Source organism: Amblyomma mixtum, chromosome 3 (assembly GCF_055824585.1).
Source record: "Amblyomma mixtum isolate Tamu chromosome 3, ASM5582458v1, whole genome shotgun sequence".
Taxonomy (NCBI): domain Eukaryota; kingdom Metazoa; phylum Arthropoda; class Arachnida; order Ixodida; family Ixodidae; genus Amblyomma; species Amblyomma mixtum.
The window spans coordinates 152,341,613-152,629,970 of NC_143014.1; the positions used below are offsets into that span (position 1 = coordinate 152,341,613).

The 288,358-nt window shown below is 47.2% G+C and overlaps 8 protein-coding genes and 2 long non-coding RNA genes across 19 annotated transcripts in view; 5 read left to right on the forward strand and 5 right to left on the reverse strand.

The window, feature by feature from the left end:
- Window positions 1–19,522: 19,522 nt before the first annotated feature.
- LOC149352388 (uncharacterized) lies at window positions 19,523–22,076 on the forward strand. The gene is made up of 2 exons (XR_016289528.1): window positions 19,523–20,083; window positions 21,839–22,076. It is a non-coding gene; the product is annotated as an uncharacterized LOC149352388 (long non-coding RNA).
- Window positions 22,077–39,529: 17,453 nt separating this feature from the next.
- LOC149352389 (uncharacterized) lies at window positions 39,530–43,160 on the forward strand. Of its 3 annotated transcripts, XM_089581549.1 has the most exons (3): window positions 39,530–40,078; window positions 40,141–40,353; window positions 41,505–43,160. In XM_089581549.1, the coding sequence occupies exons 1-3, from the start codon at window positions 39,876–39,878 to the stop codon at window positions 41,659–41,661; spliced, it is 573 nt and encodes a 190-aa protein (XP_089437675.1). In that variant the 5' UTR covers window positions 39,530–39,875; the 3' UTR covers window positions 41,662–43,160. The 3 variants fall into 3 exon arrangements, with proteins under 3 accessions (XP_089437675.1, XP_089437673.1, XP_089437674.1); XM_089581547.1 differs by having other exon boundaries at window positions 39,533–40,353; XM_089581548.1 differs by having other exon boundaries at window positions 39,533–40,078; window positions 40,141–43,160.
- A 7,062-nt stretch (window positions 43,161–50,222) lies between these two features.
- On the reverse strand, window positions 50,223–54,540 carry LOC149352390 (uncharacterized). Of its 2 annotated transcripts, XM_089581552.1 has the most exons (12): window positions 53,606–54,540; window positions 52,991–53,105; window positions 52,765–52,933; window positions 52,332–52,704; window positions 51,928–52,101; window positions 51,733–51,808; window positions 51,553–51,663; window positions 51,217–51,465; window positions 50,987–51,158; window positions 50,705–50,853; window positions 50,427–50,624; window positions 50,223–50,351 (listed from the first exon to the last, which is right to left on the reverse strand). In XM_089581552.1, the coding sequence occupies exons 1-11, from the start codon at window positions 53,909–53,911 to the stop codon at window positions 50,443–50,445; spliced, it is 2,076 nt and encodes a 691-aa protein (XP_089437678.1). In that variant the 5' UTR covers window positions 53,912–54,540; the 3' UTR covers window positions 50,223–50,351; window positions 50,427–50,442. The 2 variants fall into 2 exon arrangements, with proteins under 2 accessions (XP_089437678.1, XP_089437677.1); XM_089581551.1 differs by having other exon boundaries at window positions 51,553–51,808.
- A 16,258-nt stretch (window positions 54,541–70,798) lies between these two features.
- On the forward strand, window positions 70,799–88,973 carry LOC149352391 (uncharacterized). 3 transcript variants are annotated; one of them, XM_089581553.1, is made up of 5 exons: window positions 70,799–71,090; window positions 71,902–72,082; window positions 73,831–73,936; window positions 75,800–75,857; window positions 82,402–88,973. In XM_089581553.1, exons 2-5 carry the CDS (start codon window positions 72,032–72,034, stop codon window positions 82,496–82,498), a joined length of 312 nt encoding a protein of 103 aa, XP_089437679.1. In that variant the 5' UTR covers window positions 70,799–71,090; window positions 71,902–72,031; the 3' UTR covers window positions 82,499–88,973. The 3 variants fall into 3 exon arrangements, 1 of the variants encoding a protein (XP_089437679.1); XR_016290789.1 differs by having other exon boundaries at window positions 73,831–85,480; window positions 87,805–88,973; XR_016290790.1 differs by lacking the exons at window positions 75,800–75,857; window positions 82,402–88,973 and having other exon boundaries at window positions 71,879–72,082; window positions 73,831–75,188.
- Window positions 78,947–85,239, reverse strand: LOC149352392 (uncharacterized). The gene is made up of 2 exons (XM_089581554.1): window positions 83,665–85,239; window positions 78,947–80,938 (listed from the first exon to the last, which is right to left on the reverse strand). Exons 1-2 carry the CDS (start codon window positions 85,011–85,013, stop codon window positions 79,993–79,995), a joined length of 2,295 nt encoding a protein of 764 aa, XP_089437680.1. The 5' UTR covers window positions 85,014–85,239; the 3' UTR covers window positions 78,947–79,992.
- On the reverse strand, window positions 88,648–89,736 carry LOC149352393 (uncharacterized). The gene is made up of 2 exons (XR_016290791.1): window positions 89,407–89,736; window positions 88,648–88,791 (listed from the first exon to the last, which is right to left on the reverse strand). It is a non-coding gene; the product is annotated as an uncharacterized LOC149352393 (long non-coding RNA).
- A 14,804-nt stretch (window positions 89,737–104,540) lies between these two features.
- On the reverse strand, window positions 104,541–123,102 carry LOC149352394 (2',3'-cyclic-nucleotide 3'-phosphodiesterase-like). Its single transcript, XM_089581556.1, has 7 exons — window positions 122,961–123,102; window positions 118,606–118,913; window positions 115,790–115,946; window positions 111,714–111,882; window positions 111,261–111,367; window positions 109,409–109,902; window positions 104,541–107,350 (listed from the first exon to the last, which is right to left on the reverse strand). The coding sequence occupies exons 2-7, from the start codon at window positions 118,851–118,853 to the stop codon at window positions 107,275–107,277; spliced, it is 1,251 nt and encodes a 416-aa protein (XP_089437682.1). The 5' UTR covers window positions 118,854–118,913; window positions 122,961–123,102; the 3' UTR covers window positions 104,541–107,274.
- A 5,027-nt stretch (window positions 123,103–128,129) lies between these two features.
- On the reverse strand, window positions 128,130–196,350 carry LOC149352395 (RUN and FYVE domain-containing protein 2). Of its 4 annotated transcripts, none has more exons than XM_089581559.1 (17): window positions 194,058–196,141; window positions 192,083–192,225; window positions 188,843–189,013; window positions 186,830–186,947; window positions 185,003–185,107; window positions 183,369–183,492; window positions 179,726–179,790; window positions 176,259–176,330; window positions 170,563–170,734; window positions 165,379–165,453; window positions 157,117–157,242; window positions 150,232–150,329; window positions 132,297–132,383; window positions 130,732–130,861; window positions 130,296–130,390; window positions 129,229–129,355; window positions 128,130–128,478 (listed from the first exon to the last, which is right to left on the reverse strand). In XM_089581559.1, exons 1-17 carry the CDS (start codon window positions 194,129–194,131, stop codon window positions 128,338–128,340), a joined length of 1,923 nt encoding a protein of 640 aa, XP_089437685.1. In that variant the 5' UTR covers window positions 194,132–196,141; the 3' UTR covers window positions 128,130–128,337. The 4 variants fall into 4 exon arrangements, with proteins under 4 accessions (XP_089437685.1, XP_089437683.1, XP_089437684.1 ...); XM_089581557.1 differs by having other exon boundaries at window positions 165,379–165,495; window positions 194,058–196,140; XM_089581558.1 differs by lacking the exons at window positions 192,083–192,225; window positions 194,058–196,141 and adding an exon at window positions 196,150–196,350 and having other exon boundaries at window positions 165,379–165,495.
- On the forward strand, window positions 194,305–212,321 carry LOC149352396 (pancreatic triacylglycerol lipase-like). Of its 2 annotated transcripts, XM_089581562.1 has the most exons (6): window positions 194,305–194,397; window positions 197,147–197,256; window positions 203,730–203,996; window positions 205,614–205,860; window positions 210,980–211,174; window positions 212,077–212,321. In XM_089581562.1, exons 2-6 carry the CDS (start codon window positions 197,188–197,190, stop codon window positions 212,319–212,321), a joined length of 1,023 nt encoding a protein of 340 aa, XP_089437688.1. In that variant the 5' UTR covers window positions 194,305–194,397; window positions 197,147–197,187. The 2 variants fall into 2 exon arrangements, with proteins under 2 accessions (XP_089437688.1, XP_089437687.1); XM_089581561.1 differs by lacking the exon at window positions 194,305–194,397 and having other exon boundaries at window positions 196,830–197,256.
- Window positions 212,322–281,637: 69,316 nt separating this feature from the next.
- LOC149352397 (pancreatic lipase-related protein 2-like) overlaps window positions 281,638–288,358 on the forward strand; it is a 13,239-nt gene continuing 6,518 nt past the window's right edge. The window contains exons 1-2 of the mRNA XM_089581563.1: window positions 281,638–281,906; window positions 286,052–286,242. Of these exons, the coding sequence (XP_089437689.1) occupies window positions 281,885–281,906; window positions 286,052–286,242 (213 nt within the window). The 5' untranslated portion in view covers window positions 281,638–281,884. The remainder of the gene's footprint in view (window positions 281,907–286,051; window positions 286,243–288,358) is intronic.

Here is a 288,358-nt window from a genome sequence, read left to right on the forward strand (position 1 = left end):
CCGCCTGCCGAGGGAAAGACGCGTATAATCCCCCCGCAAAACAACGGCACTTCGTTGCATTTGCGAAGCGCCCAAGGCGCTCAGCAGAAGTCTTGCTCGACTACAAATGGACGTGGGTTTCCCTTGATGCATATTATGGCGAAACAAAGAAATACTTTGTTGTCGCCGACTTTACACCGACGGGACATCCACCATCGCTATTATGACAGTTTCCCCTACCATTATGGCTTCTCCGTCTCGTTATTTTCCTCACTTTCACGAGTAGTGGCTCTCTGCGTGCGTTTTAAAGAGATACATTGTGTTTTTCTGGTCACCAGCTGAATCACATGGCGCCAAAGAGGCGCGTTCTGAATACCAAACTGAGGGTGGAACGCCACAATGAAGTTTCGTGTTCAAAGAGCTTAAATTATGGAAGACGAAATCTCGCGAAAGACGCAAGAAGATAAAAAAAAATATGGCAACGCAACTTGAGCGCTCCGACCTTCTTTAGGAACACTGCAACGCATCAAAAATCTGAACGAACAGTTAAGCCAAAAGTTGCCCTCCTCGGGCATCGCGATAGAAAGATCACCTTGATCACGCTCAAACGTTTCGTTTTTGCTTTAGTAGGAACGGTGGGCTGTCCCTAGGAGTAATTGTAAATAAACAGTTTTAGAATACTTCACCCCCGCCCCTCCCCTGCCCCTTCCAGGCGCTGTTTCCGTGCTGATAAAAAATTGGCGGGGGTTTTTATAGTCAAATGCCGCGAGTTAGTATGTCTAACATCACTAGTCCCAAGTGTATACCGTTCATGACTCTTGGCTTTCATTCACCAGTAGAAGACGTGCGGCGCGTTTCGGTACAATTTGAGCTGACGGACTGGAACAGTCCGCAGCGTGTTTTGTGTAAAAGAAATGGAGACCAGCGTGGGCCTGAAGACTCTTCAAATTCTCGAGATTGTATTTTTTTTTTTGGTTGCACACGACAAAGATAGGAGAGTCGTGTATCGATACATGTCGCACTCTTCATACAGGGAGTATTCTTCGGCTGCTATAATATTATCATGTGAAACCGCTGGTGAATTTTATTATCAAGGAACCAGAACCTTCGGTATGGCTCAAAACAGAGACGCGACACTATACAAGGACTGAAAAGCAACAAAATTTATATAAAAGATAGTGAGCAACGAGATAGTGACAAAAGAAAAATAAATGGCGTCGTTTATGCGTTATCAAGGAAAGTTATAGTTTAGTTTTAAGTGCTGCAACAAGCTCATGGAAACAGTGCAAAAACCATGAAAGGCAGAAGTGAAGGTGACGCAACGCAAGTCAGCGACTCGCAACTTGTTTATTACAGAAAATATACACCTCTTTTGGAGACGCGTTTGCGCATGTCACAAGGAGATGTCGGCGCCAGAAACCATGTGCTCACGAAAATTCGCTCTTGACCGTGCATTTATATCTGTGACTGGCTGATGCATTTCTCTTCATGCCCGGCAGTGTTGTATGCTTCTGAATCTTTACTTGAAATCTAATCTCTGTGGCGAAGCAGTACACGCGTTTCTTCAAGGTTTGATACGTCACCGCACGTTGCACAGTGCGCTGCTAAATGTGGAAACGGTGATACGCTAGTTTGGGCCAGTTGGTTCTTAATTGCGAGAGGTTCTGAAGACAGCACGAAGTGGAACGTGGACAAAGAACGCATAAGAAACCAAGGGGACCAGCGCCACTTACAATTGAGCTTTATTCGCACATGCCTGCCCATTTAAAATACAACCGAGCCGTATCACAGACGCCCTTCAACGAAACATAAAAACCATCACCGAACTAGGAGAATACAAAATCTTGGAGTCACTGCTAATGTGCTATAACAAGTCTGCAAAAGAAAGCACTCGAGACAGAAAACGCAAATCGTTGGACTTAGTCCCAAGACCATCCAAGTGAAAACAAAATGCCGCAACACCGGGAACAGGAATTCAACCCCACATCACAGCTGCGCACTTGTCCAAAGTGGGATGACGCTAAGAATCTACACTCCTACACGAAATAAAAACATGAAAATGAAAGATAAGCAGCAGAGGACGAAAAAAATGGATATAAGAGAAGCCAGCATGAAAAATTAAAACTTAAAGGAACCCTAGAAGAAAAGCGTCTCTGCGTTAAGAAAATAAAAGACGCAAAAGCATCTAAAATAGTTAATAAAATAGTTAAAAACAGAACATTACCAAAAAGACACAAAAAAAGCGCTCAGGAAGTTTAAAAACATTCAGGAACCCTTCGAGAAAAGTGGTCTCCGGGTCACTGAGGATTATGGACGGCCTGCTTACGCACTTGTGTCCAGCTTTGTTGATAAAGTAAGCTAAAACTATCTATCGCTCAATTTTATATGTACGCTCTTCAAAACAAATTATTTTTTCTAATACCGGTTGGCATTCTTTGCTAATTGTGCAGCGTTTCTGCTAAGAAACCCCCTTGATGCAAGAGAACAGTGGAACACCTAAGACAGCACAAGAAAGACCACGACACATGCACACACAACCAACTGTTTATTTGACAGGAAAAAGGCATATTTATAACATCGAGCTCAGGCACGTGACACATCGCAAGATCGCTTCGAACAGAGCCAGCGACATGAAAGCTTGCAAACCCATGAATAACCCTTCTAATCGCTTGCCCATAAAGAACTGCTATCGTCATCTTAACAAAGAGAAGATAATTCTTAGCAAAAGCAGTGTCAAACACGCGAAGGTGACAGCGCAAAAGGCGGCGACAGAAGAGGGAGGAACACGGGACGAGCGCTCAAAAAGTTTTCGGTCTGGCTCAATGCAACCTCCCCCCCCCCCCCCCCCCCCTTCCCTCCGGCCGTACACGACACGTCTAGCAATTGCATTGAACTTCATTTCTGTTGAATAATTTCGAGTATCTGCAGAAGCATCTTTTTCAACTAAACTTGAATTAGCACGCCTTGAAAAAAAGCTCACATTGCTACTTGCTCTAGGCAACGCCAACAATGCTGATTTAGTTTAATTCGCATGTTCTAACTTTTTAAAACCTGTGGGTCATGTACGTAGGTTACGTCGGAAAATGTTATGACATGATAAGGAAATTCGCGCGAACCATTTTTTTCCCCTCTGTGCACGCAAAAAATTAATTGTACTGTTTACCAAAAAACCTGCTCGAAAAAGCAGAATTGGTTTCACACTCGTTCACTTACATGGCAAAGGCTTTTTTTTTTCAGCATGCTGCCATTCGAAACTAACACATAAAATAGAAATTTTACACCTGCCTTTTTTCTACATGAGGCAGCTGGCCTGCAGTTATGAAACGACAGCTTATATACTGGTATCCTTTTTACCATCAATGGTCAAGGAAAACCACGGGCGCATTTTTCGTCACTGAGAATCGAGACTTGTGCACTTTTCTCGCTAACGCATAAATTACAACTTAATAAGCCATTTCTCGCTATTTGGGCATTCCAGTGTTTCGGGTTATTCCTGCTGCTGATTATGAAGTTTCAGTGATTTCTCTGTCGTTTTGTACTCGTCCCGTTTTCGTAAGCTCTGTATAGAACCATGAATCAACCCTAACTGGTGTAGTTTTCTGCAGCAGCTTTAAAATATGACCGTTCATTTCAGAAAACACTTTAACTTGACTAGCATTCTTGGTGATTATTGATTCCTATAAAACTAATTATTTCGTTGGATGATTATTGAGTTTCTGAATCGCCTGCCATGCTTCAGAAGTTTCATTTAGAAAGTTGTACAGCGAGCAAGAGAAACACCAAAGAGCGAATTTACTTTGATGTAAGCTGCTGGCTGCTGTCCCACGCTTCTGGCGCACTCTACTGGCTACTCGCGCGTGATTCCATGGGTGGTGGTGCACGCTACTAGCGTCTCGCCTACTCCGTTCGCGGATGTCATATGATGCTGTCTGTTGACTGCTGGTGAACGATCATATCTGGTGGCGTATGCTGCTTGCTTCTTTAACAAGTTACTGGCGGCTGGTCCGTTCTGACCGTTACTGGCTTCTGGCGTACGCTACTATAGATGTTGGAGAAAGGTGTACTGCAGGCTGGCCCCCACCGATGGTTGCTGGCTTCTGGTGCAAACTGCTAGTTATTGACGCATGTTTTTGACGCTGCTCGCTGGGCGCGCGCAGCTTCCTACTGGCATCCCGCTCATTCTGTTAGCTGCTGGCACATGCTGCTCACGCTTGCTGATGTACTGGAGTGCCGTCACCATTCTTGGTTTTTAAAGTGTTATCATTACTGCTGCCATCTTTGCAAAGTTTGTCCGTCTGGTGTTGTGAGGTGCCGCCTCCACCTGCCAGGAGGCCTTCGCCGCCTACCCACGCGCATTTTCCCTCAACCCACTGTAACTATCCAGAAGCCACCACCCACGCACAACCAACTCACCTACACCCTACAGAAACCTCTCCTACCGCCAACCGCCAGTGAGGGGGCCTAGGGGGATCTCAGACCCCACCAATATTTGCAAAGGATCTGAGACCCCTCTAGCTAGGATGTAAAGACTGCGTGAATCCGAAGCAAGCAACCATTTTTTATTCTTGTCAGTGGTGGCCGAAACATTTCCTCTCTATCGTTTCGAAAATTTTACTGTGATTTTTAGTTAGAATCATTAGCACGTTTTCTGAAACCCGACACGGAGAAAAATAGAAAGTTGGCAACACAACACAAAAGGTGAAGAAAAAGAGAAACCCGCGCCCTCACACCACCAGTCAGTCCATGCAGAGCTGGCCGCTCAGCTGCAAGGCTACACAGCAACAACGAGCACACTGTGGGCACCGTTTGTTTGAGGTCTGTGACATAACATGAGCGAGAATGTCCTTTAAAAATTATTTCTCACCTTCGTAAGAAATGATACGTAAAACATGCCGCCAGCCGCTTTCTCTCTGTCCTCGTCTTCAATCCCTCTCCACTTGTGCTCGAATCACTAGAATCCCCTTCGATGAAGCCAGACGTTATAAGCATTGCCAGCCACCCACCTCCATCATCCAGAACGACCACCCATGCGCTCACTCCAACCTTCGAGAACCGTCACGGTGGCTCAGCATGGCAGTCGGCTGCTGACCCGAAATACGCGGGTTCGAACCCGGTCGCGGCGGTCGAATTTCGATGGAGAAGTTCTAGAGGCCCGTGTACTATGCGATGATAGTGCACGTTAAAGAAGCCCAGGTGGTCGAAATATCCGGCGCACTTCACTACGGCGTCCCTCGTAGCCTGAGTCGCTTTGGGACGTTAAACTGCCTCAAATCAAACCAAACCTCCAGACGTCTTCATTGACGAGATGACCACGTAGCACTGGACTGAAAAAGCGACTGTGAAGTACAACTGAAAGACGCAACGGGAAGGCGATCATTGCAGAAGCTAGATACTATCGGGGACAGACGTGCCCAGGACATGCGAGCGCTCGCGAAAAACGCACCGCTTGCGGCGATGTATTTTTTATCGCCCTGCCCATTCCCGCTGCGGTCGTCCGAGAATGTCACCGGAACGCTGTTCCAATCCTTCGGCTAGGTAGTACGCGAAGCAGCGCTCCGGCAGCCAGCAGAAGCGAGCTGCTGGTATAGGCAAGGGCAGTATCAAAGATACATGTATCTGCCACACTATCTTTCGATACATTTTGGGAATCGGTATTAGGTACCTCTTGCCAAAAAAAAAAAAGTATCGGAGTTTTGGTATCGAAAATACATTTTCAGTGTATCGTGTGTATTCTAACGGTACTCGATACTCGACACAGTGGTGTGCCATATATTTTCAGGCTGTTGTGAGTCAGACTTTGGCTCGCGGCGTTCGCTCAAACAGTAGTTCCCTGAAAAAAGGAATGGAGCAGAATTAGGAAGAGACGGTCCCAATGCCGTTGGCCAGGTCAGTTTTCCCTATTCCTACTTCTGTCGTTTGGCAGATAGACGATGTATATGTTGTACTTCTGCACACTCACTGACAGAAGGGACTAAGAGACAGGCTCATCGTTGTGGTAGAAACCACACTCCGACTCCCCATTGCAAGTTGCGACGGTTGTTAACCAGATATGCAAGACTTTCGTCGTCATGCTCAGGAGCTTGCAAAAAATGTTGACACACTCTTCCAAACTCGGGTCAATGGGTTCATAAACGCTGGAAGCGTCAGGTGCATCAGCCGACGCATTTTCAAGAGGCGCTATACCTCCAGGATCCAGTGCTGGATTAAGGGGGCTGCAGCCCAGGGCCTCACCTGCGGCAGTAAGAGACGGGGGCCATTTATTCTAACCTGCTTAGTATAGGAACCACGGACAATGGAACTTCGAGCGGCACGTATGAAGGAAGAAAACCAGAACGAGGAGACGAGCTCCCACCTGATGTAACTTCGTTTAGCCGAATCAGTTGGGGAGAGCTTGTCGAGCTGCAAAAATAGGAATCCCCCGCCACCCCGCCAGGGCCCCTTTTACTTACGAAGCGATGTGCGTTCGCTTACGGGTTGTGGAAGGGTTTTCGTGGTTTCCTGTCAATCGCCCCGTCCAGTGGCGTCTGAAGGTGCAATGTTGAAAGTGTAGTGTGTTAGAGAATCCTGGCGTCGGCATAACATCCGCTTTTACAGAGCGGCGAGGCGGAATTCCCGCCTCGGCGCCAAGCATTCCGCTAGAGTTGCTTTCTTAATGCGCTAAAAATCAAGTACTTTTAAAGCCACAAATATATCTGCTAATATGGAATGCGGTGCTTGATGTAAAAGTACTTGCATTCAGCCCTTTACATGGCAGGAAATGCAACCCTTTAGTGTCACAGCAGGGTGGGCAGAACGAAACCAGAATGCGCAGCGGCGTTTGAAGCGGCGTCTACGTGTGCGAGTATCATATGCAGACAGTTGAGGAAATAAACGTGCACAGTAGAAAGATTCTCTCAGCTGCACCGGTGGATTGTTCGTGTTCAAGTTTCGCACAGGTATGCATTTGGTCGTCAGAATTGTTTTATGCAACATCGGATTTTTTTCTTTAGCTTTACCTAGTTCAAAAGCAAGTCAGGCTGTGGTAGCTTCTTGGAAGTCCCACAGTTTCACTTCGTCCTCCCGCGGCCACTAGTGTTGGCGCTGCCACCAGTTGTTGGCGAAGACGGGCCGGTTCGGGGTCGCTTGCTAGCTCGCTGCTGCTGCTCGCTGCTTGACGGGACCGCGGTCAAGCTTCGACACCCGTTCCCACCACCACCAGGACATGAGTGCCGTCAAGTCGAAGAGTTGAGTGATGGGAGGAAGATTACAAGAGGGTTTATTTACATCTTTTTACAAGCATAAGAGACTGAAGTGAGGCTCCAAATGAGGCTCTAGTGAGGCTGCTCTGCCGCATTCGTTCTCGACATTTATAGCCTTCTCGTTCCCCAAATTCCCTAGGTTGAGGACGCCCACGCAGGGGTGGGAGGGGCCCAGATCACAAACAACACAAACTTGTGCCCACAAACACACCACTGCACTTAGGGCCACGCCCCCGTCACATGTTGAGTCTGAGGGAAAGAAGGTCGTCGTTGAGGTAGCGTCGACTGTGGTAGGTGATGGCCCCCGGCCAGCCGAAGGTTTCTGCGGGTCACCGACATCTGTTGATCATCAAATGTCACCCGCCGCTCGAGGCCGGACGCGAGGTCACGAAAAGGCCGAAAGTGGTTCCCCGTGCTTGCAGATGTTCGCGAGGGTCGGAGATGATGCCCGCCAGCTTGTCGCGGTGCTTGGCACGCCAAAGAGCAACAGGAAACGAGGCCCTTTGTTCCCTGGAACGGTCGCGGCAAATGGGGAAGATAACGTTCTTCTCCCCCAGGCGACGGCGGCGGCGTTCTACACATGCAGACCTTTCGGAAAGGGGGTCCGTTTTGGTCCTGCGCTCCAACCGGGCAAACTCCGTAATTGAAGTCAGCTGGCACCTGGGTCCTCTCCGTGCGTGCGGTCCATGGCGGCAGGCCCGAAAGCAATCACACTCAAGTTGCTCGCAGCCATACACAGTAGAAGCAGGCGTGCTGGCGGCCACCCGGCGAGACTTGTTAACGTCGATCTTAATGCTAGGAAGGTGAAACACTCGTTTATGTGTTTACGTTTAGATTTATGAACTTTAACGTCCCAAATCTAGTCCGGCTATATGCGGGACGCCGTAGTGGAAGGCTCTGGATAATTTCAACCACATTGGGTTCTTTAAAGTGCATGATATCGCACAGTACACGGGCCTCTAGTATTTCGCCTCCAGCGAAATGCGATCGCCGCGGCCAGGGCAGTTATTTTGTTCGTTCTTTTTTCTTGGGATTGGTTTCATAAAGCCAGGTGAAAATTTTTAATTTTTACGGAAATAAAAGGCGCAGCAGCTGCCTCACTTCTAGGCGGTCAACTCAACAGCGTCTTGAGGGGAGGGAGCAAGGTGCGAATGAAAGGGGAGAAAGAGGTGCTGTAGTGGAGGCCTCCGGAATAATTTCGACCACCTGGGGATCTTTAACCAGCTCTGACATCGCACAGCACACGGGCGCCTTTTCGCATTTCGCCTCCATGAAAACGCAGCCACCGTTGGGCTGGGTTTGAACCCCGGTACTCGGCTCAGCAGCCAAGCACGCTAACCACTGAGCCAGGACATAATTTCTGCTATTCAAATGTAACCCACGAGGGCAGTAAAAAGTTCTTGTAATCAAAATAATTTTAATAACTTTAATATTACCCTCTCGGGCCACTAATTAACGAGTGTTTCTATTTCCTAGTCGCTTCCGGAGTACCCAGCTAAGCTGTAGGAAGCAAGGAAGCTAGCTAGCTCAGCCTGCTTTTTTTTTTCGATGCGTTAGCATTAAAACAGTGCTGCAAACGGAAACCCGTCTGTCGGCTTGTGTACGGCGTCACCGAAAGAGGAGAGGAGGCGACGCGCGCTGCAATGCAGCTCCGCAAGTTGTCGGTTCGTCCCACGTGGCCTTCCGTGGCGTTCGGCCACGGACGGACACGTGTCGCACGTCCAAGAGTCGCGCTGTGTTTTGCAAGCTGTAAAACTAATGCTAATGCGTTACTGTTGCATGAATCCCGTTAATTGCACTTCGCTTTTTTAAAATTTGGTGGAATTAAAATGAAAAATTGGATATATTCCAGTAATGTAGCAGGGGGCGGGGGTCAGTAAAAGGAAAGGGAGAAGGGCCTACATGCACATTAGACCAGGGCCCACATTTTTCTTAATCCGGCCCTGCCAGGATCCTCCAGTCGAGTGTGGCTATGCTTCACTGTTATTGTTGATAAAAGGCACCTTCATAGAATAGAACACGGCTGCGTCCTAGGCTGCTCTGAATACAAAGATTTTTTTCATTTACTTCGCTTATAGCATGATCGCATGGCGGGGCTCTTTCAGACCGGCGGTTTGAGCAAATGCTGTTACTTAATGCCGCTAGATAAAGGTAACATCTAAATAGCAGAGATTAGCAAGCCGTGTTTTGACTAATAATAACTTTCCGCCATTTTATTTTTTGTTGTTTTCCTTCTAGCTTTTAACATACAACGTTTATTTTAAAATACAATGCTTGGGAAATAGTGATTCGGCCTTACCAGGCGCGCGAAGATCGCATCTTTTTTTGCACAGAGCAAAGGCACAGGCGACCTCGTAAATATTGCAGTAACAAACGAAAAGCATCAGAAAATGCTTCAAGTTTATTCGTATGTGGTCAAGCGTTCACAGACCGGTTCCCAGGAAGACATCTACCTTACACCAGAGATTTTGCTAGGTTGTTAACATAAGTGATCGCTTCAACGTCACCATGGCTTCGGTCGAAACCAGCTGCACCGAAAGAAATCCGTGGGGCCGGATTCGCTTAAATCCTTTCAAGAACAGTGCGATATATTGAATACACTAAAGTTCCAGAAACCTGTGGGCTACACTGGTATCTATACACAAATCTGTCGCAGCGCAAACGAAACGGGGACAGCGAGAAGGAACAATCACGACAGGATCCCTCCTCGTCCCCCGCGCCAGCGGCGAACGCGGCGGAGTCACGAGACCACGCGCGCGTTGTTGTTGAAAACATTTATTGAAAAAAGTAAAAGAAAATAAGAAAATGAAAGGTTACAGAACGGGTGGTGTCCTCATTTCAGGACCCCAGTGGCTATCGCTGCCGCCCGGGCTTGTTTGATAAGCTGTGTCTGAATGGCAAGGTCCGAGCTGAGCAGAGTGGCCTCCCATTGTTCCGTTATTCTAGGGAATTTTAGTTCCAATGGTTTTGGCCCAATGCACCCACTTGTAATGTGGTATGTTGTGGGACGTTCTTCGCACCACGGGCAGGAGCCTTCGTAACGGCCCGGGAAAATAATGTGGTACTTATATGGATTAGGAAAGGTGTCGGTCTGGAGTTGCCTCCATTCGCGCGCCTCCTGAGCATTTAGCCGTTTATGCGATGGAGGGTATTGCTGGCGAACCGTTCTAAAGTATTCGAGCCGTGCACTGTAGGCAGTGGGGATTTCGGGGGTGGTGGTGTCCTGGTCGGGGGTGTCTGTCGCTCGGTTGGTGTGCCCTCGAGCTGACAGGTCCGCGGCCTCGTTTCCCTCAAGCCCCGAGTGCCCTGGAGCCCATGTGATTTCGTGTTGGAGTTCGGAATTGTGTACAGGGGAAGTCGTTGCAAATATGGTTAACTTTTTCGGGATTCTTCCTGCGAGAAGAAGTCGACACGCCGCCTGGGAGTCCGACACAATCTGCACTTCTTTGCCATGGGTATCTCCGTACTGGACGGCGAGCACTATCGCGGCCGTTTCAGCTTCGGTGACCGTGCAGTGCCTCAGGGAAACGCTGGCCACTTCTTGGAATGTCGAGTCCACCACCACCGCCGTGGCGCGCGTGGCGTCTCTGTGTAGGGCGGCGTCTACGTATAGAGTCTTGGAGCTGCGGGCGACTGTGCGCTTTAACTAGTCGATCCGAGCGTTGCGTCGGCCCTCGTTGTGCGAGCGTGACATGTTCTTGGGTAGTGGATTGACGTGGACTCTATTGCGGTCCTTAGGTGAAAGGTTTTCCGTCGACTCGATGACTTGAAGATCGGCCGGGAAGCCGAGTCTAATGACTATCTGCCTGCCGGTTTTCGTGCGAAGGAGTCGCTCTCGCTGTGCGAGGAGGAGAGAGTCTCTGATTTCGTCAAAGGTGTTAGTCCCAGTGCTTCGAGTTTGGTGTTGGTCGTATACGGGGGTAGTCCGAGGGCGTGTTTGTATGCAGTGCGGATCAGCGCGTCCGCCTTCTTGAAGTCTTGTCTGAGAAGAGTGTGATACAGAAGACCGTAAGAGATGCGGCTGAGGACAAGCGCCTGCACCAGTCTTATTGTGTCTTCTTCTCGCATGCTCTTTCTGTTCCTGGCAACCCGGCGTATCATTCGGGCGATTTGCTGGGTGGCGTGGGACAGTAGCTTGAAGGTGTGTGTGGCTTTGCGGTCGCTTTGTATCCAGAGACCGAGTATGCGGACTAGAGAGGTTTCCTTGACCCGGGTACCATGAAGTAGGACGTCGATCGGGGTGTCTTGGGATTTGTAAGCAAACCCCTTGACTCTGATTATTTCTGATTTTTCAGGGGCACATCGCAGGCCACGGCATATCGCTTCTCTTTCGACGCATGTCGCCGCCACTTGTAGCGCTTGTTCCTTGGCCGCCAAAGAGCCTTTGGTGGTCCAGATGGTGATATCATACGCGTACAGAGTGAATCCAATGTCGGGAACTTCTTGCAGGGCCTTTGCCACTCCAATCATGGCGATGTTAAATAGGAGAGGGGAGATGATGGATCCCTGCGGCGTGCCCTTATTGGGCATGCTCTTGATGTCGGAGCGCGTTTCGCCTATGCCAATGGTGGCCGTGCGGTTCGAGAGGAAATTCTTGATGTATTGGAATACCCGTTCACCACAGTGGAGGTTATTCAGTTCGTTCAGGATGGCGTCATGCGAGACGTTTTCGAAAGCTCCCTTGAGATCGAGAGTCATGACGACGTGTTCGGATTCTCTCGGGATGCCGACAAGGACCTCGTTATGCAGAAGGAGGAAGGCGTCTTGCGTCGAGAGACCCGCCCGGAATCCCAGCATCGATGGGTGGAAAAGGTTGTTTTCTTCTAAGTAGTTTTGGAGTCTTGTTTGCACTACTCGTTCGTACAGCTTGCCGAGGCACGATGTAAGCGAGATGGGTCGGAGGGCTTCAATTGTAGGTTGTTTCCCGGGTTTGGGGGTTACGATCACCTCCGAATCACCTCCGAAGGCACTCCGGCTACTCTCTTTCGTTCCCAACAACGACGTGACGTCACGACAGTTCGCTGTAGGCAGGAAAAGGAAAGAGACGGCCTTTTGTACTCATCCTATGGTGGTGGATTGTTCATTGTTCGGGTAGGAAGGCAGAGGGGTGAAAGGGGAGAATCTATGGAGCTGAATAATGAACAACACAGCAGGGGTACAAAACTCTTCTCCTTCCTGCCTAGCCTCTACTGCATCGCCAAAAAAAGTTGTCCGCGAGGCCCGAGGGGTACACTGCGGAAACACAACAATGACATCAACCAAACAGGTTAGCAAGCGAACCGTCAACAAGTACTCGCCTAAACAACTCGTCCCACAAATTCTTGTCGCACTGCACGAACGGCAGAGAAACGAGACAGGTTGCTGTAAGTGTTGCCACGGCCGCTCTCGACAAGCGCGCTTTCTTGCCGTGGTGTTGCCTCGGTATGACAGCTTTCGGGAACCAGAACAATAAACAGCGTTCTTGGACCCGGTTGGCCCTGTCCGCCGGCCGGGCGAATTTCCTGGATATCGCACCAACCAAAGCAAGCACTTTACGATGATTCACCACTTTTGTGCCTTTCGTGCTTGGAAACGTCGTTTGCAAAGTGCAAAAAAGAGCGTTTCCTTTCGTCGCAATGCAGTCTGCCGCGGTAGGCGTATTGCAGCCGGGCGCATACAAAAGGGAAGGCTGCCGTGGCCACCGTCGGCTGGCGGATGCGGCCGCCGTGGAGAAGCACGTTTTCTACGATCCCCGTCGCATTCTTGTGACCAAGTCTACGCTTCTGACGAACGCGCCTCTGTAGGGAGCCAAAGGGAATGCCTTGTGTAGGGGCTGCCTTGGCCGCGAGCTCCAGCAGTTCCTTGATGGGGAAGTGCGCGAGAACCGCCCGTGCAGGAGTCAGCATACGAGTGTGCCAGTTGCTCGCGTGAACATGCCGCCGTCGTGCTCGTGCCGCCAGGAGAGTGACCTGATCGCGATGATTGAAGAGAGGCGCTTTCTATGGGATATAACAAACCCGAAATATCAACGGCGTGATCTCAAAGAATCTTCGCTTCAAGAGATCACTAGTTGGGACCGATTTTACATGTGAGCGCGAGTTGCCTGTCCTGCTATTTTTGAACTTGAGATGAACAAGAAAACAGTGATGCATTTTTTTTCTTTGAGATTGCAATCACAATAACTTTACTAGGTTCCCATTTCATTGCAAGAATGATGCGTATTATTATACATCTGCCGAGATTGTGGCGTGATTTGAAGTGACCGGCCGAGTGGATAATCAATTGTGGAACAGCAGCGCAAAATACGAAATGCGTAGAAGTAGACACAGGGCACAGAAAGTATAGACGCATCTAGCCCGTGTTTAATTATCTCGCTTGAAGTTTTCGAAAACACCTTGCTCAGGCGCCATTCGCAGCCAGTCGATCATCCAGCGCGGTTTTTCTGCGGTGGCGGCTCGCTGTCCGAGCCGTAGGGCTGTGGCTCCTCAGCAGTGCGTGGTCATAGTTCGTCCGATATTCTGCAAAACCTTCAGCAGCTACGGCAGTGCAAGGCGTCTACAATCTGTGCGGCTGTGCACACGCAGCAACTGCGCACGGAGGAGAGCGCGCGAGCAAGAGCAGAGAAGCGCCGGGGAACGCGAGCGACGGAAGTGGTTTTTCTGGTGTTGCAGAAAGTTTCTGAACAAGTGGCGCACATGTGGTCGACACATGCTGGCGAGCGACAGCGACACGTTTCCCCATTGTTCATGTTGATTCGGTGTGACAAAATCACCGACCGGACGAAAACACTATTTTGTCGTACGGGTTGGCCGACTGTTTCCGCAGTGTGACTCGGAAGAGCTCGGGGCAGGAAACGTCTCTCTCTTGCCGCTCGCCTCCTGCTGACCTGCCCCGACAGACCCCTTTCTGCCCGCCGATCCCCGCATCCAACGCCTGTCGCTAAAGACTATTTGGTGAGCTCCTGAACCTCTATTTTATCGGATAGAACATTCTTGCGCAGTGTGCTTTACCTCGCGTTAGGACAATAAACTATTTCCTAGCGTGCTCTGCCGTTGCCTGTTTCGTCCGAACCTGCCGTGGCTACGACTCTGCGCCACGGGTTGGGCAAACGTGTCGCGTACGGGCAACGCCTGAGTGTAGCCGGCACGGAAGCTCGCCTTCCCGGCCTGCTGGACGCACAGTGACCCCATATCTTGTCGCCCGAAAAGGGGGCGAACTAGGCAATTGAGCAGTGTACTTGGTTGGAGCGAACGACTGTCGTCACCCTAACAAAGGATGGCAGCCGATAGGCCTGACTTCCAGTCCTCGTTCATGCTGTCAGAGCTAGCGGCACAGAATCAGGGCTCCCTACTTGACGCGCCTTTGAAAGGGCTTGGATTCGTAAATCTTGGATGTTCCACGCGGAATAGCCGAGTGACATCCCCTAACACGCTGGCGGGACTTAGCCCTGGAATGGGGGAGGGCTTCACATCGGGCACCTCGCCGCTGCGCGGCGCGGACAATGGGCACTTACGCCTCATCATTCGACGCCATGAGCGGCTGCGCCAACTCCGAGGGCGTTAGTCCGCAGTCAACCGAGGTATTCTTGCAGAACGCAATGCAAGTAATGCAGGGACTAGCGGGTATTTTGCATAACATTTTCTATACCCCGGCCCAGGCACCACGTGTTAAGATAGACGCCTATCTACACGGGGTACCACGACAGAACGGGCGCAAATTAGTACCTCGACCGTCTGCTGCATTATCAGTATCAGCAAGCGACAGGAATCGCAGACGCCGGAATGCTCGCGCGTGTTGTGGCTGTTTCTCTGACGGAGCAAGGGGCTCGCTGGTACCGACTAGCCGGCAACCGAGCGAGCGCAGTGGAGGAGTTTAGCGCAAGCTTCCGCGACGAATTCAATTCCCGCGAACTGCGAGTGAGGAGAGAGTTTTAGCTCCGCACCCAGCACTCCAACGAGTCTGTTAGAGTACGTCCGAGCGATGGACGAACTCTATCGCCTCGCTTACCCTCGGGCCACGAACACGGAGAAAGTTGAGCGTGTCACAAGGCAAGCGCACCCGACTTTCGCGCCTACCTGAGAGGAAGCAGGTTTAGAGATTTGGATGAGCTAGCTGCTGAGGCGAAGCGCATCCAGGGATACATCCTCTCTGCGCGAGCGCATCGTCTACCGCCCCCCGCATCGCTGTCACTTGAGCCGCGCTGCGCGTGGAGTGGCAGCTCAGTGTGTAGTCCATCCAGAGCTGAAGCGTCAGCACAATTTGCTGACGAGCGTGTCCCAAGGGGTTGGGAATTGTCTGACCGTGCTTTGGACCCATTCAGCTACGCTTTTATAATAAGGGAATAATTACTCATTGGCATCCACCCAAGCGCAGCCATACGGCTACAAAGGAAAGCTACGCTTTGCGAACAGCAAACGCTGCCGCAGAGCGGAATGCACCTAGTCGAGATCGCGAGGCAGGCACGCGGCTGAACGAGCGGTCCCCGGCGTCCGCACCGCGAGTTCGAGACGACCGACCGGAACGTGGCCTCCAGCGTCCAGCCCGTCGGTAGTAGTAGCAGTAGAAAACTTTTATTGGCAAGGAAGATAAAAGACTCGAGAAGAAATATATACAATAGGTAGTGTCTTCATTTCAAGAATCCACCGGTTTTGGCCGCCGCTCTAGCGTACGCAACGACTGCGCTGCTGATCAGGCGCCGAGCTGAGCAGAAAGGTCTCCCATATTGCTCCTTCGTTCTATGTGTTCTGATGTCCGGAGGTTTCGAGCCCTTACATCCCCATGTAATGCGGTATGTATCGGGCCTGTCTTCGCACCACGGGCATTCGCCTTTATAGCGCTCGGAGAAAATGATGTGCTTGTAAAGATTGGGGAATGTATCGGTCTGGGGTTGCCTCCAGTCCCGAGCTTCCTGAGCGTTAAGCTACTTGTGCGGAAGGGGAAAGTGCTGTCGTTATGATCTTAGGAAGTGGAGTCGTGTGCTGTAGGTGACGGGAACTTCGGGAAGAGAACTTGAGTCGGAGTTGGAGCCCGCTCGGTTGGTATGTTCTCGAGATAGTGCGTCCGCGACCTCGTTGCCCTCTAATCCCGCGTGACCAGGCACCCACGTTACCTCATATTTTAGGGAGGAATTGGCGCTCATAGAGTTTGTTACTATGCCCAATAGTTTTTAGGTATTCTTCCTGCAAGTAGCAGCCGACAGGCTGCTTGGGAGTCGGTCATGACGTGTACACCCTGGTTACGGGCGTCGCCGTACTGGATCGCCAGCAGGATTGCTGCCACTTCTGCTTCCGCTATCGTCATGTGTTTCAAGGAGGCGTCGACAACCTCGTTGTGGGAGGAGTTCACCGCAACTGCCGTCGCCCGCGTGGCCTCGCTGTGTGTTGCTGCATCGACGTACACCGTGCGGGGGCTGCGTGCCGCCATCCGCTTCAAGTAGTCTATTCTGGCTGAGCGCCTGCCCGACCCGACTCCGCTCGACATGTTTTTGGGTATCGGGGCGACGTGCACCCTCGAGCGATATGTTGTTGGGAGGTTGGTCGGGCTCTGTATGATCTGGAAGTCTGTTGGGTAGCCCACCCGCTTCAGAGTCTGCCTACTGGTGTCTGTGCGAAGGAGGTGTGCACGTTAATTGCGAGAGGAGAACAACCCCCAGGATCTCCTCGAATGAGTTGCAGAGGCCAAGGTCCTCTAGTTTGGTGTTTGAAGTGTAGGTACGAAGGCCCAGCGCATGTTTGTATGCCGTACGTAACATGGCATTAATGGACTTTGGTGAGTTCTTGTCCAGTTAATATAAGGTACGGTAGGCAACCGGTAGGCATGCCTGTCCGGCTGCGTGCCACTCTTCTGATCATTTTGACGACTTGCTGCGTTGTGGTGGATAACAGCCTGATAGCGTGGGTGGCTTTTCGATTGCTCTGGAGCTGACGGACCTGGGAGGAATTCCTAGCAGACATGAGTCATCATGCAACAAAGGTGCGGCGAGGACTGGCGACGGTGGAAGCAGCGGTGACGGCGTCAGGTGGCCGAGTCTACCCTCGGGTCGCCGGACGGAATGATGCTGTGAGAGGTCCAGCTGTTGACGTTGCTTGAAAGACAGCTGCAACATTGGCAGAAGTCCCGCGTTTCGGACACCAGGCGAGGGAGTAAAAGGCCGCTCATTCACCTGCTGGGAAACGGATCTTGCCCCAGCGCTGTCGACAGGACAGCCTCGATGACGTGTCTTTTCCCTTGTCCATCGGCTGAAGCGGCGTGCCATTCCTTTCCCGCGGAGGTGCTGAACTTGCCACAATGGTGAATTCGACACGACAGTGTTCGAGGACTGGCTTTTCCCCTTTCCATCGACCGAGCAGTGAGAGAGCATCCGCAACGCCCCCTGCTGTTGGCGGTACCATCAGTGCCCACAACTGCCCACCTGACTGGACATCGTTTTCCGAACTTTATTCCCCAGTCAGGGATCTGGGGAATACGAAGGGTATTTAAGGGGGTGTTGGTTAGTACCAAGGCACTCCGATCTCGACTGTAAACATGTACAAATAAACCTACCGTACAGCTTCCTCCATAACGGAGTTCTACATCGTCCTTCGGAGCCGGTACCTGCGGGGTTGAACGAGTCAGTCAACACCAGGGCCCCTCCGTCTCCAACGACCCATAGGCCAATGATGCGGATCTGACGGGTCTCCCGGAGGGGGACGCCGTGTAGGAGGACCTGAATATCTCCTGGAGACTTGTAGTTACGCCCTTCTATGCGGATGATCTCTGACTTTTCCGGCGTACAGCGTAGTCCGTACTGGGCGGCCGCGTCCTAGACGCAGGTGGCAGCTTGCTGCAGTTTCTTCTTTGGCCGCCAGAAAGCCTTTGATAGTCCAGATAGTTATGTCGTCGGCGCACAGTGTAAATCCATGTTCGGTACTGTTTGAAGGCTTCGGATCACGCAAACCATGGAAATCAAGCGGTGCAGCTAGGATAGTGGTTCGCTGGGAAAGTCGCGTGCGGCGACAACGCCTCGTTCATCTTCCCTGTTTATGCGTTCCTGTAGTTCTTAGACGAGACTTCCTAGCCAAGACAGGCATCGTGATAGACATAAGCAGCGGAGGCTACCGAGAGCGCACGACAGGCGCCTTGAAGCTTTTCGCGAAGCGCCCGCGGCACCGCAGTCAAGTAAGGGAACGCGGCGCGAGCAGGTGGGGACCGTGAACAATCGCCGCTGAGAGAGAGGCCAGAGAGAAGGCTGTCGCGGTAGAAAACTGCTCTCCCGTGCAGGGAAGGGTAGCGCCCCCCTTGTTTTTACTGGGTTACTGGGTTGATGTAAACACCGCAGAGTCGGGTCCGTGAGTCGAGGGAGCGAGTCCAGTAAACTCCGCTGCAGGGGTGGGTTGACTCTCCGACCCCAACGGGACGGGAGAGGAAAAATGCGAACCTGTTTTTCCCTTGCGCCCTCGCGCCTCCGAGACAGCAGTACTACCGAGCCGCATTCTTGGAGGCCGCCATTGCCCTCTCCCACTGCGCTGCCCGACGCTTGGTAGGGCTGCAGCTGAACCGGTCTCGACTTCCTAAAATCGAGTTCATGTAAACACGCAGTCGTTGAGTAGGGCTCACCTTGCTCAGCTCGATCCCCTGACTCGACCCGCCGCTGTCGGGATCATGTAAACGACTTTACTGCCTTGGAAGTGCAATCCTAGACCAATTAGCTCGGCTAAGAGAAAAGCAATAGACAGCAATCTATGCTCCTTTTCAAACATAGCAGGTAACGCTGCGGAGGTTGCTGAAGTAGTGCGTCCGCGAAGCTACATTACTCCGCCACGTATCATTCGTTCTTCTCGAAACTCCGGTCATTGTTTGTATGAATACAAAGAGCGGTATAAAACGATGTACACTGTAAACACAAATAAGCCCAAATAGGAATATAAATGGCTAGTGTCCGCTTTTAAACTCCTTATTGAAAATTGCGCAATCGACTTTAAGTAGTAAAAAAGAGGAAATCCTCCTTTTTTACTGCCGTCGCGAAATCGAGGAGTAAAATAAAGCATTTACATGATTTTACTACTTTTCCAAGAAGGAGTATGTCGGCTTCAAAACTCCTTCAGGCCCTTTATGCACTCCTTAGTGTCTGCCCGCCGCCTAGTGGCAGCTGCTGGTTCGCTGCACTTGCAGGTGACGACGCCGGCTCTGTCGTCGCTGCCTGCTCGCCTGTGCTTTTGCTGCTTCACGCACGTTTGTCATGTTACAAGACACCGGATCGCCGCAACCTCGCGCACCAAGGTGCGCCACAGACAGTGCCTGTGAAGCCTCCAGTGTATTCGGAGAACGCTTGGTGTTGCACCGCCTGCGACGGCAGTCTGCGAGAGGCTTAGCCAGCCGAGCTCAGCCGAGCCAACATGGCGGTGTGTGACGCGTCGACCTCCCCGAAGCCGCCAGTTTGCCACCCGCTCCTTTGCGCGCTCTTGTCGTGACGTAAGACTGGACATCATCGACCTTAGCAGCAACGTGCTGCAATGAACGTCTCACTCAAGCCAGCAATATGTGCAGAAGCAGCGGCTAGTCATTCATTGTCTACGCAGCATACAAGTGTTGGCTGCTGCCGTTTCGCCGCGCCGACATGGCGATGTGTGTGTGACGCACCAGTTTTCTCGACATCGTCGGCCCCTCGTTCTTTCGCTGTATTGCAAGAATACTAAAGACCGGATTATCATCGTCGTGTGTTCTGGTAAGCAGTATTAAACTCTCCTTTGATGCCATAGACGCGCATGCACTTAACGCCGCTCCCTTTTCAGTGTGCGTAGACTTCCTGTGAACCACGGGTGCGCCGAGATGAAAGGCTTAACGAGAACAGCAAAACAGCAAAGGCTTCATTGTGGTCCGGTGGAGCCAACTCACACAGCAGGCATGAAGTAAGTATCTGAGAAATTTGTTGTTGCATGCGGCTGAAAAAAAGAGTGTGGCACTGCAGTCGTGGCTGTTACGCTAACATGTACAGCTGGAAGTACGGTCAGTTCTTCTAGGGACCAAATTTTCTTCATGCGTTCACGCCCCATGAATGTGGAAAAGCTGTACAGGCAATGATAGGTGAAAATGCACAGCCTTGGGGTCTGTGAATTTTTGTCACGTTATTACGAACAGTGCTGAGAACCGTGCCCTAATCGGTTGCTTTCTTTCCTGTGTTTTAAGAGGGCCTTGTTATGCAAACAATGCAAGCGATTTTATTCTTTTCAGTCATAGCACAGGACATGGCGACGCCTTAGCGCTCACGGAGATTAGCTAAACTGTTACATTTTCCGAGTTGGTGGCATCTTAACGTTGCAGCGATTTTCGGCAGCGGACATGAGGTTTCAACCATACTGAACGCTGCCTTTTCTGGATGGTTAGGCGTCTAGTTCCAAAATGTGGTATCTTGTAAGCTCTTCGCATTTGAAAAATGTTAAAAGAAGTTTCCACTTCGCGTGCAGTTTCCGAACACATTCCATTATGTGAAACTCGTGGAGGCAAGCGTTCCGGTTCAGACTGCTGATCCCAGGAAGGCAGCGAAAGAAAAAGAATAAAGCTTACGCCAGTGTACGAGATCCCCTGCTCGTGCTGGACGTAGTACATTGGCGAAAACAAGCATTTCCCAGAAAAACTGAAGCAGCGCAAAGCGGATGCCAAACAAATGAACAAGGAAGGAAGCGCGGGTTGACAAGACTGACTTCGAGGGAGCTATTTTTGCATCAACTGTCTACGATCAGTGACCCGGCGGATGACTAACAGAAGGCTTAAAAAAGGCAAGCTGTGACTCACTCGCAGTCACACCTTCTGAAAGAACCAAGAAGATTCCCAAACATGTTTTTTTTTTTCTGGTTGGCGTTCTTTCCCGAAAGTATATTCCTTACCCATCCAGATAGACCTGTCTAGAATGTTTTCTTTTGAACCCTGGCCACGAATGTGAGGGCAAAGCTTAACAGAAGACAGGTGGCGGCGGGAGGGTGGGTCTGGTGGTAGCTTTCTATTCCTAACAATGCCTGCTATGTCAGTCACCCTTGCCCTGCCTTTGGCCTATACACAGAATGAGGACGTCCTGAAAATGCGTAGCTGCGGGCTCTCCCATCAAGGAAATTGCATGTAAGCTTCCGCTGCGTGTATGCAAAGCGCTGTCTTTTGTTTGCATGTTTTGATTTCAGTAATTGGTTCTGATATGGTGCCTGAAAAGCATGAGGAACCTCTGACAAGTAAAAAAAAATTATATCTCGAGGCCTCTTTCGGTGCAGGAACGCAGCCAAAGGCAGCGCGAATGCGCAAGTGCCTCAGTAAGACCATTTTATTTTTTTTTTTCAGTTTTATGCTTTGCGGAAAAAATGTTCCCTATCGATGCTGCTTCCCATTCGCCGTATTGCCTTAACGTTTACGAAAGCGGCTCTCTAGAATTTGTGATTCCCCGAAAACCGCGTTTAGCCGCTGTCATCCGACAGTGTACAGGTATGTATTAGCTAGTTGATTACTTACTATGTTCTGCTAGCTAATCTTTTGTCATGAAAAACGTTTAAACTTCAATAATACCTACTTTATTGAAAAGTGGACTCTGAACGGTTGACTTCTAGACTTGAAGCACGTCATAATTCAAGCTTAGAGGTGCAATTCCACTGATGCATTTGTTTTTCTAATCTTTCTTTCAGAAGGAGCCTGTATGTTGACAGCGAAGCATTTCAAGGTTCCCTCCTTGCTTTCAAGTGTGGCATCTCTATTTTCATTCCTTTGGGTATTTAAATTATGTACCCAAAGACAGCGTGGGTTAAGGCACTCTTCTTTTCTACAGGGGCCAAGACGTTGGTTCTCTGTAACCGTCGAAAGCAAGCTGCCGAACACATGTCTCAAATGTTTTGTACCCAATAAAATATTGTTTGAAATAAATCACTGTAAGTTCATCGACGCATTTATCCTGGAATATCAAGCTCTAAAATGAGCCTTCCATACGAATACTTTATTTCAAATCGGCTTCCGCATCAAGTGAAGTAATATACTCATCTGGGAATCATAAATGTAACCCTATAGTAAGAAAAATTTCTCCAAAAATTTCCTGTCAAAACTACTTAAAAGGAACAGGCACGTACTCCTGAAATGTACTATAAAAGTAGCTGCAAAGGAGTATATAATACTTCTATTAATTGCCATGCTAACTCCTTTGTGATCACAACTTTACTCCTAAATAAACTCCCGTCTGCAGAGCGGTAACACTTTACTCCTTCTAGCACTCCGAAAGTATCCCTTCAAGCAGAGGAGTAGACGATATACTCCTATTCTGAGGAGTATAAAAACCCCTTTTCGGGAGTGCGCTACGCGATGAGCCATTTACTCCTATCCGGGTGTTTTTCGGTTTGCAGTGTAGTAGCATTGAAAATCATGGTCGAAGCTGTGAGGCGCTCAGTGTTCGGGCTCTGTGGCCATAATTTTCACGCAGTGTGAACTACTTTTTGGGCGCGGATTTAGTAGAAGCGATTCGCCCTACCAACCGCGTATCATACCACCACGTGTACTTTTTTCTTCTCGAAATTTCGACTAGTCGCAGTACGAAAATGTGGCAAGAGGTAAAACGAAGTCCTGGAGGTGGCAGTCACGGCACTTAGGGTTTCTCGCAACGAAATATGCTTGTGTTCGCTTTGATTGTATTTTGAACTACTTTTTGCGTGCGGGCTTAGCCTGCGCGAGCTGGCGCGCTAGCTTTGGCAGCGTTGCCTGCTATGTATGAGCCCTTGGGGCTTCCCGGTTAGTTCCAAACAAAGACGATACGTATCGACTGTGCGTGGACTACCGCCGACTGAATGAGGTTACGAGAAAGGGCAGTGTTGCTTCAGGAGCATGAAGGCGTCCTTCGTCCTGTAACATTCGCGAGCCGTTCGTTGACGCCGGCATAAGGGAACCCAAGCTCAAATTTGGGAGCGCGACGCCACCGCCGCAGCGGATAACCGTGGAAAGTGGGGGCGCCGCCGGAGCAGACGCTCTGCTAGCTTTGTGTGCAGGTGAGACGGGAGAGCTGCGCGAGGCGCAGCCTTCGCGATGACAGAAGCGGTCCCGCCAAAGCAAAAATGAGGTAGTACAAAGTATTGAAGTGTCGTGATGCTGTAATGCTTGTTTCGCGCCTGTGGTTCGGCACCGCTCAAAGGGAACACCACATTTGGGCCACAGGCCTTACGATATTCTGTAAAGCTAATATTCTCGCAAAAATTAAGTACAAACATGGCTTAAGAACTGAAATAAATAAAAGGAACAGTACGCCTGGGTTCACAGGGTTTAATGTTCATCAGCCTCACGACTCAGCGAGGGGGTTATGTCCCAGCGCGCGTATGTCCAAAATTTTTGCCAGGTTTTCCACTCGGCTAGCGTGCTTGGCCGTGTGGAAACATTTTTGCTGCGCTGCGCATACTTCCTTCCCCGGATCCACAAAATTCATTTTAATAAGGCCGTAATGTAAAAACCAAAGTGTATGTACAGGGTGATCCGCTCTAACCGTGAACACGCGAGTATGCTGCCGCGCTCTTCAGAGCGCCAGTGAGTCTAGCTGCCCCTACCGTGCACGAAAGAAGTGGCAGACGACGCGCAGACAAGACGCTCGCTGCTCAATTCTCCAGCCTTGCGACTGCGAGTCGCAAGCATCTGAAGCAATCAGCGAGACTGTCGAGCTTTCGCAACGACGCCGCCTGCGGACGCGCCGGGCGACGAACCACGATGCTCCCTGGCTGCCCGTCGTCGCTAAGCCTAACCGTTTCGCATCGATGCCGCAGCTGAAGGCGCTTCGGAACTGGCCAGCGCTGCAGCAAACGCGCTACTCGCGTCACCGTTTTACTGTGAACCTCGTATCATAATAAAATAAAGACATGATCGATTTCCGCGACGCCTTCAGCAGTGGAGCTAGCAGACAACAGACCAGCCGCACTGGACATCAGCAAAGCGGTTATTGGAAGAAATTTCCTTGTACCGCAGTTATCACTTCTACCAGCAACTCGATATTGGCCAAAGATCCCCAAAAGTGATTAATTTTTGACATTCCTCCACTCCAGGGCTTGGTATGCACGATAACAAACAATATCGAAGCATTTTTCTGACGCCGGCGGCAGGCATATAGGCCGGCAGGCCGGCCCTGAGAAGCGCGCCGCTGTCATCATGACGCTTGTACGGCTTCGGTGCACATCAAAACCGTCGCGACATCCTCCTGGTCGTCGTAGTGCATTACGAATAGCACCGAGCGCGAGTTCAGGAGACGCGGCCAAAGCAGACGAAACTCTCGAAAGCGCGGGAGAGTTTTCGCTTCGAACGAAAATCTGACGAGAAGGCGACCCGCTGGCCGCGCTTGTAGGTGTGAACAATGGTGTTGTCGAGCTGTTGCCTGGTCGCATGTCCTTTCGACTCGCAAGTGAGTGGGTCACCCTGTGCATCGCATGCAACAACCGACAACTACGATCAACGAGTGTCTCGCTTGATTTCACATAGCTGATAGTACTTCTCGTATTTCGAGCATTAATTATACAGTGGACTTACCTCTAGTTACACGTCGTACAATACACCTACTTGAGAAACGCATTTTACATTCAAATGGGCTTCGTCGTCGTCGATGGTCTGCTCCGCACAGTATACTCGACTAATAAGCTTCTCCCCTTTAATTAAGTTTAGATTCCCGAACTGCGCGTCAGATTGAACGATCTTCTTGAAGCGGCAATGCAGGCGATACATCGTGCTTTGGGAGACAGAGAAGGAATGTCTCGCGATAGTTTTTGTTCTGCGGAAGTTCGATACTACGGCGATGAGATGGCATTTTTGATCGAGACGGATCAAATGCGCTCACCTAGCTGAGACTGACGAGCCGAGCGGCCGCCTAGCGCGTTGGGCCGTTGCTGCTGCGATACGACTTCACCGTGCGCTACCCCAAAGGAAAGAACAACGCCGCGGCTGGCGCACTCTCGTGATGCATGTCCAGATCGAGGAAGGTCACGTGACCGACCGCCCGACAGACAGAGAGAGTGAGGGACAGACTTGAGCCGTAGCCCATGTAAGGGACGCGGACCAACCGTTGATCCAGGGCGAGAGCGTGAACCACGTGGACTATGCGAGTTCCGTGGGGATCGTGTTCAACAGAAAGAACGTGCTCGAAGCTCAGCAGAAGGATCCGCTTTGTCGAAGGGTGTTCGACGGGCTCCGAGAGCCGGGCCGCCGCGCACACGGAGACAGCTGGACCCTCTTGCACAAAACTCTTTAGTCCAGCCTTGCTTTAATCTTCAGGCCCAATTTAATCTCATTGAAGACGTAATCTTCCCTAACCGGTAAGCCGCTTACACGAAAGCAACTAGACTGGAACAGGACAGGAAATAAAGATTTCAATAAGGCAGGTAGCCAAGGCTGCCTCGAGCCGTCTTGTCCCAATCTTAATCCAACATGGCTGCCGGCGGTTGGTCCGCCTCGAGATACCTGCCCCGCACTTGTTGCGCCGCGAAAGTGTGTTTCGCGACACGACGAATGCTCTCGACACGTTCAGCGAGGAGCAGCGGCAGCGGCGTTTACGCTTTGGGCGAGACGACGTAGCCTTTCCCCCTGAGCTTCGCTGCGCGAGATCTAGGACCCGACGCGTCGGAGCGGCGCCTGAGCTTCGGGCTTTCTGATCAGCGCCGGAGATACGATCGGGGCCCACGAGACCACAAGCCGTACGGTACGCAGAGTTTCTCTCGCCCTCGTCCGCCGCGGCAGTACCTCCGGTTAGCTTATTCTTACCCTGTGTCTTTCCCTCGCTGGTTTTATTGCTGCTTGCTACCCTTGGCGCGGCGCGCTTTAGCCCTCATTTTAACCAACTGCGCGGCCGGAACAGCAGCTCTCCCACACGTAGTACGATGTCTCAAATGTGTACCCCTTTTTGCACGCACTGTACTGCCAGGGAACAGATCGCTAGTAGATCAAAGGTATCGCTCGCCGCGCAGTTCGTGATTTTGTTACTGCGAGTCGACGTCGGTGCTTGTGTGACGGTCAGCGTGAGATTAACTCTGCGCAAGCCCGCGCATGACATCGGCGTGAACTGAAGATGACCACCCCCGTTTCCTTCCCAGCTGGCCGTCGCCGAGCAAGCTGCGTAAAGTACAAGGCGGCTTCTAGTCTGTCATCGGCATCCTGCGCGTCGAGGGTGCAATCGACGGCACCTGTGTGCAGATACGGTGGTTGAAAGCCGCTACCATATCATCGATGTCGTCGTACGGTGGCCGGGAGGCGTTCACGACATGCCGACGCTGACGAACAGCAGCGTGGCTAATGCTTCGACAGTGGTGTTTACACCGATGCGTTGCTCTAGAACAGCGAGTACGTATGCCCATGCGGGCCCTGGCTGATGATGTCGTTTCGGACAGCGGACTCGCCCGGGAAAAGGTGCTTCAAAATGGCTATGACGCTGCGCAAGGCACAACGAGGGCAATTGTGCAGAGGCAAGTCATGACGCTCCGGACGAAAGCAAACACAGTTGTCTGTGTTTCACAGTTGTCTGTGTTGTCTGTGATGGTTTCGCACTAGTGCGTACACACTGTTGGATAGATGGGGGGCAGTTCGGGGTCGTTGCTAGCTCGCTGCTGCTGCTGCTCGCTTGACGTAACCGCGGTCAAGCTACCGACACCCGTTCCCACCACCACCAGGGCAGGAGTGCCGCCAAGTCAAAGAGTTGGGTGATGGGAGGAAGATTACAAAAGGGTTTATTTACATCTTTTTTCAAGCATAAGAGACTGAAGTGAGGCTCCAAATGAGGCGAAGTGAGGCTAAGTGAGCTCAGATGAGGCTCTATGGGAGGCTGTCCTGCCGCATTCATTGGCGACTTTTATACTGTTCTCCCTCCCTAAATTCCCTAGGTTGAGGACGCCCACGCCTGGGTGGGAGGGGCCCAGATCACAAACAACACAAACTTGTGCCCACAAACACACCACTGCACTTAGGGCCACGCCCCCGTCACATGTTGAGTCTGAGGGAAAGAAGGTTGTCGTCGAGGTAGCGCTGACTGCGGTAGGTGATGGCCCCCGGCCAGCCGAAGGTTTCTGCGGGTCACCGACATCTGTTGATCATCAAATGCCACCCGCCGCTCGAGGCCAGAACGCGAGGTCACGAAAAGGCCGAAAGTGGTTCCCCGTGCTTGCAGATGTTCGCGAGGGTCGGAGATGATGCCCGCCAGCTTGTCGCGGTGCTTGGCACGCCAAAGAGCAACAGGAAACGAGGCCCTTTGTTCCCTGGAACGGTCGCGGCAAATGGGGAAGATAACGTTCGTCTCCCCGAGGCGACGGCGGCGGCGTTCTACACGTGCAGACCTTTCGGAAAGGGGGTCCGTTTTGGTCCTGCGCTCCAACCGGGCAAACTCCGTAATTGAAGTCAGCTGGCACCTGGGTCCTCTCAGTGCGTGCGGTCCATGGCGGCAGGCCCGAAAGCAATCACACTCAAGTTGCTCGCAGCCATACACAGTAGAAGCAGGCGTGCTGGCGGCCACCCGGCGAGACTTGTTGACGTCGATCTTAATAACACCGTGTCAGTACTTGAGCACCCGATGAAAAGATCACACGCACACAGCTCTGCGTACGCGATTGAGCTCTTATGCCAGCGCATGAATACTTGGCCATGCCCCCATGAAAAAATATGACTTGAGGTGTGCATTACTGTCTTTCTTTTTACATTCTGATTGTGCTGCTCAGACAGTAGGGAATTAAAACAGACTGCGTGAGTCTCTTCCTTAGCCCACTTCTATGGCTGTCGGCCCCACCCTTACTTTGAGCACAGTCTGATATTTCATTTAATTCAAGTAGCAATAATTTCGTCAGTGAATGTGCTCATCTGTTGTGCTTGAATGCAGTGTGGTTTTTGCATTTTGCTGGGATATTTTGCCAAGTAAATATTTGCATTACTCAGTGCATCATGTAATTCTGTGAATGTTGATGCACAGTTTACAGATAACAGCTGGCAAGACACATATCCCGAGCATGATGCATGCAGAAATATTTCCCCACTAGTGCTATGCTTGAGTGTGGCTGTGGTAGTTAAGTGTGGGCTTTTGCTTTTGCAGGACGATAGGGCAGCTGAAGCTGCGTTTCTAGTGTTTGCATGGGGAGCTGCGAATAGTGCCTCACCAATGTTCTACTATCATCATCGCCTGCTGTGGGCTGCACAACATCGCTAAGCAGTTGCATTCAGTAGCGATGATGAATGTCTGCTACTGCCAGAGGTAACAGCTCCTCCCAGTGATATGGCTGACGATGGCAACACAATGCAAAATGAACTAGTGCAGCAACACTTTTCTCATTGTAAGTTGTGGGAATCCTGGCTTTCCGCCGTTGCCTCTGCGCGGCTGTGCCGGCTTCCCGCGTTGTTTCTCCTCTTTCCCTTGCTCCCGCCTCAGGCGGTGGTGAGGCGGCTAAGTGACTAATCACTGTCATTTGGCCACAGCTCCGCCCCGGCTCCCCAACGGCCTTTGCCATTGGCGCCTTTTGGCGGGAATTCGGGACCCGCTTGGGCGGCCGCGCACCGCGCGACCATCCGAGCGGGGCCCAGAGAGAGATCCCTCGGAGACAGCGTAATGTGCGTACGCTACTGTTTGTCCCTGCCGGCCTTTGCCGCTCGGACCAGTGCATATACTCGAGCTCGCCCGCACGTGTCCTCTGACCTGCAGCGGCTCGAGCCTGTCCAGCGGGGTCCAGCGACCTCCGACAGGCGTACCTTGCGTTTATTGCGCACTCTCTCTCGCAACCGGCCCAACGGTCGACACGAGAGGGAGATCACAGCACTGCCGCGGGGACATTCTCCTGCAGCGGCGTGCTAGCGGCGCGCATTGCTCGAGTCGCTTCGTGCGCGCAGCGGAGCGTTGCTCCTCGCGCGCCAACGGGACGGGGTGACGATTGAGTGTGTGTGTACTGCTGAAGGACGACGTGAATAAACGTCTCCTTGGTGAACTTGGAGGCCTATTTCTTTGAGGCGAATCGCTCTCCTCTCAGCGGAGGTTGAGTGCACCGCATCGGTGCTCCAGGGTGTGTGTAGTGACGGCTGATCGGGGCCCTTGGCTCGCGCGAAGCTCGAACCCGCGGTGGTTGGTGGCCTGTGTCCACGTAGAAACCCACAAAGTATCAGACTTGATTTCATTTCTCAAATAAGTAAAATGGAAATATGTTATTGCCTGTGTTACTTGTAACAATTTTGCCCTGTACTGGATACGTTCCCCTGCTGATTATGCAATGTTTTTGTCGTAATTGTTGACAAACAAATTAGACAGTGAATAGAAACATGCTTTATTGCAGTATGTGAAATCTACACGATCATGTCACATTTTAGAACCAGTCAAAATTGTACTTCTGTACGCAAACAGTAACAACAAATCTTATAAATACACTTACTGTTCTGGGAATTTTATGGTTGTTAACTTTTGGTACTAAAAATGATTGTTTCCCTCTTTCATGCGCTGCACTCGGGATTAAGCACAAGAAAACGACCACCTATCATGCTCAGTCGAACACCACGGAAAGAGTCAACCGCAACATCAAGTACATGCTTGTCGCGTGCTCTGAAAGGCACAAAGATTGGGACTCCTATCTGCCGGAGATCGCGTTTGCTTTGCGTTCGACCGTTAACCACCCGACTGAGTACGCGCCATATTCTCTCAATCTGGGCAGACTTGCTAATTCCGGTGGACCGAGTTCTAACGGACAGCAGGAAGACGGCAGTCGCTTCGTCAGCACGAGCTGAATACGCGACGCAGCTGCGCGCTAAGATGACGGAGGCCTTACGCAAGGCTCGCCGCAACCTGAGCACTGCTAGGGCGCAGCAGAGAGCGCAGTACGACCGCTCGTACCGGGATGTTCACTACGAAGTCGGCGATCTGGTGCTTCGGCGCCAAGACGTTCTGAACGATGTTATCAAACAGTTCACGGCCTCGTTGGCGCCTAAATGGATCGGGCCGTTCCGCTTGCGAGAAAAGCTTTCCTCGCTCGTTTACAGATTCGAGTACTTGCGGTCGAAACCGACAGGCGGACCGGTGCACGTATGCGACTTTAAACGTTACGTGCAGCGAGATGAGTGGGTTGAGGACACAGCCCGACCCCCGCCGCAGTCGGAAAACGAGCGCTGCGATCACCCCGCGAACCCCGCGTCCCGCTAAAACTTCCTCTGTGCATTCCTCGAACAGATGGGCTTGACGTCCCGCCTCTTCTCCGCCAGGTAGTTACGTGCAGTGACCGAACGCTCCGCGTATGCTACCTTGGACAATGAACAGCTGGACGCCCCCACTCCAGCTTTTTTGTGCTTTGTGTCGTGCGCGCATGTTTGTACTGTGTTCTATCAGACCTTCACGCGCGTGCGACCTGTATATATTTGGTTGGTTGGTTTATGGGGTTTAACGTCCCAAAGCGACTTAGGCTATGAGAGACGCCGTAGTGAAGGGCTCCGGAAATTTCGACTACCTGGGGTTCTTTAACGTGCACTGACATCGCACAGTACACGGGCCTCTGAGAATAGAGAGTTTTAGAATAGCGTCGTGGCGAATAGGGTGACCCTATCCGCATGCGCTTAGCGTTAGGGGAACGGGTTCACGTTTTCTGTCTATAGAATAGGGTCGCGGATGGTCGCTTTGCGTTGCTTGGAGGCAGCGTCATGACGGCGGGAAAGAGAAGCTTTCAGAACAAATAAGTTGATATATATGCTGCACTTTTTTTACTGTGTAAATAAAATGACGCGCAAACTGTTTCAGTTACCAATTGCTAATTAGGAAAAGCGAAAAATGATGCAAATATTTTTTATAATGCGGACATGTTCAATCCGAGCCAAGGCTATTCACACAGGAAGAGTAGTAGTAGTAATGGTTTTTAATATTTTGCATTGAATATGGAAGGTAGAAGAATTTTTTCTACCCTTGAATCTGCTATCCCTGCTGGAAGCACCTGAGCTGGGGCAACGGAAATAAAGGATAGCAGGCAGTGTGTAGAAGTGAAAAGAAAGAGGGGAGGGGGCAGTAGAAAGGACAGGGGGAGGAGTACACTGAAAATAAAGATATTTACATATATACATGATAAATATAAATATATATAGGTCGCACGCGCGTGAAGGTCTGGTAAAAAATTGCAAACCTGTTTGTGGAGATCAGTAGTTCAAACCTCCCGCGCTTTCTGACGTCAGTCGACGAGTACTCGCTAAGCCTAGCAGCTCTGTAAACACGGAAGCAATCTGAAAATTAGGCGTGTTTTATCGCTAAAATTTTGTTGTTCAGGCAACTTCAGCCAAAGCGAAAGCCTCGTGCGCCTTTAGTTTGATGTGAGCGTGAGCCACAGAGCAGCGGCAACGACGAATCGGTGATGAAGCGAGAGGGCCCGCTTCGGCGGGCGCCGCCATGTTGTCCCAACGTAAAGCGGCTTAGGGGCGCACGCTATTTCGCCGATTTAGCGTTAGCGTCGCCCGCTCACCCAAACACCCAAGGGCCGATAGCGTTCTGCGCATGCGCAGTAGCATCCCGCTATTCCCCTATGACCCAAAGCGATAGGGTGACGCTATACTAAAACTCTCTAATTTCTCCTCCAAAGAAATTCTAGCCGCCGCGACCCGGATCGAACCCGCGTCTTTTGGGTCAGCAGCCGAGCACCATAACCACTGAGCCACCGCGGCGGCCTGTATATATTTATATTTATCATGTATATATGTAAATGTAAGGATAAAGAAGATGCATCCGATGATCTGCAAAGACGAAGACGAGGTGGCAGTGCTCTCGCGAGAGCACTTAACATCTTCTTCTTTATCCTTACAGTAAATAGATTTATTGTCAGTGTACTCCTCCTCCTGTCCTTTCTACTATCCCCTCCCCTCTTTCTTTTCACTTCTACACACTGTCTGCTATCCTTTATTTCCACTGCCCCAGCTCAGGTGCTTCCAGCAGCGATAGCAGATGCCGGGGTAGAAAAAATTATTTTACCTTCCATATTCAATGCAAAATAAAAACCACTACAACAACAACAACTTGCGCCGAAGGTAAATAGAATCTGCTTGCGCAGCATAGATCGAGGGCGTGAACCGGCAGGCAGTCTCATTAGATACACGAATGTGCGGGTCGCTCATGGCGATCTGTTTTACGTAAGGCTGACTTGCATTAAGCCTCATTACTCTCGTGAGATCTAAACAGCTCCGTAGCACATGCTGCGGGAGTTCGCTACATCTGTTTTGACCTTTTTCAGCGTAGATAGAAAAGAAGCAGGGCACATCAGAACGACATCGTTCCCCACTACCAGCTACCATACAGCTTCGGCAACGCGCCGCTCCCATGGATAGCCCGACGCTATGCCCTGCCCGCGACCTGCAGCCGCCTCTCTGCTGTATCCAGGCCGCCCCTGCTACCTGGCACATCGCATCACAGCTGCCCACCTGTCGACTGTACGCCGCCGCCTGGTGTGAGCGCATCCGGCCGCTGTCACAGAGGTCGCCGCATCCGCCTACCTTGGAGCAAGCTGGCCGGCCAAACCCCTGCAGACAGCACAGACGCCGCCCTCATCACCACTGCAGCCTTGAGCCCTCGCCAGCTGACCAAGTATATCAGGGCAGCCTAACCGCGGCCTCAGCCATAGTAGCGCCGCAGCCCTTGTCCCTGGAGCCACCCGACCCAGTCTCTCAGGGCGGCGCAGCCATGGACCTGGCCTTCAAGCAACCGCAGCCGGCGCCAAGGAGGCGGTCTACCAAATTCACCGGAGCGGTACAGCCGAGCACACTCGTAAGACCGAGAGTGGGAGCAAGATTCCGCTTGACAAGACAAGCCTTCGCAGCACCTGATCGGCGCTGGCATGGCGTGGACGTCAACTGATGTACCGGCGGGAGCCGAGAAACTTAGTGCTTCGATCCCGGGATGGTGGAGAAGCGGCGAACGCTGCAGAGTCACGGGACCACGCGCGTGCCGCCACCAGGATTGTGGAGAGGAGGCACTCCGGCTACTCTCCCCAGTTTCCAACAATGACGTGACGTCACGACAGCACTCTGGCCACTGGGAGGGTTGCATGCCTGAGCTTGCGAGCAACCTATTGCTCCTAGTTAGGCATTGCCCTAGGGATTAAAAGAGGAGCTTCGCGGAGTGAAAGCTCTCTTGCCTCTGGCCTCCTGCTGGCCTGCCCCGAGGGACCCCTTCCTGCCCGCCCATCACCGCACCCACCGCCGGTCGACAACGACGACTTGGTGAGCTCCTGAACATCTATTTTATCGGATAGAACATTCTTGCGCGGTGTGCTTTACCTCGCGTTAGGACAATGAACTATTTCGTAGCGTGCTCTGCCGTTACCTATTTCGTTCGAATCTGCCGTGGCTGCGACTCTGCGCCACGGGTTGGGCAAACGTGTCGCGTACGAGCAACGCCTGCGTGTAGACGGCACGGAAGCCCGCTTTCCCGGCCGGCTGGACGCAGAGTGACCCCATAAACCGCACAGAAATTTCTTAACTTAGCTAATTATATTACCAGATTTATTAATACTGGATTTCTATGAAGTATCGAAGTATCGGCTATCTGTACCGGAAATCAATTTTTGTTCTGTATCTTGTATCGGTATCGGAAATACAATTTTTGATGTATAGGGAATCAGTATCGAAGATACTTTTTTGAAGTACCGTGCCCAACCCTGCTGCTGGTAAAATCCAAAAATAAATGCAGTTTGGCCATGCCTTATCAGAATGGCGGCATGCGCCTTGAACCGCTCCAGCATGTCGACTAATCGCATCGGCTGCTTCTCGCACTAGGCGCACGGGACGCTGAGCAGACGCTTCCAAACGAGCACCCCTTGCGCTCGAAATGGACGCGCCATTTTCCGACCACTAGATGACTTTGGTTACGCAGCGATGCATTTGAGTCAGCGGGGGCGCCTTCTAGACGGTACATCCAATATTGCCAACGCAGATAGGTCGTATTGGTCGATTAGCATCGATAGCACTGCTACTCCCATCTTCGCCAAATTTTTTGGTGTGTGATGCCGCTGAGGGGAATGGAGGAAGCGGGGTGGGGGAGGGTGGGGAGGAGGAAAGCGCTGTCGGAGCCTAGTGGGAAAGACGGATAGAGGGAGGTAAGTAGAGGGGAGGAGGGTGGAAAGGGTATGAAACTCTAAAGGAGGTAAGTTCAGATGCGGACAGTGGCCCCCATCGCCAGGTGCGTGGATTCGGCGAAGGATGTACTGCGTGCGGAGGACACGTGTACACGACGTGCCACATGCTTACGCATACTCTGCCGTATGAATCCTAGTGATAATTCCGTGAATTTTTTATTGTTGGGAAATGGGGTGGAACCGGAATTTGAATCGCGGGCGTCCTGCACGCTGGGCGGGTGCTTTACTTCTATGCCAACCTTCTGCCTAAGTTATGCACTTAACTTCCTGAAGAGTACACGCATGGTTAGGTATGCACGCCTCGTTCTTTCGTACAGACGGCTTTTTAAGCAATTATAAAATCATGGTCTTCATGATGCGTAAGCAGGCTGTGCAGCATATGCCGTAATTTTCGCCATACAGTTTGCACCCGTTGTATAGAGTGCAGAGCTCACTTTTGGACGAAGAAAAAAATTGCTGCGACAGCCGTAGTAGTGCCGTTCCGCAAAAACTGCGGCGTCGGCGTTTGACAGCAAATGAATGAAGCCTCAATAATACGCGTGTGACAGCAAAGGAATGAAGCCTCCATCTGCGTGTGACAGCAAAGAAAGGAAGCCTCCACTTGCGCGTGGTAGTTAAGGAAGGAAGCCTCCATCTGCTTGTGATAGTAAATGAATGAAGCCTCCATCTGCGTGTGATAGTAAAGGAATGAAGCCTGCATTGCGTGCGAGAGGAAAGGAGTGCAGCATTCACCCTCCAGAAGAGTCACTAACTTGCACCCTTCAGCAGCCGCTACCCAACAGAAGCACACAAGAGGAGCCCACCACTCAACCACAGACCCGCCACCACTCTACACCTGTCCACTATCTAGTTCATTCTGGAATCGGCGTGTGAGGGCAAAAGAGTGGAGCCTCTATCTTCCAGAAGCACCTCTCACCCCCCAGCTTCCTCCTCCAGAAGTCCATAAGAGAAGCACACCACCCACCCACACACTCCGCTCCTTACCCATCCTCACGCTCTAGAAGCCAATGAGAGAGCCTATCACCCCCCCCCCCCCCCCCCAACACATCCACCCTCCAGATGATTCCGGCGTCGGTGTGTGAAAATCGCCACCCTACGCACACCTCCACATCCAGAAGCGTCCACCTTTCGGGAGCCCATAAGAGGAGCGCACTGTTGTGTTTCTACCCCCACCCCCTAACTCTCTTTGTGTGTTCCCGTCACACCTGTACCCACATAGGCCATTCCCAGAGGCAGTGTGTGGTTCTGCGAAAGTGGTCTTTCTTCATGCACGCGCTCCCATGCAACCTCCTGACAGGTGGAACCGAACACGAGGGACGCATTCGACTCCTGGATTCCACGTACCACCACTTCTGCCTAACTGCCACGACGTGTTTTCCGGAGTTCCCCTTAAACGGCACCCAACGCAGCAGTATTGACCCTGCGACTTTGTGTGTGCATCTGCCAGGGTGACATGACTGCTGCCACCTGCGGAGACGAGCGTCTGCCATTCAACCGCGCCTCGCTCTTTTGTCAACAGCGGGGTGACGACGCTGCAGGTGTTCGCCTTTGGGGCATTTCCTTGAAACAAGATATAGGATCCACCTGGCCCGAAACGACTAGCCCGACAACACGCTCTTCTGGACACTTCCGAGTATCCAAGTGCCTCAGCCGAGGAAGGCGACGAAGAGGGGAACGACCTTGGAGCACCCGGACGAAGTCCCTACGATTGGCCGGAAAAGGCGGGAAGATCTCGGGAGGGTCTATTTAGAAGCGCTCGACACGTTCATCGAGAGCAATTCCCTGAGCGATTCCTTGAGCGTTTCCCTGAGACTTCTCAGCTTTTGCCTTGTTTGTCATTGCTTGTAAATATTCATGTAAATATGTGAATACAGTTTTTCCTTCACTTCTCCTACTCCCTGTCTCCGGCCCACGTTCCTTCCTCCGTCGGCACTGCGGCGGTGCTCCCGGACCCGATGCCTGGTGGAACACGCTACTAGCCCGGCAAAACATATCAGCTGGTTGGCAGCGGCGGGATCGTCCACGCTTGGTCCTGGCTTCAGCAGTGGTGAGCGCTTGACTTTCTTTAAGAATCTGCCAGGCTGATAACTCTGGAAATTTATCACTACCTGTAGATTTTTTTTCTGCACGTGCTCCCTTAAGCATTTCACGTAGCAGCTTATTTTTGAAAGTCCTCGTTCGCAAGTTGCCATGGATTTGAGCAAACTAAAGAAGCCAGATTTGATTTTGCTGTGTGAAGAGCTGGGTATTGAGGTCAGGAAAAGTCACAGAAAGCCGCAGCTGATTGAGGCTATTAAGGAATGTGGTGCTAAGGGTGACGGAATTTTGGAGACCTGGGAGGTCATTCAGGAGAGAATCAGGAAGGCTAAGGAGGAGGCCGTCAAGGTTGAAAAAGAACGCCTTCGTCTCAAGGAAGACGATGAAAGGCAACTTGCTCTAAAGCGTTTGGAGTTGCAACAAATTTTAGAGGCGAAGCGCGCCCAGAGGAATTCGACACTAAATCAGGAGGTTTCGGCGCGAAGTGAAATTAAATTCGAAGATCTTCTGCAGGCTTCCAAAGTAACCCGCGTTCGACCCATGGCTAATTCGGAGGAAGATAGTCTGGCGCGCTTTCCTGTAAACGAGAGAGCCACGGGCTCCGCGGTAAACGCATCGTCGATTAGCCCTCCCTCAGTCAAAAAGGAAGGTTCTAGCAGCACAAACGAAAAGGCTAGGAAGGAAAAGGCTTTTAAACCTATAAAGCCGATCGTCTGTTTCCGGTGCCGAGAGCCCGGACACCTTGCGATCGGCTGCTGTAAGCCAAGGGTTGCCTTTGCGTTGCCAGACAATGGGGACCACAACTTTCAACTCTTGCAGCCTTCCCTCCGGGAATTAACAGTAGCCGGTAAACTGCGCAATGTTCTCCGCGACTCAGCTGCCACCATCGACGTTGTCGACTGTGCAAATATGAAGCCTGAAGATTTAACAGGCGAGTATGTTTGTATAAGGGAAATAGTAAATGAAACCAGCGTGTCTTTGCCAACTGCCCGCGTCGCGATCGAGAGCCCGCTCGAGGTGCTTCTGACCGAGGCAGCCGTCTTTCAAAACCTGCCTAAGCAGTCTCCCTCAATTTTATCTAATCGCTCGGATGTGCTGCTCAAAGAAAAAAAGCGTTAGTTTTGAAGATAATGCTGCGCAGGTCCTCACCAGTTCGAAGGCTTGAGAATTCGCAGCGCCAGCAGAGCACGCTGGTGAAGAGGGAAAACATGGCCCTGCAAGCCTGATAAACTCTCACGGCGGTGAGCTAGAGCAAGCTCCATCAAAAACTGACGATGAGACGAACGCCGGCGATTTAAGCCGTGACGGCTCCGCGTTACCTAATGACGAGCCAGCCCAGGACTTACTCACTTGTAGCATAGGGGTAAAGAGCACCGATAGTAGTGCAGGCTATAGTGAGTCTTCCGAATCAGGCGCAAGTGATGAGCCGGGGCTAGGTGAGGAATTGAATACCAATCTTGTGTTGCCCCACTCGGATGGCTTTCTCGAACTCCTTCGTGTGGACAGAGAAACGTTCACCACTGAGCAAGAGAAAGACCAAACTCTACGAAACTTGAGTCACCATAGTGACATGGGTGTGTCACGGAAGAACATAACTTTCCAGCTCCGTTCTGACCTGCTATACCGCCAGTATAAGGATAGGAAAGGTATCCAACACGACCAGCTTACTGCCCGCGTCGCGATCGAGAGCCCGCTCGGGGTGCGTCTGACCGAGGCAGCCGTCTCCCAAAACCTGCCTAAGCAGCATCCCTCGATTTTCTCAAATCGCTTGGATATGCTGCCCAAAGAAAAGGGCCTTAGTTTTGGAGATAACGCTGCGCAGGTCCTCACCATTTCGAAGGCTCGAGAATTCGCAGCGCCAGCAGAGCATGTAGCTGAAGAGGGCAAACCTGAACCTGTAAGCCCGAAGCCTGTAAATTCTCACGGTGATGAGCTAGAGCAGGCTTTGTTACAAATTGTCGATGAGGCGAACGCCGGCGGCTTAACCCGTGACAGTTCCGCGATTCCTAGTGACGCGGCAGGCAAATCAACAGCGAAGGTTTCCACAGAGCGGCAGCGCACAGAGGTGGCCAAACAGGAATTATTAATGAAGGGGAAAGTGCGGCTCATGTTGACTGCTGCACAGAAAACCGGACAACCGTGTAACCGCCCCAATTTGGCACCTCAGCGCTCAAGAGTTCGCACGCTCCGCATGAAAGGAACTCAAGCTAAGAGGAAGCAACGCGCGAACCAAATCCGAGAGAGGCGGATACGCTGGCACTGCCTTAGCACTCGTTCGCTCCCTTCTCGCATTCTGCTTTCTGAGCTTCAGCTAAACTTCAGAACCGTGAGACTTGGACGAGGAACAGTTCAGGGTCCCAAGCTGAAGTTCCTAGCCTTGTGCCATTTTGCACCTGCTAGAGCAGCTGTCGGACCGCGGCCGCGCAGGGGGCGGCTGAAGAATAGGAACCAGTAGATTCCTTGAGTCGCAACGCTGTTTGTGGGCGGATTCGAGGAATAATCCCGTCTTGAGTTAAACGCTTTTTGTCTTTTGTTCATTTGCCGCCGCGGTGGCCCAGTGGCTATGGTGCTCGGCTGCTGACCCGAAAGACGCGGGTTCGATCCCGGCCGCGGCGGCTGGAATTTCTTTGGAGGAGAAATTCTAGAGGCCCGTGTACTGTGCGATGTCAGTGCACGTTAAAGAACCCCAGGTGGTCGAAATTTCCGGAGCCCTTCACTACGGCGTCCCTCATAGCCTTAGTCGCTTTGGGACGTTAAACCCCATAAACCAAACCATCTTTTGTTCATTTAACTCAGAGCGAAATTTTGGTGCTTGGCATTGCGGGACTCGGTTTACTTGCGTTGCAGAAAATTGCGAGGTAATGGCAACGCTTATGGCCTCAGCCGAAGCTTTCCCGTGTAATGGCCTTTCCTGACTCCCCAGACGTTAATCCGCTAGGCAAATTCGTATTATATTTTTTTGCTTTAGCGTGAATCATTTTTTTGTCTGTTTGTATGAGTGTTCAGCAGCTCCACCTTCCCTTTATGCTCTCACGGGAGGTGGGTTTCTGTGACATAGACCGTGCTACTGCACCGATAAAAATCTTAGGAAATTTTCCCTTTTGGCTAAACAAGCTCTGTTTATTCTGGTTTGGTCGAACTTGGAAACTTTCGGAGGAGGACGTAAATTTCACGCGACAGCTCATTTACTCGACAGAGGTTTTGTTGACCGAAAACAGCTTGGCAGTTCTTAAAGGTGCACTGAAGAGGATTCTGAACATGTCTTTTTGCCGCGGGAACTTGATGTACACGTTCCCAGCATTCTTAGGAGCTGCGACTTATTGCCCTGTGTGGCCGATTTCCTCAATTAAATCTAATTAACGTCCGGCTCCCGCCTTTTTTTTTTGAATTCGGCCTCATACGATGGGAGGAGTCTACCAACGCGTCGAGTGCCTTTCAGCCAGTTCCGTGGAGGCTTGCCGCTCCGTCATCGGCGGAGTAATACGTAGTAATACGCGGAGTGACTTTTTGAAAATGCGCACGTTGTTGGCCGAACTACGTTCAGCCATTTGTGTTTTTGTAAGCCGATGAGATGGACATCGACGATCTCACAGAGCTTGAAAGAGAGATTCTTCGGCGGACGGCAGATTTAGGCACCATCTCTTACGATAGTACGCCTTTGCGCGATACGGCCGAAGATAGCAGCAGTGGCCATCCGTCCGGCCGTACCACGGACGAAGACTCGGACGCCGATGGCTCCGAGGACGGCTGGCAACGAGTGGGAAACGTGGACTGGTGAGTGATATGAACTCTATTATGCTCGTGGCACGCATCGCTGACATCCGTTTTCTGCGAAGGTGCCAGTGCGACGGCTGCGCTGCCATGCCGACAGCCATCGAGAACGTCTGCTGCCGGGAATGCCCGGCCGCCGTTAAAAAGCAGCCGGGACACAACTGCATCACAGCGCACCCCGAGTTCGGGTATCTTTGCCTGGACGAGGGTGTGCTGCAGCTTGCATATTTAAACATGCGGCATTACCGGCAGCCAGGCATGGGCGACACCGCGAACGAGTAAGTACAACTGCAAGCTTCACGGATTGCGTAATAACGCTACCGGTGCTAGCTCTTGCAACTACGTTTATTGACCACAGTGCGATCTAAAGCGCATACGCATGCGGTGCTGTTCTATTTAAAAAAAACGACAGAGAATGCCTAAAACTTCGTATACAGTGCGGAATCACGGTGTGCTATGGCCATAACCACTGCAAAAGACTGCAGCTGTCCACTGCGCAAACAAATGGGATCAGGATAGTTTGCACTGACAAAGCCCATTACTGTGCAGGAGACAGACTCATTCTCCTTTCAGGAATTAGATTACGAGCTATATAGCATAAGAAGCATGGAACCTTTTTTTACCTTACATGCTGTCATTTTCAGAAAAAGGAACCTTATTTACAGTTTCAGGAACGGCTGAAAATAAGGCAGACCTTATTGACTGCTAGTCTAATACATGTCCGGGTTCAGGTACGTCGGGATTTTGGCTGGTTTAAATTTATCTTTATTGCAGTTGGCAGCAACTGCTGAGCCAATTCGAAATTTCAAAGGAGATTGTCCTATCAGAAGTGGGCTTCTGGCACCTATATATATAAATTTCCTTAGTTGCAGTGATAACATAAATACTAGTAAGTGTGATGAAAAGTGTGCTTTTGGAGCATTTAGCAGAGTTGTAGAACTTGGTTCCCATATATGGAATTGTACATAGTGTATATTGCCGCCCAACACCTATCCTTTCTTACTATCGCTCCCCCCTTTCTTTCCCTCTCCCTGTCCTTTTATTCTCGCTAGCCGCAGCTCAGGTTTGGATGGCAGATGCCGCGGCTAGCAACATCGTTAGCTTCCATTGTTATTTTTTTTATTATCAATAAAGAGCCACTAGCAACAACAAGGGAGGTCAGCTTGAGACATCTAGAAAAGAGTGAACATTGGGCCTCAACCTTGGTGTGCATGCTTACTCAAGTCACCATTGTTTAGTGTAGTTACAGGAATGATTGTTTTTGGTTCAAATGAGTAAATATGCAGAACAGGCACTCTTCTGGCTGAATTAAAAAAATTAGGAGGCGGCTAGGGGTCAGAACATTCTGTCCCCTCCCGACTTGGATGCGCATCTGATCAACTTCATCCTGTGTACTGCTTGCTACATCTAATCATTGGCATTGTTTCAGGCACTACCGGTTTGCTGCCTACAGGCAGTGTGTGCTCTGGCTGTGGGGGCGGCTTGGGCGCCACAACAGAAGGCCCCTGCCCGCCTGCATGGTGAAGGCAATAAGGGCAAAATATCCTGGTGAAAACCATGTAGGTTTTCAGCTTGCAACTCCTTAAAGCGGGTAGACGACGACGACGACCAAGAGCGTGGGAAGAGTAGAAGACGACAACGAAGTTCGGACTGTGTTCTCGGTGCCGCTAGCAGCTGTTCTTTCCTATTTGTAAATATATTCTTTCCCGCAACATATTTGGTGGAGGTGCGGCTTTCCCCTACGTCTACCAACGACGGAGCTCCGCAGCGGCCGCCAGTTGCCTTCCCTCATCATGACCCAAGACGCCTCCCAGCAAACCTCAGCCCCGGCCATGACATCACTCGTTCTTTCTCCCCCTTGTGACCCTGGGACATTTTCTGGTACCGACAACACTGACGTCGACGACTGGATCAACATGTACGAGCGAGTGAGTACCTACAACCGCTGGGATCCGACCCTTATGCTCGCAAATGTAATATTCTACCTAAAAGACACTGCCCGGGTCTGGTATGAGACCCACGAAGACCATCTAACCAGCTGGGACGTGTGCAAAGAGAAACTCCGCGAATTGTTTGGACCGCCGCTCGGCCGAACACTTGCTGCTAAGAAGGACCTCGCCTCCCGAGCTCAAACATCTACGGAGTCCTATGTGTCGTACATTCAAGATGTGCTGGCCCTCTGTCACAAAGTTGACGCCAACATGCCCGAGTCTGACAAAGTCGGCCACGTGTTGAAGGGAATCGCCGACGATGCCTTCAACTTGCTCGTATACAAGAACTGCACTACAGTCGACGGAATTATTAAGGAATGTCGACGCTTCGAGGAAGCCAAAAGCAGGCGTATTAGCCAGCCGTACACACGCCTCCCCAACACGGCTGCGACTTCTTCATGTGAAGACCTGCGACACAGGGAAACTTCAGCGCCCCCAGAAAATGTGACCCGCATCATCCGACGCGAGCTCGAAGCTATGTCCCCTGCCCCCCTGCATCTACATGATGGCGACAACCGCTTGCCTACCATCTCTCTGGTACAAGCTGTCGTCCGCCAAGAGTTTGCAAACCTTGGTTTCCAGCCCGTCAGCCCTGTACGGTCTTCACCACCACCCGAAATCACTGCGATTGCTCCTGGACGACCTTCGTACTTCACTCCACGTCGCCGAAACCCTAACGACTGGCGGACAACCGACGACAGGCCCATTTGTTTCCATTGCCACCGCATTGGCCACATCTCCCGCCACTGTCGAAATTATTGGTCCCGTCGCAGCACATACCGTCCTCTCAGCTCCCATCGCGACGACGAACAGCCCAGCCACTACACGCCCCCTCAAGCCCAGCACGGTGCTACAGTCGACGGCCAGATTCCCCGCTCCAGCCGCTCCCCGTCCCCCCTGCGTCGACAGTCTCGTTCGCCCCAATGCCGTCGCTCCTCTCCTGGCCCCTACGGACGCTCGCAAGCGGAAAACTAGACGCTGCAGTGTCTGGAGGTTATGCTGCAGTACAGCCCCAGTCCCAAAATCCTCGATTAGCCCTTCGTGCACACCATAATTTGCTTGCCATTCATGTCGATGGAGTGCCTGTGAGAGCCCTGATCGATACAGGCACGCACGTATCCGTCATGAGTTCAGCCCTACGACGCCGCCTCCGAAAAGTACTGACCCCTGCACCCAAAGCCGTTCTCCGCGTTGCCGACGGCGGAACGCCTCATGTTGTTGGACTATGCACAGCCCGTGTGACCATATCCGGCCGCCATACATCCATTCTGTTCTCTGTTCTAGACCAGTGCCCTCATGAAGTCATTCTTGGCCTCGACTTCCTGTCTGAGCATTCAGCCCTCATTGACTGCGCCACTAATGTTGTTCAGCTTGACCTTCCTCTTTCTGCTGAGTCGCCGTCCCCAGTTATACAGTCTTTGTGCTGTCAACTTTGTTCGTCTACCGCCTCAAGCCGCAACTTACATTTCTTTCTCATCTGTTCCCCTGTACCTGATGGTCACTACGTAGTCACTGCGGAACTTGACGTCGCCCTGACGCGCAGCATTGCGCTTCCACACATTGTATTTACATTGTCGGCCAACCGCGCGTACCTTCCTGTCCTGAACTTTGGTTCATCCATCCAACCGCTCCCGCAAGGCATCTCACTCGCCACGCTGTGCCCTGCTGCCGAATGTGTGATATCAGTGGTGGACAGCTGCTTACCTTCCACTCAGCAATGCCGGTTGCCTGCAGCCCCATCAACAGTGAACCCAACGGACGACTACCCTGACATGATCGCTTCTGACCTACCGCTGATGCAAGCTCGCGATATTAGGTGCCTCTTATCATCTTTCCGCGACATCTTCGACTTTGATAGCCGTGTTTTGGCTCGGACCTCTGTGGTGACGCATCACATAAACACCGGTGATTCCGCTCCTCTCCGCAGACGTACGTACCGAGTGTCCAGCGCCGAACGCACCGTCATAAATCAAGAGGTGGACAAGATGCTCGCAAAAGACATCATCGAGCCCTCGTCAAGTCCTTGGGCTTCACCAGTCGTCCTGGTGAAAAAGGACGGCAGCTGGCGCTTCTGCGTTGATTATCGGCACCTCAACCGCATCACAAAAAAAGACGTATATCCACTCCCAAGGATCGATGATGCCTTAGATTGCCTCCACGGCGCCAAATATTTCTCTTCAATTGATCTTCGATCGGGGTACTGGCAAATTGCCGTTGATGAAAAGGACCGCGAGAAGACCGCCTTCGTGATGCCTGATGGCTTATACCAGTTTAAAGTCATGCCGCTCGGCCTCTGTAACGCCCCGGCTACCTTCGAACGAATGATGGACTCCCTTCTTCATGGCTTTAAATGGTCCACCTGCCTCTGTTACCTAGACGATGTTGTGGTTTTCTCGCCTACTTTTTCCACGCACCTCGAGCGCCTCTCCAATATTCTGACAGTGTTTCGTAACGCCAGACTTCAGCTGAACTCATCGAAATGCAAGTTCGGTTGTCGCCAACTCACTATTCTCGGACACCTCGTTGACGCTTCTGGTGTACGCCCAGATCCCATCAAAATTCAAGCTGTGAAGGACTTTCCTCTTCCAAGGTCGTCGAAAGATGTGCGCAGCTTTGTCGGCTTGTGCTCGTATTTTCACCATTTTATCAAAGATTTCGCCGGCATCGCTCGTCCCCTCACCGATCTTCTGAAGAACGACACCCCCTTTACCTGGGGCCCTGCTCAAGAGAACTCATTTTCATCCCTCGTCCATTTGCTGACCACTCCGCCCATCTTAGCACATTTTGACCCGTCGTCTCCCACAGAGGTTCGCACCGACGCCTCCGGATATGGCATCGGCGCCGTCCTAGCCCAACGTCAACAGGGTCAAGATCGAGTCATCGCTTATGCCAGCCGCCTACTTTCAGCCGCAGAGCAAAATTACACCATTACTGAGCGTGAGTGTCTTGCCCTTGTCTGGGCAGTAGCTAAATTCAGACCCTACCTGTTCGGCCCTTCATTCGCTGTTGTCACTGATCGCCATGCTCTCTGTTGGCTGTCTTCACTAAAAAATCCCACCGGTCGCCTTGGTCGCTGGGCATTGCGCCTCCAAGAATACTCATACTCCGTCGTGTACAAGTCAGGGCGCCATCACCAGGACGCTGAATGTTTATCGATACCCTGTGGAACCACCTGACCTAGAGGACGCAGAGACCCTGCCCTGCCTCTTAGCTATCTCTGATCTTGCCGATATTGCCAACGAACAGCGCCACGACTCATCTTTACGACCTATCTTTGATGGCATCCGTTCTGCAAACCGATCTCCGTCTCTGAACCTTTATGTGCTCCAGAACGGCATTTTGTATCGCCGAAACCTACGCTCCGATGGCCCTCCGCTCCTGCTCGTGATACCCCAACGTCTACGCTCTTCTGTCCTGGAAGAACTGCACGATCTGCCGACAGCCGGTCACCTTGGCGTGTCCCACACGTACGCTCGGGTGCGGCATCGCTTCTTTTGGCCTGCTCTCTATCGTTCCGTCAAGCGTTACGTGGCCACTTGCGACCTGTGTCAACGTCGGAAAAGGCCCTCCACTTTGCCTGCCGGTCTTCTGCAACCCATCGACATACCTCCGGAACCTTTTCACCGTGTTGGCCTCGACCTTCTTGGCCCTTTTCCAACACGTCCCTCTCCGGCAACAAGTGGATCGCTGTCGCAACTGATTATACGACTCGGTACGCCATCACGCATGCTTTGCCGTCCAGCTGCGCTACCGATGTCACCGATTTTCTTCTGCAAGACGTCACCCTTCACCACGGCGCCCCTCGTCAACTGCTCACCGACCGCGGTCATTTTCTATCCAGAGTAGTTCACGACATTCTTCGTTCGTGTGACACGCAGCACCAGCTCGCGACAGCTTACCAATGGGCTTACGGAAAGGTTCAACCGCACGCTCACCGACATGTTAGCCATGTACATATCGCCAGACCACCGAGATTGGGACGCAGCCTTGCCTTATGTGACATTTGCATATAACTCTTCCCTTCATGACAGAACAGGCTATTCTCCTTTCTACCTTTTGTTTGGTAGGCATCCCACCTTGCCTTTGGACACACTCATGCCGCCTTCTTCAGCCCCCACCACTGCTTACGCTCGGGACGCCATCTCCCAGGCCACGCTGGCGCGCCAAATAGCACGTAGTAGGCTCCAAGCCTCTCAAGTTTCCCAGAAGTCAGCCTACGACCGCCATCACCAGGCCGTCGAATTTACCCCAGGATCACTCGTCCTTCTCTGGACGCCCTCTCGCAGCGTCGGTCTCTCCGAGAAGCTCCTTTCGCACTACCGTGGCCCTTACCGTGTCGTGTGCCGTGTTACCGACGTGAACTATGAAATTGCTCCCCTTGAAACCTCGCCATCGTCCTCTGGCGCCACCACCGACATCGTCCACGTCTGTCGCCTTAAACCTTATCACGACGCTCACACGTCGCCGCCCTAACGCCGAGACGGCGTTTCAGCAGCCGGGGGTCCTGAAGTGGGTAGACGACGACCAAGAGCGTGGGAAGAGTAGAAGACAACGAAGTTCGGACTGTGTTCTCGGTGCCGCTCGCAGCTGTTCTTCCCTATTTGTAAATATATTGAACCATTGAAATATATTGAAAAATAGTGAACCATTTCGCACCTCATTTTTGCTTCCAATGCGTCACAGCATTTACAGATTGCATGCAGACCATTTTTGGGAATGTGCTTAGTTTATTCAGTGTCTGTGTAGTAGTATAGACAAAGTCTCTGCCTGACAGGCAAGGACAAGCTCGTCCTTGTCATACCTCAGCACCATGAGAGGTTGCTCAACTACACTCACACTCACGGCCACTTGCACTCACTTACACTCATGTCCACTCGCATTCACAAGCACTCATTCACGTCCTCTCACACACTCGCACTAATGTTCACTCACATTCACAACCCGTCACCCAAACTCATGACCACTCACTCAACCGAACAAGCTTCGCTTGTGTGGTTGAAGAGCTAGGCCAAGTAGATCAGGCTCATTGCATGGGTCTGGCCCAATAAAAAAAATTATGGCCCGAGCAGAGCTCTACAGTGCACACGGCCGGCCATAGAAAAAAAAAAACGAAGCGTCCACTGCAGTACTCGAGATCCCACCTTACGCTAGTTATTGCTGAGAAGTTGACAGTCGTGGTTTCAGCAGCAAGCATTGGAACTCTGTGTACAGAGCTCGAGCCGTGTAGGAGGCATGTCAACAGACATCTGCCTTTCTAGCTGTGGTAATGCGAAATTCGATAAAAGGATCGGACACAACTCGTATCGGTTCACTGCACCCGCGAGCCTGCGCCCATGCCAACGGTGAACTAGTAAGGTGAACAACAACGAAATATTTCCATTCTCGCGCCAGCGTAATCCTCTGCGTCATTTGTAAATAGACACCGGTATGGTGCCTTATGCTACCTCGAGCGCCTTCGGCAGTGAATATCTAATTCCCTCAGCTATCAACAGAAAAAAAATAAGCACATGCAACAAACTTCACTGTCACGCGGCATTTGCCTCCAATCATGACCACTCATGCTCACAGACGCGAGTGAGGTGATAAGAGTGCACTCACGAGTGAGTGTGCCGACCCACAGTCCTTGTAAATCGTCCAAAGGTAGGCATCCTACGCACCCGAACATGGGATTTCAGCTTTCCACTGGCAGGATAAAGAACTGGATCACCTCATACCACATTTTTGCTTGCAGTGCATCAGAGCTTTTGCACATTGTAATTCATCCAGACCACTTTTTTTTGGAATGTACTAAGCTTATTCAGTCTCCGTGTAGCAAAGACTTATTTGTAATTCAACTGCTCTATAAGAGTTGGTTTAAAAGGCTTACAGAACTGTGGTGGTGGACCAAAACTTTCAGACTTCAACTAACCTGCTGATACATGAACCAACAAGGTGTGAACCTTCCACATCTTCACAAATTTTTGTTCTGCAGCTCATCAAACTGCCATACACAACTGAATCGCAGGAAATGTATTTGCCTAGCAGCGTTTCAAAATCAGTAAGTTAGGTGGCTCCATTGCTCTTTTGCAGCATAATGTATAGCTCTGTATTTCAGCCATGCGGTAAAGTACGAAAAGATGCACAAAGCCACTCAGAATAGCAGTTGTAAAATAGTTTATTGACTTGCTTAGATGTATCTGCAGAATCCTTCCGGCACTTGGTAGGTGGCCGGGATCCTGCTCAAATCTGAATGCCTTTTGGTCCGCGGGTGCAAGCACCACTCTTATCACACTTGCCTCAATTGCTCCTCTGCCAGTCAAGGGGAATGTAACTGCAGGTGCACTGAATCAAAGTTTATTCCTGCTAAAAGTGTCTTGCAAGTGACTGCACAAATTGCAGAGGAGAACGGCCAGACTGTGATAAGAGCATCCCTATCCGCCAACTGGGATACGCGCTCTCTAGCAGGCAGGTTCTGCCGAGAGAAAAATCTGTGTGATCTGGCTGAACCAGTCATTTTTCTGCAAAAGATGTTGGTTGCCAAGGTGACCATTCAACAAAGGATACATGTCTTGGCATGTCCATACAATCTGGGGCCGGGTAGACAGGAACCTGGGAATCTGTAGCTGGTTGGACCTGCATGCAAGAAACTTGTAAAAGTATGTGCTGACAAGACGTTCATGTCGACCTCCGTTACAGTAAAGGGGAAACGCACATCTTGCTGCTCGTCAGACAGTTCAGACTTTCAAACACGCTGGATGTTGTCCCCCTCACCTTGGCGAAAGCCGATCGTTGGTGCTGGGAAAGCACTTATGCTGGCTTCTGATGCATCAGAGAAGGATCGCTGACTCTTGGCGCTGCTCATAACTTCCTTGTCAAACTTTCAGGTGCGCTCTGGAAAGGAAATTGGCGCATGATATTGTTCGAAAATACGCCCCGAATGTCATTCATGCAGAAGTTACACATGTTACTCACTGAAAGTTGGAAGTGTTTGCATGGGACACAGTGTGAGTGATGTCATTGGCAGCCATTGGTCCTCATTACACTTGCAAAGTAGGATTCCGAGCCCTGCCACGAAGATGCTATGTCGGCCTCTGGTGCAGCAGAAGGGGGAACACGCATCTTGCAGCTCATCAGACAGTTCAGAGTTTCAAACACGCTGGATGTTGTCGCCCTCACCTTGGCGAAAGCCGATCGTTGGTGCTGGGAAAGCACTTATGCTGGCTTCTGATGCATCAGAGAAGGATCGCTGACTCTTGGCGCTGCTCATAACTTCCTTCTCAAACTTTCAGGTGCGCTCTGGAAAGGAAATTGGCGCATGATATTGTTCGAAAATACGCCCCGAATGTCATTCATGCAGAAGTTACACATGTTACTCACTGAAAGTTGGAAGTGTTTGCATGGGACACAGTGTGAGTGATGTCATTGGCAGCCATTGGTCCTCATTACACTTGCAAAGTAGGATTCCGAGCCCTGCCACGAAGATGCTATGTCGGCCTCTGGTGCAGCAGAAGGGGGAACACGCATCTTGCAGCTCGTCTGACAGTTCAGAGTTTCAAACACGCTGGATGTTGTCGCCCTCACCTTGGCGAAAGCCGATCGTTGGTGCTGGGAAAGCACTTATGCTGGCTTCTGATGCATCAGAGAAGGATCGCTGACTCTTGGCGCTGCTCATAACTTCCTTCTCAAACTTTCAGGTGCGCTCTGGAAGGGAAATTGGAGCATGATATTGTTCGAAAATACGCCCCGAATGTCATTCATGCAGAAGTTACACATGTTACTCACTGAAAGTTGGAAGTGTTTGCATGGGACACAGTGTGAGTGATGTCATTGGCAGCCATTGGTCCTCATTACACTTGCAAAGTAGGATTCCGAGCCCTGCCACGAAGATGCTATGTCGGCCTCTGGTGCAGCAGAAGGGGGAACACGCATCTTGCAGCTCGTCTGACAGTTCAGAGTTTCAAACACGCTGGATGTTGTCGCCCTCACCTTGGCGAAAGCCGATCGTTGGTGCTGGGAAAGCACTTATGCTGGCTTCTGATGCATCAGAGAAGGATCGCTGACTCTTGGCGCTGCTCATAACTTCCTTCTCAAACTTTCAGGTGCGCTCTGGAAGGGAAATTGGAGCATGATATTGTTCGAAAATACGCCCCGAATGTCATTCATGCAGAAGTTACACATGTTACTCACTGAAACTTGGAAGTGTTTGCATGGGACACAGTGTGAGTGATGTCATTGGCAGCCATTGGTCCTCATTACACTTGCAAAGTAGGATTCCGAGCCCTGCCACGAAGATGCTATGTCGGCCTCTGGTGCAGCAGAAGGGGGAACACACATCTTGGTCAGTTCAGACTTTCAAACACGCTGGATGTTGTCGCCCTCACCTTGTTTGGTCTAGCCTCACTGGGGACCCAGGCTGAAGCGGGACCTCCTTGCTTCCACAAGGTCCTGAAGAGAAGGCCTTGTGAAGGCCGAGGTCATTGGTGCTGGGAAAGTACTTGTGTTGGCCTCTGATGCATCAGAGAGAGATTGCCAAAGCTCGCTGCTGCTGATAACTTCTTTTACAAGCTTTCCGACATACTCTGGAAATGAAATCTTCACATTACTTCATTCCAAAAGGCTCCCCTCAAGTCACTCATTTGGGATGAAGCATAATACTTACTGTAAGTGGTAGCTGTTTTGATGGGGCACACTGTGTGATGGCCTTTTCGCGCCTTGGTAGTCTTCATCATCCAGCGTGAATTGCCTTCCTTTGTCTTCGCCTGGGACCGGTCTGCATTTTCATTGAAGTGGAGGATGGCAAGCTGCGTCCTGTAAGTTGAGGATATCGCATCGGATGGCAATGCTGCCTAATGATCTGGAGTACGTGGATGTGGTTACGTGCTGACTCTTGGAATAAACCAACTGCCTCTAGACAGAGGACAGAACTACAATATAATATTACCTTGCGAGCATCCCTGCTGGAGAAAATGCCATAGACTTTGGCGCGAAGTCAATCAAGATGCTGTGGAATGCCTCCAGAGCAAACGTTTGGCCATGGGGGGACATCTGTGTGATATCCTTGAGGAGACGCTTGTCCTCAGTGATGTGCTTGAATTGCTCGTATGCCTGGGACTCTTGAGGAAAAGGTATGCTTTAAAACAAGTTCTTTAGACAAGGGCAAAAACAACTCACTAGGGTCCATCCAAACTCTTGTCTCCTCTGGCATGTCGCTGTGGAGACACCTTGGGTACAGTCCACCATGTCCAGAGTGCTGGTTGATGACGTGATTTTTCATACTCCGCCAGACGTCGACGACCAGCTCTGCATTGCCCCCTCCAGCGCGGGCTGCCCAGTACATGTGGTTGGTAGTTGACTGAATCCAGAGGTCCAGCTCCTTGCATCCAGCCCGCTTGCTTGCCGCAGCTAGCTTTTTCTTGACACCTTAATTTTAAAAAGGCATATCAGGGAAGCCTGCAGCACATTCTGTGCAAGCAAGCATCTTTTCAATCATGCTCTCAACTTTCTTACCTTTTGAGATGTGCCAAATGTCAAAGTAGTGCTTGATCTTGGGTTCACGGGTCTGCATGTGCTTTCGTATGGCAGGGTGACGGTCAGTTGTGAGAGACCGGATCTTGATACCTGTGTTATGCATTGTCGGTGGGATAACGATAAATTGTCTACCATATAAACCTTTGTGGCATGCCATACATTTCTCCTTGAAGAATTCCAGCTGCTTGATTAGGCCTTCCTTCTCCATGTTCACGCTGGCCATTGCCTGCTCCGACTGCATGAAGACGGGTTTCAAACATTACATTCCTGTATTTCCACTCTACATACCAACGGCTTACATAAATATTTATCACTGAATTACTGCAACAACTTTCCACAGACGTGTCTACTGACCTCCCCCAGCTGGACCTGGACCGAGTGAAGAATTCTGTTGATCTGCTCAACATGCGTGGTGTATGTCAGGAACTTGGCAGAAAACCCAGGGGAGTCAAATCGTCCATCACCGGTGACATCAACCTCTTGGTTGTTCAACTGGTCCATGAGTTCAGCTTGTTCTTGTAGCCAGATCTGTTCAAATGTTATTCCATTTCTTGACTAGCCCAGTGTAAAATTACAACTTAGTTTGATTGTGCACTACTGCAGCGGTAGTTACTACAAAACAACAAAAAAGTGATGTCAGGAGAAGTGTGTTCGTTTAATCTGAACTTCATTTCTGCCTTCTGGCTAACGAGAATTGAACTTTTTTGAAAACATCTGGTCAAGCTGGGGTAAATATATCAGTATGGTTTGTTGGTCACCTTTTCTATCGCAGGAAAAAGGAGGGCATCCTGATAGTTGTAGAAGGTCCGGTCACTTGGGACCTGCACATTCATGTGGCGCAGCATCCTCAGTGTGGAAGCTACATTTGCTCCTGAAAAGAGGAGGTGGCTGGACAGCAGAAGGTTTCCTGCTGCCCTTCCATTGATGACAGGCTGGCTGTTCCACGTCCGGACATGCTCCAGAGGACAGATGCTGATGACATTGATGAGGCTGCCTTTGGTGGTAATGGTGGTTTCACAAGGCCTCGAGCACTCTGGGCATGTCTGGAACAGCTCCCTCAGACAGCTCTCAAAGACCAAGAACTGCCGTTCTTCTTCTGGGGGGGCCGGTGTACTCTCTGCGGATGACTCACTGGAATCAGAATAGTGCCAACTGTTAGGCCCAAAACCCATGCAGCTGTGAAGAGCCCACCTTTCGGTATCGTCATGGTAGGTTGGAGAGTAGCTGGAGTCAGAGTCTAGCCTGTCACCCTGTGGAGATGTGCAGTCAAGTGGATCACTGCTGCATGTGGCCGGGACGAAGGGTGGAAGCAGCAAGGGCTCCTCTGTGACACGGCCAGGAGAAGTCGCAGCTGGCGTCACTGTAGGGAAACAAATATTCATCCACACAGAATGGACGAAATGCAATAAGGACTTACAGACAGCTTCAGATCTAGTGCTGTGTTCGACAGAACCATTGTCCTGGTACGGACCACTGCTGGCTGCAGCTGTTGAAAGCCTTGCCTCAGAGGGATCTGGTTGAAGATCCTTGCTCTGAAAGATGGTTGTACAAAGGCCGATCAGTCACTTCGGTTTACAAAGCTGGAGGTGGTGCAACATAGCATTTCAGGATTGCTCTACATTCCATGCCTTCACTATAAATACACCGATTTGGGAACTTGATTAGTTTCTATCGGGTGCACGGCATCGTGAATCACAGCATTTACAACCAAACGCCATGTCTGCGCGAAATTTGAGCGCGAACAATGCACCGTTTTAGCCGGCGGAAGCATTGTACGGCGCGCGTAAAATTGCCGAACAAGCTGTATATCAAAGTTTCTAAGCTTATTTAGCCGACCCCACACTTACGAACGCGAAGCACGGAACACTGTTACTTCTTTCGCTTCTGCAAATGATGACCATTCGCGTCATGATACAGCCACGTAACTTTTAGAACAAACTATATCTTCAGCCTGACGCATGTTCGAGTCGGCGATCCTACAGAACGACACTGTCGAGCCATGCTAAGAAAATTAATTCATAGAAATACTTACCAGTACTCTTTGGCGCTTCGGGGCTTGTTGCTCGGTTCCATCGACGACGGGAAGTCGAAGCGTGGGCATAGCGTTCCAACGCAGGCGAGAGTGACTCACGTCGGGCCGATGGAAAGCGCTTATCTCGAAGTGTTCAGAGCAGAAGCGGACACACTTTGGTAGCGTCTCGGTGTTATCGAGCCCCGCGCAACGTAGCCATGCACTACGTCGCGGTTCGTCCTTCGGCAAGGCGAACAAACGTAGGCCCTTGTGCCAATTTTTCTTAGTCCGATGAGGGCACAACCTCACCGCACAAACGTCCGGCATCGCGAAAATATCACTCGCGAACCGAACAACACTCGCAACAAAACGCGATGGCGTCCCACAGATCACACGAAAAAGTGTAGATCCAAGGATGTCGCAGGATAGCAAAAGTAGGAAGTGGGGCACACAGGACCTTCTGGGAGTAAGGACCGCGTGCACCAACAACCGACAAGTAAAAGAAGCGAGGCGAGCGCTTCCTCGGAGCAGGCCGAAGCCACCGCGGTAGGGCGCATCACTCCTATGGCAGCAGACGAGGAGAAAACATAGTCCGGCTGCTTCGGGCTTGTTTTTTTTTTAGTGATACGCTCTATGAACCACAACTATGTCGCGGATTTATCAAATTATTGTATCCTGCGTGTCCAGAAAGAGTAATAGAAATTAGTTCGATTATTTTCGCGGTTTTCATTTCACTTCAGTCAAGTCATTGGCGAAAGCAAATAGTCCGCGCGTAATTTTATTTCTGTTGGCTTATTTTGCGGCTATATTATCTACGAATGCAACTACTTATTCACGGAAACTTAAAAAACAAAATAAAGCCAAAGCAAAGCCTCCACAGAGCTGACTGAAAGGCACTCGACGCGTTTGTAGACTCCGCCCATCGTATGAGGCCGAATTCAAAAAAAAAAGGCGGGAGCCGGACGTTAATTAGATTTAACTGAGGAAATCGGCCACACAGGGCAATAAGTCGCAGCTCCTAAGAATGCTGGGAACGTGTACATCAAGTTCCCGCGGCAAAAAGACATGTTCAGAATCCTCTTCAGTGCACCTTTAAAGTCGGTTTGGCGCTTTCTGCTTGTTGGGCTTTGCACCTTGCTGGTTGAGACCGTTACAGTTGTCAACGAAGCAAGAAGAACCTTTGGACCCAGCTGTGACTAAAAGCCGAACGGACACAACTCCAGGTCTCTGCGCGCAGCAGCGTTGGCTGCAACCACTGCGAGACCTCTTCGGGCGGCGGACGTGCTGTTGTGTTTCTACCCCCCCCCCCTAACTCTCTTTGTGTGTTCCCGTCACACCTGTATCCACATAGGCCATTCCCAGAGGCAGTGTGTGGTTCTGCGAAAGTGGTCTTTCTTCATGCACGCGCTCCCATGCAACCTCCTGACAGGTGGAACCGAACACAAGGGACGCATTCGACTTCTGGATTCCACGTACAACCACTTCTGCCTAACTGCCACGACATGTCTTCCGGAGTTCCCCTTAAACGGCACCCAACGCAGCAGTATTGACCCTGCGACTTTGTGTGTGCATCTGCCAGGGTGACATGACTCAATGCCTGCTGCCACCTGTGGAGACGAGCGTCTGCCATTCAACCGCGCCTCGCTCTTTTGTCAACAGCGGGGTGACGACGCTGCAGGTGTTCGCCTTTGGGGCATTTCCTTGAAACAAGATATAGGATCCACCTGGCCGGAAACGACTAGCCCGACAACACGCTCTTCTGGACACTTCCGAGTAACCAAGTGCCTAAGCGGATGAAGCGGGGTGACGACGCTGCAGGTGTTCGCCTTTGGGGCATTTCCTTGAAACAAGATATAGGATCCACCTGGCCGGAAACGACTAGCCCGACAACATGCTCTTCTGGACACTTCCGAGTAACCAAGTGCCTAAGCGGATGAAGCGGGGTGACGACGCTGCAGGTGTTCGCCTTTGGGGCATTTCCTTGAAACAAGATATAGGATCCACCTGGCCGGAAACGACTAGCCCGACAACACGCTCTTCTGGACACTTCCGAGTAACCAAGTGCCTAAGCGGATGAAGCGGGGTGACGACGCTGCAGGTGTTCGCCTTTGGGGCATTTCCTTGAAACAAGATATAGGATCCACCTGGCCGGAAACGACTAGCCCGACAACACGCTCTTCTGGACACTTCCGAGTAACCAAGTGCCTAAGCGGATGAAGCGGGGTGACGACGCTGCAGGTGTTCGCCTTTGGGGCATTTCCTTGAAACAAGATATAGGATCCACCTGGCCGGAAACGACTAGCCCGACAACACGCTCTTCTGGACACTTCCGAGTAACCAAGTGCCTAAGCGGATGAAGCGGGGTGACGACGCTGCAGGTGTTCGCCTTTGGGGCATTTCCTTGAAACAAGATATAGGATCCACCTGGCCGGAAACGACTAGCCCGACAACACGCTCTTCTGGACACTTCCGAGTAACCAAGTGCCTAAGCGGATGAAGCGGGGTGACGACGCTGCAGGTGTTCGCCTTTGGGGCATTTCCTTGAAACAAGATATAGGATCCACCTGGCCGGAAACGACTAGCCCGACAACACGCTCTTCTGGACACTTCCGAGTAACCAAGTGCCTAAGCGGATGAAGCGGGGTGACGACGCTGCAGGTGTTCGCCTTTGGGGCATTTCCTTGAAACAAGATATAGGATCCACCTGGCCGGAAACGACTAGCCCGACAACACGCTCTTCTGGACACTTCCGAGTAACCAAGTGCCTAAGCGGATGAAGCGGGGTGACGACGCTGCAGGTGTTCGCCTTTGGGGCATTTCCTTGAAACAAGATATAGGATCCACCTGGCCGGAAACGACTAGCCCGACAACACGCTCTTCTGGACACTTCCGAGTAACCAAGTGCCTAAGCGGATGAAGCGGGGTGACGACGCTGCAGGTGTTCGCCTTTGGGGCATTTCCTTGAAACAAGATATAGGATCCACCTGGCCGGAAACGACTAGCCCGACAACACGCTCTTCTGGACACTTCCGAGTAACCAAGTGCCTAAGCGGATGAAGCGGGGTGACGACGCTGCAGGTGTTCGCCTTTGGACGTTTCCTTGAAACAAGATATGGGATCCCACTAACCCGACAATACGCTCTTCTGGACACTTCTGAGTATCCAAGTGCCTCAGCCGAGGAAGGCGACGAAGAGGGGAACGATCTTGGAGCACCCGGACGAAGTCCCTACGATTGGTCGGAAAAGGCGGGAAGATCTCGGGAGGGTCTATTTAAAAGCGCTCGACACGTTCATCGAGAGCAATTCCCTGAGCGATTCCTTCAGCGTTTCCCTGAGACTTCTCAGCTTTTACCTTGTTTGTCATTGCTTGTAAATAATCATGTAAATATGTGAATACAGTTTTTCCTTCACTTCTCCTACTCCCTGTCTCCGGCCCACGTTCCTTCCTCCGTCGGCACTGCGGCGGTGCTCCTGGACCCGATGCCTGGTGGAACACGCTACTAGCCCGGCAAAACATATCAGCACCATCCACCACCCTTCACTCACCGTCTACATCCACCATCCAGAAGGCCTCACCCACCCCACCCTCCAGAAGCCTCCGCCCACCAGAAGCCCTCGCAGAAGCAGAAAGGAAAAAAAATGACAGGATGGTTACCGCTATGTAAAGCGAGATTCAGCGACAGCTGTTTGGGTATTTATATATTACGATATGATCTGTGTAGTTCTAGAGCACTGTTTTTCGTTTTCCGGACTCAATCGCTTTCGGACTAACTCTCCTCTCCGGTCTGCCGCTCGCGTGGAGCACCAGTGAACCTCCAATCGGGCGGAGCGTTTCGCAGCAGTTGCGGCAGATGGACCGTGCTAGATTTCTCCGTTCTCGTCATACTATCCCTCTTTCTCGCACAGTAACCACCAACCGGATGGCTCCCATGGTATGCACATCCGGTTGTGCATTGCGGCACTCACTCCATACCCTCATCCTTCCATGGAAACCAACTTCCGGTTAGGGATTTCTCCGCTCCCGCTACATCCTCTTCCTTACATGGCAGCCACCTTCCGGGCGGTTCTCGTGGTAACCACCCTCCAGTTACGCCTAAAGCCCCTCGATCTACCTTGATCCTGAAAGCAGCGACACTCTCCTCCCTTCGGCCGCTTTCGTCCCTAATTATCCTCCGATTTCACTCCCCCACTGGCCGGCGCGCTGCACACGGCACGCTTTACCCGCCTGCGCACGCGAGTCGCTGCATGCGGCATGCGGTATGGCTTGTTTCGGCCTTCCTATGCGTAATTTTATAAACTGTCGTGTGCAGACATCACAATGGCTTCGTAATTGCCAGACAAGGCTGATGGGCAGGCATGGCACTCAACGACGAAGCGACGACCGTGCAGATTAGGTCTAAACGGCGCGCTTCAGAATGATTCTGATATGCACTGAAGCTAAGGGACCGGAAAACGGACCTGCCCTGAAAATTGTAGCGTCATCAGTCTTGGGCAATGGACCGAAGGCATTACCTGAGATCCGATAGCTCATTGATACATAAGAAACCTACGTGTTTTGATGATAAGCAGACTGATTCAAAAATGTGATTTGGTTTCCCTAAGAAGCAAATGCGCTGAGTGCCGCATAGTTTAATTACTCACTTGCGATTAGCAAGACGATTTTGTACAAACCAGTGGAGAATGTACAGTGTGACATGTATTTTTCCACAGCAAACAACGCTCATCAAATCACTTACTCAAAACAGGGTTTCAAGGGGTGTTTGGTAAAATGAAGCTGGAAGGCAATAACACGATTATTAAAAAATGTGGTGCTACTCAACAAAGCTTTGAAATTGTATACAGTTAGCTCCTTTTCGTTTACCTTAAAAACCCCTTTATAGTGTGTTGAAAAGAAAATAGGTTTACATTTACAACAATTTTTAAAGACGCGTAGAAAAATTTCTGTTGAAAGGACACTTCTTTCGAAAAAATTGAGGCGAGAAGAAATGCGTCCTGTGAAAAGTTTTTTGAATGTGCATTGGATTCGCGATCAGTGCAAAAGCGTGTGTTATGCTTAGGCTTCACTTTTAGTCATGTGTTCCAGACCCGCCGCTAAGCGAAAATTTAGTGCTTCTCAAAACTACGAATAACTGTGACAAGTGAAAAAGCGATTTCATAAGATTTTGTAAACACCTCGTGAACGCGCAGAAATGTCCAGAAAGAGTTTCCCTTTTACAAAAGTTTCCAAAAGTCCTTTTCATTGAAGCACATTCCTTCCCACCGATGTTGTGCAGCCACTGCTTCTGGTCGCTGTGTTTGCCATGAGGAATGTAGAAAACTGAAAACCCTTTTTCTCTCCTCTTCTTTGCACAACGGGCGCCTTTACGCTGTCGCGTAAGGTGAAATTGAATGTTTTCCGCACGCACATTCGTAAAAGACAGGCATGCACAGTGTAGGTGCGCTGTCATGCCCGTCTAAACTAACGAGCGGACTACGTAACGATTCTTTTGTTTTTATTTTGCTCTATGTCATCCACCGTACTGTTCAACCTATACCCATGCGACAGCAGCAGCGCAACAGGGTTCAAACCTGTCGTGGTAGCATGTGGTAAAAAGAAAACAAAAAGAAAAATGATTATCAAATGTTTTTGTATTATGTACCGCCGACCGTGATTTTTGGCTTCGTACTCTTGAGCACATTCCATCGTGCAGTACGCCCCATTGGAACTCTAAACCGTGATCACGCAGATTATCAGCAGATACGGAGATATGTTCTTGCAGTTATTACTCAGAAGAATTGATTATAACTCCAATGCAAACTTCATACAGCCACTTCACAACACGCAGCGGGGATTGCATCATCGACTGGTCTGGTTTCCTGATTCGTGTCTGCAAGTATGTCAGCAGCGGCTAAATCCCGTTAGCCCGCGACGTGTATGTGTCACCTGAAAGCGGAACTCTTAGCAGAAACAAGACTGTCGCGCACTTGGAACACTCGTTTTACTGGTCTGCGCTGGCCAAAATGTAAATCGCTGATAGCGAGCTGCAAGCTATTCTGCAAATGTATAAAGAGGAAGCACACACGCGGAATTTATGGCTTCTTTTGTTCTTTTCTTGCGCGATTGCTCGCTCCTGTGGACTCGTCCTCGGCAATAGGTTGCGAAAAGTGCTCAATTTCCGCTTTCACGTATCAGGGCGTTCAATCAGACAGATAATCTTCCCACGGCGTGCGCATTGTCGATATATCCCCGGCGCGATTCCCCGAAACGCTCTCGTCCTTGACACGTACTGACTCTCGACAGCGATCTCAGCGACGGCGCGGGCGTTCGAGTTAGCCCGCTTGCTGTGTCGCGCACGCATGCACGCTGAGGACGCTTGCGTGCGTCGCGGGATGAGAGAGTAACGCTTTGCCAGTGAATCGTCACGCAGCTATTCCCTAAGAGGTGAGGGCAAGAGAACGAAAAAGCCGGACAGGGAATGAAAGATCGGCGTGCGGAGGTTGTTTGCCCCACATACGAGAGGATCATACTCTAAAGGTACACAGCACCGCACGTTTGCCTTGAGATAAAGAACAAAAAAGTCGAAGTCGAATCGCATCTTTCCTTTGCAGCGTCACACGTGCATTCGACCAGCTTCATCGGTGGCAATGCACGCCGGCGCTCGTCGCGCGAAGGAAGACGCACTGCAAGCCTGCGCTGCTTGCCTGCCGGCGAGATGGAAGCCTTAAGCGACAGCCGGATGGATTTCCTGCCCACGCGCCCTCGTCTCAGGATCATGAAAAGGCTAATCGGAATGCACACAGGAAGGAGAACTTTAATGAAACGCAGTTCGCTACCATGGTCTCGCCAACTTGAAGTGACACCGTTCATTTGATTGAAGTCCTCCTGCACGCGTCAGTATAGTTCCTCGCATGATCGGGACGGTCTCAGCATTCTCCTTCGAGGACTCCACTTCCAGAGCGACCAGTTGTATGCATTGTTTCCTCGCACAGCGGGGAATCCCCATTGTCTCTTCCATCATCTGGTCGTTGCCGGTATTGAACGAGCTGCCGAGAGTATATTCGGTTCACATTAGCGGGCCTTGACACTGGCTGTCTGTGCGCGGTACAGAGGCAGGTGGGTAACGTGAAATCATTAGAATTGAATCTTCCGCACCCACAAAGCTAGGAAGGGGCCCGATGAAAATTAACGGCGCGCACCTCACAGTGTAGACAGCATGACAAGAACTGTAATTATGAAATCGGCTCCACACCCAAAAGCTACCACTTTGACGGTGGATTCTTTCTGCAGGGAGAATGGGCTCTGCCTCTTGCTATTTTACGAAGAAAGGTGCTTCTTCGCCCTACTTTCTTTGCTTTGCAGGAAGAAGGCTTTGAAAGCAGTTAAAAAGAACGTTGGCCCGGCGGGTGAGTCTGTGCCCCGCCTGAAGAGTAAAGCGGCACCAGTTGGCCAAAGCGATCAGTGATTCCGAAGTGACTGCTTTCTCGGTCTTCGCAGTTTAAACTTCCGAACCGTCACAACTTCCGAACCGTCACACAAAGGTGGATGAAGGAGGCTGGAAACTGCGCAAACTTTAGCGCGTTTCTTACCGCTTATAGCAACAATAGAACCTGAAAGGCATATAAAATCTTGGAGCAGATATAAATATGCAGCAGCAGTAAAATAAGAGATGCAATTGCAAATTACCCAACCATACAATCATTCCACCCTCCACAGAAGAGAGCGGATATTCATTAACTATAAAACTATGCCTGGAAGAGGAATCCTCAACTAAGTCTAAAATGTATGGCTGATCATTCATTGCCTTGCATACTTGGTCTCACAGGTGGTTCTCTGAAGAAACCATGTCTAAAATTTTATTGAATACTACTGCAAGGTAAATACTACAACTCAAAAAACCCATTTCGGTTCCTAGTTATTTGATTGAAGACATGAAGACAAAGTTTAAGTTGGAGAGAGAGAAAACTTTTAATTAGCATAGATTAATTAGCAGGAGCCGGGTGGTCGGGGCCCCAAGTCCAGGGCTCCGCTGGCGGCAGCTCACTTGCGGACTAGCTGGATGATCCAGACTTACTGGTCCAGGTTGTCGCTGGTCAGGGCCTCCTCCCACTGCTTGCGTGTCGGGTGGGGCACTATTAACGTCTTGTCCGGTTTGTCCTGGCATTCCCAAGATGTATGGTAGAGCGTGGGGCTTGCTCCGCACCAAGGATAGTAACTTGGGTATTGTGTGGGTCTGATCTTGTGCAAAATGTGAAGACTTGGACAAGTGTTTGTATTCTCCTCCAGTCAATGGCATTCGAGGGGGAAAGTTGTTTGTGTGGCGGTGAGAAATATCTTATTTCTAGCCTAAGGTGTTCTAGCCTGTCACCATAATTTCCTAGGAGGGGGTGTGGTTCGTTTCCAGCTAGGCCTTCGTGACCAGGTGTCCATATTGTTCTGTGTGAGTGTGAGAGTGTACTTAATAGTGTGCTCGCCCTTCCGTGAGGTTTTCCAGCAAGGTATTCCCTGCAGGCTTATTGGGAGTCCGTCACTATGTGCGATAACTTCCCCTGTTGATCTTGAGTCTTGATGGTGATGGCTATGGCCAGTGCTTCCGCTTCCGCAGGATCTTTGGCATAGATTGAAGCACTGATCATTGGCTTCGTCTAGTTGTCGACCGCAGCAATCGCGAGCCTGCCTGGCTCGGCATTGGCCCCGATGCCCAAGTATACCGCTTCCGGTTCATTTGACAGTTTTTTTGCTAGTGCTTTGACTCTGTCTCTCCTTCTACCCTTCTGCCGTTCGTGGTGCATGTGCCTGGGTATCGTGTTTACATAGATATTCTTTCTTGAAGGTGTCAGAATTTGGGACCTGCTCTCACTAGTTCGCAGTGCCTGCCATAGCCCCAGTCTCATCAGGATATCCCTGCCCGCTTGTGTTATGGTTAGGCGTTTTTTATCCTTTAGAACCGCCTCCCTGAGTTTTTTTTTTTGATGATGTTGTGTACTCGGAGTGCCCAAATAAGTTCCGTTGATGTCGCTGATGGGACGTTTAGGGCAGTTTTATAGGCTACCCTTATGATGGTATCAATGGCCCTTCTATCAACGGTTCTGACCTCTTGATAGGGGAGCCCGTAGGTAATCCTGCTTACGACTTGGGCTTGGACTAGGCAGATAGTATCTTCCTCCCTCATCCCTTTCCGATGCCAGGTTACCCTTCTTATCATTCTTGATATTTGGTTGGCTGTAGCCTTGAGTGTTTTGATTGTATAATCCGCTCCCAGATTGCTTTGTAACCATCACAATAATCATCATCAGCCTGACTACGCCCACTGCAGGGCAAAGGCCTCTCCCATGTCTCCCCAAAACTCTGATCTTTTTCCTGAATTTTTTGGTTTCCTAGGTAGAGTTCAATTTCTGCCGGGGACTTGTAATTTTTCCTCTGTAGCCTGATAAGAAATCCGGGGAGCATTGAAGACCGCTTTCTTCGGCAAATTCTTCGACTATACCTATACCTGTTTGCAGAGCTTCTTCCTTCTAAATGTATGTCCGTGTTTTTTCGCGCTGTCCTTTCTTTAAATGCATTACCAACTAGCCCGGAACCTTGCTCTTCTGAACTTCTTCCTTCTGCGCCAAGGATCCCTGTGTATAGTCCATATGGTGATGTCGTCCGCGTAGAAGGTGAAGCCGATATCTTCGCGGGTTAAGAGTTTTTTGGCTAAGTTGAGCATTCCTATGTTGAACATCATTAGAGAGACTACAGAGCCCTGCGGAGTGCCGTAGTTGAGCATGGGTACCGTGGGCGGCCGGAGCTCTCCAATTTCTACGGTGGCTGTGCGATTCGAGAGGAAGGCCTTCCCGTAGTTGAAGATTTTCTCCCCGCAGTTGATATTGTTTAATTCTTGTAATATGGTGTGGTGGCTGATATTGTCGAATGCTCCTTTCAGATCTAGTGCGAGGAGGAGATTTTCGCCGTGTTTATGAATGGTATTTATGACTTCTTCTTTAATACGGAGGAAGACATCTTGCGTGCAGAGTCCCTTGCGGAAGCCCAACATGCATGAAGGAAATAGGTTGTTTTCTTCCATGCAATTTTGAAGCCTCAGGTGGATTACTCGTTTATAGAGCTTTCCAAGGCAAGAAGTGAGGAGGGCGATTGGACGGAGACTTTCTATAGCCGGAGGCTTTCCTGCCTTCGGTATAGTGATGATATCCGCGTGTTTCCAAGCCGACAGGAGCTGGCCCTTCTCCCACAGTTTTTCGTTGATGTACTCGGTTAGATCCGTCAGGTGGCCGTTGCTGAGGTTCCTGATTATGCCGTTTGTAACCCTGTCACCTCCCGGAGCAGTGCTTCTTGTGGACGTACGGGCTGCTGCGTAAACCTCTGCCAGTGTTATGGGGGAGTCAAGGAAGGGGTATGGCTGGCCCTTATATGGAGTTTGGCAAGCCGGGGAGGGGTCCCCTATGCATTTTTTGTGCATGGCTGTTATTAAATCTGCGTCTGTGCACAGGAATTTGTGGGCTATGGAATGGAGTATTCTGCTTGAGTTCGATTTGTTTTTGGATGGGTCTATTAGGCATCGTAAGATCGACCATGTTTTCGCCGTTCAGCGAGTCACAAAACTCTACCTAGTTTTGCTTGCTGAGCTTTATAGCATACCCCTGGGCCGAGTTCCCAGGCTTGGGCTTCCTGGCCGCAGACGTCCGGGCTACCAGACCTGGACAACCGTTGTCGAGAGCCTGGACCTCTAGACCCAGGCGCCACTCTTCCCTTCCTGTCTGACAGGTTTTGAACAGGGGCCGCCTCCGTCGACACCGCAGCTTACCCGGGCTACCTGACCTGGGGGCCGTGCCTGGAGCGCACAGGTGTGACTACTTCCTATGGCAGCGTTGAGGTCGCCGTGGACAACGCCGTCAACCGTGCGTCAACGTTGGGACGCTGACGCCTGTCTAAAGACTGTGCCGACGCCCAGCCACACCTCCTCGCTCGACGCACCAACCACCCCACCAGGCTCATCACAGGGACACGAAAGAAACTTGAGTGTACGTGCCTTTTCTTTTTAACTCTATTCCATACCTTTCGCGAGTGTTTTGTTTTGTTTTCCCGTTTTTTTTTTCTCTTGTTGCTTCTTTTCATTTCAATACTTAAATTAAGTTCCTCCAAATGCTGCCTCGTTTATTTCTTGTACCTTTAACGCATGAATCTTAACGCGTAAATTTAGCCTGCAGTCTTTTCCCTCACAGATGTCTATCTGACTCGGGGGTTTCGGTTGTTGTTTCGATGATTTAGGTTGTTTTTGCGTGAGCATCTTTTATGTTTTTAACCCAGTCTTGAATTGTTGCGATGCCGCCTTCTGGCGGTTTAACATTCCTGAATTTATCCCAGTTTATTTTTGTAGAGTCAATAGTCCGCCTCATGCGGGCTGTCGTTAAGGGTAAGCTAAGAATTTTGTCATCGCTGCCCAGACATTCTTCCAAATTGGTCCATATGCAATGTCTAATGTTTTTCGTGGAAGTTAAGTCCTTACAAAAATGGATATCAACTTTCTTTAGAATTTGTATTAACACTCTATTGACTCTAGTAACCTTGTATTAACTTTTACATTCTATCAACAGTTGTTCATACAACGTTGGTAGAAGTTACTTCTTTGTATGTACTCCTGTCAATAGAAAGTTACTAGAAAATAATTTTTTTTTACATTCTGTGCACCTTTGCTAATACAAAGTTGGTAGACTGTTACTTCTTTGTATTTACTCCTGTCAATAGAAAGTTACTAGAAAATCTGGGTGCAGTTTGACACATCGAGAGAAATAAATGAACAAACTGCATGGTGTTCGAGGTGATTAACACTATCTTGTTCGCATAATCGTGACGACATCTTGCCTGACTGCATGGTGGAATCTGTTGCAGCTAGTCAACAATTTCACTATATCGAAAAGCGACCAACATTATTCGCAGCAAATTCGTTTGGAATCAAATCAGGATATGGGAAAACGTTTTAAAACAGAAGATATATTCCATTTTAATACTTTATGTACTTTACAGACTGTTGTGAGCAGAAATACTCTAGAAACTGACAAAACATTATTGGTCGTGCGAATAGTTGCCTCAACCCCCTCTGTAATGCGAAAGCCCTGAGGGTAAAATAAATGAAATGAAATCGTGTACTGTAGACGAACACTTCAAAGCTATTAAAACGACCTTGAACACGAAACAAACATTACAGTCACATTCTCTCAGTCGAGCATATTCAATTAACATTCGTTGATTGGAAGTTCATACAATTTCCTTACTGCTTTCTATGTACTGCTGTCAGTAGAAACATACTAGACACCGACAGAACGTTTTGTCATGGGACTAAAGGCCTAAATTAATTAAGTACTGTACCCTAACAAGTCAAAGCAACTAAAGCAACCTTGAACACGAAACAAACATTTGCAGTCACATTTTCTTAGCCGGGCATATTTTATCAACATTTGTTGATAGAAAGTTCATACAGTTTTCTTACTGCTTATATACTGCTGTCAATAGAAATATACTACAAACCGAGAAAGCATTTTGGTGATGCGAATAAAAGCCTAAAATAATCAAGTACTGTAGCCGACAACTTCAAAGCGGCAACTAAACTAACCTTGAAGAGGAAACAAAAATTTGCAATCACATTCTCATAGCCGAACACACTATGGTTTTTTAGAAATTTCAGTTCAATTTTCTCAATACTAGCCTTACTGCTTTCGCATTTTCGAGTGCGGGGAAAAGGGCAAAGTTCATAACAGAACATTCATCCCTAAATTCAGAAATGCGCCTTGAATTGAAGACATTTAGTGACACTTTGTCATTGTATGAAGTATTGTACGAAAAAAGTTACCAGCAAACGAAATAATTTTGGTACAAAGTGAATGAATTCATAGAATACTCAAGTATTATTGCCTCGCACCTCAAGGAAATTAAAAGAACTTTCTAAGTAAAAATAGGAGTTAGTGACATATTGAGTTACATAAGCGCAATGATGACTTCGTTACAGCGAATTAGTTTCAGTGATGGCTCATTCTACACGAAAACAATGCTTTCTGCTGCGTATTCGGCCTTAAATTCTGTACTCAGGCAGTCATTAATCAGATTTAACATTTCAGAACTAACAAAGAGTTTCAGCAGAGCTGTACAACCACTCTGCAAATTCGATAACTCGTTGGTGTTGCTATTGTTGCAATTCTTGATAGGTCATATTTTAACGTGCAGTCGAACAGTAATGTACCGTACGACGGTGCTAAAACACACTAGTGTTAAGAACGTTTCGCTCTGAGGTTTCAGAGGGATTATTGTTGCGAGCTAGAAAAAAATTCAAGTTTAGCATTGCACCGATGTGTTTCCACACTCCTTGAATGACACGTTCTCGCTAGCTCAAAAGGCGCCCAAATTATATCACCAGCTTCAGGAGAACTCCTTCCTGAACCTCCACTGCAATCACTCTTTCTTCCCCTCACAATACCCTGCACACTGCCCGCCATGCAAAAGTGCCCGGTACACTTTATGCCACTCCACGTGGGAGCGCCCAATTTAAACCCTAGACTACCCTCCTCCTCGAGCGACCAGCAATGGCTGATCGCACGGGACTGAAAACCCCGCGTGAAAAGGACCGCACCGCTTCGCGCTCTGAGTAGATTCTGTGTAACGTGTTCAGGCTTATAGCTTCGAGAATTCAAGCTGCTTCGTTCCTCAGCGACTGTACATGCGAAATTTCGGGCAAGGCAATATTAATTTTTATTCATGTTCGGCGGCCGATACTGTAAAGAGAAGTATAGAGCAACAAAACAGGTAACAGCGGCCCGCTGTACTCAACTCCGGTAACAAGGGCTTCGCATGAGGAAGGTGCACGGCAATTGGAGCACTTTAAGCCCTCATTCTTGACTTGTTACATTTTTCACTAGTACTGAGCCACAGAGGAGCTTCCAGTATGGAAAAAGCTGGGGTGAGAGCAGCCCCCACTTTGAGCACCGTTAAAGCACCGGCGAAGTGCCTCTTCCGCATCTTCACTTGCATCTCCTTCAACGCAAACACAGTACGAAGCTGTGGCGAGGGAAAACGGGGCGATAGCTGTATTTTCTATCTTCCCGTAATGTAATGACTAAGGAACCCTGGAATAAAGTGTTGGGTTTTAACGTATTCATACCGAGCAGACGCGCGAAAGCATGTGCTCATTCTTCGCCTTTTCTCACTGGCATCAGCGGACGTGAGGCCGAGCCGAGGACCGCGAAAGGCAGAGGCAAAAATCAATCAAGGTAGCACACAAAGACTACGGTAGCGTGACTGTCGGCGGGGCTCGCTCGAGCAAAGAGCGTGCAACGTGTCCAATGGCGTGATATAAACACACACAAAACAGAGGCGATGCTGCAGCGCGGCCTTGAAAGTTTCGCATGTCCGCTAGAGCGGCGTGCGAACGCTCGCGTTCCCAAGGCACACAGACGTACTTACACTAAATGGCATGAGCCAAGCTCTGTACGCTAAGCGACACAATATGAGAAAATGAAAACCGAAACCATTAGCGTTCGCCAACATCATCATCATTCATGATTCTGCGACGCTTTCCATGGCAGCGTCATGAGCCTCCGGGACATGAACCTTTGAGTGCAGTGGGGCCGTGCGGGGGCCCAAGGACCGACGTGTCCAAAACTCCCTTGTTACAAATAAAGTTTTCATCATCATCATCCATGGCATAGACGCTTTCCGACGCAGTTACGGGGAGCTCGGTTATAGTCATGGAGGAAGGAAAAAGAGAGGAGAGGCCGTCACGTGACATTTTGTGAAGCCGGAAACCAGCTCGGCGCCATCTTGTCCGGGCTGACGTCATCGCATAAGTCCCGCCCTCGACTACTGCGCGCGCGTTTCAAAGCCAACGAAGGAGCGTGCTACCGCAGGGGCACAGATCCCCGCGCTGGTGGCGCTTGGCTGCTTACCGGCCGGTTTAGGGCGCCCTATGCCGGCGTTCGTCAGCGGAAAAGTTAATAAAGCGGAAATACCCGTGTGAGACAGGCGGCTACTTTCAGTTACTGCTTCGTACTGCGTCGTCTCCGCGCCGTCTCCAACTGCTCGGCCCTGGTCACAATTAGTAGCAGCCGAGAAAAATACTTATCTCAGCTCTTGCAAGCGCGGGAAGTGACCTTCGCTTTCAATTACTGCGGTGGCCCATCTTGCGGTGGTTATCTGCGGTGGCCCCCCCTTTGGCAACGCCCGTCCCTGGGACTCTGAAGTTGAAGGCTGAATTCGATGAAACTAGTACACTTGCTTGTTTAGCTCAGCGCTCGAAATTAGCCTTCACCGGGTGAGGTGAAGGACACGCGAGAAACGTGGGCCCCTTGTCGCGCGAAGCCACACGACGGCCACCGATGCCCGGGAAGGGCATTCGTCCGGTATCGAAAATCTCCTCCCTGTTCCTCAACTCTTGTAAGCACGGGAAGTGACCGTCGTTTTCAATTACTGCGGTGGGCGAAGGACAACTAAGCACACGCGTGAAACGCGGGCCCCTAGCCGCGCGAATTCCACACGAGCAGTGGTGTAGCCAGAAATTTTGTTCGAGGGGGGCACATGTTTTATTTATTTATTGGAAACGAAAATAATGGAAACGAAAATAAATGTGGAAACGAAATGTGGAAACGAAAATAAGAGCGCCCATTTATTCTTCACCGTCGCACGGCGTATGGCACTCCTTTTAATTCTAGGCACAGTTCACCCCAATATTAACAGACCTTTTTACGTCAGTTTACTTTTTAATCCTTTGCATTCTCCTCAAATGAAGGTATCGCGAAAATAAAAAGTGCTTTTTTTTTTTAAAGGACCTGCAGCCGAGCGCAGGTTTGCGTATGGGGTTGAAGTTTTGACAAATGTCATTTGTTTGCAGTTGATGACTTTGTTATAGAGCAGAAGCTTTTGTGTTGTTGTATATGATGTGAAGATATTGTAAAAAGCCGCGTTTTTTCGTGCAAGTTGTTTTTTGTGAGAAAATAAATGTTTTTTACAAATGAAGTTCTCGGCATCCTGTGTGCATTCGTATCTTTATGTAGATATTGCAGTGAACAAAACTAGCCCTTCGCCTTTATTAAAGAAAAAAAATCTCTAAGGTATTGTTTAAGCGCAGGGTCTCTTTCTTTTCATTTTTACCGGCGGCGTATAACAGGGGCGTGCAAGCATGCAAAGCGAGCGCAGCGGCTTCCTTTAAAATATCGCCCTCCACCGATGTCATGGCCCCCGCTGCTCACACAAGCGCAATCGCGAAAACCGAAAATAGTTACACTAACACCAGTGACAATTACTAGAGCGTTGCAAGAGCACGCCTAATAGCAACGAGGTTTCACTGCCGATGGAAACGGGAGCGCGAATGGCACACGCACACTGCACGCACAGGACGCGAAACGTCCGCGCAATACGCCGACGACCTCTCTAGCGCACGGCGTATTGAATCACTGGTAAACGAACAGCGCGAGTGCTCCTCAGTAAGCAGCGGCGGTCTCCCGACGGCTCCGAGCAGTGACGCAGTTGACGAAATGCCCGTGCGATCGTGGTCGCGCACGTTGAAATCAATGCACGCAACAACGAGAGTTTTGCAGCGAATTCCGCCTGAGATATGAGTGAACGGCGCCAACGTAAGCTTGTGAGCACGATCAAAAACAAACTCGAGCTGTTGAGAAAAGTACGCCGCACCGCAACTGCTACGCCGCGGTCGTCTGCTACCGCCCGGCTTGCAAGCAGCAACTACGACGCCGTTGCTAAGCTGCCCGGACTAGGTGGCCTCCCGATCGCGAAAAAAACCACGTGATTTCCTCCACATTTTTCTCCCGTGGTGTTGTGTGGAAAGGGCCTCTCATCTCTTTTTCCTTCCTCCATGGTTATAGTCTTAGAACCATGGAGGAAGCTTAGAACTAAGTAGTTAGTGCAGCCATGTAGCGGCTGCGGCATGGGCTGCGGCTTCCCGCATGAGCCCAGCTGCGTCGCCTGTCGCTGCCCGCCTCTGCGAGCTTTCGTTCGCAGCGCCGTCAGAAGCAGATGGTTGTGAGTAGTTGCATTTTTTCACTTAAATTATTATCAATTAGTTGACTTTGTTATTTAAACGAAATATTTTGTCATTTAATGCACAAGTTTGTCACAAAAAAAGCTTTAACAATGTTTTTTTTAAAGCGTGTAACGTTAGGCGAATTTAGCGCCCCCTTTCCGTTCGCTGGTGGCGGATTGAGGCGCCTCAGCAATACTATTGGACGCGCCCTACACTGCCTACACTACCTTTTTTAGAACGCTGAAACGATTCTTTGTTGGTGTGGTTCGACGGTTATAGCTGTGGGTGCTTTTCTTCAGCTTGTTTGTGTTGAATGTGCGGCCTCGTTACTGCTGTGGTAGTGTGACTGAACTCCGAAGGTGACAGATGGCTCCTGCGCTGCGGAAGACGTTCTTACGCGCATGGAGTTCTCAAAAACTGCTGACGTGCTACACTCAAGACCACGCTGGAGCGGCCATCGCCCGGTGCCTGATAGAAGAAACGGCTTGCCTTGATTGCTGACGAATGTAAGTACAGAGCTGGAAAACGACTTCTGCGATGTGTCGGGAGGATGCGCGAGGGCTGCGAATGCATTTAGGGTTGGTCTTCACGTCTTGTTCTCAGTGAGGTGCAAAATGCGAGCACCACGCGATCGTTTGCAGGGAGAAGGTGTTCCGACACGCTCGCTTGCCAGCTATGCAACTTTTAACCCGCCGCCTTGCGCTCTTTGCGTCATCTCCTCGGCGGAGAAGTTGTGCAATAGAATTTGGTTGCGCGCTGAGAACTATGGGGTGCTGCTTGATTTGTTATTCCAACTGAACAGGAGCAGCGCGTCAAAAGGAGACCATAAGAACGAAAAGTGCTTGTAGCGGCGTGCGTCTTTTGATGCTGCTGCCTGAGTGTTCACTGGATAAGGAGCATTGCCCGTTCTACGTCGCAATCACATCAAGTGCTGTGTTTCTTAATACCTCTGGTCAACGAAACGACGATTAAAAATAGCAGAACCATTCCATTGCAGTGCAGCTGAGGTAATCGCACAATGGAAGGTTTGTTGTCATTTTATTTTAATTACGTTCTCTACATTTATGTCATTCCCCCATTTTCAGTCTGAAGCAATAAAAGTATAACGTGATTCGCGAATAATAGCTTTAAGAAAAGTATGACTAGCTTTGTAAACCATTTTTATGCTAACTATTGGAGGCATAGGTAATTAATCATTAGCCTCCACTCAAGAACGCATTGGACTGAACAGCTAGAAGTTGTAATGGGATGTGGCTTCTGTGATGATGTTTATGAAAGCATGGCTCTAATGCAGCCTTTCTTCAAATGCAACCGCAGTCAAGCCCTGTACAGCTGCTCCACCTGTATCAGCACGCTACTTTTGCACCAGCTTTCATCCGTCATCGAGCCAATGCTACCTCAACCTGAGGCAAATGGCATCAAGACCTGCTGATGCTGCCTAATAGCCATGGACACTGGATATAAAGCATGTGCAACTTGTAAAAGGATAGGCACACGAGTGAGTATCCCAGGCTTTCGTTTTTTTCCCTTGTCTTTGCTTTTAGCCTGACAAAAATCTTCTGGTACAGGCTCCCTCTCTCTTTCATTTATTGTTCATCTTTTGAAAGAGGACCAAGAGAAAGGTAAAAGATATTGCGGGCATTATGAAAGCACTCCTCTAGTCAAGCGCCTTGTGTTATAGTGTGTAATGCTTTTTGATAGTTTTTTCCCTCATACCTCTCATGCTTGGGAATCTTGACCTCAGTATAGACCAAATTAAAAATATTATGTGCTTCACGACGTTTATACTGCAGTCTAAGAGCAGCAATTAAATTTTTATAGGTTTACTTCACCCGTACCTACTTCTTACAAGGTATGGCATGTTTGAAGCGAACCAGTGGTGTGATAACTCTATGGCAGACATAGCCGAATGGGCAATACATAATTGAATATTAGTGTTCAAGTGGAGCACTCTGCTTTAGAAGCATAGATGTGGCTAGCATTAATAATTCAATTGGTACCCTACCAGATTATCCTTGCATTACATGAAACCCTGTAAAGCTTATGTTAAAGCTGTACAGAAGAAAGGCATTTATTCGATATGTCATGAGCATTGCTGAGGTTTTCTTTCACACTTGTCACAACTCACTGCACTGTACAGTTGAAATGCATTTGGAATCTTTTGAATATTTGTACATTCTTGTTTTTTTCATACCGACGTTCAACACTAGCTCAGCCTACGCCTACAAATATTGCTGTGATCTTAACAAGACTCCTTGCTTTACTTGAACCGATGCGTTTGATGTTGCCTCTCTCCCGTGCCATCAAGGTTTGTAATAAGCTGTGTAAATCACTTCATTTACTTTCCCAAGGCATTTATTGCTGCAATTGGTGACAGGTAATTGCCTATAAAGAACAAACTAAGTACTCATATTTATCTTCTTTCGAGCACTTGTTTACTTGTTTCTCTTGTATTCTTAACTAAACAGATATGAGCAGGCCTCAGCACTTGAGAGATGTGCTGCGAGACAAATATAAAAAAACTACCTGTCCTGCTGTTCCCTTAGGGGCATGTCACTGAGGCTTTTATCGCTTGTAGTTCTATGCAGCTTTACTTACAACCATTGTCTCTGACACAGTGTGTGCCTTAATATTTTGATTCATTTGCTTTAGAGTGTGCCACTCTGGTGCCCTAACAAACTTGCTCACCTCTGTACTCTTTGTTCTTACATTTTCCTCCAACACCTGGTATAGCTTCAAATGATGCTACATTATCTAGTAAAGTTAAGTTCCTCTCTCCTAGCTGCTCTGAGAGAAAGAAATGTGCATGTTACATTGCAATGTTTTGTGCCACTGCTTTTGAAAACAAAAGCTGGCTTAATTTTTGTACAGAGAAGTCAAGAAACACGAAATAATTTTCATATTTGATGGCCTGCATGTTATCTTCACATACCTGGAATGGCTAAATATCTCTTTGTGGTTGGCTAATTAGGCATAACATGGTAATGTCAGTTCCTGTGAATATCATTCAGTCTTTGAATGTGAGTGTACAATTGAGCACAACAGCATGTTGTAGCTTTTTCTTGTTCAAGGAAGCATTGCATTTAGTTCGTCTTGTGACTGCTGCTTATGCTGTTACTCAGCAACCTTATCAGACTCACTCGGAGTGCTACGTTTTAGTGCATATTTAACTGATTGTTGCCTCTCCTTGCTTGATTCTAAAAGAAGATACTATAACTCTATACCTCGTATCGTTTTCTTATGCAGTTCTCTTGCTGCTGCATTCCACCATGGAGGAGGCTACCTGTTAGGGCTGTTGATGCACACGTTGCATCACTAGGACGCTACCGCTTCCTGCTGGAGATGCAGACAAGTAACGACAAGCAGGCTGCCTGATATTGAGGACAAGTGTCAGGATAGCGCACCAACAAAGTCACTTAAGCATTCCTGTGCTGATGCATGTTGATTAAAATCAGCTCAAAGCTTGATATCTACATCGATGTAGACAGTAGCATATGTTTGGCATCCTGTTTGGCTTTTAATTCACTAGTGTATGCAGCGTTTAATGTTGGTCCTAAGACAGTGTAAGCATTGTTTTACTGTGGGATTTTTAGCTATTTTAGAGAGGTGTGTGTGCATGCATGCACTGTTTTTTTCCACAGATTTATTATGTGGCTCATGAAACTTTCATGTTACAGAAGAAGTTATTTCATTTCTGGGTTGTACAGGAAAGTGAGCAGTATTTATATACACCAGGTGTTTCAGGGAAGACTAAGTAGCTTTCAGAAATATGGCTTTTGCTGCATAGTATTACTAGTGGTAGCAGACACCAGAAAGCTGGTGAGTTGTATTTAGTAAGCTGGTTAAATAATTTCTTGTAATTAACTTTTTAACTAACACAGGTTTGCAACTGGCTGAAATTAGAGATTTGTAGCTGGTCATTAGCAGCAGCCGTACCAGTTTTAAGAATTTACAAAACATAATTACCCTCGCCGCTGTGGCTCAACGAAATTTGGCTGCATCGTGCGAAAATACATAAGCTTTTGAAAGCATACAGGCAAAGCAACCCCTTAAGTGCACGTAACTGCTACAAATCTCTCTAATTGCAACTAGACACCTAACTCTGATAGTTAAAAGGTTCATTAATAAAAATTAGTTAACCAGCTTACTATGTAAGACAATTCACCAGTTTTCTGGTGCCTGCCATCACTGGGAATACTATGCTGAAAAAGCCATATATTTATCTAAAAAACCTATTTTTTGAAAATTACTTAGTCTTCCCTGAAACACCTGGTATACACCTATATATGTGTAAAAAGTTTAGCAGAATTTAATTCATGATGTTTTGGTTGGAGGGCCAGCCGTTTTCAAGTGTACTACATTTGAAGCACACAGCTTTTGTTTCGAATGCTGTAGTATACTCGAAAAAGGCGGGTCCTCCAGCCAAAATGTTGTGAATTAAAACCTTTTATGTTTTTCAATTTCCGTGTGTCAATCAACAAGTTACTAAGAGGGAACTGAAACGAACTGTGCCGAAGGCGATACTGTAAAATTTTTTATGTGTCATGCACGTCTTGTAGCGCTTAAGTATGCTTGTGCGCAATAAATGGATGTAATGATTTGTATTTTGGTTCTATTATTTTTTAAGCAGTCTAGGATACAGTGTTCACAAAATAATTTTGAAGGGATGAAACAATGTTGATAAAAGTCGTACAGTGTAGTTAACGCACACTTTACCCAATTTTGATAAGTTGATGTAGCAATTATACTTTCTTCGTACTTGAGTCTTTTGAATAACGGTGGCCAATTGTCGGAAGAATGTTGGTAGGGTGTTGGTAGACATTGTTGGTATGTGGTTGATAGGAAGTGTAAAGACTTTCTATGTACTTGAGTCTTTTGGATAACGGCAGCCAATTGTCGGAAGACTGTCGATAGGGTGTTGGTAGAGATTGTCGGTAAGGGGGTAATAGGAAGTGCATAGAAACAGTCGATAAGGGGATCATAGGAAGTCTAAAGACTTTTTTTGTACTTGAGTCTTTTGGATATCGGTGGCCAATTGTCGGAAGACGGTTGATAGGTTGTTACTACAGAGTATAAAGACATTCAAAAGACTTTCTGTTCAATGTTGATAGGTTCTATTAACATTTGTCTAAATAATTTCTAAAGAATGTTACTAAAAATTTTTGTAAGTACGTATATGGGCAGGTGTCTCTGCTAACAATGTTCCCTATTCCAGTTGGGGAGATGATGTCCGTCATTAGACAGAGGTCCAGGTACTCGGCTGCTTCCAACAGGTTGGTTCCCTTCAGGGTGTCCTTGTGGTAGCCCCATGCCATGTGTGCAGAGTTTAAGTCCCCGATAATAATTAGAGGGTTCTTTCCTGCTATACGTGGGCATTCTAGTAAGTTGGAACAATTGGAGAATCTTTAGCAATGTATGTATCAGAAAAAACAGAACTGTATGATCATTGTGTTGAATGTTTTCAATACAGCGTGCAGCCTGTTTTTGAAGAACAAGTAATCTGTCTAAATTCGCTTTAGTATTCGAACCCCAGATCAAGAGAAAATAGTGAGGAAGCGACTGAATTAATGAAAAATACAGTTGGTGCTTTAACCAATCAGGGACAAGGTATCTTATTTTATAGTTATAAAACATGGGAATTGACCTCGAAATCACTTAATGTTATTTATTCAGTTGAGGAGATCGATTCAAGTTTTCTTTGGAGAGATTTCCGAGGAATTTAAAAGTGAAAACATGCTCGATATCGCAGTTATGAAATGGGAAGTGCATGTTGAAGTCATCATGTTTATTCCTTGGCCTAAATATTATGCACTTAGTTTTTCATATGGTTAACTAAATTATTTAAGTCAAGCAATAGTGATAGGCTATTTAGTCACGTATTCTCCGTGGCACCTAGATCACACAATGATTGGCCTGAAAAAACAAACTAGTGACATGCGCACATAGAACTACATCTGGAAGCCTTAAAGGGGCTGTGAAAGAGGGTCTCAACAAAGATGCTATATGCCTAGGATGCTAAGGACAGCGTCACAAATATCCACCAGCAAAAATTTTTTTGATGCGCTTTGTGGAACCTGAGTTATTTGTAGTCAAAATTTGAATTTCCGGGTCTTCGCGCCTTCCCCTCTCCTCTCGTCAGTTTTTGCATGCCGAAATGTCGGTCCGCCGGCTCCACGCACTCGTCGCCTCCGCCGACTGCCGACGCGCGTGGGAATTTCCCAGGAGGCGGAGCCAACGCCTCCTAAACTTGTTTTGCGTCGACGGCGCTGGCGTGGCGAACCAATGATGGCATTCCGCTGCTGACGTAAAGAGCGCTACATGACGCACTGCGCGCGGATTCGGGCGAAAGCTGGGCACCGCTGGTCGCCGCAAGGCGCGGAAGCGGGAGTTCTTAAATTGTATTGTAAATTATCGGCTCGCTTTTGAGGTCTTGTACGTGGCATAAACGCTCGGTGGCCTGTACTCTGCGTAATGCAAGCATTTTATAGCCAACCTCCAACACCCATTTCAGGGACCCTTTAAGGGTATGACGCGATAGCGTAATGGGTTAATCAATGTCCATATATGCGGAATTGGTCCTTCTTGGCTTTACATTCATAGATTCCTAGGAGTCATCATACCATCACTGGTACAGTGGTGCAGCGATTAAGCAATTCGCCACTGCCTTGCGATGGCAGGTGCTGCCTTCGTTTGGGCTTGTGCGATGCTGGCTGCTCTTCCTGAGCGACCGATCATTAATTTAACTTCTACCTGCCACTGTTGTCAATTTGTGCACAATCGGGTGGGCAGGTTGTGCTGCCGCCACAAGGTAACGTGACCTAGGTGGCTCACCTGGCTGCTCCTCCGGCAATTTTTCGCTCATAACGCCGACCTACTACGAAAATTAGGCTTTTTTGTACTTTAAGAAGCCATTTCTTCGTTTTTTGTTTATCCTTGAAAACTTTTACCGCACACCAGAAATTTTCGCATTTCTGCCTTCCTTTTACAAATCGTCCTGTTTAGAACTGTGTGTAAGAGAACTTAGAGAAGACAAGTGCAGCCATGAGCTGTCATAAGAAACATTAGTTTTTTTTTAGTCTGCTTGCAATAAAGGCAAAGAAACTTTGTATTTTCACTTCGACAACCCCAGGGTGAAATTAATGGGCATTTATGGTTCAAAAAGCAATTTTCAAAAGTGTTTTTTTTTCTTTCATTTCGGAGTCACTTTTAATCGGGGTAGTATTTGGTTAAAACAAGCAAAAAAAAATTGAAGTTGGCCTCTCGCGCCGCAAGTTACGTCGTCTGTTAACGCTTCTTCACTGCAGAGCACAACACACGGCATCAGTGCCGGCCTTTTGGGTGGACGATCAGTGCGGTCGCACAGGGCGCCAGCAAAGAAAAGGGCATCGATCTGCACTGAGCGCTAAAGCCTTTTCTGCAACTTCAGTACCCGCCTCGGTGACTCAGTGGTTAAGGCGCTCGTCTACCGAATCAGTGTACCCGGGTTCGAACCCCACCGCGGCTGCCGCGTTTCGATGGAGGCGGAACGCAAAAGGCGCCCGTGTGCTGTGCGATGTCAGCGCACGTTATAGATCCCCAGGTGGTCGAAATTATTCCGGAGACTTCCACTACGGCACCTCTTTCTCTCTTTCTTCTTTCACTCCCACCTTCCTCCCTTCACTTACGGCACGGTTCAGGTGTCCACCGAGATATGTGAGACAGATACTGCACCACTTCCTTTCCTCAGAAACCAATTTACCAATTTACTGCAACTTCAGTATTTTATTTCACTTCGACGTGTTCAATTGCATCAGCTGTAACATTTTTTATAAGAAAAAGACGTCTAGGGTAGCAAGATGATCATTTCTGAATTTCCGAGAGAAACTGATGTTTTCTTTTTAAATATGAACTAGTACAATTTTTACATTTTCTTTAATTTCTAAAAAAAATATTTACACTGTCCAAAAATGCATGATCTGAATTTTATCAGAAACCAGACTCTGTGCAAATGTCATTAAAAAATTTGTGGTGTGTATTCTAAAAATTTGGATTTTTTATTGACTATTGAGCAGCGCTTAGTCTCACGTCTTTTAAACACATTGAAACTGAGCTTGTCTCACGAATGAATTTTTTCTGCCAAAAATATTTTTTAGGCTCCGATTACGCATGTTGTGATAAGTTTCTATTAATTTTTTTCAACAAATTGGAGATGGTTGAGCGCAACGTCTGGGACGTTTGGTGTGGAATGACCCGTAACTACTTTACAACAGTACCGCGACAACAAAGGATCCAAGTTTACAGCTGCAAATGCTTGAAAGCATAGCAATCTTCTGTATGATTTGTTACTGCAAAAAAAACACTCAAAGAATCTGTATGCTTTGACAAAAAAAGACCTGTACATGGACTTTATTAAACAAAATGTAAGCTTGCAAAGTTCTATTGTGAAATGAATGTAGCTATGGACCTCCAAACAAACTGAACTGCAGCCCTCAATACCAGTAAGATTCATTAGAATCACAATACTGCCAGCAGTAGCAGGCCAGATACTGTACTAAAAAAATTCAACTGTTTATACACCAACACAAAACAGAACCTATCACATCTAAATGAGGGAAATTTAGCACTTTCAGGGACAAACGCAATACAACACATGCCCCAAAGAATGCAACTACTTGTACTGTACTACTTGTGGAAAACAAACATTGTCTACCACATTGAAAACCTCAGTCTCTAGTTTCAGTAACAAACTCAACATAATAATTCTCTGTGGAATGTAACTATTTACATAGGAACGCTATTAGAAAACAAGCATTATCAACCACACTGAAATGAAAGCCATGCTTGTGCTTTCAGGAATAAATAACATTCAAGGTATACTAGGCAAAAATTGGAAAAAAATAAGCAAGATGCAAGCACTAAAGCATGCTAAGGATTGAATAGGGTGCACTCATTAATGCCAGAAACCGCAGCATCAGTATAGAGATCAAAACATTACAATACTTCAGGCAAAGCTTTCAACAATGCAGTCAGCACCATAGCTGCAATTTAAGAGGGCTCACCAGCTACAAGGCAACTCAGATTTGAACTTTTTCTGTCGATAGATGGCAGCACCTGAGATAGGCAACATTACACAACCACATCCAAAGTGTCCAGAGCCAGCCTGAGCTTGAAATGACAAGTGGCATGTAAGAATTCAGCAAGTGCACAGCTATTCAACAGAATGACAAGTACAAGAAAAAGGAAAGAAATATAACTGCGTTGTGTAAAATACGTTAGGTTTTATCTGATCACAAGTGCTACAGCTGCAACTGAGCTGTAAAAGGAGGTTCACAAAATTGACATTACATTTTTTAAAAAGGAGTAAAAAGCAACACTGATGCAAAGAATGTCCAAATCAGTTTGGATGCCACAACAAGGCGACCAAGGGAATTACGGCAGCAACACATCTGTGAGGTGCAGGTGTGACATGATTGCACGCCAACAGTCCACATTGAGTTTCTCTATCTGTGTGCCATTTCCAGGATGGCATTCTACAGAATTCTGAATGACTCTTGTGATAATGAGATAGTTGTCCAGCAGGTAATGCTCAGCTGAAGTAAGAGCTAGCAATGCTTCAGCTTCTGTTTTCCCAGTTACTTTAATCAAATGAGCAAGCAGACATGGCTTGCCCAAGAAAAGCTCAAATGCCTCAGCATATTTCCTGTCTGCCTGGGGCAGGATAACAAACTCGACTGCACGGTTCAAAATGCCCCTGTTCCTACGTAATGCTTCAAATACAATGAAGCTGCTCTCATTACAAAGCAAATGGGGGTACAGACTGAATTCTATGATCTGCTTGTTTTGCCACAGACCTTTGACAAACCCCTCCACAAATTTAGAATACAAGCTAGTTGAGGAAGTCAGACAAAACTTTGTGGCGGTCTTGTTCTTAGCCAGGAAGAAGGAGAGGTATAATGCAGTTTTCAACTTTGTGATGCTATGGATGGAAATTATTAGCTCAAATATGCTCTTGTTACCTGCAAGAGTGCGCAAAACATTGTGGACTAAATTTCCTTTGTCATTGTCTGTAATTATCTCCAAGCATTTAATAGACTGGTTTGCTTTCAGCATTTTGCACAGAAGTGTACCTGTTTTGCCAATATTCTTTTCAAGACACACTCTGAAAGTGCAAATGCACTTGCTGCAGGCAACAGCATCAAAAAGCAACTCGAGGTCCTTCTCTGGCAAGTCATAAACATCAGACAGGGACAGTTCTTTAGGGCATTTTGAAGAGGGCACAAGCGCAGACAACAAGCCAGGCATATCAGCCGCAACCCAGGGTAGCTGCACACGGTTGTAGCATTCACTCTCAGCCAGCTGCTTTGCCAAGGCTTTCCTAAATAGAAAGGTAAAATTTCAGGTCTCAAATGCTTTCTAAGTAGAGTTAAAATTCATACAACAGATGGGATTCTTCTCATCTCACCAGACGATTTCAGACACAACATATATTGGCGTCACATTCAACACAGCACCAAGTTCCATATTGAAAACAAAGCACAGGTAGCTAAGATGCGTTTGCATTAGAGAAATTGGTCAACACATTATACCATCGCATGGGCACTTCCGAACCTAATCAGACTGATTAACAAACTCCAAGCATCACTAGGCAGCCAAACAGCCAGTCCAACCCTACTCAACACGAAGCCAGTTCCCAAAGTGCCATTGAGATTTCTCAGTCTGGATCCAGGACAGGGGTGGATTTATGGATCACTCTTGCAGAGAGCGGTTTCATTTGAACCAAGAATTTCTAACTTCTTATTGCCTATAAATGGGTTTCAACATGGTTTTCCTATGTGAAATTTCTAGCTTGGGAAGGGCCCCCATGCATCCACCCCTGATCCAGGGAGTGCCACTGCTGCCCTTGTGCGCAGCAAACATTGATGCAAACTACTACCTGTTCCAACACTAAACGTGCTCCGTAAAATACTTCTCTCTGTTAAACCGCTCGCTTATTCGTGCTGAAATTTGACTCAAAGATGGCATATGACAGCCTTACTCTTTCGATATGATGTTTGGATGATGTACTTGCCCGATTCGATCAAGATCAGAACTAAAAATTTGTGTTGCCTGCAGCATCTGCAACTCAAAACAAGCAGCTTTCACATAGGTGGCATCGTCTGCTGTCTAGCCAAGGAGCAGTTCTTTTACCACTGATGCTGCGATGAGCGGATGGGGAATGAGCGGTTCATTTGAAAATGCTTGCTCAATATTGTTAAAGCAGCTGAGAAAGCATAGTCTAGTGAGCTACTCACCCCCTCCCCCACCTCATCACAGCTTGAATGGTAGAACAATTGTTCCTCTGATAGGAACCCGATGGCGCCACTGGTATCACCTATGCGAAAGCTGCTAGTTTTTGATCACCAATGCTGCAGATGACATACATTTATAATATTTCTGATGGAATTACACAAGTACATCATCCAAGCGGGGCAATAAAACAAAGACTGTCATATGCCATCTCCGAGTCAAATTTCAGCATGAATAAACAAGCGGTTTAACCGAGAGAAGCATTTTACAGTGTGTGTTTGTTGCAACAGTTGGAAATAACTGGCCAAACTGCATGATTGTGCGCAAGTTGAAGAGTAAACAAACAAAACAACTGAGTCAAGGCTGTGACCTGGGCAGATTCGAGCGTTTTAAAATCAGAAATAAATGTGCTAAACAAAATACAAGAAGCTGCTCTATGTTGTCAGCTTTTTGTCCTTTCTTTTGTTCAGCTATTTCTAATCTGAAACAAATATTTTGATAACAGGTACTTCTGCTTAATTTCATTCAATTAAAAAATTGCTTCTGTTACAGCTTGTACAATTACAGGTGCAGGCAGCACCACCTGGCAAGCAGCAGGTCAAGCTCATCAATCAGGATTGAGTGGAACTGTGGACCTGTACGCATGTAGGTCGCACTCGGAGCATAAATCAGTACCAGGCTCAACGAGAATGGAAAGTACTCTCGTGAAAATTTTATTACTGACTGAATTTGTGAATACACACATGCATAATGTTCCGCCGATAGTTTGCATTGGTACAGGCACCAGAGAAGTTTTTGTTTGACTTTTGTAAATACCTTGTTTAGCCAAATGTAACTTTTTTTAAAGAATAATAGAAGTGAAAGCTCACTCTTAGAATTATGAATGTACATCTTTTCTCGTTCCAAGCTGTCAAAAGCACACTCCATGCAACAACCGTGGTTGTACTACATTGAGGTAAATATTCTCGAACCTTGAAAAGAAACGACACCTTTAGGAATAGTACTGAAGCATTATTAAAGGTACCACTCTAAATGTAGTTACACTTTCACGGTTTTAGCCTTATTGTGTGCTCTGCGAAACTTTTAGAAAAGCAGTACAGAAGCAAGGAAAAACAACAGAAGCCCTGTCTGATCATCCTTCCTTGTTGCTTTTATTGCACTTTTTTCAAAAAAATTTATTGGCACCAGCTTGCCCAATTGCCAGTTTCAATCTCTGCCTGAATAATTAATCTCTAAAGCTTCTGTGAATGCACATCACAAGATATGGACAAGAATTACATTTTAATTATATTAAAAATTATTGGTGAGTTGAAGGCTGTGCCATTCTGTACTTTCACCCTTGTTTTAAAATGTTTATATTTAAAATGCACTGCCAGTAGCCCAATGAGCAGTGCAGTTGGTCAGTTGGCGTGGCACATCAAATCTGCCCTCTCGAGAGTAATTTTCTCCAGAATGGATAAGAAGTTATATCTGTGCATATTCGAGTGCATTTTTTAAGTGTGCACATCTGAGCTGTCTTGGGTCCAGTACTCTTTGTAGCAGAATGTAAGGTGAGTCTCTCAGAATATAAAAAAAACATAAAAGTAAACATACACACTGAGTAAAATGTCATCATCATGTGCAGTTTGTTTACAGAATCCCATCTTTCACCATAGTGTCATGAAATAATGTGAAAAATAATGTATTTTAAAAGTGTTGTACTGCTGCCTAGCTGCATTTCACTCCAGATGCAAGTCTTTTTGAGAGTGGAAAATTTGTACTCCTGAGTCACATACCTATCAAAAAATGAAAGCAGGCATGTAAAATTTGCATTACCTTTCTTGCGTTGAACTTTCGAAGCACAAAAAGCTCAGCTCCTTCAAAGTCTTATTTGTAACAAGTACTTTGCAGAGTGCTGAAATTCCAGTCATGGGCAACTGCTTGCCATTGATGCGAAGGTGCTGCAATGTCGTGTTTTTAAGTAGAGCTTCTGCCAACTTCTTCATGCTAGTGGGAGAAATGGCAGTACCATAAAGATACAAATTGCGAAGGCTGCAGTTTTTGCGCAGTGCTGACGACAAAGCTTGTTCACAGCTTGCATTCATAATGCAATTGTAGACTTCTAGTTCCTTCAAGGTACTGCTGACCTCAACGGCAGCAAACAAAGTTTCAGGTGCGCACCGCATTTCTGCACTAAAATTCACGTGCAGCACAGTCAACGATGTGTTGACCTTGATAGCTTCAGCTATGAGTGAAACCTGCCTCTCGTCTCCGGTCGGATTAACGGTGAGCACTTTCAGCGAAGCAGACGATCGTAAGAGTTGCGCCACTGAGACCATACTAGGGAACTTCTTCGAGCTTTCTGTCAGAAAAAGCGTCAGCGACTCGCATCTGGTGAGACACTGCAAGGCATAACTGACGTTCCTAGGCAGCTTCTTCTCGAAGATCTGGACTGTCTTGAGGGTGTTCGAGTTCCGCCGCAAAAGCGTTTCCAAGTCATTTGCGAGGTTGAAATCCATTTTAAGGTAGCTGATTTTCAGGTCCTCGAGGCCAGTGATACTGCCAAGACCTTCCAGCGCGTAGTTGACTTCGAGGGTGCGTAAATGCCGAACGGGCCCGAATTTAAGCGGGGTTAGAACGCAGATGGGAGGCGGCTCACAGTCACAAGCATCGTCAGAAAACAAGCTAAACTCGTCAATGCACTTGTGATGCTCAAGGACCCACGACAGAAATGAGGCATCGCGGGCACAATCCGTTTGAGACCTCTGAGTGCCACCCTCAGCACACTGCAGTGGCTGCAGACGAAGCTTGCCTGGCTCGGATTCGACGATTTCAAATGCAAATCCATGCATCACTTTGTTCCAGGCATTAAGTTCCGCGCTCAGCCAACACGGCTGCCCAGGACATACCGCAGTGCAATCTCGTTCGAAATCCAACTGGTCCTTCCAAGAGTCCGTTGTCACTTTACCGTCACTGTAGTCATCAGACCGGTCATCTGAGCAATAGTCGTGGTCGGAATCATCGTGTAGCATCCGCCTTGACGCCGACATTTTCACCGTATCAGCCTCGTGCGCTGGTATGAGGGCGCCACCGCTCTGCGACATGAAGCGCCACCTGCGGCCGAACCGGTCGGTAGCCGTCTGTTCCACCATTTCAAGAATGGCAGCGCAAAGCCGTAGCTGCATGCTCTTTTGCGGCTTCAGGCGGATTGAAAACGTGGAAGGGTTTTTTTTTAAGGCAGCAGCGTGAAACTTGGCAAAGAATTGTTTACGCCCAGCATGTTTACGGCGTCCAAGAGCTTTCTATCGCCATCGGTCGGGCCGTCAGACATAGAAAAATGCGTGGCGGAAATGAAGCGCGTAGATTACGACGTGCGGCTTGAGGTAAGCAGCTTGGTTTTAGCTACAAGGTGCGCACGTGCCTGAGCTCTTAATGTGGTTCATTAGCTTTCAGGAGGCGATCGGAAGATCCTGAAAGCCACCTGCACCTGCAAGGCGGGTCGTAAGAGCTGGTGTAAGCACGCTGCGGCGCTGGCTGTTTACGTAAACAACCACCATCATACGTCGTGCACAGACATGTCATGTGCGTGGAACAAGACAGCATCCCGCCCGACGCTCGACACGAAGAAATTGGTCAAAGGACCTCTTTTCAAGTAAGCGTGATTAATTTTTCCCACCCCAATAATAAAATTAACGCGTTTTCAATAACTGTCACCTAGGACGGCCCTAACGTTACTAGATTACTTTTTCAGTTTGCGAACTCCGACGCCGCGGATGTCGCCCTTGCCTGTACCGCCTAGCGGGGGCGCTCTCGTCGCTGTTTTACTAGGGTGCCTCGATGCCAGCGCCGCCGTTCAGGGTGGAGATCCTAGGCACTATAGTGGAGACAACATCGCGGGCGCCGCCATATTGAATCACACGGGATCAGCTGCGCTAACGTGTGTAACGGCGCCACTCTTACTCTTGGCGGGCGTAATAGTGCTTTTTACTACACAGTCTTTTTCATCAATATCGCACTGCGTATCTTTTCACTCATAAGAGCCATTTTAACATCCGAGGGTCGAAGACGTAATTGCATGACTTAATTTTACAGCCCCAGGTGGTCGAGGTTAAACATTTACTGTTCCGTCTGTTGGTTTGAAAAACTCGCTAATATTTTAAAGATCTGTTGCGGGGCAGGTGCTGCTGCTCCATGCGGATAGAAGAAATTGCTGCCTCTGTTTTTTTCCACGATATTTTGGATTTTAATTCCCACGTTCTGTTAACGCCCGCGTGTCGTCAGCCGCCCGAGCGCTGCGGCTGGTTTCGCTATCGTCGCGCGGGCTGTTTCCGTTTCTTCTGCTCGCAAAAACTGGTGTCTGTCTGCTTTATAATCTTTGAAAAGGTAACTGCGAGTTGCTCGCCCGTTTATTGCTCACAACGTTGCAATTACATCTGCTTATGGGTCGGGCGCTGGTATATACACATTTTTTCGGAATACCGCCGTCGGAATACGTCGGAATACCGCCGTATTCCGACGTTGCCACTGCTCCTGCGTTTTCTTTCTCGAGGCCAGAGAAAACGAATCGCCCCTCGTTGGCGATAGCATGAAGGATTACTGGAAGTTTCTCACTCGTTTCATATTTATAAGGGGCGCACAACCACGGAATGTTCTTGCGTGCGCTCGCATGCACACTTCGCTTGCGCCATGGACATACGCACCGGTTGCTCTCCTGCGATTCCTCAGTTTGTGAAACAATTCTACACATATTTTTTAATATTTATTTTATTCAAGCCAATCGGTATTCATTAATAAACCATGCATGTAAACCTGCTCAAAGAAAGGTGGATTTTAGTCATTAAAAAACTGCAGTAATTCTGAAAATTTTAAATTCGAAATCGAATTAATCCACATTGAAAAGTCACGCTTTTCGAAAAAAAATCGACCATAGAGGGTTTTGTTAAAAAAAAACGCGGTTTTTAACGTTGACTATCCGTGTATTTCCTAATCTGTCTACAAAATTGTGTGCTGATGGGTTAGGCTGTTCGAAAAATAACTCCTACCTAAAAGTTGATCTTTATTACTGATGAAGACAAATATGTAACATAGCTTTTCAGCCTACCCGCTTACAGACGGTACAGAGAACATAACAAGAGACAATGCAAATTATTTATTTAATGCCAACTGTAATTGCAGGTCATGAAAAAACACGAACTTCAATATAAGTAAGCAACACATTGGGACAGAAAAATGAGGCATGTACCGTGGGGTGTAACCTTAAAGAAAAACATAAAAGCAAAGCATGAAAAAGGTCCAAACCACGAAATAAGTCAACAAGACTTAGGAGAAAAATGTTGTGCACAGTGTGGTGTAACCTTCGCCGCAAAAATGAAAAAAAAAGTATGGAAAAAAAAGATGCAAACCACGAAGTAGCAGAACGAGACAGAGTGGTAAAAAGCACAGTGAGGTGTAACATTTAAAGCAATGCACTCTAGGGCTGATCCCGCTTTACTTGAGCTTCCCATTTGTTCCTTCGCTCGGAGTCTCGGGGGAAGCGAAAACAGCGTAGGCCTTTACGCGTTGACCCGGCGCACATTGGCACACAACCCGTCATGCTGGCTCGGTGGACATGACAAGCTCCTCAGTCATGCGATAGAGCACTGTCAAACAAATAAAGCCACCAGCGATCGTCCGCAGCCACTGGGTTCGAAAAACGGAAGCTCAGCTGCTTGCACCAAGCCGACCAGCCCGACCGACCGCTGTGATTCAAAATGGCGCCGCAGGGAGAGAGAGGCGGCGTTGGAGCGGTCAAAGGATGGCACCACCCTGAACGGCGGCGCTGGCATCGAGGCACCCTATGTTTTACCGGCTTCTCGATACAGTAGCCGCGCTGACCCCGTCAGAGAAGACTACAGAGAAGCGTTTTTGTGCCTGGCGTTTCTTTGTTGGGTTAAACTGCGCTGCAAGTTGATCGCTGCTCCTCCGTGTCCTTGCCAGATTTATATAAGTGCGTTTCGAGCGACGCAGCTCGTGCGGCGTTGGCTCCGGCTGCAACTCAACACAGAAGCGCAACAGCGTCGGTGCGGCCGAGCTGTCGACCTGTCTGCTCCCAAACCAAGGCAAGATAAGCGTTCTACGTAATGTGCGACCGCAATTCACACTGACCATCGCCAAGGCTGCAAAAATTTCTGGGAAGTGCTGGAAGAGCTAGACAAGTGCAGCCTTGCTCGCTTGGGTTCTGCTGAGCACGTGTCGGCATTCACTTGTCATACTGAACTTTGTTATTGCTACAAGAATGCACTTTTTCTCTAGACATGTTAATCGCCGTTTAGAGAGCAAGGAGAAGGTGGCTGTTGCAAGCAAAAAAGCATGTCTCCTCTAACTGTTTGGCCCATTAAAAGTGGCTCCCATTAAGATGTATGTTTTTTTTTTCTATGTGAACTGAATAAACTACTTTCAATCTTACCACTGCTATTACCGTCATTTTTCGCGTTTTATGACCTTAATAACGTCGAAGTTTCACGGTGGTAGTGCTGCATCTCCCTTTAAAAAGCACGTATGCATCTTTGACTGTCGTGCTTCAAACCGATCGTACATGGCCTTACCCAAGCAACCACCGATATCCTTCGGACGGCCGACAGAGGTCTATTTCGGATGTTCTGTACGTCCGCTGAACATCCGCAAACAGCCGGTCGACGTCCGTCGGCCGTCCGAAAGGTGGCCAAAGGTATACGGTTCGCCCGCCGACGGACGTCCATTGGCGGATCTTTCTCGAATATTCGCATATATGGTGCATGCGTGCTTTTTTCACTCCGTGCAATGCAATAAAACCAAAAACAATTTGATGCATAGCACGCATATTTTATTGTGGTTGATGATACATCAGCAGAGCAATGGGTTACATTCGGAAAATTTCTTAAATGTGACTCTTCAAATGTGGCAAGCTTGGGACACACATCCGTAATCTTCCCACCCACAGGATTTCTGAAATAAAAAAGAACGCGGCAAACATCAGTCATGTGAAACAAATGGCACAATGCAGTAGCCCAAGTAAAAACATTGGAACCAATTAATAGAAGTGTTTAATGCTGCAAGTATAACAGACAATGCACTTTAACAAACACCTCAATAAGTATAAGGCAATAACAGCTCTCACTTTTCTACACCATATTTGACAATGTATCTGTTCTTTATTTTCATGGGCCTTAAGGCACTAACCTGCGCAGCACTGTACGCGACTGTGAACAGAAAGCCGCAAAGCTTCCGTTGCGAACCACTGCGACCTCACGTGCTTCCTATGGTCTGCCTTTCGCGCGTTGTCACTCTTTATATAGGCACAGTGAACATAGCGATGCCTTAAAAATTAACAAGATGCGAAAACACTCCGTCTCGCAACTTTGAAGAGGAGTGGGAATAAGTCGCGCGAGTTGAGGGCTCCCGCAGCTGTGTGATGTAGGCTCCCGAAAGTGTGAGAACAGCACACACTTGGGGAAGCCATCTCCTCGCGCTTACTACTCCCATTGTCCTGTGAACGAATGTTATATGCGCATGCTGCATTGTCCTGGAAGCAAAGTTCCAAGAAGTGTACTGGATACATACCTTCGTAGGCAATCACATGTGCACTAAGCCTTCTTTACACCAAGGTCGACGCAGTACGGGATTCCGGTGTTCCAGAAGAGCTTCAGGCGCTTCCCGTATCTTTCGAATTGCTTAAGTTACATACAACTTTCGTCCGCAGACCGAACAAAGCCACATTTTATAATAACAGAGCTATAAAGATCTGCGCGACAACACTACGCGACATATCAACAACAGCGCTACGGAGCCGTACTGATGGATTGGATTGGTCTGACCGCGAACTGACATCTATGATGATGGTGATAGCAGAATGCACGGGAGTTTTGATGCTTGCGAATGGTTTCAATGGCAAGTTTAGCTAGCAAAACAGTGGACATGTCGCGCAACTCCTCTAATTTAGAGAAGTTTTATAAATATAAAACTAGCATTGAGTTCTTGCAAAATTCTGCAACACCTGCTTCTCCTCTTAGATAAATTTAGCTCGTTGGCGACTCTTGCACTGCAGGTAGGAGTGGAATTATGGTGTGGAATCGTACCAATTTACAAACGTCTTCGCGTCAAACCCTCCAACTGATGCAAATAAAACAGTATACATACACGAAAGACTCGAATTTTCTGTGAAATAAAAAACGTCCATACTCATGGCCTCGGAAAATACTCGACCTTACATCCTTCGGACGTCCACCTCGTCTCTCATGCGGATATACAAAAGTGGACACTGTCCGTACGTCCGGCGGATGTACGAATACGGATATCCGAAATCGGATTGTGTTCGTACGTCCGATGGACGTCCGATCTCGGCAAAGGACGTTCGGATCTAGCTCGTACGTCCGACGGATATCTGTGGTTGCTTGGGTAGGTTTCGGTTTTTTCGGCAACATGCGACTCATCTACCGTTTCGTGGCCCGCCGTAAGTGAACAGTCATTTAGTTTGTAGGGAAGTAAATGAAACAAAGAACTATGCCCGACCAAGATCCAGATGTTTCATCGAAATAGCTAATGATGCAGACATCTCGATCGTACCTCTGCCGCCCAGGACCGTTCGCGCAGCCTTAATGCCACTGTAGTTGCCCATTCAGAATAATATTTGTGCCCTATCTTGGAAATATCTTCGTTAAACAGGAATTACCGGCGTAAAGTGGCGTGAAACACGGCGCGCTCGTCTGATAGCGATAGTTCGTGCGACGAAAGACCGGCCGGAGCGAGGCCAACAGCGTCGAAAGCGCCACCTCACGAGAGGGAGCCGAATGGGGCCGCGTTTGGCACCGTTTGGCCGCCGAACTGCAGCGGAGTTTGCAAACTGAACTTTGGACGGCCCTGCCAACGCCCGTACTGGATCCACTCGACGCGGCCACCGTTCACGTTCCGGACCTCAGCTGCGCATTCAGGCATGCTCTTGATCATGAAATTGTCACGATCAAAGAGCAAGGAACGCCACCTTCAGATGCTGTTGAGACAACAGGCCCCTCAAACGCTCACCTGATGAGGATTAAAAAAAAACGAGCGACAGCGGTTCAGTCTGTTTGAGGTAGTGTTTGTGTCACCCCTAAAGCTGAAAAGGTGCGCCATGCTGTCAGCACTGTCCACCAAAGAAAAAACACTTTATGAGAAGTGTTTGTGCAAAAATCTTGACGAAATAGTCGAGATTGCTTCAGTAACCAAAGGTCTATCAGCTGTGAATAGGTTTGTTACTCTTTAAGGCCGGGATACATGCGACATTTTTTTCGACGACATTCACGCGGCAGAAAACGTCGCGGCGGCGCGACGCCCGGCTGGAGATACATGGAGCGTTGAAGCGGCGGCGTGCCGCCGCGTATCCCTCGATGCGAAAGCAAATGTGATCAACAAGTGGCAAACACCACTGTGCAAGGAGGTCTCTCAGAACCGCGACGCTTACCATTCTGTTAAAATCAGGAAAGTTTCACTTCAACACCATTTTACAAATTTTAGCACGCGCACTTAAGTATCTATAAAGATTTGCGTGCTCGAATGCATGCCGTCGCGTACCTTTGGACGCCCGCTCTGCCGCGGACACCAGCGGCTGCGGTTTTCTTCGACACATTCGCTTCAGGGAGGGAGCGCAGGCATTCCGATCCAAGATTCGGCCTTGTTCTCCAAAAAAAGCGACATTTCAAGTCTGATGAAGCGTTTATTTTCACGACACTAACATTTCCGTGCCAAAAACACTGCTATAACACTGCGTAGCTCGACGGCCAAGGCGGCCATGTTGGCGGCGGCAGGCAGAGGACCGGAAGAGCGGGCTTCCTGCGCTGCTATTGGCTCGCTTCAGCCGCCGCTTCCGGTCTCACCGGGCGGCGGGCGTTTTTTTCTCCGCAGCACTTCGGATTAAAACGAGGACGAGCGCATTTGAAGCCCTGGCAGACAGCCTTGTAGGTAAGAGGATGTTTTCATCTGCAGCTACCTCCCGCAGCTAGGGTAGTCGCCGCTGGAAGCGACTCGCTTTGTCGCTGAGCTCTAGAAAAGTTGGGCGAGCAAGCACGTTAGTGCACAACACAGCCCAAACTGCGTGAGCCGTGCGCAACCCAGCCAAAAAAGAAAAACTTCGCAACGTAAGCTAAACACTTAGCAGCGTAAGGCAACAAAAACAGAGCTCCGAAAAAAGTTGCAGCTCCGAAAAGGACAACACACAGCTGGGACAGGCGCAGCTTCCAACTTTATTCACCGCGAGTGCGAAGGAACGACGCATGCGCTCGAGGGTTGTACAAAAACGGAGAAGATAACAGAGCTCTTTGTCCCGCATGAAAACTTAAACGGCACATCACTAGCCCTTCTGTAGTGCACACCTGTCGAATCTCTTCAGTTTTGATTCCGGTGAGGCGACGTCACCCCTTCCGTAGCACAATGGAAACACGCTTGGCACGTAAGCAGGTTGATTGGCGATGGTGTTTTTGCGATTTCCCACAAAATGGGCGCTGCAGAGCGTGTTCGGCCCTGCACCGGTTGTCGCAATTCTCTATCGGTGCTGTCGATGACAAAAAAAAAAGAGACCACATTGCAATTTTCACCGCAAACGCGAAGAATCGCAACCCTCCGAAACAAACGAAGGCGTTGTTTACCTTCCACGCCGCACCGCTCTGATCCAGTGTTCTCTCCGCTCGTCCTCATATGACCTCCACGGGAATCGATAAAACTCACACTTGGAAGCTACCTGGCAGTATTGGCGTAGCTGTTATGGCATCCGTACACGCAACAGTACCGGGTGTTTTTTTTTTTTAGAAGGTCCAAAATTTTTAAAGAAAGGTAAATTCCTTTAGATTTATTTTAACCCTGGGGATATACTGAGGGCTACGGCGGACGCCAGGTAAGAGGCAAACTACTTTAATTAGTTCGCTGATTAACTGAATACGTTAATTAACTTTTATAACATTTATTTTAGGGGATATGTTGTAATAGCAGGATTGGAGATCGTCTTCCAAACAGTCCAGCCACGAAAAAAAATTTTCATGAAAAACTTTTTTGCGCGCGTTACGAAGCGAGAAAAAGTCACCCAGGTAGGCAGCTTCACACTGTAACACAACGTCTGTGAGCGACTGTGACGTAGCTCGCTCCGCCCTGCGCTTTGTGTCAGTGCGTTTTTGTTCCAACGCGGCATTCCGTGAGGCCGCGGAACGAAGCGAAACAAGCAGCGATAGCGCAGGCCGCCCGTCCGGGCTTCAGGTCATATCAGCGGTGTGACGCAAAGCGCAGGGCGGAGCGAACTACGTCAGAGGCGCTCACCGCCGCTGAGTTGCGGTGTGAAGATGCCTACCAGGGTGACTTTTTCGTGCCTCGTACCGTGCGTGAAAAATTTTTAATTGAAATTGTTTTTTCTCGGTTGGACTGTTTGGAGGACGATCTCCAATTCTGCGAATACAACATCACTCCTAAAATAAAAATTAGAAAAGTTTATTAACATATTTAGTTAATGACTGAAATAATTAAAGCAGTTTTCCTCTTGCCTGGCGCCCGCCGTAGCCTCCACTATAGCCCCAGTGCTAAAATAAATCTAAATCAATTTACCTTTTTTTAAAAATTTTGGACCTTCTAAAAAAAACACTCGGTATATCGAAGTGACCTTTTTTTGCCTAGCACTCAGGGCTGTACCGCGCTGCGCCATGGCGGAGACCGGCTGACGACGCGGCGGGCAGAAAGCGGTAACAGACGCCTTTTTCGGCTGCTGTCCACAGAGGGCGCTATGTGTACGCTTGAAATAGGGAGCGCGCGCGCATCGAGGCACCCTAGCTTGAAACACCAGCACACATGGGCGTCCGGAGGGGGGGGCAAGGGGGGGCGGCTGCACCCCCCTGGAAAATCACTCACTCGAACCGTGAGTGATGGCCGCACACCAGGGGCGGTGGTGCGCTCAGTCAAAAGGGTAAAAGCAGCCCAGCATGGTCACATCTGCGAAATGCCGCGTCCGGGCGTGCGTCGTTCCGCCGTTTTCAAACCACGCCATCGTTAGCTCTACTGAAGGGCGACCTGTTCCAGACATACAGCGGCACCGGCGAGCATGTGTTTCGAGCCGCCTTGAGATGGGTGTCTGTTTCTTTGATCTCTAGAGAGATAGCGACACGGAGGCAGACAGTGCACGGGGCATCTTGTTTTCGCCTATCGTTACGCCGGTCACCGATGAATTCTTAAGGAGGGAAGGTAAAATCAGCCGTGTCCACCCCCGCTTTGTCGGGCTGCTCAGGGGCAAGCGGGCGATGAGTTGGCGCCGCCGCCGCTCGCTGTCTCCTCCGATCCACGGGTAGCGCAGTTCGGTAGAAGCGCCGCTTTCAGAATCTCCGGCAAAGGGGATTAGCTGCTTTTGTTCACGGCGACGCAGTCTCCCGAGGCGCCCCCACACCAGCGTTCTTTGCGTCTTCTGCGAAAACCAGCGCCTTTGGTCAACGCAGCCCGATGGCGCCTGCCTGGCTCGCCTGTCACCTCTGGCTGGGCCTCAAATCACAACAGCGCCCATGTACTGTGCGTGTCAGTGCATGGTAAAGAGACCCAGGTGGTCGACATTACCCGGAACTCTGTACTACTCCATCCCTCATAGCCTGAGTCGTTTTGGGGCTCTGAGCCCCATAAAAACACAAAAACAAATTTTCCGACTGGAGTGGCGAGTGTCCCTTCCCCTCGGAAGTTGCGCGGCGTTTCTTTCACCCCCAAAGTGCGCATTCGGGGATACTGCGGCAAGTAAGCCCTTGCACGTGTGCGCGCCTCTGTGTTTGTGCTTGGGTGTTTTTAGTGGCCGGTTGTCAGCGAAGCTGAGAACAACCAAGACAGCGGACGAGAAAACGACGAGCGGAGAGCAGTGTGTGTGCGGTTGCTCGACTGTGCGGATGCGCAAGCAAGATGGAGCGAGGTGTATGAAGCTGCGAGCGTGCATTTATCTTGTAAATAAGTTTTCGTTGTATATATAGTCATCTTTTGTTTTCAACGTACGCGTTCAACAGTTTTTCCAATCAATGTGTATGATGAGTGTGCACCGAGAGCGTGTAATGAAGCACAGAAGTGAATTTATCACACGTGTAATTACGCAATTCGCCCAAAAAATCCGAGGCGCCTACAGTTGCTGTTCAAGGAAGACTGACTGAGTGACTGTAGTTGCGTGTTTGTGAACATATTGTGCTGTGTGCTGGTCATCAATCCGGGTGAGTCGAGAACCCGTATGCAGCAAGACTGAGCACTCTTCTCCACGAAGTGATATAGCATCTTTTTGCATTTTTATTAATTTTAGTTGTTTCTTCGTTGATAAACTCCAATGTACCTCTCCTAGCCGCGCTTTAATTTGCTGTTTGTAATTTTTCTTTCATGTGTGCATTTTGTTTAATTTTTATTTATATATAAATAAATAAATTTACTCCGCAAATAGCGCCTTTCTGCTACGAACATACCCCCCCCCCCCCCCCCCGGGGCACCAACGGGGCCCCCCCCTGCAAAAAATTCTGCGGACGCCCTTGCCAGCACACGAGGCGGAAATTGCGGCCGCCTCGTGAAACACACGGCGAACAGGAAAACCGAACTTCAACGTCTGCGAAACGCTGAACGGTGACCAATGACAGCAGGGAACAAAATCAGTGTTAAATGTTTGACTGTATCAATCAAGCCAAACGCATCAGAATTCTTGAGCTTATAATTTCGTCTCGTGATAAGTTTTTTGTTTAGGTAATAAGAAAAACTTCAAGAGCAAACTACTTTTTATCACGGAGGAGTTGTGTTCGGTGGTCCTGAATGTGGGCGGAGCTTCACTGCAGGCGAGTTGTATTCACACAGAAATTCCAACGGGGGCGGAGCTTCCTTCTTACACGTGACCTGGCAGAAGTCGCGCTTGATTTGCACGCTGCTGGTAAGTCAGCGAGCGCTGCGCTTTAGGACTAACAGTGTTTTCGCACCTGCTGTTGTATGGTGGTAGGAACACCTCGTAAAAAAACGGGACAAAGCAGGAACACACGACAGGAGCGCTGTCGTGTGTTCCCTCTTTGTCCCGTCTTGTTATGCGCTGTTCTTGCCCTCATGAATCACCAACTTGACCAACAAGCACCCCTATGGTATGGAATGTGAGGTTTAACGTCCCGAAGCGACCATGGGCTATGAGCGACGCCGTAATGGACCTCCAATTTAGACACATCATACTCTGTATTGTGCGCTGACATCACACAGCACACTGGCGGTTTTTCCATTTCGCCTCCATCGAAATGCGGCTGCCGCGGCCGGGTTTGGGCTCGTCTCTGCAGGTCATTTAATTAGTTTGAAGCGCGTTAGTACTCATGCACCGGCTGGAGACGCGAACATACCGCAAAGGAAACGATTAAGGAAGGGTGAAAGGGGCTTGATTACGAGTAATTTACGATACTCGGTAATGCGGTTTTAGAGTGTAATTGAAAGAAACTGACGGGACTATTACGATTATAGGCGTCCGCACAAAGGGGGAGGGGGTGCCCCCCCTCCCTTAATCATCTATGGAGGGCGCCAAGTCTGCCCCATACGTTTAATTTGTCGTACCTGACCCGTCATTCTGGGCGTTTACATGAGCCCGACAAAAGTCGGGTTAAGCAGGCTGTCGGGCCGAGAACCGGTTGTCGGGCTCATGTATACGCTAGGGGGTCGAGCAAAGGGACCGTCGAGTCGAGCTGGGCCAGCCCGACTGCAGGGGGTGGGTTGGCTCTGCCCGACCCGGTTGGAAGGAGCATGTATACGCTGCCGCATCGGCTTAGCGCCTCCTCTCCTGCCTCCTCTCTTGCCTCCTCTCCGGTCTGGCTGGCGCTTTGCAGGAACTCGGAGCACTCGGAGCGCGCTCTTTCTTACGGCCTGTGCACGAGGGGCAGCTGCTACCAATCGCCGCAACTCTCCGGGAGCTGGTTAGGTTACTTTGCACATATTGCTGAACGGCTGCTCCGAGTACTGAACAAGAACTTGACAACCATACCTTATTCAGCCACTGCTATCGGCACGCAAAGCAAGGAAATAGTGGATGGATCTCAAAACATTGAAGTCGGCATGCAATGATCGCGCATAGTATTAGCGGATAGGGCTGTATCATTTGCGACTAGCAGGAATAAAAGTGAGGCAAGATATTACAGGGCGAAGCCACGGTTAGGAAAACATTTATTTTCATCTTCAGGCCTGGCACAGTCTTTGTCGATACTTGGAAATGTATGAACAAAATATTAGCACTTGACGTTTGAAAACATTCGAAGTATCTGTGCCATCTGTTCTCACTGCGTGAAACACACCAGATCAGAAAGATCCTTTGCTCTTTGGAACTCCGATATCGTTTCACATACTTAGAAGGACTGAAAAAAATAACAGGGGCTGCTTGTAATGACCTATACAACATTGTCGTGCGGCTCGCAGTTCAAGGGATGCCAGTTACAGCCTTAAATGCTTTCGCGTTGGCTTGTGGATGAAACCAGACGGCTTGTCATTTTGGTTTGTCAATTTTTCTGCGTAGTTGACGAGAAGAATTCGGAGAAACTTCTCAGAAATGAGGTGTGTTAAGCATTTGGTATGGCTTCTGTCAACCCCTTCCGGGCAGCATAGGACGGGTGAATCTTCTAGATGTGGTTCAACGATTAGTTACAAGACTTCGAGAATTTCGATCGTGGGAGATACTTGACCGCCTTTAAAAAAAAAAAGAAACGCCGAAATCACTAGAAACCCCGGCTTTGGATAGTGGTGTTCACCATGCTTTGTTCTCTCGGCGCCTGCTCAGGCCGTAAGAAGAGAGCGAGAAAGCGCGCGCGTCGAGACCGGCCGTGCTCGGAGATATTTTTTCCCGCAGCGGAGACACCCATTGGAAATCAAAGCGAGCCGCTGCCGGCCTCGAAGACAGCGCGCACGTGAACGTGCGAACCAACCGACCGGAAAGAGCAGCAGTCGGGAAAGGGAACTTTTCGTGTGGGCGTTCCTCCTCCTCTAGCATGCGTGTGGTTTGCTTGCTCGACGCCAGGGGTAGCGACGATCTCTCCTCGACAGAAAACCGGTTCATGTAAACGCGGTAGGGTCGGGCTGGTCAGCCCGACATCTGGCGCACCCCGACCCGACCCGCAACGTCGGGCCCCATGTATACGAGGCTATTGTTCATAGTGCAGTGTTATGGCCATGCAGGTTTTTTGACGATACTGGCGGCCGAAGACCCGTGATGTAGCGTTCCAAGAACTGTTTACTTGTCTGGTTACTTTGCGGCAATGTTTTCAGGTTTTTTTTTGCAGTTAACAAAAGACAGATGTGTCGTATGTTTTATGTGGTTTAGAGAGAATGGAAGTTGATGTCAGTGCACGTTAAAGAACCCCAGGTGGTCGAAATATCCGCAGTCCTATATTACCGCATTCCTCATAGCCTGAGACGCTTTGGGACGTTAAACCCCATAAAACCATTAAACCAGCAACGGGTTAGCGTACGCAAGACGCCTGCTGGGGTGGTAGTGCGCATGCGCAGAACGTAAGCCGGCGCAGCTTGCTACTGGTTCCGGTCTTTGAGGGGCTTGTGTGGTTGACGTTGACAACATGGCGGCGCCCTGCGCGTCCGATTCAAACCAAATACATGATCGCCGCTGCATACTTCGACGCGATAGCTCGCTCTATACCGGGTGTTTTTTTTAAAAGGTCCAAAATTAAAAAAAAAGGTAAATTGCTTCAGATTTATTTTAGCACTGGGGCTATACTGGAGGCTACGGCGGGCGCCAGGCAAGAGGAAAACTGCTTTAATTAGTTCGCTCATTAACTAAATATGTTAATGAACTTTTCTAATTTTTATTTTAGGGGTTATGTTGTATTCGCAGAATTGGAGATCGTCCTCCAAACAGTCCAACCGAGAAAAAACAATTTCAATTAAAAATTTTTCACGCACGGTACGAGGAACGAAAAAGTCACCCTGGTAGGCATCTTCACACCGCAACTCAGCGGCGGGGAGCGCCTCTGACGTAGTTCGCTCCGCCCTGCGCTTTGCGTCACACCGCTGATATGACCTGAAGCCCGGACGGGCGCTATCGCTGCTTGTTTCGATTCGCTCCGCGGCCTCACGGAATGCCGCGTTCGAACAAAAACGCACTGACACAAAGCGCAGGGTGGAGCGAGCTACGTCACAGGCGCTGTGTTACAGTGTGAAGCTGCCTACCAGGGTGACTTTTTCTCGCTTCGTAACGCGCGCAAAAAATTTTTCATGAAATTTTTTTTTCTTGGCTGGACTGCTTGGAAGACGATCTCCAATTCTGCTAATACAACATATCCCCTAAAATAAAAATTATAAAAGTTAATTAAAGTGTTCAGTTAATCAGCGAACTAATTGAAGTAGTTTGCCTCTTACCTGGCGTCCGCCGTAGCCCACAGTATAGCCCCAGGGTTAAAATAAATCTAAAGGAATTTACCTTTCTTTAAAAATTTCGGACCTTCTAAAAAAAAACACCCGGTATAGCTGCATTCGCTCTGACTTTGCGTTATCATATTAGTCAGAAATAGTCATTGTTTTAGCTGCGAGGCGACGGCGCCGGCGTAATTAACGCAGTTCCACTGGGGGAAGTTTCCCGCGAGTGTGAGCGGAGTTACGGGGAGGACAGTTGTTCAGAGTCCGGCTCAGCGAGATTTACACCAGAGGAAGATGAGTGAGCCTAGAGATCCTGATGCCTGCGTTCGTCGGCTTCTGGTAGTTATGTGGCACGGAAAGGTGGGCAGGATCGGCTCAGGGCGTGGTTGAGTAGGCGTGCCAGTTCAGTTTGTGCAATGGCATCTCGTGTGTACTGTGTCGATGAAGCACCAGGGTGCGGTTGCAGTGTGTCCAGCAGACCTCAAGGTAAATGCAGAGTGCCTGCGTACAATAGATTAAAGGGAGAAACGCCGGAGATGTCGCGGCGGAAAGATTGGTTTATTAGGGTTTAATGTCCCAAAGCGACTCAGGCTATGAGGGACGCCGTAGCGAAGGGCTCCGGAAATTTCGACCACCTGGGGTTCTTTAACGTGCACTGACATCGCATAGCACACGGACAAGTAGAATTTCGCCTCCATCGAAATTCGGCCGCCGCGGTCGGGATCGAACCCGCGTCTTTCGGGCCAGCAGCCGAGCCACCGCGGCGGGTGCGCGGCGGAAGGAATAACAGACGAAGGTAACATAAGGCAGATCAATAACCCAATCACTGTGGTCGGCTGAGCCTAAGTGGCACAAAGAGCATGTTTTCAACGCTAAGGTATTCAGTAAATACTTTTGTCTGGGGTTAGCTGGGTAACTTAGTGCCGTCGGAAGGCGAGAACAGGGTATCAACAAAAACATAGAATTTGGCACCCTTGGTCGTTCAGTTATTGCTGTGAAGCACAATTGCGAACGATAACATCTTGCAGAATAAAATCTGCAACACTGGCAGCGCAACTTGTGCGCAACGGAATCTGAATAAGGCCAGACGGGCTGCAGGCCTAGCCTTTAAATAGCCGACAGCCTATACCTGCTGCGCCGAATCGCCTCCACTCGTCATGGTCTTCATCGAATCCCCGGCATTATTGTGGCCGTAGATTCAAAGTGTCCCAGCAACGGTTTTAATCTAGAATAAAGAAAGCCTAAAGATTGATAGACATTGGAACCATAATCATCCTCCTGTAAACATTCTCGATCTAGCTTATGTAGCCCCAGAGATATCAGCAATTAAAAAGGGCTCTCCGCCTTTCTGCTCTCAATGGATACCGTGGAGCGAGCCAGATAAAAAAAAAAGACCACGCTTCGCCCATGAAAGCGTTGCCCCGGCAACCCAGCTCGGTTGTTTACTTTTTTTTTGCCGCTTGCCTTCCCGCCAGGCCGGCGTCTCCAACCGACCGTGCATCCGGCTACCTATATATACGCCTGCTTCGTCTACGAACATCGTTGCGTTTGTTTTTTTTTGGCGAGCCGATGACAGCCCCTCACTACTGACATCACGAAATTTCGTGAGAGACCGGCACCGGACCTCACTGCAAGGCACGGGAATATGATTCGAACAATATTTTTCATATCGTTGGCTTGCTTTTGAAGATTTGTACTCGCCATGGACGGTCAATAGCCTTCACGTAACGCACACATTTTCTAGCCCCCCTTCAAAACCGTTTCAGGGACGCTTTAAGGAATACTTTTGATACAATGACCCACGCAGCCATTACTGAAGCGCTAATAGAAGCAGGCCCAGGGCCCAGAGTCATTTGTGAAGGCCTTTCTCCATCGCCGAACCTTCGAAATCCGGGGCAGTGGCGATAAGCCCAAGATATACAGCAATTGTGCAGGAGTCCCGCAAGATCATCTTGCCATTTCTTTTAAACTTGCTGATGTACGGCCTTGCTGTGTAACCGCGATGGATACCTGGAATCCACTGCACTCTATGTTCCGATGATATCAACGGACACGAAAAAACACAACGGACAAGAAAAAGGCGGAACAGAAAGGCGGAAGCGCCTTGTGTAACTGGCTGCTGACAAGGAGGGCGGTTTCCGTGTTCTACCTAGACAGGTCTACCATTGTAAAGCCTCTTAAGCAATCCAAGCCTCTTTCGATCGACATCGCGCAATCTCAATTTCCAAAGTAAAGAAACTATGCAAAAGCTTAAACTTGCTAAAGCTTACAAATACTATAAACGGCAGCAAAAAACTTTCCTTAAATGTGTTCTTTACGGCCAAGACGCACAAGCCTGGCTGTCCCTTAAGAGTCATTGTTTCTGAAACTGGCACCTGGGAAAAATGTGTCAGCGCCCCTGTCCGTCGTGTTCCGCCTTTTTCTTGTCCGTTGTTTTTTTTTTTTTTTTTGCGCTGGTTCGTTCAGAAGTAATCAGTGCTGATGTACATTTTTCCCTGCGAAACTTCTTTTGTTTTCTTGTCAAGTATACTCGGGCACGCGGGTGACGCCGGTAATTGCTTGCTTACGGTGCAGCGAGCGCGCTTTTGAGACTCCGTTCACTTGACCGGGCCCTTCGTTTCCATCGGGCTACACATGTTACACTGAGGTGCACGACAGACCCAAGCAAGGGGCAAGGCATCGCTTTCGCTCCAGTGTGCTTTAAACTCGCACCCTCGCCTCGGGGTTTGCCGCGTGAAGGGCAAATTATCGTCCACCGGGCCTAGCCGGGCCGGCGCTCGCAGCGTGGAGGCGAAAAACGCACTGTTGCGCAGGCGGCCCCCTTGAGCAAGTGTGCAGCCCCTAAAACTGGAGTTACTGCCACGCGCGTGACACTTCACTTTCCTTGTGCCCTTTTGTGGTGAACGCCGGCCTGCGGGGTCAGTTTTAGTGACTCTAACATATAGCGCCTCTCCGCTCCCTTTTCCATTCCCTATTTAGGCCACGGGCTACCCACGGCACTAAGGTTCACTCTCTCATTGGAGCTGGTAGGCTCCCAGCGCGGCAAAACCGTGTGTTATGGCTTTCAAATAATGATTCTGTGGAGTTGTCTAGCGCTCTCATGATGGCAAAAGGCGAGTTTTTTTCCGTAGAAAACCGGCGGCCACGCTTCCATGCCCATGTGCGCTTCCATACGCAATAGTGGCAGACATTATGGTAACTCCCACTGACAGCCAACCGCGCTTATGTGAACCAAATCCTCGGAGTTTATATATGACCAAATGCAAGGCGTGCTAACCTGCCAACATCTTCTCAGGTGACGTGATTCTGACCGGTACGATAACGACCGCTGTTACCATAACAAAATCGTTTATGTGAATCATTTTATATTTCGAGGGGAGCAAATAAATACGTTTAACAACAACAGCCTCTATGTAGACATGGGCTTCCTTACAAGGGCGAGGGTGCCTTCAACACCTCCTCCCAAGAGGTAGTGACGCGGCGAGGGTGAGGACAGCGAAGTAAACAGAATGAGGATGACGCAATTGCCTCTTTTTCACCCTGAACCTGCACCCTACGGACACCCGCATCATCCTCACCAGCGCATGTTTCAGCTTTCTGCAACTGCAACGTAGTAGAAACAAGGTAAGAATATAGTATTTATCTGCGCTCTAACTTGTCCCACAAACAGCACTGTATGCCTTGTACATTAGTCTTTTGTGCTGTTCGGCTTTTATCGCCTCGTGAGCCCCCTAAGCATTCACATAGTTACGGGTTGATTGGCAGTGGTTGCTGCCGGAAATTTTGTTTATTTCTCTTGCCTACGCTGCTCAGCGTATGGTGCAGACAAGTATCATAACAAAATAGCGGGTGAGTGGACAAAGAGAATGCTGTGGAGTGCCACCAAGAAACTATCTAGGGGGCCGAAATGTACAATAAAGCCTTAAACAAGGCACCCAAAAGTACAAAACATAGCGTACAAACAATTTACCACATCACAGTGCAAAAGAATAACTGTCGACAATGGTCACGATTCAGATGTTAACGGACAGCTGTCTTATAGAGCGCGTCTGGTGACTGCGTCCCTTTTATGTCAATTACAAGGCGTTGATGTGCCGCGTGTGCACAGTGTATCATTTCACCTTCCAGCCGAAAACGGCGCCTGTTCCGTGATCCGCTTCATTCAGATCCGGCGTTATCTAGCTATGGATTTCTGGAGATGCTCGCCAAAAGCAAATGCCACGAAGTATGTTTTTTATCTTCCTATTATGTGGGACCTTAGCTTCAAGCATTTTTCTCAAGATTTCAAAATTTCCGAAGTAAATTTCATGACATTACTTGCCCAAATGCATCCATTTGTTCGATAACAGGCCACTCCACTGAATGTATGTACGGCTGGAAAATAAAAAAAAAGGATTTGAGGCAAATGATGAGTCGATGTACAGAATGCTCGAGGGAAATGGCTCGGAACGCAGTTTCTGTAGATTCTTGTAAAGTGCTCAGATCATTCAAACCAGATGTTCAGAGTAACTACTACCCGGGATGATGTCCACGAACATTTCACGTGGTGTACCGTACGCGCCCGCCTTTATTTTAAAGCACGAAATGCTTTTAGCTCCAATCATCGCCAAATTCAGACGAACATTGTACAAGAATTGCAAATTGGGGTGGACCTGGGATTTGACATGACTTCGAACCGGAGGCTGAACATGTATCCAAACATCTCTGAGAACTTTCGAACTTTTCCGTACGAAGTATATCCAACAACATCAACAACAAGAAGTCTTCAGCACCGAGCAGGATTCGACCACCGCCGGCGCGAACACAACAGCTTCTTTAACCGATGCCTTGACTACCCAGCCATCGCCGCAGTTTCTTTTTCCTTTATTGCAGGGAAGTACAATAACAGTGACAGCCTTTTAGCCTTACTTAACACCAGCTCCCTGCTATCACTCTGCCCACACATCAAAATTCCTGGAGGCATACAAATGCACCAAGTAAATGCAGCTATACAAGGAGGTCGACCTTGCGCAGCATATGCCCCCCATACCAAAGCACACTGCTCTCTGAATGAAGACTTCAATGAACGTGGCGGCTATGCATGGAAATATATAATGCGGTTCTTACACAGGCTCATGAGCGCGAAAAGAACGCATGGAACCTTAGAACCTTCCTTTGTATGCAAAAAAGTTGCAGTGTAGGGCGTGATTTCAATGTCCTTGTTTAGAGTCCGTTGACAAAGGTCCCCCCCCCCCAAAAAAAAAAATACAAAAGAAACAAACACGGCATTACGATAAAACACAAAGCAATGACCAATAGTCTCTGGCTGCCGAAAAAGGCTTAGTTCACTGACCATGGCACAAACGCCCCTTATCACAGAAGCCGCGTTTTGACACGTAAGGTTGACGTGTGAAGTGCAAAAAATAAAGTCTTTGCGGCCGATTTAACGCACATTTGTTATACTCGCTTTAATATACACTGTTGTCTAGAAAGGCGAGGTACGGCCGCCGATACATCGGCACAGGAAATAACGTCTCAATAAGAACTTTTGTCATCTGTTTTCTGGAGAGGCTGTATAGGTACTCTAAGGAAAAACGTACAGTGGGAAAATGGAATGTCTGCAACTTCCTTAAGAAAACCTCACGTCTATCACCAGTGGGCGCAAACAGAATGGGCAAATGGGCACTCAGTTGTCTGCTAAGTTTAAAATATAAAAAACTTGAAACCTTGAAATTTAGCAGTTCTCCAAATATTCACTTGGAAAAATTGCAGTCTCTCTCGTCGTCGAGAGTAGGCGCAAATTGAAATACCTTGCAGGAAAAGCGTACAGGACATTCCCTCCCGAAACCTTTGGCTAAAGGGCGGTGCGCGTTCCTACGCTGGAAGAGGGGTCGACAAGCGGCGCTACGCAATTTTATTTTACAGACGCATATCGTCTGTTCGCTGTTTAGTACCAAGCCGGGGCGCACACAAACATAACGCTGACATCTGACTAGTAAGCGACTGCGTGAGGAAAGGAGAGGAAAACGCACGGGCTTATTGAATGGCACCAACTAGGCCACTACTACTGCCGTGTGCAGATAGAAAAGGGAGAGAAGACAGGTGCGAAAGGAAGAGGCTGAAACATTAAAGGCGCGTCGCAGCCATTGCGTGCGCCAACCGCTGCGTGAATGTCGCATATTCTAATTCAGTTTGAGTCATTTTCACGCCTGCCAGCACCACGGCTTTCGGCGCATTTGGAAAGGCAATCGGCGTAACACACGCAATACTACGCGTTGCCGCCGGTAGCCCGATCTTCGCCGTCGCTCGAGTTCCTGCGAAGGCCCGCACGGCGCGCTACTTCTCTGCGCGAGCCGGTACCTTTAGCGTGCGCCACTCTGCATACCATTCGGACGCAAAATTTCACAAAGTTCGCTTCAGGTTCGGCGTCATGTTCGACCTCTGGTTAAGTGTCATGTTCGTGGCGGTTCCCGCAAAAATGCTTCGCTGCGTCCTGGCAGCTACATATGAGGAAATTGCACTTATAGAAATGTGTTAACAACTGAAGTGACCTGCAGCCAGATGAAGCAGTGCTCTGCACAAACGTGCAAGTCACAGCCAACTGGACACTTTTACCGCATCTCAGATAAAGACGGGGATGCCTAAAGCAGCTCCTACAGCTTTGCCGATTGTCGCAACCCGTTTATGGGTCATGCGGTTAAAGGGATGCTGAAGTAAAATTCTGCAGCTGAATTTTTTTATTCGGACGGAAGTTGGACTGTCAGTACTGATAACCAAGACGGCATTTTTCAAAAAAAAAATGCACGAAATAGATTTCTTCTGCGATTTTGTATCGTATCGACGACCGCCTCTGGAAGTTGCATGTGCAGCGTAACAACACCCCCGCAGCTCCCGCGCGGTTAAAATTGCTGCACATGCGAGGTCAACGGGGTAGTTACATGTATAACTGAAGGCAGCGTTAAGTTCTGTGCGTTCGCGTTCACTTAGCCCGTGCAGAGCTTGTAGTTTTACCTCAGTACAGCGCAGTGAACGATTATTGGCGGGCTCGCGCTCTGGTTCGTGTCTGCTTCCGCGTGTGCATGCCTTCACGTCTGCGAAGTGGCATGAAGCTGCAGTTCTTCATGTTTCGAGCGAGGTGAGACTTTACTGTCTCACCACAGACAAACATGAATAAATTCGGTTTCGGTTTATTCGGGTTTAACGTCCCAAAGCGACTGAGGCTATGAGAGACGCCGTAGTGAAGGGCTCCGGAAATTTCGACCACCTGGGGTTCTTTAACGTGCACTGGCATCGCACAGCACACGGCCCTCTAGAATTTTGCCTCCATCGAAATTCAGCCGCCGCGGCTGAGCCAGCGCGGCGGGTCTGAATAAATTCTGTCTAGTGTAATCTTCGAATCGCGTCGGACAACATAATGTCACGCCAAGCGACGAATCATCTAATGACGTTTTGGTGGAGCCGTAATAGCTATGGCTTTCTGTCTCAACTAAGCATTTGAACCCATATGCATAATGCCCGACGCAGTGTTATTTTAACTTTTGCCGCTATTGTAGCTTCAACATGCGATAGAAAACCTCAAGATGTTGCTGTCCCCGAATGCCTGCCCTTGATGATTCGCTGTCGTTTAGCGCTAACGGCTTGTAGCAATAGCCTTATTTTTTTTTTCGTGCATGCAAAGCAGCTTCATTCATCCGAAAAAGATGGGTTCCCATGTAGTTACGCGCCAGGGGTTCTCTCATAAGCGGCGTCAAGTTGCGGCAGCCGCGGCAGTAGCCAAAAACTTCAGGGTGTGGTTTCCGTTAGGACAATTTTACCGTACTCGCTTTACGAGCACATTTATTCTGCATTTCTTTCAGATGCCTACCGAAGGGCTGGAAACGTTGTTGCACCCGCTATTTGGCTAATTCCTGGCCCATGGTAGTGGTTGTTCAGGTGAAGGGTGTTGTGCTGATGGAGTAAAGTCAGCACTCTTGCCCTATAGGTCTCCGGGTGGAAGGAGAACGGGTGAAGTCCAGCTGTATACGGGTTGCATGAGCTGTACTGGTGCCTATAGGTGTCCACAGCAGTCGGCCAGGAAGTACCAAGGTTCCCTACGTGGCTTTCGTTGCGGGTCGCCTTTCAAAAGTGGTCGAACATGCACGTGGTTCTTCTTTTGCATCCACCTTTTGTAGCGAAGTATTTGCATGGCCTGTAACTGGTGAGGTACAACAAAGGAGAAAGAAAAGCTTGTGTAATGGCTTCAACTCGACACACAAGGATATCTCACCATGGAAACTTATTTAATCTTTATTCCGCGCGCTGATTTCTTTTTATGCAAGGGTTGCATAAAATAAAGGTAAAACTACTGAACTGTTCGAAAAATGCATCTGTTGGATTATTTAAGCTACACTGGTGCTGATTCTAGCCCCATATACAGGGTGTTTCACTTAACTTGAACCAAGGATTAAAAAAAAAGTGGCCTGCAGGAGCGCGGTGAAACCAACGACATATTGTTTCCTGTCATGTGCTGGTCCTCACAACGTTCTTAAAATTCCGATTAATTAGTTGATAGTAAGAATAATTATGCAATATTTCAAATATTCATTCATAGAGGGGGGTTAAAAAGAACCGGTCTAGTTTTTTTGTAGCTATATACGTCCCTCCTACGTGACCCTTTTCTCCGGCATTTAAAGAAAAGTCGCGAAATGTGAAAAAAAAAAAAAAGCCACGTGACTGCGCTCATGCGCTACCATATTCCAGCGCTCCCAAACACGTTTTGAACGAACGAAACGGGCTCGCTGATAGTGCACAAGTGAGCGGCCGCCACTCAGTTCGACGGGCTATACGGAGAGTATACCTTGAATTAAGCGACTTGGCTGCTTTCCCTTCCTTTTTTGTTTTGCCTGAGTGATGTCTCAATAAAAGCCTCGTCTGAACTGGCTGTCGGTGGCATGCCTATCATTAATCACAGATCTCGCCGCACGGTTTACATGTTCAGGAAGAATGTGCTGACGCAGTGTCAGGACTGCTGACGGCGGCCTCGGCCGCTCACTTCGAGACGATGAGCGCGCAGGCTTCGATCATTCAGAACGCGCTTGGCAGAGCTACAATGCGATAGCGCAAGAGCGCAATCACGTGGTTTTTTTATAGTGAATAATAAAAATTTTGCATATTTAATTTTACCTAATGAACTGATTAATCGGAATTAAAAAAAATATTTTGAGAAGCGCCACACGGCGGGAACCAATATGTCGTTGGGTTCACCCAGCTACGGTGCGCTGCTTTCTTTTTTATCCTTGGTTCATGTTACTTGAAACACCATGTATATACACGCATTCCACACACACACATATACACACATTGTAATCTCTCAGACATCTGTCTGCCCAGTGTGCTCGATTTAGCATGAACGGGGAACCTCGTAGATCGAATATACCGTCCATCGCTCCGTTTCCTTGTCATTTAGGCGCTTTCGGATGCGATTAGCGCATATCAGTGTTATTTCGCACGTCTGTGTCCCGTCTGCTCTACAAAATATCTCCAAGAAATGTGCCAACCTTCCCTAGAAGCCGTATAATAATCACAGGTTATTAATGCGTTAGCATGAGAAGGGTTTGTGCAAGCGGAAATGGCGACCACCGTCTGTCAGTAGACAGTGGAAAGCAGGTTTCCCGCAACCCGGTGGGCAGCGCTTAGTTCCGTGCATTACTTACCTCGCAATGGTGCGGTGCAGTGAACGATATCTGGTGCACTCACGTTGGCGTTTGCGGGCGTTCGCGTTTGTGCCCATGACACGCTTCAACAACGGACTAGCATGAAGCGCTGCGCATCGTTTGTTACTTCTGGGATGAGACGGTAAACGCTAGGGTAATAACCTTCAGATTCTGTCGCACAACACGAAGCGAGGAATGATCTCATCACTCATGCCATTTCAATAAAGCCGCTAATAATTGCGTTTCACTCTCAATTCCAGTAGTGAAACCAGATCCTTAAACCCGACTTAACGTCCTTTTTACTGTTGCTGCCATTGTACATGGAGTAGGGGAGATAAAAGCTCTAGCAGTGGCGGAAGGCCTCGACGAGAAAGTCGCCCGCAAGGAAAGAGGCTTTTGGAAGAAATAAATCTTTGCTTTCGGCCTCCTTTTTTTGGCGCTGGTGCGGGCATTCCTTCCCCGCAGTTAACAGCCTGCGGTGTAATCGCATACTAAGCACGTTGCGTCGGTCACTAAGCCTGAGCTTCTAATCGTCACACTTTCTGTTACAGGAGTCTTACCTCGGAATGTATGGTTGGTAAAATCCCGCAAATAGTGTCTCGACGCACAGAGCATTGTCTAACAGTACGAGAAGGCCGCCATCGCCGACGCGCACTGCGGCGTCCCCGACCCTAGCTGCCGGAGTGTGTCGCGTCTCGCGTAGAACTTTTTGCCAGGTCTCGGCGATCTTGGGCTTCGGTGCGTTAGGAGTAGTGGTAGCGCCGTTCGTGTTTCCCAAAACGATGAAGCTCGTATGGTTAGAAACCGCTGACGTAGGCACGGACATGGCCAACGGGGGCGCGTCTTCTTCGTCAGGTTGCGGGAAAGGTGTGGCTGGAAGTGCGACGCAGCATGTCGCTTTCCACCTAGCAGTTTCCAGGGACTCGACAGCACGGCCACCAGCAAGCTCCTCTTTCAAAGTGTCTTCCAATTCCACTAGGCCATAGATGGTTTCGTTTTCAATCATGTAGCCGCATACTCGTAGTAGGTGCGTCGTACCAATAGCATTCTTTACCTGAGGCAAAGCAAATAGGGAGCGGGAGGACAGCGACAGATACAGAGAAAAAATGAACGGCACGTTGTCATGAAACATCGTTCCTTGATCTAATTAGGAACTGTTCATTATTCTGCGCCTGCTGACAGCATGATGATAAACGGGCATATATGGTAGTTTGCTAATCACCTAATCATAAACGCCATGGACCGCGGCGATCTTTGAAACGCTTCGTGCTGTTTTGGAAAACGGAACACCGAGAGGGGAAAAACAAGGCAGATATGCACGGATAACTGTTTATTCTTAAGAGCGTCCAGTGCTGGCGTTGTGCAATCTGTTAATACAATAGGTAGTATGAAAAGGCGTAACTCTGCTGCCTTTTCTGTGTATGTAGATGACCACCTGATATGCTCGCCCGAGTATGGTAGCAGTTTTCAGACTGATGACACCATGTATGAGTGGAAAAATACCTTTCTTGGAGTGGAGCTCATCCGTGAGACCCCGAAAATTGTCACTCATGGTTTTTAGAAAGTTTGTTGACCCCGTCGATATAATGTGCACACGTGTTGAATGTATTGCACTAGTGGAAAAAATAATGCTGTCGATGCGATAAGATTTCAAGAAAGGGAGACGTACCTAAGTCCTGTTTAACCCTTTAAGGCGCTTTGTACGCAATTGTGTACATTGCGAGCTTTTCTTCTCGGAGTGTGCAATAGCTACCACTAAGAGCCTTCGTTTCAGACGTATTTACCATCGCCTTGCAAATCGGGCACTGTTTTATGCCAACTACCAAACACGGGAAAAATATTTCACAAAGCACTTACGTTGGTAACACGCCCTCGGCTATTTTCTTCCCTATTCGCTATTTTGGTTTAGTGTCGTTTATGGTTTTCGTTTATGGGGAAACATAAAATGTATCTGAGTTTCGTTTACCTGGGATCTGCTGTATGTCAAGGCGCGTGCTTGTTGCAAGAGTATATATTCTTTTACTAAATTATATTAATGAATCACACCTCCTTGCGCAGTATAGCCATATGCTCAGATGCCAATCAAAGCTGCTAAGCTGCATAGTCCGAAATGTGTGTGGAAGCCATGAAAAAAATTAGTTTTTCAATAAAGAAAGACCATTGGCACACAGAAAAAAAATTCCGCTAAATGGAAAACGTTGACTTGCTCGCTATTATTACTGTGGAGTATGTAACAATAGCAGACTTGAGGCCCTTCAAACAGTCTGGAGAGGTTGGATGTTGCAATTCAACATGCCCAGTGCAGAAGTTTGCTATCTGACAGAACTGACATAAGGGCTACCTCGCTTGCAGGTTCGGACTTTACGCCTAGCAATACAGCCAGGGCTGCGCACGGCGGCAGCTGGTGCTCACCTTCTCAAAGTAATCCCTGTTAGATTGCTCCATTCCAAACCAACAAAACCTTGCAAGGCAGAAGGTTGGCCCAGGTATCGCGTAAACTTGGACGTTCGTAGGCAACCCTGAAATACACTGTTATTGCATGGCTTTTCACGCAAGAAACCAGCATGTACAAACAAGACAGTCATGCTTCTTGATATCTTCTGATTATACTTCAACAGCCGAATCTTTGTCGCACTGCTTGATGAACAAAGTATACGAGCCAAGGAAAACTTGTTTTTCGCATCTTTAACGCAATCGCACAAAGCAAATCCTCCGCGGATCACCACAGTCGGAACAGTCCCTCCTAATTTTAGCCCCTTACCCGTCTTTTTCCGCCTGAGCACGTATATGATTATTAGAATTGCTGCACCTTTCCTTCTTCCTTTTAAATTCAGCACTTGTGGCGAAACAACATGGGATCCTCACCTTTTGCCGCGCATTCCTTCAGCAGCAGGGCCAGACGGCACAATAGAGACGACTTGTCACTTGGCTTCAGAAACCAGCCTGTACACAATGGATGTACTTCCTCCCATTTTTCCAATGCGCGGTTGATGTACGTCCTGTCCAGCATCTTGGTGTTGCAAGCAACTAAGTACTGCAATAAAAAAAATCGCAGAGGCGCATAATTCCATGATGTGTTGGCAATGCAATAGCATTAGCAGCTGTTGATGTCTTCACCGGAAGTGACGCCACTTACCTCCAGGCGAATTTTAAGACCGACGATGTATTTTGGTCCCGTGGGGCTTCTAACGCTAACTCACTAAAACACCGCGAGCTTGCACCGATTATAACACTGCGACCGAACAAAAGTAAAGGACTTTCCACGGCCGGTGCTGATATGAAAATGCATGCATTCACGCACAGCCACGAGCGAAATAGCAGTAGCCTTGATATGTGAACTCCTCTACAGAAAAGAAGAGAGAGAGAGAGAAAAAAAGACAAGTCCGTGGTGACCAGGTCATCGTGACAGGGACAAAGATGCGTCAGTGTTGCTGTGAACAAACGTAGGAATTCCAAAGGAGGTTTCTTCTGCTTGCAAGCAATTTCGCTGCAGCAGCCGAGCGTGTCAACATTCCGTAACGCGCAACAACGTTGACCCATATCACTTGTATGCTGTGCCGTTCTCCGAGTAAAAAGATCTTTGGCGCATACGACGTGTTCTGTAAAAAGTTTACCCCAATAAAACGTCTGTTTCGGACGTCAGGAAAGCGCGCCGCGGCTAATTAACTGAGTTATCTGCAGTCGCTCGCGTTCGAGACGCCAAAATATCTCGCGCGCAGATTACGCTATAGTCTCGCAGTTGAAAGAGGTCCTTCTAATTTTCCGCGTTTCTACAAGAATATGTTCGACAAACTTCCTCTCGTGTTTCCGCGTGCAAACACTAACGTTAGGTGGCAAAACCTATGGTGCCACGCTCGTAGATCAGCACATGGTTACCCGTGCGACAGCAACTAATTTGGAGAAAGCCACAACCTGCTTCTGTCGCCTTCGTTCTACACTTTCGCAGAAACAAAATTAGAAGCCGGACAGGTTGTTTTTGAAGCTGCTTGAGTTCGTGCAACAGGGCTGCTTAATCGCCTCGGCCTTCTGCACAGTTTCTGTGCGGTCAACAATAACCGCGACGATAACTAACAGACATATTCAAAAGTTATACAACACACATGATACTTATTTGGGATCAGAGTCTGGCTGTCGGTATCGCAGAATCACCGGAGAGAACACGCTCAGCAAACAGCTAGCAAGCACATTTGCCGCCATGCATTTCATGAAGACTGAAGGCATACGCCACTGGGCATTAAGTCTCGGCAAACTGGCTTTTATCGTACCTATATCAGTTTTAACTGCTTCGATGGCTGCTAAATCTTTGTTCATTGCAAGTCGCATTTACGCCAGGGGTAAAAGGTGAGGCAAGGGGTTTGAATGCGTGTCCGGATTTTGGCTGTCCCATGTCGGCCTTGTCTTGCCAAAGATTCCGATCCCTCACCTTGCTAGATTAAGTTCCCCAGGCGCACACTATTTTTTGAGCAAGCTCAAATGTATTTACACGGTTTAATTCACCCGAACAAACCATTTGCTTGGTTCTGTAGTCATCAATGTCCACACGCAGAGGTTCAGGCGCCCACGCAGGGCCACATGCAAACTATTAGGGTAAATATTACGCGGCCACAAACGCCGATAGAACCCGCAAGTAATTAGGTTCACAGAACCAAGCACTACGCTATCGTCATGCCCGCACTGTCTAACCCCAACCCATTCACCGAATCATTAGAAATCAATGCGACACGCTACGTTCCCACTCAAAAATAAGTGGGAGAGCCTTGCAGTTTAAGGGGCACTGAGGACAATAGTCAGTTGGCCTGTTATCAATAGGGCACCGCGTTCTAACCAGAGTCCACTCTCACCGAAAATCGACTACTCTCATTCTCTCAGCCTAGAAAAGGCCGAAAAAAAAAAACAGCCACCAGCAGCCTATTTTAGCAAGTAAAACGCGTACGTCGGCACTGAGTTTCGAACGTAGATCCCAGATGCTATATTAGACCGTCATAAACTTCAAAACAGTGGCCACCCGTGCTTTTCGGTAAGGACACCGCTAGTTTGAATCGACTGGCGGGAAAATTTGCTGTCCAATTGTTTCGGCGATAAATGCGTCTTTTGCTGCCGAACAACCGTCAGTACACCCGGAAACATCGAGAGATTATTATTATTATTTTTTTTTTTACTGAGAACAACAATTGGGTGGAGGGCTACGGTGCTGTTTTCAACTACTGGGCCATAGTTATTTTCTTGGCGTAGAGTTAAGTGGAGAGTACCTGCCAAGGGTTTTTATTTCATTATCGGCCTGGCTACGTCCACTGCAGAACAGGGACCGCTCCGATTATCTCCGATTAGCCTTTAAAAGGGCACGAAATTATGCAAGTTGGTTTTTATGCATGGTTGAGAAAGCGTGTAAAAATCTAAACTGACCAAGAAAGAACACGGGGAGAAGGCGCTAACTAGCAACTAAACTTTATGCGAGGCAAGAGCACGTATAAATAGGAAACAAGGCCCGAGAAAACCCAAAAGCAGCAATTGTCGCAAGAATGTGCCTCAGGTTGAGTGCTTCAGGTCTTTTCTAACCCCTGGTGGATGTCGATTCATTCGCGCGACGATTGCTGCTTTTGGGTTTTGTTAGGTCTTGTTTCCTATTTATACGTGCTCCTGTCTTGAATGAAGTTTTAATTGTGAGTTAGTGCTTGTATTTGTGTTCTTTCTTGATCACTTTGGCATTTTACACGCCTTTTCAACCATTCAATTAGCCCTGTCGCGTGCAAGCTGTGGCCACCCTATTCCCGCAAATTTCCCAGTCTCATTCGCTCACACTATACTACATTTTAATCCGCTTGGAAATCGCCTGTACCTTTGCGTAACCATCATCATTTTGCTTTCTTCCTTTTATTCATACTATTAATTTATACTTTTGTCGTTCCTTTAGTGAAAGTACTCGCAGTGCCAATGAGGCGTTATTGTTAAAGGGTTTACAAAAAATATATGCGCACAATTAGCAGCTGAAAAGAAAACAAAGCAACAGCAGCAGCGTTGAACACAATTTTCAAGAGGAGAATATGGATCAAAGCAGTACATCTGAATAAATCGGTAGAGTCTTGAAAGCTAGGTGCAGTGACAATTGCGTTGGGTAGCTAGTATATTCCCGTCAGAAACTTTTTTACGGGTAAATGAATATTTAAAGGAAGTAATGCGACACTGATAGCTTCAAATGTTTCAGCATATTCTCTATTCTATCGAATACGCGATGAGATTATTAGAGGCATTTGTTAATTGCGATATTACCGTTGTACATATCATGTCACCTTCAGCCTCAGGCTTTTCTCCGCCTAGCTAACATATTTCATCCCAGGCCAACTCGTATTTCGCAGCTACTAATAGGGAAGACGTAGTTCCCAGTTACAAACCTTGCAGCACATTTTTGCATCGGTTCAGTTCTATTTTGGGGGGGTATTTGCAAACGGGTCCCAGTTCACCCATGCATATTCTAAGAACGGGGTAATATTTGTCTTACATAACGTTCTTATTTAGTTTTTTTAGCGCTGAAGGGTGTTCTTGAAGATTCTTTTTAATGAACTTGGGATTCTGGTAACTGACTTTTTCACGCTGTCACAATACCAGCACTGGCGGAAGCCTTAGAGCCATGCGAAAACCACGTATAAGCGCTTGCTAGACAGGAAGCGGGAAGCAGGGGGCTGCAAGGAAGTTAGGTGGGCGGATGAGACTGGGATAGGGTTGCCGCAGCTGGCACGGGACAGGGTTGATTGGAGCGATATGGGAGAGCTCGCCTTTGTCCTGCAGTGGGCGTATAGTGAGGCTGATGGTGATATGATGAGAGAGGAAGTATGTCGAATCAGGCCATTCGGCAAAATTAGGATGTGAGAAGTTACGCAAACGCGCAGTGACTGCGAATTACCAAAGTGTAAGAGTGCATGGTACAAAATACAAGCGGCACATACCTCCACGGTCATCAGCTCCTTTTGAAAAGTGTCGATGATGATCACCAAGTAACCATAACTGGCAGCCAGTTCGATGTACTTTGACGTCTCCCGAATAGTGGCGTTGTTGTTGCAGTTCAGAACAAAGGACGTATTTCTTTGTAAGGCTTCTACCGTTCTGTCAAAAGTAACGCGCGCATACACGTACATCTGTTGTGCTCTGACAACAGCTGTCACTATTGGCACTTACACCTACATTCTAAACAGAAATACGCTTATATGATAGTAAAAATGGAGTAAGCTCTAGCTTATTCCCTTTTTTCTCCTCTGTGTTTAGACTGTAGACTTCTCACGCCGCTTTTCAGCCCCTGTACACGCCGCTTTGTGCACTGATGTCAGCTTTACATGGCACACACGTAGTCAGCCGAACTTGCACAGATGTCTGAAGCAAACAGAATGCAGGAATAAGCGCAAATATTTTTTATTTTTTTTTGCTTTGGGTGGCGTGGCATCTGCTGTGCAAAGGACACACAAGCATGCAGACAAGAGCGTAGAAAAAGAACAGGACACAGACCTAATAATACTATTCCTTTATTGCGGGATATTTTCCTGAATAAATACGAGGAACGGCCAAAATCGCGTGTCATATGTTGGGCGAAAAAGGCACAGCGCTCATTAAGTCGTTGCCTTCATGGGATGAATACTGAGGCTATTTAGCCGGCTGTCCAATGGAAGTAATGCTAACGCCGTTTCCACCGAGTCTATGGATTTCTTCTGTTGGATTTCCTCTGTTCCTCGCGACACAGTCAGCTGGTGACTGTGTCGCGCTATTACATTGGTTGTGTCAAGCTCCAGAGTGCATCCGCAATCTACGAGATTAAATCATAATAAGCCGTAAGCTGCAGAGGCTCTGGATGCGTTCCAGAGCTTGCAGAAATCATAGTAACAGTGCGACACAGTCACCAGCTGACAAGGGAGACAACAGAGGCCTACGCAATTCACAGTCCTGGTGGCGACTGCGTCATCAGCCTTTCAGCCTCCAGGTGCATACATAGCTTCAGTATTTATCCCAGGGAAGCGACAACTTACTCAGCGTTGTGCCTTCTTCGCCCAACGTATATGACACACGTTTCGCAATCATTATTACTTGCTCTATTTTTTATCTTTACTTTGGTCACTCTCCGAATTCATCCAGAAACGCGCCAGAATAAACAACCAGTTATTAGCGCCGTGCCTCGTAAATTTTCTGCACTCTTGCCTAGGTCTGTACGCATGTTGAACATGCAAGAAATCAGACCAAGGTAGCTCTGCTGACGCTGTTTCTTTTTTCACTAAAGTACAGAGAAGCGCAGAAACAAACCAGCGACTATGAACGACTGGTTTAACTAGAAATAAAGAATTGATACTCTAATGTCCAAGCGGTAAAAAAAAAAAGGCTCGGAATGAAAGTTATGGATTTTAATAGGAATAATCATCATTTCTGCTCAGAGAGCTAGAATAATTGATGGCATACTTGCAGAAACCGTTATTTCTAGTCGTATTTATCAAAGTGAAGACCAAGTGTCAACTGTCATAGATGCAGGAGGTCTGCTAAAAGATAAATTCATGCAAAAGATAATGGTAGAGACAAAGCAGCCTAAATTTTCCGTGCTTTTAATGCTGCATTTGGCAGGCGATGACATAATTTAGAATTTCACTCTTGATTTTCTGTGCCCGCCTGCGTATTTATGCGCAGTTTCATCGTCCTTGAGCAGCCAGAAATTATCAAAATTAGCTCAGATAATTATGCTGTAATACTCATTTTCTTCATAAAATTCCGTATTTTTTACATTTTTTGCAATGAACGGATTATTAGTGTTTAAATCCTGGAAGTTAGTAACTTTTTGCGAAGAGTTTCCAGTGCTGATAAGAAAAATGTGAGCACTGTATATTTAAAAGTTAAGGAAGTTATGATAATTTCCGAACGACTTTTATGCCAGAAGCATAAAATAAATCAATAGCATAATTGAAAACCGATTTACCGACTTCTTCGGCAGCAGTAAGGCCGTTGAAACTTTGCCTGCTAGTTTAGGAGATTTGCAATAAGTGATCGTTCACCAGGCCACCTGCGTCTCTGACGGCTGACACTTAGATCATGCTTCTATGATTATGCACGAAAATATTGTTTGTACAGTACTGCGGGGAAGCGCTGTACACTTGAGAGCATAAAAAAATATTCCCATCGTTGTGATCTGTATAAGTGGGCATGGCGAAGTTAAACGAGCGCTAACTGAAGCAAGAAAACAAAACTCCAGAGAACTCATAAAGTTAAGATGAAACATTATCATTATTTCCATTTTTTTCATTATTTCTCTCGTGATTCGCTGCCAGTACGGGGTGGTTCTAGCGAGCACGAGTCAGTCGGTCAGTCCCGGCAGCACTGTGTTAGGTGAAAAAAAAGAATGAAAAATTGTTATATCATCCGACCCTAGGCCTGCATGGTTAGGGTGAAACAACTAAATTAATGAAGAAACGGACAACTGATAAGGCCCGACGCGCAGACACGAAGCATCGCCACCCACCCATGACAACAAGGGAAATGAACTTCTCAGGGCGGTAAAATTCGAAAGCAAAAAAAAAAATGCCTAGTTTTTTACGTCGCTTACAGAACGGAAGCGCTACAGAAAACACTCCCGAGAAGTTATTTGCAGATGTGCTACATGTTCTTCACGCGAAGCTCGGTTCGGCAAACATTCGCAAGGACCTAAATGTATACGTCGGGACTGAGTGCGTCATGTGTCGATCGAGTCTTTCACAGGTAAATACCATTTCCAGAGCAGAAATCTTTCTATACTCACTTCTGCTGACATCGAAGGTGGGACTCGATCGTTGTTTCTGGAGTCTTCTCTACGGCTCCGAAGCCCACAAACATTTGGTCAGCGCGTATAATTTTGCAACTCTGGTAAGTCTCTTTCACAGCCTCTGCGATACCAGATTTTCCTGATCCCGGCAATCCGCGGGTGATGAACATCACGCGGCCATATGAGCGCAGGAACTCTATGCTTTCATCGTTGTTCAAAAAGGGCCAGTCGCAACATTCACTCATGGCGACAGCAGCTCTTGTTTCGTTGGCTCTAGGATGATGATGCCCACGGCATTTGCAAGCCTGTAAGACAATTCGAGTGAGGCAGTAACGACGAATACACTCGCAGGCGTCAATAACTTGTGCGCGCAAACTGCATCTACAAGGCAGCGTCGCTGGAACTTAAGTCGCTCGAAGAGGAATGTCAGTGACTATACTACCGCGATCAGCCCGAAACGCGCCCCTCCACCAAGCTTTAATATCTTGTGCAAAGCTTGAAAGCCACTAACGACGGCAAAATTTCAGCAAAAAATCAAGAACGCCAAGCACACGACCCTTTATTCTTGTTCAAATTTAAATATTATAACTTTAAAAGGGAGAACTGTATGAAGTAAAAAAAAAAGGTTTTCGAAAATTGTTGAAACGAAGCCATGCTGAGTTTCTCATTAACGATATGCTTATGTAGTCGGATCTCAATAATGCGAAGGCGAATGGGATTGAAAATTCGTTCTAATTACGCGCAGTTCAAATGTAGGATGTTCACTGCGAATTAGGCGCAGTTATTATGCGGGGTGTCGACGGGACCAAAGCTAGTATTCGAATAAACTGTATCCTCTAATTAAGCGATTCTACTGCAACTAAATTTTTCACCGTAGTTACACTTGTTGACACTAATTCATCTGTAGTACTAATAATTAGCACTCATACATCGAAATGCATATGGTTGCATCACAAATCTGCGAATATCCTTGCTCTATCGCTATGATCCTGAATATTTTAAAAAATTTTCTGCGATCAAATGGTAGCGGTTTCCTGGAGACCCTACCGACTGCAGTCACGAATAATAATCCAGGAGGAGGAAGTTCTGCAAGTTTTCACATTTTAAGAAGGGGCATGCCTAGAAAAGATTTAACGGAAAAGATCCCACTCTACGAGGGGTCCTCATGTCTATACATCTTGTCTCGACCACTGTTTACATGCTCTCATTACTCATTTTCTGGCTCATTTCTGGCCTGAAAAGTCGTCACGGGAAAAAATAAGCAGAAGGCCTTTTAAAGCGCCCATGCTTGCAAAGTAAGCACAGGGAAACACGCACTTACCGGTGCTCCCGTAAAACACGCAGAACAATTTTTATTTTATTTATTTATTTATTTATTTCAAATAGTGCAGCCCATGTATTGTCCTAGCAGGAGGGGCATATTAAATCATTTAACAAGAAATGACAGGCATATACAGATATAATAGCAGAGAAAAACAAATAAAAACAAACCAAAGAAACAAAGACAGGAATCTTCATACAAGCTTCATTTCGCGTGCCTACGTTCAGATATCACCACGCGCCTTGTCGCAGAAGGATCTACATATAAGTTGGAGCCATTGGCGGCACAGTACCTCCCAACAGTTACCAAAGCCGCGAAAAATGTGTTGTTGCGCATGTGGAGGCGCTGTGACCGAAGCGGTCATCAGGCTGCTGATCGATACACGACAGATACAAGGTGATGGTACCGACTACACTATTTCGACTACACTATTTCTTCACACGAGAGTGCACGCTTCTCCTCATTTAGCCAGCCAATTGCTAGGTCCGCGGGCAGAAGAGCTGGTACTGTCATTAATGCGATCAATCATTTCATACCTGTTTTCGCGCCAGTTTGTCTAAATTGTAATGGATTCCAAATACGGGAAACAGAGAACAGCGACAAAGAAGGCAAAGGAGACATCGGTCCCGTTGTTTTTATGCGCCTTCTTTGCCCCGGTTCTCTTGTGCGTCGTCTTCAGAATCCTTTACGTTTAATCATTTCTTTTCAGCCCTTTCAGCGTAACACAAATGAAACCCCACCGTTTCTGGAAACCAATGCTACGAATATTTTCCAAGTAAATAGACGCAGAGCAGTTACTGCTTCCATGGGCGTCCGGAGGGGGGGGCAAGGGGGGGCGGCTGCACCCCCCTGGAAAATCACTCACTCGAACCGTGAGTGATGGCCGCACGCCAGGGGCGGTGGTGCGCTCCGCCAAAAGGGTAAAAGCAGCCCCGCTTCGACGCTTGGTCACATCTGCGAAATGCCGCGTCCGGGCGCGCGTCGTTCCGCCGTTTTCAAACCACGCCACCGCCAGCTCTGCTGAAGGACGACCTGTTGCAGACATGCAGCGGCACCGGCGAGCATGTGTTTCGAGATGGGTGTCTGTTTCTTTGATCTCTAGAGAGATAGCGACACGGAGGCAGACAGTGCACAGGGCACAGGTCGCTCGCTATAATCATGATACGTTCGTACGCCGGCCACCGATGAATTCTTGAGGGGGGAAGGACAAATCAGCCGTGTCCACCCCCGCTTTGTCGGGCTGCTCAGGGGCAAGCGGGCGACGAGTTGGCGCCGCCGCCGCGCGCTGTCTCCTCCGATCCACGGGAGAGCTCGGTGCGGTAGAAGCGCCGCTTTCAGAACCTTCGGCAAAGGGGATTAGCTGCTTTTGTTCACGGCGACGCAGTCTCCAGAGGCGCCCCCACACCAGCGTTCCTTGCGTCTTCTCCGAAAACCAGCGCCTTTGGTCAACGCAGCCCGATGGCGCCTGCCTGGCTCGCCTGTCACCTCTGGCTGGGCCTCAAATCACAACAGCGCCCATGTACTGTGCGTGTCAGTGCATGGTAAAGAGACCCAGGTGGTCGACATTATCCGAAACTCTGTACTACTCCGTCCCTCATAGCCTGAGTCGTTTTGGGGCTCTGAACCCCATAAAAGCACAAAAACAAATTTTCCGGCCGAATTAGTTGCGGGTGACCCTTCCCCTCGGAAGTCGCGCGGCGTTCCTTACACCCCAAAAGTGCGCATTCGTGGATATTGTGGCAAGTAAGCCCTTGCACGTGTGCGCGCCTCTGTGTTTGTGCTTCGGTGTTTTTAGTGGCGGGTTGTCAACGAAGGTGAGAACAACCAAGACAGCGGACGAGAAAACGACGAGCGGCGAGCAGTGTGTGTGCGGTTGCTCGACTGTGCGGATGCGCGAGCAAGATGGAGCGAGGTGTATGAAGCTGCGAGCGTGCATTTATCTTGTAAATAAGTTTTCGTTGTATATATAGTCATCTTTTGTTTTCAACGTACTCGTAAAACCATTTTTCCAATCAATATATATGATGACTGTGCACTGAGAGCGTGTAATGAAGCACAGAAATGAATTTATCACCCGTGTAACTACGCAATTCGCCCAGAAAAATCCGAGGCGCCTACAGTTGCTGTTCAAGGAAGACTGACTGAGTGACTGTAGTTGCGTGTTTGTGAACATATTGCGCTGTGTGCTGGTCATCAATTCGGGTGAGTCGAGAACCCGTATGCAGTAAGACTGAGCACTTCGAGTATTGATAGTATCTTTTTGCATTTTTATTAATTTTAATTGTTTCTTTGTTGATAAACTCCAATGTATCTCTACAATCCGCGCTTTAATTTGCTGCTTGTAATTTTCTTTCATGTGTGTATTTTACTTATTTTTTATTTATATATAAATAAATAAATTTACTCCGCAAATAGTGCCTTTTCGCTACGAATATACCCCCCCCCCCCCCCCCTCCGGCGCCAACAACCAATGGGCCCCCCCCTGCAAAAAATTCTGCGGACGCCCTTGACTGCTTCTCAGATTTTCTGTCCACATGTCCTGTACGCAGCACAACAGCGCTCATAACGCTCATGGCTCAGCTCCTCAACGGAAAACTTACGAACTGGGATATGCCTAAATGTTCTCAAGGTATGGTTGCAGTTCATTCTTGGGGTGAGTGTGAAGAATTTACGAATCTCAGCTTTCTTAAAAGTTTAGTTGCTAGCATGCAGCGATGCGGAGAGTTTCCGCAATGCCAGAGAAGCTTCTAATACACCATGTTCATTTCACAGACTGAAAAACTCCGCAGAAAAAAAGACATCATGCATGCACAAATCACAGGTGGGTGCACGTACACAGACGGCTCTGAAACTGCACATGCGACCTAGCGCTTAGTAGCACAACCCCTTAGCCGTTGTCGGGTGCACGTGCACTACAGCCCAAAAATTAACGCACAAGCGTTATTAAAATACCACTCTCTTAAGTATGGCGGAATGAAGCAGCGTGTTGTTCCTTCATCCGGAACATCTAAGCAAAACCAAGCTCGCTTACCGTGGAGAGCTAAGCCCTTCGACGTCCGTCAAGCATCTCATGCGGCCATTGAACGAGGTCCGTCGATGAGCATTCTGCACAACCGGGCGTTTCGATTGTTCTCGTGTGGTTGCTATGCGTGTCTCTTAATCTATAGCTTGCTATCGTTCTGATACCTCGGATACAGGAAAAGCGGCACGAACAGCAAACGTAACGTGGTACTATCGTGCAACTGCAATGGCATGCAACCGTGGAGAAAGAAAACAAGATTGCGGGTGCTCTTATATCATCATATTCATGAAGCCACAAGCACATGACCCCTCTAATACCCCCTTTTCATGTGCCACCGCAATTAGGCTGCGGAATCGTGCCTTATCTGCTGTTTTGATTCAAGTGATGATGCGTGAAAGCTGCTTTCGCGATACTGCGATTCCTTATATGTAATCAGCCCTATACCCCTCTCCACGTACACAGCTCTAAAATGAGTTTCGTAAGTGGTCTGAGGCTGCCGCTGTGGCGCCCTAAAAAGCGCTCAGGCGAGGCTGCAGTCACTCGACTTGGACTACGTACAGGCTTTGTCAAAAGTTTGGAGGCCAAGGGGTTTGCTTCTGAAGCACACTGTCTGGTTCGTAATGCATCTCCAGCGCTCCAAATTTGCTGAAGGTAAGAAGATTTCTGGTCCTGCCTCCTCCAATGGGTAGGACTACAACGAATGTTACAGGAGTCCCACTGCGAGGCTTAGAAGCAAACTCCCTGGGCTCTAAACTTTTGACAAAGACTGTACGCCCCACCAATTCTGTAACAGCATCAAGCGGGTGTCGGATGAACGGTCCTAAAGCGCCCCATGACAAAGCGAAATAGAAAAAAAAAAACGGAATAAACTTTGCGCGCATGTGCGTATTATCGCCTGCTCCATCACCTCACGAAGTCACCGGCCGCTGTACGGTCGTTTATTCGACACTTGGATGATGCTGTTAAAAACATCGGCCGGGTATGTGTACATGAAAAAGATGCACATGCATGACTTAGGGCTGGTGCTCGTTCAAATCACGCGCACTTACCGAGTGATGCCTCGTGGAACTATCAGAAAGTCAAGTGGGTCAGTATTTTGGTAAACTGATCAGCAGAGAGCATCGAAAGGGGGAGGACGTCGCCTGGAGGATTTTTTCAAAGTTGGTGAGATAACAATGTTTGGGGCGTCTTTCGTTGACAAAGGAGAGCTATTTCACGCCAGGTAGGAACGTGGGCTGCACGTTTGTTTGAGCGCAGCAATAATGCGGCAGGCTGGGCGAACAGAAGCCGTAAGGGAGCGAGACGGGTGGCACCCGTCCGACTGCGCTAGCTCGTTTCGTGTTTTCGGGACGGCCACTGCGTGCTTCCGTCTATGTAGTAAGCGGAGAATTTTCGAGGGATTTAAGTCGGGGACCTGGAATGAGTGGAGGCGTTTCAGACGACGCTGGAACCTGGGCCCACGCGCAGGGCAGTCCGACGGATATCTCTGGGGGTAGGGGAGGCTGGTTATAGAGCTCGGCTACCATAGCAGCTTAGATGGCTAGCGCTCCTTTGGCGAGCTTGTTAGGTTGTAGAATGTGCGACCGCAAAGTTGTGGCCGGAACCGCTAAACGGGGGTGGCACTGATGCACGACCTTGGCCACCTTTTCGCCGTCTGATGCGCCCGCTTCTTGGCGGAAGGAGTCCCATCAGTCCCGGGCGCCCGGCGCATCTCAACGGTGAACTGGCACAATGGGTCAAGCTCCACCCACGCGGACGCGCACTGATTTTGCAGCGAACCAGTTTCAAATGGCCACATGAAATTTGAAAGAATTTTGGGAACTGGCCGTAGCTAACGCGTGGTGAAGCAGTGAACGTAGATGGCTCGGTGGCCACGATGACCTTGAAAGGAGTAACGACGTCAGGACTTGCATCTGGGAATAATACCGTATAGTACACAAGCTCTACTCCTTAATTATTGAGAGGTGTGTAGCCCACCGTAAGTAATGTCCATATCAGTCTATAGAATTTTGAAAACTCAGTTACCTTCGGCTCTGTGGCCCAACAAATTTTGTCTGTTTCAACGAGTTACGTGCACTGGAGATGTTGCTTTGCCTGCAAGCTTCTCCAAAGCGCATGTATTTTGGCGCGATGTAGCCAAAATTTGTTGGGTCACAGCGCCGATGGTAAGCGCGTTTTCGAAATTCTAAAAACTGATATGGATATTACTTACGATAGGCTACATGCCTCTCAGTAATTAAGGTGTCTAACGGTAAAAGTTGAAAAGTTAACTATACAATATTGGTTAACCAGCCTGCTAGTTAGCTGTCTTAGCTGTATTCTGATGCACCACACCGCTTACAATGCTATGCCGAAAAAAGCGCTCTTCTAACCCAAAAAATCTATTTTCAAAAATTGTGTGAAGTTTTAAGTGAAACATTCTGTATAGTGCGCGTTCTCCACATGGTGCCGCCCTTTCTACACAGCTCAAAAATCCACCTCTTAGTCTTTTGTGCGGGCTGCAGGGTGGTATGGTGGAAGGCCTGTACACGAGAGTAGAACAAGTAAAAAAAGCCCATGCCAACAGTGCCCCGAAACACAAACTAAAGGGCGCACGATATTCTCCGAAATACCATGTACATTCGACTAAGTGTCACGCCTCCTAACTTGGGAGAAGGCGCAAACTAGCAACTACGTATAAATTTCTTTGCGCGGCACACTCCCTGAGGAGCTGCCAGATGATAGCTGCCCGATGCTATCGTTATCTTCCATGATGTACCACAGTGCACATCTGTGCTATTTAGAAGAGAATTAAGATGCCTGTATGGATGGCAATGGCTGACCACGAACTGACGCCGACAGGGCGGCTAAGAAAATCACCACTGCTGCTCGTCTGCTAGTGCGGCGGACATAGTGGTTAAAAGTTTTAAACTCGAGAAAATTTCGAATACAATGGATGGACCCGAATATTGCTCCATTTAAGAGGGCGGTGAAGAGTCGAGGACGAGGAACGGCGACAGCCGTAGCGATGAAGAACCTCGAGGGCATGTTCAACTACGCGCCAGATATAACGTCAGACTGCATACTGCAATAAATTAGTTCCTCCGGAATTACATGGAAAACTTTAGTATACGGGCCACACCCAGCCAACATCCAGATAAAAAAGTGCGGCCCTTAGTCGATGGTATTCGGCAGGTTTTAAATCGCAGCTCTTAGTCGCCCGTTCCCGGATTGAGCGGCGTGCCTCGCTGTCGGCGTAACCAAGGGCGGAGCGCAGCGGAGAATGAAAGACGACGACAGCTAAGAGAAAGCACGAGGAGGAATGCGGAGGAGCACAGTATACGGCGGTAACGTGAAGCACGGTCGATCTAGAGGCTATCACCCCTAGAATGGCCGTGCGTGAAGGCAGATTGCACGGCGGCGACCTGCAGCACCAAAGTAGCGCGCGCCGTCGTATGCTCGCTGATGACGTCATCGGTAAAGCGTGCGTCGCCCGCCAGAGTAGCGTGCGCTGTAAACGCGCTGGCCGTTCGCTCGAGGCGAGGCTCATCGGCTGCGCAACGCTGTGCGCGCTGTTCAAGTCGAAACCTAGAGCCGCCTCCGATCGGCACTGCGTGTTCCGTAAGCACAGCCATGGCCACGCAACCTCGACGGCTTTCTTTACTGTCTTCTCGGGAAATTCTCCCTTCACGCTTCTTAAATTCGGCGCAAAGCGTACACATACCCATGAAAAAAAAAATCGATCTGAATCACCTATCACCTGGCCATGCGTGCGCTACAGAAGGGCGCTATCAGTAAGGAACAATCTGAACGAATTAATAAAATTTTAAGGAGTAAGTAGAAGTTTTTGCCACTGGCTTCTAAAGCTCAAGCGGCTATGATTTCACTATAGGGATAGCTTGTTTCGTGCCGGCCCACTTCATGCTTTACGTGCGACTACCATTAATTATATCCTCTGCAGCCGCGCGGTTGCTCACCAGAGCAAAGTTCATCATCATCATCAGCCTGACTACGCCCACTGTAGGGCAAAAATGCCACTCCCATGCCGCTCCAATTAACTCGCCGTGGAAAAAGAAAACTTTTTTGAATGCTCCAAAATGAAAGCGCGCCGCGCATCCCAGCGCAGGGCCTAGGTCCTCCTCACCCCACGACCTTGGCGAAGCGGGGCGCGCGCGGACAGACTTTCGAGGGGGTTCGAGCCCTCTCGAGAAAATAGGGGTAGGGAGACACAGCTTAACGCGTGCTGCGGCGCCTCCTCCCTTTCTCAGCGCCGCCGATCGCTTTTAGAAGTTTTGGAGGTCGTTTTTTAAAAGCGTGTTACATGCTATTATGCAGCTCTTGCGAACCACATTACAGCATGCAACACGCTCTTGCATTGCGTTGCGGTTCATCGAAGGGAGCAGACAGGCCCCGCCTTTCGCAAAGTCGTCAAGAGCGAGCGTTGAGCTTGAGTGCTGCTAATTGTGCCAGCGTGGGTAGCTGAGTGCGGAGCTCCTGTTTCTTCTGTGCGTATTTGTTTCTGTACCGTTTTTGAAGTTTTATAAAAGCCCAGTTCCTCTGTTCGTCCGTGTGTCATCGTCCGCCCATCGTCTTGCTGTCTGCTTCAAGTCCAACGCCAAATAAGCGTGCACCTCGAAGCAGTGAAGTGGCGAAGAATAGTAATCTTCAACAAAAAAAAAAAACAAACAAACACAAATGAAAGGTCTTTATTCGCAATAACAGTTCATTGAAAACTCCTTAAAAACCAACAGGTCTGTAAAGGCAGCGACGATGGCCTGATTACTTCATACTCCAAAAGGAGGTCCCACATACAGCCTACGAGCAAAATAACAGCATATGTGTAAATGGTTCGTAACTCTGCAGGTGTCGATGGTACAGTGCCGCATATATTTCTCACGTCGTCCCAAAACTCGCGCACCGCGATGCAGCTTCCAAATCGGTTGTGTTGGGTTACACATGAAATGTATAGATACCGACACCGCAGCGTTCCCATCTGGAACCTCTACCGAACACCAACCTTCCCCAGTAACGCTTAGCATGAGGACCCCTGCACAGCGTTTGAGAGTGTGCGTCCAACTCCTGTTCGCAACCGCAGTATGGCCGCGTTTTAGGAGCTGTAGCAGCATAAAAGAAGCTCAGTCGAGCGCGGCGTCGCACCCCGAATGCCACGCCTCAGCCCGTGTTCCATTCGCCGCAAAGACCCACACGGACGCCCCAGCGGCCGACTTTGACCGCGTTTGTACCTGTGGCAGTGCCCGCAGTAACTGGCGGGCCCCTGCCGTTCCTCAGCACGCGAGGGGACAGCGCAAGACGAGAAGGCAGAGATGGAATGAACTCCCGGTCGGGGACCTGCCCCAAAAGGACAACCACCGACGCAGCACACGCCCCGCAGCCAGGCCTCGACGCTTCAGGAGGTGGCCGAATACCGCTGGAGCAGCACAGTCTGACAGGTGTCGCACACGCGAACGGGCTTCGCCGACGACGGCAGTGGCATCGTGTTGTCCGAGCAGGCGTTGCAGAAGATCTCCCCGCAACTGCGGCAATGGTGCTGCACGAGAAAATGATGCGAGCGCGTTAGAAGAGAGAGAGAGAAAAGCGGAGTGTGTTCCGAAGCGACGCTGCGGGCTAATGAGTAACGCTGCAGCGGCGGGCTTCCGACTGCTTTCGACCACCCGATGATCCTCAGAGTGCACGGACACGTTTCCGTATTTCGCGCACAACGAAACTCAAGCACCGTGGTTAGCTGTCGAGCGAGCGGCATTCATGTTCAGCAGCAGGAAACTAGTCCATCACTGCGATGCTGAGGCCTTAATAGACGGTAAGGGGTGGTGTTATCGCAAAACTATCACAACGCGCCAGCAATCGATCGGCGTCGCTGCGCACGGCACCGAAGGTGCACGACTGCAAAATGCAGCCATCAATAACAGCTCCTCAAGCACGCCAGCAAGAATACTCGTTTCAACGCTACGAGCTCACACAGCTGTTAGCCTTACAAGAAGCTCTTCATGAACCGTTCCCGGCAACGCTACGAATAACGTCCAAGGTCTTTCACTGAACCGACAGCCAAGTTCGGGGTTGCTAACGTCAGGCATATCGCGATCCTCAACTTGTGACAGAGAAGTTCTGCAGTATCACGCTTTACACCCGCCGCTGCAAGTTCAGCCGTCAATTCAGTTCTGCGTTAGGCAAACCAAGCGATCACAACCGCGTGACGAAAGAAATAAAATTCACAATTCACACCACTGCGCTAGTATCACGAGCACACGCTTTCGTTCAGCCGTTACCAAAGTAAGCTCACCTTCCGTCGGGCAACAGAGAACGGCTTGCTACACTGCCGGCAGCAGGAGGCGTCTTTATCGCTAGTCCAGACAGCTTCCTTCAAGGTCAAGTTGTTTTCCTTCAAGTCGGCCACTTGCAGCTTGGACCTGCGTTTCCATGTGTACGTGTTTGCTAGTCAGTGAGGCTTGCAAACAGCTTTGATCGGAAACCCTTTTTATAAAATCACATAAAATAGCATGCCGCAAAAGTGTTACAGAATGAACATAATTCAGAGGCTGCTTGAGCAATAAGGTTGGTTTGGTTTATGGGGTTTAACGTCCCAAAGCGACTAAGGCTATGAGAGACGCCGTAGTGGAGGGCTCCGGAAATTTCGACCACCTGGGGTTCTTTAACGTGCACCGACATCGCAGAGTACACGGGCCTCTAGAATTTCTCCTGCAAAGAAATTCTAGCCGCCGCGGCCGGGGTCGAACCCGCGTCTTTTGGGTCAGCAGCCGAGCACCATACCTGCTGAGCCACCGCGGCGGCTTGAGCAATAAGAATAACGCCGTGTTTTACTATACCATTACACATACAAAGTCTCTTTAACTACCACAAGTTTATGTGTGCTTGTCTTCTTCGGGCTGGTGACTGCAGAAGCTCCTCAGCTACACACACGCATCAGCCTTACTCATTATTGCACAGAAGCTGCCCAAGGACCCTAAACCCTCCACCCCTGCATAATGGCTTGGACAAGCTTTCGCACAGGAAAAGTTGCTCTTTTCTAAATACGTGCCACAACACAACAGTGCCCTGCAGCAAGTAAAATGACTCACAGTAATTAAAAACGAAAACTGCCAAGAAATGAAATGCACTATGCGCAGAAATGGTTACGCAACACTCTCGGTAACAGATATTCTGGCTGAGGACGAGCGAGGAGAGACCGGCGGCGGCGCATTGCGCTAATATTCAATTCCGCCGCAAATGCACTAACTTCGCGCAGCAGTAAATGTCCCTCCAGGAGTGCGACTAAAGCGCCTTCGAAACGGCGCATGCACTGCTCAATCCAAGATGCTCAACTCAAAGGATCCGCTGTGGGTGCCTTACTCGCTCAGCTGGCAGCCCAGCTCCTCCAGAGTGAGCTCGTGTTCGGCGCATTTTCTTTCCAGCTCCGAGTATTCCACCTTCAGCCGTTCGTGGTCCTGAAAAAGAAGCGGGCGGCGTCCGCGGTTGCAGCCCGGCATTTCTAAACCAGCGTTCTAAAAGAGATCCACATGCATGACGAAGTCCTGACCACCCGCCTCTCTATCGGCTGACTCGCGGACAGCCGATACCGACACCTTTAAACTGACAGCACCAAGTACACTCGCTATCGCTAAGCGCAAGCTGCAACGACCATCTCTCTTGTGCTCGGAGATGCTTAATTAAAGGAAAGGTTCGACTCCCTCTTGGACTTAAACACGCTTGGAGGCAGGGTCGTACTGACTCCTGTCACACGGCAAGTGCATGAATTGAAAGGTTAAACGAGGCATGCGGGGCAGACCTGGGCCACCTGCTGGTAGGCGTCGATGCCCCGCTGCAGTTTCATGGCTTCTTCCTGCTGTTCGGCCACGGTGGCCTGGAGCGACACACGCCACTCGCGCTCAATCTTCAGGTCAGACTCCAACAGCGACCTGGCCGCAGAGAGGGAAAAACACGAAGCAGGTAAAACTAGTCACATTTTGCATCGAAACGGCAAATAATTGTACAGCAGAGTCCTGAAGTCGAGCCACTGCACGAGCAGAAACGCCGCGGCGACGGCCTAGTAATAGAGCATATCCGGCCCGCGCGAGGGAGGTACAGGGTTCGAATCCCGTCACCGGCTTTCCCAGACGACGAACGCTTAGAAACAGAGCCAGATTGTCCCGAAGCAAACCTTTGTTTAAAACGGTTGTACTCTACCTAAAAGCGGACGAGGTTACGGACGCTGAATGCTGACCAGGTCATCCCCTCTTGATGTCATTAAGACTGCAAAAGGATTTAAAATTTTTGCTCTTAGGCAAGGTCCATTGATGCTCCGATGGAAAAAAAGGACACTGAAGCCCGAAATGAAAGCATATCTGGAGCTTCTTGAATTACGGTACAACATACAGCAAGAATATGCATCTGAAAACAAAGTTTACCGCTAAAGAAAAGCCTTGTTGGGGTGTTAAACCGTTCGGCGCCTTGTACTGACCAAGCACGACACGAATGCACACATACCCCCAGCTGCACATGAGTAAATGCAGAGTAGAATATCACCTCTGTTTGGGCCATATGCGCACGCGGAATGCTGGTCGGGTAAAATGAGCTTCCACGAGAAATGATAAAAACACTGAAACTATATACCGGGACGATCGAATGGCAGGCGTATGGTAACACTGTAGGCATCTCACACGGTCCGAGCTGCACCCATCTAAACATGCAGCCTTAGATTTGTCATCTTTTTTATTTACTTATTCATTCACTTACAAGACTGACACAAAAGTGGAGCGTTAACTGAGCGCAAGTAGCGGAAAAATGTAAGTGCACCTCTGCTTGCACTATTAGGCCTCATCAGTCTCGCACTTAGCACCACACTAGAATGTCCATCTCTTGGCTACAAGTCTTAATACCGTTCTTTCTATCGGTGACATAACCAGAAATTCGGCTTGACCGCCGCCGGTGGGAATAATCTTCTCGTCGGCTACCAAGGCACGGTATTCCTTCCCGTTACCATCACCTGCGAATACACAAGCTACATTGCACAAAATGGCTTCACAGGGGCCTCAAGACGCAAGAGGCACTCAAAATATGCTCTCCCATTCTTAATCTCAAAGCGGTGCTGTCGGTATGAGAACGCCAACGGCATCAGCATTGCCTGAACAACGGCACTAGCATCATTCGAAGAATTCCTGGCTAAGGCACCCGTTCTGCGACGGCCGCAGATATACACTGAGAAACGCACACGCGTTACTTGACTTCTGTAGGTATATAGCCACGAGGGTCGCTTGATATAGGAAAAAAAAAAAGCTGAAATGTCCAAACCTGCAATCTCCAAAGGCAATCGCGGAGCAACATAAGCAGTACAAGACAAACCACTCGAATTACCTCTTTTGATCTTTGTCGATGAGCTGCTGTCCTAGGCTACGGGTCGTCTCTTCGAAAGCTTGCTTTTGTTTTTCTACCGACTGCGTTCTGAAAATGATCATTACACAAGCGGTTAAGATCCGTCTAGGATGGGGGTAAGACAACACTGAATACATTCAAGGGCTAAAAAAATGATGCAGTCCAATGCCGCGCCATATTCGCTGCAACTCAAAAGGAAAAAAAAAAGGCCTGAAAGAAGACTGCAGGCGTTAGAGGGAGCCGAACACACGCTTGACACATGACGATTAGTCGAAACAGCACAAACAAAAATTGGGTGAAAGAATGGCAACAAAGAAGCTGCTGCTCCAGGCCTGCGTCAAGGCTGCATCATGTACTCCTCACATCAAGCCCCTTGACGTCCCAGGTAGGACGGCTGCAAAAAAGCTCCACCATGCAACCGGGAATGCGGCTCGTCGCAATGCAAGGACGCAGGTTTCTTGGGGCACCAGCGATGGAGCAAATATGGCCATTTAAGCGGCTTTGTGCCGGACATCGCCTTCTGGGAGGGTAGGAGGCCCGTAAGTGCACCTGGTTAAATTAACCTAACTGTGAGAAATACAGTCGACGTAGCACGCAAATTTCTGACAAAAACCAGTCCAACTAGTAGCTTGCTTAACGCATTCCCGAGCCTAGCACAACCTCTAACATTCACACTGAGAGCTCAAGCGGAAATGTTTCGCATACAACAGCTTGGTGATCATGTCCACGCAGAAAGCTGGAAAGCTACAACGGTCACAAACACCACTTCGCGATCACCAGCGAAATGCTAAGCCTACTGCTGCGAGTGCAGTGAAACGCAGTAGCTGAATCTTCCGGATGTATGTGCGATAAATTCCGGCTGTCATTTTAAAAGCGAGCAGCCCGCGCCGCTCGACTACGGGTGGCAATCAGTTCCCTCCATGCTTCCACACAGAGCATTTGAGCGGAAGGAATCCAGTAGCGCTGCGCCGCTTGTGATTCCATCGAAAGCGCGTTCGGATTCCTAGCCAAGTAAGCTCAGCCTACAGCATGTGAATTTAAAGTTAGGCTGTGGCCGCGCACACCAGTTTGCGCTTTGACGACTTTCATACCGAGGGAACGGAGAACAAGGCCAAAACGACACGAAATACTAATTTATAGCTCAATTTATTTGTGTAAATTCAGAGCATTAATGCCCCTCCACGTCTGAAATATAGCAAAGTAAAAGTAAGCAACATGCTTTCTAACGCGCCGCCGCTGCCCCAAGAAAGCCCTTCATTTTTGAAGCAACTAAATGGATAAGACACCAACAGCTTTCACCAGTATGAGCTACCTGGGAAGCTTCTATCACACCGACTAGTTGGCCACGGCCCATATAAATAGTAAATTGGATAAACTAAGCTACGCAAGCGCAGTCGTTTCAGAGGATCCCAATTACAGACGGCCCTGAACAGCCCGGCCTACGAGAAAATATGTATTTTCAGCCTCTAATTGTAACAACGGCTCATCCGACCCAGGTGGTCGAAATTTCCGGAGCCCTTCACTACGGCGTCCCTCATAGCCTGAGTTGCTTCGGGACGTTAAACCCCAACAAACCAAAGCAATATACGAAAACGTTATTCCGCAGCACAGCGGAATTTCGTGAACCCGGCACCTTCAACACGCGACATGACGCGTCAACTGTGGCTTGTGCATGAACGACTCTCACTTGCGGCGGCCGGATTTTGCTACCTTGCATAGATCTTGCCTTGGAAGTATGCATATTGGTCGCACGAACCGTCGGACCAATGCAGGCTAAAGAAACATGATCGTCACACCAGCCGGACTACCCAGGGCCACCTGGGTATTGTCGGGTCTGGGAGTCCGAGCCAGGAAACGGTCGAGGCGACGGTGAGTCAAATGACTTTTATGTACAGTATGTACAAGGGCTTTTACATGATACAAGGGACAAGAGCACCACGGGCTAGCACAAAGAAAGGCGGCCCCGGCGGCGAGCGTAGCTCCGGCGTGATGGCCCTTCTGCTGCCCGTCTGCTGCGCGGGTTCAGCGCGGCTCCGTTTTTAAAGCCGCCGGTGTCGGTTGCGGCAGCCAGCAGTTCAAATCCTCCAATCAGGTCACGGCACGGGCCATCGTTCAAATTAGACCAATGGTCGAGAGGCGACGGCCGGCGAAGCGTCGTAGGAGTTCGCACCGACGGAGAGGAGGGGAGGAGGAAGGGTCCGTGCCCGGCGCCGGCGTGGCGGATGATTCACGCTTCAAGCCGCGACATGTCCGAGAGAGTCTGGGCCTGCTTTGAGCGACGGCGGGCGCGCAGCGCTGGTGTAGACAGGCCAGCCAGCGAAATGTGGGCGCCAGCACAACAGTATCCACTGTGGAGACTGCGGCCCCGCACCCAAGTTTGCTCGATGTTTAAAAACCGCGATCAAGTAAGTTCTTCGTGTCCACACAGCTCGCCCTGGTGGCGACAGCTATGTCGATATCTCGTCAATGCTTTGCTTAAGAGGAGTTCCTTAGGGCAACGGCGGCACTACGGACCATGTTGCGTACGTTTCCTTTTCTGTATTTATGATTTTTGTGTCTGTGTCTTTCGATTTCAAGCATGAACCCTAATTAGTCCACCAACTTGCTTTACAGCTTTCATCCCATCGTGCTTGCACGCGACCACCTCAGCTCTATGCGCCACTGTTCTCACTGGAAGCTCGGGAATATACATCAAAACTGAAGTGAACAGAACTCAAGCATTTTTTTTTAGTGCGTTGGCACGTAAGACCGCACTCGGCGATTTCGCCACTGTCTGTCTAGCTAACCGCTTGGTTGTGGGTAATCTGCCAGCAGTCTGCCTAGGTGGGCCACCTAGGTCTCGTGACCTTGTGACGTCATCCAAACCTGCCACCGGATTGTGAGTGCCCACCGTGGCAGGTGATAGTTCAATCAATTATTAGACGCGAGAGGTCACTCGGAACGAGCAACCGGGTCTCACAAGCCCCACCAGTGGAAGCGCCTGCCATTGCAGGGCAGTGGCACATAGCTTAGCAGCTGCACCACTGCGCCAGGAGCGGTATGGGCACTCTCAGCGATCGATGAATTTAAAGTAGGGAATGACCAATTCCGCATATATGGGCATTAACACATTAACGCTATTGTGTCATATCCTTAAGGCGGAGCTTAAGTGCCCCCCCCCCCCCCCCCTCTCGTTTAGTGCGCTATAGCACGAAGCCCCCAACCACCTATTTCTCCGATCTTTGTCTGAAGCCTGCTTGACCTTGAAAACTGAGCGTTGACCCGAAATCAAAGCGCCAGAATACCTAATTAGCGTTTGGCCTAACCACGCTAAATCGTCCGTCATTTCTTTTTTTCCTTTGTACCGTTCCTCAAACCATTTCTTTATTTTCGTTGGAGATACCGCACAGCCCCATTACTGTAAAACAACAAGAACGAAGTAAAACGCATAATATGTCGACAGTTCTATTATAAAAGCGAGGTTAGTGTAATATTTTTTTTAAGTGGGGTAGACAACACTACAAAATCGATTCCTTTGACAATCTGCTAGTAGCACGAACTTAAATCCATCCCGCACGTTTCCCTGCAAAGCCTCGTCACATAAGGTTTCTTTGAAGTGTCACACTCTTCATCAGAAAGTTCCCCAGGCGTGTCTGGAGAACCTTGAGTTTCAGACACGTCTGTTGCTGTTCACCAGCATCAACACCGTTTGACGCGTTCCTATAGCAGTGTTCAAGGAAGAAAGAAATAACATTATGAAACGAGAGGCAGGTTGCTCTAATCTGATGGTCTATATTAGGGGTTGTGAGAATGGGAGAGAAAGTAGGTGTTGATTACGAGACAGGTGTTTGGTGTGCCCGTACAACTTCGTGCCTTGCAAGGGCACATGTTTGTGCACCTCTTCCTCGACCTCTTTCTTCAGAACGTGGGCCTCATTCCTGCTAGGTCAATTTCCCTGAGTTAGTGACGCCTTCGTCCTATTGGCTGAAATTTATAACGTTTGCTACACCTTCCCGCAAAGAATTTCTTATAAGGCCACGGCAGTCTCACGTTTACAGCGTAAGCGCGATTCGATCTAAAGTAAATCTAGGAAGAAAATTGCACCCTTCAGTCTTTCTAAACAACGCAGGCCCATTCATTGGCACTGTAGCTTGTCAATCGAAAGCAATAGCCAGCGATGGCTCCTCATCTGAAGATTTCACAGAAAAACCACCGTCGTGCGTAGCGGGGAGTCGACAGCTAATGCCGCACTGGATTTCAGCCCACACCCGCTTTGAGAGGTTGTGTTTTTGACGTTTAATAGCACTGCCGATGTCGCTATTTCTTATAAAGGGTTCTCGCTATGCTGCTTTTTTTTTTGTCATAAAAAGCACTGCAATCAAACTAGGACCGCACTTTCTTTTATACAAGCAGTTTTTCTACATGGGCGTAGCCAATATAATAGCGGTCTGCTATCGACAGGTGATGGCTCGAAACAATAGAACGTTAAAGATAACACGAAGCGCGGCACGGTGACCGAGGCAGTCGGCACATCACCCCGAGTTGAGTCAGAAACGTGACACTGGGTCACAATATCACTGTAATCTCATCTGTAACCTGTAATCTCTGTAATCTCATCTCTGTAATCTTTTCGTGACTGTCTCTTATGGCTGCGGCATTGGCATTTGAAAGAAAAGCGTTTTGTTGGTTCGTGAAAAGGCACTTAAAAGAGATTTTAACCGGGTCGGACTCTGAGAGACAATTAGTAGGTCCTGTGAGTTCCAATGGGACCAACATGCGGCTGCTATTAGTGGTAACGTTAATTGGCCCAGCCTGATATAAAATATTGTTACGCGGTAGTGATGGTAGTCAGCGGCGACAGGCTGCTGGAGAAATCAAGCGAACTCTTTAATGGGTCTACTCGTGCCGACAAAGAATATAAAAAAAAACTGTTCGGCGGCAGAGATAGCAGCATTGCACTCGGGGATCGTCGGGATCAGACTGCCCGGGGCTGTCTGCACCGATCCATTCATAAATTAGCGGAAATTTTTCCGATAACGTGCTCACATCATCGCGAACATTCCTGTACGCCGTCTAATCGGCCGCACATGATCGCGATATTGCCCGAGCGATCCAGACATGTCGAGAGAACATAGGCACGATAACTCGCCGCGCGCAGCGAACAGAAAATGATAGAGGACAGCGCGCCGGCGGAGACAGAGAAAACCTGATGAAAACAAACAGAACAACAATTCACGGCAATGTTTTTACACCTGGAAACAGATTTCCTAGTAAATAAAAAGTCAGCGGTGCGTTATGAATCTAACAGCTCCTACATGGTATAATAAGATGAACGTGGTGGATGCTTTGAAATGGTTCGAGCCCCACAGCAAGTCGAATCAATGCACTCCGGTCCGCAGTTCTCGCTCCCGGTAACGTGAACGGCTTACTTTAGCCGGCATTGAGAACAGCACATTTAATCTGTCCTATCAGAAACGAAGTCGCACGGTTATTCCCCTACGCTTTCCTGGGTTTCAATGACTTGGCTGAAGAATATGCGCGCTCAACAGGGAGAAGTAAGATAATATATATATATATATATATATATATATATATATATATATATATATATATATATATATATATATATATAAACACGTATGAACATCGCTTACACGCAGAATCAAGAAACGCCGCCTCGCTATTATGCACTATCACGAAGATGAGCCTGACACAGGTGTCAGGTCATTCACAAATGAAATGAGCATCCGCGATCTCCCTTGTGTTTTGATCGCTGTGCTGCAACAGGCCCTTCACCTTATCAAAAAGCGGCTTACACCTATAGCAAGCCAAGCGTGATGTAGGCAAGACTTTTAATGAATGACGGCGCTCACATAACCATATGTTCAAACAACGACCCGTCTGCCCAATATACTCTTCGCCGCACGTAAGCGGTATCGCGTAAACTTCGTGCTAACAAGGAACGAACTTGTTGATATGCTTCACATCCCAGGGATTCCTTCTTGAAGTCTGCTGTTGCCTTTTCTGGCAACAGCAGAATAGACATGAGACAGCTTACTCGATGTTAAAGAAACGACTTGACGGCCGTACCAAGAAGCCACTTTTTTTTAGCTCGCTGGGTAAAGCGCATATGGCAACATCTCCGTCTTTTCGCGCTTGTCAGCTGCTTCTTTGCCGAGCTCACGCGCATGTATACTTTTTTTTTTGCTTTCTACACCAACATATTTTTTCCCAAACCGATGCAATGACAGTCGCCGGAAAGTCTCGAGAAGTGCCTTAACTTGCCCAGACACACTGAAGTTCAGTCGGTGAATGCAAGTCTTCGGTAAAGCTAAACGCAAGCAGGACAACACAATATAACCTTTAAATCAGCTTCCAATGCCGAGATCTAAAGTTAAGAAGGGTTTTAGCTGAACCGGGGGAGTAGGCCCAACAAACGGAGTCGTTCTGAAACGTGAGCTCCAAGTCCAAGAACTGAATTTCCTTGCCATTCGGGAATTCAAAAGCGAAATCAAGGTCCATCCCGAGTACCTCTAAGGCTTGGCACGTTAACAGCAGTCTTGTCTCAATCCGCTTTATCTACAAAAACTAAAAAAAATCATCAACATAGCGGAGGGCCACCCTCAACATCCTTTCGAGCCCAGAAGCAAGCGTTCTATCAACTCTACCGAAAAAAAAAAAATGTCAGTGAGAATCGCCGTCATTCTATACTCAAAGCATACTCCGTTAAGCACAGAAAGCCGTGGCCCAGTATGCCTGATATAACTTATCGCAAGATAGCGAGTGGAGCAAACAGCCCTTCGGTACAATACACAAAACCGCCTGATTTCGCTATCATCGCACATCGCACATCGCGATCTGTCCTTGCACCTAATTGCGCTTTCAGACTTCCATACCCTGTTGCAGGTAGGCTTGCACGTGTCAGATTGTCCATTCACCTCCCAACCCACACTTCGCTATATTCGCACCATCGCTATAGGCGTGCTCGGAGGGCTGACAAGGGGAAAGTGGCTATAAAAAGTGGTAGGATTTTAACGTAGTTAAACCGAGTCAACGAGCGAAAGCATGTGTTCATTCTTCGCCTCTTCTTTCTGGCATGTGCACGCAACCGCGTTTCTCGCTCTTCATCGTCGCACCCTCTCTCCACTCGGTGGCAGCTGACGCGACGCCCTCCTCCCATTGGCTACAGCTGGCGCGACGCTCCCCCGAACTAACACGAGCGTGCCCGAGTTATTCCGACGCTTCACACAAGACAAGACAAGGTTCTTGCTCGGGGTTGGTACGTCTGGAGTATAGTGCATGGGCAAGCGGGGGCGCAGATTTTGTACCATATTGTTCCCTGCTGTACAGAAGACATGAACGGGTGCAACCATGAGCTTTGGTCCCCCCCCCCCCCCCCCCCTTGTCGAGAGACCTTTGCACGCCTATCACTGTCATCACGACTGAATTCCAACGAAAGATGCAGGAGACTCGCGGAACGACGACGTATCAACAGGGAACGCAACAGACGGAATTCAAACGGTTCGTTACCGTGACAGCACAAATCACGACACAGCAGCAGGAAAATGCAGCAGCCGGAAACATATTAACGAGGTTCCACTGTGCTGCCTTAGGAAATGTAGCAGAGCGATTTTTGTTTGCACAACCCTTTCAGACGTGCATTATGTTGTAGTATCAAGAAAAATATGAAAATTTGGGTGTATATTTAGAAACCTCCTATTACACAAAAATAACACGAATGTCTCAAAAACTTTAGGAATTCACGCACGCCGCACAATTACACGCTCACGGAACTGCAGCCCTATTCTTTAAAAAAAAGACATTTATGTCCGCTTACATCTTTCTTTATCATCCGAAGCTGTTTGCGCAACGAAAACTCAGCTACAGTGTCCATAAGTAAACCATTCCATAGCGTTAGAGAAGAAAGTTACAGCACCAGACAGCACTACCTAGACGCACCGTAGACCTTCGCGACGTCCATCTTTATCTTGTTTTTGAAAAGCGATCCTTTTGTTTCTCCACATGAAATGGTATGGCATACAGTCGACCCCGGATATATCAAACCCGGATATAATGCGATATTGTCTATAAGGAACAGTCAGAACATCCCCTTGAAAATCCCAAACAAAATTACAGCACTATTCGCGTATATCGAACCCGCGTCCACCGGAACATTCGATAAATCGAACAGTGCACGTGTACTTGCCCGTGGGGCTACTAACAGCACTTTTCGGTAACTTTTCGCGCGTGAAGACGGGTCAGCTGCGCGGCCTTGGGTACTTGCTGGCAACGCTAGCGCTATGAAACCGCAAGGAGTTCGCTTGTGAGTGGCCTTCGGTCTTTTTAACTCATTTTCCATGCCGCATCGCTGCCATTCTATGAAGCCAACAAACGTAACTGAAGCCTAGCGGCGGTCGTCGCCTGGCGTGCTTCGCTTGCTCAGCTGCCGAATGCGTTGCGGAAACCAATTCTATTTTAATAAGAGTATTCTGTTTATAGTGTGCAGGCGACAAGATTAGACATCTTATGATAGGCAGTGGCTAGTTCCAAAGCGCACCGTCCACTGCGGCTTCAATGCGAAGCAGGTTAGCCGCCTAGCAACGTCTTGCGAGCGGTGTGTTGCTAACACAGAGGCGAGCAACACGTCGCTGCAAGCGCGTCACTAGCGTGGGTACAATATATTGTCACTCGGAGGTTACTGCAGTTAGGAGAGGAGGAAGACAGCGAAAAAGGCTTCTAAACAAAACTCATTATTTGGGCTGACTTGCGCCCACAAAGAACTGAATGAGTCGGCGGCGGCGTAGCCACAAGCGCGCTCGACGGTCGTCGAATCGAATCCCTGCCGCTCTCGGCCGTGCTCAATTTAAGGCTGGTAGCGAACTTTCGAGATAAAGCGTGCAAAGTTACTAGAACATTCTGGAACAGCGTAGACTCGGCTCCGCCTGGATGCGATCAATCGATATAAATCTGGTCGCGTCTGGCATCTCCAACCAAGAGATAAAGCTGCGTGCCGGCAGCTTTGAAAAATGAACAAACACTACAAAGATTCGCGGCAATATCCTTGCTACCAGGTTACAGACAAGCTTATCTATTACCATTTTTATATATCAGCGATTACACGTTCCCCTTCGAGTTCACATGGGATATGAGGAGCGCCGTAGTGGAGGGCTCCGGTAATAGCCCTACATTCTGTCAAGAAGGGATTTCAAATGTAGCCAGCATCACTGAATTCGTGAAAACAGCTCTATACGCTTCAAAAAAGAAACTTCGAAAACTCGCGAGCACAATCGCCGACACCGTGCGACAAAAGGATAAAACCACTCGGGCTGCCCTCGTGAATGTACACTAGCCCTCTTCGACCCCACCTCCTTCCGAGATAGCGCAGCGATGGGGTTGGATTCGGTTCACTCGAAGAGTTGGTTTAAACCAGATCAGACACATCGACATAAAAGTTATAAGTACAATAAGATAAGGCTCACGCCTTTGTAAGTCTAGGTCTCTCTGTCTCTTCCAAAAGAAAATAAGTGAATTAACAGATTTCATACAGCCAGCATTCCAAGAACGCTCCACAACAAAAACTGTCCAAACGAGCCTTTCCTAGCTTTATCGAAGTTCTCGTATAAGTCACTGCGCGCTGTTCCTGTTTTTTTTTTTTTTTTATGTAGAATTGTTCAGGGCACACCGGAAACATCCTAATGGCGGTTTCCAGTGGTCGAAGAGCAGCAGTGGAGCAGTATGGGCAGACGCTGCAATTTTAAACTCCATTCCTGCTCATCTTCGGCTGCTAGAAATAGCCAGTTTACAATTACATTTTGCGAGTAAGGTCGCTTGAAATGGCATTACTGTGGTCCCTATCATGGTCAACTATGCACAAGCGCCGTTGGAAGCTGTGCACTACCGAGTCCGCTTATCTTAAAACTGGGGACAAGTAAGTTGCACAAGAATTGCGCTTACGGAATGACTTGTTAGCCACTTCTGGGAGAGGAAAAACGCACTGCACCGGGTTTCACACGTCTGCTATGATATTTCCGCTACGCCTCTTCTGGAGGGAAGTGTAACGTGCTTTTTCGATGTCTTCTCTCGCGGCAAGCGATACAGCAAGTTGCTTGAGTTGGCACGGTGGGGACAAAAGTCTCTGCACCGCGTGCTACGTCGACGAAGCCTATAGCTCTATTATTAGCCGCCGGCTAGAGATCACACTTGTGGAGGTGAAAGCCAAAATCCTGTTCTTTCACCTCTATAAGGCAGTCTCCAGCCGGCGGCTAATAATAGAGCTATCAGCTTCGTTTACGGAGCACACGGTCCATTAACTTCTGTCCCCTACTGTACGTTGTAAAAATTTGTACACCATCGCAACCGTAGCAGCGGCAGGAACGCTGCCAAGCGGCGACGCCGTCATCGGCAGCGCTCCGATCACCGTCACAGTGGGCTGTAAATTTTTGACAAGGACTGTACGTTTGAAATCGATATCTTTGAAAACTAAGTGCATATCCTTGAAAACGCAGGCGGCAGGTAACATTCCCGCTGTTACCTAATTCATCAACGCAAGCACGATCACAGAAAATTTATTCGGTTATGCCGTAGCATACGATCCAACAATTAAGGCGCAAAATTTCGGCGTTCCTGCATTGACGAGGTAATTTACAGCACGCGTCCGGCCCAATACGTACCGCGGCGCCGCGCTGAGCGGCAGAGGTCATTCGCGCCAGTGACCGGCGCCGTACCCCGACAACTCCACCGCGCGTTCACCGATGGGTTGCGTAAGTGATCGATTCGCACGGCCGTCCCGCTCGCCCGCGCACTCCGCAACAGGCGTCAAACTCTCCAGCTGGGACAACACTCCGGCCGGACACGCTCACTCGCCCTCCTCTCCTCCTACGAAACGCTTTGGCGCGAAAGCAAACGCAGACGTCACTCACGGGTACGAGTTCATCCCGATATCGCAATCGTTCCTTGCGGAGGCCGGGCCGTGCGGGCCGGGTCGTGCAGCGCCCACGTACACAGCGGCGCTGGGCCGCCATGCGCGGATTACAGGTTCGACATTTTTCGAAGCGCTAAAAGAACAAGGACGCAGAGGGAACAGACAAGGACGAGCGCTCGTCCTTGTCTGTTCCCTCTGCGTCCTTGTTCTTTTAGCGCTTCGAAAAATGTCAAATCTGCACCAACTAGCCCGATCCACTACCCTTCTGAGCGGATTACAGGCTTATAGAGTTGCCGCTAACGGCCAGGAACGGAGAAAACGCAGCTTAAGAGCACTAAACAAGTCGAGAAGCATCCTAAAAAGAGGCCCTCATTCACTTGAGCAAACACTTTACGATCTGACTAAATTATCTTTTACAGTTAACTAAGTGCAGACGACACGCAGTGTGTTTGGGGTTATGGTTGGTTTATGGGGTTTAACGTCCCAAAGCGGCTGAGGCTATGAGAGACGCCGTAGTGGAGGGCTCCGGAAATTTCGACCACCTGGGGTTCTTTAACGTGCACTGACATCGCACGTTAAAGAACCCCAGGTGGTCGAAATTTCCATGGCAGCACATCATCAAGCACAGTGGAGCTGCGACAAACTCAGGTGCAGAGCCTCGGTGCTGCTGCAAGCCTTTAATGCGAGCATGAAACATGAATGCCAAATGTTTGAGGCCAAATAAGGCTTTTAGAGGTTACCAAGCATGCCTGCTTAGGGAAGTAGGCATGCTCAGCTTTTACAGGCTCCTTGGCCAAGAATAGGACTGCTCTCACTGCAACATCCACATGGCTACATTTGCAGTCCAGTAATTTGGCCACAGCTTATACTTTCAAGTTGCCCCTTTGCGCTTACACTTTTCTGCAACAGTTCCATAAGTGTGACCCCTAAGTATCCCAATTCAGTGCTGTGAATCTCTCTGCTGCGGCCAAATTTGCAGTCCACTAATTTGGCCGTAACAGGGAGATTCACAGCACTGAATTGGGATACTTAGGGGTCACACTTATGGAACTGTTGCACAAAAGTGTAAGTGCAAAGGGGCAACTTGAAAGTATAAGCTTCGATTTTAAATTGGCACTGCACCAACGAGATGCCAGCCATCTGTTCAGTTAAATATAAAACATGGCTGTGGCTAGCTTAGGTGGTGCAGAATGGTACCCAACACAAAAAAACCATCTCTGCACATAAAATGCACCATACTGTCAAAGTTCATACGTTCATTCCATACCAAGTGATCCAGCGTTTTTTCAACCATCAAGGAGTTTGATGGAAAAAAATCTGATAGGTTCCTTACACTTACACTACACCTACCGGGCATACTATTTTTTTTTTTCTGAAATATATTTTCACATGTTGATGGCACCTGTATTTTTCTATATAAATGGTAGAGGATGCAGTGAACAACATTTTTTCTTACAACTATTTCAAATAGCTGAATACTTTCAATGGTGATTAAAGAAGGCCGGAGAATGGCAGAGGCTATTGGAAAACTTATCTCAAATTAGCTGATAACATGGAAAATATAGCACACGTAAAAGCACGAAAAAGTTCTAATTTTTAAATTTTTTGTTGAAAAACTGCTAAAGTGGAGAGGCAAAATTTTGACATAGGCTTGTAGTGCATGAACCAAAGAACATTTAGAAGATATTTCTGGTCACAAATAATCAACATGGTAACCAGAAAAAATTCCAAACAATGCAAGTTTATAAAAAAAAATAGCTTTTGAGCAGAAAAAAGTAGTGTTTTTGTTTCTTAATACTTGAGTTTGTTTCTACACCTATATCCTTTTCAACTGAATCATTTCTCCTTACATCAAGTGACCATGTTTACCTACCATTTTTTTTTTATTGTATTGTATCCATGCTATTTACTCTTGACGAGTGAACTGTAATTATGACTGTCTTTTCTCGCCTTACTAGACTATAACCGCATATGCATTTTTGTTCTTATCAGTTCATAGAATTTGATTTGTCTTTGTTTTATGCCTTAAATCACGATAACTTTATGTTCTACCCATCAGGTTGTATGTTCTATTCAAATCAAATCAAATCATTATTTTCCTTGGTATAAGGATGGGGCAGTCGCAAAAAGCTGCTCCAAGTGGCAGCTTGACGAGGCGACTGCCCCTCGTCTATGTTCTATTAATTTATGCCGTATATCACAAAATTTTATGTTGTATCCTGTCTAGAAAAATGGAATTTATTTATCAGGATGTACTGTGAGCTGTGCTGTGTACTGTATCTTTTTTTTGCGTACAAGCATTGCCACTGTACCGCTGTCTAGTGCATGGGGGCCTGCGGTTCTGTCAAGCTGTCATTTGTGACATACTGTCAGCCTCCAGTATCGACCGTGTACCCTAAGACACAAATAAAGACATTATTAAAAACTCCTCTTGCTGGTCCAAGCAAAAATATGCAATAAATATCTTTACGGACCTTCTCTGCTCAATGAATTCTGAAAGGGTATTTATTTTTTAAATGCGAGATATAATTTCTTGAATTTCGGCAACACTGCCACACTCAGAGCATACCACAAGCAGACGGCACTGTGGAGACTGCAGGGATGGCAGTGAACTTAAAGTAGGGGCAGTGGAACAATCTGGTGCTATGAGCGTAGGCGTAGTGAAGCCAGAAATGTTGGCTGCCAACAGTGGCACTGGCATGGAGTTAATGGTGCTGATGTGCTGCTCATGAGCAGTCGCCACCGTCTTTGCTGCCGCTACATCGGCTTCGGTGGTCGGGAATCTTTGAGATCGTTTGCTTGTTTCTGGCTTCAAGACGGCCAGGCAAGTCGCATTCTGGGTCAATCGTTCCTCAATGCGCAAAGGTCGACTGTAGTGTTTGGTTTCTTATGAAGGCGCTGTTGTCATCGGAGAACTTTCTCGGAAAGAAGGACACGCAGTAATTTGAGAATTATATATCGCGCTTCGTGCTGCTTAGAGACGGCACATCAGCAGCATGAACTTCACTCTCTACACCACTGCCCCTGTCGGCAGTCGACACTCTCAGCTTCATGCTGTAGCACCCGTTTATTCCACTGCCCCTACTTTAAGTTCACTGCCACCTCAGTCTCCACAGCGCCATCTGCTTGCGGCGTGCTCTGTGTGCGACAGTGTTGCCAAATTTCCCAAAAATTATTTCTTGCATTTAAAAAAATATTCTTTCGAAACTTTCTTTATTCATTGTGCAGAGCCTAAGGTTGTAAAGGCATTTATTGCGTACTTTTGCTTGGAACACCAAAGGGAGTTTTTTGCTGCTCCAAAGCGACGTTTTCAATAAACTAACATTGTTTGGAAGCGAAGCTTTTTTTGTTATGGCCCGAAATATTTTTCAAATGTTCTCTGTTTTATGCACTACAAGCCTATGTAAAAATTTTGCTGCTCCGCTTTAGTGATTTTTCAACAAAAAATTGCAAAATCCGAATTTTTTCGCACTTTTGTGTGTGCTCTACTTTCCGAGTTGTCAGCTAATTTGAGATACAATGTTTTCCGACAGCCTTTGCCATCCTCCAGCCTTCTATAATCACCATTGAAAGTATTCAGCTATATGATATAGTTGTAAGAAAAAATGTTGTTCACTGCATCCTGTACTAGTTATATAGAGAAATAAAAGCGCCGTAAAGACATGAAAATATTTTTCAGGAAAAAAAGTATGCCAGTAAGTGCGGAACCTGTGAGATTTTTTCCAACAAAATCCGTGATGGTCGAAAAAAGTGCAGGATCACTTGGCGTGAAATGACCCCATACTGAAAGTATGCTAGAATGAATGGGTGCCATAGCAGAAGCCACTTAGATATCAATGGTGTGCTCACAAAATGACACTTTCAGATGAAGAGGCGTGAAATTTTCCTGCTAATGACTTCACTCGCTTAGCACTGAGCGCACATGGAACACTTACAGCTGCACGACTGATGGAGAGAATCTTACCCTTCAGTATTAATGAAGGCCTCGATCTTAGAAACAAACATTTTCCTGTGTAGCAGAAGCTAAGCATCATCATCAGCCTGACTACGCCCACTGCAGGGCAAAGGCCTCTCCCATGTCTCTCCAATTAACCCTGCCCTTCGCCAGTTGTGGCCACCGTATTCCCGCAAATTTCTTAATCTCATCCGCCCACCTAACTTTCTGCCGCCCCCTGCTATGCTTGCCTTCTCTTGGAATCCACTCCGTTACCCTTAAGGACCAGCGGTTATCTTGCCTTCACATTACATGCTCTGCCCAAGCCCATTTCTTCCTTTTGATTTCGACTAGGATGCAAGTACCCATGTTTGTTCCCTCACCCACTCCACCCTCCTCCGATCTCTTAACGTTACACCTATCATTTTCCTTTCCATAGCTCGCTGCGTTGTTCTTAACTTAAGCTGAACCCTCTTTGTTAGCCTCCACGTTTCTGCCCCATAGGTGAGTACCGGTAGGATACAGCTGTTGTATGCTTTTTCTCTTGAGGAATATTGGTAAGCTACCATTCATGATCTGAAAGAACCTGCCGTATGCGCTCCACCCCATTCTTATTCTTCTAGTCATTTCCCTCTCATGATCTGGATCAGCGGTCACTACCTGCCCTAAGTAGACATATTCTCTGACTACTTCTAGCACCTCGCTACCAATTTCGAACTGTTGTTCCCTTGCTAGACTGTTGAACATTACTTTGGTTTTCTGCATGTTAAGCTTTAGCCCCACTGTTCTGCTCTGCCTGTCTAACTCATTGATCATGCTTTGCAGTTCATGTCCCGAGTGACTTAGCAAGGCAATGTCACCAGCGAATCACAGCTTACTTTTCTCCATTAGCTCTTATCCCGAACTGTCCCCATTTCAAGCCCCGCAATACCTCCCGTAAACAGGCGGTGAATAGCATTGGTGAGATCGTGTCTCCCTGCCAGACATCTTTCCTTATCGGAATTTTATTGCTGACTTTATGGAGGAATGGCATCTGTGCAGTCGTTATAGATATCCTCCAATATTTTCACATAACACTTTTCCACACCCTGATTCCGCAATGCCTGCGTGAAAGCTGAGGTTTCCACGGAGTCAAATGCTTTCTTCTAATCAATGAAGGCTTATAGAGGTTGGTTATATTCTGCGCATTTCTCTATCACCAGATCGACAGTGTGAATACGGTATATTATCGAGTATCCTTTACGAAAGCCTGCCTGATCATTTGGTTGATTAAAGTCGAAGGTTATCCCGACTCTATTAGCGATTACCTTAGTATATACCTTGTAGACAACGGACAGGAAGCTGACTGGACTGTAATTCTTCAAGTTCTTGACGTCTCCCTACTCATGAATAAGGATAACGTAAGCAGTAAGCGTTTTTCCAAGCTTCTGCTACGTTCGAAGTCACAAGGCATTGCGTATACAGGGTGGCTAGTTTTTCTATCACTGCACCAGAAATGTAAGGTACGCATGCTCCTGAAGAGTCTCTCTTGAGTGTGCAGGCAGCAGATTCCTTGTTCAGCGTTAGACCTCTGAAACTCTTTTCAGACACCCAAGTGCACTTGCATCAAGGCTTAAACTGCTATAATTTGCAATTTTGTCAAAATTGCTGGTTACTTGTGGCTAGCTTAGGTGGTGCAGAATGGTACCTAACTGAGAAAAAGCTCTAGCCTCAGAGCCTTTCTGCACAGCCGCATTAATTTTCATCAGCATGGTGCAAGAACTATAATTTAGCCTAATTTGGTGTAATTGACCCACCAAATTGTGCTAAATCACCGCACTTTTGGGGGACATTAAAAAAAATTTCACCACAATGGGACATGTGCATAAAGACAGGTTTCCAACAAGTGCCTCTAGTAGCTAGAACGGTGCTAGTTTCAAAGCAGAGCACAAGAAGAGTCGATGTAGCTTTGTTTATTGGCTCTCCGTATATACATTAGAAACACTCACTGCACGATGAAAATTAAGAAAACCAGAAAAAGGAAATGCTTGCACACATGCAATTGTGACAGGCAAATACTTTGCTTCTTTTCTTGCCCTAGCATGGCCACATATTCCTTGAATGAACATATAAGTGTGCTCGCACAGATCAGTTTTATCACATACTAAGCAGGCAATAAAAAACAGTGCTTGTTGACACACAAAACTAACTATTTTCTGTCATTATTCAATGCACTGGGCTGCAACTACATCAGATTTTCCATACAAGCCAGAGTTGTACACAAAGCACTCACAGACAAAGGTGGCACATGTGGAAGTGACAAAGTGTTGCCCCAAGTAGCATATGAAGCAACAACACATTTTTCATCACATGAAGCTGCCTCTAGAGTAGGCAGACAAAGCAATCACTGCAGACATGAGACGAGCAACAATCACAATGCTGTTGCGCAAAGGACAAACAAGAAAACTAAACTTGTACGCTGTCAGCATTGGCAAACAACCACTGAATCAATGCAGACATATGAAACAAATACCATCAGCAAACCAGCACCCAGTTCTGAACAGGAAGGAATGCAACACCGTACGAGGCAAAGAACCCATTTGACAAACCTGTCATCCCTGGAGTTTTGCACAAGCTTCCAGCTTTGTGCAACTCTTATTTCACTGATGCATATGGATCACCAGCTTCACAGTGCTCGGTGAAAAAATCCACTTCATCAAGGTTAGTAAAATTCTACATCAGTATTTCAAATAACCAGTAACAAATTTCAAGAGCTCACAAAAAGAATACTGCAAAAATAAAGAGACAAGCCACAGAAGCGATTGTTACCTCTGTTACCATCCTTATATAGTGAATATGCATATACATTTCAATCTGACAAGTACTGTCCACATCAGTGAAAGCTGCCAGCAAATATAAGAGATATTCATGTCTATGCCAGAGCACAGGCAGCAATGTCTTGGCTAATATCGAAAGACATCAGGTGAAAGTCATGTTCTCAGGCAACCATTTCACCAATCAATGCATGAAAGTGGCATTAAATAAACAAATAGAAAGTATGAAGCATGCAGCCTCTTATGACACCTCCAAAAGCTGCAACTTACTTCGCCTCAGCCTCCTTTAGGCTACTCGTCAGTTGTGCCACCTTCTGTTCCAGCTTTACCGCTTGCTCTGTTTTTGCCTTCAGTGATGACTCACAATCCTAGGTTTAAAGATTTAAAAAAGACCAAAATGATGCAATTGCAAGAGGAAAAAAAAACAAGTAAGCACAGCAATCTTGACATCTTCACAAAAGCATAATTGCAATGTCACTTTTTCTAGCAAATGAATTCACATAACCATGTTCAAATGAAACAGTTTTTCATTGTGTTCTGCATGGAACTACAAGCCAACCAACCATGGAGCATCAAATTAAGCTAGCTAGCTCACTATTACGTGGAATATTAGTACAAATAAATGGTACGTTAAAAGGTTCAATAATTTCATGCCAAAATATTAAATTACTGATGATGACCTGATTTTAATAGTGGAGGGGTAGCTTGACCAAAGAAATGATAAGGCTAACATGTTTTTTGTTCTGCATGAGATACGGTCAATAACCAATTTTCCCAAGCATTACACACCAGACAATCCGAGCACCAGGACAGGGGACCGTAAGCACACTTAGGGGACTAGGACCGTAAGCACACTTACGATTCTAGTACAAGTAGACAGCGTGAATTTATACTCTTTTCTAACCACACCTGTGTAGGCCGCGAGCAGAAGACACGCAGAAGACTAGGCACGAAGGAACACTTTTAACACGCTCTCCTGACTGGCTGAGGAAGTCTCTGCCTTTGGTAGTGCTGCAAGTTAGTTATGAGATGGAGTATATATGTGCGAGTGCTGGGAGTGAAAAGGAACCATCAGTGTGGCACTTTAGTGGCGACGTTTGCAACGTTTTCGTGGCTAGTGCAGTGCATTTTTAGATAAGCGTCGCGAAAGTGATTTGCGAAAATGCTCCTGGCGCTCCTCACTGCCGAGCTCATCTTTTATGCCTACATCAACGACGTTGACTGGCTGAAGATCTTACGGAAAGCTAGACCGACATGCACGCGAAAAGATAAAATACTTGAGGCTGCAAATTGGACTTCATGGATGTCAGTTCTGAAGAACTGCAGTGCACCTGCTAAAGTGACTATGTTGTCCTTAATAATGTTCTGCCACAAAATGTGCCACCAACCATCACAAAGACATGCAAATTATGCACCTACATATTTGTCATAAGCATTGCCAGCATATTTTATGACTTTCATACCACCGTATTTTTTGTCACCAAAACTGCTGGAGGCCATGAGATCACCGACCGAAATATTTGCTGCGCTATCGTGATATCTTGCATCTAGTGTGCCTATGTGACGAGTAATACACATAGGCTAGGGAAGGCCTAGACTGCCGTTAGTAGCACCAATTGTTTTGTTTGCTGACATTGTGAACTCCACACTTTTGAACCTGGGATAGCTCAATGGTCCGAGTGCTTGGCTGCTGTGCCACAGGACACGGGTTCAGTACCAGCTGCGGCAATCGCGTTTCGATAGAATTGAAATGCAAAAAGCACCTGTGTGCTGTGCGATATAAGCACCTGTGCGATGTCAGCACACATTAAAGAATCCCAGGTGGTCTGAATTAATCCGAAGCACTCCACCGCGGCCTCCCTCGTATAGCCTATGTGTCGCTTCATGATATGAAACTGCATCTTCTTTATTAATCCACTGCAGCCTGAGCAGCAATTCTGCGCAACAAAACAATTTAGTACAGCAAAAAGCCTTGCTGGGAGATGTGATTTCGCGCATTCACAAGATCAGGCATAAAACACACTTAGTCGCAGCTTCCTAGGCAATTTTCGGGTAGCCAAGAGGCCAGATTGTGGAAGTAGTTTTGACAGTCACTGCGTCCATCTCTTGGGATGATGACTATGTAGACTTCTCAGACATATGTATCCACTCAGTGTTGAACTGATGACTTCATAACAGACATGGTCTTTCGGTTGCAATACCCTATCTGCTCTGGGGACTACCCTGTGCCACAAGTGCAAGCAAAGCCACAGCGGTGGCTCAGATGTTATGGTACTCGGCTGCTGACCCAAAAGATATGGGTTCAATCCCGCTTCAATGGAGGCGAAATGCTAGAGGCCCATGTACAGTCGGGGACAAAGTCTCCGGACCACGTGTTCCTCAAACGAAGCTTATAGCTCTACTATCAGACAGCGGCTGGAGGCCGCACTTGTGTAGATGAAAGAACAAAAATTTAACTTTTACCTCCACAAGTGTGGTCGCCAGCCGCCGACAAATAGCAGAGCTATCGGCTTCGTTTGAGGAACACGTGGTCCGGAGACTTTTGTTCCCGACTGTACTGTGCGATATCAGTGCATGTTGAAAAACCCCTGGTGGTTGAAATTATCCACAGCCCTTCCCTATGGCGTCCTCATGGCCTGAGTTGCTTGGGGACGTTGAACCCCTTGAAACCAAACCAAACAAGGCCAGGTGAACAGGCACCGAAGGAGCTTTACAAAAGTGGCATTCGATCAATGCAAGTCTGCTAGCCCGAACTGCAGTTGGGTACAAAGCATGCATTACCTATTATCGCGGCGAGTCTGCTTTTGGACCTGGCTGGGCTTCACAGGTATGCCACGACAAACAACAACCAACAAGCACATCACAGGTACCAGGCGCACAGACCGCGACGACCACCTGTGGGCTCAGAACGCACCACCACAGGAGCTTACGCAACAAACACCGCAGGAGGTACCAAACCACTACATAAAAGCTTAGTTTTAGCACAACTTGTTCGTGCATGGTGCCCCATGCTACGTGGCAGCAGAGAACCTAACGTTCACGCACTGAGATGCACTCTGGTAGCCCAAAACATACACAAACACAGCACGAAATGCTACTGAAAGCCGGGCACGCCACTTGCTGCGTCCACCATTTTGCAACCAGTTGGCCCACATGCCATAAGGTTCCCGCGCCGCTGTGGTTGATGCATGTACTAGAGTGCATTATCTGTGCACACTCCACCGTAGCGGGCGGTCAGTGTCAACACCTAAATATATTGTTGCACCGTGCTGATGACTCATAGGTGCTTTGCACTATTTAAAAATGACCAATGCTCTTCAGGCTCGTTACACCATCAGTTATGTAGTCGAAGAAGTCAACTTTAAGTATACATAAACGTGCTTAAGGGGAGAAGCTGGTTTTAGAAAAAAAAGCTTTATTAATGAAGTCACATTTATGAAAACATCAGGGAAATGCATGTTTGTGTACTGATTTCAAATATATATAATCTAATTTTATGTAAAACAAGTCCTTGTTTACTCATACAATCTGTATGTAACCTTTTACCTAGCACTTTCAAGAAATTTTGCTGCAGGAACTTGCTAGAATGCATGCCATTGGCTTGTCTTGACATCAAGCTATGCAATAAGCGGGCTTCCATGTGACGTGGTCCGTTTGACAGATCAGAAGTCGTTTTTTATCTGCTGTCATATCGTCATTTTAAGCGCAGTGTATTCATTCATGCTCTTTTGTTTGCTTTCTTTTGTATTTTTAGGTAACCGAGTGCATTTAATCTTGCTCTTTGTCTTTCTATAAAACCCTGTGTGTTAGCTTTTGCTTCTTTATTCGCACTTTTACTTGCTTTGTTTTGTCGCGATGTACGATGTATCTGTACCGCTCCTGCCTTGGCTACCAAATGGAGGCTGGCAGTATTGAATAAATAAATAAATAAATAAATAAATAAATAAATAAATAAGGGTAAAATGATTATCCTGCCTATCATAGAAGTTGAGTTACAGGGTTTTGGAGTTGCCACGCTACAATGGGAAGAAAAATTTGTATACCTGTTTCTTAAGTGACAACTTCAAAATCCTATAACTCAACTTCTATGACAGGCAAGATGATAATCTTAGCCTTATTGCATAGCTTGTTGTCAATAGAAACCAATGGCATGCTGCAAGTTCCGTGCAACAAAATTTCTTTGAAGTTCTCAGCAAAGTTAGAGAACATATTGCATATATGCACAAGGACTTGCACATAAAATTAAATGACATACCGTATTTACTCGAATGTAACGCGAGTTTTTTCCAAGATTTATTCCGCTTAAAGTCTACCCTCGCGTTATAATCGAATACTGCACTTCGAATGGCCTAAAGTACAGTGGCTGTAGCCTAAAGCAGTGCCGCGGTGCAGCCATTTCGAAGCTATCAGCTCGGTTTCGGTTTCCGCAGTTTTGCTATCTTATGTTGGCAACATGGGTACCAGGGAAGCCAAATTAGGCCAAATCCCCATCCATCCAAAGCCAAAGCGTTCTTTGTGTTCGTTGCAATCTTGCGCTCAACGCGTGGTGTTCTTGTGGCGTCTTTCGCGGTGTTGATTCAGTCAATTCAGTGCACACGATGGCAATGCGTCGTGCTCAGTACGACGCTCGTTTTAAGAGAAAAGCGATTTTGTTAGCTGAAGAGCTCGGGAATTCTGCTGCAGCTCGAAGACTTGATCTCAACGAGTCAACCATCCGCGGGTGGGTGTCTGCCGCGTGGTACAGCCTGCCTCGCGACATGGTCGTTCGTTCGTTCAAGAAGTGCTGCATATCCAATAACCTCGATGGCACAGAGGATGACATCGTCTGGGAGGTCGACAGCGAAAAGGAGGACTCTGTTTCCGACAACTCCGAGTCCGAAAGCGAGGAAGATGAATAAACATGTTGGCCACGATGTTCATTAAAGGTACTTTGTTTTGCGTCTGTAAGCCTCGCGTTATATTCGTGGTTTTATTTTTTTCCCACTGGGCAGCATGTAAAGTCACCCCTCGCGTTACATTCGCGGTCGCGTTACATTCGAGTAAATACGGTACTTGGAATCAGCACACAAAAATACATGTTCCCTGAAGATTTCATAATTGTGACTTCATTATTTAAAAATTTTCTGAGACCCTCTTCCCCTCATAATAAGCGAAAGATATAGCACTAAAGTAACCCAGCAGAATTTGTTCTCCCAAGAAATGGCAGTACATGCTCAGACAGGAAAAGCAAGGTAGGTCTTGGAGTCCGACATTAAAGGGACACTGAGGAGAGCTCTATTAATATTTTTTTTATAGCAAAATCCAATAGTTCGGCATTTCATGGCTTTGTTGCCACTTGGCCGGCAGCGAAAGATGCATTTATTTCTAAGAAATTTGAATTCGAAGTTGAAAAAGTTTTTCCCGCCGCTCTGATTCAAACTTGGGATTCTCCTATGACGAGACAGGACTAAGTGACGTGAAACATGACGTGCACATGACGTAACGCAGACTCCGTGATTTCTGGCGGCCAGCAGTGCGGCCCAGCAGTAGCCGAAAAGAAAGCTACCGCCGGCCGCACGTTGAAGGCATCTATCGGCTATTGCGGTCGTTGCTTCGTTTACGTTTGTACCGGCGTTTTGCCAGCGTTACAATGGATCCCGTTCTCGAAGTCGTCAACGAAGTTCTCGCAAATAGACACCTTTAGCATACCGTGTACCTTGTTTACCGTTAGCGGAATACCGGGAGCCCGCATACCGCTGTGACCAGGCGCTGATTGGTCCCGGCGCTGCAGGAGCGCGCGTAGCTGCCGGGTACGTGGCGCCATCTGGTGACGTCAAGGAGATTTGCGCATGCATTTGCTGCGCCTCAGTGATTCGTGGCCTCTCGTGTCCTAGTGTTGCTAGAACTATTGGTTCTAGCAACACTGTTTTGTCCTATGACGTCATGAAGCTTGTACTTGCGAGTTTGGCCTGTGGCGGCGATACCTGTATTTTGGTTCTTGCTCTTTTCTACGTTACAAGAGCTTTGTTGTCAGTATGAATGGCGTTTTTGTAATCAGGAGCTGGTATTCTGTCGATGCAAGTCAACTTCAATTTCCCCTCAGTGTCCCTTTAAACAGGCGCAAAAGAGCTTGTTGGCTGCTGTCCAAGATATAACTGGAACCACCTCTATGCTGGGATGTCTCGTTTGGTTTTGGTTTATGAGGTTTAACGTCCCAAAGCGACTAAGGCTATGAGACACCATAGTGAAGGGTTCCGGAAATTTCGACCACCTGAGGTTCTTTAACGTGCACTGACATCGCACAGTACACGGACCTCTAGAATTTCGCCTCCAAAGAAATTCGACCGCTGCAGCCGGGATCGAACCCGCGTCTTTCGGGCCAGCAGCCAAGCACCATAACTACTGAGACACCGCGGCGGTGTAGGGATGTCAGATAGGAACTGTGTGACTAACACAAATCATTAAATGCATACTAAGAACCTTCAGCTTAATTACCCATTGTCATCATTGCTACAGGACAAAGACAACTCTCTCAGTGATCACCAATTAGTCCTTTCATGCGTCTGCTATGGCCAGCCTGTACCAACAAATTTCCTAATCTCATCTCCCCCCTATACTATCCCTTGCTACAATTTTCTTCTCTTGGAATTCACACTGCAAACTTAACACTATCGGCTGTCTATTTGAATTACATGTTGTGCCTATGTCAATTTCTCTTGCTGTCTCTTAACAATACCCCTACCATTTTCCTTTTATATACTGCTGTCTTCTCCTGAATTTTACTACAAGCATTTTCATTTTTCGCCAAGCTTCAGCCTCATAGGTAAGTGCTGGCAAAATACAACAATATGTACTTTCCTCTGGAGGTATATTTGTAAGCTGCTATTAATGGCTCGTTCTTATTCTCCTGGTTATTTCTCTCTCAAGGTCCAAATTAACCACCAGTACTTGGCCAAGAAAGGTGTATTCCCTTACCCCTCCCAATATCTCACTGACTACCGTGAAGTGCTGTTACCTTCCCAGACTGTTGACATTAGTTTCCTTGGTATTAAGATTTATATTTACTGTTCTGCTTTGTATGCTCAGGTCCACAATAATGTGCTGCGATTCCCCCCCCCCCCCCCCCCCCCCCGCTGCCCAAGCTGAATAATTAAATTCAATTAACATCTTAATTACCTGAAGTTTGTTGTACATCTGAAGGTTGATAGCTTTGATGTCTTCCAGTTGTCTGCGTAGGCTCACTATGCTGTCCTGCTTTTCATGAATGTCCTTTTCGAGCAATTTCAGTGCCATCTCTGCTTCCTGGAAAAAACAAGCAAGAAATTCAGCAGAGATAAACATAATACGCATTATAAAATTGTGGTAACAGTGAGAACTAAAGCTAGAAATCTGCGACAAATTTACTACGTGGCACAACTTTTTGTGCCTTGCAAAAAGCATCCATTAAATTTGAGGCTTGGCACAGACATAACAAGAGGTCTCTCCTTGGGACCTCCACCTGTGTAAGCACACTTTGTATGTACCAAGTATGTTGCTTTCTTGAAATAAAAGTGAAATGGAGTCAGTAACCATACTGTGAATTAGGCTAGAACAGATGCCTCCAATACCAATGCACCATTGATATTTATTTGCAAGTTTTGTTGTTTCTAAAATGAACATTTCCAAGCACTCAAAAAAGCACAATTAAACTTCTTCTTTCCACTATTCACAACTGAAAAATCAGCATTTTTGCGCGCGCTTCTTCAATGCATCTGGAACAATAATAGGTCTAATAATGAATAGCAACTTCAACACTAGGCTCTTGTGCAATATCTTGTGCCAGATGCGACTGAAGAACAAAATGTCAAAATGTAACAGCGCTACTTTTAAGCTTAATTTAACCTTTCTCTTATCTTTCACAGCATCATGAAATTGAACAAACACATTGCCACTAAGTGATGCATTTATGGTGATATTAGTCGGAAGGCCCTCAATCAACAGCAAGCTCTCATTCCACTACCTTCTTTGAATATTACTGAATATTCGCACAAGCCTACCAATTAGACAGACCAACAGCCTCCGTACTGTTTGGCCTTGTACATAATCAGTCTGAAAAAAACTGTACTAATAACAACCAAATGTCTGCATCTTGAGGTAAACAGCATTAAACATGAAACTAAGAGAAAAATTGGGAGGTGGTCTCCTGCTTATTCAAAGTGCCACTGCTACATGCACCAGCCTTTTAAGACTGTAGCATAGCCTGTAATTACGTATTTGTCTCCTCAGTTATACTCACGGACAACTTTTTATGGCAATGCAGCAGAGACTAGGCAAGAGAGAGCAGGAGATGGTCCTTTGTCCCTGTGCTGTGGGGGGAGTAGACTGTTTCCTCAGCACTAGCTGCCCTGCCACTCTCCAACTTCTCCCCTTCACCCCTCTGCACCCCTAGCCTGTACAATGAACAGTCCACTCCCTACAGCACGGGGCCAAAGAACCATCTCCTTACTTTCCTTGTCTAGCCTCAGCTGCACTGCCATAAAAAGTTGTCCGTGAGTAGACCTTTCTATCGTGCGAGGAGGATGTCAAAACACCCCGTTTCTGGGCTGTTGCTTCCACTGCACTAGTGCGGGGTGCATACAACAGCCCAGCGAGCAATGTAGTGACACCTAAGAAGCCCTTATTGGAAAGGTCTATAGCTACCTGCTTTGGAGCAGAAGCCGAGTTTTTAAGAAGCCAATGCAAATGCTAAGACAATGATGGAGAGTAAGTGTGGCTTTTGCTTCCAGGGCCCATATTAGTGCTTGCACTTCGAATGTGGAGGTGCTCGAAGGATCACGGAAGTTCCCTGTGGTGCATGCTATAGGGTTTCATTGGCAGGGACATCAAGAGCATCTGCTATGGCTCCTTTGTTGTCGCTAGAGGTGGTGGTGGTGGTGGTATATACTCAAACAGTTTTGTAGGTAGACTTGCAATTGTCTTTGATGTTGTTGTGCATCTTCTCTGGATTCATGCCAGTCACTGGTTTAACTATTGTAGAGCAAGCAACAGGCATGAGGGTTAGCAATAGTGATAAGCAGTCTAGAGATGCTGAAAAACTGTGATATGAGTGGAACTGATTCCTGGTGTGAATTTCATCACAGCGCATACGCTACTTCCCTGTTACTTGTTCATAGAAGCAGACCTGGTGAACAGCAAGATACATTTATGAGCTGCTGCTCATCTGGGAGCACTGAGGTTACAGCCCACAGCCAAGTGGTCATACGGATTGTTTATATGAATATTTTGTGATCTTTCTTTTCAACACACAAAAAAAGCTAGCCTGCAATAGGCACAAAATTTGCGAAAGTGATTAATTAGGCATTTTCTAGGACGCTTCTCAACTTTTTCACTAGGTGTTCAAGTTGGAATTTTGCACTAAATTATAAACTTGAAATGTTATTTAAACCTAGCTAATATATTAGACCGAAACAAAAATACCGTGACCGCCTCAAATGACAGGCCCACCAAAATACTTCAAGTTGCATCCATCTGTAATGAACTGGCAAGTTTTGAAAACCTCGGCTCAAGTTACAAAGATACGTGACATAGTAATAGGGCTGACAGCAAATTTGTTTAAACATGCATGCAAAATAAAAAGAACTTGTTGTTTAACTTTATATTGAACCCTCCTTGTGCAGTGAGTGCTGGTTCACCACATTCAAGGCAAGAAGGTACGACCTTGTTTTTAACACTTCTCTAGGAAAAGGTGCATCGACAGACAGTAATGCATGTAAAGAATGGCAGGCGCAGCCATTTCTATACAATGTGTCAGTTGAAACTGGAAGACTACTGTCCGTGGCGCAGCGAATAGACCGTTCTGCATAATGAAAAAGGCTTAGTGGAATAAGATCGCCAGCTGAGATCTAAATGCAGACAAAGACTATGCCTATTTTCAAGTTCCATGAAATAATATTTCTGCCTGTTAACAATAACAATAACAGTTCCGTGAAAAAACGCACAACAATACAATCGTGCAGCCAGCCGTGGGAGGCAAAAGAGGTAACAGGAGTGACAAAATGGCACCACCGCGTGCAGCCCGCCTGACTAGTGGCAAACTGAAGAGCAAACGGTTTGGTAGTTTTTATTTGGGCGTACATGCAACTGGTCACCCGGGAAAGTGACTGCCAGTGTGAGCAAGCCGGGTAAACGGTGCATAATTTGTGCCCTCGCCACTCACAACTTTCACAACTGCACACGGCCGCGCCGTTCTTCCCAAGCCTGCCTTGCGCACCCACGTACATGCTGGTGGTCTGGCACAGCAGAGCACACAAAATATGCGAGTAATGTTTTTTTTTCCCCAAGAATCCAGTTAAAATGTTGGGGGTGCACAAATTATGCGAGTAAATATGGTATTTGGCACAAGTTGTTATCTCAATTTTGAGGACTAAGAAGCAACACAGAAGCATGCAAGTGGGTGGTGGAATCCTGGAAAGTGATCTTTGTCAAGTTAGTGTCAATGGCTTCGTTAGCCGGCTTGCAAACATCTGCGCCTGGTAAAGATAGTAACAGTGAAGGTACCAAAGACAATAACGAGTCAACTTTTCAATCAATCAATCAATCAATCAATCAATCAACCAATCAATCAATCAATCAATCAATCAATCAATCAATCAATCAATCAATCAGCTAACTGACTAACTTTTATTTCCTTTTAAAAGGAGGAGTACGAGACTAAAAGCTCAGAGAGCTTGACGAGGTCCCGACCCCTTACAAGTTGGCAAACAGCAAGATGACGGCCAGTCATACACGGTAGTTACAGTAAATAAAGATGTAGCAGAGAGTGTGGACCATTATATAACGAAAATGGCAAAACACAAAATAAATAAACAAAAACAATGGTTCACTAATTAACAGTATTAACAGCAGCAGTCAATAAAACAGGAACAAAAATGGAAGCATTATACTAGGCCGACAAAAAAACAAGTAGGAAAAAGCGTTTCATGAGACAGTTCTGATTACACGTAGGATCAAAATCTTTTCGGTTTAACCGGTTTAAACCTATTAAAATTATTAAAAAATTTCTTAGTAGAAAAGACAAATTTGTTTTGCTCCAAAAGCCCTGATCCTACTAATCAGCACATGCAACCCAATTTTTATACATGGATTGCACACTGACCCCTGCAGACTATGCAATGAGTGTGGACTAGCAAGCAAAAAAAAATCTATGGTAGCCAAAGTTTACCCTTGCGGACTATGCACCAGGTGTGGACTGCATACTGGATATTACAGGCTACAGTTGAGAGGCAGGCGGGAAGCTGGACTAGAAAATTTGAGCTGTTTCAAGCATCCTCCTGCACCACCTTGAGAGCACAAATGCATACTCTGCCTTCTGCGATGCTGCTTAGAAAAGTGAAGGTGCTTTGTGCATGTGTGAGTAGGGGTCCCTTCAAGTGGCTCCACCACGATGAAGTCTACCAAACTAAAAGATATGACCATTATTCTCCTTAAATGCAAGCTTTTCTCTAGAATGAAAAATCCGAGCAATGAGCTCGTGGTGGCAGGCTGTGGGTCAGAAAGCCCACAGATGAGGTCACATGCATGAGCGATGCAGGGCTTAGCGGTGGGCTCATGGGTTCTTGGAGACGCTGGTCTTTTGCCATGGTTTACAATTCTAACAAAAGGCTAACAATTCTAACAAAGTGAAGCACGCAACGTGGGAGAATCTGCTGGAGAATCTAGGCAGTGACCACTTTATCCTGAAGACCACGATAGCAGCCACCAACATCAAGCGCAAGCTCGGCACAGCCAAGATCACCAACTGGCCGGCTTTCCGCAAGGCTTGCGCGGACCTGGAAGGGGGGATTACTTCCATAGATGAATGGTGACAACAACTTAAAGACATCCAGAAGCGGTACACTCAGGAAGTGGATCGCACCGAGCAAACACCAGAGGTGGACCCTCGGCTCATCAGGCTATGGGAGGCACGTCGAGGACTCACCAAGCGCTGGAAGAAGCAGCGCTTTAACAGGAAGCTCAAGCTCAAGATCGCAGAAGTCACCAAGATAGCGGAGGAGTACGCGACCCAACTGGCCAGGCAGAGCTGGCAGCAGTTCAGTAGCTCGCTGGACGGCACCCTCAGCACGGCGAGAACGTGGCGTATACTCAAGACCCTCCTCGACCCTACCCAAACCAGGGCCGAAAGCGGGAAAGCTATCCGCAGACTCGTCCACACCTTCGAGGGTACGGAAGAGGAACTGCTAGATAAGGCCAAAGAGAAATGCTACGGCACGACCTTGCCTGCGGCATACGCGAAACCATACCTGGGGAAACCGAACACCCACTTAGACAGGCCGATCACCAGGGAAGAAGTGTTCGCTGCCATAAAGGCATGCACGCGCAACACTGCGGCAGGAGCAGACAAGATCCAGAACGCACTCATACGCAACCTCAGCGACGAGGCGGTCGACCAACTGACCACCTTCCTCAACGGGCACTGGGCCGCAGGAACGGTTCCTGAAGAGTGGAAGCATGCAGAGGTCGTAATGATCCCCAAACCGGGTAAGAAACTCCAGATCGAAAATCTCCGACCTATCTCACTCACCTCCTGCCTAGGCAAGCTCTACGAGCGAGTCGTTACTCGGAGGCTCCAAAGCTACATGGAAGACGAAGACCTGTACCCCCACAGTATGTTCGGCTTCCGAGCCCACCTCTCCACCCAGGACGTCCTCTTACAACTCAAAGAGGAAGTCCTCACCAACGTCCCGAGCGTAGGCGAGAACGTGGTTATGGCCCTGGACATCAAAGGAGCCTTTGACAACGTTAGCCACACGGCTGTAATGGAAGGACTTGACAACCTCCACTGCGGCGAGAAGATTCACAGCTACGTGAAGGCCTTTCTCTCCAACCGCACTGCAACGGTTGGGCTCGGAGACCTTCGCAGCGCTAAATTTTCGACCCCCAACAAAGGCACACCTCAAGGGTCCGTCATCTCGCCACTACTTTTCAACGTGGCCATGATCGGCCTCGCGAGACAACTCGAGAAGATCGAAGGCATACAGCACGCAATATACGCTGACGACGTCACGGTCTGGGTTACCACTGGGTCGCTCGGCCAGAAAGAAGAACGACTGCAAGCAGCGGCTACCTGCGTGGAAGAATATGTCAGTGCACGGGGCCTCGCCTGCTCCACCGAAAAATCAGAACTCCTGCGAGTCCACAAAGGGAAACACAAGGAAGGGTCCCTCAATGTCTCCCTCGAAGGACAGCTAATTCCCGAACGAGACAAGATACGAGTCTTGGGAATGTGGCTGCAGAGCAACCAGCGATGCGGCCATACGCTCGGCCTTCTCAAGCAATCGACCACTCAGGTCGCCAGAATGATCACGCGCGTGTCGCAGAAGCGGAGCGGCATGCGAGAGGGGGATACCCTGCGCCTGGTTCAGAGCCTGGTGGTCAGTCGCGTGGGTTACGCCCTCCCGTACTTCAGCCTCAACCAAGGAGAAGTGGATAGTGCAGATACCATACTCCGCAAAGCTTACAAGACTGCCCTGCATCTACCAATGACCACCTCCAACGAAAAACTACTGGCTCTTGGAATTCACAACACCTTCGAAGAGATCAAAGAAGCCCAACTGGTCACGCAGTTAGCTAGGCTCCAGCAGACTCCTACGGGGCGCTCGCTCCTTAGGCGACTGGGGCTAGGCCGAACTGCGGAATTCGAGAATCGTACTGCGAGCATACCGGACGCAATTCGCCAGACGCTAAAGGTTCGCTCCCTTCCCCGGAACATGGACCCCAACTTGCATGCGGCCCGTAGGGCAGCCCGGGCGAGGTATGTACAACAAAATCTAGCTACAAAATCCACAACGGTGTACACGGACGCGGCTCCGTATACTGGAAGCTCACATAACAGCACAGTGGCGGTAGTTATTGATTCGAACTTAAAGTTATTAGCTAGCGCCTCAGTGAGGGATTGCACGGTAACCGAAGGGGAGGAGCTGGCCGTAGCTCTAGCGGCGGTAGCCGGTTATCGAAGCAACATGTCCCTTACCATCCTTACAGATTCGAGAGAAGCGTGCCGTAACTACATGAACGGCCGCATAGGTCGCGCCGCTCTCCGGCTCCTCCAGAGCGCGACCCCACCAAAAGTCACACACAGCATTTACTGGGTGCCAGGACACACCGACATAGCCGGGAACGAACGCGCCGACGAGGTAGCTCGAGGGTATACGAGCCGAGCTTCCTCCCAATCGGACGATCTACCCGACCGAGTCAGCCCTACGTACTCAGACATTCTGAACTACTATAAGGGGGTACGGATCCGCTATCCGCCGCCTCATCCTGATCTAAATCAACTAGAGGCAGTGTATTGGCGAAGATTGCAGACAGGAACATTCCCAAACCTGCATATCCTTAGCAAGATTTACCCGACGCAATATCGGGACACTTGCCCGTGGTGTGGTAGCAAACCATCGTTGTACCACATCACGTGGGAATGCAGTAAAAACGACAACTTTCGCAAAGACCCGAGTGCAGAACAGTGGGAGAGCCGGCTCTCCAGCGGCGATCTGGGTTGCCAACAAGGTCTAATCCAGCACGCCCAACGAGCAGCGAAGCTCAGCGGAGCCCTGGAATAGGGGCACCGACCCTGTGAGAAGAAGGAAGATGGACCTCTTCTTTCTCGTCTGCTACTAGCGCCTTTCTAGAGCAATTAAAGTCTTTCCTACCTACCTACCTACTAATCAGCACATGCAACCCAATTTTTATACATGGATTGCACACTGACCCCTGCAGACTATGCAATGAGTGTGGACTAGCAAGCAAAAAAAAATCTATGGTAGCCAAAGTTTACCCTTGCGGACTATGCACCAGGTGTGGACTGCATACTGGATATTACAGGCTACAGTTGAGAGGCAGGCGGGAAGCTGGACTAGAAAATTTGAGCTGTTTCAAGCATCCTCCTGCACCACCTTGAGAGCACAAATGCATACTCTGCCTTCTGCGATGCTGCTTAGAAAAGTGAAGGTGCTTTGTGCATGTGTGAGTAGGGGTCCCTTCAAGTGGCTCCACCACGATGAAGTCTACCAAACTAAAAGATATGACCATTATTCTCCTTAAATGCAAGCTTTTCTCTAGAATGAAAAATCCGAGCAACGAGCTCGTGGTGGCAGGCTGTGGGTCAGAAAGCCCACAGATGAGGTCACATGCATGAGCGATGCAGGGCTTAGCGGTGGGCTCATGGGTTCTTGGAGACGCTGGTCTTTTGCCATGGTTTACAATTCTAACAAAAGGCTCAAAAAATGCTCTGCACCACAAATTTGTGGTGAGGAGAAACTGTTATTCCTGTAACCTGCGATCTGCCATGCTGTCTGCAGTGCATTTTTCTGAGGTGCTTTCAAAGCAGCCCTTCTACAACTATTCGCACAGCTGTAGCAGCATTGTCCATGATGCAAAGCAACAAGTGGATCTCTAAAAACTTGCCTGTCTTCTGTCCACTTCCTCGGAAAGCTGCCTCCGGACCTCTGTGTACAGCGAGTCCAAGCCAGCTTGGTTTGCCTGCAACGTCTCCCGTTCAGCACACATGTCTGCCTTTGCATTCTGTTTCCATCAGGGCACAGGAAACCAAGAAAAAAAAAAGAAAAACTTTATTTTGCACTTATTTTAAAAAATATGACAAAGCAAAAGCTGCACTCGTCCCACACAAGCCCAAAAAGTTCTTTTTATGTATGATATAAGTACATTTTACACCAATGATTCACAGAAAAAAAAAAACATTTCCAAGAGGTTACAAAAATTCAGCTGGCTTTTCAAGACGGCAACAGTCACAACAGTTTCTTGACATGCAGTCACACACCACACCCTTTCAAGGATAAGGCACGGGCACACTGCTGGATGTATTTATGTTGCACTTATTTGCCAAAATGTAACAATTAGAGCTGCTGACATCACGTGCTAATCTATCAGTTTGTATCCTGCACTATGATGTATGTGGAAGAACACAGAAAATAGACATGGCTTTCTAGCGCATTATAATGCGTGATAGCATGTAGACACAATTAAACAAGATAAACAAGATCAAGATTTCAAGCTAGGTATTAACTGATATTCAAAGAAGGGAATGTATGATTTTCCTGAATGTTAGAAGCTCAGAGATAGTACTAGTTCACAACAGAAGAATATACTGTGTGCACAAAATTAGTCACTTGAAGGGGACCTATCTTTCCATGATTCTCCCAATACCCACTCAATGAAGCGTGTTTAGCAGTTCATAACATGTGGCATATTAACTTCTGCTATTCTGCAGATAGGCACAAGTGATTTAGTCAGCAATGCTGCAGTGTTGGCAATTACAGGCATTCATGGGGCTTTTGCTTTTCCATTTCCACTTGTCTTTCGAGTCTTTCTTGAATATCCTTTCTGTCTTTTGTTTTGACATCAAATATATAAACACCTGCTCTATGAACTGAAAGTCAGTTGGAAGTAAGCAGTACTGGTCGCCTCCATTTCACTTGTCTACATTTCTTTTTGCACTACGAATACCAGGGCACAAAAGTCATACTTTTGGCAGTAGATGTTGGCATCTATGTTGCTTCTTTATCAACAACAAAACCCATGTCTTAAAAAGTGTCTCAGCTAATGTAATGTGCTAATGGAAAACAGGACAGCATCAAGGATGTGTTGTAGTACATTTGACAACTGTCTAAAAATGTTGAAGCACCACCTTGAAGGTGTAATTTGAAGGGGGCCGCCAACTATCACAAAATTGCAGGGTCGCGTCGTGATACAGCAAACACTTTTTGAAAAGAATGATGATAAACATCACTGACAGGAACACGGTCATGGGGACGCAACTTAATGGTTTGGTTTATGGGGTTTAACGTCCCAAAGCGACTAAGGCTATGAGAGACGCCGTAGTGGAGGGCTCCAGAAATTTCGACCACCTGGGGTTCTTTAACGTGCACTGACATCGCACAGTACACGGGCCTCTAGAATTTCTCCTCCATCGAAATTCAGCCGCCGCGGCCGGGTTTGAACCCGCGTCTTTCGGGTCAGCAGCCGAGCACCATAACCACTGAGCCACCGCGGCGGCAAGACACAACTTAATGACTGCACACTTTTGTTGCTGCTGATCATGATGAGGGCAGATGTTGGACGCATGATGTGAAATTTCAACTCTTAATAAAAATCCATCACAACCGTTTTCCGCGTAATGAACCCTCCCCCTCTCTTCCCCGAATTAATGTCTCCTTCTATGGCAAAAAAAAAGGGGGGGGTTCAATATGCGAGTAAATGTATAATGAGTTCTCTGTAATACTGCCACCCCTTCTACCATTACATTTTGCATCCATCAAAATGCGGCCGCCGCAGACAAGATTCGAACTCGCGTCCCTGAGCTCAGCAGCCAAACACCTAAACCTCTAAGACGCCCCAGCAGGTCTGTGTCTTTATCTTGCACTCACAAACAGCGTTGCAACGACACTTAGGCTGCCTGAGAGCATGGCCCGGGTGCCAGGCAGGCCGACAAGAATTTGCAGCTCTCGCACCCATTGACAGTGCCCTAGAAGCAATGGCTGACTAACTCAAGATGGCCGATACGGACGTGGTTAAAATGGTGGTAGCTTTCGTTCTGGTGAACCATTTTCCACATGACACTGCTGTGATGTGGGGAAGCCATCCCATCTGGCATTTCACCTGCTACCGTGTGCTGGCGGTACTGTGAGGAAAATCCAAGCTAACTGGTGTTTGGCGCTATTCTTACCGGCCTCCAAAATGGCACAAAGACTTCCATTGCCTAGAAGTGGAAAAGTGGAGGTGGTGTGATCCAACCTTAGATATCCATGCAGAAAAATGTACTGACGTCACAGCCGTTTGCTCGTGAAAATGGCTGCAATAGTAACACCTCTATTTAATTTTTTGCCTTTCTAGCTTATTCCAGCTACATTTTCAGTGAAAGTAGCCTCTTTAGCATATAAATGTGTCAATGTATCATATATGCATACAAGAATTTGTCCTCAGTGTCCCTTTAACTCTTTCTTTACTGCAGCAAAACAGGCAATTTTAGGGTGGTGCACGTAAAAAATTTATTTACCTAAAAATTTAAAACATCTACTGTATTGCAAGTACATTATGATGCAACTAATAGAGCTCCCTTTGTAATGACATAAGGAAAAAAACGGTACGTGCATTGCTTACAAAGAAAAAAATCTGTGACAAAATTAGAGACTCGCACAAATGTTCACAAAAATACTGAATCTATTCAGTCAGAAAATAAAAGAATAAAAAATTTATAATATGCATTATGTGAGCTACTATGTCAGAAATGAGTATTCAAAGTTACAGAGCTCTTCATGCTAAACTTTCCCATCAGAAAAAAAAAAAAAAAAAATCAACTGCTCGCATGAAGCGCTTTGGGCTAATCTGCAGTAAAGTCTCGGGAGAAATTTCGATCCGTTACACTGACAGTGGCATGGAGTCATTCAGAACATGCCCAGTAACTTCAGAGAGGCTCGAAAAGCAGCGAACCTCCTCTGCAATGGCAGAAACAAAAGTTACAGATGGGCACCTGTCTATTGTCTGGGCCGGGTGGAGCAGTCATCTCTGTCCGAACTAAAAAAAGACAAATGGATGTCACCTTTTCACACAAAGCTGTTGCTTGCAGCTACAAAGACAAGTGCCGATGAAGTGGAATTGCAAGAACACTGCTAATGCTGAGCGTGATCAGTGCAAGACGATAATGCCACCTAGGACGCCATGCTCGCCGTGAACGCTCCACGTTGACAGGTTTTGCGGTAAGTTTAAAAATATGAATGACGAAAAAAACTGGATCCGAAATTAAAGTACGGCTCTTTTCCAACATACTCGTTGGTGCTGCTTATCCAGAAGTAGGCCGGATCACGCAAAATGAGTGATTTCCCATCACTGTTCAGGTTGGTTTGGTTTGTTGGTTTGGTTTGTTGAGGTTTAACGTCCCAAAGCAACTTAGGCTATGAGGGACGCCGTAGTGGAGGGCTCCGGAAATTTTGACCACCTGGGGTTCCTTAACGTGCACCGACATCGCACAGCACACGGGCCTCTAGAATTTCGCCTTCATCGAAATTCAGCTGACGCGGCCGGGATCGAACCCGCGTCCTTCGGGTCAGCAGCCGAGCGAACGATTTGAATAGGTGTGGTAAAGAAAGAATTCAGAACCTCACCAAAGATGCATTAAAGTTAATAATGTGGTTTAATGAGCATTGTGGAATGCTATGTCAGCCCTGTTGCAAAACATAATACAGCTGACATGGAAGCATAGGTTGTTAAAAAAGAGAAAATGTTGCTTATTCCAAACCGAGTGTAAGCATTCTATTCCTGAACCAGTAACTATTTCCTACTCCATACTTCAGCTTTCCTTTGAAACACACTAAGAGACACTGCTAACAGTCAACATATGGTTTAAAGGGGCACTAAAGGGAAATATCAAACTAGACAAGATTGATAAATTATTCCTCGGGAACACTGGCAACATTTTTTCTATGCAGCAAGGTGGCTGCTTTGCCCAGAAAACCACAAATGAAAGTCCCGAAACCGCCCATATTCAAAGTGCCTGTGAAAAATGAAATGCCGCAACGTAATTTCTATGACATCTTTGCAGTGAGGCCAATCAGAGGCTTCCAAAGACCAGAAACCTCGCCAGAAACCGAAAACCAAAAGTCAACATCAGTGGCCATGGTGGCAAGGTGCAATGCAGACCGCCTCTGCCTCCCACTATTTCGATAGGGGCTCTCCACTGCAATTCATACGTCTGCGTCTTATTGCAAGCTCCGTGGGTGCAAAAGGAACTATGTGAAGTTATCATTGTTCAAGTGCAGCAGCAGACTGCAGATCAAACAAAGTTCTCCTTCGATGTGCCTGTGATGAAGTTTTATCTTTCGATGTGTCTCTTCAAGCCCACAGGAATGGGATTTTAGGGTGCAGGGTCTTTTGCCAAGCCATGCAACCCTAGCAAGCTGAGCCTCAGGCTGGGGCATAGCTTGTGCCCATTTTGAAGAAACCGGTGGTTATCTGGCCAGCCGCGTGAGTCGAACCCACCACCTCACGACGCCGAAGCAGGTGCTCTACCACGAGGCCACGGCTGCGTACATGCGGATGTGTACGTGCTTGAGCGCATTTAACGCTCAAACATGTACACGTTGGCGGCAACAACGCGACCTTGTGACCTTCGGTGCATTGTGCACTGTTTCATGCTCTGTCTGCCCATCAAGACAGCGAAATAACGCTCGCTCATCAATACATCACTCGTATCTACTGCATCTTCAAGTAGCTACGCCACGCGTACCTCTCCTTTACAATTTTTTGGCTTATAAAAATGTTTTTGGTAAAAATGATATATCTGCTATCAGGTGACCCTACCCTATCAGTCTAGCCCGGCTTAGTATTCCCCTTTAGTGTCCCTTTAAAGCTTAATATCCCACTTGTACAGTGTACTAAAGCATGGAAAACTGGCAGTATATATTTACATTTTGTGATAAGGCACCACAACCAATAATGGAAACAACAAATAGTACAGAAAAATTTTTTTCATAAGTTTGGGACAAATGAAAACAGTTTTGAATGCTTCCTTGCAAAGAGGAGAGAAAAGTGCAAAAAAAGCACAGTGCAAAAAAAAAGAAAGAAAGCACTGCATACCTGAAGCTTGCGCTGATGGTCTTCAACAATGGAATCTTGGTGCTCTCTGAGAACACGATTCTCCTCCTCCAGAGAGAGTATCTGATTTTTGCTGATGGCCAGGTCCTCCTTCATTAGGGCATTGGTTGTCTGCAGCTGTTCTACTTTCTGCTGCAAGTTTGTTACAGTAGCACTAGCAAGAGAGAAAAAAAAAAAAAACAAGCCATTACAAAACACAAAATTTTAGTAAAACCTCGGCAACCTACCTAAGTGCAGCAGAAAATTACAAAGAAGTAGATAACTCACTAATTATGCAGCAAAAATTATATGCACTGTGATGGTCCAATGCAATGGAGCCCAAAGGGACCACAAATGAGTACAGTGACTGATAAAAAATTCAGACCCCTCAGTTTATGGATATGCTCGATTAATTGGACTTTTTCACAGTACTGCAACATGCCCTATAGAGTCGATGTATAAGAGTGACGTAAAATTTCAGATGCATCACCACTGATTGCTCATTTCTTTTGGACCTCAGTTGCCCTCGCCGCAACACCACCGCCAATCGCCAAGCCGCCATGTAATGAGAACAGGGAAATCTCGTTCATTTAGACTTAAAAGGGAATCAAAAACTTGATCGAATAAAGTGGAACTCGAGCTTAAAGGGAGCCATTTAAATGACGGGGCTGATATTCTCAGAGGGTTGGCACACTGCACACGTGTTATGGTTTTGCGAGTTCTTGCCGTGCTTGGACGTCTCCTGCTGCACAAACCTGAAGCAGCAGAACTCATCTATGCCGAGTCTTTTTGTCCCAAATGCACAAAGAGACAGCAGCGAAATGCGTGGGAGGAGTACGGCTTCACTGAGATGGAAAGCGGACGAAAATGGAGCCACTTTTCAAAGTGAGGAGCTCGCATCTGCGACAAAACGCACAGCAGCCCCATCTGTTCTACAGCAACACAACCAACACTGGTGTTCAGATGACAGGCAAAAGGCCTCTCATTGTACGCAAGACACCACGAGTGCTTACAATCACTTATCACCGGTTTTAATGTTGATTTTCAGCTCTAGTCGACAGGCCTAATTACGAAGGCCAACACCAACAGAGACCTTGCTTCGGCCGTTTGACGATTCTTTTTTGCCTTTATTGCCATCTTTTGCCTTCTTGTTCCAGGCCATACGTACAGCGGGCACAGCACAGATCTTGTAGCGGCAGGTTCACTTTCACGTCGAGACCTTGTCGCAACTCATGTGTTCATCCACAATGTAGCAGTACAGCGATCGAACACAGAGGTCACGACAGAGATCGCTGCCTTTTGTCAGTGTACACGATGCATGCCAAGATTTAGAATCATGTGAAGCTTTAGAATGTGCACAAAATCACTGATCCTTTCCTGTGTCATATAATAGCAACTAGGAATTCAAGTAAAGGGATTCTTTTGGTGAAATTTGATTTTTCTGGCGTTTTTACGGCCCCTAGAGCGTCCAAAAATTAGTCAGAGACTGTATTAGGCTTGAAACTTCATGCGATCCGACGTTCATATCTGACACAGTAGCAGTAAAGAACACCCTTTGCACTCAAAGGTCTTTTAACCAAAAGGCCTTCCCCTGGGTCTAAGTCTTCAGGTAACACGTTACCATAACTCACAGACCAAAAAAAAAAAGTTATGCACCTGGCTTTTCTCCTTTTGCCTTTTAATTACAAATGCAAAAAGGTGAGCCTTCATGAGACATCAGCAGAATGGTATGAGTCAATGCTGTTTGGGCTACTCTGTTTAGCTGCCATGCACAAAATACAGCCATTCTGATGCACTACACCATCATAACTATAAATGTATGTTTTGCATCTTGATGTATGGTACCAGAATGCAGGTTTTAGTGACATGTGGTAATACAGTAGAGTCTGAATAATACAATCATGGCTGATATGAATTTCAGGATTTTACTAATTTGCAAAATTCTCTGGCCGAAGTGCAATTGTACAATGTGCAGAATTTCAGGGGTTCTGAATACTATCCTGCGCCAGTGCGGATGATACGAACACGGGAGTTGCTACTGTAGCCTCAAGTACTAAGCACTGCGAATACATCCCCGACGTAGCAAGCAACGGGTGGCACGCACCCCATATATGTCACCGACGTCGTGACCAGTCAATCACATGGTACGCGCCTCAAGCAATGAGTGGCGGTCATAAATAAATCCCATCTGCCATAGACAGATCTGCATGAATGCCTTTCCCATGCTTCCGCATACAGATTTGTTTGCATAATTCAAAATTTTGGATGAAACAACTGTTTGTATCACCGAGATTCTACTGCATATCTTGCCTTGTAGGGCAAGCATAATGCAAGGACAGCTGTCAATTTTCCCATATAAAAGCCAAGCCTGTCAAGTGCTGAAGTACAGAAGCATGGGGGGCAAATTCCAAGCCTTCAAACTGCACGCTAAGCAAATCAAATATATGATGCCTACGAGCTAAACACAATGTATCCTGAATAAACTAAGACTGCAAGTCTTCTTTTATTTTTTTTCTTTCATATGAAAGATACCAGAAAAGTGAGAGACTTTCTAAGTAAGACATGATGTTGGGCTAGTCGGTTCATGGTTAGAGCGAAACAAAACTGCGCGAAGAAGACGGGACAAAAGAAAGGCACGAAAGGCAGGGTTGTACACTGCTGTGAGGAATTGCATTCAAGAGCATGGTGAATTAGTTTTTCGCAATATGGCTGGCATCAGTACCGAGCATTTTTTAGAGCTTTTACAGTTTTACCCGAGTTCCACAGCCACTTTTTACGACGGACGATTTTATGTTCAAAAGTCCGGAATTTGCATTGGGTCTTCGGTTGCTCCAGTGCTGTGTGACATTTTTTTGGCTTTTTTAGACAGACGCTTAGAAAAAGAGCTTTTAAACCACCCTGTATCACGTGTGTTTCGTTATGTCGATGACTTTCTAGTGATTCTAGACAATTCTTCTAACTATGACCTTGACAGTGCTGTCACTAACATTCTTAACGCCTTCTCCTCTGAGGGGCAAGGCTTACTTTTTACTCATGAACTGACAAGGGACAACCGCATACAGTTTTTAGACTTAAATCTGCACTTCACTGATGCCCACGTTTGCTGGTCGTATAGCCCAAGGTCAAGCAGGAGTCTACTACCCTATAAAAGCGCTCATTCTAAGCTAGTCAAACGTGGCATCATCATGTCTGCCTGCCTCTCTGCCCTGCAGAAATCCTGTACCCACACCATGTCATCCAGTTTTCACTGTCAAGTTGAGCGCCTTCTTTCCGCTGGCTATCCCCGTCATCTACTTCTTGGCACCTGCGAAAGCCTGCTTCAAAGGCTAAAATCTTCACATGAAAAAGATAAAGGATGCTCGGATCCCAAGCCACCATTTGTCATGCCGTATTTTCATTGCCTTTCCCATAACTGCGCTTTGTGTGTGTGTATTCGTGCCTTTCTTTTGTCCCGTCTTCTTCGCGCAGTTTTGTTTCGCTCTAGACTTTCTAAACATTGCTTTATGTGAAAGTTGCCAAGGCAAAGCAGGCTTTACAACAGAAGCACCTTCTCTAGCACACATCAAATGGAATTACTTTACAGATTGGTTGCTATTCACGCATATTGTGGAAAATAAAAAGGAATGATGACGTACTCAACTCGCAACAGTGCCACTTACATGTCACTACACAAATTAGGGTTTTCATTTCATTTCATTTCATTTATTTTTCCCTTAAAGGCCCGAGGGCATTACATAAGGGGGGAGCAAACTCAAGATTTGTACGAACAAGACAAGAACACTACAAAGAAAGAAAAAAAAAATAACATTGAGAAGGAATAGAGATGTACAACAGGTAAGGGGCGTCGAAAAGGTTATACAATATGTAACAAGTAAAAAAAAATTTAACACATGAGTAAACAAAGGCTAAGGAATGAAAAAAAGCAAGGACACTTGTCTGTCTCAAGCACAACATATAATTGAAAAGATTGCACTCACGAAAAATGGTCCTTTAGTATTTCACGGAATGATTTGCGATTAGTGCATGATACAATGGTGTTTGGCAGGGCATTCCATAGAGCTATTGCGTGCGGGAAAAAAGAAGAACTGAGTGCTAACGTGCGACAGTTGATGCGAGCGATGCTATGATTGTGGTTCAAGCGGCTAGACGTCCTATGGGGGGGTTCTAGTTTTGCGTGGCGTGAGCGCGGATGATAATAGAAATGATGCAGAAGACAGAGGCGAGATATGATGCGGCGTGACACGAGCGATGGAATGGAGACGGACTGTTTCAGTGCAGTGATGCTGGTTTTTCTTGAATAGGAAGATGTTATAAAGCGGATGGCGCGGTTCTGTACGGCTTCGAGGTCGGCGGCGAGATAAGCTTGCGATGGATGCCAAATGGATGACGCATATTCTAATTTCGGGCGAATGAATGTCATGTATGCTAGTTTCTTTATTTCAGGGGATGCGTCCTTCAAGTTACGTCGTAAGTAGCCGAGTGTGCGTGAGGCTTCTGCGCAAATGTTTTGAATGTGGGTTACCCATGATAGTGATGGTGTTAGGTGGAGGCCAAGATATTTGTATGATAATGTGGGGTCGACAAGAAGTGAACCAATGCTGTACTGATGAGGATTCATAGTGCGTTTTCTCGTGAAAGACATAGATTTGCACTTGCTAATGTTTAACGACAGGAGGGACGTATTACACCATGACGCGAGTGTGTTAAGATCGGTTTGAAGTAAAGATGAATCATTGGCCGCCTCAATAACTCTGTATATGACGCAATCATCTGCAAAAAGCCGTAAATTAGAGTTTATGTTATAAGGGAGATCATTAATGTAAATGAGGAATAGAAGCGGTGACAGTCCAGCGCCTTGAGGGACCCCTGATGTTACGCTGGTGAAGGGTGAGTGGCTATCGTTTGCGGAAGTGAACTGCTTGCGTCCTGAAAGAAAATTTTCGATCCAGTGGATTAGGTTGGCGGGAATTCCTAGCAATGAAAGCTTTGGTTAAACCAGGGTTTGGTTAAACCTGTCCACAGCCTTTGGCTGAATGAAGACATTAGAAATATACCTAATATAATATAATAGAATAAGAAATATAATAGACCAGTATAAAATTGTGACTTGTGGAGTTTAACGCCCCAAAGTGACCCATGGGTTACCAGGAACAACGTAGTGGAGGGCTCTGGATTAGTTTAGACCATCTGGAGTTCTTTAACGTGCACTGATATTGCACAGCACACAGGTGACTTTTGCGTTTCGCCTTCATCGAAACACAGCCACCACAGCCGGGATTAAAGCTGGGTTCTCCCACTCAGTAGCCAAGCACCCCAAACCGTGAGCCACGGATTTATAATTTTGCATAAAAAGCAAAACAAAAAAATCAGCTGCTTCTTTCTATTGGGAGTTAACAAATTTATGCTTCCTTGAATTAATGCTATATATGTGAACACTGCTTCAGACTGTGGTGTGAAAAGCAGGAATGCAAAACCACCAGCACCATTTTTACAATCACAACAATAAAACGCAGTTTTAGGCATCTTCACATGATTCTCTTAACTAAGAAGCTCACACAGCTTGCCAACTAGACTGATGCCTGGCATCCAGTGATTGAAAGAAAGTTCAATTCCTTCCTAAATGTGCTTTTGAAAACTTCAACCAGTAATGTACCTGGCATCTTCAGAAAGAGAACCCAAGGCAAAAAAAAAATCCTTACTTCAGGTGACGGTTCAGCTCCTCAATGTAATTTTTTTGGTCCAATACTGCTGTCATACTTGCTGGTTCCACACTGTAAAGAGGGAGTTGGATGAGAAACAATACACTTCAAGCCGGCAATGTAGCCTTTTTTTTTCTCTTCTCAAAGGTCCCTGAACTACACTTAGCCAAAAACTATGCCATCACTAAGTTCTACAAGCTACTCAAGAAGCATTTCCCTCTTTAACATTTCAAGACAGTCCCCAGTAAAAAAGTTTCAAACTTTTAAATCTAGCTAGTTGCAGGAATCGTAAGCAAATCCACTCGGCTCCCTGCCCACTGTTCCCATCTTCCTGAATGATTACCCTTGTCCCAGTGCAAGAGGCTTCTGCACGTTTTCTGAAAGGTGTGAGAGCACTCAGGCTGCGGCATGTTTTCAAAGCTGTGAACACATGTCAAACCTATTCACCACACTGGCGCTACTTTAAATGTGCATGTGTTTGCTACACCATAATCTCAAATATTGGTTACTCTGACTTTGTATACTCTGCATCCGTGAGCACAGCAGTCTCCCGCACAGTTTCTTACAGTCAATGCAGAACACTTATGCTGTCGATGCCACAATGCCATCATTACACCGCTACTTAGTGCACACAAATTATTGTTTGCGTGTGCAGACTCATTGTGATGCATTAAGCAGTAATAGTTGCCCATAATCATGTGTTCCAGACATTCTGCACATTTCCTCACAATGTCCGAATCTGTTCAGGGCCCTTAACATTGGACTCTCTAAGGTGTTTAGCAAGTTTTTTCACTGCCTACTACTGTTCTCTAAAGGGTAACTCTCACTCACTAGCAAATAATTATAGAAATCAGCCCATGTAAAAGAAAGTTAATCCATTTATAAAACGCAAGGCACTACAAGACCAAAGGGTCAGAAAAAATAACGCTGCACAAGCCCATTTCATCACCTAGTGCCAAACTGGCTGCTACCAATCAGTACTGTGTCTAGTACACATGGAATGGAAGCCAGCATGCTATGGGTGCCTTGCCAAAGTAGCCTTCAGTGAAATGGTATAGCTGCATTTTGTAATGGTGTCATCATTTCAATGGTCAGCTGTACTGGGCGTGAGCTCCACCACTGGAGTGAATGGTGCTAGTGTGGACCTTGTGCCACAAGGGGTATCATGAGACTCCTTTTACTTGCAGATCAGAGGGTGCTGGAAAGGATTTCTGCGCTTTAAAAGACACAGGTCGCACTCTTCTGTTTATTTTGCCATGTTAGCAAAACCCCTGCATTGCACATTGCGGTCATGTGTTGTTGTGGTAACAGCAACACATTATTTATGAGTCTGTCATGGTGGTTTCTCAGTGCCTCGGTGCCAAATGTAAATGACCGAGCTCTGTGCCAGCTTCAATTTCGATTCAAAAGATGAAAAAAAAATCATGGTTACTTACACTAAGAATTGGCAAAAAGCAACTGTCGGGGGAGCAGCAATCATTTCAGTGAGCAAGATTACGTTCATGTGTCACTGAACTGCTTAGTAAGTAGCAACCCATGCCAAAAGAGCTGGCTGAAACATGCCTCCACAATTTAAGCACTTAAAGATAGCTCTGTGCCATCCAGGAACTGGTATCATCCCTACTACCCTACTCGACTACTCTAAATTAGTTGAAGAGAGCAATCGAACGCACTGCTTCCGCTGGCACAAACTGAAACCGACTGGCCCTAGTTTGATTTGTACTGTACATATATGGCTTGGAGTTCTGCACAGCTCAGCATCTGCCACATAGAAATTCTCTTTTAGCCAAGGTTTAGTGATCTAATGACCGTCACCGGCAATGCATGCACTAAATGACAGCTGGGGAATGTTGGCCACTGCACCGTTTTAGCAGCGGATAAAACTTGCGGTGTTATTTTGTGACAACTCGCTCTCTCAGCAGGAATGCTTTGTTGCCAAAAAAGTCAATTTAATGCCTCAGATGGACAAAAACTAAATGGCCTGAGAAGCATTGCAAAGCAGGACAGCGACACACGTGATCACCCTTCCAGCGTCATGCGGGCACTGCTGAGAGGTTGCACCGCGGTATGCACTAACACCCAACAGGCACTGTGAGTGGGGCAGGCATGAACATAGCATGGCTCCTGAAGTACTTTGGGTGCAAGTAGGATCAGGAGGTTTACATATTTTTTTAGCCTTGCGTCTCCCCTTGGAGGCCCTTATCTACACCCTTTTCTTTTCTTTCTTTTTTTTTCTCTTCTGTTTGTCACGGTATTTTCAGAATACACAGCAGTTTCAAAAAAAAGTTTGAAGTGGCCCAGTGATTTGTATCCTTTTGTTGCGAAAGCAACACTACGCAAGTCGCTGAGTCATTTCGCGGAGCTGTGGAAAGGCCATACTGCGCATGCACGACGAGCAGGGACGTCACACAGCGCACAGCTGGCGCGCCGCCACCGTTGCTGCGCGGGTGACTCAGAGGTGCCGCCACCATGTTCGCCAGTTGCACATGCGCAGTAGCGGTGCATAGCTAGCGTGCCGGGGCCGCCGCCGCTGCCGAGCGCTCTCCATCGCCTCTCTCTCTCTCTCCTCGTTGCTCTCGCAATCCTCCAGGTTCAACCAGAGCTAAACCACTGCCAATTTTTTTATATGGTTCTAGTGCTTCTCCATCATTTTCCTCTGCAAGACGCTACCCATGAGGTGTTGTTTTGTGGGCTCATTTGCAGAGCATGCAGGAACAAATTCGATGCTGGAAGTCCGACCAGCTCCCCCCATATTTGCCCATGTCACAGCCTCTGACAACAATTTCCATTAGATTTCTACATAACCAGCTCATAACATGTATTTCTGATGTAGATTAAAATATTAAAGATAAAAATTTCAGCACTTAGGCTGGGTGTTGAGGCTAACCAAGACACACACCCTAGACAAACTAAACATAAATCTACATGCTTTATGTGTGTCACAGGGCCCCTTTAAAGGCACTATTCCTGATAAGGATTGCCGAGTAAAGAAATAATGATGGCCAGTATCCCGGTCATGCCAAAGGCAGTGTAAACCACATGCTGACTGCGTTACTGTGTATATTATTAAAAATCATGAGCAATTTTATTAACAGAGTAATTATCATTCAAACATGATATCATTAATATAACTTCAATTGATTAGACTTCTCTCCTTGACTTGATATTGAGAAATCACATGACCAACAAACATGTGTTTGTTTATCTTTTCATAACAGAATTCTCTGTAATAACAAAACTTATTTCTATGCTCTAAGCAGGCCTGTATTAGCACTGTTCACATGAAAAACAATAAGGGCCTCAATCACAATCATACTAACCAGCACGGCACCAGACCTTTAGCTTTTACTGACAGATGCAGGGTCTATCTGACTTTCCAATACAAAATTGGACGAAAGTCTGAGTAGGAGCTAGAGACATTATTACAGAAATACAAAGAAACAATCACAGGCAAGACAGCAACTCACCCTTCAGCAGATGAATCAGTGTGAGCATTTTCCCGAAGGTAAAGGCCAAAGTCAATGACTCCTTGCTAGAATTGGCAAAAGGAAAGTAGCTGCAAATGCGAATCTTGGAAGCCAGGTGTCATCGACAAAGATGATTACACATGCAGCTGCGTATTCACTCCTAGATCCCTAGTTACACAAGACAATATACGGCACTGCAAATTATTTTCAAGATTAAAAGACACTCCACAATTATACAGGAAAAATAACCATAAAAATATAACACATCTCAAAAATTTTTTAACCTCTCTGCTATTTAAAAATACATTACATTTTTAACTGACCAATTACACAAAGCAATGTTCAGCTTATCAAGTGGATTTGAATAAGGAAAAACCCTGATAACTGGAACCTTCAAAACAGTTATTTGAACAAGGCTCCTCTGTAGCACAGAAAGATTCCAGTAAAACCTTTCTGCAAAGGCAATCCCTATGCTCAGCTCGGTACCTCGGTAGCATGTACAGATGAAGAAAAAAAAAAAGTTAGGGATCACTGCAGCGACCCGCAATGGGAGAATGCGAAAGCGTTGACTCCTCGGCACTCATCGCCTCTCTTTATCATATTCTTTTTGTTTGTTAACTAATTTAACAACTGAATTAGTGTAATTATCATATGCTTTAATTAAAGATCAATTTATTTACTCCGATTATACCTTCTTTTATCTCAATCAACCATTTTGGTTTTTAAAATTTGGCGCAGTGGTTGCTTTCCTGCCCATTTACTATATCCCCGTCCAGCCTATTCAACCGTCCAATGGTTTTTGCTGATAATTAATTAATCTATGTCATTGAAACTTTGGTCAATTAATTATCACTCATCAAATTTATTTCAATTCATTTCAACCTTTATTTTTACTCTTTTGCCTATTTTTCCACTATTCTGTCGTCCATAGCTGTTTTCCCGCCCACTCAATTTATCAATGTCCAGACAATTTCACAGTTTTTTCAACACTTTCGGCTCTAGTTAATTAACTAATCGTCCTATCAACATGATTTTTTTCTTGAGCAGCATCCTCACATCATCCTCTTTTGATTACAACCACTCGTTTAATGCTACTACCTCTTCTGAGAAGGTCACAACTGCTGCGGACACGTTTTGGTGACACATACCCCGCCGACATAGCCTAGAAATGCTTTCACATTAAAACAAAAAACAAAAAAAAGAGAAAAAGCGACATGATTCAGCAGTGTTTTCTGCCAGCAATGTGGTTCATTCAATTCCCTCAGAGACATCCAGAATTCATGATCAACCTCAAAAATAATGACGTGTCCTACTCTGTGCTGCAGAATAACAAGGGATGTTTTAAATATTAGAAATATAAAACAACAGTAATATAAAATATAATATTACCAATAATACAGAAATATAAAATAATGATAAACTAAGCCAGACAATAATAGACCATTATTACTATGGTGCAAAGCACATAAGAACCAGAGACAGGCGATTAGAATGCCAAGGCAACACCAAGCTCACTACTAGTAACCTGTTGTTGTATTCCAAAGCACACAGGGACTAGAGGTGAAGAAAAGGAGAGCAGGTCAAAACATTTACTTATATATACAGTATCACCATCAGATTATGTGGCCTAAGGTTCAGTGTGCCCAGCGATAAATGTGTAAAATATATAATCATTCTGCATTGTTTTTACTGTCAAAGCAGTACTAGTGTGATAATGCAAAAAAGGTGGCATCTGCCTGTCTGTAGCCTCGGAGAGTGAAGACTCCCCCGCCAGACGCATCAGCTATCTCCCCACCGCACCCCCATAGAGGGCTGCCTACACATCCACTGCCACCCTCGATCCACCTCCCCACCCCCCTTCCACCCACCTTCACGTTTCAGAGGCAACATCCACCACCCACCCAACTCAACCCTCCAGCAGTACCATCCACCACCAACCCACCTACCTTCACCCTCCACAAGGCATCCACCCATTAGAAGCTCATGCAGCAGTGGAATGAAAAAGTGATACCAAAATCGAATTCAAAGATGCAGTGGGAAAGCCAGCTGCCCTCCAAACTCCTCATCCCACCCTCTACCTAGGGGGCTGCCCACCGACCTACCACCACAATTGACTCACCTCCCCACCCCACCACCACTCACCATCACGCTTCAAAAAATTATGTTGCACAACTGAAAACTTGACTTAGCATAAAAGTCATTTATCAGAGTAAAAGCATCAAAGTAATCATCCAGGGTAAATCCAAATGCTTTCACTGAACTGTCCCATCAAATGTCCAATCGTCCTGTAAATCTTTTATACAGAAGTCTTCCTTACACTTTTGGCTGCAATAATACTACATACTTTTTAGCAGAATGAAGGTATAGCCATCATAGAATAGGCATTCGTTCTGGAGTAAGCAATAGTTCTCTACAATTACAAAACATGCACTAAGGACACCAACTGAGCTTAATTAGAACAATTCTCACTTGCAGATTGGAACATATCACACAACTCTTGCCTGCTGTTAAGAATGTGCTCTAGAAAAAAACATTTTTCCTCTATATTTGTCTACAGTAGGTACAATAAGCAAACAGAACTACAGAACATAGGACATGAATGCCAGTACTGCACAGTAGCTGGCCTTCTGAAAACATTAGGTGGGTACCTAGCTGACTGCAAAAGGAAAAGGTATGCACCTTGCAACAATGTAACAAGAGTAGGTTGCAATATATAGCAGTAAGCAACTACATGTACCAAAGAATGGCAAGGCCTAGAAGAACAATATATTTGCATTTCCTTTCCTTGTTTCACCAGCCCTCTTCTCTACGATGGACTTTAGATTTAGCTGCTGTGGTCAATATAGCTCTTGTCAACAATAAAAAGTAACATTCCCCTATGCTTTTCTTGGTTTCAAAGACTGTTGGCGCCTTTCATTATATATTGCCTCATCCACAACCATAGCCACTCGGTGGCTCCTCATAACAACGTTCGTGTGGGACAAGTTTTTCTTTTAGAAGGGGATAAAGATCAGCACAGGCCATCGCTCTGCCCTTGTCTTTCCTTTTTCACCCGGGGCTCACCCCCTTAAAGCCTGTAATATCTAACATGTTGTGTACAAGTTGCTATGTGACAATATCCTTTCAAGCCTATCATCTCTCCTATTCTCATCTGCTCATAGCGTAGCAAGTGTCCCAGTTCAGGCAGCCTTGATGCCATAGGTAACATAAGAAGGCTCTTGCACAGCTGCCGCTTTCCACCTTTAACCATGTTCCATGTGGCCCTTGTGGTGTAACAGGTCATACCTCGTCCACTATGGTTGGGAGTGCCAGTGGTGAACAATTTCTCAAGGTTAAGCTACAGCTAACATGGATATGCCTTCAAAAGTAGAAGGCAAGATAGCTCTCTAGCTCCCATAGTAACTCAGTTGATAAAGAAACATATGCAAAACGCAGTGGTAAGCGACTTTTGCTCCCATTAATGGCATGCGGTGGTCGTGCTTTCTACTCCCACTAAAATTATCTCCTATCAAATATTATTACTTGATTTCCTTCTCCAATCAACCAAAATGATAATAACTTGGCTTCTTTTATGCATGAAATGTGCTTCTAACACACAAACGAGTCAACAGCATCATGTGAGAAGCATGACGAAAATGCACACCTGTGAGTCAAGGTCCTCTTCCTTAACACAGAGATTACAGTCAATCACATTCAGTCCAACCAGAAGGCCCCCAATCACAACAGCTTCTTCAGACAGGATCAAGGCATCATCCTCATAGAAGTCCCTAAGAAAAATTTCACTCTTGAAGTTCAGCACACAAAATTAGTAGTGTAGCAAAAAAGGAACACTCAACTGCTTAATTTGACTACAACAAAAAACATTAAACACTCATACAGGACAACGAGCACCAATTTTGCAATCATACAGCCCTGACCACATATGATATACTGTCGCCAACCTTACTGAGATGCAGTACAGGCTCTATACCTTAAATGCCAACTTCAGGGGATTTTTTTTGCACATTTTGAGTTGATAATCCCTTCAGATTCCTTAGAGTCCCCTCGCTCCAGTACAAAAACTGTTTTTAATAATTCCAAGCAGAAATATTTAAAGAGAACCAAAACCAGGAAACCAAAACTGGACTTTGACGAAATGAAGATGTCACAACACCACGACAGACTATCCTATGACATCACGGGTGCTTTCACAAAACCTATTATGTGCACATTTACTGGCCAAACTGGCGACTATAAGCGAGAACTTGGGTCGTTGTCTGCCTCAAATGGCCAAAAGCCAGCTCGAAATTTTGTCCTTCAGCAAATGCAGAACGCATATCAACAGCCGTGCGTCCAGTGACATCATACAAGCAAGATTGCTAAGAATCTCCCCAAAAGAGGCCACGAAAAGGGAAATTTTAAAATTAGTTTGCGCAGCAACAACACACCACCCAGCTGCGAAATTTCGCACAAAGGACCAGAAAATTATAGAGAACGTACTATGAAAGTTTCAGTAAAATCAGAGTAGGTAGAAAAAATGCCAGAGTTGGCCTTTAATATTCGCAATATTTATTATCCATTTGTTATTGCACCAATAGGCTTTCCAAATTAAATTTAGCCAAAAACAAAAATCAATACAGCGACAAACTCTACGCTAATAGAACCCCGGTTTTGTTGTTAACAGCCACACGTCCAAATCCCGAGTATTTGACTGTGCCTCATAAATAATCAATAAAACTGAGCAAACAAACTGTTGGACAACCGATTCAATAACCCAGGTGTCAAGTAAAAAGCTGTAGGCAGTGTTAAGAAACATCCAAATGAGGTGCTTCTGACAGGCCATGTTTTGGGAGATTCTTTATTTCATCCTGATGAAAATTCCATGAAACATTAAATATATTATTTTACGGCAATAACATGAGCGCATGCAATGACTGAAGCATCGTCAAACACATCAAAACAATGAACTGGCTGCATCACTGACAAGTTTACCCTGAAAGGGCATTACGCCTATGCAGACTATTTAGTTGCTACTCGTGTAGCTGGTTCATGTGTGATCAACAAAACAAACTTTTTAATGAAATTTTCCACAAGACACAACCTCCTTAGCCTACCTTGCTGTACAAGGATACAATTTAGAACCCTGACCACTTTGCTATTAACTTCATTAGAATTGGTATGAAAAGAAACACAAGAGTTGGACAAGCACAAAAAGAGGAGGATAGGAATCAAGTCTGTACATGCATACATTGCGTCAGCTAAAGGAGAAAATCCAAGGAAATTAAGCAGGTCACTTACCTAAGGAGCTCATCCTTTTTGTCAATAACTAAGCGAAAATAGTCAGCAAGCTTCTTCTGCATCAACGCAAGCCTCAGCCATGCTCGGGCTCTGCCCAACTGACTCCTGCATGAAGTGGAACGATAAAGCATAAACACCAAAATGCAGTGCAAAACCGGGAACATGCTCTCTAAAAAAAAGGTCTGAAAAAACATAGATTTGATCAGTGTGTGTCGAAAGTGAGAAAGGTTACAGGCATACACACACAGACTTTCCTCCTTCGCACGATGAATTATGAATGTGGTCGTACTAATAGCCACAGAATATGCTTCTTAATAAATATGAGGTGTGGAAGCGCAAAGACACAAGGACACAGGCAGAGAAGTGGACGGTCTTTGTGTCGCTGCGCTTCCCCACCTCACCATGACCTACCAACAGTCTCAAACTGCCATGCTTTTCGGCTTTTCAATACACAGCAAAAATAATGCAGTAACATTTCAGTGGTGCGATATATTACTGTTGTGAAGATACCGGTTTGTTCTGGCATTCCCGCAGCTACTGCTGGCACTGAAATAAACTGGCACGTGGGGTTTGTGATATGTTTATTTGTTTCATAGAACAACACATTAACATTCTGTTCTCCCAGAAAACAGCATGACCTCGCGAGAAAACACCTTGAAAAACGGCGGCTTGTGCCGTGAAGCTCCCCATGTAATAAGCGCGTCTATTTTTCCGCTGCTAGACCACAAGGACATTAGCTCTTTATATTAATTCAACAATATATGAAATCCGTACCACAGCCAGGTTTAAGAGTCCCTATACATTCGTACACAAGCTGCGCAGCAGTGGTTCGCCCTACGCACCAATGCTGTTAAAGACGGCTGCGAAGGCCAGGAATGGCAGCAGTCCTAGTGGTGCCAACTGTCGTGGATAGAGCGAACTGTGCTATGTAAACGGTCTATAGCACATCCCTGATCAGATGCCAAAGCTCCCCCACCCCCCCCTCAATATGCTTCACCAGATTTCTCCCATGTGTAAAGAAAGCACTGCTGCTTGCATCTCTAACATTCCAGTGCTCTATGAAAAATTAGTTACTTAGTTATATGGGGTTTTATGGCACATAAGCAACTGTGGCTATCATGCGCCAAACACAAGGTTAGATGATGTTATATTAAGTGTATAGATGCTACATTATATTATGCTCTATGAAAAATGTAATTAACAATAAAAATTCTAGCTTAGTCAGCTCTTATAAAAATGCGTTATATAAAGCTGGTACAATTTTCCACCGTGCGCAAGTCACTTTTCTGAAATGCCGTGGCAAACCACAGCCACAGAAACTGCGAAAGTGGAATGAATATTGCCATTTATGCTCCTTTTAGAACCATGGCCACCATGACAAAGAGCAACTGATCATTAGCAGACAATGTTTACAGTTATCTGCTCATTCAGCACAACGCTTAGAGAAAAAAGTTTTGCCCACAGTATATAACCGTGCTAGAGTTGGCGGCCACCACAAAGACTACTGCCGATTGCAGCCACAAATGTGACAATATTTCATTAAATGCAAGCCTACAACACTGCACCCAGCTACACTCAAATGAGTCAGTATCCTAAACAAAATTTCTGGTGAAACTAAATTTGTAGCTTGCAAGAGCTATTATCAGATTAGAAAAATGAATCAATAAGCTGATCTCTTCATCAATACTCCCAATAGCATTACGTGGTTGTAATAGATTTCAGTGGTGAGTCCTTACCAATATAAAATTTCTAGCCACAGAACAGAGATGACTGCGTGGTGTCAACATGCACAAGCAGCAATAAAAATAAAGCATGCCAGCAACTAACTTGACGGTTGGCAGATCTCGCACACTGGTCGTGATGTCAGCAGCTTCAGGCACAAACTTCTCAACTGCTTCAAGAACATTCCACAGTTCCTTCTTGGGTCCCAAAATGCCTTTTTTGGCTGCAGGAAATAACACGAGAGAACATTACTGTCCAAATCTCATCATGCACAACCTGCCTCCCAGTCCAGATTACAAAGGTTACCACCACCCTCAAAATAAGCAGAAATTTCAGCTGATGGACAGCAGCCCAGTTTCAGTGCTTCTGCAAGCTAATTAACACGGATTACAACATTCAGCAAGATGGTGGTGGTGGTGGCGAAACTTTATTACAACAAATACAGAGGAGCGACCCGAAGCCGCCCCCCCGCTTAAACAACCGCTATCCCTTGGGCAGCAGCAGCGTCTTCAGCCAGCTAGAGTTTAGTTTAGTTTATGGGGTTTAACGTCCCAAAGCGACTAAGGCTATGAGGTACGCCGTAGTGGAGGGCTCCGGAAATTTCGACCACCTGGGGTTCTTTAACGTGCACTGACATCGCACAGTACACGGGCCTCTAGAATTCCTCCTCCAAAGAAATTCTAGCCGCCGCGGCCGGGATCGAACCCGCGTCTTTCGGGTCAGCAGCCGAGCACCATAACCACTGAGCCACCGCGGCGGCATTCAGCCAGCTAGAGGAGCCTGATCTGTGTCCTCGGGTCGGAGCTGAGGATTAGAGCCTCCCAATGATCAGAGTCGGTAATGAACTGATTCGCGGGTAGGGACTGCGGGCAGTTCCAGGTCATATGATTTAGAGCAGTTTTGCTATTCACAATTCTTTCATTTGTCTGAGTAGGGTCCTTCCGAATAGAAGCTACACAACTGGGGATTTGGATAGGTGTTAGTTTGAAGCTTATGCCAGGTTTTGGCCTGTTGACTGGAGAGCATTTTATCTGCTAGGGGGAATGAGACATTTGGTAATGAGGGATGACAAAGCACCACAAGCAGAGCTCCCTGCTTTTCAAAATTATCAAAAGTCAGCACTAAGTACAAAGCTTTGAAGTGTGCAGCACATTTCTCTTTTGCAGGCACCCCGCACATCTAAACGCACATCCAAACATGAGTAGTGGAATGTTTGGTGTTCACCAACTCAACTTTTACACTGCAAAAATTCTCCATAGTGGCAGAAGATTTCTTCATCGAAACATCTAGAATGTTGAATAAGCAGAGGTTAAAAGTGCAAATATCAAGCAACATGCACCTGCATGAATGTATAATCCGGTTTACATCTCTCACTTTGTATTAATACACTTTTGTCAAGGCGATCTAACCTCAGAACTAAGGAACAAAAAAAAAAGAGGCCACAGGACACTTATGCACTATATGCCATTTTATATCACAAATAAAAACCTTGCACTTTGGTATGGACAAAATATACCAAGTAAAAGAATTTACAGGGTACACACAGAAAGTTTTTCAGTGTTCGTTTTTTTTTTTGCTAAGCAATCATGAAAATCAGTTCAGTGGGTTCGGCGACATCACAGCAATTGGGGCAAGTGCACACTTGATGTTACTCAATGCGCGTGGAAAATGCCTTACCAGCTCTTCAAACAACATTAAAAAAAATATCAAATTATGCTCCGCTTAATGCCAGTGACTGAAACTTGCTAGAAGGTATCGCCTTACACTCGTGAAACAAATCATACTGCTCATTTGCATTCAAAATTTTGTGTCTGTACCCGTTTCAGTGTGTTTAAATTGTATGAGGAAAAAAAAAGTAGGATACTATACACACGCCTAAAATGGTTTAACTAGAGGTCTTTAATGCTGCCTCAGGAACGGATGTCAAATGTTACAAGTAAATCAGCCACCTAATGAAATATAATTAGAGCTCTCAGCAAGATGTAGAGCTCTCGTTGAGCGTCAGCTGCAATCACCCATTACAATAATGTCACAAAAATGCCAATTTCTTTGAACAACTAAAAAGCTCGCCTACTAGGTCACTTTCAATATTTAAGAAGAGGAGGAAGCCATACTCACGCTTTAAGCCGTGTCTCAGAACATGCTCAAGCAGGATAAAGAAATGCTGCAAAGGAGGATGGTCCGAGTCGAGCATACGCCCAAACTTGAGAGATGATTCTATGAGCTCTTTCACAACAAGTTTGGTCAAGTTGAGCAGGTTGGAACGCTCTATAGCCACAGGATCTCGATCTGGAGTTTAAGCAGACATGAGCAACATCGAAAAGCACACACAAGACAACGACAACAACCAAAAGACTCTTTGCAAGCAAACTTCCATGTGTTGTACATGATCAGATAGAAAATGGAATAGCAGACTCCTAGTGTCTACCAAACCGACCATTTAACCCCCCCCCCCCCCCCCCCTAGCTGCCTTTCCCTCTCCACTTCAGTTAAAGCCACTGTCTAGAGGAACTGAAAATGTCAAAAGTAAAAAGTAAAACACAGGAACACTGTATCACTGTGAACTGAAGCACTAGAAACTCCCACAGCCACCCCCAACCTAACGCTACTTTCCCCCATTATATGATTATCACATTTAAGAAAAAAATTAACAAAGTAAGAAGGCTGTCTGAATCTGCACTTATATAGTATCTATATAGAAACCACTTAGAATGTGAAATTTATGTCCATTCCCCACTTTCTGCTAATAAGTGCTTCCATTTCTCACACTGAGTACCATTTACTAGCTTGTATACTAGCTTGTGCACAGAATGCAAATTACAAAAAAATCCATCCCCACTATTTAATACAACACAACTGCTCAGCCTGTCCTACTACATACAGTACAGTGACCATATGGTGCTTGTATGACCGATTTTCCCCGAACTAATCAACCTTTAGATATTTCCTTCACTTCTCAAGGTATTTCCTTCAACTTCTCAAGCAATTTTAACATTGTCAAATGATTTGTGGGTTTCCAAGTTGATATACAGCCTCTGACTGCCAATTTCACATTATCAAAATATTAAATATCGACTGCATATCAAACAAAAGTTATGTTCTTTATTACAAACAAATAAAAAGACAAAGCAGCTTATTTAAAAGTATGTTTAGTCTCTATGTATCATTAATAAATGCCTAACAAAAGTCTTGCACACATACTGTGCCCAGTTTGCTGAAGCCCCCTTTTTTGCACATCCGCTTGTCCACAAACCTAACAATGACAACCTTAAGCAATGATCATATACAGCATCATGAAATATTAAAAATCAAATGAAAAAGGCACATAAGGTCAATAGAAAGCTCACAAATGACAGTGATTTAAAAACAAAACGATGATTTACACAGGCATCTGTATTTGTTCTCCCAGAGGCCATGAAAAACTGTCAAAAGTAACATTTTATGCTCACCACTTCGCTCAACACAATATTCAACATTACCTTAGGGTGAGAAACACCCTCCACAAAACTTCCTTTCACGTTCAAGAAGTACCACTTGGAAACTACTAAAAAACACAAGATATTGTGTGAGAAGTCTGCATACATTTTCTCCCAACACATTTGCTTCACAAATGTCAATGTGTTTTAGTCAAGATCAACCTGCTACGTTACAAAAACTATAAGCCTCACCAAAAACATAAATAGAAATTTCATATCTTTCATTGTAAATGTTCCAAAACAGTTAGAATTCTGCACCTCTCATAACTGCATAGAAATAATGAAATACATAGCACACCACATGGTACATAAAATATAGAAGCAGTCTATATTGCTTAAACGACTCACAAGAGCTTGTGAATTATACAACAGCAGAACACAAAGTTGGACACGTTGGTATGATAGCATGGTGCACTACATTCAACATGAAAAAATTACCAAAAATTCCCGGAATGTTGTCCAGAATAAGTGCAAAATGAAGATCTGCAAGCCATTAAAAGCATGACAAACCTAGGGATTTAATTTCATGAATGCCACCATATAACGCACTTTCAGAATCTTTACAGCAGTTTAGGTTTAACATTTCTTACAATTTAGTCACACCTATGCATATACACATTCATTTAACAGATATATTCAGAACACTCCCAGCCCTCATACTACATCACCTTGTTCTACATCTTTACCACTACAGATACAGTTATGCATTTCCATGCCAATCACTACATCCGCATGACAGACAAGACACAGAAAAACAGCTAAGAAGTCTATTCACGCTTCTGTTGACTTCCTAGAAATCACACAAGCACATATCAGCTCACAGAAATAGTTGGAAAAACCACTGCAATCAGATATTCAGAGGAGCAGCTAAAAGAATAGAATACAATGAAGAGAACAAAATGTGGCGTTACAGCAGAAAGAATATTGGACTGCTACTGCCTGCATGTCAGCTCTCACTATACAGTCGTGTCCCATTAATACGACCCTCGTTACTATAGACTACTTGAATTCTGGACAATTTTTCTGGAGACCAAACTTTTTCAAAGCATTTACGCCTCGTTAGTATGAAAAATCACAGTCGGACAATGTACAGGGCAAAAATGCACAGAGCCTGTTGGGGTTCATGTATTTCTGTCACGTTAGTATGGACAGCGATGAGAACCAAATCTCGCCTGGTGTTTGCTTTCCTGTAGTTTGGAAGTACGATACCAGCTAAAGGCAGTGGGAAAATGTAAATGCCTTAGCGACGGCCTTTCTTTTTATGTTTTGATGTCACAGAGCTGAGGCGCACACTTGCCGTTCCCTACGGTTTGTTAATTTCATGAACTGACGCGGAGAATGTGAAGCCTATTTCAACAGCCGCCAGTGACTAAGTACGGATATGTACTAGAGGTTTCTGGGAAGCAAACAGCTGTAGTAGAAGTAATGCCATCACCCCATGAGACACCATAACGCATGAGATGCACCAGTAGGGGTTTCAAACTGAGCCGCAATATTTAAAAGATAATGGTGACCAGAGTAAAGCATTTCGAACTCCCAAGGTTGCATCTAATTTCCACTTCACGGACTACTACTATGCACAGATGCAGAACGTAATTAAAAATTGTGTTTATTCTTTTTTTTATGATTCGTTATTATGGATGACTCGCGATATGGACAGTTTTCCATGAGAACCATAGTGTCCATATTAACGAGGCACGACTGTATAGGCACAGTACTGTCAAATACCACTACTCACAAAGAAGGTATCTATTCAAACCAATAATAAGCATGGCACAGCAAAAGCTTTTATCAGAGGAGCACATTTTTTCAAGAATGAACAAAACTTCTACAAAGGGGTACAATCCAAAGAGCCAAGGCCATGCCCAAATGAAGCACAGACCCTCGAAGGTATATGGCGTTGTCACAGCAAGCGGTTTTTGAGTGTCGAACTGGACGTCAGCTAGCTCCTTGAGGCATAGCCATTCCCCGTCAACCGAGACTCTGAAGTTGCAGAGGTAAATGGTGTCCTTGGCCATCGGCCGGCTGGATGCAATACTGTTAAGGGTCTCAAGTGACCACAGAAGACAACAAACAAAAAGAAATAGCAGTGTATAATAAAATTTAATTAGTCTAAAAATACTCACTTTAGCCAATGCAATAAAAGTATCTAAGTTCCCTATACAAATCCCAAGGCAGTAAGCAGAAAACAGCTAAAATTTTCAGCTGTTCACAAGGAAGGACTACGGATTTAGAAAAACTCATTTTTTGCATTGTAATTTTCACATATGCAAATATGAACCCAGCATCTATAGATACACTCTTCAAACTTGAGAACAGCAACAGAACATTACAGGCAAACTTTTGGCAGACAGGACATATCTGGCCTACCAAATTGCACCAAAGGCCATCACTGAGTGTGGGCAGAAATACAGCTCGCTTACTAGATAACAAAATATAAATACACAGAACGGAGTAACCAGACAACAATATGTTTAAATGTACGAAAAGAAAAATGACAGTAGCATAGTGAAATTTGTTCCATGAAGCACAAGTTAAAAATATGGACCGAACAAAATTTATAAAGAAACGAAAGTTTTGAAAAAATTATTAATACTTTATCAATAGCTAAAATATTAATATATTTCAGGCAAGAACAATAATAGCAAAGTGGTGTCAGAATATATCTATGGTGTTGGCTGCCCTGCAAAACACATGACAGCTGAAGATGAACAATGTAAAAAAGAAATGTGCATGCTACAAGAAAAAAAAAAGCTGTCTCGCATGTCAGTACAAAGTTGCACTGATGCAAGACTGCATGCTTCACATGAAATGTGCAGTGCAGTACAGTGTTCAATATATGTTGAAAAAATATAAGATGACATGTTGAAAATATAAGAACATTTCTGTGATGCTCACAAACCTCACTCAGCTGCTAAATTATTTTTCTTGCCCACCAAACAAATATGAACAACCGAAATCAAGGCACATCACAGACAATTTTGACTGCACTCGATACATATTGGTAGTCAGCACAACAGGAAACGAAATGTAAGAAAAATCAATTTATAAGGCACTAATCCTCACTACAACACATTACATAGTGTACTGAGAGATTCCCGCTAGTCACTGACGCAAGAAAGCATTTAATAGCTGCAGCCATTTTAAAAGACGAGGTTTGGCAGGATAATGTAAAATTCTATTGCAAGATATTCAACTGATGTGAAAACGCACCAATTATTTGCACTGCCTCCATATAAACAATGTTGTTGCCCTAAAGTCTTACTGCCAAAGACCACATAAGTGGTTTTTAGGACAGCAAGGAAAGCACACTGTAGCAGTACCAACATGATTTGTCATATTAGTTCTGCTACGATATGCCTCCTCCCCCCCAAAATAAAGATGACTTAATGATCTATAATCCTTGATAGCCTACAACAACAAAATTACTCAAATAGAGCACTCTGGTCTTGACGCCAAACATAACCACTGCTTCCATGTGTTGCGTAAAATGATCCACGAAATGCGAGCTCTGAAGTCCATACAAAGATTTGCTAACAGGTTAATATTTTAGTATAATGACACTAAACCTGTACTTGCATGCTTGATTTGAGCGCACATCGACCGACAACGAAACGAAGAAACCGAAATACGGCAACCGCAAGCGATGCATCAGCGGGGAAACACCCTACAGCAAGTGCTCATCTTGGTCACCGCACATGCGCCTGGTGACCGCTCCGGTCGAAGGTACTACATTAAAAACCACTAATGACAACAGATCAGGGGCTTCACCGAGAACCGAAACTAACGACATCGGGATACCAACTTCCCTACCTGCCATTTTGAACTCCACACAACCGTGTTGCGAACAAGGATACGATAGCTCGGCGCTCTCAGGATGGTCTTCGCCGAGCGGACTGCGGGTGTCTGCGGCGCTTTGCGAAGTCGGCATATACGTGAGAATCGCAACCTTCGCTTAAACAGCGTGCAGGCGAGCGGCGGCCCCCAGAACTACCAACATGGCTCCTCTCTTCTGACACAACATGGAAATCTCCGAAGGCGTAAAAGCAATGGCAATAAAAAAAGGAAACGGAGGGAAGGGAAGGGACGAAGAGGAGAACGAAGGCATCGATCGGGGCGCTCGGCTAAGTGGACGCCGCGAGCCTGCTTCCCAAGCAGCTGAGAAGCCAGAACGTTTATTCAAACAACACATCGCAGGTGTGTGCTCTACGCTCGTAATTTCTAGCATATTTCGAAATCCTTCAGCCAACAGAGTGCTTGCCGGGCTGTAAACAAGCAAACCGCAAGCGTGAACGCTGACAAGCGGCGCAGGGCGACTGGTAAACATGTGTTTCCCGCATCCCGCAGAGTCCCAACCGTTACAAGGCAAGCAATCAAGCGCGGACAGAAATGCATTTCACAAAATTCAGGACCACATTTCAGAAATTGTGTTAAATTTCCGCCAATCACGACCGGTTGCAAAGTAAGGCCAGCTTTTCACAGAGTACGGCACCGAATGTCGCTAGAATGCACAATGATGATGTAAAGCAGTGTAAAGCACGTATGTACCAACCGAGAACACAAGTATATCTATATAAGAACATTACACCGTCCAAAATATAAAGAAGCACCATCCTAAAGCCTAAACAAGGATCACACACGGAACAAAGCTACAGCCCACAGATTGGCTCAAGGCCCATGTAACCACTATGAACCAAAGACATTATTTCTACAAAACTATTTCGAAGGGAGTGCATTTAGATTTGACACATTCGTCAGCACAGTTCACAACAAACAGCATCAGCTAGCTATGAGAAATAGAAAAATAAGTCGGCCGTCACTAGGTTCACAACCTGACTGATGTGGGTAATAAGCTAAATGTAGATATTTCACGCGCATGTATGGCATGCAACAAAAACAAGGCATGTTAACGAACCCTTAACAGCTGTTATCAGGCGCCCGTGAAAAGTCAACGAACACACGAAAGTTGACAAAAATAACCATAAGCCAGCTCAGAAACGTAGAAAAATAAGCCAATCGTCACTATGTTGACAACGGGACTGATTTGTGTAGTTAAATCAATGTAGCTTTTAAGGTACACAATATAAAAAGCAAATACATAACGCGAAAACATTTTTTTGCCGGTGTTATCAGGCGTCCTAGAAAAAAACAAACGAAGGAGCCAGTGCGGTGACAATGTACGACTAGGAATGCAGACGCATTTAAGCAAACAACTGATGCTCCAAGGGATACATTTTAAAAACAAAGCCTCCCGTGGAACCAAACAGTGACAGCGCTAGCGCTGTTTGGTTCGAACGAAAGAGGAATCTGCATCAAGTGACAGCCTAGTTCTTTAGCTCCCTCTTGTTTGTTCTACGGCGTTCCACATAACACAAGACACCATAAACGCAAGCAGCGTTGAAGCGAGGCAGTAACTTAAGGCAAACAGACTTCTATGTTCCGCGAAACGATGTGATCATGGTATGTTTTTCACCGTGGATGCGAGTATACATACACATTAGTAGCGACACCAACAGCACAACAGAGCGTGACAGCACCACACATTTCAGTCACCCGACCATTAGAAAATGCGTTGGGGTTATCCAACAGCCTGGCCATATGGCCTGACAGTGTAAGTAGAAACTATATTGAATAACGCGAATAAAATAAATACATCTTGAAGGGTCCAGAGGCCACAGCTTCAACAAATTCTTTCACGCCGAACGCTGTCGCAGACAGGAAAACACCCACCAAGTTTCGAGGTCGCAAGATTAAAGTCGTCAACTTTCCATACTGTTCGCGGCAGATCGCTCCATAGATTTAATCACATAGCACGAAAGTGAAATAGGTGAGAAAGTGAACTTGCAGCGCTGAAATAAACTACTGCAACTTTGGCGACTCAACAGCATGCAAATAGCGTTCATCGAAACGGCTGAAGGGCTGATTTCAATGCAAGCGGTACAGACTTACTTGCTCGATAGTACTTTTCACGACGGCTGTAATCAGCTGACAACAAGAAAATAGGATGTCTTTCGCTAGCAGACGCCTGGTTGCTTGTACTGTTCGCCGAGGTGGCGCTGGTAGATTTGTCACCTTTTAAAACGTTCGTTTTTTCACCAGTATCAACAAAGCTGGTCACTGTAGAAGCCGCCATGACACTTGTGGCTTGGTTCGCCTTGGCTCGGCTAGCACGGCTCCGGAACCGAAACAATCTTTGTGGGGGGGAAAACAAAAAAGGAAAAAAAAAAAACCTCATGGCAGAAACGAGAATGCGCGCGAATAGATACAAAAGAACGGTGTTGAGAAAGCGATATAACGTCGCGTTTCCCACCCCCAACATTAGTTTCGCTTAACGAGTACATAAAAAAAGCACCGTCTGACCTCAACCATAGAGAATAAAATAAAAATAAAAAGCTGTACAGAGGTCGCTGCTCTTTCACGCTCTGTCGTTCCAGGAATCCGACAAAGTCGTTATCAGCAATCTAAGCGCCCCCCACGGACCCCTTCGTTTCCTGAGTGGCAGTTAGCCCGCCCATTGGTCTGTCCCCCAAGAAAGGAACAAACATGCCAAGCCGTCAGCAGGGAGGTGCCCCTCGCCTTCTCGCACAACTCCCGTATAGCCTCTTGCCCTTTTTTTTCTTTTTCCTTACTTTCACGGCATATGTCTTGAAAGTAGCGAGTTGTCTGTGTCCAAGCACGGCGCAGAAGGGGAGAAAAAGAAAGAAAGAAAGAAAGCGGTTTGAAGGGCAGCATGTTTTCAGCCGTTCTCCCCACCGCTGTTTTGGTGGGCTTGGAAGCCAGGGCAAAATGTTGTCATTTTAAGCCTTCTCCGTGGAGAAGTACGTCGCTTCACTGCGAAACAAGCTACAGTCACGTATTTCAATCGAGGCTAAGCGCAGATCTCGAGCAATGTATTTCAAGATTGTTATGTGTCTGTGCTTAACTTTGTGTTCGTGGTTTAAACAAGGAGCGACTGCGGAAAAGGGCAGCTCTGCGGACGAACCGGAGATGGACTTCGAAGCAATTCACCAAAACATCGAACATGTCATGAACCAGCAGATGCCTCACAAAGAAAAGGTAAGAAGTAGACGCAGCGTTGGCCCCACATGCAAAGTAGCGTACACCTTAAGGAAGAAAAAACAGCGTAGAAACATAGGGCGAAGAAAGAACACGACGGCACAACGCGCTGTGCTGGTGAGTGCTTTCTTCGTCCTGTGTTTCTGCGTTGTTTTTTCACATTTAAGATGTACCAACTTGCCCAAGTATCCGCCTTAACATAGCATACACGCTCAAGGGCGTCCGCAGAATTTTTTGCAGGGGGGGGCCCCATTGGTCGTTGGCGCCGGAGGGGGGGGGGGGGGGGGGGGGGGTATATTCGTAGCAAAAAGGCACTATTTGCGGAGTAAATTTATTTATTTATATATAAATAAAAAATAAGTAAAATACGCACATGAAAGAAAAATTACAAACAGCAAATTAAAGCGCGGCTAGGAGAGATACATTAAAGTTTATTAACGAAAAAACAATTAAAATTAATAAAAAATACAAAAAGATACTATCACTTCGTGGAGAAGTGCTCAGTCTTGCTGCATACGGGTTCTCGACTCACCCGGATTGATGACCAGCACACAGCACAATATGTTCACAAACACGCAACTACAGTCACTCAGTCAGTCTTCCTTGAACAGCAACTGTAGGCGCCTCGGATTTTGCTGGGCGAATTGTGTAATTACACGGGTGATAAATTCATTTCTGTGCTTCACTACACGCTCTCGGTGCATAGTCATCATACACATTGAATGGAAAAACGGTTGAACGCGTACGTTGAAAACAAAAGACAACTATATATACAACGAAAACTTCTTTACAAGATAAATGCACGCTCGCCGCTTCATACACCTCGCTCCATCTTGCTCGCGCATCCGCGCAGTCGAGCAACCGCACACACACTGCTCGCCGCTCGTCGTTTTCTCGTCCGCTGTCTTGGTTGTGCTGACCTTCGTTGACAACCGGCCACTAAAAACACCGAAGCACAAACACAGAGGCGCGCACACGTGCAAGGGCTTACTTGCCGCAATATCCCCGAATGCGCACTTTGGGGGGTGAAAGGAACGCCTCGTGACTTCCGAGGGGAAGGAACACTCGCCACTCCGGTCGGAAAATTTGTTGTTGTGTTTTTATGGGGTTCAGAGCCCCAAAACGCATCAGGCTATGATGGACGGAGTAGTACAGAGTTCCGGATAATGTCGACCACCTGGGTCTGGGTCTCTTTACTGTGCACTGACACGCACAGTACATGGGCGCTGTTGTGATTTGAGACCCAGCCAGAGGTTACAGGCGAGCCAGGCAGGCGCCATCGGTCTGCGTTGACCAAAGGCGCTGGTTTTCGGAGAAGACGCAAGAAACGCTGGTGTGGGGGCGCCTCTGGAGACTGCGTCGCCGTGAACAAAAGCAGCTAATCCCCTTTGCCGAAGATTCTGAAAGCGGCGCTTCTACCGAACTGCGCTCTCCCGTGGATCGGAGGAGACAGCGAGCGGCGGCTGCGGCGCCAACCCACCGCCCGCTTGACCCTGAGCAGCCCGACAAAGCGGGGGTGGATACGGCTGATTTGTCCTTCCCTCCTGAAGAATTCATCGGTGGCCGGCGTACGAACGTATCCTGATTATAGCGAGCGACGAAGGCGAAAACAAGATGTTCTGTGCACTGTCTGCCTCCGTGCCGCTATCTCTCTAGAGATCAAAGAAACAGACACCGATCGTAAGAAGGCTCAAACACATGCTCGCCGGTGCCGCTGTATGTCTGCAACAGGTCGCCTTTTAGTAGAGCTAACGATGGCGTGGTTTGAAAACGGTGGAACGACGCCCGCCCGGACGCGGCATTTCGCAGATGTGACCCAAAGCGTGGAAGCGGGGCTGCTTTTACCCTTTTGGCTGAGCGCACCACCGCCCCTGGCGTGCGGACATCACTCACGGTTCGAGTGAGTGATTTTCCAGGGGGGTGCAGCCGCCCCCCCTTGCCCCCCCCTCCGGACGCCCATGTACACGCTGCTGGCAGGTTATCCGTACATGGCGGGAGAGACGTGCGTAGTTCTCTGGTTTTTTTTTTGTTTTTTGTTTTTGAGGGCAACTGAGCAAGTTTCTTCCTGCGAAGCGATTCTTCACCGCTTCCCTATTGTATGCACTCCACAACGGTATCTCGGCTACTTGAGAAACGTCTCACGTGCCCCATCCCAAGTAGCACCGAAACATTACAACACTATTGCATTTTTGTTTTGGTCAGGTGTTATTTCGAAGTTCCTAATGTCTTTTTTTTAAGTTTTTGTAATGTTACAAATAAACGTTATAATAACCTTCCCCTAACGTTAAAAAAAAAACATTTAAACAACATAAATTTAACATGAATGTAACACTCTTGAAAATGGCTCAGCCACCCTGCGCCAGCATGCAGGTGATGCAGGCCCGCTAGTTGGTAAGCCTCACAACATCACAACGCTTTGCAAATACCAACAACGAGGGCGACACTTGAGCTCCACAATACAGTACAACATGCAACTCATACACTCCCCTCTGAACGGAAGCATGGGGTCAAACTTATATAGAGCCGCCACTGGAGGGTGTCCCATGGGTGATACTGGCGAATGGGTAAGAAGCAAAGCTTAGTGACAAAATGATGGGATTGTGCATGCAATCTATGGGAGGCGCAATCAAAGAGGTTTACAGTAGAGCTCACTCATAATAACGACCGCAGTTATAACGAACGCTCGCTTATACGAGCGAGTATGGTGTTACCGTCAACATATGGATTAAGACAATGAGACTGCGGCTCAGATACAACGAACGAGCGTAGCGGCGTAACTCGGTTACGAACGAAGAGGCGCCGTAATTCGGCCAGAAGTCGAAAAATTCCCGCATCGGGTAAAAGCGGAGTTTGAAGAGTGCCTCCGAGTCCCCGTGACACCCGTCCTCGGAAATAATGTGGGAACCTAAAAAGGCAATAGTAAAGGCGAGACACTACCGCCAAAACTGCACAGTCTTACAAAATGGTGCCGTCAAAAACGATTGCCTTGAAAGGTGACACCTGCGCTGGTGGAAGGCACCGCACACTTTCCCGTTGACGTGCTTCTGTACACGAGGATGAACGGCTCGACCGGCGGCTGTCCTTTGTCATCGTCAATCCTAGCACACTGCAGTACTTTGAGAGGCATGGGTTTGTATGCTGCAGGCCGAAGACAAAGGCCTGCATAATGAGTCGTATATTGTTGTCATTCGAGGACCGTGCATAAGTTTCATATCGGGGATGAACAATATTCTCGTCGAGTGGCTTGTCGAGCTCTATTATATGGCACAGCGAAAGAAAAAAAATAAGAGCTTCTGCTCGGGCTTAACAGCTTTGCTACGCACCACGTACTGCCTCTCCGACTGTGGCGACATTTATTGTTTTTCTCGCTACCGAACGAAGAGCGCAAGATTCAGCCATCGCACATGGGCGTCATTCAGGCGCTCAAGATGTCCTAGCATCGGCGCCATGATACAGCGCATGCTGATAGCATTTGATATCGTCGTTCCTGTTCGGATAACTTTGGTCCCCACTGGGTCTGATGGTACTGATGGCGGAGTGCACTGGAAATCGCTTGCGTAAATCATGGTTTATTGGCAAAGTAGCGACTGAATGCGCTGTTGAACCTCCGTTTGATTAGACGTATATGAATTTGTAACAAAGCGTTGTTGATGCACTGAAGGCCGCACATGATTTCGCCTGGGACGGCTTCGGGAGGTGCGGATTATAACGCCGGCACTGAAAGTGATACTGACGAAGCCATTGTACGCGATGTACGAGCACTCCCCGGCTGCCATGAATCTGAGCGGAATCCGCGCGACCTTCGTTGCAAATGGGCTCGACTGTAGTTGCAATGTACTGCTATAGTAGGATACAACTTAAAAAGATAGCCGTTGGGAACACTGGCCCCGGTCCGCGGCGTCATGTATTACTGCGCTGACCAATCACAACAGTGAACAGAATATGATTTTTAATGTTTGACTGTATCAAACAAACCAGAGGCATCAAATTTCTTGAGCTTTAATTTAATCATATGATTAGCTTCTTCTTTGGGTAACAAGAAAAGCTTTTACAACCGCCTACTTTTTGTAACGAAGGAATCCTATTAGGCGGTCCTGAATGTGCACACAGCTTCACTGCAGACTTAAGTTGTGTCCGACTGTAGTTGAAAAACATGTTTACGGCTAGAACAGTCGGAAAAGTGGTACCCTGTGCTTTAATTATATTTGTAATGTTGTTCTATAGTTATGATTAAAATATTGTAATAAAGTTCACAAGGTTATATTAAAACAAAATTTTACTAGGAACGTCAAAACAATGTTTATTGTGCAGCATATAACATCATTGGTTAATTTATAACATTGCAATAACATTTGAAGTGAGCATAGGAATAATGTTACTAACGTTTCTGGTATAATGATATAACGTTATTTGTTAATTTTTAACAATTAATGTAACGTTCCAATGGAACATCTAAAGTTAATGCAACTTACGTAACATTATTATAACATTACTGTGATGTTCAGTGCTATCTGAGCCAACATCCGAGCCATCTTTATTGTTTGAAACCGATGGACTGGAGTTCACGTACGCCGGCGCAGCTGTTTCATTAGACCATTTCATTTGTCATTCATATGAGTATATCGCTGCATTTCATACCGCCAGACCAACCAATAAAAGGCTGTATGATTATAAAGTTGCGGAGCTTCTAAGCGAAGTGGTGCTGTCACTTCTGTTAATGTGGTCAAAGATATGTACTCTTGAACTCTACTTCCGCTCGAACGGCGTGGTGTTAGTGTCATAGGTTAGGGCCTGGTGCATTTCACAGGATATTACACACATGTAGGAGTGCGATCCAGAGCCTCATTTCAAAACCTCATACAATGCTTGCTTTGACCTGTGAAGCGGTTAAGCAATTCAAGTATTTTTTCCACGCTTATTAAGCATATTATACGACACAATCAGCGGTACTTGTTGATTGTTGGTACTGAACCTCGGAAATTAAGCAAAAACATTAATGAAAAGGGACTGAATCAACCTTTACTGGTTGCAATACAAACCTCGTTAGGCCTGTCGACCACATGACTAGTTGTGGCAGCGACTGGAATTTGTGCAAGGATGCTAGCAGGACAAAGTGTAGCAACAAATATGTCATTGCAATAGCATTAGGAACGACCAGAAAATTAGCTGGGATTATGTCAGCGCTTCGTGAGAGTGCAATCCACCATGCAACAACATGGCACCGAACATTAAAATAATGTTTAAAAATTGTTATGTGAGTTACAGTAATGTTATATGTTGAATTTAAGTCTTATTTTATGTTGAACAAATGACTTTAAATGTTGTGTCATAAACATTAGTTTAACACTCAGACCAAAAATTTCGCTAATGCCGTCTTCTAAATGTTACCATAACATTAAAAATTAACGAATACAGTCGAGCCGGCTTGTAACGAACCTCACGGTGACCCTGATATCGTTCGTTGTATCCGAAGTTAGTAGCAAGTAGACTTGTCCTATCCCAGACAAAATATACAAACTCACACAAAAGTGGCGTGTATTTATTTCAAAAGTGCGTTGTGCATGTCGGTTTCTTCAAAGTAGGCCTTATCAAGCCGCTTTCTAAGCTCGCCCGCGCGGTCATGTGCTCCTGGCCGAAACCATATACCTGTAGAATAGCCGTTTTAGGGACACGATAAATGCAACAGCGATTGAGGCGTTCACGGCTACAAGAGGTAAATCGGCATCCTTGTCTGCTATGCTCGGGAAAGTTGTAAAGACGCAGCGACGAAACTTGCAGTTATTGTTACATTGTTACAGTTATGACGATAGCATGTCGTAAACTGCCACCAAGTAATAATTTTCGCTGTGAATGGCAGTTCCGTTGATCGTTAGTTTCGTCCCCCTCGAGGACACAATAATACCGGCAGGGGTTTCAGAAAAAAGAAAAGTTGGGGCCCGTTCGCTCCCGCTGAGTTTCCGCTGCAAACATTTATCTCAGACGAAACTGTGCACAAACTCATAGATAATGTACCTAACGCACGATGCATACCCTCAGCGCCCTTGAAGTGGCCGCGCCGCGATCAACTGACCAAAGAAAGAAGGAGAGGCCAGGAGGAGCAGGAGGACAAGAGGAGAAAACGAGGGGTAAACAAGCCCATCGCATCACTTCGCTGCTAACACCATGTCTTAATGTGTCCCTCAGAATAATTAGTCTAATTATCGATTTACAATTTACATCATTAGATAGTGATAAGATTTCAATCGACGGACATATCAATGACGCATTCCATTACTTATGAGGATCAATTCTTCATGAGGATTCGAAGGGCAGACACTTTATGAAAAGTATCTGTTCGAAAACCGTGGTCATGAAGCCTTTAGGAGCCGCCCTCAAACGTGAGTATGCATTAAAAGGCCTCAGCTACTCACAGATAGGGGTATTGAGTCTAAAGAGTATCGTGACTGTAAATGACGCGCGTTCTATCCGTACAGGTCTGCTACGACGTGGTGGGCTGCTTCGACCAGAAGGGCCTGCTAGCGCACATCCAACTGCTGCCCAAGCCGCCCAGCGAGATTGCTACTCAGTTCCAGCTGCACTCGCGCAGTGGCAGCGACGTGCTCGACATCTATGCCGCCGGTGGGATGACCTTGTCGCGAGCCTACAGGCCGGGCGCACCGCTCAAGGTCCTGGCGCACGGTCTAGGCGGCAGCGGGAACCTGACCTATCTGCACCAAATGAAGGACGCATTTCTCAGGCTGGTGGGGAAAAGCGCCTGTGCCCATCGTTTATGCTCCACATAGCGTGATTTACCTAGCACCATGGTAATTGGCTACACCTCACTATTCAGCACTGACTATTCTTCATCTGAGCACACGGGAATACACACACCAAAAGAGAAATCACCAGTTCGACAACTACAGGTCCGATATGTATAAAATGTGCGGCATCTAAAGGGAAAAGTTGAACTGCATAGTAACTAATGGAAGCATAATTTTTGCTGGGGTGCATAAAATATTACGCGAAAAAGTTGAACATTGCAAAATTTTAAAGTTTTGATATCGTCGGCAGTTGCTACAAAAACGGCTCAGATTCCATAGGCATATAGTTTGGCTTTTCCTTAGAGTGCAAAGTTTTATGCGCATCAGTGGGCCGGGAGTATGCATATATGTGCAGATCTACAGATGGGCAGATCTATAGATAGAACCCACATTCAGAAAGTAAAATCGGTATGGGGAAAGAAGAGAAGCTTCTTCATGTAAGGGCAGGTTCTTGTTTAGTTATGTAGCGGACGTCGTCTGATAGTTCGAGTGCATAAAAGCAACACAGCTTTCTGTCTCCATTACCTTCTTACCCTGCTGCTTTCTTCTGAACTTTGCGTGCGTATACTTCTACATATCGTTCTTTTTCTTCCCTTATTCCTGTTTTCTAGTTCGTTACCACGAGTACAAAGCTCTTGATCCTCATTCTTCTCTCTAGCTCTCGGCTAGGTGCACCTCTCCAAAAAATGCTCACTGCCTGCCGCAATTGTAAGTGCTTGACTTTTGTAAATGCGTGCTGGCAATACGAAGCCAATGGCAGCGCGAGCTTCTTCAACGAATCTGCATTCGCAGGCATGCCCAGATCTCTTCGTAAGAGGTGGGACAAAGTTTATCGAGTGCCCGTTCAAGTCTTCTGGGTAGCAGGGAATAATATGGCATACAATTCGCCTCCCCCCCTCTCCCCTTCCTCATATTTATAAGGGGTGTACTGCTCCACTTTTCCTCCCATCTGTGAACTGCAATGTCTGCAATGCTCCAAAAAATTGAAAATTGTGTTGCTTTTTTTTTGTTTTTTTTTGAGGAAAGGAAATGGCGCAGTAATTGTCACATCTCGGTGGGCACCCAAACCGCGCCGTAAGGGAAGGGAGGAAGGTGGAAGTGAAAGAAGAAAGAGGTGCCGTAGTGGAGGGCTCCGGAATAATTTCGACCATCTGGAGATCTTTAACCTGCACTGACATCGCACGGCACACGGGCGCTTTTGCGTTTTGGGTTCGAAGCCGGGAACTCCGGCTCCGTAGACGAGCGCCCTAACCACTGAGCCACCGCGGTGGGTCACCGAAAAAGCATATCTCGGTGTCTGCTGCGCATGCGTTGGAAGTACGTGTACACATGAGATGAACTCATGCATCGTATGGTGGGCTTCAATACGCTAGCTGCTTCTGATATACCTTTCGTCTCTTGCTGCGGGTGCTATGATTATTGCTGTAAATATTATGTCATCGAAGATGCGGCTCATATACCGAGCTAGTAAGTGCGCAGGAATAGATATTTTCCCTGACCCTTGTCTCGCTGTCATTCGCGAGCGACCTCTTCCTCGAGCCGTCGTCGAATGTGCAGGAGGACGGCAACGTGGTGGTGGTCGACTGGGCTCGCGGTGCTTCCCTGCGGGACTTCGTGCAGGCGTGCGCCAACGCGGAGCTGGTGGGCCGCGAAGTGGCCTTCCTCGTGTCCTCACTAACGCACAACGGACTCGTGCTGCCTTGGAACGTCCACTTGATTGGCTTCAGCCTGGGCGCCCAACTGATGGGCTTCGCTGCTAGGAGGTTGGCACGCACTTACGGACTCAAGGCTGGGAGACTCACGGGTACGCAACCGTGCACTCACGAGGAATGAGCACGCTCCGTCAGATTGTAGCCAACATGCCGATAACTCGGAAGGCGTGGGGCCGAAAGAAAATGTTAAGTCGACTGTACAATGGCTACTTCTCCGTGGACCGGGCCAACGGAAACTCTTAACAATTCAGTACGTTACGTATGAGATTCCGCTTTGCTTGGAATTGGAGTGTGGGGATATAAGCACGTGCGCCATACGATAGAGCACGTAAGATTAGCTTTGGCTCTGCAGCAACATTTGGCTGCCATGAGGCTTACAGCATAGGAAACGGCAAGTTCAACAAGCATTTCGCCGCTAGTAAAGCTATAGTAAAGTCTGGCATCAGTCCGGCAACCGCTTGTACTGCCGCCTTCAAGCATGTATACTCGAACGCGTGGCCTGCGAAACCGATAGCGCCGCAGAGTATTGACCGTCAGGCGACATCTGCCGACAGCGGATGCAAGTACTGCCCATCCCGGTTTGCGCGCCGCAGCCGTAGCAGATGCCTCTGTTATCGACTGGTGCCACAGCAGACCGTGTTGCTCTTGCAGCTTTCAGACCTCATGACCAATGATCTGTGGCGCCGGTGGTTGTGCAATCCACGCGGTGGTACAGCCTTCGTCAAAAGTTTAGAGCCCACGGGGTTTTATTTCTTGGCCACGCCCAGTGCTTAAACTCAGGGGTGTCTCAGACTCCCCCACCAATATTGGCAAGGGATCTAGACCCCCCGTGCTAGAATGTAGAGGCTGTATGAATCCGAAGCAAGCAACCATTTTTTATTGTTCTTTTCAGTGGCGGTCAAAACATTTATTCTCTACAGTTTGCAAAATTTCGCTGCGATATTTAGTAATAATCATTCACATGTCTTCTACAACCCGAGACGGATAAAAATACAAAGCTGGCAGCAAGGGTGGAAGAAAAAGGAAAACCCGTGCCCTCACACCACCAGTCAGTCCAGAGCTGGTCGCTCAGGCACAAGGCTACACAACAACAACGAGCACACTGTCAGAACGTGAAGATCGTTTGTTCCAGGTGTGTGACATAAACTGAGCAAGCAACGGCCTTTATAGGAATGATTTTTCATCTTCGTGTAAAACGATGTGTAAAAGAGGCCGCGAGCCGCTTTCTCTCTTTTTATGTTATTTTCGTCTCCACCTGTGCTCGAATCACTAGAGACCCCCATTTGATGGAGCCGGTCTAAGCACTGGCCAAGCGTTGTGACTCATAATGCACTTAAAACAGCAGCCAACTAGGGACACTACACAGCAAGGAGACAGGACACGAAGCTGCATTATGAGCCAACTAGCTCAGATCCAGATTAACCTTGTGACTCATTTGCATTCCCAGCCTTCCAAATCTCTTGAAGATGGGAGCACCACTGGTCCTCACCCTCCAAAGGTTTGGACTTCCACGGATCCGACAAGAGCCTGGCCACTCGGCTTAGAAGCAAACCCCTTTGCTTGGGCACTATTGACAAAAGCTGTACGTTCGCGCTACTACGACGGCGTATTGAACAAAGTTATTAGAGGACGGATGAATCTTCCATGCTTGGTTCCTAAATTCAAACCCATCCCTCCCGCATGCGAGGCAGGTCTTAACTACATTATAGTGTAGACAATTCCTTAGAGCGCTTGGGCGTGGCCGTACTGCTAGCTAGTCTATTGTGTGCACCTGGTGGAAGCGGCAGTCTGAACTCTTTGCGCACGTTCGCAACAATGCAAAGAGTTTTGGCATCTGCATGCACAGGACGGAAAGATCTGTAGCACGTCATTCAGTCTGACGTTATATTATACAGAAATGAACGCGTGAAGAGTCGGGATTGCAAGCGATCGCTAAGGCTGCATTCTTTCTTTGTTTTATTTGTTGGTAATAAGGGTTAAAATGCGTTAACGGCTCTGCAAGTGAGCGAAATGCTCAACGGCTAAACTTTTTCTGCACAAACACGAACGTAATCGTATTACAGTTTCTTACTGCAAGCCAGAATAAAGTTGTAAAAAAGGTGTGAGAAGATCACCATGACGGTTGAGGACGAAAAATCTCTGCCACCATGGAAAATACAGAAAGAGAACTTACGACAGGGGTCATTTGATTTATTTTCTTTCCTTTGTGGTACCTATTTAGCCTATTTTACCTATTTAAGGTTTTAACCAGCAAACATTCGTCGCTAAAAAAAAATTAATCTGTTAAAACCGGAAAGCATCGATTTCTGGGCATGCTGAGGCTAGCCGACGACCGTTCTCGCCAAGAAACTTTTCCACTCCTTTTCTTACCTGCAATGAGTACGTCCTCAGCAGAGAAATGCTGAAGAGGTACTCATTGCAGTACCGCTGATATTTTAAACTCACGTAGACGAGGATATCACAGCAATGGATTGTTTCGTCAGTTTCGTCCTTCAAAGAGTGCAGTGGGCATGGCCGAGCACTCAAACGCGCGGCCGACTTGATTGTAGACAATTTTTGTCATTAAGACTGCAGTGAAGCTCCGCCCACATTCATCCTCGACTTAAACGTTTTTTGTTACCTAAACAAGAAGCTTATCACAATATAAAAAATATGAGCTCTTAGACTTTTGATACGTGGATTGTTTGATATAGTCAAACAATGAAAAGCTGATTTCGTTTACTGTTGCGATTGGCCAGCGGAGTAATACAGGACGCAGCAGACCGCTGCCCAGTGTTAGCAACTGCTGTTTTTCTTTAAGTTGTATCCTTCAATAGACTGAATTTTACTAACGGATGCATGGAACGTTTCTTTTCTGATCGATGGTGAAAAACGGTGTTGTACGGTGTTTTGGAGTGAAATACTTGGAAAAAGGCCTTTGGTCACCGCGCCCTCCCTCGATGGAAAATCCATCCTCGAGGGACCGAAATCCGCCTCGTGCGGTATAGCCCATTGTGGCCGCTTTTTTCGGAGCGCCTGTTCAAGATCGCAGTGACGGGATTTGAAGGCACAAAATCCTTTCCCAAACCATGCAACCCTAGGAAGCCGAGGACCAGGCCGGGACATAGCTTCTACCCATTTTCAGAAAACCGGTGGGTGTCTGGCCGGCAGCAGGAGAAAAAATCCACCACCTCCTGAAGCTGAGGCGGGGGCTACAGGCTAGTAGTGCGAGACGAATGCAGCCTGTAGAAGCTTTGCCGGAGCTCCCAACTTGCGTCGTACAGGGTCAGTGCTGGCGTCGTCACTCGGTTGTTACGGGAACTCAGGGTGGCCGTTGGTTGCTACTTTACGCCAAATTGGATACTTTACTACCTCATCTGGTGATGAAAATTTCGGGTTGGCTACCTGGCTCCTTTCTGGCTACTTTGAACTTCTATTTTGGCGCATTTACTTGCCATTTTTTTAATTGCACCATCAACGCCGCAAGGGATGGTGCGCATCGAGGCACCCTTACGAGCGGCTAGGGTAGCTATAGTCGGATACAACTTAAGTCTGCAGTGAAGCTCCGCCCACATTCACCCTCCGCGCACAGAATTCCTCCACGACGAAAAAGTAGTCCGCTGCTTAGACGTTTCTTGTTACTTAAACAACAAGCTTATCACAAGCAAAAAATTATGAGCTTTAGAATTTTGATACATGGGTTGTTTGATATAGCCCAATATTAATGAGCTGATTTAATTTATTGTTGCGATTGGCCAGCGGAGTAATACAGGACGACGCGGACCGCTGCCCAGTGTTAAGAACTGCTGTTTTTTTTTTAAGTTGTATCCTACTATAGGGAACTTACATGAGCCGCAGCTCGACTCTAAAGCAGGCGACGTCTTCAAAGAGATTTGACTAGACGAAGGGGTCATGAGAGAGCGCTACGTCCAGTTCCTGAGGCAAATGGCGATACAACTCCTACAGCGACACTTCGGAGGCTGCGTGCCATCAATCCTGAAGATATAGAAAGAGTGATCAGCTGTGAAGGCACTGAACCTGCAGCTGTATTTTTTTTGGGGGGGGGATGTTCCTCCATCGAGCTTGAGTCAGAAATACGGCAACTGCAAATAATTAACGTGCACTTGATCACACATCATGCTCGAGTTTATGGCACGCAGCGAGATCACACAAATACACTTCTGGCTCATGCCCCTTTCCATGCTGATGCTGAGTGTGCGCTATTCTCTGCGGACTTGACAAATAGACAGATGTGCAACCAAATGAAGACGGACTTCCTAATGGCGATTCCACGAATCAAGTTCGGCTTCAAGGCGAAACAGCTTCCGCGTCCTGTAGTGAGTTGTTGCTAAAATTTGACAAAATTAATCTTGCAAGATCCCTATTTACGCGCACTGAGCATTTAATAATTCATTGATTTACTTGAAATGTGCATATGGCTTGAAGACCAAGCAGAAGGGCCAGTTTTTTTTTGTGATTCTCTCGAATTGATTCAAAAAGCTATTATTTATTGTTCTTTAATAACATAATATCGCTTCCGTTTTATTTGGCTACAAATTTGGTGCTAAAAAAAATAAATGGCGTGGCTACTTTTGGCTACTTTTAGCTTGAGTTATGGCTCTTTTTAAAATTTGCCTAACGGCAACTCTGTTAAGGGCAGTACGTGCGTGTTAAAAGGCTCCATTGTCCCGAGTATGTTCAACAAGCGTTTTCGAAGTTGAGTACCGTCAACACAAACATGATGTTGCATTTAAACAAGAACAATCAACAAACCCACTACTACAACCAACTGCGCATTGCGAATGTCGCAATAAGATGAATGTTTGTAAACTTTGAAAATTATTTCCGCCGATAACCACTGCTTTTAGCTGTTGCACCGTAGAACTAGCTGAAGAACACTGGTTTTCCAAAAAGAAATAAACGCCGAAGAACCTCCGCTGATTTGTCTCAGGAATAAACACCGAAAAGTACACGCCTGGTAGTTGAATCTCGTTATAACGAAGTTGAAGGGACTCGGCTATTACTTCATCGCAGCCGTAACTTCATTATAGCCCGTGTTGACCGAGCTCCCAAGGGGAATCGTCATTCCTTCGTTATATCCACTATTTAGTTTTAAAGTGTTTCGTTTTAACGTGTTGCAATCGACTTCTTTTTTCTTCTCTAATGTAAAGAATGTGCTTACATTGATTAGATGGCCGCGAGTGCAGTGCAGGAAGGTTGTACACTACGCAGCTTTGGATTGCGCCGCACCACTATTTGAGCCCCGTGGTCTGCACCCCCGCAAGCAGGACGTGCTGTACCTGGATGCAGTACACACAAGTGCCGGCACCAACCTGCTGATGGGCCACGTGGGGCTGCGCAAACCTTTCGGCCACGTCGACTTCTACCCAAACGGGGGAATCCAGCAAAAGGGCTGCATGGGAAAGGGTACGTATGCTTCACTCGAGAGGCCTCGGCTATCGAGGATGTCGGGCCCTCTGAAGACGCAGAGGCTATAAAGAACTCCAGGGATGTTTTACGACTTTGGTTCCCTCTTCATTTTCCGTTCCTTCTTGCGCAACTCCTTTCCTTGCGAGGCCCAGCAGTGGCGTTTGTTTTTATATGTTTCCTTTTTAACACGGGCGCGGTAGCGGAGAAATTTAAGAGCAGGAGTCTGTCTTACGTGTTCGCTGCGGACATTTTCTGGCTACAAAAAAAAAATGTGATTAGATCTAAGCTTACGGGCTTAGCGTATTTATCAGCGAAAGCTGATGACATTAGCGATCGAGAGGTGTGGAGTGGCAGGTCCGTTTGACGTTTCGTAGGCGACCGTCTGGTTGGGCGTCTCACAGGCCTGTCTTGGCGTCTATACGCTCACGTGCATACTCGGCCTTCTTCCGCTTGCGGTCTTTTGTTCGATCATTTTCCGGGCACATTTCACGCACTCCAGGGCCCGCTTGTACAAAGCAAATAGTCTAGTTCCCAGTGTTGTCTTATTCGCACTCTAAGCCCTGAGTTGGTTTTGAGGAAAGGAAAGGCGCATAACTGGCTTACTGCGTCAATGGACACCTCAGTCGCGCTTTGAGGTACGTGGCGGTGGTGTCCATCCAACGCGTTACACAGCTGCCATGGTACCCCCTAAATTTCTTCTACTAAATGGCTTGTACAAAGCTATTACAGTTTTCGCTGTCAAACTACTATGCCTTTCATGGGAACCTTTGCATAGAGAGCTGGAAGAAGCTGCATGCCATGGGCGGAAACGGCCAGTCCATACTTCGTCACAGCGTCTGCCGCGCTTCAACAATCCGCACTCGGTTATGATTTGTGCTCGCATGCGCGTATCTGTGCAGGCCTGACCTGTTCGCACCAGCGTGCCTACCTCTTCTTCGTGGAGTCGCTGAGCCAGTGGACGCGCTGCCGCTTCAAATCTATCGCTTGGGCAGAGGGATGCCGCTTTTTCAGCGGCAAGCGTTGCGGCCGCGGTCCTACTACGGGGCTGGAGTTCGGCCGCATGGGCTACTTCAGCCCGTCGACGAAAGCTCGCGGCGTCCACTACCTGGAGACAAACCCGGAACCGCCCTTCTGCAAGGAGTGAGCAGCAACCCGGCACTGCGATGCTCTGAAAGACGAAGCAGTGTCGCCTTTCTACTTCTATGATGCACACTACGCTTTGAAAACGAAGAAAAAGCGTTCTTGGAAATAAAACTACGGTCGTTCAATAAGTAGGCTGCGTCCAAAGCATCCAGGGCAGCTTGCATTTGTTTGCACTTGAAACACAAAACACGTGCTCGCGAAAATGTGCGGAACGCTCGCGCTACTACGTGCTCTGTGCTTGTTGCACGTGTGCATGTAACAGTTCACCCAGCAGTATGGCAACGCGCAGAAAGCTCTTTTCGAAAAGGTAATCGTGTTGTTTACGCAGAGGAGTCAGAATCCCGGCCCTTTGGCTTGTTGCGAACACCAGTGGCATGGACACGGTGTCACAAGTCATGCGCGACCAGCTGTTGGAGACTCCTGTGCGAGTTCTTGCATCTAGTCGCATCAGCATGCGCATAGAAAAGCTGGTGGAAAACACAACGCAAACCAATGCTGCTAAATCGGTCGTACATTGCGGCGTTGTATGGAGGCGACGAAAGAGGACGCCATTCTGTATGCTTGAAAGAATTTCAAAAGGGGAGGCCCAGCTTTGTCATTTAAATGGTTTAGACGCCTCCATCGCAACTGCCTTCAGGTATTCGCGTGAAGCATTGTGCGCACCTGGAATCAAAGGTAAGCGTAACATGGTTGTAAGGGCGCTGGCGTCCCATAAGTTCAAAATTCGAGTCTGTGGGGTGTCCATGCTCAAATATGGCCCTAAAACGCACTCGCAGACACCGCGTACGTCTTCATCTCTTCTTCTGACATGGTTTTATTCAGGTAAAAATAGAGGGAGCAGGTGCAGTGTCTCTGTTCATGCGGATTCCTTCAAGTGTATTTAGTACCAGTTGCGATAAATTCTGACCGCACTCAATTCCACGTGTAAAGTAGAAATTTGTGTGTTTAGGCAGCTTATCGTTACTTCTGCCTGGTTGCGCCTCATGCACTTGACCAGTGTTCGGTGATCGATTAAGCTCAACTCACGTTATTTCCTAAAAGCAGGCTTTGCGGCCGTGCTGCATTTAGGGCGCTCTTGGACATGATGTCTCTTTCTCTGAGCAATGTTCCTTGAAAACGCAGGCCTCTTATTTATTTATTTATTTAGAACATACTGCAGGCCTACAGTAGGCCCAAGCAGGAGGGGCGAATACATAATATATGAAAAAAAGAACAGGTTTAGCAAAATTGAAAAATGTTAAATACAAGTTGTAACACAAAATACAGCAATAAATACAAGGCTCAGATGCAAAATACAAAAAGTAAACGTAGAAATAAATGGCTCTCAAATTAAATGCAGTGAAGAAAACATAGAGTCAAAAGAATCAGCTCTGGTTAAGAGATCTGGCGGACACCTGTTCCACTCCTCAATAGTGCGTGGAAAAAATGAGTATTTAAAGGCGTTAATCCTAGCACTGTAAGGGATTAATGATTGTGTATGATGATTTCGTGTTTGGTGCGTAGTGTTAGGTTTGAGGAAGGGGTCTGCATTCATAGACAGTTTATGGTTTTTTAGTAAGAAAAGTAGTTTCAGTCTTTGAATTTTCCGCCGCAGCTGTAATGTTTCAATACCGTGAGTTCGCATGAGGGTCGTTGGTGAGTCAGTTACACGATACTTTGAAAAAATAAAACGGACGGCTTTGCGTTGAATCATTTCAAGGGCCTCGATGTTACGTTTAGTGTAGGGATCCCAGACGGTGCACGCATATTCTAGTGATGGTCTTATTATCGAAAAGTAGGTTAATTTTTTAAGTTCAGGTGGGGCAAGTTTTAGTTTATGTCTAAGAAAGCAGAGTTTACGAAAGGCTGAGGAGCATACGTTTGATACATGTTTATTCCAGCTAAGGTTTTTCGTTATTGTAACTCCTAGATACTTGTACTCGCTGACTTCGGTCAGAAGGTGAGATGAAATATTGTAAGGAAATGAGAAGGAAGCCTTTTTGTTAGTTATCGTCATGTATACTGTTTTCTCTAAATTTAGCTTCATGTCCCATTTATTACACCATGTATGTATGTTCTGAAGATTGGAGTTTAGTAAAACTTGATCATCTTGGCAAGTAATTTAGATCGCAATGGTAAAAATAAATCTCTCGCAATGCATGATCTCCAGAGGCGATACGATTTGGAAGAAAAATGTGGAAGCCCTTGTTTTCTGGGCGTGCTGAGTGGTCCAAAATTAGGCTCACTGCGGTTGACTTAAGCTCTGCGATCTAAATTGCAAATTGAGCTCTACATGAAGCTCATCCCTCCGATGAAGCTTGTGGCATCCGAGTAGTTCTCACGGCTAACAGTAGAAATTTCTAGCGAGATGTCAAGCTATGACACCGCAATCGACTTCCACGGCGCTTCTCGGACAAAGTATTGTATAGGTCCACTTACCACGCTGTCGGTGAGGAACATGTCATGCCCTCTGAAGTCGTTCCAGCGTTAACATCTGAGATGCACTGGGAGGCATACGACGCACGAAGGCCATTACTCAGGTAATCTTCCGCCAGAGCAGCATTTAGGGCGCTCTTGAACGTGATGTGCATTGCGCTGAGCGATTCTTCCTCAATTCCTATAATTCGCTCAATGGTCATATCGACCCTAGGGAGCTGTTCCTCGTTGACAACAGTTTCAAAGACATTTACGTCATAATACTCATGCAAGCCTTATTGAAAAGGCAAAAGGTGTTCCACAAGCGTCAGTTAATGGCGGACGTGTCAGACAAAGAGAGAGACTGCATCAATGGCCGCCCACGACAAGGCGCATGTGCAAGTCGAGATGATGGCGCGTCAGCAACATATCACTGAAGCTATGGGCTAAAGCGGATCACTTGTTGCTACATGGCCGAATCGGATGAGGCTTGAATGTGCGTCTACATGAGCATTGTATTTTCTCGGTGGCACTATTTCTAATATTAGTGCCATAATTATTTCGGCTAGTGTACAAGTCCTTATAAGATTCCTTTGCTTCTTTCACTTTCTTATTCACGGTGCTACTGACATTGTTGTCTTTGTATTTCATACGTACAGCTGATTTCCGTCCATTCCTAATGCCGTCTTTGCTGCTTTCTTGTTTCCTTCTTGCATTAGTGCTTACTGAGTCCTGTCAATGTTATATTCTTATGTCGTTTATCTACCACTTATTGCGTAATTTTGATACATCTGCTGGTTGTGCCTTAGTCATGGGGCTAGAGACATTTGTGCTTCAGAGTTTCTTATTAAAATTCCTTGTTTTTTGGAGAGCTTGCCAGTGTCCTGCCCAGCCCCCGTAGCTCCTGCTTTAACTGCCCACTATATGATTTTATCGGTAAGGTTTTCATACACTGCTTCTACGGCATCCTTGTCTTTCTCGGTTAAAGCCAAATACCTGTTCTAGGGTGAGATGATAAACCACTGCACTTTCCCCCTTACCGCCAACTCGTTTATCTGCTTACTCTGGACAAAATTTCTTCGCACATTCAAAATCTAGGCTAAGTCTATAGACCTCGCCTACACCTCACCTCGGCTTACGCTTCTACATCTGGCACCACGCGGGAACGCAATCTATTGTACAGTTTATATGAAACTTTGGCCCATTGAAAATACAGCCCTCGAAGTACAAGAGAAAGGCCCCATGTCCACCCGCTGGTGCACCGCGATAGCAGTGTTCTTAAACAAGCAACCGATGAACGAATTCCGCTCCAAGCCTGTCACTAAGATGACAGGCCAATGAAAATGGCCCAGGCAACGCCAGCGCCAGCTCCAGAGTATCGACTGAATTACGACTGCGTCAGCAGGTGATCTACCGCGCTCTGCTTGCACAAACCGCTGCGTCCGTCGTTTTTCGCACACTAACAGTTCCCAGGCGCGAGTTTCGCCGCCATCAGGTTGCAGTGAACGCAAATAAACGCTATGAGGCGTCCAGTCTTAAAGTGTTGATGAAAAATAAGTCCGTTTGATAGGTCGCTGGGTTTCATGGCAACCGAGACAAGTCTCAACAAGAGAGTGCTACTCTATACCTTTGGAAGAACAATAATTCTATTGCTCAAGGTGATACAGAAGCCGATTTCTGAATTTAATAGCATCACGTTAAATGACAACTGAATCAGATAGTTTACTCCATTTCTGAATTGTTGCAAGTAAAAATGATTTGTTAAAACCAGAAGTTTATCCATGCAGGAGTTTTATATTCATGGTGTTGCATAAACGACGCGACGTGCGGCTGGTGGACGAAGGAATGATTGGCGCAGTTGGTAGATGTTGTAGCAAAGCTCGTGAAATAGGCACAGTCGTGATATTTTGCGTCGAAAGGCTAACCTAGGATGTCCAGACAGCGTTTCTTCAACTAGAGAATCAACAGATCCCAGATGTCGAAAGAATCAAGATTCTATGGCTATTCATAAACAACAAAGGGAACAACGGAGAAATAATTCGGACGCTAAACACTGTTACAAATCAAGCAGCACGCCTGATCAGCCGAGTGTCGGGCTGGAAATTCGGGGTCAAGTAGTGAGAAGTTATAAGACTATAGTTCAAGCCTTGATCACAAGTAGAGTCGCGTCGCATATTCAGCACCTTACCTAAGTGGAAGAAGAGCGACAAAGAAAAAAATAGGCACAATCATACGGAAAGCGGTCAAGATAACCCAAGGCCTCCCAACCAACGCCAGCACTGCTAAAAGTATGAAAATGGGGGTTCACAACACTTGACGGAATCATTGAGGGCCAAATCTCGTCGCAGATCTCCAAACCGGTCGTCGGGCGCTCGAACGCCTCCGCATAGAATGTCAACTTCACAGCTGCAGAGGAGCGACTTTGACCCACACATCTTACAAACCATCTCAGTCCCACCGATCCCAGGAACATGCACCCCGAGTCCCACAGAAGTAGGAGATTAGCCAGATCAAAAGATATGCGAGAAAGGTGGGGCTCCCAAGAAGAAACAATATATGTAGATGCAGCCGGACCCATCGAAGGGGCCATGACTCAGGCGTGCACTGACCTAGAAGGTAAACTCCTAAGAGCAGCCTCCACCAAATGCACAGATATCACACCAGCAGTAGAGGCGGAGGTGACGCTCGCCATCTCCACGAGAAGCCCCTACGCTAACAAAGACTCCCAAGAAACATGATCATTGGGCAACTGTGGCCAAAGAGCGCCAAGGCACAAGGTGTTTTCGTCTACTCAAGGTGTGTGTGTGTAGTCAGTGACCCATTTCCAAAGCATTTCACCCTAAAGAAGCCGAGCACTAGGCCAGGGGAAAGCTTGCACCCATGATATCATCAGTGGGTACCCGGCGGTATTGGAGTTCGAAACCCGCGCCTCATGATAGGCGGAGGGAACGAAGATGCTCACGCCGCAGTCCACGCATTAATCCCCCGGGCACCATACCGCTATGAGGATACCACAATGGATCCAGTGACAGGGCACAGAGGCATTCTCCAGTACCACAGATTATGGAGAAGAGGATACGCTCTACCGGACCCGTCTCTCACCAGGGAACAGGAAATAACATTAAGACGCCTATAATCGAGCACATACTTCAGACCAGCTAGACTTGACTCTATGTACCCAGAAGACATAGACCTGCGCTCTATGTTCTGTGAACAGATGGTCTCCCTTTATCACGTGGTATGGGAGTACCTTGAAAATCCAGAACTAGACAGGATAACAAACCTAATGACGGAGAACTGGGCGGCGACTCTGTCCAGCTCCGGCCCGGAGATCCAGCTATGGCTGGTGTGCAGAGCCAGGACCGCAGCCGAAGCCAACGGATTCTAGGACTTAGGAGCCGATCAGTCATTCTTTACAAAATCAAAAATAAACATTTTTAATCGATCAATCATTGTTGCTAAAGGCACAATCGGCGACAGTCAGCGAGGCTCTGAAGTAGCACAGGATTTCGCATTTGGTGAGTGGCAGACACCTCGGCTATCATGTCGTCGGTTATAGCTGTCTTTCAGTGTTAACCCCGTTACACTTAGTGGCACGGGAAGGGACAGTTTATTTTTTGTTCTTTTTATCGTCCCACAATAATGTTTTCCTTAACCGTGCGGGCGCCGGCCACTCACGAAGCCTTCTTGACTGCTGGAGTCGGCAGCTTATAACAGTACAGTGCATCTTTTAGAGAAAACACTATATGGGGTCACCCCCTTCTGGCCAACATCTATATATGGCGAATATTATATAATAAACGGTTTGCGCACATCCACTACCCCATTAACAGGAATTCGGGACAGCGCCCAGCCAGTGCCGCTAAGCCTAGCAGCTTATAACGTTTCAATGGGAAGCGACTTGGTCATTCTCTTTCTTACGTCACGGATGATATCAACGCGCTATTACTGAATGTTCAAAGCCACGCTCTACCTGTATGCAGCCAAGGGAACTCGAAGCGCTTAACCCGAATTACCAGTAATGGCAGTGGAAAGGTTAAACTCTCCTTCAAAGAACGCTTCCGCTCAGCGTTTTTTCGACTTTGCAGCGAAAAAGAAACAGTGTCCCCATTCTCGCATGGCTTACGTCAGGATGCCCTCTAGACACGCCGGCGTCGACGACCGTCTAGCAAGAGGATGCTCTTTTGAGATCATTGTGCGCGTACGTGAAGCGTATACTGTTATCCCGGGGCTAGCCGATAACAGAATCACCTTCAGTTTATGTCTGATGAAGCTGCATAGCAACGCTGAAAAAAAAAGAGTGCCTTGTACTTGCGTCTCGCGGTTGGCGCAACGTGTTTGTCGCAGAGGGTTGCACCGACGCCCTGGGGAACGCGCCCATGACCTTGTTCGTGCGTCGCGCCACTCTGACCGAATCACTGCTTGTCTTATCATCGGGCCGCGTCGTTACCGTGGTGCACTGAGTCGTGAACAGCGAACTGGGTAATGGGAGCTTTGTCAAGCTGCTCTTGAGCGGCTTTTACTCCCATACACCTCAAACATGTATGTAAACATGCTTGTATGAAATAAACTCAAACTCAAAAGTGCGGGCGTCGACTCTGTAACTACTGTACAAGAGCCGAAATGAACAGCAGGACTCCGGAAGCGCAGACCAAACGCATGGAAAGGAAGCACAGGAGCATTGGTTTTGAAGAGATGCAAATAGACACCTACCACCCGACCGATCCTGAAACGCAAAGCAAAGAAGGCAGTCATTTTTTCGTTTTTTTTTTGTTATTACTAGCCCTTAGTGGCAGCACACGCTTCAGAACGGCTTTGGCGCCTTCGAGCAAGGTGTAGCAATTCTGGGCCTGTTTCCACGCGCAAAATGAGGACAAAGTGTCGGATTTGGCCAAAGAGTCTCTAGGAGGGAACATATGTCTGTGCTCGTCGAAGCGAGAACCGCTCGACACTCGCCGCACGACAAATCCGACTTCGTTTGCTGTCTGTGTGTGTTGTGTTAACAAAAAAGCAAGTGACGCATGAGGCCTTCGCTGTCTTGGTTCGTCCGCAATCCGAAATTTTTTGGGATAAAACAGTTTTTCTTCGCTCACCATGAAAATACGACGCAAAAGGAGCGCACACGCACGCACCACTTATAACCCAAATCTTTTAGGCAATAAGTTCACTTTCTCCTCAACATTTTGACTGCGTCACAGATACAATAAAAAGAAGTGCCAGCTTTTGGTACTAGCTTATAAAAGGTACTTTTTAATGAGGTGATACCTTTTGGTAGTACTCAATAACACTCATAAGGCCCTTCTGCAGTTCGGTGTAATAGCGGGAGATCCCCATGGGTTTGGCGTCTCTTTTTTTTAAGTGCGGCTCATTTAAAATCACAGAATTTTCTTCCTTTAATGCAATAGAACAATTGGTCTTCATGCACGGGACAGTGCACTGTTATTTTTTAGTCTTTTTTTTTAATAGCCCCACCCTAGTAATTCTCGGTCTTATTGAAATCATCTCCGCATTTTTGCGGAAAAGCGTACTTTTTTTTTACTTGATGGCCTCAAGGTTGAACTAACCGATTTGTTTTTCGCTCGAAACGGCCAGAACCTTGGCACCACGAGGGACGCAAGAAGATTGCGAACTGTAAACTGAAAACGGCCGCTGTGTAACCCTGGAAGCCGGCTGCTGTATAGGGTGTATTCTAGCCCCAGAAAAGTGGCCAAACCAACAGCAACGACGCCACGAGTTACTTTCCTGTCTAAATAAGTTCCTTTTCAACCATTCGGCTGCCGATTAAAGTAAAATTTCTGATCGCCTCGCTCTTTCTTCTCCGCTCCTTGGATTGGCTCGTGCCGATGATATCCTAGCAGCGAGGCTGGATGGAATATCAGTGATGTGGGCTCGTTCTGCCGCATTAGGGGCCCAGTAGATGACCCGGCAAAGGAGGTCGGGCCACAACGGCGAGCCTCGAACAAAGCGTCAAGAGGAACGTCAAGTAGTGAGAGCGCACATTTCGACATCGAGGAGTCAAAGAAAGTACCAAATGCGCAGCGATGTGCCTACATATGTCTCTAGGCGGAACCGCAGAGCTAGGATTCGAATGATCGAAGCCCTGGCTGGTATCTCCATTATGCGACGCCAAGTAGACCGTGCACTGCTAGCAAGTTCATGAATGCTGTAACCACACACTGCGGTTTCATTTTCGTCGTTTTCAAAGGCTTTGCAAATTCAGCCTGTAATTCAAGCCTCAGTGTGAATAAACCGTTCCAACGTTCCAGGCGACACGATATTTTGTTTGATCTTTTTATGAATGATGTTACGTCTCACAAACAGTTTTACAAGGCTCGAGAAATCAATATGCGGGGATCTAAAATCTTCATTAACCATAGTGCGGAGAACTGCGCAGTGAGACGCCGCACATACTTGAGTCTTGGGCGATTTCATTGCTCGAATGGCTCTGCTTTTGCTGAAATCTGCTTATTTGCTATTGTGAAAAGATGTTCTGTTCATCTTCAAGGAGTTTCTTTTGGACTCTTGAGTTATGGAGGACACTCCTGATTTGAGAAATGGCGGGCGTCGGCACAGAAACAACACATATGAGATAGACGAAAGATAAAGATGAGGGATTAAGTTGTTACAGATTTGAACAGAAGGCCATGGATTGACCGCAATGTGCCCTAGCGGTTTTGCCGCATAGGGCCGCCATTTTTTAGTGTACACGCTAAGTTGAGTCATAAACTATTGAACTGATGAGTGATAACTATTGATGTCAGCCTAACGGGTGTGAACACCTCGAGGTTTTCAACGACGAACGGCGTTCACGCAAACGAACGTTAACACAAAGGCCCGCCTGGCCGAAATAACGATCACACGAAAGCTGGAACGTGTAAACCGCCACTGTATTGAAAACATACAACTTTTGCTGTGCTTTACGCCGAATCTCGATCAGAGCTTAACCTGAGTATCGTCGTCATACGTGCCGACGACCCAGCAAAACAAAACCATGAGCCAACGAGGCTAAACAATGCTTTCGCACTTCTACTCGGTTTAGCTACGCTAAAACCCTACCTCTTTTTTGTCAGCCTCAGCACTTGATTTACCACTAAATAAAGCAGAAATTGTCATTAATACGGGTAAAACGCTTATACCTGTGTTTGCAGAAGAATAAATAAATTATAATTAATAAGTAAATTATAAATAAATTATAGTATAAATAAATAAATTTTATTATAAAAATAAATGAAAGTAACAGAAGTGAAATGATGGAACCGTTAGCCAAAAACGCAAGCGGAAGTTGGTATCTAAAATATGGGTTCCCATACGCTATCGCTAGTCTGTAGGTTGAACGAGAGGGCTGGACATCACATGGTCTGCGTGTTGACGGCAGCCGTGGAACTGCCGCTAACCGTCGTGCTTGCGAGAACATGGCAGTATTTCGTGGCGCTTAAGCACAGCGTCGAGTGTCCTTACACGCAGTGGAGAAATCCCACCGTAGGAAGAGGAAAAACAATTTCTGGAACGGACTCGAAAGCCACCGCTAGCGCGTCCCAGCTCACGGCCCACTCTCCCCGAGACATTGGCGAAGCGGCGCGCGGACTGAGGGTTCGAGATGGTTCGAGCTCTGTCGAGAGCACAGGGGAAGAGAGACGCAGCTTAGCGAGTACTGCGGCGCCTACTCCCCTTCTCAGCTCCTACGCCCGCTTCTAGAAATGTCGGGTTATTCCAGAGTGTGTTGCATGGTGTTACGTGGTTCTATAGGTCAGGCTTCGCGCAGCGAAGTAGGCAGGGTCCGGCTTTCAGGTAGCCGTGAAGCGCGAGATGAGAGCTCAATTGTTATTGTTTTGTCAGCTTCGGTAGCTGAGTGCGAAGCTTTTATTACTTTTGTGCGTATCTGTTCCTTTGACGTTCTTGAAGTTGGATAAAGTCCAGTGTCCCTGTCTCCGCGTGTGGTCCGTCCGTCCATCGTTTGCACGTGTATCAGCTGCCCGTCCTAAGCCAAATCAACGAGCACCTCGAATAAGCGAGGTGGAAGAAAATAACCCGATCTTTGCCGCATTTGCCATATTAAACCTACACAGTGCAAGCAGCAGTGAAACCAACGTCGAGGCAGCAATCAACTTCGTGAACGAAAGAAAGAAGCTCCTTCTTATAGATTTAAATGCGGTTGAATGCCATGATGTTATTTCGATGCGTAGCTCCTGATCATGGAGCTTCTGCGAAATGCTGTGGAAGAAAGTTTTACATGCCCCTTAAACTGACAGCGCTGCGGCGTCGACGGCAGTCTTTTATTCCTATAGAGATAGGCGTGTCGTGCACACACACACGCTGCGCTAGAGCTGCACTCTACGACCACAGACTACTCTGTCCTCTCTGATAAACGCGCAAACACTCGACGAAAGCAAACATTGTTTGAATTAGCTTTTTCTCTGCGCCACAAAACTACGTATTCTACGTCGCTTTATTGCGCTCTTTGTTTAGCTTAATTAATCAACTCTTTCTTTATGACAGTGCTAAATCTCTCGGCCTCTCTGTATGTGCAGAAATCTTTCGCCACAGTGTGTCAATTCTGCGCTTTGCTGCCCTCGTGCAAGTTGCAGTAACAACAAAGACCGCGTGATCACTCGGACGATCGCTACGCCACTGATATTCGCACTTCTGTGAATGAACTCTGCAAGAATAGAGCAAGGCGCCTCGGGCAAGCAGAGGCGAATCTAGTGTTATTGTTACGCTTGGCACTCACTGTGGAAGCGGAGGTTATCGTTCATCAAATTTGCTGCTGCGGCCTGGCTTTTTTTCTTTTCAGAAAGCTCCGAATGATATAAGCCAAAAGGTGAAAAAAAAAGAAATGACCGACGATTATGGTACTCCCTATAATGCGAAATTGGAGCGCAGCTTGATTTTGGGATATACTGAGGCAGAAAACTTGGATGGCTCTTAAGCTACCTTTAGCAGTAGAATGTGAAGCTCCGAAGAATTTTCTGTAAAATTGAGGAAAAGTAATTCAGTTCAAATAGCAATTACTGCTCACAAAAGATAATTTCATTAATTGGAATTACTTTCGAAAAGTAATGCAATTACTTTTAAGTTTCATGCATACATAGAAGCCCTTGTTACCATTTCTGACTTCTTAATTTATTGCATCGCAGGAATAACTGAACTTCAATGTGGGCGTCGAAAATTTTGTCCTTACTTTGAAGAATGGATGTACTTGTGCATGCTGAATAGTCGCTGCGTTGTCGCAGATGAGAGCAACTCAGTATTTTACATGAAAAGCTTTTTCATGAAAACCCTTTGGTAGGACTAAAAAATCTGACTTTGCTCTTCACCCGGCGGTGAATTTAATCGTTCGATGTTATAGTCTACAGTCGCATCGTGCAGATTTTGCAGAATTCGTTGTCTGCGTCACTTCTGGGTGCTACAGCGATTTTCTGTTCACTGCGGCGTCTCTAGAGTCAGCGCAACCCGGTACTGTGGCCTGGCGCTAACTCGCCAGTAACAGCCAACTCCAAGAATAGTTCGTCCGCGGAGTTGCATGCCGCGCCATTCAACTTACACAGCCTCAGTAACTTTCTCCCACAGAAACTAAAGTGAAACAAACACCGAATTATTTCTCAAGAGAGAGGAAAGCTATGCCGAAACAAAGAGCAGTTGTATAATTTAATAACAGTGATTTTTATAGAAATAAATTATCTCTTCTGCGAAATTACTGCTCCTAAGTATTTCATTAGATTATGAAATTATTACATCAGGAAAGTAATTCATTGCATTAGAAATTATCAAAAATCTAATCAATCACTGCAATTTTATTACAGTATTTCAATTGCTGCCATGTCTGGCGGGGGGTCAAACGCACATGTAGAGGATAGAAAGCAAAAATACACAACCGCAGCTGATAGAAATTATGATCACATTTCTGATCCGCAGCGCTTCCCAAACGGTTTCGAAATGCAAGTTGTGTTGATTGTTACATCATCGGCGGAAATACTTATTCAGGGCGAGGCGGTGTATCCTTCCTTCGCTGTATGGCTGCTTTATTTTTTTTTTAATGCATAAACGACTTTTTGTGCTCCACGTCACAATCTTCGCGTACCGGTTTCAATTTGTGTCGATTTTCACTGCGTCATGTTTGTAACACAGTTGCTGAACGACTCCCGTTTAACAGAGCCCAATATCTTTTAAACGAGGAAGTTAAGTCAATGCTTTCATTTTGAGAAGAAATGTTATGTTATTAATGCAGAAATGTATTCTTGGCCTCTGCCTCGCACTTGCTGAGTTAGCAAAAAGCGACCTGTTTTTGAGCTCTTCGTCATAATCGCTGTTATTAGGTGGTACGTGCAGAAGTAACTTCACCAAACGCTTTGAAACGCCTCTGAGATGCTCTGCGAGCGCTTGTCCATGTAGGGGCTAAAAACAGTTATATGGAGACATGCGGTAACAGTACGTCTTACAGTGGGTAGACACGTGCACCATACCTTCAAGGAAAATATTTAGAAAGGGGTGCAAGGGGCAGATATTAAAAGAAAAGGCAACTCTCACGCTTTCTCTGACTGAGTTTTCCAACCTATACAGTAGCGTAAGCGCACTTAATTGTGCTTGTCGACTACCTTGAGCAAGGTATCTCCAGACTGCATTTCTTCTTCAGTAGGTTTCAGCGAAACGAAGCCTGGGGGTAATTCTTTTAATGTGAAATATTGCAGCGAAAGCTCCACTTACCGCGTACAAACCTTGAACGTCATGTTACGGCGCAGACAGAACTTTGAAGCGTCCTCGATAAATAAAAAACAGAAGAAAAATGTGGCGTAGGTAGGAATCGAGCCCGGGCCTTGGCATGCGAGAAAGGGACGCATCCACTCCGCCACCTGTTTTTTTTTTCAACATGGTATTTACTCTACGAGGTTATGCATGTACAGAAAGAGCTACATACAGATTATTTACAAATACCTAAGCTAGTGGGTGCACTACACCAGCTTGACAGTTCGACTCTTGGAAGTTAGTTACTCGTTCAATGGCCGTGTGGTAGATAGGGTCTCTCAGTATAAATATCTTGGTGTCATATTCACGCATAACATGTCTTGGTCTAAACACATTGATTACGTATGTAATAAAGCACTAAAAAAACTAGGTTATCTACGACGCACGCTACCCAATTCACCAAAAGACACAAAGCTACTGTTGTATAAATCTCTAATCCGCCCTGTTCTTGATTACGCAGCTGTAGTGTGGAACCCGTACAAGCAGTTTGAATTTAACATGTTAGAAGCAGTCCAGAAAAAAGCTGTGCGTTTTATATGTCATCGTTATGATCGCGATTTCTCACCCTCTTCTACACTTCTCTCATTGAATTTAACCACGCTCTCCGCCCGTCGCCACACTGAATCACTAAAATTCTTACATTGTATCGTCAATTCCTCGGTAAGGCTCTCAGTTAACCACTACATTAACTTTGCACCTTTATCATCTACAAGAAGTCATCACGAGCTAAATTTAATACCGTATTTTGCACGTACTAATTTGTTCAAATTCAGTTTTTTCCCCGTTCAATAGAAGCCTGGAATTCTCTACCTGGATCCATTCGTTCATCTCCGGTTCAAAGTTTTATAACTGCCATGGAAGACACATAATACCTGAATATTCCTACCGTGCCATTAACAGTTCCTTTTTTGTTTGTTACTTTTTGTGTGTTTTGAACTTCATTGTCTCACTTTGTACATTTTGTTGTATTTTGTTACCTTTAGTATTTTGCTTTTTGTTTTTTCCCACTCCTGCCATAGCGCATATAATTGCGCTGCAGTATGTATAAATAAATAAATGAAGGCGCGTCTAGTGAATGCACAGATGTCTAAGAAACTTATCTTCAAGATACGTACTGAGGCGTGCATGAATAATTTAATTATCAGCATGTAAATTACGGATATCCCAATTCAGCGAGTAGCGAAGTACGTTTCAGATGAATTTCCTTCGGGCATGGCGTGCAGTCGTAGCGCCATCATGCGGCACCCACTGAAAACCCAACACGCAAGGGACGGGGATGGTCCAGCAGATGGCGCGCGTCTAGTGAATGCCCAGATGTCTTATAAAAGTATCTTGGAGTTATGTACTGAGGCATTCATGAATAATTTAATTATGAGCGTGTAAATCACAGATGCTCCAATTAAGCGAGTAACGAAGTTGTCCAGAAGGCACTTAACGTTCCAGACGCCAAGCCGCGTCTAGTTGCCCGACACCCCACAGCTTTCGCTCTCTAACCAGGTCCAAAAGTAGCTGAACTACAGCTAATTTTTTTTACTTCCCATTCTGTGCAATCTCCGTCAACAGCGTCCAGAAACCAAGACTAATTTTACGCCGGCACTTTGCCGAAACTGGAGACTAAATCGACGCCGATTAGGAGGCGAATCTCCGTAGAAAGAGATTTAATATATCAGAAAAAATTGCTTTGTTCCAAGACAGATTCGAACCCACACCTGCGCGGAGACGGTAGCGCGGTTGACACACGGCGTGAAGTACTCGTCAACCACCACATTCTTGCTGAAATGGTATTTATTTAAAAAATATGTACAGAAACAAGTTGTTGTAGATGGTCATTTCAATTGGTATTTCTATGCATAAACTACACTGACTAATGTGAGTGTACACAATGACTACAGGCGCCGCTGTTTTATCGGCGCTGGCATGGACTGTGCGACAGAAGAGGTATACCGGAGCCTTCCATACTGACACAGTGAGGAAGGGGAAAACAATTTATCACTGTCACGAGTCGCCATTCATTTCGTTTCATGTTCTACACGTTAAATGATCGTTCTGGGGGTCCATCTGCTCAGCGGCGGCATTCCTACAGGCAGTAGATGGAACCAGGTGGATGATTCGAGCAATCGTCTCCGTAATATCGAATGCTACGCGGGTTTGACGAAGGAACACAGGGAAGGACGCTCGACGATTGGAAACAGTGGCATTACGCGACCGCACGCAAACGTAGGAAAGCGACAGCAAGCGGATCCTAAGAAAAGCTGCGCCGTCCTAAGCTTGTCCCGAGTAGCATTTCCTGCTGATATCTATATACTCTCGGTGACAAGGTATAGCCAGCATTTGTTTTAATTTTGCAATATGCACAGAAAACTGGATGAAAAATTCATGTGGTTCCTAAAGGATGTTCTACTTAGGCGGTGTCAGGTGGAAGAAAATAAAAGTGAAACGATTACCCATTCGATGGTTTTCGTAGCGCCCCCGGCACAGCTCACGCTTGCCGCCCTTGCCGCGGTCCTGGCAGCCTAGGGATGTAGCGGGAGGGAAAAAGAAACCGAGGCCGTTCATCACGCAGGTATTTTCTTCGTTTTTTTGGCTACCTCTTTGGTACGCTCTTGGCAGCACGAACAGCAGCGTAGTGCTGGTGCTCCCGCGTTGCTTTCAAAGGCGCATGAATCTGCGCGTGAGGGTCTCCAGAATCGTCGGTTTGCAGCGAATGTAACCTCTTGAGCAATACTCACAATGCGCGCGCTTTATCACTAACGGTTAAAGCAAAATTGGAGATCAGGGATGGATTTATGGGTCACTTTTGGACAGCACTTTTTCTTCTTTTTTTTTTTTTTGGGGGGGGGGGGGGGAGGAAGCCTCATTGGAACCATGCATTTTTTTAGTTGAATAAATGGGGTTCAGCATTGTTTTCCTATTAAATTTCCTCCCTCAGAGAAAGGGAGTCCGTTTCATATTTAAGAAATATAAAATAACTGATTCGCGTACTGAAATAATGAGAGGAGAAGGAATTATATCATTGCAGACTCGTGCTAAACTCGCGCGGCTTAAACTCATGTTTCAGTTTGTTAGTCTACATCTAAAACTGAACACTGCTAAATATATTTCCATTTCCGAAGCAAGATAAACGCGTCATAAAGATTCACATGCGTTAAGTATCGGTTTCATACTGACTGCTTCAAATACTCATTTTACCCATTAACAGTTAGAGAATGGAGCAGCCGTAGTACGTTAATATTTCTTGTTTACTTATTGTCTCTATATTCTAAAAAGTTGCATCATTTTCCAGATTTGTTATTTTTTGTATAATACTACCGAAAATAGCCTTATTTAATGTACTATTTCATTGTTTACATCATAGCTTTGTTGTATTTGCGTTGTACCATCTGTTGTTTAACATGTTGACCTGCTGAATATTCTCATTAATACTAGACCGCTTTCTTGTTGACTTAACTTGCCCTCCTGTCACAATACCAATTGGGATTAGCACTATTTGTAAATAAATAAATAAATAAAACCGCTTCATAAATCCGCCCCTACTGGAGAGGCGCTGTATCAGCTATCAGAAGGCGTTTTTTTTTGTTGTGGGAAAGTGGCCGTCTCTATCAGGCCTTCTCTCTACCCGAAATCCCGCAGTGAACAGGCGCATAGGAGAATTATAAGTATGACAACGTGCATATCGCTGCAGTAAGTTACGCAACTTGCTCTGAACTGAACCTGCAAACTTAAACTTACGCGATATGTAGCAAACCACACTAGTTCTATATATTTAAAAAAATTTGGACCTTCTAAAAAAAAACACCCGGTATTTGTAAAAGGCTTGCTCTATTGGACCCCCACCGTTTTCGTGAGAGCAGAAGGGATGAAATGCGGGCCAGTTGGTACATTGTAAACGAAAAAAAATCAGTCACACAAGACGACGGACAGAAGAGTGTACACACCACAACGACTGGACTAACAACTGAAGTTTATTGGAAAATACATGGTCCGAGCAAGGCCAGCAGAGCATGCGCAACAGCATCATCACTAATCACTGAGCAAAAGAGACAAAGACAAGCAATCTCATCTATCGTGGACGACCTAAAAAAGCAAATTCTTTTTCAAGTAAGCGCACCGAGGTTGTGCTTATACAATCAGAGCCTAACAAACCGATATGATATGCTTCCAAGATTTCCCGCTCCTGTTTTCCCTTGCCTCTACCAAGAATGGTGACATTGCTGAACAAAGGATAACAGCCACATCCATTGCAATGGCGAGGCAAGTTTGCACCGCCATCGGACCCCAGGGAGGAGTGATGCTCACGAAGCCGGTCATTAATACACCGGCCAGTTTGGCCGATGTAAACTCTCTCGCATGTGAGGGGGAACTTGTACACCACCTGTGCGACACATGTCGTGAACCGATTCTCATGCTGCGTTGTGCAAACGTGGTTCCTTTCCCTGCCTCGAGAAATGCGCGAACACAGTCCCGACAGCTTGCAAGGAGCAGAGAACACCATACTCACTCCCTGCTTCAAAGATTCAAAGGTTCCTTGTTCCTTCAGAAAAATGGAATATGTATTGGTTCTAGCGTTGCCCCAGTGCTTTCCCAGATATTTTTTAGCAAAATTTGACAGAACACTTCAAAACTTACTTCATGACAAGCGTGTGTGCAAAGTTTTTAGGTACGTGGACGATTTTTTAGTATTTTTAGAGCTTTCACCTAATGACACTCTGCACGCAGCAGTAGACGATGTTTTGACTGCTTTTAAAGCTTCTTCACGCACTCTTAATTTTACTCATGAACTCCCTAGCAATCATTCTATCAGGTTCCTAGAACTGCAACTAACATTCCTTGACGATGGCCATTTATGCTGGATGTTTTCGCCTAGAAGCAAGAAAGCTTTGTTACCTTTCGGTTCTGCGCACTCTAAGATTGTAAAGAGAGGGATTGCGATGAACTGTTTCCGCAATGCACTGGAAAAAAGCTGTCACCATGCCATCAAAACCAGCCTTGACAATCAGTGCAAAGGTTTGGAAGCCGCGGGGTTCCCTAAACCCCTTTTGAAGGCAGTGGCTGAATCGCTGCTTCAGAACCTCAAGAAAGGACGCACGAAGAGGACTGACGTTGGGTCAACTGAATGAAAGAAGTTCGAGGTCATGCCGTACGTGCATAAAGTGAGCCACAACATGAAAAAAGTGGCGGCCAAGCAGGGAGTGAGTATGGTGTTCTCTGCTCCTTGCAAGCTGTCGGGTCTGTGTTCGCGCATTTCTCGAGGCAGGGAAAGGAACCACGTTTGCACAACGCAGCATGAGAATCGGTTCACGACATGTGTCGCACAGGTGGTGTACAAGTTCCCCCTCACATGCGAGAGAGTTTACATCGGCCAAACTGACCGGTGTATTAATGACCGGCTTCGTGAACATCACTCCTCCCTGGGGTCCGATGGCGGTGCAAACTTGCCTCGCCATTGCAATGGATGTGGCTGTTATCCTTTGTTCAGCAATGTCACCATTCTTGGTAGAGGCAAGGGAAAACAGGAGCGGGAAATCTTGGAAGCATATCATATCGGTTTGTTAGGCTCTGATTGTATAAGCACAACCTCGGTGCGCTTACTTGAAAAAGAATTTGCTTTTTTAGGTCGTCCACGATAGATGAGATTGCTTGTCTTTGTCTCTTTTGCTCAGTGATTAGTGATGATGCTGTTGCGCATGCTCTGCTGGCCTTGCTCGGACCATGTATGTTCCAATAAGCTTCAGTTGTTAGTCCAGTCGTTGTGGTGTGTACACTCTTCTTGTCCGTCGTCTTGTGTGACTGTTTTTTTTTTCCGTGAGAGCCCTTTTAAGATATTGAGGGCTTGAGAGGCTCGACATAGACGTCATTGACCCGCGTCTTCTTCCATCAGTCACTCTGCCCAATCGTTTCTCTTTCCATAGCTCGCTGCGTTGTCCTCAATTTAAGGTCAACCCTTTTCGGTGGCCTCCACATGTCTGCCCATAGGTTAGTAGGGTATTGCTGTGCCGTTCATGCATACGGTATAAGGAGACATGTTATTGCGTGTAAAGGCAACAAGCGAGCACTTTTCGGTTGAAATCTGTAGGCCTTGCTGGTGATCACGAAAACGGTGGGGGTCCGATAGAGCAAGACTTTTACAAATTCGACAAGGCTGCACTCCCTTCCTAGCCTATCGAATACGAGGTCTGTTAGAAAAGTATCCGACCTTTGGCCGTAGAAAAAAAAACTTGCAAAACTGGAGCGTTGCAAACCTAGTCACCTTCAAAGTAGTCTACTCGGGACTCCACACACTTCTCCCAGCGGTGCTGCCATTGTGAGAAGTATTCCGAAAAGGCCCCTTTCGGAATGGAGTTTAGCTCAGCTGTCGTTGCAGCCATAATGTTCTTCCTTGTCTGAAATCGCGCTCCTTTCAATGGCCTCTTGATTTTGGGAACCAACCAGAAATCGCAGGGGCCATATCAGGAGAGTAAGGAGTCTGTTGAACTACAGGAGTATGGTTTTTCGCCAAAAAAAGTCTGAATCAAGTGCGAGGAATATGCAGGAGCATTGTCGTGATGGATGCGCCACTTTCCTGTTGACCTCAACTCCGGTTTCTTGCGCCGCACAGCATCACGTAGGCAACGGAGGTCATCCTGTAGTACTCTTTGGACATTGTTTGACCGTGTGGAGTGCGTACTCGTGGTCTGCCACACAGAGGGAGTCAAAGAAAGCAGTCAGCATCACTTTCACATTGCTGCGCACTTGGCGGGCCTTCTTTGGTCATGGTGACGTGGAATGCTTCCACTGTGACGACTGGGATCTGGTTTCCGGGTCGTACCCGTACACCCAAGACTCGTCACCAGTGATTGTGGTGTTGATGAAGTCGGGGTCACTGTTTGTGGAATCCAGCATGTCCTGTGAGACTTCAACACGAAGCTGCTTTTCCTCCACCGTGAGCAGCTTCGGCACGAATTTCACCGCAACTCTCTCCATGGCCAAATCTTCGGTGATAATGGAATGTGCGGAAAAATTGCTCATGTCCACCTCTTCCTCAATTTCTCGGATAGTCACGCGACGGTCCCGCATCACCACAGCGTTCAGTTCGGCAATCATTTCGGCATGTTGATGACCGATTGGAGCGTGGCTCGCTCTCCTCCGATGTGCGGCCATCTTTAAGTCAATTGTACCACTGCTTAATCTGTGCTGCTCATAGCATCGTCACCGAAAGCCGTCTGAATATTCCGAATGGTTTCCGCTTGGCTGTCGCCCAGTTTATGGCTAAATTTGTTGCAGTAGCGCTGCTCCTTTCATTCCGCCATTTTCCTTGCAATAAAAACCGACGAGAGCACTGCACACTGCCTCACTCAAATTCTGCGTCCCAGCGACTGACGCTATCGGCAGGCGGGAAAAAATTCGTGCATGCGCACGAAGGTTCAAGGTCGCCTGATGCAAGCGCGTTTGTTTCATATCCATCAGGTGTTCGCAAAAAAAAAAAATAAAGTCGGATACTTTTCTAACAGACCTCGTATACCAAAATTGCATACGGGATACGGACCCCGCACACCGTTACCTTATATGGGCCCCTGCTCATCAGGGGTTGGCAGGAAACGAGGCAGCAGACACCAAAGTCGAGCCTGACTGACAAGGGGTGGTGATCGGAAATCACCGTCGTGCCTGCAGGGAACGCGAGAACCTCGCAGCTGACGACAAAAGAAGCGAGCTACACTTTCAAAAATTGTCGAAAGCAGGCTTTTTGTGGTAAAAGTATGGCTTTTGCGGCATAGTATCACCACTGTTCGCGGACACCAGAAAACCGGTAAATCGTTTGAAGTAGTAAGCTGGTTAACTAATTTTTAATAATTAACTTTTTAACTAGTAGAGTTATCCGCCTAGTTGTAATTAGAGATTTGTAGCCGGTCATTAGTAATAGCCATATCAGTTTTTAGAATTTCGAAAACGCAATTACCCTCACCGCTGTGGTTCGACAAAGTTTGGCTGTATCGTGCGAAAAATGCATGCGCTATCGAAAGCATGCAGGCAAAGCATCCCCTCCAGTGCACGTAACTAGTCGAAAACGCCAAATTTTGTCGAGCCACAGCGCCAAGGATAATCGCATTTTCGAAATTCTAAAAACTGGTATGGCTATTACCAATGACTGGCTACAAATATCTAATTGCATCTAGGCGCTTAACTGCGATAGTTAAAAAGTTAATTATTAAAAATTAGTTAACCAGTTTACTAATTAATACGATTCACAGGTTTTCTGGTGTCCGCCAACACTGGTAATACTATGCTGCAAAAGCCATATCTTTACCCCGAAAATTCTATTTATGAAAATTTTTGAAAGTGTTCGCTGAAACACCTGGTATAATCATGAGAATTACCCAAGTTAGAATAGCTTTGTAAAAAAATATTGCAAATTGTGCTGTTAAACGTCATGAAGTGACACATGAGCTATGAGAGACGCTGTTGTGTAGGGTTCCGGATTAATTTAGACCAAGTGGGATTCTTTACCATGGGCTTACATCGCACAGCGCGTCGACGCTTTTTCATTTCACCTCCATCGAAATATGGCCGCCACGGCCGGAATCGAATCTGCCACCTTCGGATGAGCAGCGGAATGCCAGAGCCACTCAGCCATCGTTACTGGTAGGAGCGGAGGTGTAGTAAAGGAGTAGTTACTCATTTTCATTCACCTAAGCGTAGCCATGCGGCTACAAAGGAGAGCGATACAGCTTCCTCATAAACTTCGTAATCGAAAAATTTCTTCTGATTAGGGGATCCCGGTACCAGCGCCAGTCAGAGGCAATCAGGCTACCAACTAAGCTAACTATGCAGGACGGCTAGCCGGTCCCGGGTCCGATCCCCGCCCCAGGACGAATTTTTATTCAGTGGAAGTTTGTGTGGAAGCTGTAGAGATTTCCTACGTAGAGTTGTACGGCTTCGATTGGGTGGATGCTATAATTTGTAATTGCTCTCTTATCAGCAAGCCAAACCGCAGTTGTCGAAGACGGCGCCGAAAGCCCCGCCATCCACGAACACTCATATGTTTGTAAACATGTCGCTGGGTTACACAACTTTCATTGAATAATAATAAAAAAAGATCTGAAAATTGTCTATATTTTCTGCCAGGAGATAACACGCTCCGGATGTCCGAGATAAAAGAGGGCAAGGATAAGCCGACTATGTTCGTCTGGCATTGCGCTCGAACTTGACAAGTTGGCAATACCTCACGACCTAACCCGCCTTGTCTCTGCTTTTTATTCTGAAAGAGAAGAAAGGAATTCGCTAGTTGATCGTGCTACTCATAAAAGTATAGCCCTGCTGGTCAGGATAATATTTATTTTGTCGAGGAAAAGACTGGCAAGCTCACTTTCAACCGTCCGCACGTTGCTGAATGGGCACGTCAGACCCCCGTAAACGTGGATATTGCGATTCTAAAAGTAGATCTTTTGTCGACAAAGTTTACGAGTGATAAACGTCTCTTTTTGCCAATGCTGATTAACTCCCCTCCACAAGGTTGCTGAAAAACTGCATGAAAATGGCTTGTATTGTTTTTCTCCACTAAAAGCCTTTCCGGAGTCCTTCACTACGGCGTCTCTCATAGCCTGAGTCGCTTTGGGACGTTAAATCCCAATAAACTAAGTAAACTAAAAGGCTTTGTCCATACGCGTCTCAAATATTGTAGCCTCAAAATTTTTCACAGTTTCGCCAGAACTGACACACAAATTGGGGATTTCTGTGCTGCTAATGTGATTTTGAATAACATAAGTAAGGTACCTTATTGAAATAGGCAGCTTGCTTAAGCTGCTTTAATTTAGAACTCATAGAAACACTTCACCGTTCTTGCCAGCGCCGAGCACAAATTTCATTATTGTTGTTAATACCACAGCTCCCGTAAAGTGGCATACCCGTCAGGCATTGGCATTAAAACTCCACATGACTTGGCACGTTCGGTGAATCTTCGCTTCTGTTTCATTTTGTGTGCAAAAAAAGAATTATTAATTGATTCACCTCAGCGCAGTATTTCAGCGAAAACCCCCATGGCTTTGATATGCCTCGTGTGTAACGGTATACGAACGTAATTCTCTGCTAATGAGAATACTATTATTGTCCTAATATTTTATTTATTTATTTATTTATTTATAAATACCGCGGTCTTGAACAACAAGACCATCGCAGGTGGGTACATAATTTGTGTAACACCAAAGGACAAAAAAAGAAAATACAGCAGACAAGGCGTCACAGCAGCGAAATTATTACATCACACTGTACTGTATCATTTCACAACCTCAGAATATATATACTGCAGTCATAGAGCCAAGCATATAACAGGTTATAATTAAGTAAATCTCAACAAATTACTCATCAACCGAACATTTAAAATTTCGTCACTTGTTGCAGCAGCGCCTCAAAATGGGAAAAATTATTCTCTTCGACTATATGACCAGCAAGGTTGTTCCATTCGGTAATAGTTCTAGGAAAATAGGAATATTTGTAGCAGTTCGTTCTTGTGGATAAAGGTTTTACGGAAAGAGAATGTCGCAGGCGTGTTGCATAACCACTAGAGTAACTAACAATTTTCGAGATGTCAATGTTGTATTGTCCATGAATTAACTGGAAAAATAATTTCAAACGACAGATACGGTTTCTATCAGTAACGGATGGTAAGCCACTCTTTTTAATAAGATTAGTGATAGAGGTGCGGCCATAGGAATTATAAATAAATCTTACTGCTTTCTTTTGAATCCTTTCTAATTTGTTAATGTTAATCTTGGTATATGGGTCCCAGATCATTACGGCATATTCTAAGATTGGCCACACAATAGTGTTATACGCAAGGAAACGTGTTTCAGGAGTAGCGACCGTAGAAACATCGAATTCGAACGTGTTACGGAACGAGAAGGTTGCATTGCTACTTTACAAGGAGCAATGGAACGCGCATTGCTATTCATTTGCGAGTATAACTGGCTGAGACGACGAGACAATCATTTGTATAGCCTGACACGCTGACAAAAACACTGCGCATGTCATCGGCCGACCATAAAACCAGTGATATAAAAAGAAAAAGTCTATTTACAGCCGCACAAGGCAGCTCAGTGGAGAACAAAGACAACACGTGAGCACTGAAAGGTTTTTTGCGAGTGAAAATAAATGCACGGTTCGCGTTATCTCCGAGAAGAACGCGTGAGCTAGTGGACGTATGCCATATTGTCGCGTGTGACGTGCCAAACAGAAACATGGAAAGGGCGATGTGCTCCTGCAGTTTATGCTAATGGCCTCGATCTGACCAGGGCATTGCACGCAACACAAGATAACTTGGTACAAAAGAAGTACAAAAGGTTTTCTTAGCCAATCGAGGCGTTTCGATGACGTCTGAGCTAATCCACGGCCTGTAAAAGGGGCCATACTGCAGAGAAGCGCTTATCGTTCACGCGCTAGAAAGACAGCCACGGAGGCGCTTTAGCTGCAGCATTGACATACCGTAGGCATCACGTCATTCACATCACCGCGAAACCCTCTCCTAACTTTGACCAAGTTTACCATCGCGCCGCGCAGTCTCACAAGATCTTCCCGTCTGCCGCCATCGTGAGGGTGGTGCTGCTGGCGATTTCGGTGGCTATGTTTACATAACTACCCACGGAAGTAATAGTAAAGATGACTATTCATGTCACTGCCAAGGCTATGGTTGCCCTTCTGTTAAGTTGAGCGACTGCAGGGAGCACAGTGCCTAGCCGGGTGCACCTTTGCTTCTTGTCGTCGTCATCCATCCCCCAACACGGAGTTGTCGGCCAAAGCTGCCAGGCCGATCCTTCCGGTGCACTTTCTTTTGAATCGAGCAACACTCGTACCCTTTTCACTATAGAAAGAAAACTTACAGATAACGCTTATTATAGTACGGGCACCGAGTGTACCCCTCGTGAGAGAGACGAGAACAAAGAAGAGGCGCCAAGTTTTCTGGAACCTTAGGAGTCAGACACTCGTGTTTGAGAGTCGCGACAGTTTCACAAGAGGTCAAGCCTTATGACGGTGTCACGACCAGCACGTGCCAAAACTGCCCTTATTGCTTTGCGCATTCTTTCGCCTTCATGGTGCGACTAACTTCCTTGGACTCTTATCTGCATACGGGGCTCTGAAGGGCACGCGCGCTCAGTGGTACGAAACAAAAGAATACAGGTTCATATGGGGCGAATGTCCAGTTACGATAAAGAGTGTTGTGGATAAACCTTATTAGCATAAACTGCGGCGTATACATTAGGTGAGTGGATTCCAAGCATGAAAGGCGGAAGCAAACAGATATTTCAATAGTGGTTCATTACCGACATCAGCACTGCTTTTTGCTTACTGCAGTCAGCTTGGAAAAAACGCGATCAAGTGCTCACGATATGAAGCGCATAGCGGTATCTCATGCTGCTGCTCAAAAAACTCGCAGTTCCTTTCTGAGAAGGTCCCCTAGCTGTCGTAAAGGCAGCATTATCGTTAAAAGTACGTCGTATGTGAAAAATGAGAGTTAACTTGGCGACTGCCCCCAACTCCCGCTTTCCGGGACCGAAGATCCTGGCGGGAGCCACTAAAAGCAATGCAAACGGAAAGTACCAAGCAGGGCGCGCGATGCATAATGCGCAAGTGATAAAGCTTTGGATGCCTTAAAATTGTTGGAAGTTGAGTTGTTTTTATTGTCGCAAAAACGCGCAAATATCAAAGACGGACACTACTAAATCAACGTGCTTTGCAGAAGAGTTAGCGAGTTGCTTTCAGAACTCAAAGTTCGTGAAAATAACTTGTAAATTCTCTTCGACCTGCTGCGGTGGATACCTGGCTGTAACGTTCTGCTAATGAGCTAGGTCGCGTGTTCAATCCAGGCCGCGGCTGCTGCATTTCGATGGTCTTGCACTGAGACTTCGGTGCACGTTAAACAACACCATGCAGTAAACAAACCGAGGCTACTGCAGCCACTCCTTTGGATTTGGAAGTAAAAAGTCCAGGAATTGATGTCAAGGTACCTGCAATCCGAAATGTTTCATGAATAAGAGAGAATGTATCCACTGATATAGAGGTTACCATACCTTGTAAATGATAGCAAAGTTATTCGGGTTACTGAAAGAGTTAAATGAACAAAATTGTTTATTTAAGTACCAATTTATCATATATTTTGTTTTGCAGCCAGGAACAGCGTTGTGATTAGGGAACATAACATAATAAAACAATAAATGAGTAGCAAAAACATGCAGCGGTAGCCCAGGAGCAAAGCAGTACGAGCGCAAACAGATATATCTGATTGCGAGGTTAAGCAGTAAATAGATTAGAAAATCATATGCAGTTCTGCAAAACACCATGACTAATGAAGTAGCCATTGAGATTTTTAAAAGCTTTTTGATTGCAGCGTATAGTGCGGACCACCGAGGCTCGATGTGGTCGCTGTATTATTAATGCGAACGCATTACTAGGCTATGTCTGCTAGGTCGTGTCACCAAAACGTGTCCGCTGTAGTTGTCATGTTATCAAAAGAGATAAAGTCAAACGAATTGTTGCAATCAATAGAGGATGATGTGAGGATGATGCCCAAAAAATGTGGTGTCAATAGGATGATTAGTAAATAATTGGAGCCAAAAATTTCGAAAAACCGACGAAATAGTTCGGATGTCGATATAGTGAGTGGACGGGAAAACAGCTGTGGACGGCAAAATAGTGGAAAAATAGGCAAATGAGTGAAAATAAAGTTTGAAATGGATTTAATTGTATTTAATGAGTGATAATTAATCGAACAAAAAGCTTGATTGACATAGATTAATTGCTTAATTAATTAGAAGCAAAAGTCTTTGGCCGGATGAATAGGCTGGACGGGGATATAGTACGTGGGCGGGAAAGCAGCAATGACGCCAAATTTCAAAAAACAAAATGCGTGATTGAGGTCAAAATGGATGTAATCAGAGTGAATGTGATTAATTAAGGTGATTAATTTAGGAAAAAGTAAAACAAAGTGATTGCAATGGATAACCATAATGAAATAAGATAATTATTCAATAAAATTAATGACTATAAATACCTAATTAATCTGCAGATAAAGGCCAATGCGTTGCTAGAGTATCAGAGAGGGGCGAAGAGTATCAAAGAGAGGCAAAGAGTACCAAAGCGAGGCAGAGAGAGACTACGAGTGCCATGGAAGTGTCGATTATTTCGCATTCTTCCAGTGCGGGTTGCCGCAGTGATCTCTAACGTTTTTATCAATAAGGACTAACTGGAATGTGCGTAAATTTTCTTCCTCCTCCGAAATGCTCCGCGCACTCGGTGCACGTCGAAAGAAACAAACCTTTATTTGGCGGTTCCAGCGGTAGCTCCGTGTCAGTGCGTAATGTGAGACGGGGTACTGATCTGTAAACATATGCATGCCAAAAAAGGGCACTTGGCTACATTTCTTGAGGAGCCACCCGTGGCCTTCTTTATTTTTAATGCGATGCTGCAAAATAACGAATACATGCTTTGTCCATGCTATTGCTTTCTCTCAATGTGCAACAGATAAAACAGGTGCATGTGTGTATCACTGCGACGCTTGGGATAGTACAACACTCTATTTATGCTCGACCTGGCGGCACATCTTTGATGTTTTCTGCTGCAACTTCAGTGGCGGCCACCCGCGTGACATCCCTTTCAAAAGCGTGAGCGCATGTAAGTACTCCAGTCAGCATGCAAAGCTTGAGCATCGCCGCAGGGATGTCGGACACACACACACACACACACACACACACACACACACACACACACACACACACACACACACACACACACACACACACACACACACACACGCACACACACACACACACGCACGGACACACACACACACGCGCACGCACGCACGCGCGCGCGCACACACACACACACACACACACACACACACACACACACACACACACACACACACACACACACACACTGAAAATTAGAGGTCACATCTTTTTGCATATTAGATCGCATTCGCGTAGTTTGACAGCGACGGTTCATTGACACAGGTGTGTCATCGAGCCATTATGCACGCTTCGGGAATTGGTGTTCTCCTTTGCTCTTCATGCGCGCTATCACTGGTGTATCGGTAATTGTGCATAAAAGCTAATTGAGCTTTTCGTACCGAGAATCATTGATTACTGGCAATCATATTTATGCTCCCGTTTATATGCAAGCATATATATTAAACATCCGGTACAGTCGGGGACAGAAGTCTCCGGACCACGTGTTCCTCAAACGAAGCTTATAGCTCTACTATTAGACAGCGGCTGGAGACCGCACTTGTGGAGATGAAAGAACAAAAATTTAACTTTTATCTCCACAAGTGAGGTCTCCAGCCGACGACTAACAGCAGAGCTATCGGCTTCGTTAGAGGAACATGTGGTCCGGAGACTTTTGTCCCTGACTGTACATGTACCGGGTGTTTCAGCGAACACTTTCAAAAATTCTCATAAGTAGAATTTTCTTGGTAAAGATATGGCTTTTGCAGCATAGTATTACCAATGTTGGCGGACACCAGAAAACCGGTGAATCATATTAGGTAGTAAACTGGTTCACTAATTTTTTATAATTAACTTTTTAACTATTACAGTTAAGCGCGTAGTTGCAATTAGATATTTGTAGCCGGTCGTTAGTAATAGCCATATCAGTTTTTAGAATTTCGAAAATGCGATTATCCTCGGCGCTGTGGCTCGACAAAATTTGGCTTTTTCGACTAGTTACGTGCACTGGAGGGGATGCTTTGCCTGCATGCTTTCGTTAGAGCATGTATTTTTCGCACGAAACAGCCAGTCTTTGTCGAGCCACAGCGGTGAGGGTAATTGCGTTTTCGAAATTCTAAAAACTGATATGGCTATTACTAACGACTGGCTACAAATATCTAATTGCAACTAGGCGCCTAACTGTAATAGTTAAAAAGTTAATTATTAAAAATTAGTGAACCAGTTTACTACCTAATATGATTTACCGGTTTTCTGGAGTCCGCCAACATTGGTAATACTATGCTGCAAAAGCCATATCTTTACCAAGAAAATTCTACTTATGAGAATTTTTGAAAGTGTTCGCTGAAACACCCGGTATATCGCTTAAGTTATGGACTCAGGTGCGTCACTTGTATTTATGGACTCAGGTGCGTCACTTGTATTTACATAGGCCAAATCGGATGAAGCTTGAATGTGCGTCTACATGAGCATTCTATTTTCTCTGTCGCACAATTTCTAATATTAGTGCCGTGATTATTTCTAAGCTCCCGAAGCTGTCGCAAAGTCTTGACCGACGATTACGGCGCTGAGCGCAGCTTGTTCTGCGATATGCTAAGGCAGAAAATTTGGACGACGCTTAAGCTACACTGAAGAGCACAATGCGAAGCCCTGCCGCTTTGCCGCACAAGGACTCTAAACTATCGTACTAAAAGAACACTCCTCAGTGATGCAGGGAGGAACGGTGCAACAATTACCCAGTTGTGGTGTCCCCCATTGAGTTTGCGCCTCCCTGCGAGAACGCTTTGCAACGTGCTTGGCTCAGTGCCTCAACGAGGAAAGCTGAAGCAACAAAGGGCGAGTCTTCGTATGGAGCGGGCCACGGGGCGCGCGGCCTGCACGTTCAGAGTAGCGCGTGCCGGTTCCCATGGTAAACCGTGTGGACTCCAGAAACGGCCCTCGTAGACGCCCTTGTGTGTTCTGGTTGACGGTTCGACTGCCGATTCGGGGCTGACTCAAGTTGCGACAAGTATAGTTTTGTGGTAAATCTTACGCTGATTCGAACATAATCAGCCACCCACCCGTGCGACAATTAAGGAAAGCACAATGTTTGCGCAATGAGTCGCCTCACTTAAGACAGAGCGTAGTTTTTCACAAACCCTCCAATGTGTGCCGCCTGAAACGGAGGGTTTGCAGGGGCATGTGCCTGATAATGCATCTGTCGCAGTCGCTTATACGCAGGTATTTGTGGAGCATGTTCTAAGCATAACTACTGTCTTTGAACGCGTTTAGAAAGTCACTGTCGAACAGCTGGCGCATACTGAGCGCGACCCCTCTCGCCTGCCCCTGCCGTACGCTCCTCTTCCCCTTTCCACCTTACACTCCCGCCTCTGCCTCTCTCACTGCTGCCGCCTCCTCCGCCTTTTCATTCACGACCTCCATTCATTACCGCCGTTTCATCCTTTGCCGTGCTCTTTGCATTGCCATAGCTCCGCCGGTAAAGCCGACAACAACGACGATGCGTTAGCCAGGAACGGCCGCCTAAGAGCTGTGTTCTAAAAGTTAATTGCAAGGGCATTGTTTAAGGGGCCGGGGTCTGTAATTTTCACAATTTACTTGGCTTCCACCTAGTACTAGGAAGACGCGAACTGCTCCCCCGACCCGAAAGCTCTGTCTCTCTCACACACAAAGGTTGGACAGCATTGCCGAGGGTGCAGACGACACGTCAGTGAGGCTCTCAAGTTGCTCCGATGTTCGCATTTCGTGCGTGGCCCGCAACTCGGGTGTCGTGTCGTCGGTTATCGTTGTTTCCAAACGTGCGGGCGCCGGCCACTCACGAATTCTTCTTGTTTGCTGTAAGCGGTTTCATAAATTTGCACCCTGATTGGCTAAAGCCATCACCAGCTTCTACAGCACTACAGTGCACTTTTTTTTTTTCTAAAAAGCACTGTTCATATTCATAATGAACGCTTGGCGCGCATCGACGACACACAGTCGAAAGGGTAAACTCTTCTTCGAGAGAACGCTTCTTAGCGCTTTTTTTTTTGTCTCTGCAGCAAAAACGATACAATGTACACATATTTGCATGGCTTACGTCAGTATGTCATTTAGACACGCCGAGGATGCTCTTTTGAGCGCATTGTGCGCGTATAAGAAGCATACTGCTCTGCTAAGGCTAGCCGATAACAATAGCACCCTCAGCTGATGTCTGATGAAGCTGCATAGCAACGCTACAAGAAAAAAAAAATGGCTTGCACTCGCGTCTAGCGGTAGGCTCAGCGTGCATGTCGCGGAGGGTTGCACCGACACCCCGGGCAACGCGCCGATTACCTTGTTCGTGCGCCGCGCCACCCTGAGCGAACCGCTGTGTGCCCTATCATCGCGCCGCGTCGTTGCCGAGGTGCACACTCGTGAACGGCGAACTTGGTAATCAGCTGCCGGCGTCGACTTCGTAACTGCCGTACAGCAGTCGAGATGAACCACAGGTATAGTCCAAACTCATGGAAAGAAAGCACAGGAGCCATGGTTTGGAAAGCTTCAAATGGACAGCGGTGCCCGTTGAAACGAAAGATTGAGCGAGAGAAAGACAGAGAGAGATAAAACCTTCATTGTCGGCTTGGTGTTTCAAGTTAATGAGCTGAGGCTGGAGGGTGGTGCGGTATGGTCGCTTCTCAACCCGAGAGTGATGTTGGGTAAAGAGCAAGGGGAAGGCGGGAGGGAAAAGGAAGATGCGATAGAGTTTCATTCGTTAATTAACAAGAGGGCAGATGTAGCCGATCTTTTTTGGGGCTGAAGAAAAGAATGCTTTGTTGTGACTTTGGGCATCCCACCGCTATCACCAATGTTGTGCCATAGAGGTGGTCCCGTTGCGCTCGCCACCCGTTTCGTGACTGAGCGTTGCCAGCTCTCTTAGCGGTAGCGAAGACTCCGAGTCAGGCGTCGGTGAGACTAAGAAAACGCTTTATACACTATGTACAGGACATAATATAGTTCAACATCGGCACGGGGGCCGAGAGCTATACAACGCGACTGTTCTCGCACAGCGACGATCAGCGAGACACCAGCACGTCACACCATCCGACTCCACTCGTGAGCAGCACTCGACTCACGGTGGGTTGGTCACTCGGTCACTCCGTCAGTTGTAGCTGCTATCCAAGCGGCAGCGGTGGCGCTTATATAGCCTCAGGAACGGTGGCCCCTCAGAACTGGCCAATCCAAAGGCAGCACTCGACGGCAGTCCGAAAGGACCAATCAGCGATCGCGCGGGCCAACCGCTTCAAATTTTGCCGCGCGCGGTGGCGTCCGGGAGAGAAGGAATCTGGCGCCTCGCTGTCTGGCACCCAGCGACGTGTCCAGGCACGTTGCTCGCCGATGCTTCTCCTTAGACACCGCTGACTTACGGCGCAGCATCGTGGCTTGTCAAGGGAGCGTTAGGGCGCGTTGCCTTGCGGCGCAGCACCAGGGCCTGTCAAAGGGACGTTCGCAGCAGAAAGTTTGCGACCTGCAGAATTGGAATCCGGGCGGGTTTCCCGGCATAACAGCACCCCCGCCATCAGATAAGGCGCCGGGAAGACGAGCTGCTTCCACGTGGCTCGGATACCTGGCGCGGATCTTCGTCAGGCTCTTCCAAGTTCACGTCCAGGTAACTTCACGAGCACCAGGTCCCACTCGCAGGCCCGGAGCTCTGTTCTCCTCGTTTTTCTCCAAGGCACCTCGACCAGCTTCGCTGAGGTCGTTCCGATTCCCTTTGCTTCTCGCCACTGGTCATGGTTGGTCGTTCTGCAGACTACAAAACCGACCGGCAAAAGGCAACACCCAACACAAGCAAGTGCCCTCTGTCTCCCATCAAACACCAGACGAAGCCATAATCCAAATCAACCTAACTAAATTGATGTCCCACTTTTTTTCCCGCTGCAACAAGAGGCATGTGTACGATCTGGTACACAAGGTTCAAACAACCATTTTGCAAAGTATCAACACATCAAAATAGCAGGAGCACTTAATAATCAACAATAATAATGAAAATAAGATTGGTCCCCTTGAAATCATTTGCACGAAAACACACTACTGAGGAAGCAAATGAGGTCATTCATTTTTGCCCCTTTCTTCCTTCGAACATGATAGTTTGCTGCAAAGCGAGAGAAGGTAAGTAACGAGGAGGTCACTGAAAGAAGCGAGGCCTAGAATGCACGACTTAGAGCATCGGCGTTCGCGTTCAACCTTCCCTTCTTATAGCGGACAACCAGATTGTGCTGCTGGAGGGTCATGCTCCACCTCAGCAAACGGCCGCTTTTAGACGACATGTTACTTAACCAGGCTAGAGGGAACTGGTCCGTTTCCACAACAAACTCAGAACCGGAGACAACAAGCCAGCTTCTGAACTGCCCCCATCAGGCAGGCGCACTCTCTCTCCTCTGCCTCTTCCCTACAACTTAGTTTGCAACTCAAATACAAAATTGGTCGTTCATGACCACTAGCATCTTCTTGGCAAAGCACTGCTCCCATTCCGCGATCACTCGCGTCACATTCGAAGATTAAACCTTTCGGAAAGTCTGGTGCCGTTAGAACTGGCTTATGGCTCAAGGCTTGTTTCAACACTCTGAACGCATTCTCTTCCTTCGAGTCCCACGTCACCTTAACGGGCTCCGATTGCAAAGCTAACCCGCCGAAACCATGAATCACTCTGCCCATCAGGCTAGAGAAACAATACGGCCCGTTTCTAAGCCCGAAGCTCAAATTTTGGTTTGCCTCCATCTTTCTTTTTACAGCTGAGAGAATGACCAAAAAAACAAACACCAAATGCAAGAAAGATGTATTCTTAGAATCCACAAACTTCAGCCGCGCCCTCCGCGGTCGGGGTCGGACGGCCGCTCGACCAGCCAACGCTTCACAGAAGCTGAGGGGCTGATTAGTCACGCCTCTCCGCGACATGCGTCCAAAGCCTAGGCAGCGCTTGGAAGGCCTAAAGCGAGAGAGGCGCTTCCTCCTTTCTCGGTCCCACTCATGTCGTTTCCCTTTCTGACTAGCGCGTGCACTGTGGCGCTTTTTTGTGTGGCGACCGCGCACCCTTCTCTGGAGTCCATCACGCCCGTCCCGAATCCTAGGAATTCCTCTGCGGTTCTTCCACAGCGGCGTAGTACGCTTTAGACCAGGCTGCGCCTGGTGAGTCGGCTTTCCTTTAACGCGACGCCTGCGAACTCTTGGGCTCCAAGGTGACAATTTCGGGCTCTTACGCACATTGCCGGCCCTCGATCGTACAAACTTCTTCCGCACTTTTCCCTTTTTAGCGCAACCATTCACATTGGTTTTTCTTCTACACCGCCGCTTTTTGGGAACTGCCCTAGCGGATCTGTTGTGCGATTCTCCGGTTATTTCGGTGCACTCATCCTTCAAGCTACCAGCCTTCGTCTGACCAGCCAAATCTGGTCTTGAAGAATTCATGCACTCGTCCCGAGCGAGACTTTGCTCACGCAGCCAGAAAACCTGCGCTTTTCTAGCAGTGCCAGGCGACGGTTCACCTGACGAACCGTTCGGTGCTATTTCCTTTGAGCACAATAGCTCGTTTTCCGGCAGTCTATCACAAGACGCTGGAGTTTGACCTTCACTAAGCTGATCTTTGTCTCGATGCAGCGCTGAGCGGCATTCCTCGCCTACGATCGAACTCTCAGTTGGCGCTATCGGTGCGCCACTACCCGTCGCGAACTCAGAGCGACCTGTCTCAATTTCCGCAGAGAACAGCTGCTCGCTCTCCTGTGGCCTACATCTTGGCGCTACGCCTTCATCTTTCAGGATCGCAGCGGTAATCTCTGTAGCATAGCACTTTACAGCTAACGCTGCGCTCTGGCTTGGCACTTCAGCGTCACCGTCATGTGACTCACAGCCACGCTCTGGGCCGCAGATTAGAGCCTCAATGTGATTACCCTTGCACACGTGCTCAACTTTCTCGAGGTATCTATCCACATCCTCGCCGACGACCATGGGCGGCAGTTGGTCGCTTATTCTTGGACCGTTAGAGGGAACTGTCGTAGAAGCAAGAATAGGCGCTGGCGAGGTTTCGAGGAGCTCCAGCTCCATCATTCTTAACTCGTGATCTCTAAGCGCCTGGCGCTCCCGCCTCTCCTCCTCGCGACGTTCCTTCTCCCTCTTTTCCTCCCGCTCACGCCGTTCAATGACATCAGCCCAGGCCTCTTCGGCTTCCTCAGCCGTCACGTCCTCGGTTCTCATGACCGCAAGGATCGCATTCTTTCTTTTTGCTGGGCCCAAATCAATGCCCAACTCCTCACAAATTTGGAGAAGTTCTTTGACCTTGTAACCCTCCATCGTTCACAATGGCCTCTTGCTGTTTGCCCTTTTAGAAAATACTTGCCGTACACAACTATATAGCTACTAGTTAGACACGCGCAAGCATTTCTCACACTGCCTTGAAAACCCCTTCAGCATCCCTTGGTTTTCAAAACACTCTTACTAGGCTTGAAACACACAAGGTTAACACAATGCTACACCAAAGCTTTCTCTGAGCTACTATAACCTGTGTCGGAGAAAGTCTGGCGTTTGAGGAAAACTTCAGGCACTCACCGCGCCGAGGTAGCTGATGTCGGTCGATCCCATAGCTGCCATCCAATGTTGTGACTTTGGGCATCCCACCGCTATCACCAATGTTGTGCCATAGAGGTGGTCCCGTTGCGCTCGCCACCCGTTTCGTGACTGAGCGTTGCCAGCTCTCTTAGCGGTAGCGAAGACTCCGAGTCAGGCGTCGGTGAGACTAAGAAAACGCTTTATACACTATGTACAGGACATAATATAGTTCAACATCGGCACGGGGGCCGAGAGCTATACAACGCGACTGTTCTCGCACAGCGACGATCAGCGAGACACCAGCACGTCACACCATCCGACTCCACTCGTGAGCAGCACTCTACTCACGGTGGGTCGGTCACTCTGTTAGCAAGAAGTGGCCGGATTCTTTTCGAATTATGAAAACAGGTTTAATTTAAAACTTAAGGATACAAGAATGAGATAACTGGATTATTGAAACGTAGGAGGTTCGGCGGATCTGCAGAGTTGAGAGGGCCTCGCCGACGCGTCTCGTATCGTCGGCGCCTCTCGGTCGTCTCTCCTCCCAAGCTGCAGCGGTGGGGCTTTTATAGCCTGAGGAACGGTGGCCCCTCCGAACTGGCCAATCCAAAGGCGGCACTCCGAAAGGACCAACCAGCGACCGCGCGGCCAACCGCTTCAAATCTTGCCGCGCGCGCTGGCATCCGGGGGAGGAGGAAACGGCGCCTCGCTGTCTGGCCTCTTGCGACAAGTCCAAACGTGTTGGTTGAAGATACTTCTCCTTACGACTCCGCTGCCGTAAGGCGCAGCATCGTGGCTTGTAAAGGGGGACGCTCGTAGGAGAAAGTTAGGATGCGGGGCGCCTCGTGGTCGCTGAGCAGGAGCGTTAAATGTCGTGTGCTGGCGTGTTGGGACCGCATGGCTCGTAAGAAATGTGAATGCTGACACGGCCTTTCCAAAATTTGCGCCTGTCCTCAGGCGCACGTTGTCGACAGCAATTCTTGGGCGAGCTGGGCGTTCTCCGCCGCGTACCTTGTGGCTTGCGTCCAGCCCTTTCTAATACGCCTACGCTTCCATCTAGGGAGACGATGCGACTTGTGCGAAGTGCCGTGTTTGTCTCGTTCGTTTCGTTTCTTGGTACAGGGAGTCGGGCTTGTACCGTGATGCTCACCGATACCACTGCGTCGTCGTTTCCACCTGGGGACGTGATACGACTTATGCGGACTGCCGTGTTTGTCTCGTTCGTAACGTTTCTTGGTCCAGGGAGTCGGGCTTGGATCGTTCCGCATCCTGCCGCGCTTTCGTCGCGGCGCTGGCTTTATGGATGAGCCAGCTCGTCTTGGCAATGGCTTCTGCATTGTAGTAACTGTAGCAGATGCGAAAGGTGCGCCGTGTCGTTGGAGGCACGTCTCGCGGCCAACTCGTGTCGGTAGTGGCTGCTGCACCGTAATATCCGTAGCTGGGGCGCGGGGCCCGTCGTGTCGTAGGGAGCCCGTTCCGTGGCTCGATCTCGGTGACACCGGCTGCTGTACCGTAGTGTCCGTGGCAGGGGCGCGGGGTCCGTTGTGTCGTTGGGAGCCCGTTTCGTTATCTGCTTGCGGTGACACCGGCTGCTGCACCGTAGTGTCCGTGGCAGGGGCTCGGGGTCCGTCGTGTCGTTGGGAGCCCGTTTCGTGGCCCGCTTGCGGCGACACCGTGTGCTGCACCGTAGTGTCCGTGGCAGGGGCGCGGGGTCCGTCGTGTCGTTGGGAGCCCTTTTCGTGGCCCGCTTGCGGCGACACCGTGTGCTGCACCGTAGTGTCCGTGGCAGGGGCGCGGGGTCCGTTGTGTCGTTGGGAGCCCGTTTCGTTATCTGCTTGCGGTGACACCAGCTGCTGCACCGTAGTGTCCGTGGCAGGGGCTCGGGGTCCGTCGTGTCGTTGGGAGCCCGTTTCGTGGCCCGCTTGCGGCGACACCGTGTGCTGCACCGTAGTGTCCGTGGCAGGGGCGCGGGGTCCGTCGTGTCGTTGGGAGCCCTTTTCGTGGCCCGCTTGCGGCGACACCGTGTGCTGCACCGTAGTGTCCGTGGCAGGGGCGCGGGGTCCGTCGTGTCGTTGGGAGCCCTTTTCGTGGCCCGCTTGCGGCGACACCGTGTGCTGCACCGTAGTGTCCGTGGCAGGGGCGCGGGGTCCGTCGTGTCGTTCGGAGCCCTTTTCGTGGCCCGCTTGCGGCGACACCGTGTGCTGCACCGTAGTGTCCGTGGCAGGGGCGCGGGGTCCGTCGTGTCGTTGGGAGCCCTTTTCGTGGCCCGCTTGCGGCGACACCGTGTGCTGCACCGTAGTGTCCGTGGCAGGGGCGCGGGGTCCGTCGTGTCGTAGGGAGCCCGTTTCGTTGCTGACCTGTGTCGACAGTGGCTGCTGGTCCGTGCTGTCACTCGTATCGTGGGACACTTGTCGTTGAGCAAGAAGCCTCCGCAGATGATCTCTCTCGGCCAGCAGTCTCTCGAATTCCGCCCTCTCGGCTTGGCGGCGAGCATTGTCGTCCATGATCCGCGTCACGATGTCGTCCTTGCGGCCGCTGCACGAAAGTCCTCGGCATCGGAGCTCTTCCACCAGTTGCCGTTTCTTCAAGGTGGTCAGTGCGTTGCGTGCTCCCGATGCCAGAAGGGACAGAATGAGCGGGGTCTCCAAGCTCACCGTCGGCGTTCTGCTGGGCTCCACGTTGTCGGCTCGGTCTTCGTTCACGGGTGACGCCTCTGCAGATCCTGTCGGCTGCGCCATGTTAGCAAGAAGTGGCCGGAATCTTTTCGAATAAAGAAATTGATTTATTTTAAGACAAGAATTTAAGACAAGAATACAAGAATGAGATAACTGGATTATTGAAACGTAGGAGGTTCGGCGGATCTGCAGAGTTGAGAGGGCCTCGCCGACGCATCTCGTATCGTCGGCGCCTCTCGGTCGTCTCTCCTCCCAAGCTGCAGCGGTGGGGCTTTTATAGCCTGAGGAACGGTGGCCCCTCCGAACTGGCCAATCCAAAGGCGGCACTCCGAAAGGACCAACCAGCGACCGCGCGGCCAACCGCTTCAAATCTTGCCGCGCGCGCTGGCATCCGGGGGAGGAGGAAACGGCGCCTCGCTGTCTGGCCTCTTGCGACAAGTCCAAACGTGTTGGTTGAAGATACTTCTCCTTACGACTCCGCTGCCGTAAGGCGCAGCATCGTGGCTTGTAAAGGGGGACGCTCGTAGGAGAAAGTTAGGATGCGGGGCGCCTCGTGGTCGCTGAGCAGGAGCGTTAAATGTCGTGTGCTGGCGTGTTGGGACCGCATGGCTCGTAAGAAATGTGAATGCTGACAACTCGGTCACTCCGTCAGTTGTAGCTGCTATCCAAGCGTTGTTGTTGTTGTTGTGACTGAGAGAAGGATGAAGAGGAAATTGCACGGGCCTGCTACTGGCTCTAGCCAAGCCACCACCGCTGCCACGTGCAGATAGAGGAGAGTTGAAAGATCAGAGGAAAGAGAAAAAGGAAAGAAAAGACGCGCGTCGCAGCAACAACTGCGTCCGCCGGAGCGGACGCTGCTCAAAAAGAAGCGGCCGAAGCCGCGCTCGCCGAAGCGCGAACAGATACTCTTTACTTGCTATCCAAGCGGCAGCGGTGGCGCTTATATAGCCTCAGGAACGGTGGCCCCTCAGAACTGGCCAATCCAAAGGCAGCACTCGACGGCAGTCCGAAAGGACCAATCAGCGATCGCGCGGGCCAACCGCTTCAAATTTTGCCGCGCGCGGTGGCGTCCGGGAGAGAAGGAATCTGGCGCCTCGCTGTCTGGCACCCAGCGACGTGTCCAGGCACGTTGCTCGCCGATGCTTCTCCTTAGACACCGCTGACTTACGGCGCAGCATCGTGGCTTGTCAAGGGAGCGTTAGGGCGCGTTGCCTTGCGGCGCAGCACCAGGGCCTGTCAAAGGGACGTTCGCAGCAGAAAGTTTGCGACCTGTAGAATTGGAATCCGGGCGGGTTTCCCGGCATAACAGCTTACGCCAAATCGGGCGTTCATGTCCTTAAGCCTATGGAACAGTCTTGTACAATATAACTGTGTCGTTTTTGTGCGACCGCAATACTTCACGAGGACAAACCGGCTCACGAGTTTGTGTGAAACTAGACCTTGCGGGTGACCGTGGCCAAGGCATAAATAAATAAACACTGCCGCGTCTGGGATTCGAACCCGCGGCGGCGCGAACAGATCAGCTTCGCTGGCAGCTGCACGAGAGCCCTACGCTATCGCCGCTTTTTTTTTTTCTTTATTGAGCCCTACGCTATCGCCGATGCCGATCACGCCTCATGCTAAACTGCAACACACTCTCGCGGTGTGCACTGCGCATCGTCGTCTTCGTCAACTAATACTTCTATACTGTACTGTAATACTACTATGCAATTAATATACACAATCTGGCGCTGTGCATTGCACATCGTCGTCTTCATCAATGAAGACTAATGGAATGAAGCATATGATCATGCGCCGACGCCAACGCCGACGAAGCTCTTGAGGCGGCCGGCTGACGCTCGTACTGGAGAACTGCTCCTTGTGATCCTGCCTATCGCCCCGCTGCTTCGTCGATTACTTGTGCAAGAGTCTTCGTCGCCGCGTCTTCCCACGTCCCAATAAAACACCCTTAACTATACTATCGAACTAATATCGTCGCCAGACGTGCCTACGACCCAGCAAAGCAAAACCATGAACCAACCAGGCAAAGCACGCGCTTTCCCACGTCTACTCGGTTTAACTACGTTAAAACCCGACCACATTTTTTTCCCTATGAGACAGGTTTTCGTCTAGTCGCTTCATTTCACCTTTCTTAACGAATCTCACACACCGGAGGGACAACGCATTGAAGGCAGCCGGTTGCCTCTTTTTGCAGTTGAACGCCGAAACTAGCCGCTTAATGATGGTGGCAACACTTGCCCCGTATTACCACATTTTATTCAGCCGATCCGACACTTATTGCAGGTTTTAAAAATCTCGGATGGTATCCCCAGCAGATCTGCTGTGCCGGCAATCGAACGCGCACATCGTGGAATTGCAGGACCCTATCCTACACCACTTCAGCAGTGGCTTCCAGCCTCATACCTTTCTCCTTAATGAAATTTAGCATGTCAACAATGCCTCGGGACTGGTGCGAAGAACACACAAAAACCAGCTAGCCGTCTATTTGTCTAAATGACTGCAGGGTGAGGCCTGCCAAATTATCCTCTAGGCATCTGTCCTCACGCGCAAGGAAAATGTCTTTCAAAATGGCGACAACACCGAAGCCCATGCAGACCTTCCTCTTTTTTTTTTGTGACAGACCATTTTGTCACTTCAAATACGTTGAACCCAAGAAAAAAAAAAGGCCCACATCTTCAGGAATATCTCTCCCGAAATTTCACAGATGTTGTAAACTGCCATTGTATCATTATCTTTCGCGCTGCCTTCCCACATACAATTGATTAAAGTGGCGTGAGGAAGAGAAAAAGTGAGGTCAACAACATCTACGCTCAAGATATAACCAGCCCATCTGAATTATTTATCCTGGAAAAATACTCAAGGCTCAAATTAGACAATTGCTTTTGTGGTGAAACGACCATATGCCACGTGCTCTTTTGCGGCATGATTGTTCGGAAGGTCTTATCAAGCTTATAGGTCTTTGTGGTGTACTTGGCTAAATCGCCAAGTGGTGTATGCATGGCACCGCTGACTTATCAGATAAGGGCGATTTTTTTTTCGCATAATGAGCACATTCGTTCGTGAAGGAGCTTGAAGTGGCTGTAGATAAAACTGTATGCCTTTTTTTAATAGACAGTGCTAAGTTAAATGGGCAAAGGTAACTTTGCAGGATCTTGGTCTTGAAGTGTTTTCTGAAAGAACAAGGTATGTTGCTGGGCGAGTTTATCGGTAATTATTCTTAACTTAAAATGTCAGCGCTGGTCGACGACGGACAAGAACAAGAAGTGGACAAAACTGCGCTGAAAGAGTTGGGAGAGAGAAATCGCGCGAAATGACGAAAATCGCGCGAATAAAGGCTCTTTCAAAGGCATTGCTCATGTGTCTAGAGTTCAAGCAGCAGTTAATAAATATCGCGAACTGAAGAAAGAGGCTCTTTCTAACAGACTTAAATGTGGCCGAATGCCATAACGTTCTTTCTGTGCATTGTTCCTGGTCATGATGCTTCTGAGTAGCGTTGTGGGACAAAGCTTTGTACTCCTCCTAAGCTGACCACACCGTGGCGTCGACTGGAGCGTTGTTCTGAAAGCGCTAGGTGCATCGTGCACAAAGGCTTGAGTATTTCACGGTGTGTGTTTGAAGACTATAAGCGTCCTAAACTAATATGCTCTTCCCGAATGCATTTCTAATAGTGTATAGGTATGCTTTGCAATGGGATGACGAACGATCAATGGCCAATCAAGACCGGTTGAATTTTACTCTTACTGGTGGAGCAGAAGATAACGCGCGAGTACGTGATAACTTACAGGGCAAAACACTTGTCATGACAACCAGGCTGAAGAAGCGAGGAGGGATATATGTGGTTATGAGATGAGATTTACAAACTCTCGCGAGCTTTCGTAGCTATTTCATTTAGAGACGTTGCGGCCAGCTGATCAAAAAGAAAACCAAACGCGCTTTAGTTTGTGAAGTTTCTCATATGAGAAAAATATAGCTATAAAATAAAGGTTATGTTTTTGGGGCTCAAGGGTCCGAGGGGAGTCAGGTTGTGAGAGACACCGTAGCAGAGGGCTCCGGATCATTTCGACCACCTGGGTTTCTTCAACGAGCAATGATACTACAAAGTACATTGCTGTCATGCTTGCCGCCGAAATAGAAATGCGGCCGCCGAGGCTAGGAGCGAACCCTGGTTCCCCGGCTCAGTAATCAAGCGCCTTGACCGCTAAGACACCGCGGCATGGAAATAAGGAAATATATAAGTGAATGAATAAAGCTTAGTTTTTTTCTCAGCGCGCACTATAACCCATAACTCATCCGTGTCGCTGCTCCAATGCAGCAGTTGTGTACTTCACTCTGCAAGAGTGAATGAATAGTCGGACACCAGCCGTTTCTGTACGGACCCAAGCCCGGCTAGCGTACGCAGCTTTAATCCTGAGCCCGGCCCAGGCCCGCAACTTCAGGCCCGGGCCCGGCCCAGGCCCGTCAAAACAGATCATGTCCCGGCCCGGCCCGGCCCGCGGGCCGGGTCCTGGCTTTCGGGCCGGCCCGAGCCCGTGCAGTGCACTACTTGGGAGCCTGAATCTTACTGCTGGCACGCTGGCAAGAATTGATGCTATACAGCGTGGGCGGAATGAGTGAGAAATCACTTCTTTTCTTACTAATTTCTTCCTGTAAAAACTTCGTTAAATCGGGCTTTAGCGTACGTGTGTTTCGTAATTTCAGGTTATTGAGAAGAGTGAACACTATGGGTACTTGTCGGGGAATCAAAATTTGTTCGTTAGATCGAGAACTTCGTAAAATCGGGTTTTGTTAGATCGAGTTTTGACTGTACAAAGATATTGGAGCCGCTATTCAAAAAGTTCAAATATTCGCACATTCATAATAAAACGTCTATTGATAAAGGGCGCGTGGTAACGTAAACACGCTACTGTCGCCGGGAGGTGGCACCCGCGTCTCTCTCCCTGAGGCCTTAGGGTTTAGAGATAACAATAGTCATGTGGATGAATCTGCGGCGGTAGTTAGCAAAGAGCGACTGGATGATTGGTGGCTCAAAAGCAGAGAGGTGACATAATGTTAGAAGTGTAGGAATAAAAGAGTATTTAAAGAAAATAGCGAATATATAGACCGATTTATAACGCAGTCAAATAAATATAAAGAAAAAATGAATGAAAAAAAAAAGCCGAGCATGGTGGCAACTGCCACCGGAGGAAGTGTTCGGGAGCGGCTCTTGGAGACCGGAAGTTTTTCCGTTTTCAAATCGAGCACGGAACGTCGTGAGCGACATCGCAGCACCAAATGGATGAGTTCTTGTTTTTTTTTTTCCTAGTTTAGTACAGACAGATACCGGATTGTCAACAGAATTAAAGATATTGCCATAGCTTGGCCGGTCTTTCTGTAGCGAGGCCGGGTGTTTAGTGAATTAGGGATTTCGACGTTAGGCACCAACTATCTACTTTGCTAGTTTGTGCGCAACAACTAGGTCTGTGCGGCTGTGCAAATGTTCACCCGCAAGTTCCCCCGTGGTAAACAAGTGGCGGTTTTTTGTTTGCCTTCAGTTTTTTCCTGTGGGTTAAACTGAGTGTTAGCGTACACTCTGTCTCCGTGTAGGAAGCAATGGCAGGGGAAATAATTAAGGTGAAGTGTGAAGAGTCTGGTAGAGATTTCAAAATCAAGCGCCTAGAAGACGAGCGAGACGATGAGGTTGGATACCTTTGCAGGCAGTGTGACATGGCGAGGAAGATGGAAGTGATAATGAGCCAGCATATGAAGGTGTGCGAACATTTAAGGCAATTAGAGAAACAGCTGCAGGCTGGAAGAGAAGAGAGAGCTGGAGTAGAACAAAGGCTGAAAAAAGTGAAAGCTGAGTTGGCCGGATGCACCATTTTCGTTTAAAATGGCGAACATACAAAGAAGGATGACAAACCGCTGACCCATGAGGAGATGGGATCCGATGATAAAGGGAACCTGGAAAGCGTGATGAAAAGCTATGCAGCTGCAGCCACGAAGATAAGCCAAGGAAAGGGCCGAAGCGAACAAAAGAATGAGGTGAAAGAAGCGCACAGATAATGACTCAGGTATGCGAGGCCAGGGGACCGAAAAAAAGACTGTGATAGGGGTGGGGGACTCGAATATGCGCAAATGCGAAGAAGCGATTAAGGGACGACTGAGGACCGATGCACGTGTCAAAGTCACAGCACTGTAGGGAGGCACCGTGAAGTCGGTTATAGAACATGCAAAACGTCGGATGCAGGGGAACAAGGAAGTGCGAAATCTTGTCGTGATAGCTGGAGGCTTGAACGACGTTCTTAGGGGGAAAGGAGGTCCGATGGCAAAGAACAATGGGAGTGGAAGACCTGCGAACTATGTCCCCGCAGGTGCGGATCGCGCTGTGCACACTGCCAGCGTGTGAGAGAGAGAGAGAGACTCTTTAATGAAATACAGAAAATTTAGCCGGCGTTTCAATATCGCTGGCATGCTACTCTGCGTAGGGAGGGGAATTTGGGAGATAGAGACAGAAGGAGAACAGCGTGGAAGAGGTAAAAGAAAAAAAACGAAGATAAAATGCGGCCATGAAATGGCGGCGCTAGTGGTACGCAGCTTGATGCAGGCTGCTACCAAGCGGAGGTTTTTGATGTAGACATAGACCAGTTAGATCGGGAAAAAGCGGAGAAAAGGGCCCATTTGCATAAAGCAACGAGATTGGACACAATATCAATGAGACTAATTTCAATCCAAAGAAACAAGAAAGACTTTGTATGCTGCTTTAAGCGACGTATTGAGACGTAGAGAAATCCCAGAAAGCTGGCGAGAGGGTAGAAGGAGTCTGCTATACAAAGGCAAAGGTGAAGCAGATGGCATGAGGTCCTATAGGTTTCTAACGCTGACATCGATATTGTACCGAATAGCAATGCAAACCATCAAAAATCAACTACGACGTGAGACTGAAGAGGCGGAGGTTTTAGGGGAACTGCAGAATGGATTCAGACAAGGACGTAGATTAGACGACAACTTGTTCGCAGTCACGCAATGCATCAAAATGGCTGCAAGTGAAGAACGATCACTATGGATGGTGTAAATTTAGACATCCAAGGGGCTTATGACGATGTGAATCACGCCCTGTTATGGCAAATTATAAAAAAGAGGTCGTGGGCAGTGATAATATATGTTTATTAAAATCAATTTAAAAGGAGAACAACGTAACTGCGAAATTGAAGGGTCAGAAAGAAACGATAGAAACAAGCGGATTAGGGTTTACTGTGTAGTGGCAGCGAAGGGGCCAATTGGAGGCAGGTCGCATACCTGGATTGATATATGCCAATCACATCGTTACTCTAGCAGACTGCGCGAGAGGCCTGCAAGACGTGGCAGAGATTACCGGAAAAAAGAGTAAGTTTCCAGGACTGAGATTTAGGGCTGAAAAATCAGGAGTCATGGCTTATAATGGTGAGCACAATCAATAAAACTTCGAAATCCCTATAGTTAACGCTGTTGTGACTCTACCCTACCCCCCCACCCCTAACTCTCTTTGTGTGTTCCCGTCACATCTGTATCCACATAGGCCATTCCCAGAGGCAGTGCGTGGTTCTGCGAAAGTGGTCTTTCTCCGTGCACGCGCTCCCATGCGACCTCCTGAAAAGAAAGGTGGAACCGAACACGAGGGACAGATACGACTCCTGGATTCCACGTACCTCCACTTCTACCTAACTGCCACGACGTGTTTTTCCCGACTTCCCCTTAAACAGCACCCAACACAGCAGTATTGACCCTGCGACCTTGTGTGTGCATCTGCCAGGGTGACATGACTCAACGCCTGCTGCGACGTGCGGAGACGAGCGTCTGCCATTCAACCGCGCCTCGCTCTTTTGTCAACTGCGCGGGTGATGCCGCTGCAGGTGTTCGCCTTTGGGCGTTTCCTTGAAACAAGATATGGGATCCACCTGGCCGGAAAGGACACTTCCCGGTATCCAAGTGACTCAGCCGAGGAAGACGATGAAGCGGGGTGACGCCGCTGCAGGTGTTCGCCTTTGGGGCGTTTCCTTGAAACAAGATATAGGATCCCCCTGGCCTGAAAGGACACTTCCAGGAAACTTTATTCAAGTGGCTCAGCCGAGGAAGACGATGGAGCGGGGAACGTCCTTAAGGAGTACCCGGACGAAGTCCCTACGATTGGTCGAAAAAGGCGGGAAGACCTCGGGAGGGACTATTTAAAGCGCTCGACGCGTTCATCGAGGAGCTATTCCCTGAGCGATTCCCTCACCGTTTCCCTGAGACTTCTCAGCTTTTACCATGTTTGTCATTGCTTGTAAATATTTTTTTTGTAAATATGTGAATACACTTTTTCCTTTGCTTCTTCAACTCCCTGTCTCCGGCCCACGTTCCTTCTTCCGTCGGCACAGCGGCGGTGCTCCTGGACTCGATGCCTGGTGGAACACGCTACTAGCCCGGCAAAACATAACAACGCGTACAAGTATCTTGGTATCAGGATAAATGATGGCAGAGACTACATGCGAGACCAAAAGGAGGAAGTTACAAAAAAAGCAAAAAGAAACGCAGCTGTTTGAAGAATCGCGCGCTCTAAGGATACAACAAATATGAAGCTATTCGGGGAATCTGGGAAGGCGCAATGGTACCGGGCTTTACATTTGCAAGCGTTGTGGTGTGCTTCAGATTAAGTTTGCGGGGATAAGATGGCCGCAACTGGCAAAGGACAGGGTTAATTGGAGAGATATGGTAGAGGCCTTTGCCCTGCAGTGGGAGTAGTCAGGCTGATGATGATGATGTTGTGGTGGGCTTGGGATCTGCCAAAAATTTGGAACTTGAAATAAAGCAGAGGACAGCTGTTAGGCTTGCCTATAGCGCGCTAGGAATTGGAGGTTAGGTGACACTTGTCACCCCCCCCCCCCCCCTACTAAATAAAGAAGAGGCTAATCATCCATCCAACCATCCATTCATCCGTCAATCCGACCACCCAAACACCCACCCACCCACTGACATTAAACGATGGTCATTTAAACTTGAGCCTTTCGCAACCATACAAAACAGCAGATCGTGCAGTAGCACTAGTTACGGTGGGAACTTCACGCCCTTACGCGAAGGCCTTTACCCTGAACGCTAAAGACCTGAATAAAGGGCTGAAGGCCTTCACCCCAAGTGAGGGCCGCACCTGGCAGGTTGCGTGTGGAGATGGGCTGTCTGTCACAAAGCAGGCTTCACGTTCGTACCTACGTACGTATGCCCGAAATCGGAAGATGCGCCTTGTAGGGCTACTCCACTAAAAGTGCGTTCCGTGATTTGCTACCCTCATGCAAGTTAATTTATTTATTTATTTGTTTTATTTATTTATTTATTACTCACAGCGCCGTTATCGAGGCATTACATTAAAGGGCAACTCCGGCGATTTTTCAGCCATTTTAAGTTAATGGCTGATTTGTGTTCCTAAGAACCTCCTGTAATGTGTACACACAAGGTTTTCAAAAGTCACCCTAAAATAATTTTTAAACAGCAGAAAACGCACAACTCGAAACCGAAACCGCAAAACCGAAACCGGGGAGGTGCCTTCGTGCGGTATTGACTGTGACGTCACTGACGGTTTCGCCGCGCTGCGAAGTCCCCGAAGATATCGCAACTACCCTGAGCCGCGCTGTCGACATGACTGAAAGCGCGGAGAACAGCTTTTTCGAGACCAGCGAGTCTTTAGAAGACGACTCATTCGACGATTTTGGACTGGACGAGTCGCCTTTCAGGTATGATCTACCGCCGTGCGAGCCCGCCGAGTCACACCACAGGCCGCGTCACCTGCAGCATGGAGACGGTCTGAACTGGGAGAAGTTACTCGAGTCATTTACTTGACTTTAGTCATTTGATTTATTACTTTTGATTGATTTATTACTATTTGATTTGATTACTTGATTTGAGTCATTTCTCGTGCATGCATTTGTGACACAGTCGTCAGAACAAAAGTTAATGTGATGCTCCCGCTGACAGCTGTTCGTGTGGCGAGTGCCGGCCGACCCAGCCTGATGAAAGATTCTGCTGCCCGAACGTTGCCGCGGTGCGCAACGTCCTTACAGGGGCATGCACCACCAACAGTGTTCTCTTTGCGAAGCTTTGTCTCGACAGCGAGCTTTTGGAAGTGAGTTCACGCCATAATCCAACATACCGCTTCCTCTTGACGGCCGCGCTTCGTTCAGCTGGCCGCTGCGATGGGCGGTTGTACTCGAATAACGTTGGCACAGAATATGCCTTCAAGCGTCGGTTGAACGAAACCTTAGCGAGTCCAAAGCTCTCTCTGAAGTACACGCTGTCTTCATAGCAATCTGGCGCGAAATGTTCCGAGCACAAGGAGGAATGCTTCCTCAGAGACCAGTTGACACGGCGGACAGCTCTCACCCACTTGTCGCGAAGGTTCTTATTGCTAGGAACCTTCTTATTGCTAGGAACCTAGGCACCTATGGTAGATCACGCCCGTTGTCACAGATGAAGAATTTGTGCACTCCACAGCACAGCAGAAGTTGCCGTGACCCATCACTCTGGTGTACACATCACATCAGGCACGTTGAGATGGCGAGAAATTGCACAGGCGGTCGAAATAATTCCGGAGACCTCCACTACGGCACCTCTTTCTTCCTTTCTTCTTTCACTCCTTCTTACGTCGCGGTTGGGGTGTCCGTTACTGCGCCATTTACTTTCCTCAAAATCAATTTTCAGTTTTCCCCTGCACTGCCAACGCTAGCGCGCGCCCGACCAGCTTGACAAGCCGACTCGCCAGTGACGTCACAGAACAGGGTGGCCTGTAGAAGTTGCTCGATCAGTGGGTGCCTCTCGTGTCGAGGAGCGCTTGTCTCCAAAATTCTCTTGCGGAAAAACTACGCCGCGGTGCGAAGTTTTACATGAGACATCCGACTACCATATAGAATGCAGACTTAAAATTTCATTTCGATCGATGAACATCGAAAAATCGCCGGAATTGCCCTTTAAGGGGGTAAAAAAGAAGACCAGGGTTGCAGTAACAAAGAAGACCGCATGATTCCTCGGACGATCGTTACGCCACTGATAGCAGTTCTGCGAATGAACTCTATCCTAAAAGATCAAGACATCTCGGGCAAGCAGAAGCGAACCCAATGTTGTTGTTACTGTCGACACTCAGTGTGTGAGCGGAGCTTATCGGTCATCAAATCGATTGCTGCGAACGGGCTCTTTTTCTTTGTGGAAGGCTCCGCCTGAAATAAGCCATGAAAAAAAAAAAATGACGAGGTGAAGTGGGTAACGGGAACATGTTTCTGAGAACTTTCTAACATTAACCACGCTAATGCAGACTGCACTCCTATTAGCGGGGAAAACAGGCAAACATCTTAATGGTGAATCAACACAATTCGTGAGTGGATCCTACCTATACTTAAACAAATTCGTAAATTACATGCTATTCTCAGAGCACGGCGTGTCAGTAACCTTGAACACTCTTCACGCTTGAGTAATTCACTCCACTGCTCATTCCCAAATGCTAAAACAGGTGTTGATGCATGGTATTCTAATGATGAGCACTGCAGGACGATGTACCAGCTGTTGCGAATGATTTGTCGCTGCAATGCGAACCGTTCAGCGCAATACATCCAAACGCTAATGTGAAGGATTGAAAGTATTTGAATGCACCACCACCGCGGGAGATACACACTTTTCTTCTGATCCGCAGCGGTTCCCGAATGGCTTCAAAGTTCAAGTTTTGCTCATCGTTTTGCTCATGCAGAAATGCCTTCTTAGGTTCCCCTTCGATATCCTGGCGTGCGAATATTTTATTCTATTCTCATTCCTTTTGGTCAGTAACACAATTCCTGAACAATCAACCGTTTTGGCAGGTGCCCAACATGTTTTAACGAGGAAGTTGTCTCAATACTCTCCGTCTGAGAAGAACTGTTATTAATGCAGAAGTGCATTCGTGTCCTCCGCCTCGCACTTTCTGAGTTTGCAACCAGCGGCCGCACTGGCTGGGCGTGCGGTCGTACGACGCCGCCAACGGCTTCGAAGGTCCTCTCGGACGTTCTGTTAGCGTCTGTGCAGGGATTATAAGTCGTTCTGAGGAAAGGCGTGGTAGCAGTGCGTCTTACAGTGGGTGGACACGCGGACCTTACCGTGAAATAAGGGATGAAAGCGGCAGGGATTAAAAAAGAAAAATGGGCAACGTCTGCGTTTGCTGTCGCTGAGTTCCGCGACCTGTACAACAAACCGTAAGCGTGCTCAATTTGTCTTTGTCTGCGTTTGTTGACATTTTCGTGCAAGATGTCCGCGCACTATATTTCTACCTCAGTATAGTCTTCAGCGGAGCGAAGACCTGTTGAATTTGCCTTGAGGTTGGCGAATAGAAGATATTGAAACCTCTGTTAAAGTCTCGCTGCTAGAATTTCGCATGTTTTCAAGAGAGGATCTGTTTCCATAGCAAACTATAAGCATTCAGAATTTTTAGTGATAGAAATCTACCCCAGGACTTAGGCAGTACACTCTTCCCAGTAAAAGGAGTGCGCTAGAGAACAGCTTACTCCCTTTATACTCCTTTCGTGTTCAGAGTGCGCACGTTAAATGACTGTTCAGCGCCTGTTTTTACCCAGCGACAGTAGTGCTACGGACAGTTGGCGGAGCTAGCTGGATGATTCGTGCAAGCGTAAGCACAACATTGAACGCAACGAGGGTTTGACAGCGGAGTAGATAATCGCTCGACTGACCGGCAACAGCAGCATTATGCGGCCGCACGTGAACGTAGGAAGGCGGCTGCAAGCGGTTGACGAAAGAAGAGGAGGAAAAATATTTCAGCTGAACGATGGCCCTTTGGCGTACGTAGGGAAAAGGGTAGGGGTAAAAGCGAGCAAACGACGCCAACGCATCTGGCCGAGACTAGTCCAAAGAGTGCGTCCAATAGCATCTGTGCCCTGTCCTGCTTAGAATGTGCTACGGAGGTCCTGCAAAGCATTTCCTGCTGGCATCTATTCTCTGCGCCGAGGTAGACCGCATTTATTCTTCGCTCTATTTTGAAATATATAAAGGAAAAATCGGTGACAAATTCATTTGAAACCTTTGTGATTTTCTAGTTTAGGTTGTTTCAGGCGAAAAAAAACGATTAAGTGTTCCGGGGGTTTCCTTAGTGCCCCGCACCCAGCTCCCACTTGCCGTCTTTGCCACGGTTCTGGCAGCTTAGGGAGGTAGCGAGGGGAAAGAAACCACCGGCACGGTGTACCGTTTACCTCGCATGTATTTTGTTTCTTCGCTCGCTTCTTAGACTAAAGGACTTAGAGACGCATAGTGTTGGTGCTCCCGTCCTGCTTTCCACGACTCATGAGTCCGCTCACGAAACTGTCGAGAAACGTCGGTTTGCAGAGAATGTCGCCTTCAGAGCAATACTCACGCTGTACACACTTTGGTACCAATAATAAAAATGCAACTAGAGAGCCGCTGCCAAAAGCGTGCACTTTGACCGGTTTTTGTTTGTCGTGCGAAAGTAACCGTCGCCATCAAACGTTCTCTCTATCTGGAATCCCGTAGTGAACAATCGCACAGGAGAATTAGAGCAATAGAAATTACAGATCGGTGCAGGCTGTTGCACTAAGTTACGAAGCATATTCAGAACTGAACCTACAAATCTGATCTGAGACGATATATTGCAAAACCGTACCAGTCCTACTGTTTATAAGACATCCCGCAATGATGAGAAGATGGCGAAATTTCTCATAACTGCGTGATTGATAAAAGTCCCTGCCTGTTATTATCCACTAACTTCCCTCGGCAAAATTACTTTCTCCATGACAGGCCCTTGTCCACGGCTCGAATATTGTAGCCTCGAAATATGTATCACACTTTCGCCAATACTGACACACAAATCGGGAATTTTTGCGCTTTTTATGTGATTTTGAACAACATTTGTATCATAGCCTGCCCCTCATTTTTTTAACGAGGACCTCGGTTCTGGCACTGTTGATGCTATAGTTAACATAACAGGGCTCTCGCAGAGCTACCGGCTTCGCCATTCGATCCCGTCTCACGCGACGCTCGTAGTAATACAGGACATACTACCGCTAGTGAACACTCTCGAGGTTAGGTTACATTTAGCATAAATGCTCCCTAATGCAGATTCGATAACCGTCGCCGTAGACAGTTGGTAGAGCACCGGATGCTACATTCGGAGGTCGTGAGCACAGATAGCACTGGCGGCGTGTTCTTTATTCCCGCTTTCTAATAGATTATATTTCAGCCATGAAATAATTACACGATTAATTTGCCATTCATCAGCACCAAAAATAATAAAAATAACATAAACATTCCCCTGTGGTGCCCTGGTTTCGGTGACTGTTGGCTTCCTTCATGGGTAAGGTAACTTATTCAAAAAAGGTAACTTTATTAAGCTGCCTGAATTTAGAACTCATGAAAACATTTCATCGCTTTTCCTTGGACGAAGAAGTTTCATTACTGCTGTTAATTCTATAGCTTGCCTAAGCTTCCATGCCCTTCAGGAACAGCCATTCAAACTCCACACAACTTCGGCAGGTTCGATCGAGTCTCCGCTTCTGTTTCATTGTGTGTGCAACAAAGAATCATTATTATATGTTTATCCACCGCAACGCAGTATCTAAGCCCGAACAACACTGGCTCTGGCACACCCTTGTACAACAGTGTATAAACGTAATCTTGCACGAATGAGCGTATTATTACTGTTTTTGCTATTAGTTTATTAGTTTACTTACGAAGAAGAATTCATAAATAGCTCGAATTCGTAGATATCAGCTTTTGGGTCAGAACCGTACATATCCACAAACTTTGCTACATTTATTCGTTGTACCAGCACTGAGTTGCTGGAGAACGTAGGCTCGGCTTTGGACGCTGTTGACTTTTGCACTCAAACTGCGATGGAGCATTGGAGCACTTGCATGCCTCTGTTAGCCAGTATTCTTCCATACACAAGCGGCAGAACTTATTTGCTTATACTTTTAGGAAATGAAGCTGAATTAATACTTTCCTTTGGGCGTGTTGGCTCATTCCTGAAAGTACTCTCGTGCTCACTGTAAGTTACACCCCTCGACACGGTGGCGGCATCCCTTCCCGGACGCACAGAGGGGCCGCCGACAAGTGGCGCGCTTGAAAACAAAGTAAAAGGTTCTGCCATTCCAACAGTCAGCAGCCGGAATGACTCCTAAGCCTGCTCTAATTATATCAGCGATTACCTCTTTAAAAAATTCAGGGGGCACTTTGTTGACCTAAAGTGCGGTGAGGCGAAAGCCTTTAGCGCAGTGTTGCTGCTTGTGTCACTTATGTGTGGTCAAGATGTTAATTAAGTACACAATTGTTTGCGAATCTTAAATGCTGGATACACTGGAGGGCGTTTGGAAGGCATGCGTCTGATTCGACGCCTTTCTACAAACACTCTCCAGCGTCCTAGACAAGGCGAACTACATATGTCTTGGCAGGAAGTAGCGTAGCCATTAGCACGCTCGGCTGCGGAACGAAAGGATGGTGGTTCGAATCCCATCATGCACAAATATATTTTTTCTGGTCTGACTGGAAAAAAAAAACGTGACACTTCTGCTGACAACCTTCTGTCGACAACGATGAGGCAATAAAGGCTTTCGTCTTAATACAATGTGAGCAACGCATACTAAGCAAGTCGGTCTACAATTTTCCAGGTCTTTTACATCTGCTTGGTTGGATCTGTGCTTGCGTTGCATATGCGTCGTCTGCGAAAGGTTGGAGAAAGATTGCTTTACTGTTCATTTGGAAATCAACGCAAAAAAAAAATGTACACCGCAAGGTAAAAAAAAAATCGTTTGCTTGAAAAAACAAGAAAGCTTGGGACTCTGCACAAAAGTTTAACCGAACAAAACAAACAAATGCTTAGGTACTACTGATTGTATTCAGAACATGGGGTTTCCATGCGATGTTGTACTGAATTGGTGGCACTGCACAGAACAATCTTACCATTGACACAGGGATGAGGATTGGGTGCATTGAAGAAAGAGAGAGGGTAACAAGCCCGGTGCTGACTCTAGCGACGCCATTGCACGTTGTCATGATGCAAGTGCATACTTTTAAATATATAAAAGCTACTAACCATCACGACTCTCTATAGAATACAGGTAGTCCCAACATATGTTATGTCGCAAGTCTTCGAATGAAAAAATATCTTTGACCAATATGGTCCCCAACAAAGGTCGTAACGAAAAAGATTTCAACAGAAAAGTACCCTGTTCGTCGAGGCAGTAAGCCCCAATACAACGAATATTATTTGTTACTGCCGGCAGTATAACGAAAGCAATTTTTGCATAGCCTGAGCTTGGCACAGCTTCCACTCAATTTGAATGCGTTACAGAATGAAAAGGTTCCATTGCAAATTACCAAGCTGCAATAGAGCGTCTATTGGCATTCATATGCTAGGATAACTCGCTGAGAGGACAAGACAATAATTTGAATAGCCTGACAAGCTGACAAAAACACTGCGCACGTAATCGACCGATCATAAAACCAGTGATATAAAAAGAAGAATGTTCATTATAGCCGCACAAGGCAGCTAAATGGAGAACAAAGACAACACGTGAGCACTGAAGGGTTTTTTGCGAGTTGAAATAAATGCACGATTTGCGTTATCTCTGAGAAGCGCGCGTGAGCTGGTGGACATATGACACATTGTCATGTGTGACGTGTCAAATAGAAACCTGGAAAGGGCGATGTGCTCCTGTAGATAATGCTAATCGACCTCGAGCTGAACAAGGCATTCCTCACAGCATAACTTAGCCGGGGACAAAATATGCGCACAAGATTTCTGCAAACAATCGAGACGTTTCGGTGACGTCTGACCCAAACATACGGGCTCTAACAAGGGACCTTACTGCAGAGGAGCACCAATTATTATCTTTCACGTGCACCTAGCTGTCATGTACGACACTGCCACGTATGTATTTCGTCCTCACTGCACGCAGTCACGAAAGGAGGCGGAGCGTGGCAGCAGGTCACAAAACAGTTGCATGTGTGTTAGCCATAGCGCTGCGTTTACGGATAGAGAGCGGGAAAAAATTAATAAAGGATTCCTGTCTGTTGTGTAGAATTAGAAAAGACAAATTCACGCGGCAACAGCTCGGGTGACTTGTAGTAGTTTACAAGTAAGAAGGGTCTTCTACACCATGACCTTCGTCTTGCATGCGCTGCATAAGCCTTTGTCTATAAACCAACTAACCCAGCAAGAAACTTTAATACCTGAACAAGAGCACCGCGAAAAAAGAAACTGCTACCCGTACCGTCCTTGCCCGAGGGGTCGCAGTGATAGATTGATAAGTGTCCCGCCTCATAACTGAGGCTGAAGTCATTACTGTCGTCATCGGTCACCTTCCTGTCGGGCCATCCTACGCTCATCCACGGTCTGGGCGGCAGCAATGCTGCGCCGGTTGGCGGTTCAGAAGCCAGCAAGCGTCGACTCTGAAATCTTCAATGCAACGCCGTTTCGATGCCGGAACACGGAAGCGCTCGACTGAACGGCGACGGCGGCTTCATGCGGCCGCACGCAAATGCGAGAAGGCATCCGAACGCGTCACTAACAGCAAAGAAGAAAAGCGGAGAATGCAACGCCCGATACACATACAGCCTGGCCGAATACTATTCAAAGACTGTGCATAGCTAGCAGCATCCACGACCTCTGCTAGAATGCGCTACGCAGCTCCTGCCGAGCTCTTCATCCTGTCACCTGCTTTCGGTGAAGAGACAAATCGCATATTTTTTTCTGGCACGTTGTGCATCAAAAAACACACAGACACAGAGCCCGACGGACGAACAAATACAGCTTCAGTGTTCATATTTCTACTAGGACCATACTAGCACAGCTCTCACCTTGGCAGCAGATGAGGACCATCCTTTGAAACTGCGACGCGTAAAGGTGAACTTAATTTGCCAAAGTTAGGATATGGCGATTGGCTGATAAACTCTCTTGTCGTTGCGTTCAGCCCATTTGTCTGTGCCATTTGCAGCTCGTCAGTGCTCAGTTGACTTGGCGCCTCCACGCAGCAGATGCGAGCGGCCAGAGATCCGAACCAAGACGGCCACGGAGGCGCGTACGCGACAGCATTGACATGCCGTACGCATCGCGTCATTCTCTTCCTCTAGTGTCCGCCTCCTAACTTTGGCCAATTCACCTTCGCGCCGCGTGGTCTCACAGGATGTTCCCGTCTGCCGCCATTGGGGAGGTGGTGCTAGTAGTGATTTCAGTGCACAGGGTAAGCATACATTTACCAAACTACCCAAAGAAGTAAAAGTAAGGACGACTGTGCATGACACTGTCAAAGCTGTGGTTGGGCTCCTGTTGAATTGAGCGACTGCAGGTAGACTGTGTCCAGCCGGGTGCACCTTCGCTTCATGTCATCATCGCTGTCATTCATCCCCGCGCTTTCACCTTGCCCTCACATTTTCCCCAACACGGAGTCGGCCAAAGCTACCAGGCCGATTCTGCCGGCAAACTGCCTCTCTTCATTCTAGCAACACCCAACGCAATGCTTAGGCATGTGTAGAAACTCGTATCCTTTTCACGACTGAAAGAACGAGCATTACAATACAGGCATTGAGAAAACCCCTGCTAAAAAAGAATAACAAAAAGCAGAACAAGAGCCAGGTTTCTTGGCACCTCAGCAGTCAGACATTTCAGTGTGAGAGTCGCGACAATTTCAAATGAATTCAAGCCTTATAACAGGGTCACGACAAGCACGTGCCAGAACTGGCTGATTGCTTTCCACAGCTATTTGCCTTCATCGTCCGGCTGATTTCCTTGGACTCTTATCTTCATAATGCCTCTGAAGGGCGAACTTAGTGATACGGAACAAAAGAAGATTATATATATATATATATATATATATATATATATATATATATATATATATATATATATATATATATATATATATATATATATATCAACACCATTATTAGCATTATTAGAGATACCAGAAATGATATCTGCAGTGCTTTTTCCCACTGCAGAGAGCTTGGATAAATGAAGTGAAGTACTCACGATAAGGAGCGTAGCGGTATCGCATGCTTCTCACAAAACTCGAAGTTCCGTTCCACGAAAGTCCCTGGTTGTGCAAAGGCAGCATTTTCATTTAAAATTTCGCGCATCATTACTCAGTGAAAAACCAGAACCGACTAGGCGACTGATCAAAACTGCCGCTTTATGCGATCGAAGATCCTGGTGTGTGCCACTAAGACCAAAGAAAATGGAATGTACGAAGCAAAGTGCACGATGCATAATGCGCAAGTGGCAAAGCTTCGGGTGCCTTAAGGGGCTCTGAAAGAGGCTCCCAATAAAGGTGCTGTATATTGGGATGTTAAATGGCACTGCTTCGCGAGTACCCTCGAGCAAGAATTTTTTTAATGAGTTTTGTGGAAAATCAGTTATTTGTAGCCAGATTTCAATTTCAGTGCCTTCACACCTTTTTCTCTCCTCTCGTCACTTTTTGCGCGCTCAAAGATTGGCGCTGCTTCGCCGGCCCCACCGCGGGCATTTGCCGCGGGCGGAGCTTCCTGACCAGCCGGACCGACGCTGCTGACTGGCCGCGGCCATGGTAGCTGCGTAACGCAGCACGGAATCTAACCAATATTCATTACAAACGTAAGACTAGCGCTTAAGGCGTGAACACAAGAAAGAATCAGACAGGACCAGCGCTAAACATCAAACAAATCTTTAATTCGACAGAACAAACATAAATACATTTGGGATGGGAGATGCGCGCGCAACACCGAAAAACACCCTAAAAAAAGACATCAGATTACACACGTGGCAGAATGTTTTCAAGATATAGAACTTTTTGCGACAAGGCCAGTGATGGTTTGCTGACACACTTCTCACCTTCCTTTCGAATGTGGAAGGTCTCGCATATCTCACGTTGTAGCCTCGTTCCTCCCTTGCCTAGCACACACGTGGTATCATAATCTGGCTTGCACCCGCAGCGCTTGCAATGTTTGGCAAGAAAGCCTGCCCCCGATAACGAATCGACCAGTGCGCAATGCTCACTCAGTCGGTCGTTGTGGCTTCGTCCCGAATGCCCGATATAGCACTTCTCGCAGGACAGTGGAATGCGGTAAACAATGTTAGTTATGCAATCCACAAACTTGCATTCGTGGCTAATAGAACAGGCTGGCTTATATTCTTCGTTTACAACTTCGCACATACGCACAAGCTTGTCGGGGGCGGTGGACAAAACAACCACCCCGCACTTCCCTCCGGCTTTCTTCAGCCGGTGTGAAAGTTGATGCCCGTAAGGTATGGCTATACGCCTAAACCTTTTGCCGCCATTTTCGGCTGTCATGACTGAGCGCCCAGCTGTCCTAATCTCTTTTACCAGGCATTACGCCACAGCAGTCACAGTTTCCCGAGAGAAACCTGCCTTGGTCAGGCGAACCACTTGTAGATGCATGCTCTCCACCATTTTGTGTTGGCACGACCTTTCAAGAGTACCCCGCAGGCATGTTTTCACAATTTCCCGCTTAACCACTTTTGAATGGGCCGAATCAAAAGCTAAAATATTGTTTTTTTTTTGTGCGCGGCCGATACATCTAACAAATGTGCCCCTTGTCAAAGTACAGACACATATCCAGAAACTAACTAGCCAAGATTTCTGCTTTGATTGTCTAACCAATAGCCGTCTCTAAACAAAATTACGCAGCAGCTTGCGACGGAGGAGAGCGCGAGCTCGAAAAAGTCACTGGAAAGGACTCACCAATTTTCGCGCGCTATTACGGGTTCTCTCCTGCGTATAAAGTGTCTTATTTGGCTCCGGTGTTCATGACGAGAGAATGTAGCGATTGAGCGAGTTGATGTGCTATCTTCAGAAAGTGTTTCTAAGCCCCTTTAACATTCTTGGGAGTTGCCGCCGCGGTGGCTCAGCAGTTACGGTGCTCGGCTGCTGACTCAAAAGACGCGGGTTAGATCCCGGCCGCGGCGGCTAGAATTTCTTTGGAGGAGAAATTCTAGAGGCCCGTGTACTGTGCGATGTCAGTGCACGTTAAAGAACCCCAGGTGGTCGAAATTTCCGGAGCCCTTCACTACGGCGTCTCTCATAGCCTTAGTCGCTTTGGGACGTTAAACCCCATAAACCAACCAACCATTCTTGGGAGTTGATTTGTTTTTACTGTCGCAAAAACAAGCAAATATAAAAGGTTTATGGTTTATGGGCGTTTAACGTCCCAAAGCAACTCAGCCTATGGGGGACGCCGTAGTGAAGGGCTCCGCAAATTTCGACCACCTGGGGTTCTTTAACGTGCACAGACATCGCACAGTACACTGCAAATATAAAAGATGAACACCATTAAATCAACGAACTTTCCGCTGAGGAGTTAGCGGAATGCTTTTAAAACGCGAAGGGCGTAATATAGCTTCCGAGTGTTCTCTTCTGCCTGCTGCGGTGGCTCTGTGGCTGTGGCGTTCTGTTAATGAGCTAGGTCGTGGGTTCCATCCCGGTTGCGGTTGATGCATTTCTATTCTTGTCTACTGAGACATCGATGCAAGCTAAACACTGGGCCTCTTCGACTTACCTCGCTGGGGAAGCCCGCTGGCTGCCAGAAAGCTCGCCTCTGAGAGGAAAACGCATCATGGTCACGTGGGCTGGCGGCCACCGGAAGCAGCCGGCCGGCAGTCACGGCGGCAAGCAAGTCGCGGATCACAGAGGGCAGATGACCGCCGCGTTGGCTCAGTGGTTATGGTGCTCGGCTGCTGACCCGTAAGAAGCGGGTTCGATCCCGGCCGCGGCGATTGAATTTCTTTGGAGGAGAAATTCTGGAGGCCCGTGTACTGTGCGATGTCAGTGCACGTTAAAGAAGGTGGTCGAAATTTCCGGAGCCCTGCACTACGGCGTCTCTCATGGCCTTAGTCGTTTTGGGACATTAAACCCCATAAACCAAACCAAACCAAACCAAACCAAACAGAGGGCAGATGCTCTCTCGAGCTTCGCGTTCTGCTGCGTCTCATTGCTACGCACGCGTACGGCAGAAATAGGCTGCTTGGTATCGAAAACAACGACCTGAAGTTATTGAGGGCTGCCGCAGACTGTAGAACAAAGTGCTGACCGTGCTCGCACCCGTATACATCGGTGACAACAACGCCAGCGTGTGCCTTCGGTGCACAGTGTGCTGTGTAAGCTTCAAGAAATCCTCAAAAGCATGCGATGAGCAATCGCAATCTGACGTGTTTCAGTCGACACCACATAGGACGGAAAAACTGCCCGTGCGTTGTTTATCAAACGACACGCCGTACTCTCGGATTATTGCGTGTTTGTTTACTACGTAGTAAGTATATATGACTGGTATGACCGCCGACGATAGACCCTGCACGGTGATTGACTCTGCTGTGGTCGTTGCGATTTCTACGCTCGTAGCCTGCTTTCTGTTAGCTGTAATCAGAAAAGAATCAGGATACGTTTCGTTCAACTGTAGTCTGTCGGCCGCCGGCTTTTGCTGCTGGCAAGGAATGCGCGCATAATCTCGACAAAAGCTCATATCAGCTTGTTAAACGTTCACCAAGAACAAGCGGGTGTACTGTATAAATTTAGCTGCGTATCGTATCTGTAATAGTACAGCTTTATCGCAGAGAACTGGCACTGGAATGAAAGACGCTACAATAAAGCCCTGCGTGTCGGCGCCTCACGTTCCGCGTGTGCTTGCATGATGACCAGCGCTAAGAGCTTCTTTTTATCTCTCTCTTTTTTTAATGAGCCAAACGCGAGGAGATGCATGCCTAGGGTATTTCTCAGATATTTTGAGCGCATGTGGGAGAAGGCCCGAGCATCAAGCTGTACAACAGCTGTCGACGACAGAATCAGCACTTGGTCGGCTGCCGTAATAGTGAGAACTGTGTGGCCACATATATGCCCGCAGAGATGCCTCGAGCAATGTGCTCGTGAGGGCTTTTAATAAAGGACACGTTTCAGTCAAGCGTTTTTCAAAGCATATCCGCTTTTGCACTGCGCCAAACGCAATGAACACCATACGCTCTCGTATCGTGCTCAACCAACACCTCGTAAAACACGCTCAGCTCATGCATATATGCGCGCGTCTCAACGCGTACTCGGAGCTGGAATCTGCGGCTGCTCTCGTGAAAGGACTCGAACACCATCGCAATATCAGCCGTGTGCACGAAATTAACAGCCGAAATATTTTGTGAATCAGAAGTATGTGATCGTAATATGGAGCGAGCATTTGTGCTTGCGAGGTGGTAAGACGATCGAAATATGATCGCGCATACGCACGCAAAACATAAATAAGCGGCGAGAACTACCGCAAAAGGTGCCATTGCAGGCGACACGGACGATATGTACCGTGACCTAGTCGAAACAAACGCCTGCAATGCGCAAAACATCGCATGAAGAACCGCGGCCCTTCTAGTCCATATAAAAATGGCCGCGCGAGCTTCCCGCTACCATACCAAATCTCCGTCGTCAGCTAGTTGCCCGAGCGCTGCCAGCACAAGATCGTCCTGGCGAGTCTGGCTGCCCGCTGGCAGCCCGAAACCGCCCAGCCAGAAAAACGAACGCGTTCTGGGCAGCCACCGGAAGTGGGCGGAGCAACCAGAGAAAATCGAGCACCTGGCGCCGCGCTCTGGCAGCCCGCAGGCAGCCCGCGGGCTGCCAGAGGCGGATAATCGAAGAGGCCCACTATGTATAGCAATCAGTGCGGAGCCATCGTTGCCGCTCCTATAAATTTGGCACCGGAAACCCAGGAATTTACGTAAAGGTACTTTCAAACCGAAACTGTCCATGAATAAAGGAGAACTTATGCACTGGTATAGAGATTACCTTACCTTGGAAATGAGATCGAAGTTTTTTTATTTGCTTAAGGCGTTAAATCAACAAAACAGTACTTTTAGTATCAATTGATCATATATATATTTACAGACAAGAACAGCCTTGTGGTTCAATAAATAAGTAGCAAAAACGGGGAGCGATAGGCCAGGAGCAAAGCTGAACTAGGCGGAACAGAGATATGGCTGATTGCGAGGCTGAGGAGTAAATAGATTAATAAAGAAAAAGATATGAATAAGCCATGTCGAATTGAACTCTCAAAATAGAAGAAACGAACACAGAAAGAACGCGAAAAGAGAAGATGCAGTTCTGCAAAACATCAAGACTAGTTGAGTAACACGTAGCTCTTTAAAAGCTCTTCCTTTGTAGCCTCTAGTGCAGAACATCGAGGCCCGATATGGCCGCTTTTTATTTATCAATGGGGATTCACGGCATGCGGGTAAATTTTCTTCATCCTTCGACATGCACCCCACAATCGGTGCACGTCGAAAGAAACAAACCCTGATTTGGCGGTGCCAGCTGTAGCTTCCGTTGCAGAGCCTATTGCGAGACAGGGTACAGATCTCCAAATATATGCATGAACACCACTTGGCAAGGTTTTCTGAATGAACAACCGAGGTGTTTTTTGTTTTTAAGGGGCTGCTGCGAAATAGCTTATACCTACTTCGTCCATGGTATTTCTTTCCCTAAATCTTGCAATTACTGCGCAACAGATAGGGCAGATGTGCGTGCGTGTGTGTGCGTTGTGCATGTCGTGTGCGTGCGCGTGTGCGTGTGCTGATGTTTTCTGCTTCAACTATTGTTCGGCGTCCATCTGGTTTGCGGCAGTCATGAACAACGACAGCCAGCGGTACTGCTGCTGCTTTTGAGCTGCCGCACTGAGAATTCTGGCCGCAAAAGGCTGGAAACATAACTGGCTGGACGCATCTGAGCTCTGACAAGCGCGACTGCTACACTATTTGAATTTCATTCAAGCTACTTGATAATGGGGGATGTTGGGCCATTTTTATCCCCTTTCCGACGCCTCCCTGATCAGTCTTGCTGGTGGCGACAAACTTTAATCGCTGGATAACTACTCAACCAATCTTCTTCGCCGGAGAAACCATACTTAAGATTCAGTTCGTGTGCAAATACTCCAGGAGGATGTTATGTATTACAACCCCTAACTTCCGCCCTCCACAGTCCGGATTGCATCGCAAAACAGTTATCATGTGCAAGAGCGCGGGGTTTCCCGGAACAACAGCCGCAGTAGCGTATATGTGACAAGGCCGTTGCCTATCTGCGCCCTGCCTCTTGCTTGTGAAATTGTGAAAGAGTGCCTCGCCCGTCTCCTACGTTGACTGCTGGCATTTTATATCAAAAGAACACTTTAAAATTACTAACATGGACATTTGGTCACTATTCCTCACTATTCCCAGCTATCAACCGCTATTTCCAACCTGCAAGCCGCACTTACTGGATTTCAGCGGTGTCCGTCTGTGCGAAGCCTCTGAGTAGCAAGTGCAACTGGGTCACTCGGTCAGTGGGCAACCTTAATCGAGCTGTGAGCAGGCAGTAGCGTCCAACTACATATTGAGATAGTTAAGCGCGTTTCCTTGTCTCAAAGTCAGCGCAAGATTTAGACGCCGTTGATTTTGATCAAAGGAAAGGCGCATAACTGGTTCTTTGGTTCAGTGGGCACCCCAGTTGCGCTTTGAGGTACTAGGTGGCAGTGGTGACCAACGTTCATGGAACAAATAGTTTAGTTCCGTTAACGTTGGTGGTGACCACCTACAAAGAAACGCGCTTTCTCACATTTTTTCGTGCTTAGCAATGCTAAACCGCCAGCCATATTTTTTTTGTTGTCGTTATGATAATGACTCCGACTTCTTCGCCCCTAACTTAGCGCTGTCAGCTTTTCCAGATAAGTGAGGTAAGTTGTTCCAAAATGCTTAATTTTTCACTTAATACAACATCGCCGAAAGTGTTCGCCCGGATGGTATTCCTAATATGCTTTTAAAGGGGGATCCTGAATGGTCCGCTTGGTATCAGAAGGATCTTTTATACCGTTGATCTTTATTGGTACTTAGATTTTGGTGGCATTATTCAGAACACTTTGTACGCTAACGACTGTGTTATGTACTCTGACTTTGAGTAAGTTAATGATGACTTTTTGCGAAACATTTGTAGGAATAGAAAAATTAACAAATTGAATGTAGGTGACAAGATAAAGCATTTCAATGTTAAGAAAGAGCCTTTGAAATTCAAGTGGAGCTGTTGAGAACACTGCCGGGGCAGCGTCAGCGAATTTAAGCCTCTGGATGCAGTGTTTTTTTTTTCTGAATAAAATTACTTAAGCCCGTGAAGTATGCGGAAAACAATTAAACAAAAACAGGTTGCAACTTTGAAGGGAATGACTAAATAACACTATCTGACAGTTCATAAACAATTTTAAGGCCTCATCTTGTGCTCGCACCAATTGTGTTGTGCACACGACGATGCTGAGGTTGTATACGCCGAATAAAGCCATCACATGATTTTTTCAGAAATACGAGTGCCATCTTTCCGCTTCGAAGCATTCTCATATTTTATCACTGAATTATCGGCGCACCGACGAACGTAATATCACCTTATCATGGTACACGAACTAAGTCTGCTCTTTATTAGCGCACCCATTGCACTTGGCTCTTCTGCACGGGCAGCCTATCGGTCCGACGCACTGAGTGCAGTCGGTATCAGGCATAAGGTTTCTTTTTTCCCATGCACAGATGAGTTCTGGAGTGGCCTCGGTGGCTCACTGCGACAGCTGCCACCCGCGCAGGCCACAAATTAAGTGACTGTTCTTTTATGTGTCATATTGGTTTTCTTTTGCACAGTACGTATCCACTCCAGCAATGTCTCAAATCTGTGGCAGGACAATGTGTAAATAATAAATAACAATAGTAACGACAATAATAATAATAAAACTGCACCAACTCCATCCATTCGTAACTCAGACGACTCATGCTTTGGCCTGGTGTCGAAACAAGAGGCAAGCACCGAATCGCTGTAGCTAACGTCATGGTCATATTACTAAAGCACATTGGTATGCGTCGCAAGCTCCAAGCTCAGACTGCAGCTGTTGCTTCAGGCAACTTTCGCGCAGCCTTTGTCGTTTTTAAAGCATTTAGTTGCGTACCGCGGCAGTGTGCGCTGGCCTAATAGATGGCCTGCCTCGGCGGCGACGCCACTGCTCGCAGTAGAAGCAGCCGGCAGCAGACATGTATCAGGTGCATTAAGATTGGTGTACGTGTAATAAACAGGATTTGACAGAAAACCATGCGACAAAGGGTGGTTTTAGAGCAGTTCTCTTGGTGTCAGACAAAGTGCATCGTGCCTAACTCCGATTAATTAAGCGTCCGACGCAGTCGCTCACTGGCTTAGTGACTTCGACATTCGGCTGCTGAGCACAAAGTCGAAGGCTAGAATGATGGCCGCGGTGACCGCATTTAGGAGCAGCCGAAATGCAAGAACACCCCTGCACGGTGAGACATCAGTGGACTTTAAAGAAGCCCAGGTGGTGGAAAATATTCCGAGGCTTTTCACTACGTTGTCTGTCATAGCCCACGTGCAACTCCAGACGTTGAACAACACGTACCTCCACACCCACTAGGCGCCTTCATTCAAGAAAGATGACCAAAGGGATACTAGAGCAACAGGCTTTTCAAGAGGGGGCCTGTGCAGGAAATTCTGCTAAAGCCTCCTGCTGGATGACCATGCAGACTGCTCAAATTTTCAAGAATTTTTTGTGTGCATGGAGACCGAGTGCAAAAAATATTGCATGGAAATTTACTCTACACGGTCGAATAATATGTTCGCGAACAACATGTGACTGCAATTGCCTTTTTTTTTTCGAATTGTAACGGAGAGAAATGAGGTGTTAGAATCGCATGTTAGAATCTTTAATACCTACTGAAAGTTAACCTGTGCGCGATATATCCTTGAATCACGGAAGAACAAATAGTGATGTTGAGGGTTCAAGAATACGCTTTATGGGGAGCCACATTGCTATGGTGGCCGGGGAGGGGGACAGGGAATGACTTTCACAACTACTTTGACGCAACAAACGCTGCCTTTAAAATGCATTTCTGGGCATGGTCACTTGCCGGCATCTCAAGCCTCTGGAAGTCAGCAAGCCTGCAGAAGTCCGGATGGATGGAAGGAAGATAGGAGCGTCCCGTTTGAAACGGGGTGGTAGCAGTTGCCACTACGTTCGGCTTTATTCCTTTATTTTTGTTTAGCTGTGCTGTCAATTGTTATTAAAATTCGCCATTTTCTTTCAATACGTTTTCCTACACTTCTAACCTTATGTCACCACTCTGCTTTTGAGCCACCAATCTTCCAATCGCTTTTTGCTAACTTCCACCGCAGATTTATTTACATGACCATTGTTATCTCTAAACCCTAGGGTCTCAGGAAGAGTGACTGTGCCTGCATCGACATCCGGAGGGATACCATTACATTTGAGTATGAGGTGTTAAATAGTTTCGACACATTTACCCCACACAGCACATGTGTCACCTTTTTCGTTAAATTCCTTTTTGTAGCTGCGCGTTCTGACACCCTGACCTAGCTTCAAAAAGTAGGGCACCGCCTCTTGAGTTATCGTAGAACGATTCCTTCCTGATCTTCCTTTTCCAGTATCGATATAGTTCTACACTATGCTTCTTTTCCACTGAATTAATCCAATTTTTACCTTCCGCGTTTTCAACCTGTCGTTTAATGCTCTTCCTTTCTCCGTCCTCGGGTCCGGCATACTTACTGGTTAGTTTCCTAGTTCTTTTCCGCCATTTTGAGTCAACGCTGTTTCTGTATAAGTATTTAAATACCTTAACTGCCCACCTGTTATCGTCCAATTTCGTCAGGCGTCTTTCATATAGTATTTTACTCTGAGCTTCCCGTGCTTCGTACGATGCCCAGCCCATATCCCCCTGTACTGCCTCGTTTGTGGTTTCACCGTGGGCACCTAGTGCTAATCTTCCAACAGCTCTCTGATTTACTTCTAATCTCGACTGAACTTCTACCCTTAAGCACAGAACCGCATTCCCGAAAGTAAGCCCTGGTACCATTATTCCTTTCCAAATACCTACCTCTCAGTACTTCACATTTGTTGTACCACCATAATGCCCAATGTTTCATTATCCCGGCATCTCTTCGCCCTTTAGCCTCAAGAGACTGTTCGTGCTTTTCCGTATATATCTGTCCTTTGTTTATCCATATCCTGAGATATTTGTATTCGGCCACTCTGGGTATTTCATGGCCTTGTATTGCAAGCACCAGATCAGTATTATCGTCTAAAATCACAAATGACTTAGTTGTGCTAAAACTGGAACCGAGAGCGTCTCCTTCGTCTCCACAACAATTAACCAGAGTTTTCAAATCTTCCTGGCTGTCTGCAACAGTACACTATCATCCGCATACAGTAAACCCGGGAGCCGCTGCTCAACGACCTTTCCGCCTAATCTGTACGACAGATTATGACCTAGATTACTTCCTTGTAGCCTTATTTCCATATTTATCATATAAAGCATGAACAGCAGCGGAGATGGAGGACAACCTTGCCTTAATACTTTGTGTACCTCCACAGTCCCTGCAGAGAAATGAGCTCCCTCTGCCCCGAGATATCAATGTTAGAGTAAAAGGTAATGCGCATACATCTACAACATTCTGGGACGAAAGTTTTGAAAATTAGAAAATTGTAAGATACTGGTAGAAAAATATAGAAGGAAATGGTCCATTCTTCTGATATGTGTAGCAGTATCTTTCTTTTAAAATGTTTCCATCGATCGCATAGAACTCTTAAGATTGCCATAAAAAACCAACCGGGAACGCATTTGACGATAACAAAACGTTAATAGAAAAAGTACAGGACTGCTGACGAGCGATCTGCTAATACATTGATTGTTATAGTGAAATATACATTATATGAAAAAAACACGCTCATCAGCGGTTTCCAGCTCAAAAATGCTTTTGTCCACAATTTTTGGGTATGTATCTCTCGAAGGAAGCTGCAATATACTGTTTTACAGCATGATCTAGTGAAACTGGTCCAAGTCTTTGTATAGTTAAGTTATAAATGTGTTTGTATTCCAATAGGAAGCAATTTTTTTCATGGAAACATTTTGCGAAGCGCGAAAAATAAGGATGCAGTTTTTAGCATAATGTTCCCAACGTACCCAGAAATTCTGGACAAACGCATTTTTTAAACGGGAAGTTGCTCGTGGACGGAGTTTTTTCGCATATCGTAAAATTCAATTATAACGATCAATATATCCGCAGATCCCTACTGAGGATGAAGAGTTTTCTGCTATTTAGTGTCAAAAACGCATCCCATTGGTTTTCAAAGGCAGTCCCAACTGTTCGGTGCGGGCGAAGGACACACTGTTTGCCAGGCATCGAATGGATAGACCATTCCTATCAACATGTTCATTACAGTACAGTGGTGAGCAGCCTTGTATAGAGCGCTTGGGCGGTGCACTTCCTTGCAAACAAATCCAGATTTTGTGGCAGCCTCTAGGGTCCAGCTGCAACGCTTGCACGGAAGTAGCGCCAGATAGCCTCGTAAACAAAGCAGGCACGAAAACTTTGCCCTGTAATGAGGGGCTGCTCTCTAATTTCGGTTTTTGTTACCAAGTGCGCACTGCTCAAGCGCTCTAGACAAGGCTGCTCACCACTGTACATTATAATGTACCACAGTTCCCCCGCAATTAAAAGTGATGTCCAAGAAAGTTGGAGTTGAATTATGCAAGATTCTTCAGTGGTGTTTCACAGCCATCTGAGATACACGGCCGCTAGTCACACATCGACGTTGAACGCTTTCTATAACACTCGCCGAGATACGCTGCCGTCAGGCCTAAGCATCTTTGCGCACCGTACCGAAGAAAATCTGTAAATGCGATCGCGACTGCAGAATCTCTTGGTAATGTTCCTTCCATATGAGCACAGTGTCCGTTTCCGTTAAAAAGCGTTTAATATGTAAGTACAAATGATTTCTTAGTTCAGTGCGCAGCGCCACAAACCTCACAGGTTCTCAAGGCACGAGCTCTGCTCCTAGAGGCAGCCCTAACCAGCAGTGGTATGGAGGACCAACGTCAGATCATCCGACGGGTCCCGACATCAGCGCAAGCGACGGCGTCCTCGTACAACATTTAAATGACCAGTAAAGTTTTATCGCTCTCTCTCTCTCCTACGGCAAAAGAAGAATGCACAACCCGATGAGAGCATTGGGTCGCTATCTTACGATCGTACGAAGGTCCCAATATTCCCAGATTGTGGCTCCCGGGTAACTACGACATATTCTTTTGTTCTCAGCAGGAAGGGCGCAAGGCGGACATGCTCTCGATAAGTTGTCAGCGAACCAGGCTGCATTATCGGGAACACGCCACTTTTCGATTCTTATTGTACCGCGCACTACGATGCTCTAAGAGTGCATCAAAAAAATAATTCGCACACAGCTGAGTTCGCGGTCCTGAGTGATAATGAGCGAATGAGAAACGGAGGAGTGGTCAGGGGCGATAAAGAATCCTTCTGCTATCACATGGCCTCTATCTGTACGTCCCTTCCTTCGCCCGCGGTAAAATAGTACATGCCCTCCCTCTCTGCGCCCGTCGCCTGCGTTCACACCTGGAGCGATAAAAAGCTGCCAGCAAGGGGCCTCCCCAGTTGTCCTCGGCGCAGTAACACCATTGGCTTCCGAAGAGTTTGCTGCTCGAAATGCTTCTCAAATTCTGCCTCGGTGAGTGCATGGGTCGCGACGCCCCTCTTGCCTGGATCTCGTGTTTATATTTTTGATGCATGAATGCACAGTATTCTCGCTGCTTTTAAAACTCTACTAGTAAATGCATGTGACTATTCGAGCACAAATGGGCATTGTTCTGCAATAGAAAATCGAGTTAGTTTGTTCTCCATTTCTTAGTGACTGTACAGGTACTTCACACGCGCTCACAGAAGTTTCCGGAGCAAGAAAGTCACGAAAAGAAAAATTTCCTCGCGCTGCGGACTCAGAACCTGAAATTGAAGGCTACACTCCGCAGGTAGTATACGCAAGCGCGGAGAGTACCCCTCGATTCTTGGTCACAAGGTCAGGCTACGAGGAAACTTAACTTTCTAGTGGCTTCCATACTTCGAAAATTCCTGTGTTCTCTCTAAAGCAATAGGAGCTAAGTCACGACGGCTCTTGACAAGTCAAATTCGTTTTTACTGCTGTGCTTGAGCAGAGGAATATCCCTCAGCCGTCAGCTTCAGATGGAATAGAGGTAAAGATGTCATAAATAAAATCAATAAATAAATATAAGCAAATAATTTCGAGATAAATAGTTTTGCTGAGGATTATTTCATTGAGAAGCTATTTTTAGGCGGCAAGAAATCGTTTGAATTGAGAGTGGCTGGTAAAATTTTTAAGGATGGCTCGGAATGTTAGTAATACAACTTACACAACTGTTCAAAGCGGGGCAATAGTTTATTCATGTAGTCCAGCAAAAATGACGGTTGGGTTAACCGCAGGCTCAAGTAAAGGGACTGCGAGTTGCCGAACAAAAATTGCTGCAAATACCAGTGTTCGGTCATGTGGACCTAGACCTTCATTTGCTGTGTGACTTCGAGCTGTGCTACTATAAAGGTCTCTCGAGTCACTGTGCCGGAAAATTCGCCATCTCACGATCAAGGCTTGTCGCGTCCCGGATGTCCCGGGATGCATGTCGCATTCCGTTCAGTCCTCGTATAGTACTTGCTTTCGATTTTTGCTTTTCTTATTGGACACTGGGGCATTGAGGTGGACATTAGGACTTTGCTCGTAACAAGAGCCTATTTCTATGTACTTTCTTTTTTGGCGTTGGTTACGATGTTATCGTGCTTAGAACGCTGACAGTGAGGAACACTAAAACTGTGCTGTAATCAGTCCAGTTGATTGCAAGATGGGCAAGATTACAATGTTTACAAACATGGGACGCAAAAAAGAGCGGAAAAACAGCTTCAGAACTGAAGCTGCCTACGGAGCTCGAGCTCCGTCGGCAGGTCTCAGTTACATGGATCCTGCGTATGCAAAAAAGACGTTAGTGGATACATTTCTTCTGTCGTTTATATTTAGCAAGAAAAATTCTTGAATAATGCGGTACCCAGACACGAAGTGTCTCAAGGTAATGCCCTAATTTGTGCCCATTCCCAACCCATCACTTCTTTCTTTGTTTCTCCTGAAAATTGGCAGAAAGCGTCTGGCTCCCTTGTAACACTAACGACATGGGATACCGAGTTCACAAGAGCGTTGAAAGACACGAACCGACCTTTATTACTCAGTGCAGCTATTGACTCGATCTTGTTATTTATTGCGGAGAAATTTCATGCTTATACACTTCAGAAATACTAATGTGCTATGTCGTGCCCGTTTAAGAACCCCAGGTAATCGAAAATTAAAAAGTGCAGCTTCGGAACGTTAAACCACAATGCCACGTCACGCTGTGCCAAGGCAAGCCATGTCATGCCATGCCATGTTTTAATTTGCAGTTCTTGTATACACAACGCACCATGCACCAAATTAAGAAGGTTTTTTAACCGAACGCACTCAAACCTTAATCTTCGGCGGGATTCCGCCCAAATTTAAACGGCTTTGCGGCAGTTTACTTGAGTGTAATTAATGCAGTTGGTAATCTGCGAGTATTTTAACAGCGAGAGACATTATGTAGCTAGTTTACAAGAAGAAAGTGACACCCGCCGGCGCATTTCACGGGCCACATAGAAATGAGGTTATAAATAACGTTACCTTGCCTCTCTGATTTTTATTCCGTTCTATAATTAGATGACCACGTGAATACTTTACTCGTTACCCCCCCCCCCCCCCCAATTATGTAATGCCCAACCCAGGGCCCTTAAGGGACAATAAATGATGATGATGATCATGATAAATAGTGGTCAGTGCTTAGGACCGAACAGAGGCAATTGTGTTTGTAATAGGAATTACTTTATCTTCTTTAAAAAAAACTGATTTATTTTTTGTCTATACAATAACGCACAGCGCGCGTTTTTCATTTTTTTCATAAACTGGTCGTGAAAATTTTATCAGCAGTAAGTTGCTGGCAAGAGCGTGGGATGTTTTACTAGTTGGTGTTGGATTTCTTCGTGCCTCGAACGAGTCTACGCGAACGCGAACGAGGGGAAACATACCCATCCCAAGCACTCACTTCCAACTGCTCTTTTATTGACACGTATCGCTTGCTTTTAAAGAAACCACGTTTCTAAAAGCGGCCATCAAAAGTCGGCATTTAAGAGGATGATGTCATGAAAAAAGATATATGCATACATGACTCAGTGCCAGTAAAGGAGCAGTTCGAAATGAGCGCTTGTGTTCTGTGTCTATTCTCTTCCTCATTCTTATGCGCTCGTTCGTCGTCTGACGATAGCTAGTTCATGAATGTTCGCCTAGTGTGAAAAGTCGAGTGCATGTGACCGCGGTGTTCCATAATAATTTTACTGGCGCTGCATAGTTACGACATACATAGGTTAAAAAAGGAAAAAAAAAGGGGGGGGGGGGGGGAGGGCAACATTGTCATCCGTATTACTAGTCCGGAAATAGGCTATACTTTCTATATTGTTGCTGGCAGCCGCTTAGTGCCGGTGACGCAGGGAACTGGGATTCCCCGCAGATTACACATATTATCGCAGAGTTCCACAGAAACTTGCACGAATTCTGCAAGATGTGCGCCTCTCACAGTTGTACCGAAGATTGTCGCGCACGTATATGAGCTGGAGACAACAGTGATAGCTGGATACACTTGAAAGTACATCAATGTCGCTAAATGCGACAGCATTTTTGTGTGAAAAAGTGTGATGGTGGCTTGAGCCCGCATGTACTTCGGCTACAGCGCAAAGATTTCTGCCCCTGTTTCTGCAACTTCACAGCATGTACTAAACGCACAGCGAAAAAAAAAGATGCATACTGATTTTGGGCGCGACAAGCAAATAGAAATCAGTTACGAAATATTTGATAAATAAAATACGGATTCGTCCTGACGTTGAGATAACAATAAGCAAGAAATGTAGTGGTGTATAGTGCAGTGATCGAGCATGGTATTGACCTTACTGCTGAATTAATGGCAACAGGGTTTTGCACGCTGCAATCGCTTATTAAATGACATACCGTGCACGGCCTTGTGTCATTCACTTGCAGGCGACTTGTGTCAGTGCAGTCATCGTTATGATCGTCTGTCATATATTCACCCCCAGTGAAACAGGCGAGGAACTAAACCTGCACCTTTCTTCTCATTAAACATTACTATCTCCCTTAAATGTCCTCCACCACGCCATGTCGTTGGCATACTCATTTGCTCTCACGACGCCAACGTTCTCTTCTTCTAGGGGAAAATGTCGGCGTTGCCAATTTCGTATTCTGACCCTCATTTTCACCAAGTAGCCGTAAACTTCATGGAATCTGCGGCAGCTTCGGGGCACAGATGTAATATGCCAAGCTGTTCAGTTGGCTCCTGGACTGTTATAGTGATCCGAGCTGAGCCATGGCTTTACATGCATGATTACGCTTTCCTTTGGTCTCGACGCAACGCCTGTAGAAATGCGAAATGGTGATGTTTGCCCTACGGGTTTGATCTTACGCATATGTACGGGAGTCAACCTAATTAAGCCACATGGATATTTTTATACCGAAAAACGAAAAAATACTAATTTCTATTGAATCAGTTTTTTTAAACAAATTGCGTCTTACCAAGCAATCTGAGCGCGTTTGTACAATCGGGAAAACACAGAGGTCTTAACACAGTTGAAACTCGTTGTTTTGTCAACGACGCAGCGAAGACGCCTAAGGTCCTTTCACACGACTATTGTGAATGCGAGTTCAATTAAGCTCACGTCACTGGTGTCTTTTTTTTTTTTCATCAGTGGCGCTCTTGGCTGCCTCGCATGCCGAAACGCGAGATGCCAACGAAAAATCGCATCATGTCCTTAAGAAGCTGGCTGCAAAAGGGAAAAGCGACGGATGTTGCTCGGACATGGACATGATATCCGCTGAAGAGTTGAAGTGGGGGAAAAAGATGCTTCAAAGCATTCACCTCGCCAACGAAGCAGTAAAGGTAAATATCAAAATTGTCCTTCACCTACCGTTCATTATAGCCTAAAGCTTAACTTCACGGCTCAGGTGTGTTGGTTGTGGGTACGGTTTTGTTGCTTTAAGATAAATAACGTTCGACTACCAGCGTATTACGAATGCTCCTAATGTTCCTTAACTGAACCGTCACACCAGGTAGATAGTGATCACAGATTCCCTGTTGACACAAGCTTCCTACTTGCCCACTTCTGCCTGATTAATTGATTCCTTGCCGAGGTCTGATGAGAGTGCAAAGATGGGAAGCCATCTTATGTGGCACGGTGCTGATACCAAACGGCTGAGTGGCGAGAATTATGGATTCACAGGAGGACATGAACAACAAACTGTTTTATAATTTATCCTTGATTTTGTGCGATTTCACGCAGTTCTTGTATATAACATTGGTTGAAAATAATCTCTGCATGTCATTTTTGCGCTACATCGTGCTCTCACCATACCAACACGCTGCGAGCACACAACCTGTAAGCGTAGGCCCATGCAGCATCTCAATCGAATATTCGGGAACGTTGCTTCTCAGTGAAGCGCAAAATTAATCGCAAACAAAATGACTCGCGCGACGTGCACAGGGATTGCGTTTGAGCGCAAAACCGTTGGAGGCATTCGGGGTGGCATTCACTGAGAAACTGACAAAAAAAAAAAATCACGGTGCGCAGTTATTCCAAACACGCGGACTTTTTCATTTTATTTTCACCGTGATGATTGTTGTAATTAATGTCCAAACTATGATGCCACTGAACTTTCCCTGGTTAAGCGAGAGGTGTGGATACTTGATGCGATTTAGTTGTTGTTAAAGATTTCCCGCACTGCTATTTGTTGTAGCCACGAAATGTGAATTGGTCTTCTGACTCTAATCAACAGAGTGATAAAATTCACGGTGAAATTCGAGGTTGCAGCTGCTGACTTGAATGCCTCAGCAAATTAAGAAGCTTAACATGAGCGACGTCTAGAGTCTTGCTTTAAATACTGCACGAAAACGCGTCCTCCCTTGACCTGAAGTTGAAAGAAAACGCTAGTATTACGGGGAGCACGATGTTAGTACGGTAAGCAGTAAAATCATGGCTATAGTAAGAGTGTGTCGTCCTAATTACGTTCTGCGTAAAAAGAATAAAAGAATGCGTCAAAACACAGTGCATCTGCATGACTGCTGTATTCTAGCACTCAGCTGACTGCAGACGTCTGCATAAGGCCGGCGAAATGGCGAGATCGCCCCTGGAAGCGTTCCTTTATGTCGTAAGGAAACAGCCTTGTAATAATGCGGCTGGCTCTACTAAGTCGCGACATTTGTATGCTGTAGAGCATGCAATGCAAACACTCAAAGTTTGAATTCGTTGGACCAGCTACGTATGAGCAACCTTCCCGCACACATCGTCTTGAAAAAAAAAAAACAGAGTACCACGAATGTATGAAATAGATGGCACCCGAAAATTAAGAAAGAAGAAAATTCAGACATTGTTGTCATTATGTGGACGAAAAAATTGTCTTGAGTGCAGAAAGAAGCTTGAGTTTGGAAGATGACATGGCATTGTTGTGTGCTTTGAATATAACAATATTTCCCACCGATAAAGCTCTTAAAAACATTTTTTTTCTCTCCGTGTCGGTCTTGTATAAGTATCCTGCATAGCAGACTGAATCGAAAGCTTATGACCTGATGCTAAAGAACCTGCGGTCCTCTAAATAGTTGCTTCCCTCAGGAAACAAGACAGCCGAAAGAATAACAGCTTAGAAACAGTAACACTGGTTGGCATGAAAAGCATATCTTTTTTTTTCTTTTCGAGTGTGCACCCAGTACGCGACATGATATATAAGGGGCGACCTCCATAGAAATGGAACACTTTTTCTGACGGAAACATATTCAGTGAAATTATAAAATATCCCCATCGATGCCATGCACTGTTCTGAGTGTGTGCTAATTGCTGCAACTCAAGCTCCAATGGGCCATTTTTTTTCTACATGAAGCATTCAAAGATCTTGTGGGGACATGATATTAATTTGTCAGTCACCACAATATAATACGACATGATTTTATTCGTTAATCTGACCCTTGCTTCATTTCCGGATCAAATCGTACGTTTATTTTGGAC

Bases quoted from the DNA above. Each gene is read 5' to 3' on its own strand.
- LOC149352390 (XM_089581551.1), bottom strand. From the start codon at position 53,911: ATGCCGGACGTTTGTGCGGTGAGGTTGTGCCCTCATCGGACTAAGAAA. The intron at 50,854-50,986 runs GTAATATTATAT...CTCAACTTACAG, and splicing joins CCAGCAGGGATGCTCGCAAG to GACGCAGCTTGCCATCCTCC. The intron at 50,625-50,704 runs GTAAGTATTATG...TTTCATTTCCAG, and splicing joins CAAAACAGCTACCACTTACA to AGTATGTCGGAAAGCTTGTA.
- LOC149352389 (XM_089581547.1), top strand. From the start codon at position 41,869: ATGACCCAAGACGCCTCCCAGCAAACCTCAGCCCCGGCCATGACATCA.
- LOC149352392 (XM_089581554.1), bottom strand. From the start codon at position 85,013: ATGCAGCTACGGCTTTGCGCTGCCATTCTTGAAATGGTGGAACAGACG. The intron at 80,939-83,664 runs GTAATGCAAATT...CTTTCTATTTAG, and splicing joins GAAAGTTCAACGCAAGAAAG to GAAAGCCTTGGCAAAGCAGC.
- LOC149352395 (XM_089581557.1), bottom strand. From the start codon at position 194,131: ATGCCGACTTCGCAAAGCGCCGCAGACACCCGCAGTCCGCTCGGCGAA. The intron at 192,226-194,057 runs GTATCCTTGTTC...TATTGCATCCAG, and splicing joins CCTGAGAGCGCCGAGCTATC to CCGGCCGATGGCCAAGGACA. The intron at 128,479-129,228 runs GTGAGCTTACTT...TTTCTCGTGCAG, and splicing joins TCTCTGTTGCCCGACGGAAG to CACCATTGCCGCAGTTGCGG.
- LOC149352396 (XM_089581561.1), top strand. From the start codon at position 197,089: ATGTATTTCAAGATTGTTATGTGTCTGTGCTTAACTTTGTGTTCGTGG. The intron at 205,861-210,979 runs GTACGCAACCGT...TACACTACGCAG, and splicing joins CAAGGCTGGGAGACTCACGG to CTTTGGATTGCGCCGCACCA. The intron at 211,175-212,076 runs GTACGTATGCTT...GTATCTGTGCAG, and splicing joins AAAGGGCTGCATGGGAAAGG to GCCTGACCTGTTCGCACCAG.
- LOC149352394 (XM_089581556.1), bottom strand. From the start codon at position 118,853: ATGAGTGAATGTTGCGACTGGCCCTTTTTGAACAACGATGAAAGCATA. The intron at 111,368-111,713 runs GTGAGGATCCCA...AGTGTATTTCAG, and splicing joins GAAGGAATGCGCGGCAAAAG to GGTTGCCTACGAACGTCCAA. The intron at 107,351-109,408 runs GTAAGACTCCTG...GTACCTCACCAG, and splicing joins TACCAACCATACATTCCGAG to TTACAGGCCATGCAAATACT.
- LOC149352391 (XM_089581553.1), top strand. From the start codon at position 72,032: ATGGACACTGGATATAAAGCATGTGCAACTTGTAAAAGGATAGGCACA. The intron at 72,083-73,830 runs GTGAGTATCCCA...TTTCTTATGCAG, and splicing joins GTAAAAGGATAGGCACACGA to TTCTCTTGCTGCTGCATTCC. The intron at 75,858-82,401 runs GTTGGTTCCCTT...CTTCTGTTACAG, and splicing joins TACTCGGCTGCTTCCAACAG to CTTGTACAATTACAGGTGCA.